The sequence below is a fragment of the Engystomops pustulosus genome, chromosome 3 (assembly GCF_040894005.1).
Source record: "Engystomops pustulosus chromosome 3, aEngPut4.maternal, whole genome shotgun sequence".
NCBI lineage: Eukaryota > Metazoa > Chordata > Amphibia > Anura > Leptodactylidae > Engystomops > Engystomops pustulosus.
In genome coordinates, this window is record NC_092413.1 from 192504462 (window position 1) to 192792819 (window position 288358).

General features: G+C 42.5%; 2 protein-coding genes across 4 annotated transcripts; one reads left to right on the forward strand and one right to left on the reverse strand.

Annotated features, from left to right (window-relative positions):
* The first annotated feature begins 13293 nt into the window (after positions 1–13293).
* Positions 13294–20470, forward strand: MSL2 (MSL complex subunit 2). Its single transcript, XM_072143466.1, has 2 exons — positions 13294–14069; positions 17583–20470. Exons 1-2 carry the CDS (start codon positions 13928–13930, stop codon positions 19193–19195), a joined length of 1755 nt encoding a protein of 584 aa, XP_071999567.1. The 5' UTR covers positions 13294–13927; the 3' UTR covers positions 19196–20470.
* A 12123-nt stretch (positions 20471–32593) lies between these two features.
* Positions 32594–157964, reverse strand: PPP2R3A (protein phosphatase 2 regulatory subunit B''alpha). Of its 3 annotated transcripts, XM_072143467.1 has the most exons (15): positions 157778–157964; positions 126050–126169; positions 87895–90350; positions 44139–44405; positions 43111–43214; positions 40860–40962; positions 40585–40659; positions 39896–39982; positions 39391–39547; positions 38443–38491; positions 37666–37755; positions 36918–37093; positions 34864–34982; positions 34529–34635; positions 32594–34307 (listed from the first exon to the last, which is right to left on the reverse strand). In XM_072143467.1, exons 3-15 carry the CDS (start codon positions 89869–89871, stop codon positions 34211–34213), a joined length of 3408 nt encoding a protein of 1135 aa, XP_071999568.1. In that variant the 5' UTR covers positions 89872–90350; positions 126050–126169; positions 157778–157964; the 3' UTR covers positions 32594–34210. The 3 variants fall into 3 exon arrangements, with proteins under 3 accessions (XP_071999568.1, XP_071999569.1, XP_071999570.1); XM_072143468.1 differs by lacking the exons at positions 126050–126169; positions 157778–157964 and adding an exon at positions 96115–96454; XM_072143469.1 differs by lacking the exons at positions 87895–90350; positions 126050–126169; positions 157778–157964 and adding an exon at positions 51320–51772.
* Between the last annotated feature and the right edge of the window lie 130394 nt (positions 157965–288358).

Consider the following 288358-nt stretch of genomic DNA (forward strand, 5'->3'; position numbering starts at 1 on the left):
TATTGTGCCCCCCTACCCAGCAGCTCCCCATCTTATTATTCCATCTTACCCAGCAGCTCCGCCTGTTATTGCGCCCCCCTACCCAGCAGCTCCCCCTGTTATTGCGCCCCCCTACCCAGCAGCTCACCCTGTTATTGTGCCCCCCTACCCAGCAGCTCCCCCTGTTATTGTGTCCCCCTACCCAGCAGCTCCCCATCTTATTATTCCATCCTACCCAGCAGCCCCCCCTGTTATTGTGCCCCCCTACCCAGCAGCTCCCCCTGTTATTGTACCCCCTACCCAGCAGCTCCCTCTGTTATTGTGCCCCCCTACCCAGCAGCTCCCTCTGTTATTGTGCCCCCCTACCCAGCAGCTCCCTCTGTTATTGTGCCCCCCTACCCAGCAGCTCCCTCTGTTATTGTGCCCCCCTACCCAGCAGCTCCCCCTGTTATTGTGCCCCCCTACCCAGCAGCTCCCCCTGTTATTGTGCCCCCCTACCCAGCAGCTCCCTCTGTTATTGTGCCCCCTACCCAGCAGCTGCCCTGTTATTGTGCCCCCCTACCCAGCAGCTTCCCATCTTATAATTCCATTCTCCCCAGCCGCTCCCCCTGTTATTGTTCCACGACCCCCTTCCCTAGATGCCTCCCTGATGAGATAGAAACCCTCCGGGGCCTGGAGCACTGGTGGTCGAACCTCAAGAGTCCTCTCGAGAGTTCATTATCATTTTTACTGAAAATCCTAAACCTGAGCACAATTTCTAAATCTTAGAAAAACCATTTTGAATCTGCAGCAATAATTGATATGCCCTGGATCCCAACGCTGCAACACAAATCATTTTGAAGCTGTGGGTTTCTTACGCATCATGCGGATGAGATCTGTGTAAATCGAAATATAATCTACTGTGATTGTAAATCGCTGCCATTAGTGGCGTCATGTGTGTCCTTCGGACACTATTTTAGTGCTTGAAAACTGCAGCGTAATACTGTACAATTCCAGTGTTGTGGAAGAGAGCAGTCATTAAGGGACGGGTAAGTAAATTAAGTGTTATTAAGATGTCTAAGCTTCTGATTGATCTGCAACTGTGACACACACCTGAAGATGCTAATGGCACGCGGCGGTATGGTGGTGCACACGTGTACATTCACCAGGATAATGATAGAGCATGCTCTATCTATATGACCGGGCGCCAGATGTCCCTATGGAAAGGGGAAGGGTGAGCAGCTCTCATCTCACTTCCTGTCCAGCCGGACGAGCCCTGGCCCAGGCGTAGCACACAAGTAGTCCATCTGTAACCTAAATGTTAGGGCTAAATGAACATATTAATGACAAAAATGTGAAAATTCCAAATAGAACCTTCAATTTGTTTTAAGTTGTGTCAAAGCCTAGAGGGTTAACAACCTTCTTACAAGCTGTTTTGAATAGTTTGAGGGGAGCGGGTTGATTTCTGTGGGGTTTCTTTTAATTCTGACATTTTCTTGAAAATTTTTAAAACTGCTGTTCGATATGTAATCTTTCTAGCATTATAATAAAACAATAGAGCATTTAAAACCTGAGGCCAACACAATGTGGAGTTATGGTAAATGTTAGATGGCTGATGTTATATGTCTGAAAAGCAGAACATTTTGGAAATGGTGAAGTTTTCCAAAATTTCACCAGATTACTCCTTTTTCATCAATAAACAATTTCACAATCCCTCAGGTAAGTTAAAGGGTTTTAAAGCCATTACCGTCAGTGTTGATAAATAGGGCTAGGTCCTCAAGTTAAAATAGAATTGTGTCTTCAAAGGATTAATCCATATACTGTGGGATACTATGGGATTAATCCATATACTGGGATAGCTTCAGCTTCTCTAAGATCATAGAAAGAGGGTCTGGCTCACAGGATCTGTTCTATTTCACCCTAAAAGTGTTTAACAGGTTGAGGGATTATTTCCACAAAGTCATCAAATTGTCCCATTAGACTTAAAGATGTATTAAAAAGTTCCTAACATCTGTGCCAGGCAGTTTGTATATAGGGCTGTGCACAGCACCACTCCCAGGGTCGGACTGGCCCACCAGAGTATCAGAGGATCCTCCAGTGGGCCCAGCACTGGCTTCCAGAGATACAGTAGAAGACAACCTAATTTGAAGGATACTAGAGTCTGTTTACTAGAAGTTGATGGAGGGTGGGCCTCCAGCATAATTTATTTGGAGGGCCTAAGGAACCCCAGTCTGACCCTGACCGCTCATCTGTCCCTCTTTCACAAAAATATGTATTAGAAAGATTCAGATTGGACAAAGAATAGCCACAGCCTGTACAGGAAGAAACTTCAAATCTTTGCATCACAACTTTATTGGCATTTTACCACCAATATTTGATTAAAAAGTGATCAGCTTTCTTATCCTTATTACCCTAACTACCTAAGTAGTAGGAGACAACTAATCAACATTTCCTTCCTATGCCAGTGCAAGCCGAAGTCCAAACATGGAGAAGACAATACAAACAGAGAAGGATAGCCTACAAATATGGGTCAAAAACAAGAGGACAATGAAATACAAAATCAAAAGGCAAAGGCTCACAAATAACAGAATACAGAATGAACACAGCTAGCTTAGCATAAGACTATAGCAAGCCTACAGAAATAGTCCGCAAAACCTTTTATAAGATGTCATAACCCCAGCACAGAAGATGGTTGTATCAATTCTCTGACATTAGTCAGGGCAGCAATGAAAGTTAATCACTCACAACAGATTAACTGTCAGTGAATCAATGCAAAGTTTACAGGAGACAGATGGCTGTGGTGTAAATCAATCAAGGCTGCTAGGAAAACAACAGTGTTCAGACTAACAGAGATATAATGGAACAAAAGACACTTATTGGTGCATCCTCAGCTATACTTTATGGACCGAGGATGACGCAGGCACCAAGCCTCCCCTCCCCCCGTGATGCCATCAGAGGCCGCCGATCACTTGTCATCACAACTGTGAACCTGTTCAAGGTTCCAGAAACGGACTATAATATTTTCACAATATACTGTATTACAATTTTATTACAGTATATTGAATGATCAGAACCCCTAGACTTAAAGAGATTGTACAGGTTTAATTTAATGCAGCCTCCCCCTAGTGTATAGGTAGCCCCAGCACACCTATATGCCTGACTTCCATCCTCTCTAGTATTGTGGCCTCTTGTCCTCATTCCTCCTCATATTGTGGCCTCTGTCCTCTATCCTCCATAGATACTGGCCTCTGACCTCCAACCTTCATATTGTCACTTCTGACCTCCACCCTCCATAGTATTGTGGCCTTTGACCTCCATCTTCCATATTGTGTCCTCTAACCTCCATCCCTCCCAGTATTATGGCCTCTGACCTCCGTCCTCCTTAATATTGTGGCCTTTGACCTCCATCCTCCCTAATATTGTGGCCTTTGACCTCCATCCTCCCTAATATTGTGGCCTCTGACCTCCAACCTCCCTAATATTGTGGCCTCTGTCCTCCATCCTTCCTAGTATTGTGGCCTCTTTCCTCCAACCTCCCTAATATTGTGGCCTCTGACCTCCATACACCATATAAAGGGCCTCTGACCTCCATCTTCCCTAATATCGATGCCTTTGACCTCCATCTTCCCTATTATTGAGGCCTCTGACATCCATCTTCCCTAGTATTGAGGCCTCTTTCCTCCATTCTCCATAGTATTGTAGCCTTTGACCTCCATCCTTCTTAGTATTGTGGCCTCTGACCTCCATTCTCCATAGTATTGTAGCCTTTGACCTCCATCCTTCCTAGTATTGTGGCCTCTGATCTCCGTTCTCCATAGTATTGTAGTCTTTGACCTCCATCCTTCCTAGTATTGTGGCCATCTGTCCTCCATCTTCCACTGCCCAGGAAGGTGGGACAAAGATGAAAGACTGGGACTGTCCCGCCAAATCCAGGACAGTTGGGAGCTATGAAAAACGGCAGCTAGTTCACGGCTGCCATAGAGGTCTATTGAGTACATTCACGGTGTGGTGAGTGCACCGTGTTTCACCGCACTGTGCCTGAGCCTTGGGGCCATGCTGAAAGGGATAGGGTAGGGCCTAATACTGCCTCAATTTACACAGCCCTCCATCTCCACCCTGTGAAGCATACAGAGGTGTGCATGGAGTCTAAAAAGACATCTCCCACTAGGATGAAGAATTGTAAATCAAACACACTTACATGCTGGTGTGTGCCCCCTCTGACAGGATCTGCTCTTCTATGAGTTTCTTATGCCCTTGTTTTTAAGAAAAAAAGGCTTTAAAAATTATGCAAATTAGCATGAGGGGCTCCTGGCACGATTAACACCTATGGAGACCAGAGCCCCTTGGGCTCATTTGCATAATTTTAAAAGCCTTTAAATCAAAGGGGGGGGGGGGCATAAGAAGCTAATCAAATAGCAGATCCTGCCAGAATGGGCACACACCAGTATTTCAATGTGATTGGTTTACAATCCTTCATCCTGGTGTTAATGTCCTTAAAGGGCTAGAAATAAACTTTCTTATGAAAAAAAAGATAAGGCTACACTTATTTGAGAATACACAAATTACTTACACCAAGTTATTTGTGACTAATTGGTTTAATGACTCTATAAACACCTCATGTTATCAAACCATTAGAGCAGATAGAGACAAAGTGGCTAAAGGGAAGGGGGGAGTTGGTGCAATCCATGTCACACTTCGGCTAAAAAGATACTGTTGTGCAAACATTGAGTTGTTGTTTTATGGTATACACCCTTACTATTTGCCAAGAGAATTCGCACTAGTCCTAGTGGGTTCAATATACATCCCCTCCCCATTTGCAGACACAAAAGGGGCCACTGAAACTCCTTAGTCCTTATAATGGGCTAATTTAACCATGCTCAATCTAATAACTCTCTGCCTGATTTCCATCAATATGTACCTGCAACAAAAAAGGCATATGGGAAAAGCCTAGAGACAAAGCTGGGTATGAACAACACAAAAGATGTATGAGGAAGATCACCAGATACCACCTCACCCGGAGTAAGCGACGAACCACAACACCACCATCAATCCAACAAAAAGTGGAGTGAAAGTGTCAGCTGACGAAGAGGAAACTGTGCCATATCTAGAGCATAATGGTACCAACTTGTGGATCACCTATTTTAATTTCTCAAGTGCATTCAATACCATCGACCTGGATCTAATGAGGGATAAATTGTCCAATCTGAAAACCATCCTGTCCATCGATTTCTACAATAAATGGATTCAAGGAGCAGTCAAATCAACTTAATCACCTGCCCATCCCCCCCAATGAAAGTCCTCCCCCTGGCATATTGTACTTCCTATTTCTTGTGTTACCTCTGTGTTGCTGCCTATGTCTATGATTTTCGTTTTTTGTACACTACATGCCGGAGCTATGTACATCACAATTTTCTCAGGTATCAATAAAGCTTTATTGTATTGTATTGACTATGTGGCAGGTAATAGCTGCATGTAGCCAGACATTGATGAGGCAAAATAATAGATTTTACAGGTGGGGTCATCACAGTCTGTCTCTGCTACTGCAAGTCCTTCAGCCATGCCACCTCCATTGCATAGTGCTCACAGATAAAGCTTTCCTCTACTATGCGTAAGGGTGATGGCGTTTTTGGTCCATTTTAGTGGATGCTTTTTCAGTCCGTTTAAAAACATGCATTTGGCTGCTTACAACCTGTTTATCTATTAAGATGATTGGGGAAAACTGACAAAAGCGGTAAAAAACAGATGAAAACGGACCAAAAACGGCATGTGTGGCATCACGCTAAAAGTGCTCTTAAAGACAAGAGTTCGGGCTGCAATCACTATAAGGCCCCTTTCACAGGAATGTACGAAAATGGCCGTATGATACCTGTACCGAAACGTTTTTCATACAGATACCACATTCATTTTAATATACGGTACAGCCCTCCATTTACATGTGTTGTATTGTCCACCGCACTGTGATCGAGGCGGATTAAATATAGAGCATGCCCTATTTTCTCCAGTATTTCCATTCCATCATTTGCCAGCCCACCATATTTAATACGGATACTGTACGGATACAGTGACATACATGCACATACGGATGAAAAACGTCACATATATACGGATCCATATGACACAGAAATACAGGACTGAAGAAATAATACATTGGTGTGAAAGTGGCGTATGGCAGGGCAGAAGGAGGCTGCCTATATTGTATATACATCCTGGAGATTGAGAAGGCTTTATCTTTTCAGATACCAGCTGTACAATGTGAATGGAGAAATGATGGGGAGCAGAGCTGACGCTACACTTGTTCTTGTGATATACAGACCGAAAAAGCATGTGACCATTGCTAGGAAACATCTCGTAACCCAAACTCTGAATGTAGAAGAAGCTGCAATTTGGAAATAAGGATTCTCAATGCTTTAAAAGTGCAACATATTTAATCACAATAACTTATGTGTTTAAGAACCATACGTTTTTAATGATTTCATCTGAACAAAGGTGTCCATAGCCTTTAACTTCTTATTTCACATGAAATAAGGGGCATAGGTCAACCCTAGCTATCCCTTTCTAATCATATTTTACATTAGGCTGCATGTAATGAGGAAAATACCTTCTCCTAGCACCCACGAAACCTAGACTCATCCATCAGTATACTAGACAGAGAAGCGTCATTTGTCACTACAGAATGAGGCACATTTACTAACACAAGTCCGGACTGCACTAAATGCAGTATTCCTGTGTAGTGTGCGGAGGGCGGCAGATCCAGGATTTCTGTGGCACGTTCTTTATCAATCTGCACTGCTCTGACAGCGTGCACCACTTTTTTTTGGTGTACCTTTAACATGGGGGGTGTGATTCAATTCTGTAAGACTTTGCATGTTAAATCTGGCGCACAGTGCAACTGAGACCAGAACGCCTCCTAATTTGTGTCGCAGGATGCCTAGTGCAGCCGTGCCACAAGATGGTCGCGTGCGACACAATTATGGTGCGGACACTTCTTAAATACCTGTGCAAACAGTTTGCACTAAAAAGACCGTGCAAAGTTTGCCAGAAAACTGGTGCATTGCCCTTAATAAATGTGCCCCAATATATTTCTACTACCCAGAGTTCAGTGGTGGCATTGTGTGTTACACCAGTCCATGTATTGTAAGGCTTGCATGTAGCTGCTCAGCCATGGAAACCCATGTCATGATATTCTACATCTACTTGATCCAGGAAAACACTGGACATTGGTGAGAACTTTAGAATGATCCATTGTTTCACAAATGTCTGTAAAGGTGACCGCACGCACGGGAAAGGGCTGTTTTGTTTTGTTTTTTACACCAGGGGACAATGGAACAGAATGAAACACTTGAATGAAGTCATTCAAAAGTCAGGGGTCAATACTTTTGGGCCATATATTTAGTTTCATTTTTTTTCCAAAAACAAAAATAGACCCCAGCAGGAGGATAAAGGAAAAAGTCACTTTCTCATATGAGTGAGCCCGATGTGCCAACAGGGTTTCTTGTGTGGCGTCTGGTCCATCTTATTAACAAGTTGATGAATAAATTACTGAAAGATCTAAATGATTAAACATCTACAATCAGCATGAGAAAAGTTTACAACAGCCTTGCACCTGCTGGACGGATTTGCTTTCATTTGGGACGGTTGTAGGGGTGTGCGCTTTCTTCTGGGCATTTATGAGTTAACACCTGTTAAATAATTCAAGTAGCTGCAGGTTTCTGTATAATGGTTTTATTGTGCAAGGAGGTATCAGTGTTGCAAAATTCATTCTAGGAAGAAGGAAGTGAGAGGATTTCAAGAGCAAAATAAGGCACACATTTATATATGGGGATTCCTGTGGTTAGGGCCTAACTTACTGATCGGTGTGGTCTCAATGATTGGACCCGCACAGATCATGAGAACAGTGGTCCAAGGGGGTCTGACGTACCCCAGTCAGACCCCTAATCGCTCCTCAAGATGACCGGTTGTGCATGAACGGACTGCCCCATTCATCTCTATGGAGCTGACGGAGATTGCAGAGGGATAGGACCTAAGTTGTCTTGTGGTTAAACCTTTAGCCCTTGTTTAACCTATTAAAGCAGCTTCCACCAGCAGCCGCATATTGTCAGGAAAGGATGGAAAGGAATAATGGGGCAGATTTATCAAGCTGTCTGAAAGTCAGAATATTTCTAGTTGCCCACGGCAACCAATCACAGCTCAGCTTTCATTTTACCAGTGCTCATGAATGTCTTAAAGCGGAGCTGTGATTGGTTGCCATGGGCAACTGGAAATATTCTGAATTTCAGACAGCTTGATAAATCTGCCCCAATGAGTCCTAACACCATTAAAAGAATACATAAATGCAAAGGAATAGTCAGAAAAGATTGAATACTGTGTAACATCTGTTCATCTCCTCCTGCTCTATAATATGCTGTCTATATATAGGACACTATGTACAAACTGCTCAGCTCCTCCGGCTCTATAACATGCTGCCTGCAGATAGGACACTATGTACAAACTGCTCAGCTCCTCCGGCTCTATAAAATGCTGCCTGCAGATAGGACACTATGTACAAACTGCTCAGCTCCTCCGGCTCTATTAAATGCTGCCTGCAGATAGGACACTTTACACAATCTGCTCATCTCCTCCTGCTCTATAACATCGTGTCTGTAGATAGGACACTATATACAATCTGCAATCTGCTGGCACCCGTGCCATAGGTTCGCCACCACTGCTCTACATTATGTTGTGCAATTTCCTTGGCAAGGTTAGTTTTGCTTGGCTATTGCATGGAAACTCATGCCATGAAGCTGCTGGTGGGGCCTAGAGTGCTTGTACTGATGGTATTGCCAGAGAAGGTTTGGATTTCATTATTGAGTCATAGTCGCTGACTTTTATACATGCCAATATACATATAATATGCTTTTTAGGACAAATCTTTATATTGCTAATTTTTTCCCCCAAAAACAAGCACAGTAGCATATGATGGCGCTATATAAAAAATAGTCCCTTTATTGTTGGCACTTTATGTATGCACATAATACTGTAGGCATATATTGTGTTCTGCTTTACTAGACAGGTTTTTCACCTCCCACACAAAACTAGAGCACTGTGCTATTGTAAGAGACAAAGCCATGGTAATAGTCCTCTGCTGGCTGTTGGTATTCAAGAAAGCGACATAATAATAGTGTATTTACAAATAAATGGTACAGTACATTATGTCCGCCGTTACCCATAACCCCCAAGCAGTCAACAAATGAGGTCACCAAGTGATATGTATAAAAGGTAGAAGCAAAAATGTAACTTCTTTGTTTCTGATCCTGAAAGTGCTTGTCCGACTGGCAACAACATTTCCACTGCCAGTTCTAGAAGTTATGGTCTTGGGGGTTGTTATGCATTCCCATTCACTTGTATTAGTGAAGGAGTTGCAAGGTGAGATGATGGTCTTTGACTGCAATACAGGAATTAAGGGCAAGGTCGTTGTGTAGCCCCAGTCAGACATAAGCCTAAGATATTTATAGTTCTAGTCTCCTCGTATGGAGAATGTGTGTCCTCAAAGTCTTCTGGTCCCGGTGTGTCCGCCTTCTCTGTGACGGCCAACTCCTTTCAGAAATTTTCGGGCAATGATGGATGAGGATGAATACTCCATCGTGGCATCACTTTCTGCAGAGAAGTATCCACAGTGCCAAAGATGCTCCAAGACATGCTCCTCCTCACTGTACTCTTCCATTTCTTCCATTGATGATAACAAAAAAAACCTCCAAAGGTAAGCTGTGGAATGCATCACTTCACCTCAGAATGTCCGTGGGTGTATACTTCCCAACACTGTTGCATTACCAAGAGGCACAAAAAACTGCTACATGGGGAGTTTTCGGCAGACTGAACTGTTACCTATGTAGTGGTATCGTAACTTTGATGAAAAAAGTTCCACATTCCTTAAAACGGACCATCACATAGAGAAGTTTGCGCCAAGCATTGGTCTTCACAGATCCAGATCGACCATTTCTGAGGTGGAATGGTACGCAAAAGTCAGTACTATGCTCTTCAGAATCTTCGTAGAGGAGTAACCACATGTTAAGGGTGTGTCTTTCTAGAAGAACACCTTCATCTCAATTATTCTCTCAAAGGTGGGCCATATTTTATGAGGTTAGGGAGTTTGCCCAACTTAACAGTGGTGGATGAAGACAATTTGATCCTAAGGAATGTTATGGGTATTCCTGATCTTCAGGCTTTAATAGACCCAGCCCGTCCATCACTGAATGACCTGATTCTCAAACGTGTAGTTTAGGATACCACTCACAAGATCTATAATGGCACACCTCAGAATATTGCAGGGCTGAGCTTTATCTTGCCTACTTTTTCTTTTATGTGCACTTTAGAATAATTGATGTAGCTGGCCCCTGTTTATGTTACTTGTGACATGTTCCTTTATAAATGGTGGCTTAGTGGTTAGCACTACAGCCTTGCAGAGCTGGGGTCTTGGGTTCAAGTCCCATCCAGGTCAACATGTACAAACAGTTTGTATGTTCTCTCCATGTTTGCTTGGGTTTCCTCCGGTTTCTTCCCACACTCCAAAACATACTGGTAGGTTGATTAGATTGTGAGCCCCATGGGAACAGGAACTGATTTGGCAAGTTCTGTGTAGCACCGCCAAATATGTGAGCGCTATATAAATAAAAGGAATTATTATATTATTATTATGAAATATTATTGGCATCCTTCTGAGACTTAACGCTTAGAATTTATTAGAGCTACCACTAAGTTGGTGCTAGGTGACAGCAATGAATATATGACCAGTGCATGGTATATAGAAGGGGAATGGACAGCCACCAAGCAGATGCAACCCTCCCACTCAACATCACTCCCGCCCAACAAGATTGTTCCTAACTCATCTCCATTTCTTCTAGGCCTACAACAGAGAGACAATGGAATCCTTCACAACATAATCCAAGTAGAGATTGGTCCTGTGGCTTAATTTCAAGACCATACAGATCTCTAGTGGTAGTTTCCCTGGAACTTTAAAGACCCCTGGTCTGTCTTCAAATTCTATGTTCTAGAGTTGGAATTCTATCTTCCATATTAGTTCTCAGAGCCATTTCATTGTCTGTTACGACTCTACCAAGAGTGGGCTCTAGCCTGTTTCCTGATCATTAAGACATGGAATTGCATTAAACACATGTTCGTGTCTCGCCTACACATTCATGTTTAGTCAGTGGGATAAGGACTGACCACCATGCCACCCAAGGAAAGATTCTGCGGGGAGTTAAAGGGGTTATCTGGGTGTTAAAAAATACTGAGGGCCGGGCTGTGGTGGGCTAGTTAAACATAATAAGCATGTACTTACCTCGTCCGCTGCTGCCAATGTCCCGCACCGCGGTCAGTCTCTTCTGTGTGCTGGTTTGTATACAGGGGCGCACAAGGAGCTTCGAGCCGGCCGGAAGCTCCCATCCGACACCATCTCCCAACGCTTACAACTCTGAGAGATAGGGACGGATGTAAGGAGCCGGCCACATCGCGGACCGGAAGCCCCCTGTGTGCGGCTTCTGTGCCCCTGTAAACAAACAGGGGCACGGATCGAAGGGACCGCGGTGCAGGACATCGGCGGCGCCGGAGGGGGTAAGTACATGTTTATTATGTTTAACTAGCCCGTCCCTCAGTAATTTTTAACAGCCGGATAACCCCTTTAAGACATCCACACCCACGAGCTGTTGCTAGGTGGCTGTCCATTCCTCTTAAACAAATACCATTCGCAGGTCATAGATTGTAAAATGAACTTGTACTGTGTCCTATAGTATGTTTAGATAGTAGAGAGATAGAATCATGGTATCCCAGGCAGCTGCACTATTGACTGATCCACCCCAGATGCTGGACAGCTCCCTTTCCCGTGTGTGGTTTCAATAAGCCCTGAATGTGACTCGTCTCCTGTTCACTTCTCCATCGTGGCTTCTAGTTGCAATAAACCATAACTTTTTATATGTTTCTGCTTACAGAGCCCTATCAGGGATAGTTTTGTTTTCATGGCTTCCCCTGTGCAGCCCAAATGACACATTCCCTTTATTATACAGATCAGTGAAATCACATTGATATCTGAGGGATTTTAATAATTCTATGGATAAGTAACCTGTACTGTATCTACATCGACATCATCAGTCTCTGTTCACACCACGTTTACCGTTTCTGTTTGACATATAGACTAAAATGTATATTTTAGTCTACAGAGTCTCACTATTAAAAACATAAAAGTTTATTGTCTATGTTTTTTGCTGGATGACTGGCTATTATGCTATTTTATACCACTCTTTGCATGTTTGTGTTTGTTATACCAACCTACGGGAGACCTATGTGTGGCCTAATAACCAATAAGGCTGCAAGACAATGTATACATTGAAATACAATATAACCAGTGAGGAGAGGAGATTTGCCTAATAACATTGTGTTAACATTTGCATCTACAAATCCTATGTTAACACAATAGGGATAATTTACTAAGGGTCCGTGGAGCGCATTTTTGTCGGGTTTCCCAAAGATTTCCGTTTTGCGACAAATTGCCCGGGATTTTGCCGCACACGATCGAATTTTGGCACATCGGTTCCGGCTTGCACGCGACACAAATGAGGGGGGAGGGCCGACGGATTCGGAAAACACGCAGGATTTAACATTTAGAAATGTTTCGCAAGACACGCACTTACAAGCACCGTGAAGAAGCAAGTGAACTCCAGCGGACCTCGGCGCAGAATCGACCGATGCAAGAGCTTAGCGTATCGCGCCGGACCTGAATCCTCGACGGACAACGCGCCACGGGATCGCGACAGGACCGGGTAAGTAAATCTGCCCCAATGTGTTTATGTTAACACGTTTACAAAATGTGATGTTATACATTGCAGTAATTGTTAACGCAAATGTAATTAGGCGAATTTCCTCTACACAGTTGCTATTGCGTTTTGTAGCGCAGTGTAAACCCAGCCATAGCTTACACCGTGACACCGCTAGACCCCACTGGCCATTGCTTGTTGACGTCTCAGTGGCCACACTAAGTCCCTCAGTGACCACTACAGCTGCGGTTTGGGGGCGCCAGGACTTTTCATTTTACTATTGCCACCATTCTTTAATTATATGTTTGAAAACCGCAGAACGCCTCTTTTGACTACATCTGCAAGTATAGGAGGTGTGTGAGGTACTACGACTCCCAGCATCCTCCTTCACAACTTCACGCCGCTTGTTGAATGAATGATCCTCTGCAGCAGAGCTCAGCCACTGCGCATGCGCCTGACACCAGCTTTCCCTGCCCCACACAAACACTCCGCTATTGGTTCTCGCCGCCTATCTCGTCTGCGCAAGCGCGTCTCCATTGCGCACTCCTTCGCTGCCCCTGGCAGCGGACACGCCCTTTTTTTCCCCCTTCCTCCTCCTGTGCCGGGGGCGCGCGCGCGGATCACCTGACCGCCTTTCCCGCCACTGGGAGCGCGACTGCGACCGGAGATTGAGCGAAGCCAAGCGCGTTCTCGACGTCAGCAGCGACCCCTCCCCCCTCCAGATACAATAATACCGGCGGCGCACGGAGAGCAGCACCGGCACACAGCGCCATCCCCCGGGGGCCTGCGGGAGGCCGCGGCTTGTCTTTGTACTGTAGGCCTGTTATTGGTGCAGGCCGGAGCCGCTTCCTGTCAGCCCAGGATTACCGGAGTCCAGGCCCGGAGGCCTCACAGAGCCGCGGAGTAGATTTGTGTCTGTTCCCGGAAGCCTGCGGTGCTGTGTGGATGTGATGGTGCTGAGCCCCCGGCTGTCACTGATGATGAGGACCCGGGCCTCCCTGCACTAGAGCTCTGCTACATCCCGGTGTGGGGGGATCGAGGCGCCCCCCAGAGACAATGACCTGGGGGTAAGGAGCTGGGGGCATGTGAGATGTGGGACCCCCTTGTAGTGTGAGGGACCCCCCCACATCCAGGACCGGACTCATCCTCTGTCTGCTGGAGCCTGCACCTGCAACGCGTCTGCTGCAATGAACCCAGTGAATGCCACCTCTCTGTACATCTCAGCGAGCCGACTGGTGCTGAACTACGAGCCTGGGGACCCACAGGCCACCGCCGAGATCTGCAGGATGCTGCCCTTCTACAGGCAGGCCCTGGCCTGCTGTGTGTGCGGTGAGGACCGTCATAGGGGTGTGATCTGCTGACATGTGAGGGCAGTGCCGCCTGCTCCTACACATCTAGTACTACACCGGGAAACACCGCAAACACGTCCACTGCTGGATCACCGAGACAAAAGGACTGGCTGGTTTTTTGTTACGGGCCAAGGATTGGGCTCTGAGGATCAAAATGATATAAGGAATCTCTTCGCTGCAAAACGGCAACACTGATTTGTATTTGTGATCAAGAAGGGGCTCCTTACATCACTATGATGTACCCAGTCCCGTCCTTGGCACTGTGGGCAGTTTGCGAAATCCGACTGACACACGACCGTGGTTGTTCTGTAAAAGCCGTGCGATGGCTGGATTTCTCTAGACTTCTTGGGGGGAAAGGGTTTAGTTATGTAAATGAGGCAGTATGACCATTGCCCCATTCACTAGAGAGCCGGGTTCTGTGCCCTGGAGTGATGGTTATACATGCAGGATACTTGTTTACACCCAGGAACCCCTGTTTACATCAGCGTCTTGTGCATTTTAAATATGCATTTTATTATTATTATTATTATTATTATTATTATTATTATTATTATTATTATTTATTATTAGAAACCTATTTAGCTTTCATATGTGTGCTAGTCCCTGCAAAAAAGGTAGGTACTAGTGGATTAGGGTACCCACCACTATTATAGCAAGACAACAATATAACCCAAGCACTCCTTTCTGGTGTGGGGTGTTATTTTATTAGATTGCTGACGGTTCGCCCCCAGACTGGCCTTTGTCAAACACAGGCTGTAAAATGTATATACCGTATATCTTATGAAGTATGGGCTGCAGCGTGTCAAGGGTAGGTATGGATAGCTGCTGTCCATACCTTGTGCCTGCATACTTCCTGAGATATACAGATAAACATTTTACAGCCTGTGTTTGACAAAGGGAACAAAACCGCATTTGGGTTCAGTGGTGTATGATTACCCATCTTGTGTTCTCCAGTTTATCTTGGGGTAAGTTCACACCTGTGATCGGCACATTTTTGTTTTTAATAGTAGAACAAATTGTAAATTGGCACGTTTTTTTTTTTTTTTTTTTCCCACCACTATAAATAGCAGGTGCGATGCAGGTTGTGAATGGGGCTTTACATGGCTTCTATACTGATGATCAGACTTGTAAATTAGGACGTAGGTGTTGGACGTATTTGCTGCAATCCTGTGACTTCCAACATAATCGGAGCAATATTGTTTTCTATTAGATGGGGTATAAAGTTGTATCTGTAGTTGAGTAATCCATAAGCACTGATCTGTCCACCGCAGTACATGTCGAGGTGTGTATAATATAATTTTATATTTTGTAAATTTAGTCTATGGTACTGGAAGCATTCACATTTTAAGGATGGAAGCTGTTTACTTATTACAAAGGTGTTATAGCAGTGCACCTGTGTATCCATCACAGGACCTGGTCTAATGTTTATCTTCTGGAAGTAAACCTCTGATCTGTGTAGTTTATGGATATCCACTACACAAGATTTTATTTGGCATATTTCTTGACTTCATGATGGTAGCATCATAGAGGACACTTTCAGTTTCACTTTCAGGAATTGTATCACAATAATCCTGAGATGCCTAGCCCAGAGGCCTTACTGGACTGGAGGGGCATGGGACTGATAGTTTTACTTTAGTAATAATGGGGGTTGGGAATTACCATATTTTTTTTTATTTATTTATTTTTTTTAAAGAAGTTGTCCACTTTAAGCAAATAATTGATATTGTTTGTGTAATGAAAGTTATAATAATTTTCCATCAATTCCTCAGTTTTCTAGATCTCTGCTTGCTGTCATTCAACAGGAAGCTTCAATGTTTACTTCCTGTAGATTTCTATCGGTCCCTGGTCATGTGATGTCACACAGGTGCATGGCTCATTATAACGCAGAGAGTAATTTGATGGAAAAAGTGTACAACTTTTCTTTACACAAACCATACCAATTATTTGCTGAAAGTGGACAACCCCTTTAAAGTTTACCTAACCTGAGCTAGTACATGCTGCTGCTTACCTTACCTCTCTGTAGACTGCAATGTGATAAAATCTGTGACTCTGAAATCTCAGCAGTCCAACTTATAAATGTGAGTTTGGCTATGGGAAAATCGGAGAAGGGGGGGGGGGGGAATAACATGAGAAAAATTTAGCATTTTCATTGAGTTTCAGGAAATCTTAGGCCGCGTTCACATGCAGCATTTGGTTTGTAGTTCAAGAGCTTCAGGGAGGAGGTTGGGCCTCGATGGCATGTGCTTTTACACTGAAACACTTGAGCGCCATGTCTTTTGTTTGTAAACAAAGCCAAACACAGACAACTATTTCGGTGTAAACAAATACGATTAGGTCAAGCTCCTTCCTATAGCCTTTGAATGACGTTTCAAAATGCTATTCAAATGCTGTGTTTGAATGCGGCCCTAAAGGCAACGCAATGTTTTTGTGATCCAAAATCAATGTAAATTAGCTTTCTTTCACAGAAAGGGAGAGGGGGGTCTGAACCTCTAGCGCCACCTGCTGGAAGGCAGCAATCTCAATGTTGTGTAGGTAGTGTTGCTCAGCTACGCTATTGTGTTTTTTAGTTTCCTTGCTGTCATTTGTAGCTGGCTGTCACCCAGACTGGATGTCTAGTAAGAAAGGAGTATAAGAGCAGAGAGATTGGCATAATACGAGAGATTCCTCCCATGGGATGTATATTTACATTGAGCATTCAGTCTACAGCCTTGACTACAAGTTCCAGCATGCCCTCATAACTTTTGACTTATGTTTACTGGTTGTAGCTTCACACGTAGTAAACATGTTTTACACAAAGAAAAATCTAAGTTGTTTCTCCTAAAGCAGCGGTGTCATGTGTTCATCATTACACAAGTTCTTTACAGGGTGCCTGAGGGCTCCAGGGTAGATGTGAGAGGTTATTGCTGGCAATCCCTGCAGTGCAGCAGACTACCCCTCTGCTTCATGTACCATGATGGTGAGCTGCTTGTTTATGCTGAGGATTGCTGGGAGCTGCTGACCTGGTGTATGGCTAATTCAGACACAACAATGTGTGGGAACTGAGCCAGCAGAGACCAGGTTGTATAACACTACTGCTGTGCTTTATCAGCAGTATATACATTATATGTAATGTAACTAAGACTGATGTATAGTAAGATGAAAGCAGGCTCATCCAGTAATGGCAGGAAATAGGCCCTGTCCGTCAGGTTCATTGTCCAATCTTCAGAACATATCCAGGGTTACGGTGCGTGCTCCAGGATACTCTAATCATGATTTGCAGAGAGCAGGCCAGGTGGTTAACTTACTCCACTTAGCTACACTATGCCTGGATAGAATTGTTCTAGTAAAGCCACCACTACTGTTACAACCATATACATTACACCTCAGTACAGGGCCTGGTCTTCTCCACACGTTAACACATGGGATGCCCACTGAAATGCAGATAACTGATGTGACACATACTATAGTCTGCACATAAGTGTTAATTCTTTTTTTTTTTTTCTGTCCCCTGCAGGAAATTTGCTTGAAGACCCTATATCTCCAGTCAATTCCACATGTCAGCATTATGTTTGCAAGCAGTGCAAGGGCAAGAAGATGATGATGAAGCCTTCGTGCAGCTGGTGTAAGGACTATGACCAGTTTGAGGAGAATAAACAATTGTGCATCTTGGTGAGCTGCTACAAGAAGCTCTGCGAGTACATCACACACACGCCGCTTGCACAGGAGCTATTGAATACAGTGGAGTGCTCCCCTGACATTTTGGCATTTCTTCCGGAGGATCCTGTGGAAGAACCTACACCTGAAGAACATGGGAAGACTTGTGAGCCCCCCTCAATGCTGTGTCCTTCTCATTCCCAGATATTTTCTAATTCGGAACTGGCTACTGAACCTGAGGCAAAAGTCTGTCCCATGCCCCAGGATACACCTGATCTTAATAGTGAATGCACAGTTGCTAATGGTTTGCCCAACTGCAATGGACTATCATCAGAAACTGAACTATCTGTAAATATCCATTCCCCCGAGAGCCCTGGCCCCATTGACCTTTGTTGCACAGATGTGGATATTAAAACAGAAGATTTGCCGGAGAGTTTGGAGACAGTCTGTGACCCGGTTTCTAGTAGTGAGTTCTGTGCAGCGGGTCTGGATATTTGTGGTTATAATGACGACCTGAAAAGCAGCGATCCTCTACTTCTCAGTGTGGAGGAAGTTCTCCAGAGTCTAGAAACCGTGTCCACTTCTGAAGTTACTGACTGTGACCTGCAGCACACTCTGGACACCACCGTATCAAATGGAGCTTTTTTGGATATTTGCCCACAGCCCCTTACACATACTGTGCTCTTGTCTGACAGCCATGCACCCCCTCTTGGTGTCTCCTGTACAGCTGCAACCCTAAAAATGGTGAAAACGAACCGCAAGCGTTCCCGATCAGAGAGCGACAGTGAGAAAGTTTTGCCTCTTCCCATCTCTAGCATTATCCTCGGGCCAGCGCTAGGGTCTCAGACTCCTTTTCTACTCACTCGGGAAAATAGAAACTTCTTGCAGCCCATTGTTACTGTCCCCAATGGGGGTAGCTCGTCCAAAATCAGCAAGACTATTCTTTTATCCAATAAAACCTTAAAGAAAAATCCAGAGCACATGCATAAGAAATCTCACCCCAAATCCAAACCACCGATGCTGAAAACAAAGGACAAGATGAAGGAAAAACTCCCCAGCAATAATGTGGTTCCCGGGAGTCCGACAAAGACTGTGTACAAGAAGCCGCCGGAGAAGAAAGGCTGCAAATGTGGACGTGCTACTCAAAATCCAAGTGTTCTTACCTGTCGAGGCCAGCGATGTCCTTGCTATTCAAATCGGAAAGCTTGTCTTGACTGTATTTGCCGTGGCTGCCAAAACTCTTACATGGCGAACGGGGAGAAAAAGCTGGAGGCATTTGCTGTGCCGGAGAAGGCTTTAGAACAGACTCGGCTTACTTTGGGCATTAACGTGACCAGCATTGCCGTACGCAATGCCAGCACAAGCGCCAGTGTCATTAACGTTGCGGGTTCTCCTGTAGCGACGTTTTTAGCTGCCAGTCCTCATGACGACAAAAGCTTAGACGAAGCGATAGACTTGAGATTTGACTGTTGATGGAGCCGGCCATCCGCCCTGGCTGTATAGTGGGCAGGAGAATGGTTGCAGTTTTATGGCAGCTATGGTTCTGTTGGGTTAACTTGCCAGAGCTTCTGCATATAGATCACTTGTATCAAGTGTGTTTATTGCTAAGTTATGTGTTCATGTTTTGTGGGTTTGGGAGGGGGTGGAAGGGGCAAACCATTCTGTTGTAAGAGAAACTGTAACCCTAACGTCTGTCGGTTTTCTATTCTTCAGTATGAGGAAGACTTTTTTTTTTTTTTTTTTTTTGAGATGCACCTGATTTATAGAAAATGATCTTTGGCAAGAAAGAGCAACCACGCAACAACCTCTTGTATCCTGTCGTACATTGTTCTAACTAAAGCTGCATTCATGATGGGTTTGCTAAACCAATAAGTACAAACGTTACAGTAGTTCTGATTGCACCAACCAATTTGATGCACATTTAGGGGTCATTGACACTCTGCGTTCTCCCACTTTTTTGTAAGTGTAATGATACATCACACTGTTGTCTAACATATATGCTGCATTCCAAAGAAGTAATTTCCCATCCCCCCCCCCAGTACATGTAAGTAATTTTCCTTCCCCAGTACTGTCCTAGAGGAGTCCACACCAAGCAGTAATTGATGTCTGGTAGATTGGCAGTAACTTTATATTGTAAACTGATGTGTCACACACTTAATAATGGTCTCTGTCTACACACGTATTAGCTGGCTGTATAGAATACCAATTGGATGGCCTTGTCTCCCCAAAATTGTTGTCTCATGCTTGGAATGAATGGAGAGCTCAATATGTCAGTGGCTCGTACATCCCTAGTTCCCTGAGTGTGATTGCAATGAATGGATGATTGTGGTGTATGTCAGTAGAGAATTGAGGGACTAGGCTGCAGTAGTCACTAATACCTGTATCAAGTGCAAACATCAATTTTGTTACAAGTTATTAATGGGTCATGTATATGGACTGCATACAATATACTTCAAAAGAATGCAAACCTTGTTTTAGGCAATTGTAGAGCATTCTACTAATTGTATTATGTCACTGAATTTGCCTCTTTGGACCCTCACAATTTGGAATGATTATTAGCGTGTTGTGGCGAGAGCAGAGGGCCTGTGCCCCCATTTATATTGAGCACCGGGGTCTTGTGACCGGGGTCTTACAGGACTGATGGCCATAGACTTTGAATGGAACCACTGAGCACATGCTTGATTTTGGCTCTGTTCAAATGGGGAAAAACACAAGGCACCCATATATAATAAATATATATATATATATATATATATATATATATATATATATATATATATATATATATATATATATATATATATATATATATATATATATATACAGGCGGTCCCCTACTTAAGAACACCCGACTTACAGACGACCCCTGGTTACAAACGGACCTCTGGTAATTCACTGTACTTTAGCCCTAGGCTATAAAAATCAGCTGTATAAGTTATAAAATGCGTCTGTAGTGAAGCTTTAATGTTAATTCTGGTTCTTATGACAACCCAACATTTTTAAAATCCATTTATCACAGAGACTAAAAAAAATTCTGTCTGGGATTACAATGATACAATATACAGTTCCAACTTGCATTCCAATTCAACTTAAGAACAAATCTACAGACCCTATCTTGTACATAACCCGGGGACTGCCTGTATATAACTTTTTGTGACCTTGCAAGTCCCCTCATTGGCAGATGCTGAGGTGTGGCCATCTGTTACCTTGATCTTAATGGAAGACAATGAATAGATGTGAAGCATTTGCTTTAGGCATATATCATGCCACTGACTGCTCCCCCAGATTGAAACCTTGTAGTCACAGGATCCATATTTTGTGTGGTTTAGCGTTAAATTGTTTTCAGTCTGATTGTAATTATCCCTGCATTCCCCAGACCTTGGATAGTTTCCTGGGCCTCTATTCTGTACCCCACATTGTTCATGTTAGGTGAAAGCCCTTTTTAATTATTATATGGATGGCACTTGCTTTATTTATTGCTAAAATATATATATATTTTTGGGTTGGCTGTGTTCAGTCTGTACCACATGTTACTCCCGGGCTGGATGCTGTGCAGTCACCTGGATTTCCGGTATCGCCACCATCTATGATGTGAGTATCTGCTTACATGCAGAACTACTCTCCGGTTTTCATGTGCGCAGGCAGTGACGCAGTGTATACAGCTCCCTGTCCACCGTGTGACCAGTATGTCATAGACTGTACTCCGCAGTCTGAATCTGGCCTTGTACCCGGGGCACACTATGTTCTGCCTGGATTTTGCAGACTGAGGGGACAGGAACTTGGTGCATCATGGTGATCTATAATACAGGGAGTGCCTTCTTCCTTGCAGAATACTTGGATCATGATTACAGTGTCAGTGCTGCTGTGCTACAAGGCAGATGGGAGTCCTTGCATCATAGGAGTCTGTCCTCTGCACTGTGGTTGGTTTTGTCTGAGCACAGCCGTGTGCCAACAGCCAAATGCTACATTAGAAGCAATCATTCCATTCTGTTAATGAGCAATTAATTAAACTTTCTCATCATCTCCCCCTTGAAAGGAAATTTACCATCAAAATCGGGCACGATAAACCAGGGAAACTACCACACGGTCCCGTTGTCTGGATCTGAGTAAATCTTTTTATTTATTTTTTTTATCCACAGCCTCTTGCTTCAAAAATCAACTTTAAAATGATGCTTATGAGCCAGAAGAACTCGGGTGGGGGGGATTGTTACCAGAGCCCCTCCATGCTTCTCCATGTCAAAGGCTGTTACAGTATGCAAGGAGCACTTACCCCTCACCCGTATTGTGTGATGAGCTGTCCTGTGCTGCAATTAGAATAAATCAGGCAGAGGGAAGGGGCAGAGAGGGTGGGTGAGACAGTGTAATAGCCTGTGAAGCTGCACCCAGAGGTTCTGGTAATGCCCCCAGAGCCTTTTAGGCTTAGATGGCATAATTTTACAAATTGATTTTAGAAGTAAGGAGGCCTAGGATAAAAAATATAAGAAGTCTTGGATCTATGAATAAGTATCCCTGTTTATCATGATGGTTTCTTTACCCTCCTGTTTGGGTTCATGCGCTGTATAGAGCCGTCTATGACTCACTGACTTGATGCCTTCATTCTTGGCACCAAGTATGTGAAAGAGTTTCGTAAAATTTAATGAATGGAGCTTGAAGACTCCTCAATGTGTTCACAGCCTGCTCCCTCTCCACTTTCTGGATAGTCACATGTTATATCAAGTGGTAACAGGGGGTCTCCTCCTGCGTGGAGTCATCTCCATTTAGAGGCAGATGCTGTTGATGTTAGTTATGGTCCATGATGGGAAGAAAATCTGGGAAGCTTTTAATATGGGATTAAATACTCTTGAAATAATTTTCTTGTTTAATGAAAATTCTAGGTTAAGAAAGTTTGCCCATGTAGAAATGCCCCGGCCCCTGAGCTGCAGTAAGAGAAATAGGCAATGGTAATTAAAGGGGTTGTCAAGGCTTAGAAACATGGCTTCTTTCTTCTAAGAAGAGCGCCACACATGGCTTGTGTTGGTATTACAGATTGGTTCAATACAATACTTGCACAAATCGACTACCGGACAACAGGGGTTTCCTGGTATAAAACAGAGTGTTGTGGCCTTCTTCTGGTTTACATATGTCCGTATCTCCATGCTGTATACTTTGTAGCATCTCTCCTATTCCATTGAATGGGTCAAAGCGCTGCATAAAGTGCAGGTGTATGGGACAGTGTGAACAAGAGGCTGCAGCTTTCTTATGACATTGATGGTCTATTCTACGAACCGGCCATCAGTCTTGTCAGACTGCGGGACGCTGTAAAGGAGCATGTAAAAGTTTTTGCATGTAAAATTGCCTTATTTAATACACTTGAGAGGATGCTTTAGATTCAGTGTTGCGGCACCCCCTGCTTACAGAGGTTGTTGTTCGGCTTCAGTGCCAGGACAATGTATGTTTATCCGAATTCCTGTACACCCCCCCCCAACTTTCTAACATCTGATTTGCACCAGTATTTATACTTGTGGTGGAAGGGGTTAAAGACGTCCTCCTGAATGGTCCGACACTCAGGTAGAGCCCATCAGGTCCTATACACAAAGACTTTGGAAACTGATGTATAGCACTCGTTAGGATTATTTGGGTTGGCTCAGATTTGAGAAGTTCCCATGCCGCACGTTGTTGCACTGAATAGAACGTGACTACAATCGCCTTGAGTCGTGTTCTCACTCCGTATCTTGTTACTGATATTTAATGAAACAAATAAATTTAGCTGAAAGAAAAACCCTTTTGTTAAATTATTAAGGCCCCAGTGTCATGTGATATTTTACTTGCACAGATAATATATTTGTATCAGGTGGGCCTAATGTCTGTCCCCCCCCCCACTAAAACTGGTAAACCCCCAACCAGTCCTACAGCACCCACTGACACTTAGTGTCCTAACACTCCCTTTAATATCATTGTGCATGTAAAGTTTCAACCTGAACGGTCCTTTGCTCTTAAAGGGGTTGTCTAAATAGAAACTATACCCCACCTGCCGTCTACATTCTCCTGTAGACCTTCCTTTTGAGGGCAGACCACCATCGCTACTAACCATTGTCCTCATTGGGGACCTCTGTACGAATGGCATGTCACAGCAGAAGCCAATCCAGGCCAGCGATTGGAGATGTGATCTGGGAAGACATGGAACTGTACTTGGAAAGGGCAGATAAATGAGCTTTAGTTGCAACGGCTATATCTTCTAAATATTGTCACCTACAAACCCAGTTCTTGTGTCATTTTAGATCCCCCCCCCCCCTCCCTTGAATCCTTGAATTTAACAGCAGGATTGTGTTTCTAGGCTCCCCCTGGAGATCCCTACTGTTACATTTACAGTCAGAGATTTTCATGTACATCTCTAACTCCAAAATGTAACTTTATGGATCTCTGTCTGTTGCATCCAGAAACTCAGTCCTTATGTGCTTTATGTACAGTAGATTCTCCTCTTTTTAAAACAATACTGTGCTTCTAGGTGCCATGATGTTATAGAAGCTATAAAATGCCAATCGGAAGGGGGAGGGAGCTGGACATGATAAATTGGGAACAGCGGAGTGACCTTTATCATTCGCCGTAGCACATTGTAAGCCCCGCCCCTCCATAACCAAATTGTGCTATTACCTGTGACCAGGCTATAGCAAGTGTGACGCCTGATGCCCCTTCTATGCCCACTTGCCATGTAAGTGGCGTAAACAGCTAAATCACAATTGGTGAATAAAAGTCCCAAAATGATTCTGAAGGTAATAGTCACAACACGATTCACACTGCACTCCGGGGTTTGGAGAAGTTACGACTGTTCCAGAAGATATTATTTTATTTATTTATTTTCCTCCTCTTAATTTGAGCATAATCATGGATTTTTGTTCATGGAGCCATCCCCATGAAAATAAGTGCTATCCCACTTTTCAGAGCAAAAACAAAATATTTAAGACTCCGTCTTTTTTTTCGGAGAAACGCGGTGGGTAGCTGTATACAGGGACAGGCCAAGGTTTGAGGGTAATCTCTCTGGAAGTTGGTGGCTTTTCGATCCGTCAGGTTCTTGGGTTGTGGTCTCCATCTTTGTCGATCTGTAATATTGGGAAGAACTTTCCGGATCGCTAGGAGGTGGCTCCAGACCAGGCCGCTGACGTCAAGTCCTTGTGTGCCGGTATAACGTATTGTAGTCTGTGTTCTCTCCGGATTCCATACAGAGCTGTATCCTGCCTGTCACCACCTACAGGTTGTGCTTTTCTCGTGCTTGGGGTTGGGAGGGGAAGTTGTTGGTTGCTCCCAAAATGTGTGTATGTGGAAATGCAACTAACTAGAAGTGGTCAGATTTTATAATATCTTGGCTTTGTGGGAAATGGTAAGATTTCCAGGCCCGATCTTTTGTGATGGGCAGAAGATGTTCCACCATGCAAGTCTTTTAGGGTCCTCTAATCCGATCTGCTGCAACTTCTGATCAACACAAACGCTTCTGATTCGTCTGATTCTGTCTGGTAGATCTCTAATTAATTATAGGCTCAGATGGGCCGGGATTTTTTGGGTTAGTTCAAGGCATAAAACCATAAGAAGTAGTACAGTAATGTGTCTGTTTTGAAAAGACCCCCTCCTCACTCCAGGCCCCCACTGCTCCTTTACATTTTTTTTTTTTTTTTTTTTTTTGCTTTTATGAGAAATTTCAACTATTTTTGATATTGAGAGTAACCGGTGAAGAATAATTTAGTAATTCTTGTCATTATTCGCCTGCACTGGCACCTATGTTTTTTTTTTTTTTTTTTTATTAAATATGAGGTTCTGTGATGTCTTATTAAAACCAAATTGTATTTCGTTATATTTTGTGATGTGCTTTTCTGACTGGACCAAAATTTTCCCCTGTTAATTTATATATTAAGTTTCTTTCCCCTTCCAAGTTTCTCCTGGGAGACTATTAAACCAGTAAAAAAAAATTTCTACTGCACCTACGCAGGGGTGAACCTGAACTCTGCTGCCTTGAGCGAGTTATAGAACGGCGCCCCCTCTTTCCCATCTTATAGTAATGCATCAGGATGGATATTTATTATTATTATTATTTTTTTTTTCTTGTAACTGGGTTCTCCTTGTGGTGTCTCCAACCCCTGCTGATATCAGATGTGAAGCGAACCTATTTTTACAACTGCTCTGCTCCGTTATGCACATTCACTTTGTATTTTTTATTTTTTTTTTTTTTTGTTTTTTTTCAATTTCACATTCTACTGAGGTGTTGCAACATGAAAAGACTGATTTCAATTCCCTGCCCCACTCACATATACTGGTATTCACTGCCACCTTTCCAGGTTGTACTGAGATGTACATTTTATCAATAAATGTTAGTTTTATAAGACGGTGGTGGCGCTCATATTGTAAATCACTACGGATTTAGCAAATCTATATATCAAAGGTTATATGTGTATTTAGAGCTCTAACATCGGCCTGAGGATATTGAGGATCAGTCAAGGTTTGGTGCCCTAGTGCACATGACCATAGCTGATTCCCATCTTTTTGTTCTGACCCATTAACTTCAATTTCGGTAGTCCAAGCCGCAAAGTAACCTGGACAGCACACACAAAGCCAAAATCTACGGCCGCGTGCGTGATGGCTTAGGGCCCTTTCACACTTGTCTGGTTTTTCCATGAAGCTAAACTGAACTTTTCTTTTCTATGTTTTCGCATTTTCGATGCAAATTTTGATAGTAAACCCAAAAAAAAAGGACCGGAACAAGTTTCTTTTTTTCCTACTAATAAGTTGTGAAAAACTGAAGTATGTTTTTTGTTTTCATTGAGAAAAAAAAAAAAAATCTGTTCAGTATGAAATGACGAACTGGGTCACCACAGCTTGACCCCATCAAATAAAATGGAGGCTCAGATTTTGGTCATTTTGGCCCATTTATTTTTTTGGACAAAAAAGCAACAAGACCTTTTTTTTTTTTTTTTGTGTGGATTCTGTGCATAAACCCAAATCGATGAATGGAAGCTGAAAATCCAATTTTTATTTGGTGCATTGGCTTTTGGGGACTTTTTCATGCACACGTAGGATTTTACTGGAAATGTATTTCCCCTGCCTCCAGATGTTGGATCTTTTCTTACTGTTGCATTGCACCAGATGTCACATGAAAAAGTACAATCCCCATCAGGCCTTGGCAGATTTTCAAGGTCTGCAGTGATTTTGTCACCTTTTTAGTGGCAATTTCTTTCTATCTATCTAAATACAGGTGACGCTGACTTACAGACGACCCCTAGTTACCGAATGACCTCTCTGTCCCCTCTGACCTCTGGTGAAGCTCTCTGGCTGCAATGATCAGCTATGAGGTGTCTGTAATGAAGCTTTATAGATCATCCTTCCCTATACAGCACAACGTTTTGAAAATCCAATTGTCACAGGAACAAAGCAAGATTTTGTCTGGAGCAACAATTATAAAATATACAAGTTCTGACTTGTATACAAATTCAACTTAAGAACAAACCTACAGAACCTATCTTGTACGTAACCCGGGGACTGCCTGTACCACAATGTGTATTAACCCCTTGTCGTCGAAGCCAGTTTTCATCTTCCTGACATCACCCTTATTGAGGCTGCATGTTACATTTTTGCAATCGAAGGGCTGCCTCCTGTGATCACGGCAAGGTAACATTGCGTTTCCTTAGCGTTTAGCAAATGCATTGGAAACGCAATGTTACTTTGACATATGAGGAAGCCTTACGGCTCGTAGTTCCAAAATATTCAACGTGCGAACGCGGCCTCAGCGTATGTCGCTATAATTCCTTAGAACTTTGGAACACTTTAACGTATCCAGGGAATTTTGAGTTTTTCAGACATTGTACTTCAAAGGGAACCTGTCACCTCTGTTTGAAGAAAGCTTGTCCTTATGCTATAAAGGCTCTATAGGAACCTGCCCGCAACTTAATTTTTTCAAACAGCAGTGTTAGTTGAAAAAATTTGGGAGATACTGGTTACCCCACTAACACATTAACTTACAAATACCACCATATATGTTTACAGGAAATCTACCATCAATATCCATCATGATAAACTAGGGACACTTACTCATAGTTTGATGCTTGTGGTAGTCTAAAAGATACATCATCAGTATCTCCCCTATTTCTCTATGGAGATTGTTTGATGGGTCTCTATTGGTGTAGCAATCATGGTGCAGACACTTCTCCATGTGCTTGTTGTTCTAAAACTATTACACTGAACTTCAACAGATTGTTATACCACAAGCTCTACTGCCCCCTGCAGCTCAGATGTATCAGATTTGATGCAGAGTTTCAATCTCCCAATGCAATGTAAAGGTGAAATAATAAAAAAAAAAAACTGATACCAAAATCTGTGAGGGCACAGACATATAAGAATATACATGCACAAGGGAGGGGGGCAGTCACATGACAGATTTTGTCTTGTTCATCGTGGCATCAATATCCATCAATTCCCCTCTAGCCTTTTCAAAGACGGAAGAGGGTCTCTGGCTCTGTAGGGTGTAGCTATCAACTAACAAGCTCCACTCCACTTTTTAGACAAAGGACCATAAAAATCCCATGTGCTTGTATGACCAATATGTCAGTTATGGATTTATAATCTATCCTAGCCCAAGATTATATACATATTTGGAATCAGGATAGCCAGAGTAGCGCATACATGTGTCTCATCCTTGTCTAGCATCTTGAAGACAGATATATGGATAACTCTTAATGGGTGCATAGTAAAAAGGTCATGTCTGGTCTCAATGTAATCCAGAGATTCATCCAGATCCAATGAGACCAGAACCCTGACCCTATGACTTCCCATTTAGAAGCTAGAACACCTCCAAGGTCCTGGATCTGATCATAGGTAGAAGGGTTCCTAGAGCAATCCCATTGGTGTGAAGTGGTGTGTCTGCACCTAATATAATCAAGCCACCCCTTGTGTCCATTGTTCTTCCTAGGGTGATATTTTACCATTTACCATGGCAGGAGGAATCATTAAGTGCAGCCATCTATCTCGATTGACCAGTACAAGGTAACTATCTCACTGTTTGCTGATACTTGTAGCCCTACACTTGTAGTTATACAAGCCAAACTGCATATCACTCTACAAACCCCCAAATCCGTGTTTTGGTTATATACATACTACCCTGGAGTGGCAAGAGCAAGAACAGGCTCCAGAACGGAAACTGGAATGTGGACACCAGCTGCAGATTCTCCAGCTAATACAGTCTGCTCCAGCTAGTCTAGGGCTACTGGAGAACAATGGGGCAGATTTACTTACCTAGTCCATTCGTGATCCAGCGGCACGTTCTCTGCGGTGGATTCGGGTCCGTCCGGGATTCATTAAGGCAGTTCCTCCGACGTCCACCAGGTGGCGCTGCTGCGCTGAAGAGCATCGGAACGCACTCAAGTACACCGGCCTATTCCTAGTGAAGGTAAGTGCAAGCTCCACGACACATTTTTTTTAAAAAATGCGCTGGTTTTTCCGAATCTGTTGGGTTTTCATTCGGCCACGCCCCCCGATTGCCGTCGCGTGCATGCCAGCGCCGATGCGCCACAATCCGATCGCGTGCGCCAAAATCCCGGGGCAATTCAGGGGAAATCGGCGCAAATCGGAAATATTCGCGTAACACGCCGGGAAAACGCGAATCGGGCCCTTAGTAAATGACCCCCAATGTCCCAAAGCTGTGAACTGAGGACTTTCCCCAAGTACTGACTTTGACACTTTCTTTCTTGACTTGTCAGCAGTACCATGTGCCAGCATACCAATCTCCTTCCCTTGTCTCAGAGGGAAGGCCCTTTAAATATTTGTCTAGCAAGACCACCCTGACCAGTGGGGACACAAAGCAGGCTCTGGTCCATCTCTGGTCTACTGAAGAAGCTCAAGAGTTTACAGCGGGGTTCTACTGACAACTAGACTGACTTCATGAGGGCCCTCCTAAGAGCAGTGAACCTTAGGACTGGGACTTGCGACCTTCCAGTAGCTGAAGGAGCAAATTGCCATCGAGCAGTTTTTGTGGAATTGCCTGGTGGAATTACAGCAGCACCTTCGTGACCAAAAGCCAAAGGAGGCTTTGTAAATGCCTCTGGAGGTCAAGAAACCTGCTGACTGGAGAGGGGTTAAGACTAACACCATATCTGATATCCCTGCCCCTTAGCCCAAGAGAGCACCTGCCCCTGCTCCCCTCTCCACTACAGTGAGTGAACCCCATGTATGTAATTTGTGCAGATAACCAGGACACCTCAAAGCCATGTGTTCACAGGGCCGGAAGGACCCGGTCCCACCACTAAAACCTTCCCATGTTATGTGTGGGGGTGGTGGGAGGTCATGTGATAACTTGTAGCCCGTCACCATAGGCTGGGGTTTAGACGGCTATATCAAGCCTGCAGTTTACACTGCATATACACTGCATTGTATTCGATTACAATTTTGTCAGTGTTGTTGACATTCAGATATGACATTTATGTGTGTAACATGCCTACAGCCAGGAATGTGGGGTTGGGTAGTGTCTTGGGGTAGTGTCTGGGGAGAGAGAATCAATCAAGTAGAGGGTCAGGCTACTATAGGGAGTGGCCACTCAGCCACTGGACACCTGTTGTTCTCTGCGACTCCCAGTGTAGGGGGCTAACAGCTGCGGGGGTAGGGCTTGCAGGTGAGATTGGCAAAATACCTGGAGTGGTGAAGCTCCCAGGTAAAAACAGAGCTAATCCCCAACTGGACTGTCTCAGGACAGGGCCCATCTGTCTGCCTTGACGACTGGTTTGGAAGTTGAGAGGAAGCGGACCCTACCTGCAGTCACAGCACCATCAACACTGTCATGCGCAGTCAGAGCGTTGAAGCCCCTTGGGTTCCTCCTATCTGACCAAATGGCTGCCAAGACAGACGGAGGACAGCAGACAGATCTAGGAAAACTGATAAAAGACTCTCAACACTTCGAGTCAGGGATTTCAGGTAGGAGGGCCGCTAATGAAAAAGGAAAAGTACCAGGAGAGGTAGGTCTCTCAGGTAAGGACTCGCTGCAGGGCCCATCTCCAACGAGGCTGTCTCAAGACACAGTTGGTCTGTCTGCCTTGACGACCGGGTCACAGGAACCATTTAGGTGCAGCCATAGCATTTATACCCCTCAGGTCTGCCGACTTCCTCCCTTCAGACCAAGTGGCTGCCAAGTCAGATGGAGGTCAGGAAATAGATCCTAGGGAGCCGACAGAAGACGTGACGGCCTCTTCAATTCTTGCCATGTACAGTCAATGGTTTCAGGCAATGTTAGACGCTAGCCTGTAAGTTACGGAGGAACAGGTGGTAGAGTTCAAATAAAGACCCCAAGCGCGTCTAGGATCGAGGATGGCTGTAACTCATGATGGTCCAGCGGGGTTCACTGGAGGTGTGGCCCAGGGACCCACATATAATGGTACCTTGTCCAGCCTGGGCAAAGGAATCCTTGGGGAACACTCCCAGCTGTGGGCAACCCTACACTAGTTCTGGGAGTTGCTGAGCAACCAACCTGGGAGAATCCAGTTGGCAGTCCATCACCTGGATCCCTAGGAACAAACCTCAGTGTTTGGCATATTGGGTCTCCCGAGGTACAACAGTGCCAGAGCTGGAAGACTGACTGGATGCTTAAGCTGGGAGTCGTTCAGGCATAAAAAGGTAGTGGGTGGGAGCACGGAGAAACAGAAAAGTGCTAACCCTTTAGCGCCCTCTAAACTAGGAAGTTGTGATGAAATACAAGCTCTGTATAAAGGAAGTATTATTAAATATAAGAATATACATGTACAGGGGTGGGGGTCACATGCTAGATTTTGTCTTGTTGCTCAGGACATCAATATCCCTCACATAACACCCTAGCCTTGCCTTGAATGACTAACGAAATCTCTGGAAGGCCCCAGTTCAAAGACTCAAAAGGGTCTCTGGCTCTGTAGGGGGTAGCTATCAACTAAAACATCTGTAGTCCTGGTGACTTTAAGCTTTTCTTAGAGTTCCCTCCATAGGGGTTCATAAAAATCCCATGTGCTTATATGACCAATGTCAGTTATGGAGTTATGATCCATCCGAGCCTGAGGCTAAATACATATATGGAATCGGAATAGCCAGAGTAACAAATACCAGTGTCTAGCATCTTTGGACACAGAGATATGGATAACTCTCAATGGGTGCATAGTAAGAGGCTCATGTCTAGTCTCAATGTAATCCAGAGATTCATCTGGATCCAATGTGACCAGAACCCTGACCCTATGACTTCTCATTGAGAAGCTTGAACTCCTCCAAGGCCCTAGATCTGATCCTAGGAAGGAGGGTTCCTACAGCACTCTCATAGGTGTGAAGGAGTGTGAACAGTTTGTCTAGTGCTCACTTAAGGTAATTACATATAAGAGTTAACCCGCATTGTTTTTTGTTACTGTGTTGATAAGGTTCTGTTTCGCTGAGACTAGTGAAAGGGGTCTTTCAGATGTTTAGGGTTGAGGCGAACGTTGTGCATGCGATCGGATTGGATTGTGGCGCATCGGCGCCGGTTTTCACGCGACAGAAATCGGGGGTGTGCCCGTCGGACAACCCAACGGATTCGGAAAAACCGAGGAATTAAAAAAAATTATTTGTGTCACAAGATCAAAGTGCTCTAGATTTACCGACCACTATAGGCCACTGTATATTCTTTTCAAGACTGTAGACAAATGGCATATGAGCAGCTGGCCTCAGCAGTGACATGCCAAATATGTATAGACCACCAGTGAGTCCAGTGATTTGTATCACAAGATAATGTCATCACTGGGGCTGGAAAGGGAAGTGACTTCTTTCTGTGAACAATGTGTGCAGCCTAGATCATTGAGTCAGATGTAAAGCAATTCAATCCATGGCCAGGACGTACATAACAGCGTAGGTGATGGTCAGACAGCACAACCAGTGTCAGGTACCACGCACTTTTAATATATACACTACTTACAAAACTAAAACTCTGAATTGATATATTCGTCTACAAATAGTGAAGGCACATCCCAGGAAGGATCAAACAGACAAGGCGTGGAGAGAAAGGAGATGGCATCTGATGAACCCACAACATACAATGCCCAAAAAGTGCCATATACATAGGACATTTTACCTGGCGGCTGAGCATTCTGGGACACGCAGCTAGTCAGCCCCCCCATCTGGATGTAGTGGCAGTGATGGAGATTATATCCAGAAGATGTACTTGTATATGCTTTATATTTTTTGGCGAAACTAGTGATATCCCCCATTATAAAATTCAACACTCAAGAGATATGACGTAGGAGTTCCTGCTTTCCTTTTATCACATACCACTATGATATAGGGAGTCCCATCCTCAGCACTGTGGTCAGTCCATGAAACAGGACACTGAATCAAACATCAAACTGTGTGATTAAGACATTGCACTGTAGATGGATCATGGTAAGTTTTACTCCAAGGAACATGAAGTCCATGAAGTGATTGAAACCCCCTCCCCAGACTATTCGGAGAGTCTTTTGGCATTCCCACTTATTTAAAGGGCATCAAATAATATTTAAAGCCATTGTCCCAAAAAATAGTGGGATACATGTTTACACATTGGGGGTCCCGATAACATACTTGTGTCAATTTTAATATGGCATTGATTGAGTATGCACACTGCCATGCCATCTTTGGCAGGCTCATAGTGATGACAGGGGGAGCAGTGTGCATACCCATTGTTACAGCGGGACACATACTCACTGTCTGAATATGGTATAAGATACAATCTTAGGATTTAAAGGGGCTGTTTTCAAACAGAGGCAACAATTACACGTGTATTGTATTCCCCATGTCCCAGAATGCTTTGCCAGCCTCATAATTATAAACGACCCCTGTAATTTTAAATGAATTTTCCATTATGTTCCTCATACACATATTTACACATGACATAGGTACAGATTATACACATTATAAAGGTTACTGTGATAAATATGACATGACTCCGTGCTGATGATGAACTTCTTGTTAAATGTACAATTTATGGACTTCTGGAGAGTGGAGCTTTGGTTGTGTGTGTGGCACAGATATGAGGAGGGTAAAGGCAGTGTTAAATACAATGATATCAGGTCATTTCTCTACATGTAACGCACAGGCCCTCAGGTATCCAACACAATTACTAAGAGGGCCCCATAGCAACCAATCACATTCCAGCTGTCATTGTTCCAGTGCAGGTTTGAAAATGAGAGACTGAATCTGATTGGTTGCTTTTGGTCCCTCTCTGAACTACAGTGGATACACAAGGCCCCAATTTAAGACATATTGCACATAAATGGCTTTTGTTCATTTGACAGCAAACTTGTGCACTCTCACACACAAAATGCGGTAAAATTAAAGCAGAACTTATGTCATAGAGCAGTTTTTTTTTTCTTTTTTTACAAAACAAAGCAATTCTTTTCACAAAATAATCATAAAAAATATATTTATATATTATTTCCCCCTGAAAGTCTTGTCGTGACCAGGGCTCAGTCCATAAATACTGGTCAGTCTGATTGTTCAGTGATGGGTGTAGGGTCAGTCTCATGCCGTCAGGTCAGAGATAACCAGTTTATCCATTTTATTATTGATTTCGGGAGCTGAAATGATTTCGTCTCCATCGTAGTCGTCCTCAAATGACCTTGGGGCATAAACAGAATAAAATTATTAGTAGGGGTACACTTTGTGCAATTGATATAAAAGCAATTCCCTAATAGTGAACACCTAACATAGGGCAAAAAAGAAGAGTTACACGACTAATGTAAAACTGCATCAGCAAGACTTGCATCTTGAGACGTCACCATTATCAGATGAAGCCTTGGCCCACTAATACTTGCAGGTTATAAATGATCAAAGTCTCACCCCTCTTGTAGATGCTCAGTGGCAGTCTCCTCAGCGACCAGGATCTCGTATTCTTCGGCTGCGTATCTGTCCCAGTCTGATGGCTCAGGGATTTCACTGTCAATGTCCTGTACAGGAATAGAGATGATGCCAAGTGTGAGGAGGAGAAAGTTGTACATATTCTATAGAATCCAAGTGTGGACCCTATAATCATAAATTATCTCCAAATTCTTCACTCTCTTCTCCATTATTAACGAGTTGCATCATAAGATAGTATAATAATCTATATTCTTGTATATCGCTTTTATGGAAATTCCTGCCATCAATATGTCATCAAAACAGACAGATGTTGGTACCTTTTGCACTGCAAAGGGATCTCTCTGTTCATGGTCCAGGTACTTCTCAAGATTAAAGCAGGTGTCATAAAATATGTGAGCCATCTTACAGCGTTTCAGATCTTTCAGAGTTATTCGACCTTAAAGGGAAAGGAAAAACAAGACACTTACTAAATGATGATTATACTATTGTCTAGTAACCGTGTAAATAGATCCAGTACTGAAAACCTGTGTGTCATGGCACCTGTAGTCACATAACTGCGCATGCGCCAGACTAGTTAAGCTAAGGTGTAATACTCTGACTTCTATGCTGAAATGTACATATGCCGCGATTACATGTCTTGGTAAGTATTAAGGATATTTGTGCTTTTTAAAACATCCCTCGCATAGACAAGACTATTGAATATTTAATGGGGACACAAAACCACTTGAACATAAAGACAAGCTGGTGGATTAGTGTCCTAGATTCTCCTGACAGTTTCTTCTCAAGGGATTATTATTATTAACATATATAAAACTTTACCTATAATCCAGTAAAGTTAAGCAAATCATTAGCACCTATATGTTGCATATGAGCAGCTAATATATTAAAATTACATACACCAAACAATACGCCAAAATTGAATTATTAAAAGCTTTATTTATTACCGATAAATGTAACCATCAAAATCACCACATAAGTAAAACCAGCATTTTTTAGTGTAGTTTCCCAGAAATCTATCACTGTACAGACAGTCCCCTACTTAAGAACACTCGACTAACATACGACCCCTAGTTACAAACGGACCTCTGGATATTGGTAATTTATTGTACTTTAGCCTTAGGCTACAATAATCAGCTGTAGCAGTTATCACCGGTGTCTGTAATGAAGCTTTAGTGTTAATCTTGATTCTTATGACAACCCAACATTTTTAAAATCCAATTGTCACAGAGACCAAAAAAGGTCTGTCTGGGATTACAATGATAAAATATACAGTTCCGACTTACACACAAATTCAACTTAAGAACAAACCTACAGACCCTATCTTGTATGTAACCCGGGGACTGCCTGTATACAAAATGTGGTTATCTTGGTGCATCCGGGGCGAAGCCATTACGAACTAGTGCAGCTGTTTCTCTACTTATATATTGCCCAGTGCATCACAGTACTGCCCCATAGCATCTCCCATAGGATGGAAATACAGCAAAAATGTAAAAAATAAAAAAAAAGAATTTTCTTTAAAACTACTGATCAATTATAAGACTCTGCTGGTGGTCATGGCTCTCTCATTTCTACCCAGACCGGGCCTCCCCCCCTATTCTTCATCCTTCCTCTATATGTACCTATTCTACACCTACTTCTTCCTTTTCTTTTTTCTACTCTCAGGGTGCAGGGTCACTGGGCTCTTCCAATATTTCTTATCATCATAAAAAGAAAAAAAGGCCAGGAGGCAGGTGGGGATTGCATGTCCTGTATTATCATATAAGATGGTTCACAAGTCCTGATTACAGATCTTATATGGTATTTGATTTATACCTAGCAAGTGAGTTTATACTTTACTAGATATGATGAGGACTGCATTCCCGATCCTTGCCTGTATCCTGGTTACCAATAAAAATTACAAACCTCCTCCCCCCAAAAAAACAAAATAAAACAAAAAAACCAAACAACTGATCATTGGGACATGAAAAATGTATGCCGGGATAACTCAGGATACGGTAACTCACAAAATGCGGATTTTACTTCTAGGGTGATTTTGTGCCGGGTAGAATAGCATTAACGGGTCGGTCCCAGGTATACAAGTTATCGCCTTTCCACAGGGTAGGGGATGACTAAATAATCGATGAGGGTCCGACTCCTGGGACACCCACTGATCACAAAAACAGAACCCCCAGCTCTCCAGAGAATGGGGATCCGGTAAGGTTGAATGCGATGGCAGAACAAGCGGCCATCTGTGAGAATGTGACCCCTGCTCCCCAGAGAGCTTGGGGTTCCGTTCTCCTGCTCAGTGGAGGTCCCAGCAGTCAGCTGCCGACGTCTTACATGAAAAATCTTCATTATGTTTTACATATTGTAGAGATTTATTGTTCCGTACCTTCATCTTCTGGTTTTACCAGGTCTAACAATTGGCACAAAAGATCCTGGAAAGGCAGAGGCTCAATACCCATAGTTTCCATCTTCTCACACTGCTCTTCATAGAAGTATTCCAGTTCATACATGGATAACACTCCATCTCCATCCAGGTCCATGCAGCGGAACCAGTACTCAATACTATAGCCAAGACAGTGCAAGGATTTGATGTCAGAGAGATAACATTATAATGCGGGTTTTAATAATAAATAATAATAATTTATTTATATAGCACTCACAGATTACGCAACCCTGCACAGAGCTGCCAAATGGGGTCCCCCTGTCTCCATGGGGCTCACAATCAACCTACCAGTATGTTTTGGAGTGTGGGAGGAAACCGGAGGAAACCCACACAAACATGGAGAGAACATACAAACTCTTTCTCATATATGTCATTTTCTTATATTTATTGCACCCGATACCTTTCTGTGCAACCACAAATGATAGTAAAGAGGAAAGCAATTTAATTTGACCCTTTTTATCCTTTACAATTTGCACATCAAGAGGATCATTTGCTTATAGTATGTGTCGCCAAAAAGTTTGACTGTAGGAAGGGGATTAACATTCTCGGCCAATAGATGGCACTAAGTCATCACAAACATTTCATTGTATCTCTGCAGCAATAAATAGGAACTTTACATTTGCCAAATTTTTGGATCAACATGCTAAAACCCCTTTTGCATTGTATTCCAACTCTATGACCCTGTCCTTACCTTGTTGGGTTTTTCTTGTCTTCTTCAGATATGAGGAACCAGACAAATTCAGCGTAGCTCATCCGGCCCTCTCTCTGGACAGCGTTCCCTCTGGAAATGAAGACAATGCCGTTTATTATGGCAGCCAGGCCGTCTACACAGTGAGCTGCATTCATATCACAATACAGTATGGAGCTGCTGGAATGAAGGGTGATGGGTGCTACCCATATTATATTTGAAGTGATGCAGGCTTCACTGATTGCACAGAGGGTCTCTTATAGTTCCTCTTTGCACCGGCCTGTACTGATCTATAATGCTCCTGGCTAAGAGGGGATAACTTACTGGGATACCTATTAATCAGACAGCAGATACTTGCCTGATTATTGGAGGTTCAACTCATGGGTCCCCTATCAATCACTATGATGGGGGTACCTAGTAACACACTATGAATTCTTCAATTCTAAGAGCATGTTGGGCTTGGCAGAATACAGCTCTCTACTATCCCAAAAAGTAAATGTAATGATAGGATGCTGCAATCCATATAGAAGAGGGAATTGGATGCTCCAAGTGTCTTGGGAATGGAAGTATATAAAGTGCACTAACCGGACCCTCCTGACTGTAGTGCTCGTCAGGGTCATGCATGAAAGAAGATATAAGCAAAATGGCTCCAGCTATTTTACTGCAAATCCGAATTTCCCCACCTCTTTTATTATGGAGGTTTCATAAGACATGGAAGAAATTCGAGAACATTTGACTAACAACATGACTATGGTATAACATGACTACCACCAATCTCACCGTGTAACTGCTCCTGAAAATATCCGCTCTATGATTCTGTTAGAAGAGGCTGAAAGGTAAGAAACAGAAATAACAGGTCACAGGGTAGAACGGATGTAAGGCGAATGGTGAGAGTTATAGTGTGAATCCTATGTATTATATGGACAGGTTACAGAGGGGAACAATTCTCAGTAGATCTAGATCCATCTTGTATACAATGTGTATAAATACCAATATGTGTCCCTTATCATTCTGCTAAGAGCATCTACTTCTGTATGTCACCTGCAAATCTACCATTTGCTTTGATGCATTATGAAGCAAACATACCTTGAGAATGCTGTAGCTAAACTGAAGCAGAAACATATCTTGTTTAATCCCGAGTGGTTTTGCTGGAAAACAACTATTATAAAATTATGATAACTGGGCTCTGTCACCCTGTGGCCGTCTGGGTGTTGTCCTGCACTGCTTCAGCCTTGTCCCGCCCAGCATAAGCTGAGAATACGTCATCACTGTGTTGTCCCTGACAGGCAGAAGTAATCAATCTCTGCACAATCCCTCAGCTGCTGTGTATGAGTCATGCAGCTCAGGTTGATAAGTCCTGTCTGGACAGTTCAAGAAGCTCCTGTGTATGTGGAGATAATGTCTTTATGAACAGCAGCTAGCCTGCACCCAGCTTTCCCATGGTCCTGAATTTTATAATTGTTTTTTTGAGTAAAAAGACTCAATTAAGGGATTAAACTGTGTCAGTATAGTTACAGCATTCTCAAGGTTTGTTTGGTTCACAATGCATCAAAGCAAATGGTAGATTTCCTTTAATATTGTATAAGCAATCCTCTGTTACCCATTACTTGTTGCCATCACCTCTGAGTAATGACTTCTCCAGTGTAACTGCTACATGTGATGTGCTTTATTGAGAAGCGCTGCGGCCTCATATATAGTAAATGTAGTGTAAAAGCTACAAATACTCACCATGGTCATTATATCTTGCCAGGTCTTTCTGGTCGATGTATAAGTCATGGTCAGTGTCCAGTTCCCAAAACTTGCAATAGATGACGTAGAAGTGTTCATAGGAGAAGTAGTCTGTCACCTGGTTTATGTCGTCCTCTTCTTCCAGCAAAGCCAAAGTCTGCAAAGCAGGAGACACAGATGTCAAAACCTTAAAGGGGTTGATTAAACTAATCCCAAAATTAAAGGGGTAGGGAATGCACGGGTGTTGACAACTTATAAGATTCTTCAAAAGATTACGGATGACCCCTGTTCTCCTGATCATGAAGGTCCCAGAGGTGGTACCTCAAGCCATCAGATGCTTACCTCTACTATTTATACAGGTTACGACTACTGGTTGTAGGAAGAGTAGTGTAAGTCACAACATTAGAGTGAAGTAATACAGGAGTAATAAGCACTCCTAACAAGTTATGGAAGGGTAATGATAGTCTGAGGAGTCTTTTAATGTGCCCTGATGGAGGCCACCTACCTGCAGAAAGTTACTTCTGCGCAGCTCAGTAGATGTGATTCTGCCGGACCACGACCTGTTCACTGTGTAGAATATTCTCTGTATAACCTACAGGGTATAAAGGTCATTGTTATATACTTCCATTATTTTCTTTTAAAAGTACATAATTTACACAAGGATATTCAAAGACCTGTCCGACAGCCAAAAGATGTCCGGATTTGGAAAGGTGAGGGCTAACAAGAGGTTTATGACTTTGAGAAGGATAAGATATATCTTTCCTTTATAATGCTGACCTGAAAACAGCTAGATCAGCAAAAAACAGCGACTCCTGAAAACACATGCACGCTCAGCCGATCGTACGTGTTCTCAATACAGAGGAATAGGGTAAAATGGATGCACATTGAATGGCAGTAATTCTCCTCTCCCTTGTCTAGTAACTGACCCTGCGGTGCAGTATCCAGTTACTAGGATGCCAAGTACAGTACAGCTACAGTAGTCACACATTCTGTGGTGTAGTCTTACCACCGGCTGCTGTGGGGACTATAGCAGATTCATCTGCCACATATGAGACTCCTGAAGAATGTCATGGTGCCTACTACACACGTACTACAAGATTACTATAGAGTAATGTAAGACATAGAACAGATTGTCTTCTATCCTGTATAGGGCTTATGGTGGGCTTTTGCTATGTGAATACACAGAGCACGTACCGTAGTTATGTAGCGGGAGTGAAATTCAGGCGCTTCCTTGAGGAAGGTCAATCCGGGATGTGTGTCCACGATGTCCTGGAGAAAAAAAAAAAGTGGTGTAAAATAACCAGTGGAGGATCTCAGAGCACCAATGGTAAATCCCAAAGTCATTCAGGTGGCTACCAAAATACCATATTGACAAATTAGGGTCCCAAGTCCCCTATGGCATCTTTGTGTCCTAAGGGAGGTCTTCGTGGGACCAGCCAAACAATTCCCAGAATAGGAGGCATTCTCACCTGTAGGAGGGGGATGAAGTCCTCTTGTTCTAGGTAGCTACAGCTTGGTTTTGCTAAAAGGTGCATGAATTTGGAAGTGTCATCATGACAGTTCTGTAATAACCTGCAAGATGTAAAACAACATATCAGTATCAGAGGATCATTACTGAATAATACTGCCATGCCATAGGAAAGGAGTAGCAACCCTGCTCAAATGCCTGCAAATTTCTCAATTCTGGGTAGAAGGATAACAATCTCTTAATACCCCCACAAACTCGTCATTGGGTTGTATCTTGGGTTGTAGTTATTTTGAAAACGGATTCTGGATACATAAAGACCAAACAGGGAAACTCTGCCCATAACTTTCCGAAATATGAATATCCGGGTTTCTTTAATCTGAACCCATCCAGTTTATCCCATTGTTATGGATGTTTCTTAAAATAGATCAAGTTTGTCACTAATCGATAGCAAAATACACCAGGAATCTCTCCAGGACTTCCCTATATTTTAGGCTTTAACTGTGAAATCTCTCATTTAGCTGCTTTATTATCCGTCTTCAATGATTTTAAGTAAACCTGTGTCAGTAAGTTTTAAGATCGACCTTTACACCTTATAGGCGTGTGGAGACTTATTGCCATTGATGCTCCACTAGGGGATTCTGGGACATATGCAAATATGTTTTCCAGGGTGGGAAAAGGAAAACCATGCCTCTTTTTTTCGCTACCTTGTAAGGCAGCGCCCTTAACACCAAGCATGACTTACAAGAAGCCTAACAATCCCACATCATGTTATTAGACTTCTTGTAAGTCATACTTTGCTTAAGGGAGCTGCCGTACAAGGTAGCAAAAAGAGGCATTGGGGCACATTTACTTACCCGTTCCTGTCGCAATCCAGTGGTCCGTTCTCAGTCGAGGATTTGGGTCTTCAGGCGATTCACTAAGTTCGTGCGCCCGATGTCCACCAGGTGTCGCTGCCGTGCAGTGGTCCGCCAGAGTTCAACAACCTATTCCTGGTGCATGTAAGTGTGTGTCAAGCGACACTTTTTTTTTAAAATAGCACAATTTTTCCGAATCCGTCGGGTTTTCTGACGGCCACGCCACCCGGTTTTCGTTGCATGCAAGCCAGCGCCGATGCAACACAATGCGATCACGTGCGGCAAAAACATGGGGCAATTTGGCGCAAAACTGTAAAATTCGGAAAACCCGCAGGAAAAACGCGATCCAGACCCTTAGTAAATGTGCCCCAATTGTTTACCTTTTCCCACCCTTGAAAACATATCTGCATATTTCCCAGGATCTGGAGCTGATAAGGTTGTCACAGTTCATGTAATACATGTGTCCTACCATGTGTATATTCACCTATCACCTATGGCTCTGACCATGATGCGACAAGTCTGCTGCAGAAAGTCAGCAGCAGGTTCATCCAATCTCCGATTACATTTACACTTTTTTTTGCATTTTATTTACTTTGCTGGCACTGTCAAATGCCTCAGATTTCTTGTATTCAAATCAACTGCATCAAATTTGTATGTGAACACAGTCTCAAGCTCAAAGCTGCAGAGCAGTCTGTAGAGGAGGTACTGCTGTATCCTTTCCACCATCACTGTATTAAGTTCTGATATATTTGTGCCTCTACACTGGTGCTGCACCCAACCCATAGCATTCTTTGGCTGAGAATTATAAGACTAGTATCACCTGCTAACAATTATATGACTGTACACAGAATGTTCAACCTATTTTGAATAAAAATTTACAGAGCTCCAAATCCTCTGTAGAGTGAAATTACACAATTCTAGCTTCCTGCAGCCACCACTAGAGGGAGCCTAATGCACAATATTTGTAAAACAAATTTAAAAAACCGATACATGCACCCAAATTAAAAAAACTAAACAGAATTGGCACACAAAATGCCACTGTGCTACAAGATAGACATTTGCTTTAAGCTCGTCTTCCAAAAGTCACATAATAACTTTTCATAAGTACGCACATCCGACGGCCTGAACTGGTCACAGATATCTTTTGACTCAACTATGTCGTCCTTATTTTACTGCCCCCATTTTATATAAGTCTTGGCTGTAGGACAGGTTCTTGGACTGGTATTTATGTGCCCATAGTACACGTGAGAAATCAAAGATCGGAAGTATCATTACTCACTAGTCCACTTTTTAAATAATTTTTAATATTTTTTTTAATATTGATTTGATCATTTTCATGTTCACGATTTCCTATGATGATAAACAGCTCTATAGAAGGGAAAAGGTATGAAAACTTACTTTCTCCACATGGCAATGAATGAATGCACAGACACGACCCCGGTCCTCTCTCCACCAGCGCCATTGAACAGGGCAGCCTTCCAGTACAATGGACAGCCGCATACCTATACAAGGGGTAACGTATATTCATTAGGACTGCTAGGCATTACCTGCATTTGGAAAGTCATCATCTTACAATTAGGATATATCGTATATATTTCATATATATCCTTGATGATGTTTCCTAGTCCTACATTTTGCATCCAGTACACAGGGTCTAGGATACACAATCAATAGGACATTGGTGGTTGTCCATTAACAAGCACCACCACCAAACAGACGATCTTGGTCTCCGATACCAGAACTACAGAGGCGACAACAGACACCATCACCATGGAGGGGTCTGCTTCCAGCTCTTTGAAGTGTCATTCTTTTGTTGCAATGCCGGGTGTCAGACCCCCAGAGATCTGATATTCATCATCAAACCCAAGGATAAGTCGTCAACAATGAAAAACTATTTAATATAAAATTGTGATTCCAGGAATAAGATATGAGAATAAGGCCCCTTGGACACAGCTGTGTGCTTACCCGGACAGATTCAGGATGGTAGGGAGCGAGAGCTCCTCACCCCTCCCTTCTCCATGGGAAGTTGAGAAATATGGCTATTCAAATAGATGACCGTATCATTGATGTAAATGTGGCCGTGTGCTACCTGTATTAAAATATGGGTAGCGGGGCCGTAAAGAAATGTTGGTTTTGCGTTTTTTTTTTAATTTCTTATATTTGTAAAGACCAGTGTGCCATGGGGGCAAGTATAGGAGGCAGATGGCACGGAGACGGACTATAACAATATATAATATATATACTCCAGAGACACATAGGTCTGAATATCAGCTGCGGATTTTCATTTTACATTTACAAGAAAAACAATCACATTATCAAAAGGTTCAAGATTAAAAGACGTTCCTAGTTACCAACACATTTCACATATATGGCTATTTTCTGAAGAATGTGGCCATGTTTTCCTGATTCCGTAAACTCTAAATTACCTTGGCAATCTTCCCCATCTCGTAGATGTCGGCCTTCTCATCCTCCATAGTGGAGAAGGCTGCTTCAATCTTGGAGATGGAGTCGTCGTTATTGGTGCTAGGGTTGGGCAGTCCCTTTGGGAAGTAAAATCGTGGAATGTTTATGGACAGGGAAGGGGCAACTGTGACTTTGTTGGCAGGAGGTGGAGAAGCTGGACGAGGAATTACGGGAGCAATGATGGGGGCGGGAGGAGGGGTCCCCGGCTTCTTCTCTTGCTTGTTTTGAACCTGTAAGGAGAAGATAATGTTTAGGATTCCTGATTTCTTACAACTCATAAGGCCACAATATATTTCCTAACATCATTACTAGTACTGGGTGTCCAGGTCAGAGTAAGATGTAACCACTAAGAGGTTAGTGTAGAGTGCTACATTTTGTATCGGACTACCGAGGGGTTGGAAGCAAATTAGCATCGGAGCATAGGTTCTGACCTTTCCTCAAGAAGCCTTCCATTAAAGGAGTTGCCATTATAATGGATCCATTTCTTATCCAGGATCACATGTGACATCCCTGGCTAGTAGTGTCGTGACGAGAGGAGGGCTGGAGATCCGTTTTAAGAACAAATATGTTGACTGCAACACTTTTGTGCCCCGCAGAATCTGACACCAGACGTCAGTGCATACGCTGTGTAATGGAAGAGGGAAGGAAGTCCCAGGAATTTCAGAGAACACAGTGATTATCTGAATAAAGGTATCCTGGGAAGAGGAACTATTTGCAGTAACAGGTATCAAGGGAAATGAAGACCTTTAAATTGCTGTCTACAATAAAGATGGAGAAATATAGCCTATTAAATTTATGGAGTTAAAGGGGTTGTCGACTTTCAGCAAATAATTGATACTATTTGTTTAATGAAAAGTTATAAAATTTTCCAATATAATTTCTGTATCAATTACTCACAGTTGTATAGATCTCTGCTTGCTGTCATTCTATGATTACTTCCAGTGGATAGAAATCTGTGATCAAGTGATGTCACACAGGTGCACTGCTTATCATATCACATGGCTCTGATTACTCTCTGTGATATAATGAGCCGTGCACCTGCCTGTCCATCACAACACCAGGGACAGATTTGCTATCCACTGGAAGTAAACATAGAAGCTTTCTATCGCAGGACAGCAAGCAGAGATCTAGAGTGAGGATTTGATACAGAAAGTATATTAGTAAATTGTATAAAACTTTTACACAAACAATATCAATTATTTCCTGAAAGTGGACAACCCCTTTAATAACAAGTAATGTACACACTAACAATGGCTCTTGTTCCAACCAGTGCCACCTATTACATGGATGATTATTTTCCCAACTTGGCACCATGTAAATATACATATTCCCACTGAATCTATAAAAGAGAAGCAGAACACAATGGACTGAAAGATAAGACTTAAAGGGGCATTCCAATGAAGACAAGATTCATACATGTACTCAGGATAACAAAATAACACATTCTCTAATTCACCGTTATTAACAAAAATAAAGCATTTCACAGATACAATTCCAACCTGTCTCTATCAGTCCTGGTATACACAATTTTGGTTGCCCTTGGACCCGAACCTGTATCTTCTGCACTTCAGGTCGGCAGACATATTGTTCTATCTGATGCTGCATTGAGCTGCTTTCTGCCCCCCAACCTTGCATTCCTGGACGAACACACACACCCGCGAACACACACGGCTTGTGAGGAAAGTAAAGCTACAGGCAGATAAGATCTTTATCTTTATGAGATGGAGAAAGGTATATATCAGATCTTATAGTATGTAATAGCAAAGGGGAGAATGTCACATGTTATATGCATCTCTTGGATCTCATCTCTGATCCGTCTCACCTCTCTTTCTATGCGTCTGATACTTGTGAATGTTCAGAAGCTAAACGAAAGTGTATATAAACCTTGTACCCTGATAATCTAAGCACATTATCAGCACACAGCATCTCATAGCATTAGAAGAATCATAAAGTGTCTGCTTAGAGAGTCCACGCCCACACTCTGGATTGTTACACTGACCATCACTGAGTCATAGGAGCTAAAACAGCAATAAAACTCAGTATAAATTGTCAAATAAGGGATTAAAAATGTTTCTTTCACGGGCAAACCTCTAAGCCCGTTGTCTATGAACGATTTTGGTTCAAACTTGTTCCAAGAGCTTGCAGGGATTTACCAGTCCAAACCCAGATCTCTGAGTTGAACAGAGATGCTGAGTCAGTTCAGTTATTCTAGGTTCGGTTTAGTAAATCCATCAGGTGTAAAGAGTGTTCGTCGGACCAAATTCACTAGTGTGCAACAGGCTTTGGCCTTTATACACATAACACTGGTCAGTCCGTGAATCCTAGACCACATAGTGGTGAGATTTCAAAGACCAAGCACAGTGTCAAGGATCTGTCCACTGAAAGCACATGCACACTTGACTGAACCGAGCATTTAAGTGTATGGGGAAGTCCGGAAGAAATTTTTTGACCCTGAACATTTTTCCAGTGTTTTTACAGTAATTTGAAAGAAATTGATAGAATCTTATTACCAATGGCATGGAACACATCGCAAAACCACATGTTAGCTTTATATGGTTTTTTTTTTAATTTGTTACCTTTTTTTCTCGCTGAAGGAAAAAGAAATTTCCTAAAAAATGATAAGGGAATTGTTATTGGCCACAGTGGTGAAATTCAACACAGACTAAGGCCTCAATCACACGACCGTTATGGGGGCTGTGATCTGGCTACACAATTTGCGGCCAGAGCATCCACTAATCTTTCAATGAATAGGAGAGGGGCGAGGAGAACTCACATCCCCTCCCTTCTCCACCTGGTCCGGGTGAATACACGGCTGTGTGAATGTAGCCTTAGCATGTGAGAAAAACAGAGGTGGGCTGGATCTCTGTTAACATAGCCTGACCTGTGAGGGGTCAAACATCTCTCTGTGTGCCAGAGGTGGGGGGGGGTTTAAGGGCACTCATCACCATGTGAGCAGAAGGACGCCGCTCCGAAACAGCAATAGGCCACAACCATAAAACTAGTCACAAAGGGAATACTAGTTCTAAATTAAGCCAGGGGTGTACTGTAAAAACCAAGACCTCAAAGGTCAAAGACAGCCAGAGAATGTGAGAAGGAATGCTAACTTACGACTGATCACATACCAACTATACATTTGTATCCCTTGTATTCAATAGACATGTAGGCAAATAACAGCGGGAGGGACCTATGACCCCTGGTATAAAGAAATTAGCTGTGACTATGAATTATGATTTTTTTCAAAGTCAGTATATCCTTAATCCTGCCCTAAATAATGAACTGGCTCAAGTTCAGTGTTGACTTAATGCCCACCTGAGAAATATTATATTGGGGCCCACCATTGTACTGCTACAGTCACCCATTCCTAAAACCAAGCCAACACAGTAGTAGCTTCCTATTCCATGCCATTATTGTCCAGGGGGGCCTGTCAGTAACCTGCTGACAGGTCCTTTTCTCGAAGAGTACTGCTCCATGTACTCCTCACGTAGCGGCTAAAGACTTCCCACTGTTCACCTTTGAGCTTGTCCAGATTCTTTACCCCTATACAAATATGAGAGTAACAGGACAGCGTGAAAGACAGATAAAAGAGTCGGCGAATACAGCCCCTTTCTTAGTTGACAAATGGGCAGTAATCCAAAAAAGAGCTGAAGACACAACTTTTTGTCATCTTTGACTTTATTTCTGTACAATAAAACTGCAACTATTTGGAAAAGACTCCACAGAAGTCGACAGGCGTTTTTTACTCAATTTGGCCACCAAATCCAAAGCCACAAAATAAAACCGCTTCACGTGAACCAATTATATTGTATGCCTTCATAGAAATTGGCCAAACTCACTGGAGTCCGGGACGAGGAAACAATTTTCCAAAAAAACACCAAATAATATACTGCTCTTGCACGCACTACATTTCTGTGAATTTGTACCATCAGGGGAGGGGTTTTTTACCTGGTAGAGCATGGAAACGTACACGAGGAAAGGTCTACTCTGCCTACACATAGTCACGTACAGAACATACACAGACTACTCTACCTGCTCACAAGTAAACCATCCCTCAAAGCTCTGCCGACGTCTTGGCATCTTTGTTTTCTGTCCATGTTAGGACGTCTAAACCACGGATGTACCGGCGCAATGTGTTTTGAGTTCGCCAATTCCTAAGCAAGAGGCAGGTTTCCCGCTATAACTATACATGGCTCGTAACACTGTTTCAGGAGAAAATTTCATCCGCAACCTTAAAGAACAAGCCTGGGCCTGACTTGTAACCTGGCACACGCTGACACTGACAGCTATGTACTTTCAAGAAAGCCTGACACTGTTCACTGGCCACTATAAATAGGCAATGGCATCTGTGTTCACATTCTTAAAAGACATGGCATGCAGGACTCTTGACCAGCTGTGAACTGAGCCCAATGAACATCCAGCACCAACCTCTGACCGGCAGGGGTATCCAGAGTCGGCAGTCGTTACTTCATCTGCAAACCCATTTCACCTTTATATTCTCTAAATATGGGATTGTTCTCATTCAAATTTTTGAGCGCTCATGTACAGGTCAACATTACCTCCTCATGTAACTGGACTCTTACATGTAGTGGTGCCACGTACATATTTATATCATAGTATTCACTGAAGAGGTGCTGGTCCACCTTACTGTAGAATATGGCACCACAAAAAGTCCATAACATTTCATGAACCATCCATAGGACTTCTAACTTGTTGATCAGTGTTGAGTCTCAGTGATGGCACCCTCACGGATCATTATGATAGGGGGTATGTTGTACCCCATTTACGGTCAATGGATTTAATGGAGACAGCCAAACGCGGCAATTGGCTATCTTCATCGGAACCATAGAGACAACGGGACACATGAATGACTGGCCACCTGGGGTGCAAAGTACCCTGTCCTTGTATTCCATGGGGGTCCCATCACAGAGACCCCCACCAATCAGCAAGATAGCAATCGGAAAACTTGCCGTGACTGCACTTTAAGTATCTCAGAGGAAAGCAGAACAAATGAATTGGACACACATTATTTCTGGTTCCGTCAAGATCTTAACAAAGAATGGAATATCTTAAAATATATTTCCAGCGATCTGGATAACACACATTCTCGGTTTGTGTCATGGGGTCAACAATAAATTTGAGGTTTTTCTGATAATCCCTGTTCCTTCTCTGTGTTCTAGAAAATAGAAGTCTTAATAATGTCCTGCATAGGGTAGATAGACCCCCTCATGACGTCATCACCATCTTTATGACATAGGCATCATGGGTTAGCAAGTTTATTTGATAACTAGGTGTCCGAGAAGTGGTGGATATTATAACAGGCAAAATTAGTCAACTCAGAAATTCAACTTGTGGTTTTATGTTTCATTCACAATTGTATACTGTATATATTGTCTGGATATTGAAAAACATGGCTTCTTTCTTACAAAAACAGCTCGTCCCCTGACCATGGGTAGTGTCTGGTATAGCATCCATTCATTTCTCTTCACTACAGCTGCAATGCCGGCATATACCATGGTCAATTGTGGTGCTGTTTTTGAAAGAAAGAAACCTAAGTTTTTAACCCCAAAACAAACCCTTTGTGTTGAAGATTTAAGTCCTGACCCTCTAAAAAAAGAACTACTCAGGAATAGGTTTCTACTCCAGGTCACCGACCTTACAATGTGTCCTCAGTGAATTTTATAAGGTTTTTATTCTTATTTTTAATGGATGAGTTAAAAAAAAAAAAAAAAAAAAAAAAAAAAAAAAAAACCTCTACACATGGTCTTTATTAGGAGCAGATTTTCCATGACGCTGATGCGTTGTGTAAAACAGTAGAAATTGAATCAATAATTGTCATATAGTATTTGTCATAAAGCAGTTTCCATATGGAAATTGAGACACAGCCCATTACATCATTTCATGTTACCTTGTGTTTCTACACGTCAGAATGAATGAGAAACCTGTCAAGCGGCCATTTTGAAATTTTGCAAGGCTCGGCAATAACCTCTCTATTTTCCACTGGTCGTGACATTTTGGTAATAATGTTCTATGGGCTTTAATATTGCCACAGAAAAGCTTCCATTGTTGATTGTGAAGGTTTACGTTTGCAGATGATATAAGACTTGTCTCTATGATTTGGGGAACCTTGAAATAACCTCATGGAGCCATGAAATACACCATCTACCATGAATACCAAGGAACATTCATTTTTATCTCAGACACCTCCATCTCTGGACACATCACTGGCTAAAATGAATAGATTTGGCCATGGCTAGATGTCCGTTCTAGTAGGCTTTTTTTCACATGTGGTGCCAGAAATTCTGTAGTCATGTAATTGCACAAACCACTAAATAAGTAACTAAAAAAGTAACTTAAAAGAACATGTGTATGCATCAGGCCTTCTATGAAGTCAACATGAGAGACCTCAAATGTACATGGAAAGTAAATAAGTTTTCCCAAGATTTATGTACAGGTAATAGAATATATGGAGAGTCTCATTTCCACTCTTTGTACTTTGCATCATCCATAGGTCTCACAGTGACCACTGAGGCTAGTGATTGGCTACATAAGTCAAGTATGCAAATAGTGCAGTGGTAAGGTCTGGGGTTGGCAAATTTTTGTTTATTTTGTTCATTTATTTTACATTTTTTGTGAATTCTTTACAAAAACATGTTGTTGTTGTCATGTAGCTTTATAGTAAATACCATAAACATAATGTAACGACAATGGGGGTAGGTAGCTGTTGTGGATGTTAACTACCTTACATCATACTCTGTAAAGCATCCCAAAGACCTCTTGACCTCAGAGGTGATCACCTAACTCCACCCCTGAGTACCACATCACTTATAACTCCACCCCCGAGCAGCACATCAATTATAACTCCACCCCTGAGTACCACATCACTTATAACTCCACCCCTGAGTACCACATCACTTATAACTCCACCCAACCGGTTCAACGTATGCAAGTTACAGGGAGCGCTATATCTATACACCATAAACTGTAGCTGAATCATAAAACGTTACATTTCGCTTCCCATTACGGATTCCTCCATCCAACATAAAGTACAACTTCCCTCTTACACGTTGTGTACTCAATGGACCCAAATTGGTCCAAAAGCAACACGTGTAAGCCAAAACATCTCTCAAATCACACAAAATGTCCAAACCTGAGCTTGCTGGAAAGACTTGATCCTCTTTTTAAAACGTGAAGGGAGCACAAAATCACAGCCTCTAGCCAGAAAGGCCAGTTCCCCCCTCAAATCGGGGTCCCTCCTCAAAGACGTGTCCTTTATCATCATCTTGGAGAACCAGCTCTCAAGACTGTGTCTGAAGTTAAAAACCAAAAGAAAAGAGGCTGATTTTTAAGAAGCGATGGGGAAGAGTTCAGGGATCTTGGTAGCTGTATTTCGTTTAGACTCCTTGCTGAATAGAGAGTCCCCGAGTCTTGCAATCTACGACCGACGCTCTTCTCCCAGGCTCGAGCATTGTACGGCGACACGCAGCACCCGCGTTTATCTGGTCTTGACAAAACCAAATTCTTAGCAAGAACAAAACTGTCTTTTTCTGAAGTCTCCTAACACTGAGCAGCTGAGAAACATGAACTCGGAGTAGCGCTGCTGTGTGACAGACAGCCAGTGCTGGCCCGGGATGGTGGGGGCAGCGGGGGAGCCCAGAGGAAGGATTCTGGGAAAGGAAGCACCCAGCGGCCGCCGGCTGTTGCTAAACTTAGACTCTCCGAAGTAACATACTCAATATAAAGAGTCTTCCCTGCTTGTGTTTACTTAATAAGCCTCAATGGTTTGAAAGGTCAGTCATACTTGGGGACAGAATACCGTAGACACCGCTAAAGAGGGAGGTCAAGGGTCAAAGGGCCACATCAGCAACGTCACTTACTTCCTTCAACAAATCCATATTGTAAAACAACTTAACCCAAATACTGATCACAGTTTGGGCATCCCCCAAGGTAACCAACCAAGATACACTTTGTCTACCCACATCGCAGATATTGCGCCAAACATAAAGACGTTATGATCTGTTTACATGAGGTGTGGTGGATGTGGCATTAGAAGTTTTAGTTTTCCTTTAGGAAAACTTTTAGTATAAATTCTGTTTAATTAATTTAAATTCTCACTTCAGATAGAGATAGGAGTCAAATGGGCGGTACTACCTACAAATTGACAGGTATTGCTTTCTGCATAGTTTTTCTTTCTCAAGAAGAAACTAAAGAAATCTACTCCGCTCCTATAACGTGCTGCCTGCAGGTAGGTAACTATCTGTAATCTGTTCAGCTCCTCCTGCTCTACAATCTGCTGTTTGCAAATAGGACATCATGCTCAAGCTGCTCAGCCCCTCCTGCTCTATAACATGCTGCCTGTGGACGGAACACTACGTACAATCTGCTCAGCTCCTCCTGCTCTATAACATGCTGCATGCAGATTGGAGACGGTGTACAATCTGCTAAACTAATCCTGCTATTTGACATGCTGTGTGTACATAGTTTCTACCAGCAAACAGCATGCTATAGAGCAGGAGGAGCTGAGCAGATTGCACATTGGCTCATCTGTTCAGCTGCTCCTGCCTGCAAATAGGACATAAGGTACAATCTGCTTAGCTCCTACTGCTCTATAATATTCTACCTCCAAATTGCATTGCATTTTAAGTAGAAAATATGGTGGAATTGCTGCAAGTTTTCATACACAATCCTGGGAAATTTTGTTTTGCTTTTCCTGAAAATGGTAGTTCCAGCTTTTGAGGAGGGTGATCCCAGGAGGATATCTCAGTGCCACATTTCACCGACTAGAAGTTTTTTTGAAACCCAGCACCAGATACTAGGAGGTCTCTTACTGCCTCAGTCATTCCTGATATTCCCATAACCTATTTGATAATATTAGAAAAATTTATTTTTTTTCCCACTTATGAAGACACTTTGGTCAGAATCCTTTTACATTTAGTATCTAGGTTTTAAAAAAAAAAGATAGAAGAGCCCCTGTTTAGAATGCAAGGGCTACAATATTATCCAACAAATGGCCCGTGGCCAGAGCACTCCCCAGCGAGGCCTTACAATCGTCTTCTGTCTTCTCTTCCACAAATGCAGTCCTAGTAAAAACCTGGACACTTGGCTGGGGCCACAATATATGTTAGTAAATGCTCTAACAAAGAGCTTCTGTTCTGGGGTAGATTATGTTATGTAAGACTCTTACTCCTCTAGGCTGCAAGACAGATGCAAACGTACTGGGCACTAGGTAGTTAAAGGGAACTCGTCATCAAGGTTTTTACCGCACTAAACAATTAGTCCCCTCAGATAGGGTATGAAATGTCCTTTCTGAAATTCCATCTTTTATCTGAAATTTCTCCCAATGTTGGGCAAATATGACTCTTCTTATCTCATTCTCACATGAGAGGAGTCAAGTTTAGCGGTTGCAGGGGTGTGTCACTTCCGATGCTATTATTTTTGGTTCCATAATAGCTAGAAACATGCTTTTAGTGCCACATTAAAGAAAAGAGTCTCATCTGTCAGATCACGTTTGGTTCTGTGAGCTACAGAACTGGACATACAGGCAGTTAAACGGCCTGTCTGCCTGTATCTCTGGTTCTGTAGCTCACAAAGCTATAAGCTTGGTGTGCTCTGAAAGATGAGATCCTTATCTTTAATATGACACGTTTCTCAGCACTATAGAACAGTACACTGTTTTTGCAACCACTAAATGTGACTCATCTCATTTGAAAATGAAGTGAGAAGAGTCATATTTGCATGACTTTGCGGGAGATTTTTTAATTTATAGGTAAATGAGTGAGATTTCACATAAAACAGGGAATTCTAGAAAGGACATTTCATCCCCTACCTGAGGGATGCTAGTAGTTTATTGGGGTAAAACCTGGTGACAGGCTCCCTTTAAGAATAGTTTCACGCTTCATATGAAAATAAAACTGCTGTGCCTAAAGGCCACAGTACAGGCATCAGTGATAATGCACGCCTTGTGGTCAGCAATAAGAATACTATGCTGAGTAGTTCAAAAATCTAAGCTTCCTAAATATAGGCTGCACCTGTCACTTTGCCAGTCTTGTCCTTGCTCGGGCTTTGAAGAGGTTTCCGTTTTCCATTAATGAAATTCTGTACTCTGCTGTCAGGCATGTAATAGGAGGGCACCGAGGGTCCCCCCAAGTGCTGCACAACTAACTGCAGGCATTGCCGGAAGAACCGGGTTTCCCCCAAAGCATGGCAAAGAGATCACCCGCTTTGGGATACCCCTCTTAGTTTGAAGGTGAAAAGATGATTTCATTGCTGGGACGCTCACGGATCAGCTGTAACCTAGAAGGGAATCTGGCAGCAAGAGGGCAGTTTCCCCACAGCACTCCCAGAGGAGAAATGAGGAATTACACAGCACACACAAATCAATAGGCTCTTCATGTTATCAAGTCCTCCAAAAAGAATGACATTCTACAAAGGGAATGTGGAGCCCTGTGCATACATACAGATGAAAGGTACCTTGAGGTGGGGGTTTATCCCATAGAGCATATCTACAATCTATAAAATACATGTGTGTAATTAATTAATTAAAGGGGAGGCAGCACATACTAGACTCTATTGGAGAAATAAAAAGCCATACATACACCTCTCTATTCACAATGGTTATAGAAAGGGAGTACCCCACCTCCATTCTTGAGATGGGTGTGGTAAGTTGAGGGGGAAAATCCCTTTAATTGAAGTTTACAACGGTAGGGGGGTGTGGCTTGCGCGTTGATGTGAGCAGACGCGCGTGAGAGAGTCTCCCGCTCATAACCTGCTAATATCCTGCATATCTGGCCTATGAAAGGACTAAAAACTCACCCTGGTTGCTGGGAAAGACATCCTCCACTACCGAACCAGCCACGAAACCGACCGAGCGCAGAGATGACTAGGTGCGGTACACGCAAAGACAAAACGGGCCGAGGCAGCGTGGCAGGAAACATGGCCGCGGGCCGCCGCGCGAAAGATAGACTCTCGGACATTGCGGCGCGCCTGGAAGTATTTGCCAGAGACAGCCCCGGGCAGAACAACTCACCTGCTGATAAGCTGGTTCGGGCTGAGGTGCACTCAGGAGAGACCCAGGAAGGCCCTACCTCGACACAGCACGAGGCCAAGATGGCCGCGGTCTCTGAGGAGGAAGGTATGATGGAGCCAGTGGGGCTGGAGGAAAGAACAGCGAGTGATTCAGAGGCTGACTACCAGGAGACAAACGCTGAGGAGGTGAGAGACTCTGGTGCAGAACCTACCCTGAGAGATGTGCTAGTTGCCGTCACAGCCTGCAAAAACGACCTGACTAAGCAACTTGGATGCCTTACAGATGAGGTGGTGCTGGTGAGGCAGGACCTGCATAAAGTGAATGAAAGAGTGAAGGAGGTGGAAGATAGGGTCAGCAAAGTGGAGGACCAATTCCCTCCTATAATGAGAGATATGCGGAGAGTCGTTACTACCACACAAATGCTTATATCTAAAGCGGATGACCTAGAGAACAGACTCCGCCGAAATAATATTAGGATTGTGGGAGTCCCGGAAAAGACAGAGGGAAGAAATGCAGCAGACTTCTTTGAGACATGGCTGAAAGAAACCTGTGGGACTGATACACTGTCTCCATTCTTCGCAATTGAACGCGCCCACAGGGTCCCAACTAGGCCTCTACCGCCAGGGGCACCACCAAGACCTATCCTGATGAAACTCCTTCATTTTAAAGATAGAGACACTATTCTGCGCAGAGCCAGGGAACTGAAAGACATCACTATAGACGGGAAGAGAATCTCCATATATCCTGACTTTTCAGTAGAAGTCCAGAAGAAGAGAGCGCAATTTACAGAAGTGAAGCGCAAATTGAGAGAAATGAATGCTGTCTACTCCATGTTATATCCTGCGCGACTACGTGTGGTAGCTCTGGGTGAGACACATTTCTTCGATATGCCTAAGGATGCCATGGACTGGCTAGACATACATAGAAGACAGATCCGGGAGGAGCGTCGTAACGCCATGGAGGACTGACCATTTCTATCATCCGGAGCAGATGAGTATGCAACCAAACAGTAAAGAAGGCCAGAATGAACGTTTATATGCTGATAGATGCGGGACTGTATTGAATATTTTGCACAACAACTAGAGGGTTATGAGATGGAGAGAGATGGGAGACGCTCAGGCCCCAGATCCCACTATAAGTGGGAACTGTCGATGTTGTCAATGTCTGTTGGTTTTTTCTGTTTTACAGATACTGTATTTTGAGTTCTTAAGTAGTTGGGATAGGGGGTGGGGGAAGGGAAGCAAGTCAGGAAGCAGTGCAAAAAGCGGCATAGTAATAGATATCAGGGACACAATATACACCCAGGTGTTTGATAATGGCTAAAATCAATGTGTTGGCATGGAATGTGAGAGGCACAGGGGATGCGAACAAGAGGTATGCTATTTTCAGAACTCTCAGAAGTTTTCAACCTGCCATACTATGTTTGTCTGAGACACACCTAATTAAGGAGCATGTTTCTCTCCTCAACAGATCATGGGTGGGACACCAATACCACTCTGTATACTCCACTCATGCACGAGGGGTTAGTGTTTTGGTACACAGAGGTATCCCATTTATATGTCATAGACAACTGATTGACAGTGAGGGCCGATTTATCTGTTTGCAATGCTCCGTGTATGATGTACAGTGTATTATTGTTGCAATATATATTCCCCCCCCCTTATAACAGCGTGGTTTTCAAGAAAGTACTGACCTTTGTGGCTGGCTCTCCGGTGATGCCAGTATTAATTGTTGGGGACTTCAATAATTATCTTAATCCCTTCTGGGACAAGTTCCATACTGGCAGCATCGCGGAATCAGCACCTCCAACAATACTGGGCCGCTTAACAGAGGAGGTTGGGTTGTGCGATATATGGAGATACCGAAACCCAGGGGTTAAACAATATTCTTGTTACTCTGCCTCTCACAGGTCACTCTCCAGAATTGACTTAGCTTTGGGCTCAGAATCCCTTTTGACATATGTAACGGAGGTAACATACTTGGCTCGGAGTATTTCGGACCATTCCCCATTACTTGTATCTCTGCTTTTGAAATCCGGAAGTGGACTTAAGGGGGGGTTCTGGAAAGTCAACCCGTACTGGCTGCAAATAGTGGGGGGAATCATACCGGATGCGCTACAACAATATTTTATAACCAATGATGGCACAGTCCCAATTTTGGCTAACTGGGATTCCATGAAATCGCACATTAGGGGATCCTTGCATCAGGCTATCAATAGACATAAGTCCAAGTCTAAGGCCCTAACTATCGCCTTACGGACTAGGGTGCAAGAAACAGAGGGCAAATATGTAGTGAACCCAACAGAAAGACATCACAAAGAATGGGTAGAGGCACAATCCCTGTACGCAGACCACATACTGAGTTACGCCGCTAATAAACGGTACTTTATGAAACAAAAATATTTTGAGGCAGGCGAATCGGCAGGACATCTATTGGCTACAATAGTACACGCACAAGGGGGAAGATCTCACATCCATTATTTAATTAGAGAAGACGGGGTAAAGGTGACTGAAGATAGAGACATTTTAGAGACTCTACAGGAATATTACAGATGTTTATACACTTCCACCATTTCAGACACGTGGGAAGATATGATGGGGTACGGTGAGTCCCTACCTGTAAAAGCCCTCTCAGAAGAGACTGGGGAAATTCTAGACTCGCCAATAACATTGGAGGAACTAGAACTAGCCTTAAGTACAATGCAGAATGAAAAGGCCCCAGGGTTGGATGGGCTCCCGGCAGAACTTTACAAATCCCATAAGGACATTCTACTACCTAGGCTGTTGACCACTCTGGAGAAAGCATACAGTCAAGGGCGGTTACCTAACTCTATGCTAGAAGCAGTAATTGTAGTGATCCCCAAACCAGGGAAGGACCCCGCCAGACCCGAATCATACAGACCCATCTCCCTTCTCCCGGTGGATGTTAAAATATTTGCCAAGGTCCTAGCCATGCGCTTGAACCAAGTGATCTCGGAGGTTATACATCCAGACCAGACTGGATTTATGCCGGAAAGATCAACTTCCATTAATCTTCGCCGACTTTTTCTAAATCTGCAATTATCAGAGAAGGGGAACGGGGCAAGGGCAATTCTCTCACTCGACGCTGCCAAAGCATTTGACAGCGTCGAGTGGAGATACCTATGGATGGTAATGCACAAGATGGGTTTTGGACCCAGATTTACGGCATACACCAAACTACTATACTCCTCCCCCAAGGCTCGAGTGAGAGCAAATGGTAACATCTCTCAGGAATTTTACCTGGGGAGAGGCACTAGACAAGGATGCCCTCTGTCCCCCCTCCTTTTTGCCTTGGCTATTGAGCCATTAGCAAGTCTTATTAGACAGGCTCCTAATATTGTTGGATTTCGTAGAGGGAGATTGGAAGAAAGGGTGTCTCTATATGCAGACGATATGCTTATCTATCTGGGAGATGTGGAGTCTTCTCTAAATCCAGTTATGAATATAATTAGTTCCTTTGGTCAGAAGTCAGGGCTCAAAATAAATTGGGATAAATCTGTGATTCTGCCAGTTGACCCCTTGCCTGAACCAATAAGATTGGAAGAGACATGTATTCAATCTGTGCAGTCATTCAAATACCTGGGCGTGATAGTATCTAAGAGACCACAAGATTATTTACATCTCAATATTCAGCCGCTCCTAGAGCGCACAGGAGCCAAGGCCTCCGCATGGAATAAACTACCCTTATCCTTAATAGGTTGTTGTAACCTTATAAAAATGATACTAATGCCACAATGGCTATATCTACTACACAATGCGCCGATATGGATACCCCTTTTGTACTTTAGAAAGTTAGACAGAATATTTAGAACACTACTTTGGAAGGGAAAACAGGCGAGAATAAGGCTAGAAACCCTACAAAGAGGGAACGCCTGGATTTATTACTTGGCCTCACAAATACAACACATGAAGGGCTGGGACAGGAAAGATCAATTAGGATCGGCAGGTAAATTGATAATAGAGGGTTCACCATGGAAACTTCCAATACATCTCCTAGAAATCTTAGATGGACACAAACAGTGGAAAGACGCTCCGACAGTTCAACTATTATACAAAGTATGGGACAGAGGGAAGTCGTGTGTAGGATTTTCGGGTTGGACCAAACATACCCCAATATGGCACAATGCCCATTTTCCAGAACTCCAAAAACTTAACGAAATTGACACGTGGTTGACGGCAGGAGTAGTGACAGTGGACAAGATAATAGAAGGTGGGAGACTTAAACAATTTGACCAACTGCAAGAACAATATAATATCCCTCATCGTTCCTTTTATCAATATCTACAATTGAGGCACGCATGGTCTACTCAATTTAAAGATGAGGTCAGAGAAGTGGGATCCTTTCCTGTGCTAGGAATATTGGGGCAGGCTAAGAGCACGAAAGGGCTCATCTCAAGTATGTACAACCTACTACTTAGTAAACATTTGGAGAAGTCTCCCTTATCAGTGAAAAACAAATGGGAAATAGATGTGGGACCAATATCTGAGGAACAATGGAACAATATCCTAGAAATGACACCCCAATTATCTCTCTCAGAGATGCATAGATACTCGCAGCTCCTGCTGATTCATAGAGCATATAAGTCACCGGTTGTACTGGAGAAAATAGGGGCATGGGATACATCGAAGTGCCCCAAATGTGGGGCGGAAGGGGCAGATATAATGCACATGTTTTGGAGTTGTGTCAAAATTGGGCCATTCTGGAATGAAGTATTAGAAATAGTAAGGAGGGTATGTTCAATAACTCTCCAGGGCTCCCCAATTACATGCATCCTAGGGTGGCTGGAGGATTCATGTGAAGGTAATGCACTGACATTAACTGTTGCAAGACTACTATACCAAGCCCGCAAACTTATTGCATCACACTGGATTCAACCCACTGTCCCTACCATTACAGAATTCTGTACAAGAGTAAACAATTATATTAGACTGGAGAGAGCGGTATACAAAAAAAGAGGGGTACTTAAGAAGTTTGATGCTGTTTGGGGTAACTGGATCTCTACTCCTGGTTTGCCATCAGGAGCTTTGCTTAGAGATGACCTGATCCATATATAGACCTCTGGAGAGAAAAACGAACCTTATACGCACAAGGGTCCTATTAGCGCTTCTGGTGCCCTTATGGGTACATGCCGATCTACAGGTCGGCCCGGTATGGGCCCTATGAGTTGGGGCCGGGAACGTATAAAATTCCTGGTATAAGGAACTCTGATAAAATATACACCGCTGCACTGCTTCACTTGCTTGGGAGGGAGGGGAAGGGGAGGGATGGGAGGGGAAGGGGAGGGATGGGAGGGGAAGGGGAGGGATGGGAGGGTTATTGTTATCAGTATTGTATGTAAATTGTGATCTGTATGGTTCATGTTACGTTTGTAATTTTCTGTTATGAAAATGGAAAATGAAGTTGGTGGTTAATAAAAATTACCTGATTTAAAAAAAGTTTACAACGGTAGTGCAGATCAGGGTTCACAATTATTCTGGGTCATATCAAACCTAAAATTAGATGCCACATATAAACCTAATACCTCAGGCACATGGCTGTGGTGTACTCCCAGGCCACAAACAACAGGTCCACGGTCCCTTGTCTGAGGCCCATCTGTCATCGGTGATGATTGGAGTAGAGACGGCCAGAGCGGTCTTTGTGGAAAAAATCCTAGTACACGGCTTTAAACTATGGTTGTGTGCATGAGGCCTAAAGGACTTACCTCAGATCCTGGTAAGTTTACTGTGAAGTTTCTTGAGAGCCGCCATATTGGATCAAAGGCAAATTTTTCCAATGGCAAGATGGTCATGTAACACATCAAAGAATTGTCCCAGAAATCAATTCACGCAATCAGATTGGAAAATCTCTTGTCATTCAAAAGTTATTATGATTGGGTGAACCAGAACCAGAAAGTTTAAGTACCGAACCCAACTCCTCATCCCCACCAAGTTTAGCACCGATCGCAGGTGTTACCCTTTAAATGCTGCTCGCAATTGTGTAGCCATTTTCAAGAGGAACGTCGTTCCCCATGAAGTCATTGGAGAGAGACGATCCAACAGAAAATGGCAGTGCGTGCAAGCCTGCATGTTTTTTATGAAGTAGGGGGTGAACAAAACACCAAAAGGTTTGGCTGAAGTCTGGGAGTCTTGGTTCGGAGACCCAAACATTATCATTTGGGTCCACTCATTACTAGTTATTAACTCGGATTGTCCATAGATCCTCATGCGGGTTCATATTGATTGGATCAACACCTTCAGATGTGTATTCCGCACCATGTCAAATAGCTGTGCATCACAGGGAACATTCCTGGTTGTTGTTGCAACTATCTGTGTTGAAGAGATATAGTAAATCTGTTGTGGCAATATACCGTACATACGAGTGTATAAAAAAAAAAATAAACTTGCATACTCACCTTCTGGAGGTCCACGATGCTCCCTGCGGCTCCTCTTCTTTCTTCTCTCTGCTGCAACAGCGGGCAGAGACGCGTCCATGCGCTCTACCAGTTGGCGCACACTATGATGTGGCGGTGTCGCCGCTGATGAGGTCAGAGTGTACACCAGCCGACAGAGCACATGGACGCGCCTCTGCCCGGTCTAACAGCAGAGAGAGAAAAAAAAGGAGCTGCAGGGAGCACTGGAAGGCGAGTATGTAAGTTTATTTTTTATTATACGCTGGGGGCTGCAGGGGGTATTTCATCAGTAGAGGGGGGCCTGGCTGCATGCGGCTTTTCATTACTAGGCGGGGCTGTGACCGATGGCTTATACTCAAGTCAATAAGTTTCCACAGTTATTTGTGGCAAAATTAAGGACCTCGACTTATACTCAGTTTAACTTGAGTATATACTGTATTACTTAGTTTGTTGGGACTTTAAAGACATATAACCTTTTGTTTCCGAAATAAATAGTTGTCTTGAAACTTTTCATACCATCGAAACACTATGGTGCCGTGTACATAACATTACACTCCACTGAAGTAAAGGTGTCAAAACAGAAAGCGTGCATTTTGCGGGATGCACACATCACATACACATCGGACAAGACAATGTTTATATAGTGGTTTTTCTTAAAAATTTCCTGTGAAAACAGTAAAACAGTTCAACAAAAAGGAAGATCCGGCTGTTTTGTCTTGAAATGACCCATAATTAGAGCACATCTGTTTATTGAACTTGGCGCGCTGCCCCCTATGTAGCTTAGGAAGGGAATGCACAGTCACCACTAGAGAAGCTGAGCGACCGCTGCGCTTTGTCAAACACACGGAATGCTGTCAGTGTCAAATTAAAGATCTGTAATTCCGAACCAAGGAACGGATCATTTTCCAAGGTCATGTACAAAGACTCGTCCCACCCTTTCTCTACACCAAAATTAAGAAATAAAAATAGTCTGAAGATTCTTTATTCTTAAAGTGTTCCAACTCCTTCAGGGCTAAGTAGACGTTTGCCGAGTGAAAATGTGACACTCCATCGTGTCCACAGCAAGGAAGATGCCTCCCCTTCCAGTGTTGCATTGCAGTAGCATGAGCCCATTCTCCATCCATAAGATCCCCATGTAATAATAATAATTCCTTTATTTATAAAGCGCACACACATTCTGCAGCGCTGCACAGAGCTTGCCAAATCAGTCCCTGTCCCCATGGGGCTCACAATCTAATCAACCTACCAGTATGTTTTGGAGTGTGGGAGGAAACCGGAGAATCCGGAGGAAATCCACGCAAACACGGGGAGAACATAGAAACTATTTGCAGATGTTGACCCTGGGACTTGAACCCAGAGCTGCAAGGCTGTAATGCTAACCACTGAGCCACTACTGGAATTTCATTATTTGAGATTGCTACATATATTTCCTTTAAGGTAGGGGCATTTTATTATTGTTTGTTGTTTATATTGAAAAATGTATTTTTATGATTAAGAAATGCAATTTTATTCTACAGTTCTGTCATTCAAATATTTAGCTGTCATTCAGGCCCGACATTTTTGTGGGAGCCCTATTCAGTCTATTTGCTTTTGTGTCAAATATATTCCTCCATTTTGTGTGTTTGTGTTGCCTTTAAGGTCCGTCTATCTGATGGTTCTCTTTAGAGTCAGCCTTATTTTAAGGGAACCTGTCATCAGGTTTTCACTAAAGGACACCTGTCATCAGGTCTGTGTCACTTGTCCTGTCACTACTACCTGTTGGAGCAGCTCACAAGGATCCCATCCCAGCCTTTATCTAGTTATTTCATACATTAATCATTATTAAATCATCTTTTCTGTATTATGCAAATGAGGCTGGTCACATGGTCAGAGGTAGTGATGTCACTCCTGTTCCCCCTCCCCTCTCCTCCCCCTGCTCAGGTCTGTGTGTAATGTATAGTAAAGCATTGCTGGTGTCTGTGCTTTATCTGCTGACATGTTCTCCCTCCTAATACACAGAGACACAGACATCAGCTACACAAGTACCTGACATGTTCTGCTATATCATGGCTGCCTGGAGCTGTATCTCTGCTATACACACATACAGGCTGCAGGGGGCGCCAGCACCAGGAAGCACATCATTATACAGCCTCACACCATTATACAGACTGTCAGTCATGCACTGGGGGTGTGGCTGTACCTCCCACTCATGAATAAGCTGGACAGCTTGAATATGCTAATAACTCATTGGACATTTCACAGGTCATTTGCATACAGCTTTAGGACCTCATTGCTTAGGTTTACAGGAATGCAGAGGGATAATGAAGGGATAGAGGCAATGCTCTCTAATGGCAGTTTATGAAAATCTATTTAGTTTAGGAGGGTTATTTTGCCTGACGGGTTCTCTTTAAAGGGAACCTACCACCACGAATCTACCTATAAAGGTAGATTGGGTGGTAGGTGGATAAATACTCCACGCCCCAGTAGCCACTTTACCCCTCCTACCCACAATCTTCGGCGTGCAGCTCCTTGCAGCTGCGCACCCTCGTCCGACGAACCTGCCGTTTGCGCATGCGCAGAACAGCATGCTCGCGCCTGTTTCGAAGCTATGCCCCAGTAGCCGCTTAACAAAATTAGCATAAAGCTATAATATAAGTTCAAAAAACCTTATATTAAACCCCTAAAAGGGCTATCCTCACGTCCTATTGATCCACCTACCACCCGATCTACCTTTATAGGTAGATTCGTGGTGGTAGGTTCCCTTTAAACCTAAACATCCTTGGCAGCTCCCTCATTCCCCCTTCTTCAGCCAACTTCATTTGCTTTAAACCTTCTAATTCCCATGCTTGTACACTCGTCGCCAAGCATACTCATACGTCATACTCCGTAAGAGGAGACAGGATTTCCTAGCGGCAAGCGGGGGAGAAAATGGGCATTTACAGTGAGCTGGTGGAGGATGCAAACCAACTCTGCCACTTGTGTGCGCATGCGTGATAACTGAGGATTTGAATCGGATGATGTCAGCTGAAGGTACGTGGAAACTAGGGATCTCCTGAATCAAACAGCAGAATAACAGACAAACCTGGTGACTCGCTGAGAATGCTGGCGGGGTATCAGTCGATTTTATAGCATTACTAACTGTGAATTTATTTTAGTTAAAAACTGTGTGGGCACAAGCTTGAGTGCTGTAGGAACCTGTAGGTCCCCTCCAGGTCAACATCTGCAAAGAGTTTGTATGTTCTCTCCGTGTTTGCGTGGGTTTCCTCCGGGGCTTCTGGTTTCCTCCCACACTCCAAAACATACTGGTAGGTTGATTAGATTGTGAGCCCCATTGGGGACAGGGACTGATTTGACAAGCTCTGTGCAGCGCTGCGTAATCTGTGTGCACTATATAAATAAAGAATTATTATTATTATTATAGCAGGTTCACTTTAAATGTCTTTTTATGCTTGTGACAGGTTCCAAAAACCTCTGCCATGCCGAATGTCAGCATTCTGAATATTCTCATTACTTTATAAAACTTTATTTCCCTGCCAGCAGAATGTGCCAAGGGGGGACGGTGACAGCAGCCTGCGTGTCTGTGTCTTCCCATACATTCTTCCTCTCCACCACACCATCCCCCTACCTTCCTTGTCTGGTCAATGCACATGACAGGAAGAGGGCAGAGGTAGCAGCATGAGTGTGGAGGAGAGGAGACAGACACAGGAACACACAGGCTGCAGCAGCCCCTCTCCTGGGACTCACCACACGCTGCTGATAGGTAATGTGAAATAAAGTTTTATAAAGTAAAGCCAGTATTCAGAATACTAACAAAGGCACATTTAAAATCAGCATAGCATAGACTATTGGAACCTGTCATCAGCTACAAATGACATTCCTGGTGACAGGTTCAATGTAAAGAGCCAGATCATCATATATTTGTTATTTACCAAATTTCTAATTCAGGTCCATTCTTAAATAGATCCTATGTCAAGGGCGTGTGCATTTGAGCCAAAATAATATCCCATTGACATTTAGGCAGTGTCATATTCAACATGTGTCATTTGATAATTAATATGTGTATTTCTTCATGGGAACACGATATAACGTGAGAATGAGAAATTCCACAGAATTATGTGTCAGTTAATGTCACATGTTGAATGTTCTGTTGTGATTGGAGGATGTATACTACATAAACTTTGCTGATTGTAGTGTTTATATCCAAAGACTAAGGGCTTGTTGTTGTACCATGAAACACATCAGACAAACTTGGCATTTTCACTAAGAATATATATTTTAATGGATCAAAATAAAGATTCAGAATTTTACTACAGTGCCCTACAAATGGATTGCTCCGCTATGTAAGGAGAAGCCTTCTGCTCCTGGGAGTGGAGGGAGTAGATAAGGAGTGATCCAAGTTACATTGTGGGTTTGCACCTCCTGGGGAATGGGACAGCTTGACACGGTGCCATGATTTGACAGGTGTGGAGATTACACCATGGAGCGAATACCAGCTGTATCTGTATTTATAGACTATGAGAAAGCAGTTTTATCCTTCATAAATATAACTGTAATGGCGCCTAATCCCCTTTTTTGGGGAAGTATGGAGGTCTTAATGTTGATTGCAGTGCGCTGGTTACTAGATCTCATAAACTTTTAGATATAGACATTTACTATATGCAAAAAAAAAATGGGTCATGAAGTTCTCTTGTAGTAGACACCTGACAGCGTATGTCCAATACACGCACAGGGAATTACCTTAGAGACCCATAGGTTTTAGTAAAAGCCAAACAGACCGCAAGATTCTTCCAGGAATCACTACCCATACGAATACTAAGACATGCCCACTTTAAGGTGTGGACACTCTGTACACACCCTTTTAAGCATGCAAGGGCACTGCAGGAACCTCTACTTAGGAAATACACAAACTTCCATGCAGGGCTATGGAGTTGGCAAGTCAAACCTCCGACTCCAGTTCCACCAAAAGTTGTGGTTTTGCTCTAGCAGTGCTTGAGATAAATGAGGGCATTCCAGTGTCTGTAATCTATAGCAGAGGGGATTCACCACTGAGCATGTACATAAAGTGCAGCCACATTCAACTAAAAGGTCGATCAAGGTTGCACGAGATGCAGAGTCCAATGAGCACTTCCATAAGTGATGTAACATAACTGATGGAAAGCGTTCCTGGTTGTTGGGAGGGCGGGTAGCGGTGAGTGCAGCTGAGAAGTTCTCACTGCTCCCAGGTTCTATCCTATAACTAGTTCTGCTCCGAGTCCTGATGCCGCCGCATACAACTAGCAGGGGACACAGAGCAGAGCAGTGCATGGAGGAGAGAAGAAGCTGCAATTTGGTGCAGGCAGAGGAGGAGAAGAGACAGGAAAGGAGAGGATTTATTTTTTGCCTATACTGGTGTCTCCAGTATTATTAGTTTGTTGTATGCTCTAGGAGTCACCACATTTATTGTCTTCTATAGGGTCTCTAGTATTATCTGCTCTTGGGTCTGCACTATTATGGTCTCCTGTGAATGCAGTATTTGGTTGCTGGAGTAGTATTTATTGCTGAACTGTGGCATTTATAACTCCTGGGTTGGCATTTTAAGCTGTACTGTGGTTGTTGGTGCATCTAGGGTGCTGGTTACTGGTGGGGCCCCTTGTCTAAATCCTTAGATCAGGAATGGAAGAGACATTTAAAGGAAACGTCAAAATTCTTATAATTTATTATGTTTGTGGAATTGGAGTCGGTCCATTTTATCACGACTCAAGTCTCTATAGCCCTGCTTCCATGCAGTGATAAAGTAGAGGAAACAAAAACAACAACGGAAGAGGACGGCGCCTCGCGTAATAACGTCAGGATAGGTCAGTATCGATTCAGGTGAGAGAATGGGTGCTCACCTGATGACCACTTGTAAGTAGGCGGTATATAAATGAATCCAATCGGGGTAAGGGAGGGTCCTTAGTTGTAAACCGAGGTTACTGCAGCAACTCCTTCGCTCTTCCCAAGAACCGGTAGCCCATAAAAGGCACCGTAACGTAATTGATACAGGAATGCACAAAAAGAAGGGGGAGCCGTGTGGGTGCGCTAGTAGCCGGAAACAGAATAGATCTCCAGACTTGATGGGATTCACACTATTTATTGATATAACATAAAAGTCACCACTGGACTTTTATGTTATATCAATAAATAGTGTGAATCCCATCAAGTCTGGAGATCTATTCTGTTTCCGGCTACTAGCGCACCCACACGGCTCCCCCTTCTTTTTGTGCATTCCTGTATCCATGCAGTGATGACTGTTATTCCTCTACTCTCCATGTCAAGCAGGGTGTACCTACCTGGTTCATTCAGGGCTTGACTGTCCACCTACTTGTGGTCAGCTGTCAACTTGCCCTATTCTCATCTTTTTCTGTTGCATGGACTTTAACGTTGGCTGCTTGCTGACATCATGATGGCGACGCACACTATAATGTCAGCAAGCGTCCGACGTCATTGTGCGTGTGACAGCACCGTGCAAGGAGCTGGAGAATAGCTGAAGAAAGAAGAGGACCTGCGGGAGGAGTCGGAAAGGTGAGCACAGTGTTTATTTTTTTATCTTACAGGCTGGGCATACCTTGGACAGGATGCTGGCAGGCTATATACTAGAGGGCATGGGTTGGCTATATACTGGGAACTGACTAAATACTAGACGCACTAGGCTGAATAGCTATATACTGGGTGGAGGCTGTGCCCGATGCATTTCCCTCCCTAGGTTTATACTCTGTAGGTTTTCCCAGTTTTTTGTGTTAAAATTGAGTACCTTGGCTTATACTCCGTAAATAATTTTGTTCTATTCCATTATAAAGAATTGCTGGACTATTATACAAGCTCTTATACCTCTTGTGTCACCCCCTCATCTTCATAGACTAAGTTCTTACAAGCAGGGTCCTCACTCCTTTTGTTCTATATGAACGCTTGTGCTTTTTGTGTCACGTTTTATTTTATATGTATATGTACCCTATTATATGTAAAGCGTTATAGAATACGATGACGCTATATAAATGATTATTATTAATCTCCCCAGATATGTCTTATTCCATATGAAATCTGGCACACATTGCAGAATGTAACATTTGAAACATAATCCCTATAGAACACATGCAGAAATTGTTACAGAGTTTACAGGTTTAGGACATTTCATGCAAATCTTGAATTAACGAGGGTTGTTCACGTATAAGACGCCTCTGAGAAGTGAATAAAGATTGTTAGCAAGAAGAAATAACAAATCATTTCCAGGGTTAGCACTACATCCTATTTTTATTCCTTTACCTCCAACTTGGAAATGTTGGGACAGAAATCTATAAGAATTTTCACACTTTGCCAATAGAAATACTGTATCATGGCTCCAAACTTCATCATGATCTGTACAAGTGAACAAACTACTGAATACCTATAGCGCCCCCTAGTGGTCAATGGTTAACAAGGCACAAATGCAAACTCTACCCAGAGGTCGTACTAACATTTTTCCAGAAGGGTAATGATACTCCTCTTACCAATTTTGAGGAGTATTATTTGCCGAAGAGGAGTAATTGCCATAGACCGGGATTATTTACTGTAAAAGCAGTGAGACTATGGAAGTCTCTGCCGCAGGAGGTTTGTATAGCGAACTCTATGTACAGTATTTTTCAGACTATAAGGCGCACTAAAAATCCTTTGATTTTCTCAGAAATCAAAAGGTGCGCCTTATACTCCGGTGCGCCTGATATATGAACATAGATGTTTTAGCAGCCATTTAATGATGGTGCGCCTTATAGTCCGAAAAATACTGTACATGTTCAATGTTCAGGAAGGAATATTTCCATGCCCAATTGACATCAGCCCTGTGGGGTTTTTGCCTTCTTCTGGATAACATGGTATAACGTATAGGTTGGATTTGATGGACTGATGTCTTTTCTAACCTGCACCCATTGTTTTGTATTGTTTTTTTGTTTTTTTTAAATCTATATGAAAAGGCATATGTGATTGGGCTGGGTTTTACACTGCTGTGTGCTGCACCGACCCAGGGAGCACATGGCCATCTGAATGCTGATGCAGTCTAATCCCCCCTCCTAGACCAGACTATGGCTGACATCCACCATCACCACCCCCCTGGACAAGACTATGGCTGACAGCCACCCTTCCACATCCCAGACAATGGATTATTGCACTTGCCCTACAAGACCAGACTTTTTAAAAGGGAAACCTACTATCAGGAATCTATCTGTTATGATAGATCTGATGGTAGGTTCCTATTAAAATCCTAAACCCTAAATTATCCTTCCCTAACTATATAACAATTTCTAACCTAATCTATAGTTAATCTAATATGGTAGTTTTAGATTTTAGTAGCTTTTGGGATCCTGTGCATCATGACTGGGGTAATCTTGTTATATTTGTTATCCATGGCCACCTTCTTTCTAAAGTCAACTTTTATAATTATGTCAATGAGCCTGAAGGGCTCTGGGGGTCATTACCAGAGCCTCTCCATGCTGTAACTTCCCATGATGTTACACTGTGTGCGTACCTCCCCCTCCCACTGAGATTACATCAGATAGAAATGCTAAGGAACCAGAAGGAGGGGGGTTAATCAGCCTGTAAAGCTACAGAGCCCATCAGGTTCATTGGCTTAATTTTAAAAAGTTGATTTTAGAAGGAAGGAGGCCATGGATAACAAATATAAGAAGATTACCACAATCACGGTGCCTGGATCTATGGGTAAGTGTCCCTGCTTTATCATGATGGATTTTCATGGTAGATTTCCTCTAAGGAGCTATTTTATAAAGTCATGCACTATCCTAGCATTCTGCTATGACAGTGTTTAAAGAGGTTTTCCAACAAAAGAAAATTCTCACTTCTCATTCCTCTAGTGATGCTAACACAATAAAGAATTTTAACCCCTTACCTTACAATTTTACAGTATTATTTATGTTTTAGCTCCTATCACTCACTAGGCTGCTCAGTGCAAAATTCCAGGCTGTGGACAGGGACTCTCTAAGCAGTCACATTATAATCCATCTGGTTCTGTGGGGTGATAATGTGGTTACATTATTTGGGTACAAGTGTATATGCACAGAGAGAGATGAGATGGATCAGAGATGCATGAGATGCCTATTGCACACTTTTAGCTCTGCTACAGCTGTGTTCTCACAGACATGTGCCTGCCTCCCCCTTCCCCCAGATCATCGATCTCCTTGTAGTTTGTAGATTCTCTCTCTTCACGATGTGCTGGCAGGATGTGATTAGTGAGCTCCGTGCAGGGGGCGTGGCTACAGGCTCAGAACAGAAAGACATAGAAACTCAGCAAGCACTGCAAAATCCAAGATGGCCACCACCTGACCCTAAAGTCAGAAGTTACTAGTCATATCTAGGGAAACCGAAATTATGTACAGCAGGGCTGATAGAGACAGGTTGGAATTATATTTGTGTAATGCTGTATTTTTATTAATAACAGTGAATTAGAGAATGTGTTATATTGTTATCCTGGAAAGAGATACAAAAACCGCCCTAGGGCGGCACAAAGGAGCCCATATCCTGACAATAAGGAGTGGCGATTAAAACTTAACTTTTATTTATGAGCTAAAGTATATAATATAGGGTATGAATAGATACTTGGTGCTCAAAACAGAATTCGTGATTTAAAAGCACAAGTGTCCTAAATGAGGTGGCCTTAGGGTATAGGATCGTAGATCTGTGTATATAGTAACATCGGAGTGGGCTGGACTCGGGTAGTGATAGCTAGTATGGCAGATATACAAACCTGAACGCTATGGGTTATTATCATTTAAACCCAAGCGTTGATTCCTGTGGTATGGGATCAGTGAGATCCCAGACTTATACAGGAATCTATTGCGGTATCCACAGCCCACAAGACCCTAAGTCTATCCAGCCTACAAAACCAAGGTACCACCCCTAGATAGGACCACTGCAATTTAAAATAAGAAAAGAAATTAGCCCCCCGACATGTTTCGCCAGTTCAGGTTTGTATATCTGCCATACTAGCTATCACTACCCGAGTCCAGCCCACTCCGATGTTACTATATACACAGATCTACGATCCTATACCCTAAGGCCACCTCATTTAGGACACTTGTGCTTTTAAATCACGAATTCTGTTTTGAGCACCAAGTATCTATTCATACCCTATATTATATACTTTAGCTCATAAATAAAAGTTAAGTTTTAATCGCCACTCCTTATTGTCAGGATATGGGCTCCTTTGTGCCGCCCTAGGGCGGTTTTTGTATCTCTTTCCAGTAACAAACCCTGCCTGACAATTGGTCCAATTCCTTTTAGTAATATTGTTATCCTGAGTACATATATAAAAAAAAGTTGCCTTTGTGAGAATACCCCTTTAAGGATTAGCCCTGGAGATCTCTGTAACACTATTTTTATGAGTCTTGTGAGTAGCAGCAGGACTGTGAAATATGCATTTCTATTCTGTGCATAAACCATATTAATTAATGGAGCAGTAATTTGCATGGATATGATGATGAATACAATGTAGCGCTAGGACTTCTTACCACTGGAAGTCCCACAGACAGAAAATAGTGGTTATGCGACTGAAATACCTACTTCTCCATTCAGACAGGGGATGGAATATAACCATTAAACTTGGGTCAATCCCTTTAAGAGAAATTACTCACAAATGTAACAAATAGCCACCAGTCCCAGACCATCTAATGACTGAAACCAGCAGCATTGTACATCTCTACAGTACAACAATAGTTAAATACAATCTGCCCTGTACAGACGGAGTCTAAACATTTAACAATATGGGTTTCATTTTTAACCTTTGTGATTCCTGCTGTTAATTAAATGTTAATTACATTGTCCTCTCATGAAAAGCGCATGTAACACTAATGAACCATATCCTGGCCCCTGCAACTTGTCAGTTCACCACTAGGTGTCACCAGATACATAAGAGACTGGAGAGAATCTCTGGAGCAGCAAATCGAGCAAACAGGAGTTATGGGCACGTTTTGTGACATTTCAGCACAATTTGGACCCCGGGGATATAATGTACCCCATAAAGAAACTTCAGAAGGTTTAGATGTGGTAAAGCTATTAGGTGGGTTGCATTTCAGCCCCTTAGGTAACTCAGTCTATGTAAATTCCGAATTTCAGACAAGTGCAGTGCTAGTGATGCTATGGGATCCTACTATGGTAAAATGACTACTACAACATAGCTATATGGAAGAGCAATAACAACATTATCATATCATGCCATACAAGGCAGACCCCTTTAAATTTTTCCCGATTTGTTTCATTACGGCCAATTGGCAAGATGCTCACTAATGCAAACTCTGCGCCACATCTCAACAGAGAAAAACAGATATTTTTGGTATTAAACAAGAAACAGAAATAGAACACGGTCATAAGTATTCAGACCCTTTGCTGCGACACTCATATTGAACTCACTTGTCCATTTCCTTCTGATCCTCCTTGAGATGGTTCTACTCCTTCATTGGAGTCCAGCTGTGTTTTATTAAACGAATTGGACTTAAGAAAGGCACACACCTGTCTATGCAAGACCTCACAGTTATCAATAATATCAGAGAATGGCCATAGTTGCAAAAAGATTTCTGCCGAACTTAAGTTTCCGAAGAGCACAGTGGCCTCCATAATACTTACATGAAAGAAGCTTGGAAGGCTCTTCCTCGACCTGGCTGTCTAGCCAAACTAAGCAATTGTGGGAGAAGGGCCTTGGTTAGAGAGGTAAAGAAGAACCCCAAGGTCACTATGTCTCAGCTGCAGAGATGCAGTAGGGAGACAGTTCCACAAAGTCACATAGCACTGCAGCCTCCACCAGTTGGGGTTTTATGGCAGAATGTGCCGACAGAAGCCTCTCCTCAGTGCAAGATATATGAAAGTTGCATACAGTTTGCAAAAACACACATGAAGGACTCCCAGAATATGAGAAATAAGATTCTTTGGTCTGATGAGACAAAGATTGAACTTTTTGGAGTGAATTCTAAGTGATATGTGTGGAGAAAACCAGGCGCTGCTCATCTGCCAAATACAATCCCAGCAGTGACACATGGTGGTGGCAGCATCATGCTATGGGGACAGGGACAGGACCACTGGTTGTAATGGAAGGAAAGATAAATGTGGCCAAGTACAGAGATATCCTGGATGACAACCTCTTCCAGAGCTCTGGACCTCAGACTGGGCCGAAGGTTCACCTTCCAAAAAGATAATGACCCTAAGCACACAGCTAAAATAACACAGCAGAGGCTTCAGAACATCTCTATGACCATTCCTGACTGACCCAGCCAGAGCCCGGACCTAAACCCAACTGAGCATCTCTGGGGAGGCTTGACAATGGCTTCCACCAACGTTCACCATCCAACCTGAGGGAAGGAAGAGGCAGAGGATCCCCAAATCCAGGTGTGAAAAACTTGTAGCATCTTTCCCAAGAAGACTCCTGGCTGCACCAGCTCCAAAGCTTCTACTCAATACTGAGCAAAGGGGCTGAATACTTATCACCATGTGATTAGCAAAATCTCCATTTTTGTTTTTTTTCTGTCAAGATGGGGGCAGAGTGTACATCAATGAGCAAGAAAAGAAATTTTCTGGTCTTACAGATTGGCTGCAATGAATCAAGGAGGGAAAAATGTAAAGGGGTCTGAATACTTTCCGTAACCACTGCATTGCTATTTTGTGGGTCCATGAGCTGGCCACAAAAACGGCAGCTACCGTAATTCACTGCCCCCACTGGGGACTATTATGCCCGGTCAGGGTTTGGTGAGGCATGGTTCACGCTCTGTGTCTCCCTGCACCGTGAGCGGGCATGACACCAATTATAGAGCAGGTCCTATTCCAGTCCAGATTTGAGTCACGGCTGCTCATTCCCTATAGGAGGGGTGAGTACTTCTCAACGGTGTCCACCTGTCCGCAAACTGGGGATCACTTTCCCATCTCCAGTACACAGCCATGTGCACAGGTCCCAAAGCTGGACTCTGATACGAAACCAATAGATCTGTGGTCCGTTTTTGCGGTCTATGTATCTGCAGTGTGTAATCGGTTGCAGAGCTGTATGTCCGCAAAAATGGCTCAGGTGTCATGTGTATGCCATCTATTTTTACAAATTTACCAAAAAGGGCAAAGCTGGCAAATGATTTGAATAGCTTGTCCCAAACCCTTGGGTCATATTGTTGTGTTTCCCAGCAAGTGATCCGCAAATATTGAAGTCACATGGATAAAATCCGTGTGGCATCCGAATTTTTCACATACTAAGATGCAAACAAGCGCAGGAATAGGACCTGTAGTATTTGTCCGGATTTTCCCTTGAGATGTTTTCGCCGCAGTAATAATGCACATGAAGCCTCCAGATATGAGGGGAGGCCGAATCTCCCACCTCTAATCCCTTATTATTGAAACCTAATCTCAACTCGGCCGGAGAATATGAAATTTCTAGATTGAAAGATTCCAGAGCCTGAAATAACACGGATAATATATTTGGGGGAAGACAGCCGAGGGCCGCAATATTCCTCAGCGGAAATATTTAGCAAGTACACAAAATCCTTAATAGCTTTATCGTATGGGCGACTCATACCAGACCGATTAGAGATGTGACCTGGGACGATCGGAAAGTATGAAGTTTCTACATTTCCCTTGGAATGGGAGACACGGAATGTGCGGCGCTCTCATAAACCTCTGCAAATTCAGACCAAAAAAAAAAAAAAAAGACACTTTTATGGAGAGTGCGGGGATGTGATAGATAGGGGAGAAGGAAGGCGCTTGTCCTGGAGTTACCCAGCGCGCCTCGGATGGGAAGTATAAATAGCGCAGGCCTCGCGGTGTACAGTGACACTGTTTATTAATGGATAGGATTTCATTGTATTGCTTTATGCCTGCCGCCATCTCAAAATGTCAGGGGGGCTTTTTCTTGTAGAATTATTTTTTTAAACAAATCTATTTATAACAGAAGCGCTAGAGGACGGGGTGATGATGCAAAAAGGTGGTAAACACAGGCTCTTAAAGGGGAAGTACAAAGATTATACATAATGACCAAATACAGAATTTACTTGCCATTCACATGACGCTACGTTCTACAAATTTTGGAAAATGCAGGAACTAAGGTGACCACAAAAAGTAGCAGCTGACTGTATGAGCCCAAGTTATGATACAGCCGTCACATGGACGTATCACACACTCACTTCTTCTAGTTTCTAGTAAACGAGATGCACAACAAACTGGGAACAAGGAGATCGACAACTCGTGAGGGAGCTGTAAATGGTGGTCATCATGGCCAACCTGTTGTCCTAGAAAAACAAATGACATAATAGCAGCAGAAGGATTGAGGGACTTGATTTGCATTTTGCTTTCACTTTGGGGGCAAGAAATTTTTAAAAGTGAATCTGGGAGGTGACATGTGAGGGTATGATAGGATAGAGGGAGAGATACTGAGCTGTGTGATGTACGAGTACAAATCAGAGTAGGCTCAGTTTCTCAGCCTTGTGAGGTCTTGTAATTAAGTTCCCCCCCACCCCCCCCCCGTTTCTCACTTTACCCACTGAACTGTATTGACCCCTGAAAAAAAAAATAAAATAACAGACCATACCCAGTGATTGTACAGCAAGCGTCCTGATTACCCCACCCCAACAGTGAGAGTCCAAACTACCCCGCGCACAGAGTCCTGATTACTCCTCCCATACACACTGCTTGTCAATGAGAGTCCTGATTAGTCTGCCCACACACAGTGAGAGTCCTGATTACTCCTCCCATACACAGTGCTTGTCAATGAGAGTCCTGATTACTCTGCCCACACACAGTGAGAGTCCTGATTACTGCTCCCATACACAGTGCTTGACAATGAGAGTCCTGATTACTGCTCTCATACACAGTGATTGACAGCAAGTCTCAATTACCCCATCCAGAGGAATCAGGGCTCTTACTGTCAAACATTGTGTGTGGGTGGAAACCAGGACTCTCACTTTCTCTCCTAGGAGTCCTGTTAGGTTTATGTGCTATGAAGCAGGATTTTTTAGTAAAAGTGGAATAAATCCTATGTCATCACAAAGTGCAGTTTCTATTGCTCTATGACATCCTGCTCATGGATTGGGCCCTGGTAGGTTCACTAGATACAAAATATCTATGTATTAAACTTAGTGGCAGAAATGTTTGATGAGATTACACAGATAAGCGGATATTAATCTGAATCAATCATACGACCCTTGTACTGCAATATTTACACTGGATGAAAAACTCTAGCTAAACCACACCAACCCCCCAACTGTACGGAGGTGCCAGAGTAAGTTATCACCAGCAAGAGCAGGCTCTATATGTACATGGTACACATAGACAATGACCATTCCTACGGATGGGTCTCTTTAGAAAACAGAAGATACAACTCTATAAGCAAAATACAGAGGAAAGCGGAAACATTATGATGAATTATTAAAATGAAACAATCTCCTTGAGGAGCCCCCGCAAACATTTAAGGCTCATCCTACGCCACAAACTTATGTGGACGGGGTACCCTATTGACCCCATACAAGTTTATATGCTGAATTGCCTTATTTCTGTGGGAACACAAACTTCAAAACCATTAAGAAGACGAATTTTAGAAAAGTTTCCTAGAACCTCCCAACATCTTATACACTGGAGGGTCCTCCACCTAGCTTCATCTTACTCAGGATATTCTACAGATTGTTTAGATGTGAATTCCGGCCCGGGGCTGAACTGTTCCTTCTGCTTCCCATCATGTGTATGGTTTTGGCCGCAGGCTGGAATCAGTAGTCTGATTTATTCAGCTATTTGGAATAGGTCTGAGCAAGTCAATTACTTTGCAAGATGGGGATATTAGAGATCTCATCAGTTCACCGCCCTTGACACAGCGTTGTAAGGAACAATGTACAGGTCTTACACTGTCACAATCAATAAATTGCTCCTGGCCTCCTGTTCATCTGCCACACTGCCAGAAGCCTATAGAGGCAGGCGACTTCTAGGGAACAAAAAGTAGGCATATAAAACCAGAAACGGCCGCGGGGGGCTTGGGCAAAAAGTAATCACTCCCCTATCTGAAGTTATGAAAGGGGTGGTTCTTATACGTTAAATTGGGGAGGGGGGGGCAAACTATATGTTAAATTTAAAAAAAGACAAGATATTCAGAGCAATTTAAAGGATCTTGTTACACTTATCGATCCCCCAAAAAATCATACTTTTCCAAATACATCCATTTTATAGGGCTACTTAATGCTTCTTTTTTATGTTTATTACTAATCATCTATAATCCTTTGGCAACCCCAAAGCAAGTAAAAAAAAATGAATATTACTACATCATGCAAGAAATAACATATTGTATTTGCTAACAAGACAGAAAGAATCTTGATGAGGTGTCAGATTACATACAAATCTATGGAAGGGGGAGGGGGAGCAGAGAGTCACAGCAGCTAAGTCTTCACCCACCAGGTCAGGGAGAACTGGAAATGCCAGACAAATACAGCAGAGGGTAAAACTCCATAGTACAAATCATATCATGGCCTGAAAATGTGTTATTCCTTATGTAAACACCATACAATCGAGTTTTGATTTTTTTTTACATAGTTTTATATAGTAAAAGTTACATAGTAATTGTAATCAATTCCTTTTTTAAGTAATCCACCAAATGTTCAGTACTTGGGATACATTGCTTCCTTATAGCTCTCCAGCACAACAGCAATAAACTCTCCACCATCTGTGTACATGTAGATACAGGGATTGACCTACTGAGCACGTGTGACCACCAGCAATGGACATATCAGATGGATGTTCCCAATACTAATCCAGTAACAACCAGCGGGTGCCACAGAAGCCATATGATTGCTATATTCAGATTAAGAAACAATTTTTCTGTTTTGTTCCATTTTTTAATTATTCCATGGAAATTGGGCGTGATCTAGGAATAAAATCTAACATTTCATGATTACAAAATCCCTCAAAGGCTTTTTCGATGATGTATTCTGGCTCTGACATATTAGATTTAGCCGTATCCACTCCCTCACCTAGTTTATTTTCTATATAGGGTGGAGTGCCTGTTTGAGTGCTGTTTACACTTATGTATTGCATTGTGTATTTGATCATTTCACTTACAGGTAATGTTACACTACAAGTCGTGGCATCCTCCGGCAGGCTGAGAGCTGTACATGCCTAAAGCCTGCATTGTGCGATCTGCATCTAGTTACAATCTGACAATTCACTACATGTAGCCTGGTAATATATACTGTAATAACTAATGGTTATCCAAAATTATACATGCACCATTCTTTGCTGGAGGGCAATGGTCCTCTGTGCCAGCTGAATGAATAGGGGCAGGAATTATGGATTTGTTACATTATTGAACGAGAAACAAAAGGAAACTCGAAATCCATCCCATAGTCAAGCAACATGTACTGGACATAAAAGAACAAAGCGTTAATATCCAATCATTTTTCTATACCTTTCATCAATGGCACAGAATATATTAAGTGATCACTAGGTGACTGGGTCCCAATAAGGAAAGTTTCCACGCTACGCCCACATGTCAACACTTCTTCGACCCTGTTCTGAAAGGTTAGTGGTTTACACATAATAAAGATGGTCATACACCTTGGATAACAGCAATTCCTTTAACTCCCTCATACACACAGATACTCAGCCGGTCCTTCATGTACGTGTAGGAATAAACAGGAAGTCACCCGGGCTTGGTTAATGAGAAAAAAAGGTTAGACATGTCGAAATCCAACATGCCCAGTCCTACTTTACCATTAAGAAAACAGTTGGGCACCCTATACACTACAGACAGTTGTTAAGAATGGCTGATAACGGTTTAATATTGAAGGTTCCATCACAAATTCCCCAAAATTCCGAGCCCCAAGACTGAAACAGGACAGCCCCAGTTTAACTACAAAGGTATTATTACTTGAATATATTTTATAAGGAGGGGTCTGGCACTTCTCTTATTTTCATTGTTACGCTCCTACGACTAAGCAGAACAACAAAAATAACCAAACGCAGAATGTCTGATGTACGTGACCGTCAGTAAGAAAACAATGATTCCTCAAGCAGAGGGGACAGGAAGGGCTTTCATGGGGACAGAGGTGCGTCTCTCCTCTAACAATAAGGAACTACTTCATATTTAGGCTAACGGTATAAGAAAATTCTGAACAAAATGTGGATGTGCCCCATGTGGATAACGTGTAACGTCAGACTAGAATAACTGGCAAATCGTTAAGGGTACATTGTGCTTTAATCAGCCCCCAGCCCGAGGATAGAAAACTAAAGAAAGCTGAGGTAACTGAGAATTTGGGATGAATCCCCGGCGGGGTCAATCTGTAATCATACATAACACAATGATCAGACTTGTACGAGCAGTCACTCCCATCCCTACATTATTCTTACATTTTCTACGTTTCCCGAAGGCGCTGCTTTTATTAGAAGGGTGTTGCGGTTCACAGGAAAAGCCAATTATGTATTATAAATCAATTTTCTCTGCTAAGTGGGGCTTGTAGGGGAGGAGGCCGCACAGTGACAGGCTGGCATGAACATCCTCCCTACGTCTACATAGCTGGTCCATAGCCAGGAGTTGGGATCAGGTTCCCTGGAGTCACCCCTCGCAGTGCAGTCCTCGGATTAGTTTCCTGTAGGCGACTAGGTGTCTCTGAGACGTGGTATGTAAACACACACATAACCCCTTCTAAACAGAGATGATCTACAGCCCAAATACTTGTTAAAGGGGTACATCAGGAGAAGAGGAATAGCATTACAACATTTGGTTTTGGGGACCACTGGCTGTTCTATGTCGGTTGGGATCTTGTCCACAGATATGGAAGAGATTATCGATAGAAGAACCTCTTAGGCCCATGATGACTTCTTCTACAAGCAGAGAAACCGCTATGGGCTCTGACAAGCACTTTAGCAAAAACACAGGGTCTCAAAGCACAGACCTCCCCCACAAAAATTTTTTTATGAATCTCTATGATATACAAGACATCTGCTACAACTGAAGTTATAGGTTACTTCATGGTGTTTTAACAACATTAGAAGAAACTCCTCAGGGGGTACATTTAGTTTAAGAGAAAATAGACAAATTCACCTTGCCAGAGGCTCCCTGGTTCCTACGCCAGATCACCCATCTCGTCGGACCAGAAGTGTCATATTCACTGTGTGTGGGATAGCTTAGCGAATCCCTGGCCTATAGCACCACAAAGTTGTGTATCCCCTTCCCTGTGCTTAGCACTTCCCACTACCTCTTCCCTATGTGATCTCATACAGTAGGAGGGGGAAGTGCTCATGCGCAATGTAATAGAATGTGAAGCTTCAGCACCAAAGGGCTCTGGCAAAGGCTCTGGGTCATTAGCATAATTTGAAAAGTTGATTTTAGAAGATAGCCTTCATTGATCGGCCACCTAACATAGATAAGGACGCCTCTCGCCTCCTCAAGAATCTATCTGGATCAGAGATGTCTTGATAAAAATCTACATGGACATCAAAATTTCAAATGACTTTTCAGCTGTAACTGGTTTATTTATCCTATGTGTATTGGGAACTTAAAGGAATAATAAGAGGCATTGATTATCCATAGGTTATAGTGGTGGTCCGATACCAGGACCCTACGATCGGCTGTTGGTAAGGATCTTCGACACCAAGAGGTAGAAAAAGAACACCTCCCTTCTCGGTGTAGTGGCTGAAACAATCAACTCCACTCAGACTCTAGTGAATTGTAGAATGTTGGCTCTATGTAAAGTACAAAGATGTGCTAGATATTCTTGCTTGATCCCTCATGCCACGTCCTACTGTGCCACCCAACATACAGCTGAAGATGCCGTGAAGTGTGGATGGAGAACACGTCCTATCTTCTGGTTTGTTATTGTACAGTAAACTTCAGGCCGATTCCATTTGCTCATCCAGAATCCTTAGTGGTTAAACAGCTCGAGAGATTGTGTAGCTCTTGCAGCATTCCTCCTCTCCTGCTGAGCCAACACATTGAGAAACCTCATCCTGCACCGCAGTCTGGACGTGCTCGTGTCCCCACCGCCACGCAGCAGTTCTGGATCCCTCTATAGAGACACACTCTAACAAAGCGCTTCATTAACGCTTTGTTGAGATGCACATTTACAGTCTATTAATAGAAAACAAAAAGAGACTGGAGACTATTGACTGCTATCACATGTTAAAAGAGTCTCATAGGGGAGGTCCTGGAACCGACAGTGATAACCAGCAGATCCTTAGTCCCCTACTTCCAGGCTATGTTTTTGGGACTTCGTACTAAAATGAAAACTGGACCCAGCTTGGGGGGTGAGGGGGAGGGTCACACAATCAGTGGAATCATGCTAGTCTGTACAATTTAAACTGTGTCAATCATGTGTTAGCCCTGGTAAGTGCGTCCCCCACACCAGTAAAAACTGTAAACATGTAACACAAAAACCCAACTAGGTCCTGGTGTTATAGAGCCTGAAATACGATGCTGTATTTGATTTAAAATTTTACCTTTTATTGATATGCATTAAAAACAATTAAAACATAGCCAGTGCCCATCAACCAGATGGGAACGACCAGGTGCCTCCAATATAGGCTAACTGGTATACTCTATCCCCCCTTTAGTCACAGTACAGACAATCAGGATGACCCACAGGTAATAAGAGCATGACAAAAAGTAGTAGTGGAGGCACCTGGTCGTTCCCATCTGGTTGATGGGCACTGGCTATGTTTTAATTGTTTTTAATGCATATCAATAAAAGGTAAAATTTTAAATCAAATACAGCATCGTATTTCAGGCTCTATAACACCAGGACCTAGTTGGGTTTTTGTGTTACATAATCAGTGGAATCATGATCAGTCTGAATACCAAACCATAAGATTTAATTGTCAAAAAACTTCCTTAAAAAGGGAACCTACCACCACGATTCTACCTATAAAAGGTAGAACGGGTGGTAGGTGGATGAATGGGACGTGAGGAAAGCCATTTTTAGAGCTAATCCTCACGTCCCCGCTATCTTTTAAAAACTTTAATACCCTAATATGTTAATTTTTTTAAGAGGCTACTGGGGCGTGGAGTAGCTGGACATGAGGCTACACATCGCGGCTACTCCATGCCCCAGTAGCATCTTTTCTCCCTCTACCCTGAGATCTTCCGCAAGCAGCTAGAAAGAAGCCGGATGAAGGAGAGCGTCTACAAGGAGCTGCGCGCCGAAGATGTCAGGGTAGAAGGAGAAAAGAGGCTACTGGGGCGTGGAGTAGCCGTGACCTATAACCTCTGGCTTCTCCACACCCCAGTAGCCACTTAAGAAAATGAACATATAAGGGTATTAAAGTTTTAAAAAGATAGAGGGGACGTGAGGATTAGCTCTAAAAAGAGCTATCCTCACGTCCCATACATCCACCCACCACCCGATCTACCTTTATAGGTAGAATCGTGGTGGTAGGTTCCCTTTAAAGGATCGCCTTCTTTATAAAGATACCACTGGATTGTCAACTAAATCCACAGTCTTTGGTTTCAACAACAGCTCCCAGCTATGGTGCGGAAGGGTGCCTACTATGACCTTTCAGTCTAATGACCCTATCACTAAGTAGCTATTGACAGACAGTAAACATGTCGTAAACAGACAGGTACCAAAGGCTGGCCGTACATATGAGATGTTTGGCGGGTGGCCATGAGTTCTGCTCCCCATACACATACACACCAGTTTTGGCAGAGATTGCTTAGGAAAGTGGAGAAAGGTGCTAGCAGTCATCTCAGGTGATGGATGATGATCTATCAAGGAATAAAAGGATTGGGCATATTGATATCCTACAGCCTGATCATACCACTGTTCATGTCAGTAGAGTTTCCCTATACAGACAGTCCCAGGGTTACATACAAGAAAGGTTCCATAGGTTTGTTCCATAGTTGAGTTTTTTCCCTAGTTACAATTGGAGTTTCTATTTTTTTTTTTTGCTGTGATGGCACCAAAGATTATCAATAAATCTTCATTACAGACACTTTACAGCTGATTATTGCAGTCTGGGACTATAGTAAAGCATCCAGAGACTACACCAGAGGTCACAGTGGGCAGAGGGGTCCGTCTGTGAGTCGTGTGTCTTTAAGTAAGGGACAGTTTTCGTTACATCAGATGGATGGCGAGTCCTGGTAAAACCACGTCTTAGGTTTTAATCTATAAAACACCCCTAGAGCATATTATGCACTAAACCCTAAAGGCTTCCACAGAGCTAAGAAACATGGCTGAACTATGACCTGTTTAAGGAAAGGTCAAACTTAGCCACCGCAAGACTCTTGGCCCCTACCATCTAGAATACAAACCTCAAAATGTAAATTAAAAAAACCGTGAACCATATCGGGGTACTATGTTCAAGATGGAATTTTTTTACGGTAGAAGCAAACAAAATGAAGATACTTTATATCAATGTTTTCCAAACTATGGGTCTCAACTCCTCAACGGGACCTTTGGGGGTTGAGAGCAAGCAGATTTTGCCTGCTGTGGTAACAACCTGTAATTATGGATCCTCTCAGTGACCATATCATGACTGTAACACAACGAGGATAAGGGAGCTGGTGGCGGCACCAATAAAGACCGACCCATCTACCACCACATAAGAGTAGGGGACCCATTAGCTGCAGGTCCTGCAAATTGCCATGAATTTCAACAGGTAAAAATGGGTTGAAGTATCACAGTCACACAAACAGAAGTCTCACCAAGTAGGTTCCACCACTGAAATTTGGGAACCACAGATACATTTGTAGGTTATATTTACTGGCATTAATTTGACACCTGTTGTATTTTATCAACATTTGGAGATAAAAAAAATAGGCGGCTAATATATATACATACACACACATACAAAACAGTATACATGCAGTCATCTGCAAAAATAAAAAACACCTGGGCCAAATGAGTCAGAGTGCTGGCACCTGTACACACCGTGCGGTACTGCTTGGCTGAAAATACAAGAACAACCCTAAAATGGTTTATTTCATACAGTAAATTTCCCTCACAAATGATTATTATTGATCAAAACTGCTGCACACAGTCATCATTACATAAGTAAAATTACACGGGTGACATAACTATAACATCGTGTACACATGACACAATAAGAAAGCAAGTTCCTGCCCAAACAAGCCATAAACCCACACACACACACAGTCATAGGAAAATTCGCTGACAGACCATCACGTCTACGATTTGGACCCTAGTAAACTGCATGACAAACACTTTCCAAAATTTTCTTTCCAATAAAGTAGTAAAAAGATGCAGACCGAGTCCAAATGTCTCATTAAAACATACTTTTTTTAAGCAGCGCGGGGATGCTTTGCCCAAATTTGTACTGAAATGTATAATTTAAGCCTTTTCCTTTATTATGTCAACCTATTCCCGAAAGGAAAATCAGGGGAGAATGCCAAACCGTAATGAAAGGTTTTACTGGCAGAAAACCTGAACACAATCAGTTCTCGGGTACAGGAACACCGTCTCCCCGATCATGATGGATGGCTCCTGTGTAGGGAGGGGAATATATCCATTTTTTTTTTTAAATCAAAAGATTTTATTGAGGTGATCAGGATTTTTACCTAGAAAGTCTAAAAAATAGCTAAGGAGCGATTATAGCTGGATGTATAGACCCACCACTATAAGTCCTGTACACAGGTTTGCTGCAGATTTTTGCTGCACTTCTTTAGCATAAACCAAAAATGGCTCATAGAACAAAGTGACCAATGCTATACCATCCAGAAGAAGACTGAATTAAGAACAGTCCCTAAAAATTGTCTTAAATGGTAACTCAACTTTGGAAAACAACTTGTAAATCAAAAGTGCAGATGATAATAGTAATCTCTGTGATACACTTAAAGAACTCTGTCCCTTTGTCTTTCTTTTTCCCTCCTTTCTTCCATATTTAAGCAGTTTGTGCAAGTCATATTTCTGTCCTGTATCCACTGACAGCTGAGAGATAAAGGAGGCTGATAAAGTGTCTAATTACTTCACTCTTCTGCAGAGATCTGAATCAAGGGAAATATACTCTAGATATGGAAAGAGTTAATAATTAGCCTCCTTATCGGTCTGAACAGCGCTCAGAAGTCTTTCAAATATACAAAAAAAATTAAATAGAAGTTGTTTTACCTCAGAAATTAATATGAAGAACATACACTTCAAAGGAAATCTACCATCAAAATCCATCATGATAAACCAGGGGGACTCACTCATAAATCCAGACACCGTGACTGTGGTAATCTTCTTATATCCATTATCTACATTCTCCTTTCTTCTAAAATTAACGTGAAAAATTATGCTAAAGAGAAACTCTAGCCCCTCTGATTTGTCTTCACAGGGTGTTACACTGTGTGCTGCTGCCGTGAAATTACATCAACATGATGTGGAGAAGTGCTGAGGAGGCAGGGGGGAGGGTGAGACAGTGTAACAGCATTGGAAGGCAAATCACAGAGGGGCTAAAATGGCCCCACAGGCTTATTAGCATAATTTTAAAAGTAGATTTTTGAAAGAAGGAACCCATGGATAAGAAACATAAGAAGATTTTAGCTACAATTTAAACAGCTTGCCCATATAGAGACTTTACTATAGTCCGTAATTGACCAAGATTGTCCTGATCCAAGAAACATGAAGTAATACAGTGCACTGGGGATGGGTCAGACACGACCGATTTGCCAAATTCTTCTGCATTTCTCTACACTCACAACTTGTCCTTCGCTTTAATTGACATTTTCAGGCAACTTCTCCTGGAAAAATCTGCTATTGTGGAGCGGGATCTGTGACAAGTGGTGGATTACAGCCCTCATGTTAAAGGGATGTTCTGTGATAAGCTGTAGCACGGCTATCATTATTTCCTTCCATACAGAATGTTCCGTATTAACACGTAGAAATGTTCCAAGTTTAGGCCGACATCCAGATGTGCAACTTGATAGAACCTGCTCCGGATCAGGCCCTAATGATGTCCCAGTATTACTTCTCCGTAAAGGTGCAAGTACTCACAAGCCATACAGATGTGTTCATCCATACAGCTGTAACCTTTTGAGTCGAGGCGAGCAAGTACATGAGGCAAACAAGGACAAGCTATATAAAAGACAGACAAGCCTGTGCTTTCGGAGAGATAACTCTAACAACGCGTTAACAATAGACGTATATCAGAAATACTAAAAATGACCTAAGCAACATTTCTCAAGCACATATGTTAGAGAGCTCACACTGAAGGCACGCTGAGTAAAGTCTCATCAATGAGCTCCCTAGAGATAGAGTGGAGCCAGGCTCGTAAACCAAGCTCTGCCGAGGCCCTAAATCCTGCCCCATACATGGTAATGTGCTAGTTTTACTATATTGTCACACCAGGAAGGAGTCAATTATCAGAAGAAGGAAGCTTTTACAACCGAGAGGGAATGAAAAGAACAACAACAAGGCAATCTGCAATACACATACACACTACTATATATTACACAAAAGGATATGTAATACGCCCAAAGGCCACAGCTACTTCATACAAAAGAAGTAATGTCCAAATTCTTCTAAAAAACAATACAACACAAGTATAGAGGCCACTTGTCATCAGAATTTACGACACAAGAAGATGAAAGGTTCCAAAAAAAATTAGGGTACAAGGTGATGGGGGTCAAACGGACCTATCAGTGTACACAAGGAACCTCTTGTCGGGCACATGTTCTCACACAATAATGGGCCACAGAGGTCCAAGAGAACAGAATCTAATTTAGATTTATTTCTCAAGGCTTGATAGAGGGTGGTCTCGAGAAAACTCCATAAGACACTGAGGAAAAATTGTTTAATTCAGAGGACTAAACAAATTCACAAGCTAAGAGGGTTTATAAAGAATTCTGACTGAGGTCCTCATTCAGTTGGGATTCAGATGAGTAGTAGTTGGGGTGAATAGGAGGAAAAGTATCGTCATGGCTTACTTATCTTTGCATAATATATCTGACAAGCAAAAAACTTGTTTGTTCTGTTCTGAAAAACTCACTCCGAGGGTAAGATTTATCAGAAATGTCTGAGGTAAAACTGTTCTAGTTCCCAATGGCAACCAATCAGAGCTCAGCTTTCATTTCCCCACAACTGTTCATGAAATGAAATATCAGCTCTGATTGGTTTCCACAGGAAACTAGAGCAGTTTTACCTCAGACACTTCTGATAAATCTCTCCCTGTGTTTCTGTGGGCATATACCTCCATGTAGAATTGCTCAGCAGTTCCAAGTCTGCTCCGCTAACATTCCTACTAACAGACAAAGAGTTTGTCGCAACAAACTTCGCATGTACAACCTTCTTCCTCTACCTTCCTTCTAGGACATCAAGATTCCGGGCCTCACATTTTTGAGGCCTATAAAGAAAGTAATGTAATACATAAATTTGCTTACCTTGATTACTTCAGGTGTTTGCTGAATTGACAAAGTGGGGCCCGAATCCTTAACTTGGCTCTGATAACTTGGGGATGAGAGTGGAGACTGAGGAACCAATGTTTCTTGGAGGATCTGCATAACTTCCTTCTGTTTGGACAAAGTTCCTTTACCTGACTTCCAGTCCACCAGCTCCTGAGCAAAGTCCTCAATGCTTCCTAATATACGCAGCAGAAGGTTGTCATCATCTGGGATGCTGGTGCTAGATTCTTTTACAAGTGTTAATGGAGCAGGTCGAGCTTTGTGTTCCTCCTTGACGGCAGGTAGTCCAGTTAAGAATTTGGAAGGTGCTGGTGAAGACATTGCTGGGTTTTTTAAAGTGCTTTCAATTTTTTGAGAAAAACGTTCTAGGTCTAAAAGAAGTTTGTCTATTTCCTCGTGGTCACTGCTCCGGCCCATTGTCATTGGCACTACTGATTTCACATTCATGGGAGCCGTGAGATTTCGGGCATTGTCACTGGCAGCGTTTGGAAGATTTGAGGAACCAGCCAAAAGAGTCTCTGCAGGAACATAAGAACTGGTTGAGGGATCATGGCGCAGATTTTCAGCTGACCAGCGTTTGCTCTCAGGCACTACTGGTGCACACATGGTTGGGGACTTTAGGTGAGAAGTCGTTTGAGAATCTGAATCCTCTTCAATAAAGAGTTTTTCGGAAGAGTTCCTCGACAACCTCTCCCTACTGTGCAAGTGTGGTGAAGGACTGATTGGCGAAGTAGTCGTAGAATGATTTTTTAGAAGACTGCTTTGGTTCTGTTTATTTCTTTGCCAGGTCTTCGCAGGTAACGGAGGAGCTACCTCTGGTATGGATTTTGCTGTACCAGCATCACTGACACTAGGGTGTTGTGGTGTAGATTCATGATTTTCACTACTGGTGGATGATATGGCTTTCAAAGAAGGGGGAGTCTGAACAACATCTTCATACTTTGGAGGTTGTTCATGACCATATATTGGTGAAAATGGATGTTGCTGTAGACTGTTGAGGCTTTTTACAAGCTCAGCAAGGTCATTGGGCTCAGTTCTTCCATGGGAACCTTGTTCGAGTTCAAAGGGAAGCTTTTTTAGGTAAGAAGATAGCCTTGCCATGACATTCATATAAATGATCTCGGGATTAGGAAAGTGATCAGAACCCTTTCCATCTCCCACACCACTGCTGCTTCCACCGACGGATCTATTTTTTATGCACTGCTTTATGATATTTGTACATTTCTTCAGATCCTCAGAACATTTCAGAAGAATGTCTAAGCACATCTTTATATCTTCTCCAGATCCAGAGCTGTCAAGCTTATGCTTCTTCAAAATCTGGTTTATCAGGTTTTCTTCTGAAAGCCCCTGAAGATACAGCGAGGCCAGATTAATGTTCTGTTCTAAAGATGAGCCATGGGACATTATTGTTTTTTCTTCTGACCCCTGAGACTGGAGCAAACCAAAAGGTGGACAATTTTCATTGTTGTTGAACTGGCCATATATATAGTCATAGTCAGCCGACTTCCTGCCGAAAGATTCGGGACGAACTTTTCGACCTTTCCTGAGATTAACATGCTGATTTGAGGCGCTCTTAAGCTTTTCGAAAGAGAACTCCTTAGTTTTTCCACTTGCAAGGTTTATAGCTTCACCTGTTATGTCCTTCAAGCTGCTGGTACTCTGTGGGATGGAAGTCTTTTTCACCTTAGGGTTGAGATGAGAGTAATCCTCACCGCAAACCACACTTTCACCCACTGAGATTTTGTTGCTGACATCTCCCCCATGATCGGGGATAGCCTCAGGAGCTTTGAGAAGTTCAGAGCACACAGTGTGATGTGCGACCAGGCACTGCACTCCCAGTCTATGAGCCTGGCAACTTCCCAGACAATAATGGACTACATTCTGGAACCTATTGTCCACCACCACGCTATTGTAACACGTGAGTTTGCTCACAATCACCTTGTAAGGTGCAGCCATCGGGAAAATAAATAAATAAATTAGATTACAAAAGATGAAATTTAAAAATCTGCACCCATCTTTCGCCCAAATTATAACCTAAAACGTATCCGCTTGGCAGACTTGACATATAGGCTTCTTGTAAAAACGCTATTTAAAAGAACAAAACCATTCAAATACACACATGCTCAGAATAAATAGGCACAGCAATTTGCAGTCTCATCCGATCGGTGGCGGCAGTCTTCAGTCTATTTTGATGGGGATGAGAGGAGCAATAGTTTATCTCTGTATCTCGTCTCCAGCTTGTACAGAACTGCATCTCCTAATGGTCTTTCCATGTAAACACCCAAAGCTTCATGTGACAATTCAGATTTGCAAGCACAAAACCATGCAGAAAAAGCCAAGTTGGGATGTTTTTGTATCCGTTTTCTCTGATTTATATTCCTTTTTGTACAGGGAAGGGTTATTCCTCTTTAGACAAGAATCAATATGAAGACAACCTATGAAGAAAAAAAAAAAAAGAAAAAAATTAAGATGCAAACAGAACAATTGTAAGAAGCAAACTAATGAAACAATAATGAACAATAATGAAAAAGACATGTTGTATCATGGAAATAATGCTTTAGGCCATCAAGTGTCTTGAAATAATCTGAAAATTATGTACAGTCTGTTCAGCTGCACCTGCTCTATAACACACTGCCTGCGGATAGGACACGATGTACAATCTACTAAGCTCCCTCTGCCCTATGACAAGAGGACTGCAGATAGGACACTTTGTACAATCTGCTCAGATTCTCCTGCTCTACGACAAGCAGCCTGCAGTTAGGATACTATGCACAATCTCCTGCTCTATAAAATTTTGCTTGCAGATAGGGACCAAAATCTGCTCAGCTGTTCCTACTCTATAACAAGCTTCCTGTAGATACAACACTATGTACAATTTGCTTAGCTCTTCCTGTTCTGTAAGCTGCCGGCTGCATATAGGACACTATGTACATTTTGCCCAGCTCTTATTGTTCTATAACATCCTGCCTTCAGATAAGGCACCATGTACAATCTGATCTGCTCATATTGCTCTATAACATTCCACATGCAAATAGGCCTATATACATTCTGCTCGGTTGCTCCTGCTATAAAACATAGATTGGAGATGATATACAATCTTCTCAGCTCCTCCTGCTCTATAACATGCTACATGGAGATTGCATTACATTTTCAACCTCATAGGTAAAAATAGATACCTATACAGAACCTAAAGTAAATAAGCAGAGAGAAGTATGTTCACTCACACCATCTCCTCACTAGTAAAAATGTACCCGCTTCCAGTATTGGATTTAACCAGCTCTTTAAGAGTGGTTACAAATCTGAGACTCTTGCATGCTGCTATTTATGAATGACAACTTGCACGTGTGTGATATACCCTGTGTGGACATGTGACCAGCTGTCAGCCATGTATCCAGATCAGCAGCCCACACTGCGCCCCTAAATCACGTCATGCCCAGCTGAGAGCTTGCAGACTCCAGAGTACTGACAGCTGAAATAACGAGTAGGCGCAGGCCACTTCACTGCAAAGAGAAATACCATTACTTATATTAATATTTACTCTGAAATCATTTCAATTGGAAGGAAAGCAGTCCCGGCCGAGGACAAATTTTTTTGCCACTTGCAACAAATTATAAGATAAACATCTGAAAATTCGGTTTGCCTACGAATATATAAATGGTGCCGACTCTGGATTTTCTGCAGCCTGAAAGCCGTAATATTTATGTGTCAGGCCCTGAATTCATGTGAAAAACACAATTTTCTGGCAACACTTTTACGGCCTTCAAGTGTAGTTTTTCTTCAAAGCAGGTGAAGAATTCCCGACACGCACCATGGATGGAAGAGGCAGAAGACAAAGTGGAGATCTGCTACTCTGTATCCCACAATAGTGAAAACATTAAAAACTACAGATTGGTGGCAAAATGTCCTTTTTTTATCCATAATATCTTATATACTGTATATGCAACTCTGAATGGGTGTGTTCATCTATCAAAGTTGATTCCAAATTAAATCCATTGCCCTGTGTATTCATTTTACATTCTTAATAGGGTTATGCTACAATCCTATGATAACCAATCCTGTGGATAGTAAATAAGTAATGACTGGTGATGCCAGTGTGTTACCCCAGTGATCAGAAGAGTAGGAGACTACGGGTTCCCAGATAATAGGGGTACTGGTATCAATGCCCATCTGGTCTTTCAATCAATTCTATGGAAAATGAGGAATATGCTTTAGTCTCTCCGGAACTTATAGGAAACTGTGGTAGGACCATTTATCAGCCATGTGTATGACCAGCTTAAGGGTGGTGAAACACGTGACGTTTTTAGGCCGTTTTTAGTAGTGCGTTTTCCGATCGGGAAAAAAACGCATGCGTTTTTGACCAGTTTGAATTAAGATAATTGGTCAAACCTGTCAAAAACAGGTCTGAAAACGGCCCAAAAACGCCATGTATGTCACAACCCTAAGTGTTAGGTATTGTCCCTGGAAATGTGTGTAATGAGACCATTGTGCATGTTGTTAGTAGTCATGGGACAGTAAAAAGTGAAGTTATATTTCAGCTCTGCAGTTCCTGGAGGGGCTCTGGGCGGGTCCTTCAACCTGAAGAGCTTTCTGCTCTACGCTCCCTCCCCTCTGCTTTGAGTAGGAGTTGTGTCAGAATTTTGAACTTGCAGCAGTCACTCAGAGCAGAAGGAAGGGGCCGTAGAGCAGTTCAATTAAAAAAAAGCAGAAAGCTCTTCAGGTTGAAAGACCCACCCATAGCACTTGCAGGACTTGGATTAAAAATTAACTTTTCACAACCCTGTTGTGACTTACTAAAAAACAAAGAAAAAAAAAAACAAGGATATGGTTACACAGCTCTCCAAGGCCTATAGCTAGCACTGTCTGCAGTTTATTATGGTCAGAACAGATTCCCTTTAAATCTACAATGTCTTTGCAGTAAGATGACGGACACTCATGGAAGCACAACGGACAGCGTCAGCACGGAATAAAGATCCATACCCAGGGCAAGTCACATCCATCACAAATGCTCATCATCCTATGAACTTGACAAATAGCTGAACGCGGGGAAGAAAAAAGCTAATTAGACGGCAGCTGACAAAGCCAGGAGAGACCAAAATATCTAAGGTCAAAGTGTTAGCAAAAATACTACAACTATGACCAGACAGCTGCAAAACTAGCCCTGTCATCTGAGCAGGACTATTGCCGTCATCAATGAGATCCCCCAAGTCAAGTGAGGTGCCATCTGATTGCCACCTGATGAATACATTCTTTAAAAAGTGCAAAAATGATCATTCTTAAAATTTGGATACTACACGGCATGGGTAGGTTTTACATATAGGATATCAGTGTGAAGGGAAAGAGGAATGACAACCCCTTTAGGCACCTAACTGACCCAAAACTGTCCACCCCCATGACCATCACACAGGAAACATTACATCTAAATCATTTCAAAAGACAATAAGCATAGAAAGATACAAGCCAGAGCTATTTTGCAATGATGAGCCTCTGCCACTCGGGGAAGAGGTTGGGATCCCTGCATCTAGCGCCCATCACATGAAAGGGTCCAAGAAGCAGCACAATTCAGGAGATGACGTGCCTCCTACTAACACCAATATTACATCACAGCTCCAGGATCCATAAACGAGGTGATCCGTCAGGTTTAGGCAACAATGGACTACGCTGATGGCGTCCACTATGATAACCATTTGTGAGCGACATATTGCTAAGCCTATAAGAAACAGACACATTCTGAAATGCAGAGAAATCTTATATCCCTCAAGTACCCATATTATCTCTATGTAATGTAATAATAAATGATAATAATGGGTAATATTACTAGGAACAGTAGTAAGGAATGCTGGCTGAGGTGGTAGAAATAGTAATATTACCCTGTCTCCCCGAAAATAAGACAGTGTCTTATATTAATTTTTGCTCCTAAAGATGCGCTAGGTCTTATTTTCAGGGGATGTCTTATTTTAGGGGAAACAGGGTAGTAGTTATAATAATCACGAGAATAATAATGATTAGTATTGGTAAGAACAGTAGTAAGGAATGCCAGTTAAAGTGAGGTGAGAATAGTTGTCTTAATAATGATGATAATGACTAGTGGTTAGCATTACAGCCTTGAAGCGCTGGGGACCTGGATTTGAGTCCCCGGGTGAACATTTGCAAAGAGTATGTATGTTCTCTCGTGTTTTGCGTGGGTTTCCTCCAGGTCCTCCGGTTTCCTCCCACACTCCAAATGCATACTGGTAGGTTGATTAGATTGTGAGCCCCATTGGGGACAGGGACTAATTTGGCATAACTCTGTGCAGCGCAGCGTAATCAGTGTGCACTATATAAATAAAGGAATTATTATTAGTTGTAGTAGTTTTTTGGACTGCTGGTTGTAGAAGCTTTAATAATTACAATAATAATAATTAGTAGTAGTAGTTAGTTAGGACTGCTGGTTGAGGTGGTGCTAGTAGTAGTTGTAGTTCTAATAATAATATGAAGAGATGGTGGTAGTAATAGTAGGAGTACAGAATGCAGATGCGGTGGTGGTATTAGTAAGTAGAAATGATAATAATGGGTAGTATAAATAGGAGCAGAAACAAGGAATGTTACTTGAGGTGGTGGTGGTGGTGGTAGTAGTAGTTTTAATAATAACATAATAAGTAGTAGTAGTAATAATAAGTAATAAAAAGTAATAAATAAGAAATAAGTAATAAGTAGTAGTAGCAATAGTAGTAATAATAACCATGATAATAATGAGTTGTAGTAGTTAGGACTGCTGATTGAGGTGGTTTTAGTAGTGGTTGTAGTTGTTATAATGATATAAAGAAATTGTGGTAGTAAAAGTAATAGTAAGGAATGCAGGTTGTGGTAGTGGAAATAGTAATAGCAGTAGTAATAATAATAACAATAACTAGAAGAATAATGATTATTATTGGTAGGAGCAGTAGTAAGGAATGCCAGGTGAAGTGGTAGTAGTAGTTGTATGATATGATGATCATAATAACAAGTACCGTAGTAGTTAGGACTGCTGGCTGAGGTGGTGTTAGAAGAAGTAGTAGTAGTTTTAATAATGATATGAATAGATGGTGGTAGTAATAGTCGTAGTAAGAAATGCAGGTTGCGGTGGTGGTATTAGTAAGTAGTAGTAATTGTAATATTAGTAGTAATGATAATAATGGGTAGTATTAGAAGGAGCAGTAGTAAGGAAGTGGTAGTAGTAGTAAATTTGTGGAAGTAATAATAATAATGAGCAGTATTAGTAAGTATTGAATTCCATATGAGGTTTGCCCCTGACATAATTGACTGCGCTTAATGCCAACTCGGCAATCTGATCTGCCAGGGAAACCACAGAGTATATAAGATATGGAAAAGCTGTGGCTATGGAGATAAATCGCAGAAGCCCTAACAACCACCGTGTATGTCCTATAAGGTCTATAGATATCCTAGCACAAGGATGAGAAAGCACAAAACCCCTAGAAACGGCATCTCTCAGGGACTCCCTCCTTCCATGTATCACTACACCCCAGGAGGGGTTCTGGGGTCCGAGGAACCCCCCCCCCCCCTCCATTCATAAAATGTCGGTATACCCTAGCGATTTGTCATCTCTTTAAAGATGGAGATAACAGGTAAATTATATATTCAGATGTAAAAAAAACCACTCCTACTTTTCACAGATCCTGAAGAGCAAATACAGTAACCATACAGTGATTTTTCCAATTCCATCACTTGTTTCCCCGGAGAGCTATTCCATGTGTCTCCTTGCACACACATGCACCCTCTTCTCAATGAGGAGAGAGGTAAAAGCTGCCACTGGACTCTTCTTGTATAGTAAATCCAACATGACAAATCTTTCCCAGGACATTTGCTATCACAGAAGAGAGCCATATTATATGCCCATATCATCCAAATCTGTCAAAATCAGTGGGTTGCATAGTCTGTCCACTACCTTCTACTTTTGTCTTTTTTTTTGGGGGGGGGGGGGGGGGCTTCACATTCGACAGGTCTGACAGCTATACAAATGATAGGACTCCTTTACATGTGACACAAAGTATCACGCTATACAGTGTCTATATCTATGCTATATATGATATACAGTCTAAACCTACTCATACTATATCACTGCCCACAGAAATCTGAATGACAAACCCAGCTCTGCTACACCAATGCCTTCAGCTTTGTGTTTCATCTGACAATTCCCACAAGAAGCAATGGAGAGGGTCTTACCGGAGGGCTAGCACTGGGTCCGGGCGAGGAGGATGGCTACAAGTACAGTGCTCGGGAGACATCCGTCATATCACATCTGATGACAAGGAGAAGAGGCTTCTGTGAGCAGCTGAGTTCAGGGGGGAGGATTTCGCTCCCGAGTCTTTTTACCACCAGGGGCAGATGACACTTCTCCTCATTTAATGCTTCCACAAACAGGACTAAGCACTTTGAAATCTTTTTTTAAACACAAAAACAGAGCAGCTGTAGCCGAGCGAGGAGGGAGGGCGGAGGAGGGGACAAAAAATCGTGAAAGTGAGGGATGCAGGAGGAGGGTGGAGATGATAGTAAAGATACGGGCGATCCAGAGAGACGGGCTGTACTGTACTCACAGCTGTATGCAGGACGCCCGCTATAAATATAACCTGCAGGGGTGCACCCACAATGCACTTCAGCAGACATAGGAGAAATGAAGGGTGCAAGGTTGCTAAACCTATGAGATATTACTAACTCACTGCCACCCAGCTTTCCCCTGATCCTGAAATGTGACTGCATTGAGGTGAACACCCAAAATGTAATTGTCAAAAAAGATAATGCAGATGAATGGAGTTATGACTGGCAGGATATCTGGTCTGGATAGGGGTGTACCAATGATTTAACTTATTCTCTAGCTTCAGGATAGAGAATAACAGGCTGATTGGTAAGGGAATCCCGAATTCTGGGAGTGCTGGTGATAGCCAAGCGCTGTGTTCTGCATTTTCTGACACAAGACATACGCTCATCCCACCACTACACGTTGTCCAGAACCCTTACCGATTGGCTGTGGATAGGGGATAACTTGAATAGGTAGCATAACCCCTTTAAAGAGGGTAGTACAGGTTTAAAAAATTTATGCGCTTTGTCAACAATAATAATTCTTGTATTTATAAAGCACCTACAGATTATGCAGCACTGCACAAAGCATGGCAAACTGGTCCCTGTCCCCAATGGGGCTCACAATCTAAACAACCTAGCAGTATGTTTTGGAGCGTGGGACGAAATCGGAGGACCCGGAGGAAACCCATGCAAACACGGACAGAACATACAAACTCTTTGCAGATGTTGGCCTGGGTGGGATTAGAACCCAGGACCCCAGTGCTGCAAGGCAGAAGTGCTACTCACTCAGCCACCGTGCTGGTGTGAGGAGTCTAAATTAGTGGGGGTCCAACATGCAGCATGCCCACCAGGATTCAAAGACCAGTAAATAGTAAATAGAGCTGAACTGCAATACCAAGCACAGCCACTGTACTACATGTGGCACTGTGTTTGGCAAGAATCAAAGACACCGCAAGGCTCAGCACTTCAATGAACGGATCCAGGTCAACCTCTTGATTATAACCAAGCAGATCTGTCATTCAGGAGACATAGAAATTTAAGATAACTCCATACTAACTATAAAAATAATAATAATAATGATATTCATCTTTATTTATTTAGAGCCGTGTAGCACTTTACAAATCATAGGGGACATATGAAAATAAAATACTACATTACAGAGGAATTATGGAACAATAGGAGTGAAGGCCCCTCTCACAGTCTATACAGGGGGAGATTGATCAGATGGGCCGAAGGTAAAATTGTCCAGTTGCCCATGGCCAATCAGAGCTCAGCTTTCATTTTATAAACAGCTGTGGGAAAATAAAGACTGAGCTCCGATTGGCTGCCATGAGCAACTACAACAGTTCTGCTCGCAGACACTTCTGCTAAATCTCCCCCTATGAGTGTATGAAGATATGCTGCTTGTCACCCAGCTTTCCCAACCACCAGGTTGCAGCAGTGTATTGTCCATTTCATTCCAAAATATTAATGTAAATTTACACAGAAGATCACTAAAATCTCCCCAATCTCCATTACAAAAGAAACTATGAAATGACAAACCCTGCAGCCTCCGCACCTGGAAAAGTTAGAAATGTCAGAATGGAATTTTAGGGAGGAATCTCCTAACTTATTACAGCAGTCACAACGTGGAAAATTCCTGATTGCAGATCTCAGGATTGGAGTTCAAAGTGGATTAAATATTAGGAACACAGGGGGGCGCCAGAAATTAAGTGGACTGACTGGAGAGGAAAGGAGAGGAGTGTGAGAGTTATAGATGGAGGGTTTAAAAGATTTAGATTACATAAAACACTAAAAACACATTGTTTGCCATCTGCAGATAGTAGTTGTAATATCAGCAGACCTAGAGCGCAATTTCTATTCCAACAAAGTTTTATATAAATCAATAGTCTGCTGCATGTTCTTGAGAAATTATACTATTTATGGGCATTATATGACTTGTAATATAAATTTTTTCAACAAATCCACTCTCTGCCATCAAAATCCTACATGATAAACCAGGGACACTAACTCATAGACTGTGGTATTCTTAAATGACATCAGACAGAAGGAGGGGGGCGAGTGCTGAGGGAGCAGAGGGGCACAGTGAGACCGGCAGAACAGCCTGTGAAGTTACAGCTTGTCTCTTTAGTGTCCCTGGCTTATCATGATGGATTTTGATTGTAGAGTTCCTTTAAAAATTTGCACGCAATTTTGCGCTGGTAAGGCTATGTTCATATCATATGTTTAGCCTCCATTGAGAGGATATGTTCTGCAGGTTTCTGACGTGTACGTACAACAGGGGTCCAGGATGTGTCCCACTGTATGCTCCCCAGTTATGTCACAGTCCTTATATGGACAGTGACAACGCTGGGATCCTGATCAGTAGAGGTCAGGGAGGGATGCAATACAGATACATCCATCTCTCATAGGCTATCATGGCCTCCACTGAGCGTGTACAGTATGTGGTCAGCAGGATGATATAGCGCAGGCTGCTGTGTCTTTCCATCCTGCTGGATGCGATGTAATACGAGGAAGGAAATCCCCTCCTGCCAATACAGGCAGTCCCCGGGTTACGTACAAGATAAGTTCTGTATGTTTGTTCTTAAGTTAAATTTGTATGCAAGTCGGAACTGTATATTTTATAATTGTAGCTCCAGACAGAATTTTGGGGGGGTCTCTGTGAAAATTGGATTTAAAAAGTTTTGGATTGTCATAAAAACCAGGATTAATAATAAATAATCTTAAATTGCAGACACCTTTGGTAACAGCTGATCATTGTAGCCTAGGGCTAAAGTAACGTAAATTACCAATGTCCAGAGGTCCGTTTGTAACTAGGGGTCGGGTGTTCTTAAGTCTGGGACCGCTTGTATATTTGCTGAACATATTTATAAAACGATATGTGCATTTTTCCTGCTTGGAGACTTCGCTTCTGTCACTCTCTGCTTACCCCTCCCCTCTCCATAGATATTCTGCATAATCTCACCTCAGTGAGTTTCTGTCTATCTTACTAGCAAGATGAAAGAAGAGGTTTTAGAGTAAAAAAGAAGATGAGAAGGAAATGAGGAAGGATCATGAGAGCCAAAATAGGTGGAGAAAGAGGCATTTTGTTAGAATAAGATAAATTACATAGATTTGTAAGTTCATTTAGGTGTCCCATGTAAATAGCGTGGGGGGCACATACTTGTCCAAGGCTTCATTTTTTTGTGAACCTAAGTGGATAGTGATCCCTAGTAGCCCTGCATTGGTGGCTGAGCTTGCGCTCCATTGCGCTGGTGGTCTACTAGCTATTGCCAGTTGCGAGTAAAGCTAACCAAGTACATATCTTCATCTCACATATCACCGTCCGGTCCGATAAGTAAAGAAACCATTTAAATGGACACTTATCTTTTCTAGAACTCAATGGGACTGAAATACAATATCCATAAATTATTACAAAAGGTTAATCTTATATTTACTGAAAATTCTGCATTCTGCATAGAAAGCTCTGACATGGGTGCTGGATAACACATGGGTGCTTAGTAATGAAGTAGTGCTTATATCGGAATATAGTAACCCTCTATGATGGGTCCCTATAGGGCCATGTCAGTCAGCCCGCACATTAGCCCCTATAAATAAAACCACACAAGGGAGAAGGGTTAACCTCTGCTAACAATATTGGATGTGCCTGATAACAGATGTCCCGCTGAGGCCCCTTTTACTCTACCCCATAGTCCCATTGTGCTTTCTGGTTCATACCTCGCTGCCTCCCCTATTAGCAGAGGACCTCACTGCCTGATCAATGACCTTAACCCCTTGGAAACTCTTGTTAATGTCTTTCCACAAAAGCCTCGGCCAAGTTCTCCTCTGAATTCATCATCTATTTTTCCTCTAACAGGGCAGGAAGCAAGCAATTAGCATGTGTGGATGTGTGCGACTAGGAACCAGACAAAAGTCATGCAACTAATCCTATACAAGCCCACCCCATGCCTACACACACTGGTGGGAGCTAGAAAAATACTAATTACTATGTGCCCTATCACTTCCCCACAAGCTGGTGACACCACACAGGCCTGACTCATTCTGTTTACAAAAGAAATTGCAAAAATAGGTTAGAATTGTGTTAATTAACATGGTCTAAAAAACTAAAATGTAAAGTTTTTGTGATCATGGTGCCTCACCCCTATTATTTCACCTGACCATGTTATTACTGTCTTAATAATAATAATAATCTTTACTTCTATAGAGCCATCATATTCTGTAGCGCTTTACAAATTCATAGGGGACGTATACAAATAAAATTACAGAGTAATAACAATCATAAGGAACAATAGAAGCTTTATTTGTATTATTAATAGTCTATAAATACTAAACAAAATGAGTTATCAAGCTATATAATAACGCAACACACACAGTAGACAATGGGGTTTATTTACTAAGGGTCCCGCAGATCACGGATTCATTGGCTTTTATAAATTTTCAGGATTTGCGCCGCTGTGACACCTATTCAGTCGCACGCACTGAATGAAACTCTACATTTTGTGCCACACAGGGCTTTCCAGGATTCCAAAAACATGGTTGTGTGCTAACAGAACAGGACAACATTCCATTTAGTGGGATTGCAAGCACTAGTGCCCTGTCCCACCCTACACAGTAACAAATTGTTCCAGTGTCAACTGATCGCCGATTGTGTCAGTGTTGCCAAAAGTCACAATGCCCCTAAAGAGTAGCCAATAGTTACAGTGCTTCTAAAGTAGCCAATAGTTACAGTGCTTCTAAAGTAGCCAATAGTCATAGTGCCCCCCAACATTAGCCAATAATCACAGAAGAAAGAAATAAAGAAAGAAAGAAAGAAAGAAAGATTACCCATATTTACCTGCTCCCATTAAGCAGCAGCAGCCTTCTTCTCTCCTGCACTGTGTGGCTCTGAAGACAATACAGGCGGTGTGTTGATATTATTGCATTGCACTGTATGCCCTTGCTGAGGTGAAGAGAAGAAAGCTGCTGCTTAGGGGGAGTGAGAAATGGGTAAGTACCCTGCCCCTATGCTGCTCTCCTGACTAGTGAACTACAGTATATGAGAAGGGAGATGGGTTGGATAACATCAGTGACTTGTGTTTGATACCTGTAGTCTATAGGAGAGCACAGTGCAAGAAAGTGAATTACTGCAGTTGTAGTATGCATGCCCACCTGTCGCTGCATTCATTTGGTGGAGAAATATGGCTCATGCACATTTACATGGACGGTTTGTGTATCATGTACCAGGAGGTGTTATATATGACTAAGGGTCCCTGCAACACTCAAAACAGTTCAGAACTGTTGTCCCAAGGTTATGCAGCGGCTCTTTGCATCATGCTACAGCTGATCGTTGTAGCCTAGGGCTAAAGTAACGTAAATTGCCAACGTCCAGAGGTCCGTTTGTAACTCTTTGCATCATGCTTGGACTCCTTTCGCCAAAACAGTTTATGGCCCATGAAATCCAACCTCTGAATTCTTCAGATTCATAGACTAACTGCAAATTAGGGTTAAAGCATATGAATTAGCTCAAAGGACAACTACCATCAGGATCAAGGATTGTAAACCAAGCACACCAACAAACTGGTTTATCCTCTGGCAGGATCTGCTCATTTTGCTTCTTATGCCCAGGAAACTTTTTTTAAAGGCCTTTAAAATTATGCAAATGAGCCTGAGCGGGATCGGGCTCCATAGGCGTCAATGGAACCTGGAGCCCCTCAGGCCCATTTGCATAATTTTTAAAACTTATTCTTAAAATAAAGGGTATAGGAAGCTTAAGGAAGACTTGTCACCAACACTGTACTTTAATTACAAACGTTTTGCAAATTAGCTTTTGTGACTCATGTCTGGTGTTTGTGACTCTTCTCTCTCCCAGGCTGGCAGTGAACCCCCCCATTGTTCTCTATGTGTCTCTTCAAATCCCTGCTGTGCCTCCTTGTACTTAGGGACCGTCTGCTAATATTCAACTACAGACATATAAAGCTCTATGTACAGAAATGTGAGAAATATTGTGTCCATTTTTTTTACATAGTGCCTTGTGTTACATGACTTTTGACCAGTGACATCATCGCAGGTCCTTTAGCCTTCTAAGAATAGCAAACTGTACACCATGTATGTGATCACATGAAATCACAGCAGCCTCCATGGAGGATGAGGAGGGGAAGTCCATGGAGGCAGCTGTGACTTCATGTGGTCAGATACATGCATGGGGTACAGTTTGCTATTGTTACGAGGCTAAAGTGCCTGAGATGATGTGACATGAACTGTGACCATTAAGGAGGCATAAGACATGGGGGGTATTAGATGGGAGAGGCCGGCCGAGCAGGAAATGCCCTCCTCTGATGCCAGGGAATATAAGATAAAAGGTGATTTGTGAGGATATAAGCGAAAAAATTTTTAGCTAAAAGAAGGGGGTCAGAAGGGGATCAGTTATTACTGCTCTATAGGAACCTGTCACTGGCTGTATATGTGTAAATATGCTGACATGTTCCCTTTAAAGAAGAGAAGATCCTGACAAAGGGGGCACACACCAGTATGTAAGTAAGCTTGGTATGTCCTAGAAGGAAAAAAAGAAACTTGCTACATCACCTTTAAGGTAACTATTTTCCAGCATCCACTGTAAGTTACACATTCTAGTGTAACTTACAGTGGCTGCTGGAAAATAGTAGCAGTAAAATGAAGTCATTGTTGTCCCCCATCACTCAGAAGTGACTTACTAGAACCTGGAAATCAGCGTTTAGCACCCAGTAGTAATCTTAACAATCCAGTGACTCATTTCTGCTGCGGACATTGGATACTTCCGTATATCAATGACAAAGTGTGACCTTATAAGGATTACCAAAACACAAGTGGCCCGAGTACTAGAAGCAACTAAAATAGGGGAGGAGGGTTCAGATCTACTGGGGAACAATGTAACAATCATGTGTAGAATGTTATGGAGAAGGGAATGATACAATGTAGCAAGGTCTCACCAAAGAAATACAAACACCGACCCTTCCATAGTAAATATTTTACATTGTGTTCCTGAATAATTTATGACATTTTTCCTACTTTCTATCTCCTTTTTTATACCAGACGTTACTTTCTGCTCTCTTCAGACTCTCCAGTAATGAGACGTACCAGTGTCTGTAAAACAATCTGTACCCACGTCCAGGAATAGTCATTTATAGGGCAGTGAGGTCATGTCTTATATACAGAATCACATTCCACATAGTCCTTACACCCCAGTCTGCGGGACACTAAATGAGTAGAGGGGAGGTCTGGGGGACATTTCTGTGAATATAGGGGGAAAGTCTGACTGTTGGCAGAGAAACTCTAATAAACAGGACGACTATGGGGTCAGGCAAAAGGAAAATGAGGATAGACCATATGAGTCAGTATTTGGCTTAGAGGAATATAGATCCCAGCTGGGTAGAGGAGAACACTGAAGATCTACAGAAGAGAAAAGAATTGGGAGACTTTTGGTTCAGGCATATTATCAGGTCAGGTCTCGTGATATGTCTGTTATGGGAAGTCCTTAAGATCCCCTTAAAATAAAATGTCTGCTGTAGTTATGAACACATTGTGACATCCCTCTGTTGTTATACTTGGAATTGCCTTTATAATGCAATGACTTAATACTACACTACCAAAAGGACCCATCCCTATAGAGTCTAAAAAGATTTGTTGTGTCACATGCTGCTGACCAGGTGCTGATCTATTCATACATGTTCTAGAGGAACAACAGAGGAACGTCACAATGCAGAATGAGAATAAGCAAGATTAAAGGGGAAGTTATTAGCCTCTAGTAAAACTCCCATAACAGGAGAGAAGATATATCTGTTTTTACAATTTTCACAAGTATAAAAGCTGCCATCTTGGCCGAGTTCTAGTAACAGCATTTAGTGACATGCTTTACAGCATTTTTAGAGCCACAGGCAGTAAATGTCTGCAACATGAAAACGCAATGTCCATAAGAAACGTGTAAACGCACTGTGTGTAGAAAGGAGGTGTACATAATCTATGACCTCATCTATTAGTAGTAGTAATGGTGCGTTTATTGAGAGGTCATCTTCTATTGTAATCCTGTCCGTGATGTAAAGGAGATGACTGCTGTATGCCAAACCTCTGCTGAATAATCAAGTGTCAGTAATGGTGAAACTAGAGGTCGAAATATAAAAAAAAATTACAGGACATACAGTAGTACTTTTTCTTAAAAGAAATCTACCATCAAAATCAAGAATGATAGACACTTACTCAGAGATCCAGGCACTGTGACTGTGGTAATCTTCTTATATTTGTTATCCACAGTCTCTATACTTCTAAAATCAACCTCTAAAATTTTTCTAATGAGTCAGAAGGGCTCCTGGGGAGTATTACCAGATTCCCTCCATGCTGCAGCTTCATGGGCTATTACACTGGGCAGGCACCCTACCCCTCCCTCTGTGATTATATAAGGAGGGGTGTGGGAGAAACAGTGTAACAGACCATGAAGCTACAGCACATGGGAGCTCTGGTAACATCCCCCAAAAGCCCTCAGAGCTAATTAGCATAATTGTAAAAGTTGATTTTAGTGCCCTGGTTCGTCATGCTTGATTTTGATAGTAAAATTACTTTATATAAAGATAAATACAATTACATTTCCTTTACCCAAGAAAAAATAAAACATTTTAAAACAATTTTTAAAAATAGATAATTTTCCAAGATGCATTATATGGAAAAATATATTGAATTTAATAAGGATGCAAATATTAGGGGAGAATTGACTTCTTTATAGCAGGTCCTGTATTAGGACACATTATCAGAACTTTCCTTTCAACACGTTCTTATACTTTAGTCTAGAAGAAATGTGATCCTGTAATTTGTTTCCATTTCCAAGTCCACATTTTTCCACTGTAGAGTCTGCACATTATATGGTTACTGGTACTTAGGTCATTCCACAGCCGAATGCCCAGCGCGTCATTAACCCTCTACTTACCAAACCTTTCTACACTATTCACAGACGTCCGGCTAGCAATCCCTGCAGCTCAGTGTCAGGGCGTCTTCACACAGCGGTATATTTTTCTACTTTTCTCTGTTAGGCTCCGCTCCCATTTTTGGCGAGAAATATATGGATGTAACTTCTACTCAGTGATGCACTTGTGGAACTAATCTACATAATCAGAAACTGGCAATTATTATGCTCATTAGTGGGCAGTAATAACAGGTTATTGTCAATTCATAATGAATTTCCAGGATTAATAACTGAGGAACGGCAAAAGTATGTAGAATTCTTAGTGAAGATATTTCACTAGATCAGGACCTGGTATATCAGGGCATCTAACAGGTCCTTAAAGGGGTTTAAGGGATAAAAATTTTGCCAACATGTCCACAGACCAGGTCTTCACCATCATAGACGATGCATATAAAAGATTATTAACATATTAATGATTGTCCATTGCCAACCAATTTTGCATGATGTGCTAGACCACCACCGATCAACACTATCCATGCACAGCTATCATTTGACCGATTTGCATGGCTCTATTCAGTCCGTGAAATACGGACCATATGTTGGTCATATTTCAACATATGGACGCCCAACAACAAAGTCATCTATCGATGATGCTAGGAATCCCTGCATCTCTGCAACACTACTGTCCCATACTGAAAGCAGGGGGCAGTAGTCACATATGGAGGCAGGGACTCCAAGCATCACAGAGGACTATGATCCCAGGATAGTATCATAGTTTATACGGTTGAAAAAAAAGACACGTCTATAAAGTTCAACCAAGGAAAGGAAGGGATTGCATGAGGAAGGGATTTAGGGGGAAACAATTCTATACAACATAACAGTCAATGTTATTTAGGTGTAAAATAGGCATCTAGATCGTTCTTGAAGCTCTCTGCTGTCCCTGCTGTGACCAGCGCCTGAGGCAGGCTATTCCACAGATTGACCATTCTCATGGTAAAAAAGCCCTGTCGCCTCCGGTGATTAAACCTTGTTTTCTCCAGATGGAGACAGTGCCCCCTTGTCTTTTTATCTGATTTAATCTGAAACAATTTGCCACCATATTTTTTGTATGGACCATTCATATAGTATCTAGTCTCACAGATATGCTCCATATTTCACAGACGCATGACTTCATAGTGATCCTGCTGTCCAACGTCTGGCAATAGGAGTAAAGAAAAGTCCTGGCTAAGGAAAGCAGAGCTAATCTTTACTATAAAGGCAGAGCTATAACTTCCAGGATTACTGACACAGCGCAGAGAAATGTCTCCATGTGTGAGCTCAGATGAGGAATATCTGTCTTACCGCACACGAGATTGTGGAGTGTGAAGAATAATATCTCAGGGCATATTTCAAGCGTGACTTGTGTGTAGGAAGAATGAGCTCAACTATCGCCAGAGACCAAGACTTCTGCAGAGAAGTTACCCGAGGCATGTACCCCATGCTTACTACTGACAGAAGTGACAGAATTACTATGCATTACCTCAAGGCACAAAAATAAGGGGAGCATCAACATGACCAGTTTTTATGATAATAATAATCTTTATTAATATAGCGCCATCATATTCTGTAGCGCTTTACAAGTCATAGGGGACATATACAAATAAAGTACTACATTACAGAATACAAAAAGTCATATGGAACAATAGGGATGAGGGCTATGAGGATGAAGGGGTGACACAAGAGCTTACAGTCTATGAGGATGAAGGGGTGACACAAGAGCTTACAGTCTATGAGGATGAAGGGGTGACACAAGAGTTTACAGTCTATGAGGATGAGGGGGTGACACAAGAGCTTACAGTCTATGAGGATGAAGGGGTGACACAAGAGCTTACAGTCTATGAGGATGAAGGGGTGACACAAGAGCTTACAGTCTATGAGGATGAAGGGGTGACACAAGAGCTTACAGTCTATGAGGATGAAGGGGTGACACAAGAGCTTACAGTCTATGAGGATGAAGGGGTGACACAAGAGCTTACAGTCTATGAGGATGAGGGGGTGACACAAGAGCTTACAGTCTATGAGGATGAAGGGGTGACACAAGAGCTTACAGTCTATGAGGATAAGGCGGGACACAAGAGCTTACAGTCTATGAGGATGAGGAGGTGACACAAGAGCTTACAGTCTATGAGGATGAAGGGGGGACACAAGAGCTTACAGTCTATGAGGATAAGGGGGGACACAAGAGCTTACAGTCTATGAGAATGAGGGGGGGCACAACAGGTATAAGAGCTTGTATAATGGTCCAGCCATAGGGGAACAGATGTGAGATGGGTCTTCTTTAATGGCTCAATGGAAGAAAACCGGTCACCAGAATTTTACCATTGCTGGTTTGTTAAAAGTCCTTCACATATCAACTAAAAATATCTAGTCACTAAGGTACTATATCTTAATGACAGCAAATAATTAGAGATGAGTCAACTTCTGTAGAGAAGAGTCAAGTTTTCTCCCAGGCTGCCAGTGAACCCCTCCCCCTTCTTCTGATTGACACCTCAGTGTCTTGGACAGGGCCATTTAAGACAGAGGCTGAAAATGTTTAGGGAAGGATTTTACAAGTGGAAGGAAACTGATAAATAGGGATGCCACCATTGCACATTTGAATGAAGGAAAAGAGGGGATGATAAAGATTTATTGTGCCTGTTCTTGATGACAGGTTCTCTCCAAGTCAATTTGTCAATCTTTGCTCCTTAAAGGAAAACTACCATCAAACCCAGCATGATAAACCAGGGACACATACTCATAGATCCAGACATTGTGACTGTGGTGATCTTCTTATATTAGTTATCCCTGACCTCCTTCCTTCTAAAATCTTTTTTTTTTAATAATGCTAATAGGTCTAATAGGGTCTGTGGGAGTTAAAGCCCCTCAGTGCTGCAGATTTACAGGCTGTCACAATGAGCAGAACATGTCTCCCTCTGCTGGTATAATCTAGCAGCAGCAGGAAGTGCATGGTGAGGGGAGACCTGCTCTGCTCATTGTCACAGCATGTGAAGTCAGAGCACAAAAGAGTTCTGAAAGCATCCACCAGAGCCCTCCCTGGCTCATTAGCATACATCTAAAACTTGATTTTAGAGGGAAGGAAGCCATGGATAAATAATATAAGAAGATTACCACAGTCACGGTGCCTGGATCTATAAGTACGTGCCCCTAGTTATCTTTAAATGTCCCTCTTTTAGAGCCAATAATACAATCTGCAGTAATCAATCTCTTATATTACTGCAGAAATAGGCAGAATTTTACACAAATGTATAGTAAGTTGGAGGTTACTTGAGTATTTCCGGTGATTGCAAATCTCGCTGCATTGCTTTTGTCACCCGTTCTTCATTACAGATTATAACCCCCCTATATTGTTAACCATCAATTCTACTATTGACTATTGATTATTCTGTAAAATAAAGATTCCCAGCAAGCTATCCTACACATAGGATATAACTAGTATACGATGGCCTGATACTACCCAACACCCAGACATAATAGGTCCCCTCAATAGGACTAGAGCATATAGATGAATGAAATACATGCAGCAAGAGAAGGCTAGAACCCCATACGATACATAGACATTCCATGGTAGTGATGTATAGGATTGCATTACATGTCAGACTTTTGCCTCCACAACGCAGTATATTATACATCGGACAGACATTTATAGGTCACCATAAAGACTAATATGTCAAATCCTATTAACGTTATTATGGCTCCCGAGTCAGGAACCGGAACGTCTCATCAATACATGACAGGTGTGATCGGGCATGATCTCTGGTAGGAACTGTGAACGTGAAATTATAAGCCGCCTGTCAGGAGAGAGAATTCTTCCATCCACATGATGTTACATAACGCAGAGAGATCAAGGTCAGCCTTCTCCTAGGAGCCACAATATACAGCGGGACAGAGAGGAATAGCGGTGATACAAGGCTTCTATACGGACCATTCCCTATCAGGACTGTAGTATAGAATAACACCAAGGTTTCACCTCTTTTGTGCCTAAATGAATCCAACCAATGATCTCTATTACCTTTCACACACCTCCTGTTATAGACTAAAATATTAATATCCGGTATGGATAATGAATATGGAACACCCCCTTAATAGAGGGAAGTCCTTACTGTTCAGGACCATCGTTCAGGACCATCGTTCACCTATAATTCTACATTCTACAGACAAGAGATTGTTTTAAAGGGAACCAGTCACAAGATGTTACCCCACTAAACTACAACCCCCCCACCTAGGAAGGGTATGAAATTACCTATCTAGAATTTACTTCTCAATGTAAAATCTCACCACTTTACCTTTAACAAAAATCTCCTCCAAAGTCATGTGAAAATGAGCAGGGAAGGGTCATATTTGCCTGAGATGAGTCAAGTTTAGAGGTTGCAGGGGAGAGTGTAAATTCAGACACCCCCATCTCCAATCCTGTAGTACCTAAAAACATTCTTCTGTGATAAAAATAACAATAAGAATCTCATCTTTCACATCACATCATGGTTTATGGTTGTGCTACTGAACCTGAATAAAAGAAAAAGGCAGGAACTTGATCTTCGCTTGCATCTGCAGCCTCTTAACTTGACTCATCTCAGGCAAATATGACTCTTCTCTGCTCATTTTCACATGACTTTGGAGTGGATTCTTTATAGGTAAAAATTTGAGACGGTGCATTTCATACCCTACATGAAGGGGCTATTAGTTTAGAGGGGTAAAAGCTGGTGATACTGTCCCTTTAAATGGGGACTATGTAATTCTAAACTTGTTCATGAGGAGGTGGAAATGTATATAAGTACTTCTACCACTGGTGGTCCCAAAATGGAATACTTTGTGAACAGGTTAAGACACCCTTTAATCAAAACAGGTGTAGTCCAAACAGACCTAATTTTAAAGGTCATGTCTAAAAGACTTGTACTGTTAAAAAACCGTTTTTGGGAACTTCAGGGAGAAGGGTTCGCTCTGTGTAAATCAGTCCAGACTCCAGAGGCAGATTTAATAGAAATATGAGAGAAAAACAAATAAAATAATCCCCTACTCTGTCTTAGGGAAAGGCTTTTCTCACCAAACCCTTGGCTCTAAATATATGGCTCCTGCCCAGGACTGTATTACATCCACACCCGCCATGTGCACTGAGCCCACGGGAGCAAAACTGTACAATATCGTCGTTTCAGTTTTTCGGGGAAACATCTTGCTATATTTTCACCAAGCCCTTTAAATCAGAGAACAGAGGCGTGTAGCACCACAACAGCAGCAAGACAACCCCTTTAAAAGAGCCATGCAACCCAACACCATCACGCTCACAGTCAGACGCCCCCCTACCACCTGGAGCACAAGCTATACTTATAGGCGCATTTCCTTTTACAGGCAGTCCCAGGTTAACATACAAGATAGGGTCTGTAGGTTTGTTCTTAAGTTGAATTTGTATTTAAGTCGGAACTGTATATTTTATCATTGTAATTCCAGCCGGAACTTTTTTGGTCTCTGTGACAATTGGATTTTAAAAATGTTGTGTTGTCATAAGAATCAGGATTAACACTGAAGCTTCATTACAGACGCCTCTGATAACTGTTACAGCTGATTATTGTAGTCTAGGACTAAAGTACAGTAAATTACCAATATCCAGAGGTCCGTTTGTAACTAGGGGTCGTATGTAAGTCGAGTGTTCTTAAGTAGGGGACCGCCTGTACACGCAGATCCTGCTATAGGGGCACATTGTATTAAAGGGGCTTTCAAGTTTGATCATGGGGAGCAGAAACCGGATTCCCAAACCAATCAACTATCTGGCACCAGATTACAAATCACACGGAATCGGAAGCAGGTTGCTCCATTTTCCCTTTAGTGGCCGGAAGTTGTAACTACAGGTGCAGCCCCTACTCACTATCAATGGGACACAACCAATCACAAAAAAACACAGGTGCCAATCACAGCCTGGCATCTCAGCAGCACAAATACTGCGTGTACAGGGACCAAAAATCCTTGTTCATAGTAGAAAACCTTGCAAACCACTTACATAACACCTTTACCCTGTAAGCCTCCAGCACTGCGATCGCAGGGTCACTAGTCAGTGGTGAGAACTATGTGGGAGGCTGATGTAAATAGGTATTAAAATAAAAGCAAGTTGAGATTGTTTCCATAGCAATGGATTGTAAATTCTACGGAATTTTCTATGATATCCCTGCGTCGTGTCTCCTCTGTATCGGCAGAGTTATAGGCAAGTTGGGCATAAAAGTAAAATAAAATAAATTATATAATATATACACACATGCCGGATGTATATTGGAGAACACACACAAGACAATTTGGCGTTTTACGACCAGTAAATATAGGGTCAATTCCTGCCGCCTCATACACGCTGGTCCTAATGCCTGGTAAACATAAAAGCTAAACCTGCCCACTGCTATAATACTCAAGAGCGAGCGGCATAAATTCAGCCTGGGGACCAATTATAGAGAAAATGTGGGATCTAGATAATAGTGAGAGCTGCTTAGACAGAGAAATTGTGGTGCAGATACCAACGAGCATAAAACAGACACAGCAGTAATGGAAATGATCAAAAACAAGTCATAAAACCTCTGCGTTACTAAAATTGATGGCTCGTACAAAACACAGGTGTGTCAATGGAAATCTACCATCCATTACGATAAGCCAGGGACACTTACTCATGGATCCAGGCACCGTGACTGTGGTGATCTTCTTATATTTGCTATGTATGGCCTCCTTGATTCTAAAATCAACTGATAAAAATATGCTAATGACGCACTATGGGGGCATTACCAGAGCCCCTCCATGCTGTAGCTTCAAAGGCTGTTAAACTATTTCTTCGGCACCATGATATCCTCTCAATTGAATATAATTTTCTCCTGGGGGGTGTAGTGTACATCGGCAGCAGCCAGTGATTGGGTGTTCCCCGAGTGATGTCACTGTCCTTATATGGACTGACATCACCGGGTCCTCCCTCCTGGCTAAGTCACGCATATAAATCAAAGTATGTTTTGGAGGCGTGCTGGTCCCTTTCAGTAAAATATGATCTGCAATTTCAGAAATAAGGGTCCATTCAAACCATATACAGGCAGTCCCCGGGTTACGTACAAGATAGGGTCTGGAGGTTTGTTCTTAAGTTGAATTTGTATGCAAGTCGAAACTGTATATTTTATAATTGTAGATCCAGAAAAAAAAAAATTTGGCCCCAGTGACAATTGGAGATTAAACATTTTTTGCTGTAATGGGACCAAGGATTATCAATGAAGCTTCATTACAGACACCTTACAGCTGATTATTGCAGTCTAGGATTATAGTAAAGCATTCAGAAAGCTTCACCAGAGGTCAGAGGGGTCTGTCTGTAACTATGGGTTGTCTGTAAGTCGGGTGTCCTTAAGTAGGGGACCGCCTGTATATTGCTAATAGCCAACGGCAATGAACTGTAAATACTAAAATATTAACACATTACATAAAGCAACAGTGATGCGTGTTAAATAATATGGCAACAAGGTGATTAGTGGTTAGCACTACAGCCTTGCATTGCTGGGGACCTGGGTTCAAGTCCCGGAGTCAACATCTGCAAAGAGTTCGTATGTTCTCTCCGTGTTTGTGTGGGTTTCCTCTGCGTCCTCTGTTTTCTTCCCACACTCCACAAGATACTGGTAGGTTGATTAGATTTTGAGCCCCATTCGGGACAAGGGGACGATTTGGCAAACTCTGTGCGCTATATAAAGGAATTATTATTATTAAATACTATTACAAAGAGAGAAAGAGAGAGAGCACTGTATATTAATACCAGAAAAGAGCATTTATAAGCGGAAAACACAGTTAAATGCATGACCATAGAGCATGAATGAAAAATCCGAATTCCCCGCAGCTTAACATCTGGCAGGTGCGTTACTTTACAGAAAAGGTTATAATAAAGGAATCTTGCACAGTCACTGTAGCAAGGTGTTTTTGTTTCTTCATAACATATGGCAGCAACAGATGCCACAAAACAGTATGACAGACAAAAGCGTCTAGTGAATACAAATATGAAGTCTACGAGGTCCATGAAGGAAGAGGTGGAGAGTAAGACGCAGGTAGAGACTTGTAGCCTCCTGCTGAGACTAATATATCGCCCCTCATTACCGGAATATTGGAGGAAGATGAAGAATCTTCACGTCAGATCTAAGATTTCTCCCGATTTACACGTCTTACAAATTGAGAGACAAATGACTTTTGGCTGTAATGAGATAGCCCCATCTAATCGCTTATTTCCGTGAGCAGGTGGCTCATCTTCCCAGGAGGGATGAACAATCTCGGTCCACCCATCCCATCCTGCTGTAACCTCGCAGATCACATAGAAAGGCCAAAAGGAGGGAAGAAAGCAGATGGCGCGACTCATGGCCCGAGTGGGACGTGCCAGATATCTCATTTCAGGCACTTTATGACACATCCAGCTAAAAGTCAACAGATATGGCACAGGAGATGCAGAAGACTATACTAAAAGTGGCATTGCGTCAAATACAAAATAATTCGAATGATCCCCCCCACTTCATGGTGTTTCACGTAATATTTTGGTGGTATAGTATTTTATCCATGAGCAGTCTCTTCGATTTAGGTTACATTCAGACAACCGCGTGTCCACCGTACCATAGCACGGCGGGCACATGTCGGTGCCCAGTAGAGGAGGAGGGGGTGAGCGCTGTTCGCCTCTGCCCCCATCCATATAGATACACAGCGCCGTTTTACGGGGAAAGATAGGCATGTGCGGCACTGTATAGCTCCGTGTTCCCAATTGCTGGCCAATGGGGGATGTATATTTAATGTATATACGGCGGCCATATATATATATATATATATACGTCCCCCAATGGTCGTGTGAAGCTAGCCCATGAGTGAGTTCACGCTAAGAAACGGTGACCGGGAGGGATTTTCCAGAGCGGACCTCCCACTCGAATTTCAACGTGTCCACTCATCACTGCTCATGAGCAAATCGGCCTAAAGCTACTGATTTTGGTCAATTGGATGCACATCTCCATTTTTGGAAAGGTTGCAGACCAGTGGCTTCCCCTCTATGGATGTTGGGGAACGACAGCATGACTGGTATAGTTTGTCTAGGCATGCGGGAATAGTGTCCAAACAGTTGGAGGTCAAGAATAGGAACTGCTCAGGGCTTTTTTTTTCTCAGGGGCACCAAGTTGAGACACGGAGCGAAGGAATCCTCATCTGTGTGCATGAGCCCATAGAAATACATGGAAGAAATCCTCCGGCAACGAGTTTCTTTAGTATAAATACTTTATCGGAGCATAATAAAATCCACACATAAGTCACAGACTGAAGCGTTGAGGTATCTGCTCATAATCATAGACATTAAGTCCATCTACAACAAGAAGGATTGCTCCCTTTCCTATGAAAAAAAGATAGAATAGAATATAGAAATGGATACGCTGGAGGGTAGCCAGTTTTTGTCTTCTCACATATAGATAAAACACTTGAGGAGTGGATTAATTTCTGGGAAAGAAACCAGATACTTGTGAATCTAGGTGGGGTTGGGCACCGCTGTGTAGTAACTCTTGTAGGATTCATCCGCTACATATTGCATAAATCTAGATAATGCAGTTTCCACAGTAACCAACAACAATAGTACATTACATTGCACAATGAATTCTAGAAATCCGCATATCCATCCATAGATACCGGCCACAAATATAGAAACACTTTAAAGATAGGTTGTTGTGGACTACAAGGACGATATTGCACCCTAACTAAAATGATACTCCACCATAAGACCCAGGTTCCCATCCTTTGTCCTCTCCATCATTAACCATGGAAAATGGATAAAGATGGGGATGAAATGCTCAGGTCTCTTTGGCCTCCTGGCGATGCCATGTGTGTACCTGGGATGTTTTACAACGCTTTGTGCACATGTGGACCAGACCTCATAAACTGCATATGGCCCTTTTATTTACACCACGTTCAAAGGAATGGGTGAAGCGTCTGGGTTTTACGGTTTCTATGAATTCCATTAAAGCTGCCCACAAGACAAACTGGGAACAAGCACAACTGGGTAGTGGGAGCAAGGAGGTCACTTAGTAATTATACTTCTCTATGTTGCACTGTTGGCTTGCTGGATTTCCTGGAGCGAACCTTGAATTACCGAACTTAGCATGTTCAGCATGTCTGTACATTGAAATCAGTTCCTGTCCATGAATTCGGAGACCAAACTTGCAGGTGGGCAATGGGTTATAAAGGAAATCTACCATCAAAATCAGGCATGAAAAACCCATAGATCGAGGCACCATGACTATGGTAATCTTATATTTGTTATCTAAGGCCCCTCCTTCTAAAATCAACTTTTAATATTATAGCCCCTCTATGTTGTAGCTTCACAGGCTGTTAGAATGTCTCCCCCGTCCACCTGTTCCTACTTAGCACCTCCACCCTCCCTCTTCCCTGCTGTAATCTCAGTGAATCATAGGAAGTTTCTGCACACAGTAGTAGGGGGAAGAGCTCCAGAACAGTGTAACAGCGAGTGAATATACAGCAGAGGGGTTCTGGTAACACCGCTTCAGATTCACTAGCACAGTTCATTTTTGAAGGAGGGAGGTCATGGATAACAAGTATAAGAATATTACCACGGTCATGGTGCCTGGATCTACAAATGAGTGTCCCTGGTTTAACATGCTGGATTTTGATGGTAGATTTCCATCCCTAGAGTAGAAGTGGAAGCAGTAAATCCATTCTATCCCATGACATATATCCTGGATAAAAAAAAAACATTACCTAAAGTCTGCTATATTAATTCTATGCAAAAGTTCACATAGAAAAACGTAAATGCAACAAAAAACATCATAATGTACTAAGCAAACGAAGCAGAGTGACCAAGCTGCAAGTTCCATTTCTTCTTTTTGTCTGGTTTTGTAGTTTAATCGCTCCCAAATTATACATTGCATGATGTAAACTGTTTATAAAAGGCCAACACTGAACCTAGTTGGGGGTGGATATCTCAAGGAACATAGAAATGATGGGAGTTTGACCGAATCCTCACTTTGTTTCTCTGGTAACTTCCATAAGTTTCCCTCCGTCACACATTGAACTCCTTCATCCCTCGTGTGGGAAAAAATGTCCTCAGCATCAACGTTATCTGCTGCCATAGTAACTCAAAGCCGTACAGCAAGTCAGAGGTCACTTCCCTGACGACAAGAGCAAAAACACATGTCCCTGTGATGTTATGTCCTCTCCCCCCCACAGCTGGATTCAGTTGTAAATTCCTGGGCAGTGGCGAAAATCCTGTACAATATAACAACAGTGGTGGGTAAAAGTTCTCAAGGGGGTTCTCCATATTGGGTCAATTCCACTTGTTAGATGGTCCTCTTCACAGATCATTAAATTGTGGCCCCCAGATCAGCATATTAGGCCACATTTACTTACCTGCTCCTGCACGTTCCCCGATCTGGAGCGTCCGACGATAATGCACTGTGCCGCGATTCACTTAGATTGTGCGCCCGATATCCTGCATGTGTCGCTTCTCTGCTCAGGTCCCCCGGAGGTCACCTTCTTCCTCCCGGTGCATGTAAGTGCTTGGCTCATGACACAAAGTTAAATGCAGCGGTTTGTCCAAATCCGTCGGATTGCCCGACGTCCATCCCCCCGATTTGTGTCACATAAAAACCAGCACTATTACACCTAAATCCGATTGCGTGCAACACAACGCCCTTCTAAATGCCTGTCCCGGCAGCGCGATCCCTGAAAAGTCGGAAAACCCCACGGAAATGCAGCCGCGGGACCCTTAGTAAATAAGCCCCATTGTAATCGCTAGAAAGTGTTGCGTTTTCCTACAACACCCCCACAGGTGAAACTAAGCATTACATACTAGTGACATGACAGGTCCTCCAGAGAGGGGGACACTCTTTGTAGACCCAATACCCAAGGGAATAGGAATGTGAATTGAAATATCCACTACTTTACGCAAAAAGGAGCTTTCTAAGAAGGTTATACGTAAATGGGTTAGCAAGGTCCACAAAAGGATCTGGTTGAAAGGAAAAACACATACGGAACTTGAATTTCTCAGATAAGGTGAAGAGATTTGCAGAAGTTTCAGTTTCTCAAAGGTTTTAATACTGACCAAACAGGAATTGGGACACTTTTTTATGGTGCATAGTGGGTTCCCTCTTATTTTACAGATATCTGAAAAATTAATAATAGTCTTACCCCTATCTAGAAACTTTGTTCCTTCACTTTAAGAGCACCTTCTGATCAGACATCAACAGTGGGTGATGTTTAACTATCTGTATGCCACAAAACCAGCAAGACCCATGCACCCAGTAAAGCGATCTAGGAGATGAATGAGCATTGCATCCATTGGCATGTTACTCCGTAACACAATGGTCCCGACACCTCCTTATCTCCAAATAACTACATGGTCAAGCAATGTAGTGATTATCCATGACATATGTCTCGCTGCTATTGAGGTCTATATTTGAGAAGTAAGCGGTCATGTGAGCATAGCTGGCATAGTCTGGTATAGATAGTCTCATCAGGAGGCCATGCCACACACCTCATAATAATATTTCCTCGCTCTATGTGAACAACGCCTGGAAAAATAGTGGGGGAGATTTATTAATCTGCCTAGGACATAATTGTGTTATGATTTGTACTAAAGAAACTTCTGCACTGCTTACTTAGCAAGCTCTTGTACCTCTTGTGTCACCTCCTCTCCTCATTGACCGTTAGCTCTTGTGTCACCCCCTCATCCTCATGGACTTTTAAGCTCATGTGTCACCCCCCCCCCCTCATCCTCAGACTGTAAGCTCTTGTGTCACCCCCTCATCCTCATAGACTGTAAGCTCTTGTGTCACCCCCTCATCCTCATAGACTGTAAGCTCTTATGTCACCCCCTCATCCTCATGGACTTTTAAGCTCATGTGTCACCCCCCCCCCCTCATCCTCAGACTGTAAGCTCTTGTGTCACCCTCTCATCCTCATAGACTGTAAGCTCTTGTGTCACCCCCTCATCCTCATAGACTGTAAGCTCTTATGTCACCCCCTCATCTTCATAGACTGTAAGCCCATGTGTCACCCTCCCCCTCATCCTCAGGCTGTAAGCTCTTGTCTCATCCCCCTCATCCTCATAGACTGTAAGCTCTTGTGTCACCTCCTCTCCTCATAGACTGTAAGCTCATGTGTCACCCTCCCCCTCATCCTCATAGACTGTAAGCTCTTGTGTCACCCCCGCCTTTATCCTCATAGACTGTAATCTCTCGTGTCACCCCCTCATCCTCATAGACTGTAAGCTCTTGTGTCACCCCCTCATCATCATAGACTGTAAGCTCTTGTGTCACCCCCTCATCCTCATAGACTAAGTTCTTGTGTCACCCCTTATCCTCATAGACTGTAAGCTCTTGTATCACCCCCTCATCCTCATAGACTGTAAGCTCGTGTCACCTCCTCTCCTCATAGATTGTAAGCTCTGTCACCCCCTCTTCCTCATAGACTGTAAGCTCTTGTGTCACCCCTCATCCTTATAGACTGTAAGCTCTTGTGTCACCCTCTCATCCTCATAGACTGTAAGCTCTTGTGTCACCCCCTCATTCTCATAGACTGTAAGCTCTTGTGTCACCCCTCATCCTCATAGACTGTAAGCTCTTGTGTCACCCTCTCATCCTCATAGACTGTAAGCTCTTGTGTCACCCTCTCATCCTCATAGACTGTAAGCTCTTGTGTCACCCCTCAAGACCGAGAATTATTACTCCTCCAGACCGAGAATATATCTACAGCACACACTGCGAAAGTAACTGCCCCCAAAATACTGGTGAACTGGACTTTTTTTGCAAAAATATTTGTGTACTAAAAAACTACCTGCACAATATTTACAAAGGGCTCTAGACAGTTTTCAGGCACTTTCACAACTGGTAAGACAAAAGTGGGCACCAAAAATAACACTGACCCAACATAACTTAGTTTCACCAGAACACTGGGACTAAGCCAACTAATAGCAGGTGCAGAGTACGACTAGATAGTCTTATACTAGCACTTGTCATCCAGCACCAGATTCTAATATGTTTTTAAAGGAGCTAAAGGGGTTTGCCCATGAAAGAAAATTCTTAAATTATAACCCCCTAGTGATGTTTACAGAATAAAGTTAATTTAAAGCCCCTACTTTACAATTTTACTCCCTTTTTTGCCATTTTAGCTCCTATGGTTAGTGTAAGATTCCAGGGTGCGGGCGGGGACTCTCTAAGCAAGTGCTTCATCCATCTATGCTGTGTTCTGACAATGTGCTTAGATTATTAGAATATAGGGTTTATCTACACTTTTATTTAGCTTCTGAACATTCTCTGGTATATAGAAAAAGAGAGGAGACAGATCAGAGATGATGAGCTCCATGAGATGGATATAACACAGAGATATAACACAGAAGGTTAGAGATCACACTACAGCGTGCAGACAACAGAAGCTATTCATGAGAAGAATCTGCCCTGCCCGACCATATAAGATAAAAGATTTACGGTTGGATCCCGGGGCAACCAAAATTTTATATGCCAGGACTGATAGAGACAGGTTGGAATTATATCTGTGAAATGCTGTATTTTTGTTAATACAGCGAATTAGTGTTATTTTGTTATCCGGAGTATATTTAAGCTTGTCTTTGTGGGAATACCCCTTTAACTTTGGAATGACCTCGGTGAGAGACAAGAAGTCTTCTATGACCCCGAAGAAGAACTTTTTGTACTTTGTCTACCACCATGCAAGTAAATGCATATATGCCGCATGTTATTTACTGTTAATGCCCATCTGCTACTATCTGGCTAGATAAGCCAATCACAACTCAGTGTTTGGGGAGGAGGGGGATCTGGCTTCACCTACCATAGGTAAAATGTACTGTACAGTATTTCCATCATAAATTAGAGGATCTTCCTAAGAGACAGTAGGTGTTCGCCTGATTCTACACATCTACACATTATATATACTTATGTAATTTAGAGTGGCACACAGGTTTAAATCTGTGTCCATACAGTTTTGGATTTGCAAATAATTGTACTGATGCCGTATCATGAGCAGTTATGAGGAGGCACAAATAAGTGGATCCGCCTGATAGTGAGCAAACAACCAAGAGGCCGGAGCACCCTGACATAGCAATATTGTGACAAGAGGTACATGGCTGCCGGCCACATACAAGGGTCAATCTCCAGTCAAACAACATTGGAAAACTGAATTGTTCTGCACACAAACTTTATGGGTGAAAATTAACCAGCGCCGGATTTACTTCTCCATTTCCAGGTACACGTCCTGCTGGTTAATAAGGCATGTTATTTTTAATTGGCACATAATACATTAATTCACTACTTCAAGGGCAACATCATACTTTCCAGGTGACTGCAGTGAAAAACAAGGTAAGTATCCGGAGCAAAGGTTCACGCCAAGCTTACAAATTGTACAAGAAAAAAAGCAGCAAAACATTACAAACACAGGAAAAACTGTAAAGTATAAGCACTAGTATTGCATATAGGATAATTCAGTACCATTCCTCTGTTATCCCTCCCGGAAATATATGACTAATTCACTGCAATGTCTAGTTAGTTATAGATTGTATAGCGAGACTACGCACCGGCAAGAGAAACATTGATAAGGCATTGGCAAGTCTTTCATGCATTTCCAGGAGGTGTATCAGAGGAACTGGAGTGCGACAATAATGTTAACTGATTGGAAGTACAAGGTTTTCCTGAAACATAAATATCAGGGGGGTGAAAAGTCATATTAATAATAATAATCTTTATTTATATAGCGCCATCATATTACGTAGCGCTTTACAAATCATAGGAAACAAATACAAATATAATATAACATGACAGAGCACAACATTTGTATGGAACAAAAGGAGTGAGGTCCCTGCTCGCCAGAGCTTACGGTTTATGAGGATGATGGGGTATATTCCCAACTTATAGTCCCCTTTAATGGGCTGCAAGCCCCCATTCAAGAGGGATTCTACTTAAATGTACATTCTCCCTCCAACCAAATACACGGTCATTGCTGGGCGGGGGTTGGGAGTGAGGGGGCAGTGTGTAAAACCCTTATCTTTGTAGCTGGACCCCCCCCCCCACAGACCCTCATAGGACATATGGGAAACAGATGTCCACAGCAGCCGACCCCATTAATAATACCCAAGATAAAATCTGGGTAAAATACACTAACTGACCAGAGTAATCATGGCTGCCATGCGGTTAATACCATATATTACACACACTTAGAACTCATATGGTAAGCCCCTAATCCTGTACCTACCATTAATATATCAAAATTATTGAGCTCCTATAGCAATGAAATGGACCTGGCTAGAAATGCTGGTTGTACCAAGTTTGCATGTTATCCCCCTATCCAGAGGCTGGGACCAAACCAAACACAAGAATGGATAGGGAACAACCATCAACAATTCTTTTAAAGGAAATCGGTCAACAGTTTTGACCATGCAAAGCTTCATATAGTGATAGGTATTGTCTCTGGAGAGCTGTGTAACCATAGCTTTGTGTCTGTAGTAAGTAGCAGCAGGAATTTTATAAATCTAGGTTTACAGCTCCTGCAAGTGCTCTGGGCGGGTCTTTCAGCCTGAAGAGCTTTCTGCTCTTTGCAATGAACTGTGCTACAGCCCCTCCTCTCTGCTAAGAGTGACTGCTGTAAGTGTCCAACCAACAACCAAATACAGTTACTACTCATATCAGAGGGGCGGGGCTTAGGAACGCCACAGTGCAGAGAGCAGAAGGCTCTTCAGGCAGAGGAGAACTACAATCCGGTCAATACCAAAAACTGTTTGTAGCTATTCCTGTTGCTTTTGATAGGTGAAATAAAGTAACCTTCTTGAGATTGTAATAACTTTTAATGGGTAACTGAAATATAAGATGTTATAAAGCTTTCGGGATAGCTTAGGTCCTTCATCAGGCATGGTAGCTTTGTATGGTCAAAACTGCTGTCAGATTACCTGTAACAGGTATTTACAATTTATTTTGACAGACAATATGCTAATTGGGTTCTATATTGTTTCTCTTGTACCCACTGTTCCAAATAGGTCCCCACCTGTCAGGTGGGTGGTGCATGCTCAAGACCGCCCACCTGACAGGAGGGGACCTAATTAGCATATCAGAAACGGAACAGTATGTGCAAGAGGAAAATTTGAAACATGCCGGCATCAGTGGAGAGTCACATATGCAAATAGCTTCTGGTGGTAATGGAGTGGCTCCTTTAAGGTCTGCATCCACATTTTGGATGAAGGTGCAGCTCCCTATGTGATAGTCACTGCCACATCGTTACTCACAGGCTTCAGTGACTCACGACTGAATGACTCAGAGCCAATGTATAGCTGACAATGTATAAGGACAGTCTGAGGACCCCAACACAACAGAAGTGACTCATAAAGAGGGATTTTAATAAGAGCTCAAGCTCCGCTCCACCGTACGGTCACGAATCTTTATACGATGGCAATACAGCATGTAACGAAGGGGCTTCCATGGATCTTAAAATAGCTTGTTTTTTCAGTCGGAGCCTCTTCACCCGCGTCTATGATGCGGATAATTGTGCTGTGAGTAACCGGAGATGCTTTGGCATAAACCCGTGCCTCTACCTTCTGCCTATTGATGGAACGCCAGCGAATATGTGGCCCACGATTACACATCCGCTGGCATCTCACGACCACGAGGCTTATACTGCTCCATCGGAAAGATAAAAGAGGAATCAATGGGACGCGCAGGCACTCGATAGTCTAGTGCATTGCTTTCCTCCGTTTTGCTACTAAAGGGGCCCTGACAGCTAAATGGAGATGCTTCCCGATAATAGCGGATGTGTGATCTCACTACAAAAGCTGGAAGTCTTCCAATTCTAATGCAGATCTTGCCCCACTTAGCCCCGGCTTGTCAAGATGTCGCAACGTCTTCCCATTCAGCTTTACGCCGATTACTTGTGCGAATGTAATTTTACTTAGCAACCAAGAAAAGAGAGATCACAACACCTCCTTAAAGCCTAGTAACACAAGGGGCCACATGCAGCGGGGGATAATATTCCAGGGGACCACTCCTTGGTCTGGGGGCTGAGATTTACGTCTTCTCAAATTAGGCTTAAACCTGCACATTACGGAGTCAACTTGAAAATAAAGGAAGACAATTTTTGTTTTAATACATTATATAATAAATAGAAAATTCCAATAAAACCCTGCGATCCCCTGCTGCCTTTCCTCCCGCTGACTATAATGTATGTAAGATGACCCTAAACTTTTTCAGATGCCTTATAATCGTGCACAGAAGTTTCGCCAATGTATGTTTATTTCTCCTGCTGATAAAGCGGTGACATTTCCTGCAGCGCTTAATAGGAGCTGCAATCGCTTGACTGTCTTCAATATTTTTAGAGAGTAATAAGCACAGAAGAGTCATCATCCATTGCCCCGCAAAATAAGAAGTTGAAAACAGAATGTTTCGATTTCCCAAATGAGCAGAGAAGAGTCATATTTTTTTTGAGTCAAGTTTAGAGGCAGCAGTTGGAGGGGTCACTTCAGACGCTGGTCTTTAGCTTTATTAAACATGATTTTGGTGTCATTATTTTAGATATGAATCTCATCTTTCAAAGCGCAGCAGACTAGTGGTTCTGGGTGCTACAGAACTGGAGAGAAGGTGATTTAAAACAAGGCAGGAATTGGATTCTAATCAGCAACTCACTTGTCCAACTATGTCTTTAGATGTTTATATCTCAGGCTCACAGAACCACAAGCTTGACTTATCTCAAGTTTAGAAATCCAGACACCTGGTGGGACCAGAGAGACGAGATTCTTCTCTTTAATAGGACACCAAAAGCGTGTCTCTACTACAGGACTGCAGATAGAGACTGCAGAAGCCTCTAAGCCTGACTCATTTCAGGCAAATCTGACTAATTTCTGCTAATGTTCACATGACATTGAAGATTTTTTTTTATAGGTAAATGGGCAAGATTTCACATAAAAGAGGGAACGCTAGAAAGGACATTTCATACCCTAACAGAGGCGCCTAGTGGTTTAATTAGTTAAAATTTGGTGACAAGTTCTCTTTAAAGGGGTTGCATGTCATTCCGGGAGAAGAAGTGGAGTCTTACTTTACGGTTCGACAACCCCTTTAAGAAGTTGAGGAGCATAGACAAATATGATGAAGTCAGATACCTCTGTGGATTACTAAGTAACACAGCATTACTGATTAAAGTTCCCTCGGAGGATGAATTCCGGGTGAGGTTTTGTGGTCATGTATACATGGTTTTGTAAATTACATTTTGGAACTCTTCCTTCCAGAGACAAAAGATTCTTGCGATTCATCCATTGAACAATCCTATCGTTAGCAAGGCAGGTTTCCTCTATGATCTGCCAGTATAGTAGTGAAAGAAGTTAAGAGCCATAGGAAATCCCGCGCAGATTCCAGACCCCAACCCTATTGGACACTTTTAGGATAAGCTACAAAGGAGATACTAATCGAACAGAAATGTGTAAAATTAGAGAGGAATTGGCTAAATCCTCTCTAATTAGTCCTATAATTTCTCCTGAACACAACAATCCTGAAGCCTAGTTACTTGTAACTATGATTTGTACTGTTCCTCTGTTATTCCTACTGTTATTCCTCCTAGAAATATATGAATAATTTAATCCGTTGGGTTGTGTCCTTGTGTCAAACTGAGTAGGGACAAATGTTTTGCAAAGAGGGATGATTTCTAAATGAAATTCCCGGAAGAATAACAGAGGAAAGGCAAAACACTAGTCCTATGAATAAATGCTACAAGTATTTGCTAAAAAAAAAAAAAAAAAAAAAAAAAAAAAAAAGGAAAAGAAACCTGACATGTCAGATTGCAAATGTGAGACTGCACCTGGCCCCCCAAAAAAGTACTTTAGATACATGAGCGGATCGCACTCTTAACCCAATCCAATTATCTATTTTCCACTATAAGCATTAGTTTATGTATACATTGTGTGAAGTCTGATCAAAATGCTTAGAATGGATGGGAAACCAAGACTGAAGGATCCTGTAACATAAGAATCGGCATCTGTATAGATTTCGAACATCAGGGTGCCGGCAGATGGATCAATGTAAATTTACCTGTAAGATACGACTGTATGAATAAAGCTCATGTCTACAATTTTGTACTCATTCCAGCATGTGTGGAAATGCAAACTGCAAAGGTTACGTCAAATCACTGGCATACAAGCAGGATGACAAGCAATAAGGAAGCTACTAGTGCACCCCGATTGGTTGTCAATCAACTTGTCAGACTAAATGGCTAATCTGTATAGGAGTATGTACACACGAATACTGCATAATGCATCAGAATCACAAAACACTCCTCAAATCTGTCTCCCTAATATAAGAGATAACCCTAGCATAACTTGCTTCAGTTTCAGTGTCCAAAACAGGTCTAAAACCATAAGGTCATAATCTACTGAACCAACATTCATCTATAGCCAGAAACATTTGTCAGGCGTTTTTATAGCTCCAATAATCTATTAACACATCTAAGTACGCAGGAAGCAGAGTGTTATACTTTTTAAAAAAAAAAATTGGGGAGGGCGAGCTTGTGGCATTGTCCCTTTAAGATGGTGACCATTCTATTATCACCCTCCGATAGTCTCACTATTGATGACCGTCTCCAGTTATATAACTAAGCAATGACTGATGAATAGGGGGGACATAGATATCATGTACAGACCTTGTCAGTGCGGTGCTAGAGGCAGACAATGGCCACATTGTTCTACTGCACAGGTCATTTTTTCCAGTCAGTGTTCCGGCTTACAGGATGTCAGTCCACAAAAATGTCTCAACAGAAATCCTAAAGGGAAAAAAAAACAGAGAAGAAATCTATGAGTGAGGTCACATGCTCATAAAATAATACAGTGAAATAGAACAATCACACAGCGGTATACATCACTGTGTAAAATAAAAAGGTAACTATACACTATAGGCAAATTAAAAAGTAGGGTTACCGACTTAGGATTTCCCTACATGAAGTGGAGAACCCCTGAATCAACAATTTTCAGATTATCAATACTATTACACACATTATCGGACTGGGGTTTCTTGGCCCACCAGATAAATTATGCTGGGGGCCCACCGTCCATCAGCTTCCAGAAAACAGACCCTTGTAGCCTCCAAATTAGGTTGTCTTCTGCTGCACCTCTGGGGTCCAGTACTGGGTTAGAGTCTGAGCCCTTCAGATGATCCTTGGATACTCTGTTGGGCCAGTCCAGAACAGATCACACATAATAACATATAAAAACACCCGATAGACAAGGGTTTCAGCATGCGGCCCTGTGGTCATCTATGAGCCTTACTATCTGAAGGCTCGATCTGAATTTTTTGATAGATTTCTGAGGTAAGCATTTTTAAATTTTGGTTCAAATCTAAATTTTGTGACAAGAAAAGTGGCACAAATTTAAATTTTTGGTGAAAACCTTAAAAAAGGGACCATGTCACTAGGTTTCGGGTCCAAAAACCTTCAGTGAAGCAAGGTGTACTGTCCCTGGCTTCAGATGAAGGTGTCGGAGAGAAGTCATCAATAAAACTTTCGAATTATGTAGAAGGATGGGGATTGGGGTAACCAGGCTGCAGGATATACTTCTTGTATACATGTCCCAAACGCGGTGACAACTTCCCTTACTTACATTAAAGCCCCCATAGAGTTAACAACCTATTTCTGATGGCACAGTCACCCAGCTTTCCCATAGACCTAAATAATCCAGAATTTGGGTGTATAAGTAATAATCCCACTACAAATGCCTTCAATATGTACATCACATAGTTTTTTATCGAATAACCCCCTTCCCCCATGTCGCCAATTTCATTGCCAGAGCCAACTGGCACCGGATGAAAAGGAGAAGTAGGTAAGTGTTAAATCCACAAGCCAAGCTGTCCCCAGCAATGGAGGAAAGTGACTCTGACACAGAACAGAGTTCATCACAAGTCCTCCAGCAAATCACCAGAAAATATATTCATGGCAAACACTTGAAACATGTCAACAAGGTCTGACCTTAATCCATCAACATGTAACAGTACAATCAGACAGAGCGACAAAAATAATAATCCATCCGTGATGACAGAGGGGACAACCTGTGGGATGCAATGTAAACCGGGAGCTGGCCTACAAAACACTTCCTATATTTAATTTGATAGAATTTGGCAGAATTTTTGGAAGAAGGTAATAAAGATGGCCACCAATACTGGTCACTAATTTTTTTTCAGAGATGCGGCCAGTTAAAGGTCAACCACAAATGATCTGTAATAAAATGTAATAGTAGGACCGTAAGTAAAGCATTATATGACTTATAGCTCATTCCCACTAACGTAATGGAAACCGATATATACTGCTGCACCATTTGGAGGGGTGGGTGAGAAACGTTCATTCCTCCTCCTCCTCTCCAGCGTGGTGATCTGTACTATTTATTTCTGCAGAGGTTGTTGAAAAAGTAAAAGACCATTTAAAAAAGGTAACTGATGTGTAAAAGAAATATTTTCTTCTGACTATAGCTCACAGGGAATGGGCGCAACTACAGGGGTAGCAGTCACTATAGGGCCCACAGTGTCAGGGGGCCCTGGCCACTGGCGCATTGATTGTTTATTTACAGTATTTGAGTGTATATGCGGTGATGTGTATATGATCTATACGCGTGTTAATATGTGATGTGTGTATGCTGTATGGGTAGTGTATGTATGTGTGTCTATGCTTTGTGCATGGCATGTATATAATGTATGTATGTATGTTTGTTTATGTTGCATCTTTGTATATGCTGTATGTAAAAAAATTTTTTTACATTTACTTACCCGGTCCCTCGGAGTTTCCGAAAGTGCATTGTCCATCCGGAATGCACTGTACCGCGATTCACTTAGGTCGTGCGCCCGATTTCCTGCATCTGTCTCTTCCCCGCTCAGGTCCGCCGGAGTTCACCATCTTCCTCCCGATGGAAATCAGCAGAATGTCCGATGACAGTGCGGTCCGTGGGGCCCTTAGTAAATGAGCCCCATTGTGTGTGTGTTTATAACTCACATGGGTATACAAAAATGTATAAATTTTTTTAAGGGGGAAGGGATGGCCCATTCAGAAGTGTGCTATGGGGTCCTGTCTCTCTTAGTTACGCTGCCGTCACAGGGGTTTCAGACTTATATAGAAGGGTAAGGAGTAAGAAAGGAGAGACATGGGCAAATACAGACACTGCTGGAGGAGATAAGCAGTAAGTTTCTATCTCGCCCGTAGTGCTTTATTCTCCTTAGTGATGGCAAATACTTCTCTATAATGTTCTGCAGATGTATTGGAGTCAGAAAGAATTAAGGAACATAGCCTCCAAAACTTTTTGCAATAGGACATGATAAACTAGGAACCATCACAATAATTTTGCATGACCAAGAAAAGGGAGAGCTGTCAGCAGCAAATGCTGAACAAACAATTCCCTAAATAGTCAAGCTTTGTGATAAAATTAAAATACCAGCCCGGGGCAGATCACCATGGACAACATCACTGTTTTGGGTCACATACAGTGACCCCAAGAGTCTTTTAAAAAGACATAAGTATGACCAGACTTTGTTGGAAAGGCTCCTTAGAGCACCATCAACTTTTCCATGATACATTTCGGAGTTTGAGCACGTTGCAGCCTGTCAGCAGCGATTGTCTCATTCCTCGCTGTTTTCCAAAGCAAACACACCAATGTTATGAGCGCTGTCAGGAGGAAGCTTGTATGTTGACTCTGATGATGTCAGTCATGGCCAAGCAGATTCCAGATTTTTTTTTTTTTTTTTTAACAGAAGTGATGTCATTAACTTTCATTTACACTCAATTGTTCCCAGATGACAGGAAAATCGTATATCCTACAGTCCATTTACTTCTCGCTCTGGGGACATATTAGTTTTGAGGAGAACCATTCTTTTTGTGTATAATAATGTCTATGGCACTTGATTGTGTTCTCCAGCACCAGTGGAGGTCCTTGTGTTGGGGGCCACCAAAATTCACTAGGGGCATTGTCTAAGCCTCTACAAACATTTGCAACATCAATTAAAGTCCCATTAATTCCTACGACAGCAACTTCAACATTAGAGCTGAGATCCTGAATGCAAGCTGGCATACACTGTATGTACATTTTTTTTTTTACTTCTTTAGAAGTTGTTCCTGAAAGCTTGGTAAACATTCTTGCTTTTTAACTTCTGCGTTTGGATTGAGAGGTTATCAGGCTCCATGGATGTTGAACCATCAGAATTTGCTGAGCACCTGATCCATATGCAGAGCGGTATAGTACGTAGTATAAGGACTACGTACACATGTGAAGCACATGGCACTTATTCTACAGTTATTATAAAGCCGACAATAAGAATCAGCACGTTTCCTCGAAGTCACATAAGGCAGCCGCAGGGCACTTACTAACGCACTCAACAGGCTGGCTGGCTTCACTTTTTTGCCTCCCACCCAATCTCCCTCCCTGCCCAGGCTTGGCATCTGAAGCCACAAAGAGGGCAATGTGTGAATGGCGCTCTGGGTCCCTCCTTCATTCATCTCGAGAACAAAAGGGAGCTGTGTTGTGAAGTAACATTTCCTCCGAGCAGTCCGCCCTCACATTATTACATGCTGCTGCGGCAGACTGTGGGCATCTCATGATGGAGGATGAATGCCTTGTAACCTTTTATTCATGAAGGAGGAACAGATTAGTCAGTGCGGGAGGGAATTGTTTAAATTAACAATCTACAAATTAATGTTAACGACTTGAATGATACAGCGGAACAACTTATCTCGACCTGCCATATGTATACAGCTGTTAATCGATAATTGACAAGAGGGTTTTGTATTGATATTTAGGCAACTTGTTGCTGCATCTGCAATAGTTGCCATCTGGGGGTACATACATTAAAATGGTGCACCATCTGGATATGGGCTGTGGACTTGGTAACCCAAAATAGTCACCGACTCATGTTTTCCTGGTCACTCTAGCAGTTCTAAGAGGAGTGCAGACATTCCTTCCCAAAAAAAGAAAATTTGTTCAACAGCTCACCTCTATTCTTGTTCGTGCTCTGGGAGTACGTCGGGACCCTGACGTTGACACGAATGCACATAAAATGTAGTTTTCTCCTGCGTTCCATGAAAAATACTTGGTGATGCTATGCTGTTTTTGTATATTATCTGAACTTTTGAGAAAAATAAAGAATTGAAGTTTTAAAGATTCTTCAGTGCCGGAGTAAACTACATTTTATGTGCATTCCTTCCCAAAGCCTTATGCCTCTTATCTGCAGTGGAAGAGCTCTGCTACTGAGCATGTACATAAAGGGCAGTCACATTCATCTCAACTAAGCCTAGAACAAGGGTGTACAGTCCAGTGGGCATTTCCATAACTGATGGATGTGTTCGTTGGTGCAATAGCCCAGGTAGTGGCGAGTGCAGCTGAGGTAGTCCTCACTGCTCCCAAGTCCTCTCCGCTCTGTGTCCTGACTCCGGGCACGGGTTATACTCGACTGTTATAGGACCCAGGGCAGGACACACAAGCAGCAAGTACTTGTCAGCTGTAATGTCCTCTCCCGGGTCCTCTCCTACAGTTTACTCATAAGGAGAGCCCTCAAAAACCTGTGCAGTATATTTTTTCTAGTAACACAAGATTTAGATTTGTTCTGTTTCAGCTATAGGTAGTACCCAGCTGTATGCTGACAGTGCACCTTTAACAAGTGTTATATTTTTCTGTTTTGTTCTGTTTTTAGGTGTGGATCCCCTTTCATTTTCATTTCTATAGTTTACTTTGTCAATGGACGTTAAATCAATGCAATGGTTATCAAATTTAGCTTAGCCCCTTCTATAAGGCAACACATTGATGTGACCGCTGCACAGCACAATACACTTCTGAGTTGTGACAATCTAATAGAGGTTTCTCAAGCAGCTGCAAAACACGCGACTCACATACGGCCCTAAAGTCAGAGAATAGGCCGAGTGCAGCTAAAGGAGGGCGAGATCCCGGGCTTTACAAAGATAAAATAAAAAACAATTACGGTACATGCCCATCTGACCAATTCTGACCTATTCCCTCTTCATCACTGGTATAAACCCAATCTGACGTGGGGACTTGTCATCCCTCGTGACATCACAGCGGGAGCCGTAAAGCGAGGCCAATTATCACTCTACACAACACATCATCAAGGAAGATTAACAAGGAGCTACAGAGAAGCGAGAAGACTGGAGGAGTGGGAACAGGAAGGAGAATCATTTACAAGGTGGTCCCTGGAATCTATTTAAGATTTTAGGTTTTAAAAGGGGCATTTCAACTTCTATACACTGATCACTTATCCTAAAGGTACATTCACATGAACCTGTGCCCCACTTGGCAAAATAAAGGACATGTCCTATATTTCGCCGCACCGCCATCGTGCGGTGAAGCATCGTGTGTTTATCACATCGTGACTGGGCACCATAGACCACAAAGGGGACGGATATGCAGCCAAATATCGTTTCCCATTACATTTGTGGGAATATAGCTTAGGATCACAGGCCTCATAGGCCATTGATGTCACATTCATTCCTCAGGTGACCTAGTAGCAGCTATTCAAAAGAATAGGAAAGAGTCAATACCAAGTACAGCCAATAACAACGTACGGCAGTATGTAGGAGCAATGGCAGAATTTGTGGACTTATTACAAGGTCACGGACAACCCCTTTAAATGTACTACACATTTCAATTCCTCACCATTGTCTGTTTGCCGTCAGTAAATGCCAACATTGTAAATTACTCTTTTGCTTAGGTGTCTATCCTCCTCATAATAGACAAAGATTGGCCCATGTCTTTAGAAAACTTTGCAGTCGTGAACAAAACCATATAGACATAATTGAAAGCTGCCATTTAACCCCAATTATCAGGACCATTTCTCTTAGAAATGTACAAATAGCCGGGGATATATTCTGTCACACACTGGGGGTCATTTACTAAGGGCCGGATTCGCGGTTTCCCGACGTGTTACCCGAATATTTCCGATTTGCGCCGATTTTCCCTGTATTGCCCCGGGATTTTGGCGCACGCGATCGGATTGTGGCGCATTGGCGCCAGCATGCACGCGATGGAAATCGGGGGGCATGGCCTAACGAAAAACTGCTGCATTTAAAAAAAAAAAGTTGCAGGAATACCTTCACCAGGTATAGGCTCGTGCATTCCGGCGGACCTCAGGGAACTTCAGCGCAGCAGCGACATCTGGTGGACGGCAGAGGAACTACCTTAGTGAATCGCCGGAAGACCCGAATCCACCGCACAGAACGCGCCGCTGTCTAATGAATACTGATCACAGTACTTTGTAGGTGGGGTGTGCGCTCGTCACCCTTCCCATCTCCATAAGAAGCCAAGTGGCCGTGAAACAAATCCAGGCAGGAAAAGGTGGGCTCACCACGCCATGACCATACGCAATAGACCTCTATGGAGGCCATGAGCTAGTCGCCATTTTTTGTGGCTAGCTTACGGGCTTCAGGGGTGTGCATGAGGCTTTAGTGAGATGAAGAGGTGATGGAGGCTCTTAAAGAAGACTGGACCAAAATAAATGGTTATCATTTAAAGCGTTTCGCCAAACAGGTCTGCTTTCTTCTACAAACATCTGACCATGGCTTGTGCCAGTATTGCAGCTGTATAGAAATGAATCGAACTTAGTTGCAATACCAAGCACTACCCATGGTTTTAATATCCAGGGAATCTCTTTAAAAAGGTTTACCCATAACAAAAAAAAAATTTCTCAAATATAAATCCCCTAGTGATGTTTACACAAATAAGATCATGTTCAACATGTTTAATTTTACTCAGTTTTATTGCTGTTTTAGCTCCCATCACTAAGTGATGGTCAGTGTAAGATTGCAGAGTGTGGATGGGGACTCTCTAAGCAGACACTTCATGATCCCTGTAGTGCTGTGAGATGCTGTGTGCTGACAATGTGCTTAGATTATCAAGGAACAGGGTTTATCTATACTTTTATTTAGCTTCTGAACATTCACTAGTATCTGACACATAGAAAAAAAATAAAGAGATCAGAGATGCAAATAACACACCTCAGCTTTGCTACATCTGTAACAAACATTGTCAATTCTGCTACGTCTGAACTATAACACACACAGATTGCCCCACCCTTCTCTGAATAAGGACCTAATCTTATCTGTAGCTTGTACAGTTAGTCTGTGCATGATGTGGCTTGCTGGCAGGAAGTGTCTGTGTTTGAGTTTGTCTTGTAATGGAGGGGGGGGGGGGGAGTTGAGCAGGAAGCACAGCGGAAAAGCAGACAGGAGAAGCTATTCATGAGAAGAATCTGCCATGCCCCCGCCATAATCAAAACATTTACCATCGGATCCTGGAGCAACCAAAATTATGGGGGGAAGGGGGGGGGGGAGGGTGTCAGCGGCATGAGCCAGAGTTTAGCTTGGGGGTGGGGTAGGGGGTCGCTGGTTGGCATTGCCAGCCACAGCCTTTTCTGGGGCGTTTGGTGGCATCAGCCACAACTTTCTGAGAAGACGAAAAAAAAAAGTTGTGTACCCCTTCTGTACGGCATGATGTAACATTACTTTTAGTGCCACAGTTTGCTATTTCGGCACAGAAGACACTGACTGAGAAGATTTTCTTGTATAAATAGCGTCTATTAACATTATATATGGGTAGGAGTTAAATATTTGTATTACTGAAAATTTTATACTCCTCCTCGACTACAAATATTCTCTGAAAATAGTGAGAGGAGTATTATTACCCTTCTGGAAAAATGTTAGTGCGACCTCTGCCCACCCTATAAAAACTAAAAGGCACATACACCATGCCGTAGGCCAGCTGACTCACATACGCTATGCTACAACATGGGTGGCTCAAAACTTTACAACAGTGATGGTTCTACCCTCCCATAAATCGACCATGTAATCTTCTCTTGCCCGGTAGAGGTGTATACACATGGTAATGGGCTCTAGCATATCCCTCACCCTGGGCCATGACAGGCCAGACTTATGGCTCCACATCTCACAGCATTTGTACTACACAATTTATGAGCGCAAAGTCGAGAGAGAGAATAAATTGAGAAGGTTCAGTGAATTGGCCACCATATCCTGCATAAATCATAGCCCAGGCGGCCATGCTGCGCTGTACTGACGCACACGTTGAGCTAACCCTTCAACGCCGAGTATGAGATAAAGCATTTCCATTTAATAAGCAGGCGTTCCCATTCCCTCAAGCATTTCCATGAAATCCGCCTCATGTAGCGGCAGCCAAAAGATGCAAAACAGCTGCAGAAAACGTGCACTGACAGAAAGCAGATCCTCTCCATGAGACGTGGTGCCAGAGAACAACCAATGGTCACAGGGTCATAACCCAATGACCCTTCTGTAATCGGCACGTCATGTACATGCTACATCAGCATTCCTGTAATCTGCAATCTCATGGTCCAAAAAGACAAAGAAACCCAAGTTGCATTGCAACTTTATTAGAAGTCCCTGGCACATAGACCCGAAATAAAATCACACCATTTTTATATTCTCAATGGGTCAAACATTTGTCTTGTTGCTTCCGTTTCCCTTTAGATTTTATGTTGGATGTTCGGCACATAATCTATTCCGGATCTTGTACAAGTTCTCACACAACAAAAACTACAGTGAATTAGTAGTTGGATCAGAGTCCAATGTGATTAATATGAAAACATGGAAGACGGACACTAGTGTGAACAGTACCTTTATTAACAGTAGTGATAGTATCTGCTATTGTAAAGCTGATGTCAGCAGAACTAGTCAGTATTGTACGGCCAATCAGGAGATGTGTATAGAGGCCTCCTAGCTCTCTCCTATTTGTTGGAGTATCTGTGGTCTGTAAATGTATAATCCCCTCTGTGCTAATGCAAGGTGACCTAGCTGCTGTGACTCATTACCCTCTAAATGTCTCAACTTCTGCCTGTACTGCTACAAAGTTGGAATTCAGCTATAAATTCAAAGAGAAGCACATAAGAACGGAGAGGAACAAGTTACATACTCCTACTTATAGTAGTATTGCTTTTGATCATAATACATCAACCTATTCCTCATTGGTTTGCCCATCGATAAGGTGACCAGGAGTATATGTTTTTTTCTCCTCCATCTTAAAGGGAATCTGTCATCAGATTTAACATTTAACATTTTTACCTGGCAGGTTCCCATAACATTTTAAATAAATAATAAATAATTTCCAAGGGGCTTTTATAAGTAACATTAATGGTTGGACTCATTTTTAAAAATTAGATAAAAGAATAACCTGCCAGCAAGTTGCATCAGGTCATCATCTGTACACTGCTCTTACAACTCTACTTCCTGCTCATTCCTCCCCTCTCCTCCCTCAAAACAATGATGAGCCAACTGATTTTCTTGCAACACGGGGGTCAGCCCATGTTTTGGGAAGAGTACAAAATAGAGGTATAGGAGAGGTGCAGATAATGATGATGACTCCATGCATCTACTTTTAGAAGTGAGTTGAAGCAGTTATGTTGCTTATAAAAGCAAATTGGAAATTACTATTAGACAGCATATGGAAACCTGTCATTGGGTAAAAATGTGAAATTCTAATGACAGGTTCACTTCCATGTTTTGTACCCATATAGTTTCCATATATGGGAAGCATGGGAGGTGGGCATTAAACAGTTTAGGGACAGCTGATGGTACTGCCCTTGTTAGGGCGTAAGCCTTAGGAAATTCTGTCCTTTTATAAGATATTTAAATGTACATAAACCCCAGAATCCAAGGTTTCTAATTAACCATTTTTTGTTGGCCAAATTAAAATATAAAAGGGGAACAGGCAAGTTTGTACCTGCCCAGTGAAAGTACATCGCAGGTTTCTAATGGCTTCAATATCAATGCTGTGATACCGAGTAAAACACTATATTTTATGCATGTCAATCTTATATGCCAGTGCCACCCTCCTACTACATCACTGCCAAAAAAATGTGCTGCCAAGTGGATAGATCCATGTGCGTCACGCTCGTGGCGGTGTGCAGCTTTGACATCAAATATGTAACGTGAAGCTGCTGGGTGTAATAAAGAAATCCACAACAAGGTCCCCAATGCCAACGCAACATTAATATATTACCGCTATAATCCCAATTGGGCAGAAGGGCTCGGGTCTAATGGGTAATTCCATCATACACTCAATATGGCGATGCCACAGATTACCATTTGGAATAGAATCTGCCATTTTTCGAATATTTTATGAAATAGATACTCCGTGACAGTATTACAGATATGTAAAATCCTCAATAGGTACTTTACTTTTTTTGTTAATGAAGTGTATAGCATCGTTTGAGTTAAAGTTTCCAGAGGCCAAAGAAACATTAACTTGGCAACAGATGCAAGAATCTGCAGACATGCAATGAAAACCATTTAGAGAGCAAGTATAATTAACTGAATGGGTTCTGCATCAAAGAGAGATCCCAAGATGCTTATGTAAGGTAACGTAATTTCCTTTAGTTTCCATCAGCAGATGATTGCCCGCACCACTGTGTATCCCATACCGTGAGGCCAGGCTTAATACAGAGAGAAGCAGCTACACTGATGCAGGATCATATCTTGGTTAATCTCTGAGTTTAGTGGTTTTGCTGAAAAATTATAACATTCAGGGGAATTATAACCTTGAGAAAGCTGGATTGCATAATTTACACGGAGCTTGTATTACACGTAGGGCTTAGACCAGACAGAACTAATCAACCTGAGCTGGATCACTCATGCACAGCAGCTGGGGGATGGTGCAGCAATTGATTATTCTGCCTTCAGACACAACCCAGGGATTACATCATCCTGTGAAGCAGTGCATAACTAATGTGCTAGGAGAAGCTGAGCCCAGTCACAGAAGCCACAGAGCTCCATTATCATAATGTTATATATGTTTTATCAGCAAAACCACTCATTTCAGGGATTAAACAAGATATGATCCTGCATCAGTGTAGCTACAGTATTCTCAAGGCATGTTTGCTTCATAATGCATCAAATCAAATGGTAGATTTCCTTTAAAGGGAACCTGTCACACTGAACTAGCATGTAATATGCTGGAGTAACTGGAGGAGATGACAAAATTGGTGTAATTAAAGGGGTTTTCCCACTCAACAAGTTAGGCGGTATGCACAATATTAGGGCTAACTTGCTGATCGGTGGGGTCTCAGTGATGAGACACACTGCTGCAATGTGAATCCAGAGCACAAAGGGCTTCTGTATCACGCCCATAGCCCCTCAGGCTCATCATTTTAAAACTTGATTTTAAAAGTAAGCAGGCAATGGATAACAAATATAAGAAGATTACTACAGTCAGAGTACCTGGATCTAGGAGTTTATGAGTAAGGGCTCATTCAGAAATGCAAGAAATATGTGCGGTCAGTTTTTTTTTTGCGGATCTATTGACTTATATGGAGATCCGCAGTCTGCATGTGAGAAAAAATAATAAGTGCGAACAAACCCATAAATAACAATGGGTCAGTAAGCCATCCGCAAAAAATAAAAAACGGATAGCTTACGGACCTCAAAAACGGCCATCTGAATGAGCCCCAGGTGCCTCTGGTTTATCATGCTTGACTTTGATGCTTTCCATTAAATTTAAGTTCTATGCTTAAGAGTCCAGCGATTTGCATAATCAGATGTTAATTACTATAGTAATGCTTTAGTGGTGTCCTCTTCCCCCATCAACACCACCTTACAAAGAAAAAGAAAGTTTGTTTCATCAGAAAGGCCACCTTGTTCCTCTTTGGTGAATATGCCAAATTACAGCCAAAGAAACTTTATTTTAGGTGAAAACCACTTAAATTTCCTCCCACCTTTTATTGCTTGTACAAGAATGTCGTGAAAATAAGATGGAGATGCACTCAAATGTATCGCTTTATCGTAACCAAAATTTATTAAGGATACTACTATGCTTTGAAGTTCCATTGGTCCGCAGCAGAGACGTCTCCATAGAATAACCCAGGCATGAATAAGACAGTCCCAAACTTCCCATAGTTGCTCCCTCTAATAAGCACAAATTAGAGCAAAACCTCCCAGTGGCAGCTCTGCACACCACAAGACGTAAGGCAAGAGTCTCTGGAAGCAATTTTGGGAGGAAGTTCTGTGAACCCTCAATACGGGGGAGGTTAGTGCAAGTCGACAACAATTCGCTCTACATATGAGCTACACTACAGACATAATGAGGTCACTGCTGAAGTCTATGCAATGACCACAAATTGTCTATATGAATCATGATGAGCTGTGTGCACGTACAGCCTAAGTGATTCAACCTCCGTACTTATTCTATGGCGCACTTATTAACCCTTGTCCGTGCCTGGGGATCAGGTAACACACCATATTCCCCAATGAGCTGGCAGACGTACAATATATATGCTACAGTACACACTTCATAAATTTGGATCCATGAAAATGTGGAGTATTTGTGGCCTCCGCCATCACATCACAATTCCATATGGCTTAGTCACTGCAAGGGAGAAATGGGGCATGTCCGAATCTTACTCACACGAGGCATCACTGTAATGAGTCATTTGCACAGGTATGTAATCAACTAATTAACCAAAGATCACATTTTCCATAGGTAATGTTACACTATAAATGCCCAAAGGGGTACGAGCAGGAATTATGAAGAATTGGCTGCTGAGAGACAACCCTGCCTCCACCACTCCTGTACATGATGCTTTATGCAAGTATTACACCCCTAGTAATCTGGGGCAAGGATACATTAGAATACAACTGTCGCCTTTTTCAGTAAAAAAAAACCTTTGCATTCCGTAGCAATTATTAACAACCAGCAACATACACTAAATCCTTTAACACTAAACGTTTATTGTACAGCGTATAGATACATACGAATCCTATCCAATATCACGGTACTGTAAATCACTGCAGTTTAAGCACTGCGGGTAACTTGAAGAAATTAGATTGAAGTCTTAAAAGCCATGTGCTCACCTTTACCAATTTTCTTTACTGCCTAAATGTACTTATTAAGAGACCCAGGTAGTCTGCATGCTTAGATATCACACTAAAATTTGAGTAATATTCAGATGGAAAAATTCCCTCATGCACTCTAGGAACATTCCAGGAAAGCAGGGAGCTCAGCCATGCTCCCTTCCATCTCACAGGATACGGCTCAATGCGATGAAGGACAATTCTTCCCAACTCAGTGTGATGAAATTGAATTGTTCCCTCATTAACCTGCCTGGAATCTCACAGAAGACTGCTCAGTGTGATATGGCTCAATCCCTCCCTCGGTCATGTCCTTTTCCCTACCAATCTCACAACAGACTGCTCAGTGTGATAAAACTCAATTTTTCACCCATCTCACAGTCATCCACCCTCCCCTTATGGTGTGCAATACCCACTGTCCAGTCTCCTCTCCCATAGTTAGCTATGTCAGTAGATAGACTTGATCATAGTGGAGAGGGAAGAATCTCCTGGCATTATCTATGTACATATTAGCCATAGAGTGTGAACGGAGAAGGAAGGTGGAGCAGAGCAGGCTCATGGTCTTCCATGGGAGCTACAGACCACAGATAAAATGTCACCAATGCTACAGAACATCTCACAGCCAAAACCCTGATAGAGAAGAAGCTATCATTTGGAAATGATTTATGAATGCATGACATTAAAATTTCTCTGCTAAAAAAGAAAACAAAAAAAAAAAACAAAAAAAAAAAAAACTCAATGCATCTTATTACAGAAACATGGCACCATACACGATACACCGTATAGTTCCTGCACAAAAGGTGTACATGGCCTTTAAATGGGTTTGGTTACTCATAGCCTAAGGGACCATATAAAAACTATAAAACAAACAAGGAAAAGGAGGAGAACAAATATGTTGATTAAAGAAGGTAAATTCCACGATGAACGGTAGGAAAGTAACAGAACGAGGAAGAAAACATCTAATGAATGACCCCAATGAAATGCCCTGAAGTTCATACTGATAGTAGAGCTCAGCACTCCCGCTTTTACAGCCTGCAAACCCTTGAGACTGCTAGATCTAGCCCCATAGCCCATGTGGGTGTAAGGAAGAACCATGGAAGAGCATTTTACAGTTCAGCACTGGGATCTCTGATAAGATACTGATATGCACTTAAAAGGGTTGTCTGAGATTAGGGGGTTTCTTAAAAGCGGCTCCAAGGGGGCTATAAAATTAACTCAATGACTTATAGCAGTGATGGTTAAAATTTTAGAGATTGAGTGCCCAAACTACAACCAAAACCCACTTATTTATCCCAAAGTGCCAACATTTAAGTGCAATTTAAGCAGTAACTTCTTCTTTGTCATAGCTTTCAGTCGTATCGGTATCCTAAGAACACCAATACAGTAGAAAGAAAGTGTGACAAATTCAGGTTCCCCTGAATAGGAAGAATTTTCGGGACTGGAGCTGAAACTACAATGATAATCCACATCTGCCCACACCTTCCCATTCCTCCTGTAGTCTCAAGCAGCATTGTCACTTTAAGATAGCACTGAGTGCAGAATGTCCTGGGCTGTCTAGGAATCCATGAAGATACCTTGTGTCTTCTTTGGTGATGGCCTGGGTGCCCACAGAGAGAACCGTGCCATAGGTTTGCCACCACTGACTTATAGTCATAGGCTCAGCGGTGACAGCAGAGTTCAGCTACAGCAGCAGTTGCAGGTTGTGGCAGCTGCAGGGCTGTTGACATCACATAGAAATGGTTTATCAATTAGTAATAGTGCCGCTATCGGACTGCAGTTTCTAACTGCAATTACATGCAGGAGATTTGTTGCAAAAAAGTTCTGTGATGGAAAATCTGCATTTAGTTTAGGAAGAAAGCACATAGACTTCTGAGACAGTGGCAGAATGTCTGCAACAAATCTGCTCTATGGAAATTCAACCTTGTGACCCTGAAGCGTTGGAAGGAAGTTGTCAATATTCTAAAGAAGAGAGAATGACGGACACTCTTACAACGGGCAGGAGATGATTAGAATATTCCTCTTTCAGCACTGTGTAGGAACCCGGATTCAATGAATTCCTTCCACTCATCGCCCCAATATACTCCTTCCGTAAAGGACTTTCAAGCGCTTCTGGAGCAATTTTTCCAAGCGTATAAACAGCAATCAAAGTGCAGAGGTTTTAATTAGCGAGAAGAAACCTTAATTAAGTCCTTTGTGTCTGACTGTATTAATCAGGGCACCCTGCAGCGAGAATTTCCTAGGATTTTCTAACTATAAAAGGCAGTCGCCACCCGCTTTAAAAAGCTCCACGCGTCTGGAAGAAATCTGCTTTTGTCAGATAAATGGAGCTTATGGATGATGCACATCTGCACTCTCTGCATTAATCTGCTGCGCTAAAATATGATGAACTCTCAGTATTTAACCAAGTTCATATCCGTGGATAAAGATGTCATTTTCTGGAATTGTAGGTATCATTAAAATAAAAAGTATTTCATCACATTCCATGGTTTGGATTTAATGATCAAGCCCCCTCTCAGTCACCATAGCAATCAACTTGTGCACATGCCATTTACCAACCAAAAGACACCCTGCTGTGACCGAAGGGACTGGTTCTCTTCAGTTCAACCGCACGAATCCAAGCCCTCTGGACACATGAATCACTGACACTTATGGAGTAGGAGCGAAAAGAAATGAAAAAACAGGACCACTGTTCTCCAGATTGCTGGGTGTCTCTGTGATGAAATATAGGAATATACATGCACAAAGGGGAGGTCACATGCCAGGTTTTGTCTTGCAGCAGTACCCTGGGCTTGCCACTAGCCTTATCGGGAATAACTAATAAAATCTTTGGAAGGCCCTACTTCAAAGTCTGAATATGGTAGGGGGTATTGATCAACTAACACCTCAGTCCTTAGAGGTCCCTCCACTTTATGACAAAGGATAATAAAAACCCTATGTGCTTGTATGACCAATATGCCAGGTCTGGACAGTTATGGTGTTATGATCATCCATCCCAGCCCAAGGCCCATGCATATTTGGATTCTGGTAGCCAGGGTAATGCATACCTGTGTCTCAATTGGTTCTATCATTCTTGGACACATACATAAATTACTCACAACTAGCTAGAACCTGGATTTGATGCAAGGTAGGAGGGTTCCCAGACCCCTCCTATGGGTGTGAAGCGGTGTGTCTGCACCTAATAAAATAAGGCCCGCCTTATGTCCATTTTTCTTCCTTAAGCGATATCTTACCATCTACGGACTGTAACACACAAACATGTGCAGCCCATGTATACATTCCCTATGGGTGCACAATCCCACATGCTGTAGACAGTGCAATGGATGGGAGTCACTGCATGATATAGAAATAAGTTGGCTGAACAGCTTCCCTGGAACTGTCCCTGTTTTTATCAATCTGTTGTTTTAGAGGTTTTTTTTAATATCCTTTGATGATCACTGTTTAGTGAGTATAAAATGCTGTGAATTTTCTGTTTCATGCATAACATCATGTCTGACAAAGAGAACTAGTATTCTCGAAAGCTCACCATCAAATATACTCAGTTAGCCTCAAAAAGGTATCGCCTGATTTCTTCACTCTTCTTTCCCTGGAACTGTATTAACTATCTTGAAAGCTGCCTTGACCAGTTTACAGGCAGGAAACCATGCTGCATACGAGACCTTCATGGCTGCTGCAGAACAGCATGAGCGAGAGGAAGCAGAGGCTGCAGAGCGGAAACTGGAGCATGAACACCGGCTGCAAATGCTCCAGGTAGTCCAGTGTTGTCGGAGAACCTATTCCCAATGCTGCAGACTGAAGACTTTCCCCTGATGGATAAAGGTACTGACTTGGACACTTTCTTGCTTGCCTTCGAAAACTTGTCAGCAGTACCAAGTGCCTGCAGATCTATGGGTTTGGTACCTTACCCCTCGTCTCAGAGGGAAGGCCCTTCGAATATTTGGCTATTTGTCTAGGGAGACCACCCTGACCTATGTGGACATCAAGCAGGCTCTGGTCCGTCAGCACAACCTGACCCCCAAGTCCAACTGGAAAAAAACTCCAGAGTTTACAGCAGGGGTCTTCTGACAGCTGGACTGAACACATGAGGGCCCTCCTAAATGCAGTGTACCTCGGGGCTGGGACTTTTCCCCCTTCCAGCAGCTGAAGGAGCAAATCACAGTCGAGCAGTTTTTGTTGAATTACAGCAGCACCACCTGAGCAGAAGCCAAAGTAGGCCAAGAAACCTGCCAGCTGGAAAGGGGGTAAGACACACCATACCCTATATCCCTGCACCTAGGCCCAAGGGTGCACCTGCCCATGCTCCCCACTACACTGGGTGAACCTCATTAATGTCTGTGCAGGCAACCAGGACACTTCAAAGCCAGAAGCAACCAGTACCATCCACAAAACTGTCCCAGCACCCAAGGACCCATAAATTGACGTTTTCAGACCCCTGAAAGGTGCACAAGGTCACAGTCTCATTATCATATCCTGTAAATAGGGGATAACATGAAAACTTGGTACAGCCCCTTTAAGAACAATTATGACATATAAAATATGCACATTTTTGATATTTCAGATTCAGACCTTCAGTATTAAAAAAAAATCTCCATGAAAAAAGGCTATTTTCATGAGTTGAAGGTATTATTTTAATTTTATATATTACATATTACTAAGAGCTTCCCTGATCGAGCTACTTAGAATGCCAAAATAACAGAACTGAGGGATGAGGCCACCGGATATCTAACACTCCGAGCTCCGACAGTAGTTCTACAACATTTTTGAACTGGAAAACATTGAAGGTCACGAGGAAATGATTTCCTGTCATGTTACAGATATATAGGAGATGGTCACAATGGTCACGTCTGGTAGCATCAGCAGTTTAAAGAATGAAAGTGGTTTATGGAAAACCTAAACCCATTGGGCAGTGCTCAGAGTGCGGAAGTGGGCATCCAACAATGGGGATCATTCACATGTATGGTAACACATTCCTAATCATGTACCCACTTAGGTACAGTACCCACTGTAAAAGCTAATATTTCATGCCATGACAGGGCAAAGCCTTCCGTGGTGTACGTGGTTAGTTACGCACCAATGTACATAGAAATGTTTAAACATTATATAAAAATATACAAAATTCCATCAGAGCCTCAACCAGGAAATATTTTGTCGTTTCATTCTATATCTTCAATGTGTTCTACAGGTACAGAATTCAAGAGGTTATAACCAGACTTTATTTTCCATCCTATTGGAATGCAGATCGTTACTTGGAAATGGTTTATTTTAGCTGAATATAGGTTTGGATCTTGCCAAGGTTATATGGGCATATACAAAAATGTCACACAATGGGAAATATTTACTTTTAGATATGCAACTTTTTTATATTTTCATATTATTTTATATTGGTGCGCAGCAATCGGTGCACAAGAACGTTTTGGTCCAACATGACCTTCTTTAGATACAGATTGCTGCAGAGAAAAAGAAGGACAGTAGAAGATAAAGCTTCGAAGTGGTGTCTGCCGGTATGGAGATCCACAATACATGTGCCATTATAGGAGAAAAACTGAGTTTTCCTTGGATTGTTGTGAACCAATAAATATTAATATATACATTTTAATAATAATAATTTTAAAAAGTATGCTTAGTTCATACTTGGCCATACTTGGTTGCCTTTGTTTACACCAGATAAATGTAGCAAAACAAGATGAATATAGTACAAGCCATATTCGGTTAAAATTTTTGTTGTACACAGATTGGTAAATATGCCCCAAATGATATACATATGTGCTTACTGGAATAATTATGGTAAATTAGCATAATTATGACCATGACTAAAAGCACAAAGCGGTTTGTTTTTAGTTTAGCACTTTATTTTCACATGCTATGGCCAATGGTGACGTGTTACACTGCATGGTCCCCATCTGCACAACACACATCAATGTGGATTCAGCTTCAGTTTTTAGCTCAGGAACGAATCATAAAGCTATAAAAAAATGGAAAAAAAAACCAAAAACTTTCTAGCACTTCTAAGTAAGGTCACAGGGGATCACTTTGAACCACTTTAAAAACAAGTGTGAGCAGAGAGAAGTTGAGAAACGTTAAAAAAAAATTTGAAGTGAGGGAAAAAATGGATTTACCGTACTCCTTTGCGTCCTCAATTTTAACATTCCATAGAAACACACATGTAGAAACCATGATACAACTGTGGAGTGTGACCTTGGCCTAAGGCTTGGTGACAGCCCCAGAATATCTTCTTACTCTAGCCAGCAACATTTCAATCGCTTTCTCCTACATAACAGCAAAATCTGAGTATGATAATATATTTTACATACGTCTGGATACTCAGACTGTAAATCTTCTCTAGCCTAAGGAGGTGCGTGTACACATGGCTGTCAGCACATTACATTACTGTACATTACAGCAGATGGACACCTTGCTAATGGCTCCACCTGACAGACCTTGGCTTCACCACCAAATGCTTCGAGAGAGACGAAGAGTGAAAGAGCTGCGTGGTACGGTCTCTAATTACAGACACATCAACATACTGCGAGGGAAGAATTTCATGAACAGTCACCTGTGAGACACACAAGACTTGAGACTCGATGGAGATGGGAATCTATGTACAAGACTGACCTTTCTCAACCAAGAAAAGACAAACTACAAAACTCATAAGGAAAAATTGATCATACCACACTGTGATGTTAGAGGAGGTCTGAGTCTCAGGAAGGTTCTGCTTGAGCAAATTATACTTAGAAACCCAACTTGGAGGAATATTGTGCTTATCAAGGTTCATCGAATCCCAAATCAAATTCAAAATGGCCCCTGTTATTTGTTCTTTATGCTTCTTTCTTCACGGAATAGCTGATATGTTGTCACAAACACAAATTAGACTCCATACACTCCAGACTTCATGTAGCCCAAGTCTAAAATTTTGGAAATGATCAGATGCCTATAACACAGACATAAAACTTGTAATGGTCTACAGTCAACTCTGTAGATTGAAACACTAGACAGCAAATACTTTGGGACTGGCTCGGATATTTCTGTAACCTACATTTATTTTAATTTTTTATATCCGGGAAAAACTGGACCATAGGCTATATGGTCTATTATGGAATAGAGGGGGGGGGGTCCCTCAAAGGGAATTTGTCGGTAGTTTTGGGGCACCTAAACCATATGAAGCTACAGTTTATGGCCCCAAACATTTTACTTTACCTGCGTTGGTGGCTGTGTTCCCAAGATTCCAGGTGGTAAAGATGTGACTTGAGTCCACCTCAAGCACACTACCCAAACATGGTGGAGCTGGGTTCAGTACATGAGATGCCTTTACCAGAGTTGTGGTCACCGACACAGTTAAGGTAAAAAGGTTTGGGAACCCCAGATGCATGGAGGTATTTTGGTGGCATATGGACTCCAACCCTTCTGACATTCTCCCTTGAAGTAAGAGTTTTGTCTATAAAGAATCTCTTTTGCTCTGGATGACTAATTACATGGCTGTTCAATAGCTCGAAGTGACCACAAACCAAAGTCATCACCACTAAAATGTTTGTGCCCTTGGGCTTCTTGGCATGAATGTAAATCATATCTGATCAAGCATGGTTGAATGAAGACCGGTGTTGCAGAGCACTTAACAGATAAGTGTGGCATCACTTGATCTAAGCTACAAAAGGTTTTATCCTGAGACACTTCACTGCTAATATAAGCTAATTCATATACTTTTAAGCTTTTACACAGGAAAAAAAAAATTGGTCTAGAAGACCAGTCCACTGTAGCTAACCTGCACCAACGACAGCTGTCCATGGGATAGGGGATAACAAGCTAATTGGTGTGGTCTGATTGCTAACTCTCACCCACCGATCATAAGACCAGGACCCCAGCAATATGGAGAATGTGGTTTCCACATCTTGTTGCTCCACGCCATTGAAAAGAAGCATCGGAAACTGCACTCTGCCGTCTCCAGCACTCCCATAAGACGGCCTGTGAGTGAGAGTGCCAGTGATAGCCGAGTGCTGCGCTCCTTATTTCAGACACTCGCATACAATTGGATGTAGCAGCAGAACACATGCTTGACCTATTCCTCCACCCATTAATAAGAATGGGAGTCCCTGTGCTCAGGATTGGTGTGGCTCCCATCTCGTGTTTAGTGGGCTCCAAGCAGTCAGACCAATCATCAATCATCGTTGGTAGGTTAGAACAACCCTTTAAGGGGTTTTGGTGGACAAATCTGTCCGAATAGGTCAAGCAAATGAGCCATTTACTAGCATCTCTTCTTTCTGCGTTCATAAAAATCAAGAGTTGGTTGTCTGAAACTTACTAACTGCAGGAAAAGCAATGTTGTACTGAACACCTTGAGATTTTTGTCTAGGAATTCTCCAGAAATGAACTCAAAAAGTGATATTTTGTTATCAAAGGCAGTTTTTTATAAGCATCGGTCAATAGTGCAGACTGTGTCATTCTCGGTATGTGCACACATTTGAGGAGACCACCTACAGTTCAATAAATAAAAAAGGGGTTTGCCACTTTAAGGTGTTTGATGATCCCCATTTAGAAAGCTTCATCTGTTCTTGGCAGTTTTCCCCAGACTCAAACCTTTTATCCCGAGACCGCCCACACAGTTAGTGAGATAACACCGTAAGAGCTGCCAAAATAAAACTTACAAAAACAGTTATGCCGTGTCAATTTAACATAACTAAGAAAAACATACATGACAGCACCCCTATTTGGTATCTAAAACTCAAGTGCACCAAGGCCAGATGGATGGATTGTCTAAGGCGGGGTCGTCAAGATAAGACGGGGGAAATGGAAACTCGTCTTTGATTTTCTCTGAGCATTTTCAAGAGGATCTGTCACCACTCCTGAAAAGTACTTGTATTCCCTATAAAATTACAACATTACAGCAACTTTTACAGGGTGCCGTCACTCCGTTATTACTTCTGAAAAAAGGCAGACGCTACACTGACTATCGGTATATCTCTGATAGTAGACGCCGCCATGATATAGAGGTTAGTGGTTATTAATTATATATTAATTATTTTATTTATAAACCACCTGGGGCACAATGTAAAAAAAAAATTATGAATCCAGACAACCCCTTTAAGTGTTTTTTTTTTAATTAACATGAAAAGAGAAGTGATGGCTCCCCTTTAAAACTTACTGTAATGTTCTCTTAAATGGGAGATGTCAAATTCTTTAAAATTGTTTCTCCGGGCACCCAAAAAGTCCAGAAATAAAGTTAAAAATAAAATGCTAAAATAAAATAACTTTTCAAAGTACAGGCAGTCCCCGGGTTACATACAAGATAGGGTCTGGAGGTTTGTTCTTAAGTTGAATTTGTATGTAAGTCGAAACTGTATATTTTATAATGGAAGTTCTAGATAATTTTTTTTCTTTTGCCCCAGTGACAATTGGAGTTTCAAAATTTTTGGTGTAATTGGACCAAGAATTATCAATAAAGCTTCATTACAGGCATCTTACAGCTGATCATTGCAGTCTGGGACTATAGTAAAGCATCCAGAGAGCTTCACCAGAGGTCACAGTGGGCAGAGTGGTCCGTCTGTAACTATGGGTTGTCTGTAAGTCGGGTGTCCTTAAGTAGGGGACCGCCTGTACCCAGGTGACCCAAAGCTGTTATGGTCTAGGCAACAGGTCAGTGGTGACATTCTGGAGTGACTGGAATGGTGATCGGAACCATCAGACTGTCGACTACTGAATATTACCACCAAGCTTCCAATTGGCTGTAAAGGTCACGTGCTGCCCTGCCCATATGAAGGATTGGGAGCACTGTAAAAGCTGCAGTTTGGGGCCACATAAGGGATAAAATAAGGAAAGCTTGTTTTATTATTTTATTTGTGGGCACATGTTACCCTGACAATACTTTAAGTACTCTACTCCTTTATACACCACATGGAGCATTATTTTTTTTATTCACTTCTGTGAAGTTTGGCCTTATAACTTACTAACCTTTTCTGTTGGCTCCGGGCTCTCACATCCAGAGCTAGTCCTGATCTATAAAATCCTGCCTTACATCAGCAGATATCAATTCTGAAAGGTTATAAAAAGGTTACAATCTTAAAAGGCCTCTAAAAAATAATCCGGCGTGAAAAAGGCATCTCGAGACTTGTTGGATGTGTACGCTGTGATGGATACCGGAGGAGAGAGGCCAGTGGTTTATACCGCATGCCATGCAGAGACACCACAACAGGACATTTCTTCTTGCAATTGCAAGAAATTATGGCCAAGACTATACTAAAGATACTGCTCAACTTACAGCACTGCATCAAGACGAATCAACACAAAGGTCTCATGGATGTCCTTTGTGTCACTCACTGAGGAAGAAGTGTCCAGGCTCCTTTCCTCTGCTCAACCCACTACCTTTTTCAGTGACCCCATTCACTCACATCTGGTACAGTCTCTCTCCCCAGCAGTCACTTCTCACCTCACTAAAATCTTCAATCCCCTCTTCTTTCAAGCATGAGGTCGTTACTCCATTACTAAAGAAAGCTTCCCTGGACTCATCCAGTGCTGCCAACTACCGACCAGTTTCTAATCTCCCTTTCATCTCCAAACTCCTGGAACACCTGGTCTATACTCGACTAACCCGCTATCTTTCAGCCAATTCCCTCCATGATCCCCTACAATCTGGTTTCCGCTCTATGTATTCCACTTGAACTGCTCTTTCTAAAGTCTCCACTGATCTCACTGCAAAATCCAAAGGTGACTATTCACTCCTCATTCTTCTGGCAGTGTTCGATACTGTGGACCACCAGCTCCTCCTCAGGAGGCTTCGCTCCATCGGCCTAAAGGACACTGCACTCCAGTGGTTTTCTTCCTCTCTCTCTGACTGCACTTTCTGGATCTCTCTCTTATCCTCTTCCTCTCAGTGTTCCTCAGGGCTCAGTCCTAGGTCCTCTCCTCTTCTCTCTCTATACTGCCCCCATTGGACAAACCATCAGCAGATTTGGTTTCCAGTATCATCTCTATGCTGATGACACCCAGCTATATACTTCTGCACGTAACATCACCCCTGCCTTACTCCAGAACACTAGTGACTGTCCCTTTGCTGTCTCTAACATCATGTTCTCTCTCTTCTTGAAACTTAATCTTTCTACGAATGAACTTCTCATCTTTCCACCATCTACTACCCGACCCAATGATTATTTCTCCATCTCGGTCTGTGGGATCACTATAGCACCGAGGCAGCAGGCCGCTGTCTTGGGGTTGTGCTGGACTCTGACCTTTCCTTTGCACCACATATTTAATCTCTTGCTCTCTCTTGCCGGATGCATCTCATAAAACATCTCCAGAATGCGGCCGTTTCTGACGATTGAAACTTCTAAAATGCTAATTGTTGCGCTTATTCACTCTCTGCTAGACTACTGTAACTCCCTACTAATTGGTCTTCCACTTACTAAACTCTCTCCTCTCCAGTCTATTCTTAATGCAGCAGCCAGGCTCGTCTTTCAGACCAAACTCTACACAGACGCCTCCAGTTTGTGCCAATCACTGCACTGGCTACCTGTCTCCTTCCGAATACAGTTTAAAATAATAATCCTCATCCACAAAACTGCACAATGCTGCACCTCTCATCTCAGTCTATCGCCCAACCCGTGCTCTTCAATCTGCCAGTAATATTAGATTAATCTCTACCTTAATTCAAACCTCTCATGCACGTATCCAGGACTTCTCCTGAGCTGCACCAATTCTCTGGAATGCCCTTTCCTGGACTACCGCATTAATACCCACCCTCCAAAGTTTCAAAAGTGCTCTTAAAACGCTCTCTTTAGGCAAGCCTATCACACTCGCTAACTGCATGAAATGTCAACTCTCTCTGTATTAATCCATCCTATGTCCTCCTCCCATCCGTTATCCAGCAAACACCAGATATATACCACGCTCCAGGCTTCTCTGCAGTCACTTTCACCTTGGACCTTGTATAAGATGGCAGCTATTGACTGGTTCAAGCAAATTAATTTTTATTTATTAAATAATTTTATACTGTTCCCTTATAGAGAATGGCTGGACCATTATAGAAGCTCTTTACCTCTTGTGTCACCTCCTCATAGACTGTAAGCTCTTGTGAGCAGGGCCCTCACTCGAATTGTTCTATATGACTGTTTGTATTCTGTAATGTAGTATTACATTTGTATATGTCCCCTATGATTTGTAAAGCGCTACGGAATTTGATGGCGCTATACACATAAAGATGATTATTATTATAAGGTTCAGCAATCCACTGAAGATGCTAAATCAATGACTATTGCAGGTAGAAATTATTGATAATCCAAGTAATTCCACCACACAAGGTACAAGTCTATGTGGAATAACACCAATTCCCTCTGTATAGGACTAGCCCGGCCCTTCATTTACCCTCCAACTGAAGCACTTTTCTGGGGTGGCTGGGACAGTGACCTCACGCCGTTACTACTTACAGTCCACTGGTCTCCTGATCACCTGGGGGACCAATTTGACCCCCTGCTTTCTAATACACATCACTATCTAATGCATATATTAACCTATCATAATGCTCGTTCATTTGACAGCAATTCCTCCAGACACCCATGTAGTCATCGGCCAAGGTTACATGTGTTCCTAACGGGGAGAAGAGAAGAGGCCACTGGTAGACGCATCTGAAGATCTTCCATGAGAACGAAGGAATTTGGCATTTTAGATTTCAACATGGTCAAACTTCAACTTCTCAAAATAGATCAGCCACCTTCCTGCTGAAGAGAAGGGGGGATTGGGACACCAGGCAATAGATTTTAAAGGACCAAGATAAAGGATTGTAAACCAAGCACACTGACATACTTGGTGTGCACCCCTCTGGCAGGATCGGTTATTCTTTAAGTTTTCTATGCCCTTGTTTTTAAGAAAAAAAAGGCTATGAAAATTATGTAAATGAACCCGTGTGACTCCAGGCTCCATAAACACCTATGGAGCCCAGTGACCTCTATGGCTTATTTGCATAATTTTAAAAGCATTAAAAAAAAAAAAAAAAAAAAAAAAAAGTGCTTGATTTACAATCCTTGATCCTGGTGGTAGATGTCCTTTAAGGTTTCATATAATCCTGACAGGGGCACATTGCCATAGGTGCTCCAACATCTGGTAGATACAGAATTCTAGACTTCAACTTCTGTAAAGGAAACTCCTGTTTTCTTCCCACAACTCTATAGTAAGTTTCAAACAATTACAAACCTGCCAGATAATCCAATTACGATGGCGTTTTATTGACCGCCGGGTTTCCTCCTGGGCCCCCGCGTATTGTGGGTATAAACATTGATTCAAGTGCCTCGAGCTAAACAATAGGTTTTCCTCTGGAAATCATTCTTCAAGAATTCAGCCAACAGCTGTGAACGTTATCATGTAATATCCGTCTCCATGGAGAAACGCAGGCCTTGATTACTATAGACAAGGAGGTTACCTTGGGTAGCAAAAAAAAATAAATAAAAAACCTTGAGAATAACAAAAAAGGAGAAGAAAAAAAGAAGAAAAAAAAAAAAAAGATATAAAACCACTGACGGCATTCAGTGTGGGTGTCCGACTCCCATAGAAAGCGATATAATGGATGACCTTCATCTTTTACAGGTCCCACCTTCCGATGCCGGCAACCAAATCACTGCGGATTAAAAACTTGCTCAACCAAATTTGGTAATTTTTTCTTTGTTTGTAGGTCACAGCTGCAGCCAATCATCCATACAGGTCTCCACCTAGGCCAAACCAAACTTTATACTAGTGAGCAACCAGGCAATATCCCAGAACACCCCGCTGGACTTCTACCGATACATGCAAACTGCAACCAGAGATGTCATCTCTATCTGTCCAAAAACAATCGCCCTGCCAGGACCTTTTGATAGTATTCATGAATACAGGCGGTCCCCTACTTAAGAACACCCAACTTACAGCCGTTACAAACGGACCTCTGGATGTTGGTAATTACTGTACTATAGTTCTAGGCTACAATAATCAGCTATAACAGTTATCACAGGCGTCTGTAATGAAGATTTATTGTTAATCCTGGTTCTTATGACAATCCAACATTTTTAAAATCCAATTGTCACAGAGACCAAAAGAAATTTGTCTGGAGCTACAATTATAAAATATATAGTTCCGACTTGCATACAAATTCAACTTAAGAACAAACCTACAGAACCCATCGGGTACGTAACCCGGGGACTGCCTTTATATCATAACAGCACGGGTAGGCCTGGAGAGAGAGAGAGAGAGAGAGAGAGAGACCGAACTTTATTAAGAAGCCATTTTATAACTTTTTGGAATTAACCATCATCCTCTGTAGATTTAAAATGTTTATGGGTTTGTTTTTTTTTTTAATAAAAACATTGTGACTCGCTCCAATACTACAAAGTTAATATTTATGGTTTATACTTTTATTGGATTAGTGCGCACGGTGCGCAGCCTGTATGTCCTCTGGTCCTAAAACATGTACTAGTCAGAAACGTTTTTCACACGTCGGCGCTTTCTGTGCTGGCATATGATGAAACCTTGACCCCTAATAATGCATTAGGATTATTTCTGGGTTTGTACGCCAGAAAACTGCCTTAAAAGCCCTGATAAATCTCCCCCATGGACTATAGTTTATGAGCCTACAGACTTATGTAAACTGGCCATGACAAAAACAAAGAAAACATCTGTTTTTCACGGGCGAGATTCGCCACGTTCATCTGAGGGTAGCCTTCGTGGGAACGCCATGTGCTAAATTTTATTTTTAGAAGCAGCAGACAATGATTCGAAGATCCAGTTTTTTTTTTCTCCAGAAAATCCTTCATCTACTAGAGTTGGCAACTTCCATGCACGGTTTTACCTACGTGCAAAGGAATACTCGAAATATGTATAGGACGTAAAGTTTGGATGGCGGAACACCAAGTCCTAGACAACATATCCACAGGGACTGCGTGTGCCGCCATTCAATTTTCCATCCGGAGCTTCATTCCCAAAACTAGATGAAATCTGACAGAAATATATTGTGAATTTCAGACAAATTTGTCAGAAATAAGGCAAATGGGGGTAAAGTCCATCGAATAATAGAGAGAAGACACTTTACATCAAGCCAAGGACGATTTTACCACAGAACTTATAAACCTTAAGAACACGAGGGAAAATATCTGACAATATAAACTTGGACATGAGCTCAGTATTCTCCACAGAAGCAGCTTGTAGAAGAGGAGACCACACGCTGATATCTGCTTCCAAAACACAGCAGATCATCAAAGTCCTTCTGCTTAGCCCTACATCCATAAAACACAAAGATACACACAGACCAAAGCACATCCACAATGCAGCCTGGTAATAGAAACAGGCTCCTACACGGCACGAAAGACGTCTTACCGACATATCACCACCGCATATGTACCAGGAGGCGCAGGATGAACAATGCTATTCCAACAGGGAAATTAACAAATGGGTTATTATATGACTAGTCTTCTTTATGTTGTATCTGCCCTTGCACTGCCTCTCCACCACAAAACCACAGACAAGTGCAGATAACAATAGGACAATTATATTACCGGCCCATCTCCCGCAGACACATAATTACTATGGATTTTTATTATCGTCTTTGCATCTCTTAAATACGAGACATTGAAACATTTATCCAGAGTCACAAGAAATAAACTGCAATGTCACTTTTTCACAGTGTGACCCAATAAGGACCAGAGATCCTATCAGTACAGAACATTAGGTCCAACTGTTGAGACAGGACATGAGACCATAATACACATTTCACATTGGCTTAAAACCTAATACAAGTAAAAGGTTTTCTCCTTACTCATTTATATATCACAGCTTGTAGGCAAGGACACTATGCATCTCTGATCTGTCTCATCTCTCTATGTGTCAGTACAGAAGCCAGATGAACGTGTATATATATACACCTGTACCCTGATAATGTGACCACATTGTCACCCCACAGAACTAGATGGAGCATAATGTGTCTGCTTGGAGAGTCCCCGCCCACACCCTGGGATTTTGCACTGAGCAGCCTAGAGAGTGATAGGAGCTAAAACAGCAATAACAATAAGTAAAATTGTAAAGTAAGGGGTTGAAATGATGTTTATTGTGTTAACATCACTAGGGGATTGAGATCTGAGAATTTTCTTTTGTGGGAAAACCCCTTTAAGGCAAAATAAATTTAAAGGTGTCGTCCTACTCCTCAGAATAGAATAACCCAATAATAGTGGATTGTAGGGGGCAGACAGAGGGAACGGAGATGGAAGCAGGTAGCTTTGCGTCTCTATAATGACTGGGTACATTAACGAAATAATCAGAGTTACATCTGCAGTTAGGTCTCCCTCTGTGTACCTGTAGAGGGTGGATTTAAAACTTGGTTTTTGGAGTGTATGGGGCAGATTTATCAGTGCTTCTATGCCAAAATTGGTAATGAATCACTGAAATAATCACAATTTCTGGCCAAACGTCCGAATATTTGGCATATTCTGCAAACTTTCTGAATTGAAAGTTTGCAGGCTATTACCACAGTTCTGCCAAACAGTGTATCTGCCGAAGCCTCATGATGTATCCACCCTGGTGGGTGGGTGCAGCCTTTGTCATATGCGTGTATACGGATCACCGGCAATGATAAATGTACACCTATTTTGCTGTTTTTGAGTATTTTGGATTTTGTGTTTTTTTTCTTACTCACGATAGAAAAGCCCTCACCAATCAACTATTTAGTGCCTATCCTGAAAATAAGTTTTATATAGTCATTACTGGTCATCCCCTTTAACCCAGCATAATGTTAAAATAACTCAAATCAAGTCACCTCCATTCAGGTGCCCACCCCCCCTGCTATTGGCATCTGCAGCTCCTGTTTAGCTGATGTAACCCGTCCTTGAAGGGAACATCATGTGACAGCAGCCAAACGGGAACTGATGACCCTGGAACGATAAACAGGGGTAAATTCAGGAATTATTTCAAAATGTTTCAGACAAAAAAATATTCCGTAGAATAATTCTACATAGATTTGGTAGAGATTATGCCAAATTCACAGCTAATTTCTACCTATGTATTGTAAAAGTATAGTGAAAATGCATGTCCTGCCCACCACATCTGAACATGTCCTAAGGCCCTGTTCACACTCACATCACACTTTCAGTTATCACAGGGTAGATATAAGACCTTGTGACAGGCAACAAAAAAATCTTTTATAAAGTACAAGCCTTCTGACAATTTCCTTTGCATTAGCTACTATGAAAAAACTCCAATGATGGGAGATGTAAGCAGGATGCCCAGAGGGCACCTCCTTGGCACCTCTATAGTTGGCACCGGATAACAAGATACTACTACAAATTCATCCGACAACTTTACAGACAATATTCCCATAGATGCAAAGTAGCAGAGGCTCAACTGAGATATTTTAAGACGCAGCAGATGTGATAGCGATCACGATAGCATAATGAATACATGAGCAGCGCATACAGATGTAGCAGAGCCGGCCTCGCAGGTCAAGTCTTCATATTGACTTATGGGGCTGGTAGAACAGTGAGCAATACAAGCAACACAGCTCTGCTACATCAGTACAGCAGACACACTTCTGATTAAAGAAATCATGGAAAACACAAATTATATCAACTACCGCAGAATGGAGATCCAGAGGTGTCACATGGCAGAAGTATATAACCCCAGGATACATGTATACAGGCTATGTACAGGGTTATACATACAGTACATGGCAACAGTATATAACCCGAGGACACATGTATATACCCTATCTATAGGGGTTTATATACAGTACATGGCAACAGTATAACCCCAGTGCACATGTATACATCCTATGTATAGGGTTATACATACAGTACATGGCAGAAGTATATAACCCTAGTGCACATGTATACATCCTATGTATAGGGTTATACATACAGTACATGGCAGAAGTATATAACCCTAGTGCACATGTATACATCCTATGTATAGGGTTATACATACAGTACATAGCAGCAGTGTATATAACCCCAGTGCACATGTATATACCCTATGTATAGGGGTATAAATACAGTACATAGCAGCAGTGTATATAACCCCAGTGCACATGTATATACCCTATGTATAGGGCTATATATACAGTACATAGCAGCAGTGTATATAACCCCAGGACACATGTATACAGTCTATGTACAGGGGTATATATATACAGGACATGGCAGCAGTATATATAACCCCAGGATACTGGTATACAGCCTATGTATAGGGGTATATATACAGTACATGGCAGTAGTATATAACCATAGAGTACACACACACATTGTATATGTATGTATATAGATAGGGTCATATACACTGCTGCAATGTACTATGACCATAAGATACATATACAGTCTATGTATAGGATAGTTTAGTACATGGCAGCAGTATATAACCATAGGATACATGTATACAGCCTATGTATAGGGGTATATATACAGCACACCCTGTAGTGTATAACCCCCAGGGTACATGTGTAGGTGTATATATTACACTGCACTAGTCTATGTATATAGAATGCATAGCGTTACAGCCTGCTGACACCTGTAGTTCCACCACACATGCAGCACTGCGGACTACCTGAGCTGCTACACTTGCACCCGGTGCACACGTCACAGGAGGCAGCAGGGAAGTTGCGCGGGACATGGAGCCGGTGATCCCCGGCAGTGGCGGCAGCAGCAGCGGCTCCTCTCTCCGGGATCTCCTCTCCCTCTACCTCCCCCGCCCCTCCGGCTCCGCTGCCAGCTGCCGTCACGTGGTGCCAAGTTCATGTCCACGCCCCCTCCCCATGTGCAGGATGTGTGTATGTGCCGAGTGCAGGGGGTGTGGGGGCTCTCAGGCACTTGGCCAATTAGATAGGGATGGGCGGGGCGTGAAGTCTGGCACGCTGCCGCGGTATGGAGGGGTCGCGTGTTAACCCTACACTGGCCTGTGGTGAGACCAGAGCCCCCATTAATAGTGCGGGTCCTGGACAAGCCCTTCATTGTATATGTCCCACAACTTCCATGCTGTCAAGAACCCTGCTTGCTGTCAGTGACTGGAAATATTACTATTACAATATTAATACATCTAACAAAACTACTACTGATTGATCAGTTCAGGTTTCTTAATGCTGAATTCATAAAAATTTCCAGCAGGAATCTATAGTCCTTATCTATAGCTATAGGTGCCATAAGGGGATGTCCCTCACTCCTATTGTTTCATCTGCTTATGTTATTACTCTGTAATGTATTTTATTTCTATATGTCCTCTATGATTTGTAGAGAATATGATGGCACCATATACACAGATTATTATTACCAGTGCTATATAAATAAATAATAATCTTTATTTATATAAAGATGCATTATTATTTGTCCCTATAATAGCCAGACCAGAGACTAGCCCTACTAAAGGGGTATTCTGGATTCATAGGAAAACCCCTGGAAGACGATACGAATATAATCAGTATAAAAGTACTATAGCACCAATTGGACACCGACAGTACTGCAGCACCCACAGCAACTGTCACAGGGCCTGGGGGTCTACCTGCCTATCCCATGTATGTGCCCTCTTAGGGTGATGGCACACATGCGTTTTAAATACATTTTTGACCAGTTTCAATTAAGATAATTGGTCAAACCTGTCAAAAACGAATGCGCTTTTTTTACACCTGCGTTCTTTGGCGGACTGCTTAAAAATGCGCCAAAACCGCGTTCAAAACGCACCAAAACCACGTTCAAAACACCACGTGTGCAATCACCCTTAGGCCTTTGCCATAGATTGTACCAGGGCCCTTATTGTTTCATCTGACTATGTTATTTCTCTATAATATTTATCCCACGATTTGTAAAGCGCTATGGAATATGATGGAATATGATCCTTTAAATAAGGATGTCTAAATTTAAGATATATTTAAATATATATGTATATATATATATCTGAAAACCATAATAATTCACAGAATTAAGATTTATATTAGGAGTTAGTAGCTTATACTTGGTTTTGAGCAAGTTTATTTTACTTCTGCCTTCTTACTCATTAGTTGCTGAGGAGATAGAACTTGCGGATGGAATAACATCTAGTGGCTTAAAGGGTTTTTCCACATTAATCATAGGCCCCCCCAGGGATATGGAGAATGGGGTCCTGAGTCTCTCATCATCTGAATATATTGGGGGGAGAATTTATTTTTCTTTGCCAGTCTTTGTAGTGAAGAGAATTAAGAAGCCTGAATTGTGTGAATCTTCTCTGGTAGATCCTAGTCATTTCTACCAGCTTTTCCTTCAAGCTATAGAAAATGTTTCAGGGTGTTACTCCCTCTGCCTCATTATTAGGAAAGTGGCATGAGGAGTGTAAATTTTCCAACTAACTTTCTAACTTTAGAATGTAAAAAATTGGAGCTAGAAAAATTTAATTTTGACCAAATTTTGGCACTTTTATCATACATTTAATGCCAGAAACTGAAGTAAAAAAATCTGCTAAATTCACCTCTATTTGTTTTACAGCAGCGCTGTAAAGGAGTGTGCTCCACTAGATAATAACTGGGATATCAAAAACTTAAAGAGAGGAAGTCCCGCCCCAGAGGAGCCCCTTTACTTTTTATATCCAATCATACAACAAGCCACTCTGCTAATCACGTGATTGGATGACATGCTTATGAGTTAAATAAGATCCTGGATTGTTGTGGCCCTGAGAGATGTCTGCGCTCACAGGAATATTTCTGATTTGCACTGAATTGCCTGGGGATTTTGGCGCACGCGATTGAAATCGGGGGGGGGGGGGGCGTGGCCGTAGGACAACCTGGTGAATTCAGAAAAACCGCAGAATTTAAAAAACGATTTGTGTCGCAAGATCAAGCACGAAGAATGTGAACTCCGGCGGACCTCAGCGCAGCGGCGACACCTGCTGGATATCAGGCGCATGACCTTACTAAATCCCGGCTGACCCGAATCAGCGTGGGACAACGCGCCGCGCTGCGGGATCGCGACTGGACCAGGTAAGTAAATCTGCCCCATAGTGTTAGGTCTCACTTCTATCTTCAAATGGAAATCAATGCACAGCAAAGTGATAGACTACAAATACAGCCATAAAAGTATGAAAATAGACTCCCCTGACGCCAGAACGAAAATAGATTTAGTTGAGATGTACTGCATGACTGAATATGTCTGCCACACTGTAAGTCCACAATGCTTCATTAGATTGTGTGTTTGATCTACAGTTTCTATGAGCCATGTCCATCACTCAGCACTATGCATCCTAAGTAAGGTAAGTGGCACATAAGGAATAGATACTATCTCCACAGAAGTGAATCCCAGAATTCAGTGGCCATAACTGTATACAGCTATATACAGACATCATTCATATATTTTACTATTAATAAACCTTTCACAATAGAAATGCAATGCAATCAGCAGGAGGTGCTGAGCTGGCTGTACAAAGTGTCCCATCTGCAGGCAGCATGTTATATAGCAGTGATGGCAAACCTTTTTGACGCCGAGTGCCCAAACTACATCCAAAACCCACATATTTTTCGCAAAGTACCGATGCGACAATTCAAACAGTAGCTTATTACTCCCTGCTCTGTCACATGTTTAAATTGTATAGGCACCTGAGTACACCAATACAGTACAAAGAAGGAGAAAAAGCTTTGTTTATCATTGTAGCTTCCTTCTAGGATCCTGGGCTGCCTGGGACTGCAAGAGGCCTTAAGTCCTGTCTGGCGAAGTCTGCGGTGGGGTGCTGGTGCGGGTGCACATAGAGAGGGCTCTGAGTGCCACCTCTGGCACCGGTGCCATAGGTTCGCCACCACTGCTATAGAGCAAGAGGAGCTGAGCAGATTGTAGATAGTGTCCTGTCTAAAGGAAGCGTGTTGATAACAAGAAAGAAGCTGATCACTTTTTTACAGTATCATATTTGCAGGCAGTATGTTCTAGAGCAGGAGGAGCTGAGCAGATTGTACATAGTGTCTTATCTACAGGGAGAATGTTATAGAGAAGGAGGAGCTGATCAGATTGTACCTAGTGATCTATCAGCAGGCAGTATGTTATAGAGCAGGAGGAGCTGAGCAGATTGTACATAGTGTCCTATCTGCAGGTAGTATGTTCTAGAGCAGGAGGAGCTGAGCAGATTGTACATAGTATCCTATCTGCAGGCAGTATGTTATAGAGCAGGAGGAGCTGAGCCGATTGTACATAGTTTCCTATCTACAGGCAGCATGTTATAGAGCAGTAGGAACTAAGCAGATTTTACATAATGGTCTATTTGCAGGCAGCATATTAAAGAGCAGGAGGAGCAGAACAGATTGTACATAGTGGTCTATCTGCAGGCAGCATGTTATAGAACAGGAGGAGCTACTCCCCATTGTAGTACATGCAGACACAAAGTGTATAGATATATTGGGGCAGATTTACTTAGCCGGCCCTGGAAATATTCGGGAAGCCCGACGAAAGTGCGGCGTTCGGACCCTTAGTAAATGAGCCCCATTAACTTTAACAACACCATGCCAAAACAATAAAACTTGACTGTATTTTCAATTCTTAATACACTAGGTAGAAAGGTTTTCTGGTGTAAAAAAAGTTACATGTTGTTTGCATCTTGTCACATGTCACCACAAGAACAACAGGCATCCCATCACACCACAACTATCCTCATCAGTGAATGCACAGAGAAGGGAACAGAAAGCAGACAGCTCTGGTCTCTGTGTAGTGGCTTAACAGAGGTACTGCAGCTCAGCTTCCATTCAAATGGATGTGAGTTAATCTGATGTATCCTGGTCTGTCCACTACACAAAGAGCAGCGCTGGGGTGATGCTTCCAAAAATTGGTGTCAACAAGAATCATTTCTCAACAATAACTACCCACTTGCTTTTAGACTATATAATGGTCTATGGGTTGTAAACACACCTAATACCAAGATCCTCAATATCAAAGCAACGGATAAAGCGTGGCTAAAGCGAGTTGTTACAAAAAAGGAAAGTGTCATCCACATCCTTCCCTCTCAGCAGAATCCCTCTGGAGTATATCGGCTCTAAAACCCATAACCTAAACCTGACTAGCTGGACAAACAAAGGCATACACTCCCTTCATGGGGACACATGGGGATCGATGGGGACACAAAAGCATCATGTCTTTCCAAGAACTCTCAGTAAGATATGGCCTTACAGGGACGGAAATACATTCATACCTAAGGATACGTAGTATTCTAAAAGAGGCTAGCTCTATCACGCCACACATGGATCAAACTTTACTAAACTACCTGGACAACAGGTCTTCCAAAAACAAAGGAATCTCCTTTTTCTACAAGAAGAAGACAAGCAGGAGAAAATTGCACCCATGATCAAATGGGAAAGAGACTGTCGAGCTTCAATCACGTCAGATGGACAGAATGGAAAAAAGCTATTTCCACTATCTACTCTTCGTTCAGATGCGTCTCACATCAGGAAGCGGCAATTAAAACATTACTGAGATGGTACTTCACACCTTCCCGACTGTGTACCATCTACCCGAATACATCTCCGCTGTGTTGGCGTGGATGTGGGTGTAGGGCAGTGATGGCGAACCTTTTAGAGGCCGAGTGCCCAAACTGTAACCCAAAACCCTGCTTATTTATCGCGAGGTGCCAACCAAAAATTAAAGCAGTAACTTATTGCTCCCTGTTCTTCAACAACTTTCAATCATATTGGCCTCCTGGGGACAGCAACACAGTAGAAAGATGGAAAATTTTCATCATTTTAGCTTCTTTCCAGTTTCCCTCTGTACACAGATAATTCGGCCCTGTCTAATTCTCCCTCTTCCTACATTCCCAAGTAGCAAAGTAAGTATCAAAATATGGCTGAAAGCAGCATCTTTTAAGTTGCTTGGAACTGCAGGAAGATTCTTTGAGTCTTGTCTGGTGTGCTGGGGCGATGGCCCGGGTGCCCACAAAAAGGGCTCTGAGTGCCGCCTCTGGCACCCGTGCCATAGGTTCGCCACCACTGGTGTAGGGGAACCTTACTCCATGTGCTGTGCCCCTATATTTCACCACTATGGGATCCAATGACACAAATGCTCTCTTTAATATACAAAAAAAGCTACCACATTATCCCCGCAACAAGCGTTACTCATGATCAACTTACATGAGGTCGACAAAAAACATCAAACACTTCCAGCTCACCTGCTTATGCCAACTAAATTGATAATAACTAGACATTGGAAAGATCCTGTATGTCCAACAGTAGACAAAGTGATTAGGCAAATCAACACCACGTGTGCTTATGAAAAGGCCTTGGCTATTCAACACAACACAGTGTCCCTCAATGAAGCCCAGTGGAGACCCTGGACCACCTCTAATTTCTACAAAGAATAACATCTCCCCCTCCCAATCAAAGAGTTGGGAAGAGCAGACCACTAAGTTTAAATTCGGAACTTGTTGGACTTTCTTTTGTTTTTCTTTTTCAGTTCGACTTATACACTCTGTTTTTGGGACTGCAGACGATGTACTTAGACCGGGCCCTATAAGGTTTCCTCCGGCTGGAAGTGGTAGTCTGACAGACTCAAAGTTAACAATAGCCAACTTTACACGGCACTAACCAAACTAACCCCTACAATTTCCATAATAGCATCATTGTGGTTATTTCATAGCTTGTATAAGGGGCTAATTACGATGCAATTGATATGTAAGTTAAGTGCTGTATGTCTGCGTAATAACAATAAAATTCTTTTAAAAATTAAAAAAAAAAAAAAAGAGCTGAGCTCTCGCATTTACCGTTCCGTGTACCACTTCTCTAATGTATATCACCATGGAATTAAAGGGATTTTCCATGAACATAGAAAACCTCCAGGTGACCAGAAAAAAACCTCTCCCCACTCTGGCTTCTGATTCTCACATCGCTCTGGTACTTCTAGTTTCAGCCTTGCGTCTGGCTGCTATTTCTGGGGGGGGGGGGGGGGGTCATGGGACTTCATTCAAGGAGGAAACCAGAAGTTCTTGAGTGACGCAATTACAGGAGACGGAGCAGGGTCAACTATGTGGTTTTTTTTCTAACCTATCCCCTTGGGAGATTTCAATATTCATGAAAAAACCTTCAATGTTGCTCTATAATTAATCATGACGAATAATAATGATAAAAATGAATAATCTTGTACTGTATCTGTTGGGGCTTTAGCTTTTGTAAAATAAATTGTCTTTGCAAAATAATAGTTGGCAGAAAATAACTTTTTTTTCTGCCGCTAATTAATTAAACACACTTAATGGAACAAATGGATTTATTACAGCTGAGGAGCGATTGAGGGTTTTATTTTTTTGTTTTTGTTTTATGGGTTTTAAAGCTTAATACCACTTAAAACTCAAGTGCAGCTGCAGTTAACGCCAGGATCATCTCCATGAGGGTTAAGGGGAAACTGTCACCAAATTTTACCCCATTAAACTACTAACTAAAGTCGTATGCAAATGAGCAGAGAAGAGTCATATTTGCCTGAGATAATTCAAGTTTAAAGGCTGAAGGGGAGTGTCATTTCAGACAGCTCTAGCTTTCGTTATATAGTGCTTAGTAACATGATGGTATCTGAAAGATAAGGTTCTTGTCTTTCATATGATACCAAAATCATGTTTCTAGGTGCTATAGAACTGAAGATAGAGGCGTCTGAATTGACTCTCACCCTGCAGCCTCTAAACATGACTCATCTCAGCAAAATATGACTCTTCTCTGTTCATTTTCACATGACTTCACATAGTCTACAATCAGGTGGGTGGTCCTAGGCTAGAGCGAACAGTCTTAGAACAGACACCTGACATTAGAAGTTTAGTATATATTGTATATATTGTGTTGTTGGGTATATTTTGGGATATATTAATGTTGCAGGTACCTTCCCTTAGTCGGGTCTCTACTTGTCCTTATATAACTGTACTTAATCTAACACTTCTTACGGCTTCTTGCCAAAAAAAGTCTGGAATGTGTATAATGTCTGGAGAATGCATTCTATATTCTTTGATATAAGCCCAAGTACCAGATGGGGTACTATTTTCATGACCTTGTAACTGGCGGACAGTTTGACGTTGATACCTATTAAGGCGCCATCATATTGTTTCATTTATGTAAAATTCACAAAATTGTAAATTAATGAGGGCAACTGAGGATTCAGACCATCGAGAGAAGATGATGTCATATAAACAAGGCTCGCAGACGTATGGAAGGATAATGGACTTTCTTTGTTCAAACTCTACAAAGTTGTGAAGGTTTCTTCTATTTGCTTTGAGACAAAATAAGAATGGAAAGTTTATATATGGGCAGCACGGTGGCTCAGTGGGGACCTGGGTTCAAGCCCCAGGGTCAACATCTGCAAAGAGTTTGTATGTTCTCTCTGTGTTTGTATGGGTTTCCTCTGGGTCCTCCGGTTTCCTCCCACACTCCAAAAACATACTGGTGGGTTGATTAGATTGCAAGCCCCATTGGGGACAACAACTGACTTCTTTTATTATAACTATATATGCCGTGATTTTAGCAACATAGAGTTTTAGCAACATAGAGTTATAAAAACTATGCTAATCAGTCTGACTACATCACCGGAGCCCCTCCTCAGTTCATAGAGCAAATGATGTCAGGGACCAGGTGGGACTTGTAGAGTAACGGGGGAGTGAATAAATTATAAGACAAGATGCTCTGAGGCACTAGGTGACATAGCCGAAGCACAGAAGACTGATTAGCATAATTTTATAACTTTTTGTTGCCGAAATATACCGGCATATAGAGTTATAATGCAAGAAGTCCTCAGAAGAATAGGTTCTCAGGAACTGATTAGTAGGACACTTTACCATCAGTACTGTAAAACTGATGGTAGATGTTCTTTAAAGGTCAACATCTACAAAGAATTGGTCTGTTCTCTCCGTATTTGCGTGGATTTTCTCCGGGTCTTCCAGTTTCCTCCCACACTCCAAAACACTGGGTACTGGTAGGTTGATTAGATTGTGAGCCCCATTGGGGACAGGGACTGATTTGGCAAACTCTGTGCACCTCTGCGTAATCTGTGTGGGGCGTGTGCTATATAAATAAAGGTATTATTATTTATTATTATTATTATTTAAAGGGCATTTACCACCAGGATGACGGACTGTATGCAAATGACCCTGATGGGCTCCAGACTGGAGCCCCTCAGGCTCATTTGTATATTTGATTTTATCCTGGCGGTAGATGTCCTTTAAGGAGAATCACTGTTTGAAATGTATTAAGGCAAATTCCCCTGCATACATTGAAAGAAGTAGGTGTAAACATGGAAAAAAATCTAAAAATTTGCCTTTTTAACCAAATTTTAGCTAATCACAAGTGCAGGTCATAGCCATATTTTCAATAGCAAAGTTCATGGTGTTCACACCAATCCAAATAGACCATCGGCACTACCAGACGTATACAAAATGAGCAGTGATGGCAAAGCACTATTATATAACTCAGGTACGTATAAAGTCCAAGGGTGGTACTCAGCCAACTGTACAATGCAGATCCAAATAGCAAAAAAGACAAAAGATGCAACACCCACCCAGAAGCTCTTCTTTATTTAATTGAATTCATTAGACAGATTCATAAGACAGGGAAGTGTAGCAAGGCAAAACCTGCAGCGACGGACCACTTCGCACCTTCCTGCGCTTCGTCTAGTTGTCTATGGCTAGACGAAGCACAGGAAAGCACGAAACGGTCCATCACCGCAAGTTTTGCCTTGCTACACTTCCCTGTCCTATGAATTCAATTAAATAAAGAAGAGCTTCTTTTCCCAAGTTCCCTTTTTTCTATAAAAATGATTCTTCTTCTCTATTACATAACTATATGTGACTTTATTCACTGATTGTAAAACAGAGATCCATCGTGTGATCCCACTGGTAAATAATCCACGGATGTATACAGAAGATTTTTAAAGGGCGGTCTTGTAATTCCGATATTCTCCAGGCAGATAGACCATTAAGAAAAATCGAAACTTGATGCCTTCAACCTCTGTCCACTGCACATTTTCCCACGCTTGGGAAGGAAGAAGAGTTATTTATGTAAAACGATCTCTGCAAGAAGATTCCACACCCCTTGGCATCATACAAAGAGGGAAAGTCATAGTGAAACGCTGTTGTACAGAAACGGTAAAGGAAATATAGAATATCATTATAGACAATGTTTGTATGAACAGTTTCATTTGGACATAATTTTTAACTTTTCTATATGATAACATAATGGGGCTTATTTACTAAGGGTCCGTGGCCGCACTTTCGTCAGACTTTCCAACGTTTTCAGGTTTCGCGCGGCTGTGACAGGCTGTGACGATCCGACGGATTCGGACTGGGCGTGGGATTTAACTTTAAAATTGTGCCGCAAGACAATGCACTTACATACACAGAAAGAAGAAGGTGACCTCTGTCGGGACTGAGCGGGGAAGCGACACATGCAGGATATCGGGCGCACAATCATAGTGACTCGCGGCACTTTCTGTGAATTCCTCCGGACGGGTAAGTGAATGTGCCCCAATATTTATTCTTAAAGGGGTTTTACTAACAATGTAACATAGCCTATATCTACAGGATCGGGGACAACAAGCTGTTAAGTGAGGGTTCAGGACCCCCAGCAACAGGGGGCTCATGCTCAAAAATTGCTGATTAGAGCTCTCGGTTATCTTTGACACTCTCATAGACACTAAATGGAAGTGTTGGAGATAACTCAGCGCTGTGTTCAGCAATTTCTAAGACTACCCTACAATTGAATTGGGCAACAGGATGCATGCTAAACCTGCCGCTCCATCAATCAGTGAGAATGTGACCCCCTATCACTGGATTGCTGGGAATCTGTTCTCATAATCGATGGGATCCCAGCAGTGTCGCTCTCATTTATCAGCTCATTACTTGATTACCGACTTGATATTTTTTATATTTTTATTTTTAAAATTGTCTCCATAAGTTTATATATGAATTATCTCAAACTAGCCATTTTATGGTCGCACAGCTATTTAGAAGACTTAGTGGACATACACATCACAGTTATGTTCACTTTTATCGGATTTTGGCAGGACCCAGAGTCTAATATGTACAGGGGGGCTATGCAACTTTCTCCCTTTATACATAATGGAAGCTCCTGTTATTTCATCTCATTCCTATATGTTTGTGGTTGGGTAAGTTGTTAGACGACTGCCATGACATGATGGTCACGGATGGCAATCTCTGTCTTGTATTAATCTATGTGTAGAAAAACTGGAGGAAAAAAAAAGCCGAGATGACTTGGCGCTTCAAAGATAGATTGCACTCTAGTATGGTCAGCAAGCAGACAATGCCCAACATAAATGTATCAAGGAACATCATGGAGAATCATTTGAAAATGTTGCTGAATGACCAAATTCAAGGGGACAGGTTCTCCAAAATACCTGAGATCACCTATTTTAAAAAACATGCTGGCATGAGGTATCCCTAAATCTTTGACCAAATATCCCCAGGCTACTGTATCCCCAATCCCATCATAAATTATTTGAGGACAAAAGGAGTATGTGCTGTGACACCATCACACATCATTTTTTGCCCACAGTACAGGGGAGTCCTTCAGTATTAAACACAGTTTCAACTACAAGACAAGCTATGTAATCTATATTATTACATGTGTACAACACAAGCCCTACACAAACGGTTAAATAACCACACAGGTCTAATATAAAAAACAATTTTTCTAAATATGGACGCTCAATTCATACAACTTTGCACCATGTGGGCGAACAAGAGAATCTACAGATCACCTCCATAGACTAGATCTCTGACCTTGCCACAGACTGAGGAGGCGAGAAATCTACCGGATAAGCTTTCCATGACAGTGACATGTAATGACAGAGACCATATTCTGACCCATAGTCTGAACGAAATTCATTCAACAACTATATACAGGATTATTATACTTGAACACACAAGTAAATTTCTCCACTTTTGATACCCACATTCACATTAGGCACCACATACAAAATGTATTTTGTATACTAGCTTTATTTATATCCGGTATTCCATTTTATGAAATTCACCAATGCTTATTACCAGTATACATGTACATTAAATTGACTACATGCAGAAACATCAAATCCAAACATGTGTAAAAAAAATCCTTCCTTCATGGCTCACCACATATACAGTATTTTTCGTACTATAAGGCGCACCGGATTATAAGGCGCACCATCAATTTATGCCTGCCGAAAAGGCCATGGTTCATATATAAGGCGCACTGGATTATAAGGCACACCTGATTGAATGACCAGCAGGTGGCAGACCTGTGCACAGTTCAAGGCAGCTGTTGTCTGTAAGTACGGTTCATATATAAGGTGCACTGGACGAAAAATATGGTACGTACAAAAATTTCAAATACAAAATAAAATAATTTATAATTCACTCTAGAATAATCAAGGTATCTGTCGAGACTCGGGTTCAGTGAACCCCCTGGACCACCACGGGAGATGGTACTTGCCAACACCAGGGACCGGAATCTAAGTGGCACCTGGTCTTCACCAGAGTCTGCCACAAAGCGGGATGGTCTTGCTGCAGTGGGGTGCCACCAGGTCATTCCACAGGTGTGACTAGCCCGCGGTGGCAGCCAAGGTCGAGGTACCAATACAATATGGTAGGTATGGTTTCCCTGCACGCTGAGCGTGACCTTTATTTAGTATTATATCGGACTAAGTTGGTTGCCAAAATGGACAAGACTTTGCTGTTCTGTTGTCAAGTACTCGGCTACTATTTCGCTGTATTCTGTATTTACCATTTTGTATTGTATTGTATAATATGTATTTAATAAAGATTATATTTTACAGATTTTCAGAAGATATTTAATAAAGCTGTGACCAGTCACTTTTCCAACAATAAAAGCTGTGTGTGTATTATTTTAGTTACGTGGTAAGGAGTTTCCCTTTCCCTGCTCTGAGAGCCGTTCCTAGGACTCAGCCCTATCCTGGTCATGCACTGTGCCGCGATTCACTGATATCCTGCATGTGTCACTCAGGTCCGCCGGAGTTCACCTCCTTCTTCATGGTGTATGTGAAGTGTTTGGGCCTGCGACACAATTTGAAAGTTAAATCCCGCGCTCCGTCCGAATCAGTCGGATCGCCTGATGGCCCAAGGCAACAATTCAGAGCTGATCTGTAAGAAAATAAATGCTGGGCTCTGATTGGTCGCCATGAGCATCATGACCCGTTTTGCTGTCAGACGTGTCTGATGTATCTCCGCCCTTTGAATTTCATCTCATTATTTAAACCTGTTATCTACTACCAGCTGCTACCATTTTACTACTATTTTTATTTTATTATTTATTCCATGAAGTTTGTATTTGTAATGTATTATACTATTATATACGAATTAATTTATTTATATTCATTATACTTGAATACCGAAGCATATTACGTGTGTACGTTTCATTTTAATATCTAAGAACTTTACAGCTAATTTTCCACTGAGGTCATGATTTATTTTCTCTTTTGTGGCTGAATATTTTATGTATGTCTTTATTATGTATTTTTATGAAGTGCTTTGATAAAGAGTGCACTCTCGAAACGTGAGGTAGTTTCTATCTCATATGCTTTTTAAATAAAACTCTTGAAAATTCTGGTTACTTTGGTCCATTCCATCCCAGGCAGTGCGGTCGAGGCCGTGGCTTCTTTGTGAACCATAAATAGATGTAAAGCAAAAATATACTTCTACAGAAAATCTAATTTGCCAGGGTAAAATTATATACATTCTGAGAAATATTAGTTTACCCATAATCACATTTTACTTCCCAGAAGAGGGAAATAACCTTGTTTATACAGTCTGACTGGATGGTGTAAAAGATGTAGTAGCCTGACTATAATACAATCAGCATCTATGTCCAGGACGAGACACATCCCCATATGTGACCCTGTCTGGGTTTATGTATAGTTTAATGGAGTTATGACTGAAGCACCTCAATGTTATACAAGATTTTACAAAGTGATGGCATAACCTGGCTACTTTTGTCAACATCTATATGAGCCTGAGGTTTGAAAGGGTATCACAACTGTGGAAAACATCCTTTGTGGTACCAGTTCCAGCACTAGCATCCCATTTGATGATAGGCCTTCATGAGGTTGGTTCTCACACATCTCCACCCTCTAATGAGCTTACCAATGGACCCCCTACAATTTGCTTATCGGCCTGGCATTGGGGTGGATGATGCCATCATCCACCTTCTACATCAAGTTCTTTCTCACCGGTAGAAACTGTGAGAGTAATGTTCTTTGATTTCTCCATTACTTTCAACACTATACAGCAAGGGCTACTAAGAAACAAACTGGATCCACCTCTGTAGTTGGTGCCTTGACGAAGGCAGCGTGCCGAAACGCGCGTCGGGGTGTCAGTTTTCTGGGCGGACGTGTGGATTCTGTGCCAGGTACCTATACCTATAAAGGATACTATGTACCATTATGTTTACTACCATGTGCAATTAAGGACTTTTTATCTATTTTTTATGTACTATACCTGGCACTTACAATAACTGTACATATTATTGGTGTTACCATTGTAATCCCCTTATACAACACGTCCCCCCAGAAGATTTATGTTGTCCTTTCCAGCATGGCTGACATTTCCATACAAGCCTTGTCTCATTGTATTTTAAACAATTGTTTTGAATAAATAAAATTTAATATTCCTTGCACAATATATCTATGGAATTCTGGCTTTCTTTTTGTGTAGGCTTTGACCATCTAATGTGTATAGGTCTCCAGGTATAATAATGAAATATCATTTGTGTCCAGTTATGGTCTGGTTTTTTTTCTTGTTCAAGAAACATACACCACTTGGTTGAGTTGATGGCAACAAGGTGGAGAAGTAACAAGGCTATGGGTCAAAAATGTTTAGTGTCCAAAATATATATTAAAGGAAACCTACCACTACGGATGTACCTATTAAGGTAGATCCGGTGGTAGGTGCATCTAACGTATGTAAGCAAATTTTCTAAAGAGGCTACTGGGGCGTGGAGTAGCCGGAGCTGAGGAGTGCAGTAGCTCCGGCTTTGGAGCCGAGATTGCGCAGCCACTGGCCTGTGTTCTGCACATGTATCTCCTTCTAGCTGTGCGTTGAAGATGTCTGGGTAGAAGGCTACTGGGGCGTGGAGTAGCTGCGATGTGTGGCCTCAGCTCCAGCTACTCCACGCCCCAGTAGCCTCTCTAGAAACTTTGCATATTACCCTGATTAAAGATTAGAAAAGATAGAGGGGAGTAAAGGATTAGCCATAAAAAGGGCTGTCCTTACATACGTCAGATGCACCTACCACCGGATCTACCTTAATAGGTATATCCGTAGTGGTAGGTTTCCTTTAAGCAAGTACCTAACATTCTTACAAAGAAACTAATCACCTATAATTATAATAAAGTAGTATAAGAAACCAAATAAAGTTATATGATGATGCTCGATGTGTCCTCAGATGTCTTCTATCATCATACTGTGTTATGTGACATGAAACTACCCATAAAATCTGTGGACAAATAATATCAGCATCCTTTGGACCTGAAAGTAACAACACATTAAATAATTCAGCTTATTGTAAGTTTATTATTATCATTTATAGACACTTTCCTTTTCTGTTTCCTTATTGCTTAATCCTCTGATGAAATTATGGTTATATACAATGAAAATCCTTTGTGAGAATCTTTGGTATAACTTTATCTTGCAGTAACTATGTGCAGGGGTGGGATTCAAAGTTTTAACAGGCTCTTTACTTTCGGAGCAAGAAATCCATTGTCTAGCATGGCCTAATAAAAATAATTGTACCTACTTTTATCAACAATTCCAATTAAAATGTATTTAATTTAATTAAATAGACCTTTGTCTATCGAAAATTATTTAATTAATGTATTAACTCATATATAGGCAAAGACAGCCATTCACCTAACTAAAATACAAAAAATGTTGTGTTAACTACATAAATGCACATGGTAGAACACATACAACACCAGAACCAAGTGAAATACAGCACCAGAGCCAGAATCATACCATAAATACAGTGTCACAACCAAGTTCTTTAATTAAGTACAGCACCAGAACAAAGCACAACACTTACAGTAAATAATGCCTTAAACTGAGTTTGTAGATATTTACATCACCAGGACCAATATCAGTACATAAAAACAGCTCCACAACTGACTTCAGTAAATAAATGCGGCAGCAGAACTGAGCTGAGTACATAAAAATAGAACCAAGCTCACTGTAAAAAATGTTGAGTATTAAGTGCAGAATTATGAGTATATAGGAAATGCTAGCACTTAGTGTAAATCAGAGGAGATCTTTCATATTCTTCTTCTACCTGGCTCCCATTTCGGGATACCACCAGGATGCTCCACGGGCAAGGCGGTGCTGGTTAAGGCGAGGTACAGAAATGACAGACAGAGTCAGAATCAGACAGGAGGTTAGCACAGGTGGCACAGGATTGGAGTCGGAGACGTAGCAGAAGGTCAAGACAGGCGGTGGAGAATCGAGATCAGGAAACAAAGCAAAGTTCACAACGGATAGATCACAAAAGTCTCAATATAGCGCTTTCTCTTAAGCAACAGGGAACAAAGATCCGTCAGGGGTCACAGGAAGAGGCAGGCTATATAACAGGGAAGCAATTGGGCAATGCCAGTTAAAGGCGTGCTAACCCTTTAAATTTCACAAAGCCAAGCATGCGTGCGCCTGAAGGGGGAAGGGGGCGCGCATCGGCAAACAGGAGCCATCGCTGGAGCGTGGAGTCCCATGGCCGCTGCCGTGCTTGGGCACCACTATAAGGGGGCACACAAGTGCGCCTGCGACCTGAGATGTGGGTCGCAGGAGCATTCATGACAGTGCCCCACTTTGGCTTCCCTCTCTTCTTGGCCAGAAGGAACGTTTGAAGAACACTGCGGTCCAGAATGTGGTCTTCAGACTCACAAGAGCTCTCCTCTAGCCCAAACACCTTCAAGTTGATGAGGACAGCCCGACTGATTCGGACAAACCACAAAATTTAAAAATCAAATTGTGTCGCAAGATCAGCACTCACATGCATCGGGAAGAAGAAGGTGAACCCCTGGCGGACCTGAGTGAGGAAGCACCACATGCAGGAAATTGGCAGCTCCGAACCGAGGTCGGACAACGCACAGCGGGGATCGCGATGGGACGGGTAAGTAAATGTGCCCCATACTGTAAATATATAAAAAACAGATGCTGCACTGTTTCTCTAAAAGCAGCATGGCAGATACTATAAAGAAGAAGTGAGCAATGCTAATGCAAATAAAACACTTGTGGTGAGATAGAAACTTACTAATAGCTGCTGCCTCTGTACCTCTTATTATGTTTGAATCTTTTCCTTTTTTCTCACTGGGATCCTCCTCCTCCCTTTTATCTCTCCATAGATTTCTATAGTAAACTGCTATTCGGTTTTAGGAGGCCGGCAGAAATTACAGGGCAAATGTCAGTTTTGCAGGGACAATGGGGAAAGGAAACTAAACTGACACTGACATTCCTTCCGTAATCACTGTTAAGTGGAGACAGAATAGTTTTTTCTTATGTATTATTATTTTTTTTTATATTCACTTACCGAATTCTTTTGATTAATGCAAAGTTTATCAAAACTTTAATGACCATTAAATACCGAAAAGCTTTTTTTCCTTAAATTGTCAAAAGATGTGTGAAACCTCTCAGATATATTCAGAATACAAATGGTGAAAATTATTGATTACTTATTCATATTCAGCAGAGAATTACAGATCTCACTTCCTCGGAACACTTCACCTATAATGAATCTAAAAGTTCTAAACTTATAGATATCACTCCTTAACAACGATGTGGACAAGTTTTTTCACTCAATCCTAGCTCTATGTTCCCCAAGTGTATGTGATTGTGAATTGATGTTGTGTTCTGCTATGACCTCATGGGGAGTATAGAGGAGGCTTCTGTTATGTGCCGCACTGTGTACAGGAAACACAGAGAAAGGATAACATGTAATACCGCCTTCTCCTTCTCGATACACTATCTTCAAACACTTCATGACAGTGAAATCACTCTGTGCCCAAACAAAAGTCTAATTGTATCCTCCTCCCACCCTGGCATTCAGCAGCGCAAAGTCGATATATTTTGGACTCCTGCCTAGTCAACACTAAGGTTAGGAGAACACTCCATGCTCTCCAAGGTCACTGGTTGTCATCTTCTGTCCTCATATTATGGAGATTGCTCAGTGTTCTAGAATGTTTCTAGCTCAGGGGTTGGCGGATTATACAGCGTGAAGGTCATTTATAACCCACAAAACATGGGAATACTGTGCACTTTAGGCTTTGTTACCCTTCCTAAATTTTATTAAATTAATTCCATGTACCAAATAACAGGGGATTAACATTAGTGCATAGCATTGGCAGAACAGTCTTTTTTAGTTAAATAAATTCTTGTACTTTCCATTTTTTTGGATACAGCAAGTGATCCACAATATAGGGGACTTGATGATGTCATGGGGGGTCCCAACACTCTGGGATCCCAAATGAGTGAAGCAGTTGGTCATACATGTGTGGGCCCTTTCTTCATTCGACATGGGACTATTGGAGACAGCCAAGTGCTAATAGACGTGAATGGAGTGCGCGACTAGCTGTTTTATTAATTTAGGGTATAAAGCAATCCTGTTTTTTTAAGATTGTAATAGGTCACTGCAGCCCCTATTTCTCAGCAAGTTATCTCCTATCCTCTCGGTAGGGAATGACTGGAATACCCCTTTAAATCAAGCATGCTGTAGGTACTAATATATATGTATATTTAATGTTGTTACAGAGCACATACTGTTAGGGATTTCACACTAAAACCTGTGTGCCACTCTGAATGTATTATCTCTGCTCCAGATCCGATAATTATAATGTGTGCATGCGAAGAAAGAATCACACACAGACACCAATGGTCTCTATTTTAGGGCTTTTTCACACTGGGGTTGCTTTTTGCACCCAAAAATAGAACAAATCCAGAGTGTCGGAAAACACCAATATTGTGGCGCTGACACTCCATAAATTATGGTGCAAGAGGTGCAGAAAGGAATAAATAAAACACTGCCAGTTTTCAATTTAAAAGTCCATTGTTTTCAAAGGGTGTTCTCACATTGGCTTGTATTTTCACTGATTCGTTGTCCGTGGAAAAAATTATGAAACCTGTTCTATTTTTTTCACCGATGCGAAAGGCAAAAGAAGTCTATGGGTGCGCAAAAGTCACTGATGAGGCTGACAAACCGGGTGTGATGTTTTCAAAGCAATGTTAAACCTGCAGTTTCATTTTGCAGGGAGACAAAACGTAAGAAAAACAGAGACACCACGGAACAACGGATGCACAACTGAAGCTGAGCACCAACACCAGATTCTCTAAATTATTATTGAACTGCAGAGTCCGCGAAGCCTGCTGTCTGCGCATGTGCAGAAGCTCCGGCTTTGGAGCAGTGACTGCGCAGACGCGGGCCTGGTGTTCTGTGCATGCACAGAGGGCAGGCTTTGCAGACTAGGGCACGCAGCTACGAGGAGTTGCGCGCCAAAGACATCTGGTAGGAGGGTCAAAGAGGCTACTGGGGTGTGGAGTAGCCGTGCCGTGTAGCCTCAGCTCCGGCTACTCCACATTACAGTAGCATCTTTAGTAAATCTGCATATTAGGCAAATAAAAGTTATTAAAAGATTGCAGGGACGTAAGGATTAGCCCTTAAAAGGGTTATCCTCACATCTTATAGATGCACCTACCACCCGATCTACCTTTAGAGGTAGATCAGTAGTGGTAGGCTCCCTTTAAGAGGGAGTAGCCCTCCCAGGTAATAATCATGGTTGGGATTGGCTTATCTTCATTTGGTCATACTTCCGCAGTTGCACAGTAGGCGTAAACAATAAAATGGTGGTAGACAAAGAAAGTTCAAGAAGTGCTTCTTCAGGGTCGTTGAAGACAAAATCTCTTGCCCCGGTTTATTACAGAGTTAACTTCTTGAATAACTCCACTAGTAAATAAAGTCATACCCATAACAATACATGATCACCACTCCAAATTAATTTCCTCCCTATTAAAGCGTGTAATGTAAAACGGATTTCTTTAGATGTGAATGAGGCCTCAGGTGCACTCTCTTATTTAAGCTCCGTATTCCTTTAAACACATTAGGCAGGCGCCGGGTGGCATGAACAACAAATAATTGCATTCTCACCGCCCATGTTCAAGTGTGTGCACAAGGTTCAAACTGAAGTTGTCCTTATCTCTGGAGTTTCAATATTGTTCTCGCCTTATCTTTATTACTTTCTCCTTATCTTCATTGTTTTGTGATAAGGAAAGCCAGCACTTCAGACAGAGGCCTGCATGGCACAGCGGCTCTATTGTCATTACTGCAGACATTTGTACAGTTTGCTTTATAGAGGGACAGATTACCCAGATTGCTACATCCTTTGTGTTCTAGATGGGTCATCTCCTACTGGAGTTGGATGTTGTCCATCCACATAGCATATGTGCATGGACACCTCAGCCAACACCCCCATTCACATGCACACTCATGCATATAATACACATAGTGATGTCACAGTAAAGGGATGATACACACAGTGATGTTACTGTACAGAAATATGTCACAGTACAGCAATAATACACACTGTGACGTCAAAATACAGAGATAATAACACACAGTGATGTCACAGTACAGAAATAATATACACAATTATGTTGCTTAACAGGGCTAATATACACTGTGATGTCACAATATTGAGTTATAAACACAGTGATGTCACATTACAGAGATTATACACATGGATGTCACAGTACAGGGATAATACACACTGTGATGTCACAGTCCAATCTGCTAAGTAATGTTATAGTACAAGAATTGTATTAGCAATCACACCAGATGCAAGACACATGGATAACTATAACATGATAAAATAGCTCTGAAATATTAATAACTGTCATAAGTACCTGCTTATTAGGTGTGGACTAAAATGGGCCTCCTTGGTTGACAGGCCAACGGCAGCTGCTATGCCGGCTAAGATAGGTGTTACACCTACTGTATGTGTGAAAGTGTTAAGAGACAGAAAGTGAATATAGAGCAACTATGAGTGTATTCCTCTTTACTGAGTACCAGGCCAACCCAGTATGGTTCCTAAAGATTTGTGTGAACTGTCCAGTCAGTCTGCTCCCCCCCCCCCTCCCCCACATTTCTTTCCTGAGCTGCTGCTTCTGCTGTGTAAGATGTGCCCTGTTATATACATATTGGGGGTCATTTACTAAGGGCCCGATTCACGTCTTCCCGATGTGTTACCCGAATATTTACGATTTGCGCCGATTTCCCCTGAATTGCCCCGGGATTTTGGTGCACGCGATCGGATTGTGGCGCATCGGCACTGGCATGCACACGACGGAAATGGGGGGGCATGGCCGAACGAAAACCTGACCGATTTGGAAAAAACGCTGCATTTAAAACAAAAAATGTGTCGCGGAGCTTGCACTTACCTTCACTCAGCCCGGCTCGGTGTATTCCAGTGCGTTCCAGGGAACTTCAGTGCAGCAGCACCACCTGGTGGACGTCGGAGGAACTGCCTTAATAAATCCCGGCCGGACCCGAATCCAGTGCAGAGAACGCGCCGCTGGATCGCGAATGGACCGGGTAAGTAAATCTGCCCCATTGTGCAGTATAACATGTATATAACGGTGTGCATCCTCCATTCTTTAGTGTATCAGGTCGGATGTCGGGGCCCCTGACACTGCAGGCCCCATAGCAGCCGCTATTGTTGCTACCACTGTAGTTACTCCCATGAGCTAGGGAGAGCACCAAAGAGTCATATTGGTCATGCAAATGTACTCTGGGGAAATAAACATTTCCAAAGTTACCCATCATAAGCCCATTCTCCAGCTTACCACAACTCAAGGCGCAAGCACTTTAAATCAGTTTTCTGAAGATTAAAGTCAAATTTGGCCTACATGTTGCAAGACCTGTCGAAAGGATTTTGGACTTTTTTGAGAACAGAGCTAATATGCATACCTTTCTTCTTACGGAGAACCGCAAGGCCTAATGGACTAATTACACCTACAAGGGGTTTAAGGGGAAACAATATAATGTTAGAGTAGTTTTTTTATGAAGTCGATAGGTAACTATCTTTTAGTAAAGTAAAAGTAGATGGAACAGCAACAAAGACAGACAGAAAGGACTGAACAGTATATGAGAGCACACTCCAGAGTGTAGCTTCCTGATGGCAGCCAAAAATTACCTATAGAAGATAAATAATTTCCAGAATCTACTGTAAAATCTTATGTGTTTGTTCCTTTATTCTTATATCTTCTCATAGCACACGGAAAGGTTGGACCACTGCTGTGTAATGTCAGGAGATAAGACTGGATCTTCATCATTTCCTGAAACAAGGGGGTCTTGGTGTTTGGAAGACTGAACTCTTTTGGAATTTGCTTGGAAAGTTCCATCAGTGGAAACCTTTCTTTTAGCTTGTGGGATGAAGAATTAAGGAGGGTCTTAAATGTATATAGGTTGTCTACAAAGCTCCGCCATCTACAGAATCTAGCTAGCTATATATAGCGAAACATGGCAGTGCTCCAAGGAATTACATCAAAACCTTTTTCCGCTTGATAATGTTTCATAGAACTAAATGTAGCAGTTGGAATTAATCCACTATTTTTGTGTAATTCTGCCAGGACGTATGGTGGACACCCACTACTTCGGCTCTGTAACTTGGACTTTCATTTTTGTATATCTTTCTATAAATCTATCTGTTCCTTCTACTTTTCTATTCATCCGGAGCATTTACAGGGTATGACTAGTTCCATGTATGGGCAAACAAAAGTTAACATTTGGAGATGACATGTTTTTGGCTTCACATTGACATTCTCCACTGAATAACACACAATCTGGTTTTGGTTTCTGAAACTTGGAATCGATCAATACTCACAAGTTAGGTACTAAAACAGTTGCATTGTTTAAATCGAAAAAACATGGGACAAAATAATTATAACATTTATGGTTGGTTTGTAAATTAAGAAGCAGAGACCTGGAACAATCCACAAGTGCTCCCAGACCTGGCGGACTGTGTCATGTAAATGTTTTTTCAGGAAACCCTGTAGAGGTCAGGGCACAGGTGCCAAAAAAAAGTGTTCTTATGCAGCACTTGGGTGTCACTGGTACTTTCAGTCTGTGGCACCACCGCTATTTACTATACTTTTGGGGTAGCCTATAACCTATTTTTATCCTTGGAGAATAGGACATAACAGGAAGTGAGCTCCAAAGAGGCCACTGATTGGCTAAAACAGGTTGTGCGACCCGCCAATACTTCTGCCGAAGACTAAGGACTGATGATCTTTAATTTGCAGTGGTAATAGTATTTGTAACAATATCGGTATTTGTGCCGACCAATTGACTTCCATAATTCGCCAATTTGCCATTCTTTGTGCAGCACTGCGTAATCTGTAGGTGCTAAATAAATAAAAAAATTATTATTATACGTATACATCTTAAATGCAGAGGAAAAACAACTTATATCATAATATGCTAATTATATGCAAGTATAACAATTAGGCGGTCCAAATCTCTATTCTGCACGGTGGCTGAATGAGTAGCACTTCTGCCTTGCAGCACTGGAGTCCTGGGTTCGAATCCCATCCAGGTCAACATCTGCAAAGAGTTTGTATGTTCTCTCCGTGTTTGCGTGGGTTTCCTCTGGGTACTCTGGTTTCCTCCCACACTTCAAAACATACTGTTAGGTTGTTTAGATTGTAAGCCCCATGGAGACAGGGACCAATTTGATATGCTTGTGCAGCGCTGCGTAATCTGTGTGCGCTATATAAATAAAGAATTATTTTTAAGTTTTATTGTTGTTAAAAGTAGATCATCCTAACTTGAGATAGCTTTTCCCACCCGGATGCTCTTTTGGTGATTTTCCCTGCTCAGTTCCCTGCTCATTATTCTTCCTCTACTATGATTACTGGATACCATTTCCATGACCAATCTGGCACTGCACCGCCATATTATTAAGTTACACTTCTTCCAGCCAAAAAGTTGCATGTCCAATGCTCTGTATTCTAGATTTACCACGTGCAATCACTTGCAGAGAAAAACGTATGTTTTCCTGTAAAGGATGGTAATATGTTGAAGGGGGTCAACTTTATGGCATCTATATGACTGACAAAGTATGTTAAATACATGGTAATGTATCACGATTGTTGGTAAGCTAAGTAGGCTGTGAGTGACCTTTAGACTGCCTTACTTCTGACAAGTGCACTGAGCCTCTCCCACTAAACTACTCAATTCTTCCCTATTTGCTATGACTTATAGCAGCAGTTGGATTTGTCCTTGTTTTTTTCAGTTTCCCACAAAGCATAAATTTGCAGATATTGTCTAAAATATCCAATAACTTTGGTGCTCTTCTGATACTCAACACATTTAGCTGAATGAGGTGAATTAGGATAACCAAGTTAAATCCAAGATGGCAGCAAAGTATAGAATCTTGATGGAATGAGTAGTCTGAAAATGAAGCAAAGGGCAGAATACAGCAATAGGGGAATAGAGAAGATATAACCACTTGTATAAAGAGACCAGTATAACCAGCAACTGAGGAGTATCTGAGGAGTTCCTGGCGAAACCGCAATGGCTATCTATGACCCAACCCATACCTGATACACACACAAGATGAAACCACCCAACTTTCCACAGAACACACACCAAGCTCAGCCATGGTAACTAAGGGGATAGGGAATAACAATGAAACGTACCACCCTTTTACACAAAGGAGTAGTCATGCTACACAGGGGCGTAACTTGGAGAGGCAAGGCCCCATATCAGGCTTCTGAATGGGGCCCCCTTGTATACTCACACATGCGAGTTACAATCACATATTAATACGCACACATATAGAGCATAAACACACACATGCAGTGCCATATACAAAGGTACAGCATACATACACACCTACCGTATGTACACACCATACACCGCATACACATACAACACATATACACTACATATATGTTATATACAATATGCTGTGCAATGTGCTGCATAATATGTACATAATATGAAATTAGGTGCACATCCTCCACGCTTTAGTGTGTCAGGTCGGATGGCGGGGCCCCCTGACACTGCGGGCCCCTCAGCAGCTGCTGTGGCTGCTACCACTGTAGTTACTTCCGTGATGCTACATTGCCATCAGAGGTGAAGAAACCTTACATACACATTAGATGATTGGCCTGTCCTGACAATGTCCATCTAATTTGTATGGCCACATTTAGCAACTGCTGTTCAGCCAAGAACTAAGATTAGGCAAAAAACTTTGCAGAAGTAATTTTATCTCAACCTTCAGCCAAACAGTGGCTGCTATATGTGACATTCCGATTAATTGTTGTTAAAATGCTTTTTTAACTCTTGGTCTACCAGCCTGGCTGCAAAACATGATGCAGCTGAACGTTCTGGCAAGAAGGAGCAGTAAACTCATCAGAAACAGCTGCTATGAAATTGGTTTGTGTTTCTAATCTCCATGCTGGGCCGCAGATCGCCCATATGTGAATGTTTCTGCTTTTACACAGCCAAGAAGGCTTGCAGCGTATCACAAATCAGACAAAACAAGGGGCTATGGGGAACATCTAAAGAAGAGATGCAAATGGAGTCCGCAGGAAATTTGGCAGTGTTGGGATAGACACTGTACAATCTAAGATCCTAAACTCACACGTTCCCTGCCAATTGTAATTCTCTACAATATTAACCTGCCATGTGTGGTGGTAGAGACACCCCTTTAAATGCAAATACTACAGCTACATATTGATTTATCAACATTATTATTTTATCATGTAAATGGCTAAGGACGTAACAGGATTGTGGAATGTATAATATGGAGCAAAGTATTAAAGGGGTTATCCACAAACAGAACTGATCAACCACAGATCAAGAAAACAAGTGGTACCAACACAGTCGAACCCCTCGTTGCTCCGTCAGACTAATGGAGCAGACGGCCGCGCATGACCGTTCTACTCCTTTAATCTCTATGGAGTTGACGGAGATCACCGAGCGCAGTGCTCGGCAATTTCCGTCAGCTCCATAGATAGGGCCTAACTTCTGTTCATGGGAAAACCCCTTTAAATGGTGAAGAGCCCATCATAACAAGTATCTTTTGTGGTCTGGAACCATACTAGCTTCCTACAGGGCTGTTTTGTTGCAGTGTTTTCTGCTCTTTTACAGCACTTTCACCAAAACCAAAGTGATACACTAACAAAAACATTAGGCAATGGCAAAAGCTAGCAAAAAATAACTTTCTGCTGTGGTATTCAGATACAATTTCTCAAATTAAAGCAAAAAATACTTTATGTTATTTCATTTTTTCACAATTTTTCCCAATTAATAATTTTTTTGTGATGTAGGACAGCTTTGCCTATTAAAGGAAGTCCCCAATATACATACAAGGTCTATCTTTATCTAGGAGTTGTACAGTATGTTTGTCAGGTGTTCTTAAGTCTGTCTGTACTTTCATTACCTATGTCCAGAAGTTTGTTATCCTTCTCAGTTTAGCCAGTCCCTACAGTAGCTGTCACCCTTGTAGATGTCTTTGAGACTATGTGGCACATTTACTAAGGGCTCCGCGGCCACACTTTTGTCAGGCTTCCCGAATTTTTCCGGTTTGCGCCGAATTCCGCTGGGATTTTGGCGCACGTGATCGGATTTTCACGCAATAACACCGGCTTTCACGCAACAGAAATCGGGAGCATGGCCGCCGGAAAACCCGATGGATTCGGAAAAAACACGGAATTTAAAAAACGCAAAATCAAGCACCGAGGAGAAGATGGTGAACTCCAGCGGACACCTGGTGGACATCGGGCGCAAGAGCTTGCTGAATTGCCGGAAGACCCAAATCCTCGTCGGAGAACGCGCCGCTGGATCGCGACAGGACCGGGTAAGTAAATGAGCCCCAATATCTTGTTTACAAATGAAATAAACAGATCCTAACTGCTGGAGGGAAGGGGCTTCTGCCCCATTCTCCCTCTGGAAGGGATGCCATGTGATGCTTTCTGTATCTAACAAGCCAAAGATATGTGTCATTGTAGATCTGTTGATGGAGCTTTCTCCTGCAAAGAATAATGAGGTATAAGATCTCCACTGTTATCTGATTTTGCTGAACTTTCTCTGTCTCTCTCTCTGCACCTCAAGCTTTGTTATACAGTCCTATGTAGCAACCATCCCATATTTTCTGCTCTCTTGACAATATCTACACAGCAGGAAAGTTGTTAACCCTTAGTGTTTACAAAGCACAGAATATACTTCATGTAACTACTTCACTGCTGGTTTCTACTACTTATTTCATGTTTCTTCGGGTGATGAATGCTACAGGCTAGTGCATTCACACAATATGCAGTGCTCAATGGATCTCCTTGTAAGAATCTCACTGGATATGTTGAGTTACTTTAGTTACTTCTTAAAGTTACTCCTCACTAGAGCAACTTTAGGAGAAACCCAATGTACCCTGGAATGTGAGAGAAGCTTATTGACTCAGCGTTAGGGCAAAGACCACTTCACCTCTGCTGAGAGATATTTCTGAGAAGTAGCTTCAAAACATAAAATGTCATAACTCTGGGTGAATAACACAATAGGGGCATAATTCTATTAGTTGAGAAAGGAGGAATTAAATGTGACAATTTAGTGAAAGTCTTTATAAAATCAGAGTTTCATTTTAAAGGTGTTGTACCAAGTTATATTGTTATCCACCATATACAGAATAACACATAAAACGGATAGGTGAGGGTCTGATCAATGGGACCCCAAATAATCTGGAGATTTGGGGTTGTATTATCACTAACTGATGGAATAGCCCATTGAAAGTGCATCTCCAATTCATCTGCAGTTCCCAATATTCTCATAAATGGAGCAGCAGGTAACATGCTAAATTTTCTGTTCTGTCAATTACTGACATTAGAAACCCTTTTCTTCTGATCATGGGGATCCCTATGGCTGAAACACTGAAGATCAGGATAGGTGATAACATTATAACTTGGTCCACCCCTCTAATGTAGCTACTTATAGTCCTTATTTCATGGACTGAACATGGCCATCTGAAACAAATCTTCCAGGTACTTAGTATGCTAAAACCAATGAGGCCAACACAGATGAACATAAAGGGGCACACACGTATTATAGCCCCATTGTTCATCTGGCGCAGCTGGATACATCAAGTTGCTTCGGCCTCCAGATGTTAACTGGCGGGGTCCTGCTCAAAGTTTATGTCTATGCCAGGCTCAAATATAAAAATATGCCGGCTGCAGTGAGCGTGCATTGGCGGGGACAGGAAGGCCCCCGTGCGTGCCTACTCCCTGCCAACTGCACCCACCAACGGATGACCACACCCCCTTTTACACCACTCTACGCTACCCTAGTGTGATCTATAGTTTCTCTGGTATATGGCAAGCTTTTCAAAACAAAAAAGGTTGGACAACTCCTTTAGGACTTATTTGTGATCCTGTTAAATTATGTGTGAAAAACTACTTGTAAGCAATATAAACCCCTGTGGCCCACATTTATTGAAAACAGTGCATTGTACTATGTGCAGATTGCCTGTGTAGTGTGCAGGGGGCGCCAAATTCAGGATTTTTGGCGTAGGTTCTTCATTGATCTGGCGCTTCCTGCACTGCTCCGACAGGGGGCACAAACTGTTTTTTGGTGCTGCAGATTTGTGTCGCAGACACTTTATAAATACATGGGAAAGCAGTTTGCTCATTCTTTCTAGGATTAAACCAATTTTTATTGGGATGAATGAATTGAGCTATAAACAGACACCCCCGTTTTGACCTTCCTTCTAGTGCATAATCAGACCGAAAACTGGCGCAAACCCTTTAATAAATGTGGGCCAGCGACTGGGATCAGATGACATCTGCATAGGCAGTATACAGATGCCATAGGAGCAGAGAGTGCAGAGGTTATGTTTGTAATAGTCATCTCTTGCGGTGACACCAGGTTCAATGACATACGGGCTACACATCGCTCTCTTACATTTCTAATGTACATAGATCCATAAAGCAGTAATATTACACCCAGTACTGTAGAACATGAAGCCATGCATTGCTTAGGTGGCCGGCACAGGTTTGTCTTTTGCACCTTGATCTAGGAGGGCTTAGTAGGCACAAGGTAATATTACCATAGACGCCAGCACCACAGCAATTCAGGAATGATATGTTCAAATAAGTATTCATACCTCCCAATCATCAATTTTGGGTTAGTCCTGCTAAATGCAGATAGAGCTGTATGAAATGATGATTTGGAGGCCAGCTTCCTGCTCCATCATTTAGCAGAGGCAGAAGATGAGATTACTGCTGTGGGAGTATGAGGAGAGCTGAGTAATGACATTCAAAAAATATAATTCCTGTCTGGGCTTTAAAGTGTAATTAACATTTTCACTACAAAGGGTGAGTTTTTTTTTGTCGGGTTTCCCGAAAATTACCAGTTTGCGGCGAATTGTCCCAGGTTTTTGTGGCGCATTGGCGCCGGCATGCATGCGATGGAAATGAAGGGAGCGTGGCTGTCGTAAAAAGCGTGGCAGTTGAAAAAAAAAATGTGCTTACCTGCACCCAGGATAGGATGGTGAACTCCGGCAAACTCCGGCGGACTTCAGCGCAGCAGCGACACCTGGTGGACATCGGGCGCACTACCTTAGTGAATCGCCGGAAGACCCGAATCCTTGACGGAGAACGCGCCGCTGGATCGCGACAGGACCGGGTAAGTAAATGTGCCCCAAAGTGTTAGTTTTTGTCTGTCCACCCGTCTCTTGATGATTGACCCCAAGTTCTCAATGGGATTAAGATCTGGGGAGTTTCCAGGCCATGGACCCAAAATCTCTCTGTTTTGTTCCCTGAGCCATTTAGTTATCCCCATTGCTTTATGGCAAGGTGCTCCATCATGCTGGAAAAGGCATTGTTGGTCACCAAACTGCTCTTGGAGGGTTGGGAGAAGTTGCTCTTGGAGGACATTCTGGTCCCATTCTTTATTCATGGATGTGTTTTTAGGCAAGACTGTGAGAGAGCCGATTCCCTTGGCTGAGAAGCAACCCCCCACATGAATGGTTGCAGGATGCTTTACAGGTGGCATGAGACAAGACTGGTGGGATCGCTCACCTTGTCTTCTCCGAACAAGCTGTTTTCCAGATGTTCCAGACAATCGGAAAGGGGATTCATCAGAGAAAAAGACTTTACCCCAGTCCTCAGCAGTCCACGCCCTGTACCTTTTGCAGAATATCAGTCTGTCCCTGATGTTTTTTCGGGAGAGAAGTGGCTTCTTTGCTGCCCTCCTTGACACCAGGTCTTGCTCCAAGAGTCTCTGCAGTCTCACAGTGCGTGCAGATGCCCTCACAACTGCCTGCTGCCATTCCTGAGCAAGCTCTGCACTGCTGTTAGCCCGATCCCGAAGCTGAAACGCTTTTAAGAGTTGGTCCTGGCGCTTGCTGGTCCTTCTTGGGCGCCCTGGAGCCTTTTTGGCAACAATGGAACCTCTCTTCTTGAATTCCTTGATGATGCAATAGATTGTTGACTGAGGTGCAATCTTTCTAGCTGCGATACTCTTCCCTGTTAGGCCAGTTTTGTGCAGTGCAATGATGACTGCACGTGTTTCTTTAGAGATAAACATGGTTACCAGAAGAGAAACAATGATGCCAAGCACCAGACTCCTTTTAACCCCTTAACGCTCTGCGCCGTAGCTCTACGGCGCAGAGGTATAAGGGATGTATGAAGAGGGCTCACGGGCTGAGTCCTCTTCATACAGAGGTGGGGGTTTTTGCATTTTGCACAAAACCCCCACCGCTAATAACCGCGGTCGGTGCCTGCACCGATCGCGGCTATTAACCCCCTAAACGCCGCCGGCAAAGTCGCCGGCGGCGTTTAAAAGACGGCGGCGCGCGGGCGCCGCCATCTTTTTTTCGATCGCCACGCCCCCGAACGTCATCGGGGGGCGGCGATCGGTTGCCATGGTAGCCTCGTGTCTTCTTTTGACACGAGGCTATCTGGCAGCTGCATATTCGTTACAATGAGCCAGTGGCTCATTGTAATGAATGTGCTGCAAAAATGCCATATATTGCAATACTGTAGTATTGCAGTATATGGTAGCAGCGATCTGACCATCTAGGGTTAATGTACCCTAGATGGTCTAAAAGATAGTGGAAAAAAAAAGAAAAAAAAAAGTTTAAAAAATAAAAAAAATCAATAAAATATTAAAAGTTCAAATCACCCCCCTTTCCCTAGAACGGATATAAAACATAACAAACAGTAAAAATCACAAACATATTAGGTATCGCCGCGTCCCAAAATGCCCGATCTATCAAAATATAAAAACGGTTACGGCCGGCGGTGACCTCCGAGGCGGGAAATGGCGCCCAAATGTCCGAAATGCGACTTTTACACCTTTTTACATAACATAAAAAATGAAATAAAAAATGATCAAAATGTCGCACAGACCTCAAAATGGTAGCAATGAAAACGTCGCCTCATTTCGCAAAAAATGACCCCTCACACATCTCCGTGCGCCAAAGTATGAAAAAGTTATTAGCGTCAGAAGATGGCAAAAAAAAATTTTTCTTTTTTGTACACATTCGTTTAATTTTTGAAAATGTATTAAAACACAATAAAACCTATATAAATTTGGTATCACCGCGATCGCACCGAACCAAAGAATAAAGTAGGCATGTTATTTGGAGCGAAGAGTGAAAGTCGTAAAAACTGAGCCCACAAGAACGTGACGCACGTGCGGTTTTTTTTCAATTTTTCCACATTTGGAATTTTTTTTCAGCTTCGCAGTACACGGCATGTTAAAATAAATAACATTGCGGGAAAGTAAAATTCGTTACGCACAAAATAAGCCCTCACACAGGTCTGTACACGGAAAAATGAAAAAGTTAGGGATTTTTGAAGTTGGAGAGCGAGAAATGAGGCGAAAAACCCTCCGTCCTTAAGGGGTTAAAGTGTCCAGTGGTGTCATTCTTACTTGATCATGACAGACTGATCTCCAGCCCTGTCCTCATCAGCACCCACACCTGCGTTACTGGAGCAATCACTGACACAATGTTAGCTGCTCCTTTTAGGCGCCTGCAATGAAGTTGAAATGTGTTTTGGGGGAAAAAGTTCATTTTCTAGGCAAATATTGACTTTGCAGTTAATTGCTGTTAAGCTGATCACTCTTTATAACATTCTGGAGTATATGCAAATCGCCATTATAAAACCTGATGCAGTAGACTTTGTAATAATTCACGTTTGTATCTGTATCATTCTCTAAACTTTGCCATGACTGTATGGCTACATTTCATTACTACAGTGACTATAACATTTTTATGGTTTCCATACCCCCCTGCCATATATAGCTTTTTTTAAAATTCAGAAATTCTGGACAATCCCTTTAATGGAGAAATATTAACTAATGTTGGTGTTCACTTTCTACAGGTTCGACCTGGTGGGGATTGCTCCTGCTTCTACTAAGAGGCTGGGACCTCTTAGTAGATATGGATCAGCGAGGGGGATTTTAAGATGGTTATGCAGCATATAAATGGGGGGAATTTATCTGAAGTGTCTGAGGTAAATCTGTTCTATTTGCTCATGGCAACCAATCAGAGCTCAACTTTTATTCTATAAACTGCTGTGGGAAAATGAAAGCTGATCTATGATTGGCTGCCATGGGCAACTAGAACAGTTTTGCTCTCAGACACTTCTGATTAATCTCCCCTAGTGTATGTGTGTATAAGTGTGTTTAGTGTATAGGTTATATGTGTATTCTCAAGTATATTGTGTGTTATGTGAACAACGGTGAGAGTTTAAGTATATAGGGCCCGATACAAAGTTTTAACCAGGATCCACTGGAGTTTTGTTACACCAGAGGTTCTAGCGTTTGCAAAAGAGGAGTAACCCTGTAGTATACTGGTGTTGTACATCAGGGGGGGTTTAGTAAGACTGTGTTCAGGGGACCCAAGGAGGAGAAGGGGCCCCAATTCACAGAAAACTATCCTCCCTTCTCAGGGGCAGTTAACTTACTGTGCACATAGGGCTGGATAATCATTCTGTGGGAGGGCCCACAAAATTTGCCAGTAAGGGGCCCCAAACTTCCCAGTACTGCCTGTGTACAATACACTAAAATAAATGTCAGGAGAGCTGGCATTTCTATGTAAGTAGTAGTGTGCCCACTTATGACCGTAATGGACGTTTCTTTTTCTCTCACAGCTTCTGTTGTTATATTGGATGGATTTATGTTTGAAGAAACAGCATTTTTAATCACGATGACTGCAAGGAGAATCACAAAGTGGACGACTATAGATTTCTCATCTTTAGCTGTGTGATAAATTATTTACTATGAGTCCTTTTGATGTTTCTATAAATATATTGATTAAGATATAGTGTGAAAAACCACATAGTGTCCTCCAGGATCTGCTCTGATTTTTCACAGTGTGCTTAGCATAGCCTCAGTATAAAATATAGATAGGGCACTGCCGATTTAACCCCTTATGGACACGGCATAGTTTATCCTTTAAAATGAACCTGTCATCTTCTTTTACCCAACAAAACTACTAGCCCCCTCAGGTAGCATATGATATCCTTTCTAGCATTGCCTCTTTTATGTGAAATCTTACCAGAGACGAGTGAAGCTCGAGGCTGGAGGGGGAGACTCAGTTTAGACGCCTATATATCTTGTGTTCAATGTCAGCTGGAACCATGGTTCTGGTCAGATAAGAAAATTTTCCCTTTCAAACGGCACCAGATTTGAGGTTTTGTGAGCTACAGAACTGGAAATTGTGCCTTAGGACTATCTCACTGATTCAGACTGAGAGTGTGATCCAACTTTCAATTTGTGTTGCAAGACAATGCACTCACATACACCAGGAAGAAGAACACGTGCAGGATATCGGGCGCACGATCGTAGTAAATCGCGGCAGAGTGCATTATCGTTGGACAATGTTGTGAACTCTGCGGGACCAGGTAAATAAATGTGCCCCATAGTTTTTGAGTTTTGTGTTGAGAAAGCTTAGTTTTGTTATGTGCTGTAGTTTTTAAAGACCACAGCCATGATCAGAGTTAAATGAGTTTTCCATGACTAGTAAAATGAAAAATGAGACACTTTTGTTTCTTCACTTTCTACCAAGAAAATTGCCATTCATTATATATAGAAGTAATTTATTTTGTGATATTTGGAATCATATGCAGATAATTTGTATAAGTCTATAGAAGAACTGATTTGTAGAGTCCTGGTAACGTAATAAATGGATTATCCCTAACCACAGGGGTCTATAGCAATTAAAGGTTAAAAATGGTGTCCATAAAATGAAATAAACGTTGGTACAGTTGTCATATGAGTAGTGGGTTTAACTCCTCTTTAATCCCAGTATTTATCATTTAGTGGAATGGAAAAGTTGAACAACTTTCCATTCTGGGGGATTATAGAGAGAGACCCTGAGTGAGGGACCTTTATGATTTCTGTAATGGATCATACCAAAAGGTTTTGTCTTTATTAAATGGCCACTAACGTTTCAATAAAGTTTCCATATACTAACCCAGGGGTGCACAACCATAAACCACAATACTGCACAATCGTCAGCCCAGAAACCAAATACTGCATTTATACAATAACTAATACAGACCCCAGAGCAGACTAAAAATACAGTGTACAAATCAGATGATAATAATACTGGAGACCCCCCTGAGGAACATGAATAATGCTGGAGACCCCCCAGAGCAGATGTATAATAGTGGAGACCCCAGAGCAGACATCTAATACTGGAGACCCCGAGAACAGAAATATAATACTGGAGACCCCCAGAGCAGACACTAATAATGAAGACCCCCACAGCAGACACTACTACTGGAGACCCCAGAGCAGATGTATAATAAGGGAGACCTTTGGAGCAGATGTATAATAAGGGAGACCATAGACCCCCCCTTCTAATGACAGCGCTGTACGTATGTATAGTGGCGTTACTTGGAATTACAGTTGAAACCTAATAACTTGAATGAAACTGATCTACAAACTGTCCACATGACATCACAGGCCTGGAAAGAGGCAGCAATAACTTCAAGCTGCTGATCGCTGGGAATACCATGTGTTGAACCTCTGACATTCTGATATTGATTACCTAATCTAAAGGTAAGAAGTCCTGAAAAACCTTTTTATTTGCTGTCTTTAGCATCAAAGAATTAATGGAAAACATCCAACTTCATAGTCATTTAAAAGGGTATTCCGGGAATATGAACGTCTGATACAAAAACCCATGATGCTGTAAATAAATGAATATAACAAAACTCAATGTCATTAGTCACAAAATGGAGCTTAAATAGTTTGATTTTATGATTCACAACATTTTATGGCCACTCTAAAGTAGGTGAAGTTATAACCAAGTTGATCACCACTGGAAACTACAAGTCCCATGATCCCTTAGTTCTCAGTAGCTCCTCCTCCCTCTTATTTTCTGCCCCCAGTGAGGATGTAACAGACTGTCCTGCTCTGTTACCATAGTAATGATGTATAACTTCCATCATGGCACATCACCAAAACACTGGCCATACTGCATTGCACTGCAACCAACCAACTACAGCCAAACATAGTGCTGATCACATGACCTGCCCAGGCAGTTGCAGGACATGTGATGTGGACATGTAACTAGCGGCCATCTTCTGTCCTGTGTCTCTGTGTGGAGGAAATTAACGGACGGATTAAAGGGCAAGTACCATTTTAGTTCTTCATCACAGTCTATGTCACCAGCATTTTTCTGCTAAGGGGAGCAAAATTTTAAATAATAACTAATTACATATTAGCTTCTATTTTACTGACTCATTTGTATATGAATTATGCTGATTCCAGGAATACCCCTTTAAGTAAATCTTATTCACTCACCACTGGGTATGATGTCACTGTACAATATTAAGTATAAATCTAATTATTACTTATTTCAGACAGAAATGTTTTTTTAGCGACCAGACACATGTATGTATTGGGCAAACTCCAGCAGCTCTAGTGCAGTGTAATAACATCTTGTGCGAGTTAATAATAGGATAGGAAATTGTCTGGTTACATTTCCCCCCTTCCTTGTAAAGCTGCAATCCTATATAAATCCCGTTTAATGAAAGGAGTGATTTCGATACAGTTAATTCCTTGCGCAATGTGATATGATAATATATAGGCTCCATAATTATCGACTGCATGAAGTTTTAAGTAATATCATAGGCTCCCTGCGGTAAGATCAACGCTTACAAGAAGGTTAATCATTCATGAGATTTCACATTAGATCCAGACAGCAAAAGGTAATTGAGCCAAAAACATTAAAAATTATGCAACCTACATATGTAATTCCAATATATGTAATGGGAATATTATGATATGGTATTGAGATATGATAAACAGCGATGGGAAAAATGCTCATAGAATGAAGGCATTTTTTATGTATTTAAGCAATTGCTATTTGGTTTGTACATTGGAGGAATTCTTATAGAATTATATTATTTACAAAAAACACAATAGGCTGGTGTAGACTTCAGGAGAGGGAGGAGATAAGCTGTGACATCATCTATTGTCAGTAGTGATGTAATGATAGGTCAGTGTTATCTATATAGAGGTCATTGTACAGGGAGGGGGAGAAGATAAGCTGTGACATCATCTATTGTCAGTAGTGATGTAATGATGGGACAGTGCTATCTATATAGAGGTCATTGTACAGGGAGAGGGAGGAGATAAGCTGTGGCATCATCTATGGCCAGTAGTGATGTAATGATGAGACAGTGTTATCTATATAGAGGTCATTGTACAGGGAGGGGGAGGAGATAAGCTGTGACATCATCTATTGTCAGTAGTGATGTAATGATGGGACAGTGCTATCTATATAGAGGTCATTGTACAGGGAGGGGGAGGAGATAAGCTGTGACATCATCGATTGTCAGTAGTGATGTAATGATAGGTCAGTGTTATCTATATAGAGGTCATTGTACAGGGAGGAGGAGGGGATAAGCTGTGACATCATCTATTGTCAGTAGTGATGTAATGATGGGTCAGTTTTATCTATATAGAGGTCATTGTACAGGGAGAGGGAGGAGGTAAGCTGTGACATCATCTATTGTCAGTAGTGATGTAATGATGGGTCAGTGTTATCTATATAGAGGTCATTGTGCAGGAAGGGAGAGGAGATAAACTGTGACATCATCTATTGTCAGTAGTGATGTAATGATGGGTCAGTGTTATCTATATAGAGGTCATTGTACAGGGAGGGGGAGGAGATAAGCTGTGACATCATCTATTGTCAGTAGTGATGCAATGATGTGTCAGTGTTATCTATATAGAGGTCATTGTAATGGGAGGAGGAGGAGATAAGCTGTGACATCATCTATTCTCAGTAATGATGTAATGATGGGTCAGTGTTATATATATAGAGGTCTCTGTACAGGGAGGAGGAGGAGATAAGCTGTGACATCATCGATTGTCAGTAGTGATGTAATGATAGGTCAGTGTTATCTATATAGAGGTCATTGTAGAGGGAGGGGGAGGAGATAATCTGTGACATCATCTATTCTCAGTAGTGATGTAATGATGGGTCAGTGTTATCTATATAGAGGTCATTGTACAGGGAGGAGGAGGAGATAAGCTGTGACATCATCTATTGTCAGTAGTGATGCAATGATGTGTCAGTGTTATCTATATAGAGGTCATTGTACAGGGAGGAGGAGGAGATAAGTTGTGACATCATCTATTCTCAGTAATGATGTAATGATGGGTCAGTGTTATATATATAGAGGTCTCTGTACAGGGAGGAGGAGGAGATAAGCTGTGACATCATTGATTGTCAGTAGTAATGTAATGATAGGTCAGTGTTATCTATATAGAGGTCATTGTACAGGAAGGAGGAGGAGATAAGCTGTGACATCATCTATTGTCAGTAGTGATGTGATGATGGGTCAGTGTTATCTATATAGAGGACATTGTACAGGGAAGGGGAGGAGATAAGCTGTGACATCATCTATTGTCAGTAGTGATGTAATGATGGGGCAGTGCTATCTATATAGAGGTCATTGTACAGGGAGGAGGAGGGGATAAGCTGTGATATCATCTATTGTCAGTAGTGATGTAATGATGGGTCAGTTTTATCAATATAGAGGTCATTGTACAGGGAGAGGGAGGAGATAAGCTGTGACATCATCTATTGTCAGTAGTGATGTAATGATGGGTCAGTTTTATCTATATAGAGGTCATTGTACAGGGAGAGGGAGGAGATAAGCTGTGACATCATCTATTGTCAGTAGTGATGTAATGATGGGTCAGTGTTATCTATATAGAGGTCATAATGCAGGGATGGGAGGAGATAAGCGGTGGCATCATCTATTGTCAGTAGTGATGTAATGATGGGTCAGTGTTATCTATATAGAGGTCATTGTACAGGGAGGAGGAGGAGATAAGCTGTGACATCATCTATTGTCAGTAGAGATGTAATGATGGGTCAGTGTTATCTATATAGAGATAATTGTACAGGGAGGGGGAGGAGATAAGCTGTGACATCATCTACTGTCAGTAGTGATGTAATGATGGGTCAGTGTTATCTATATAGAGGTCATTGTACAGGGAGAGGGAGGAGATAAGCTTTGACATCATCTATTGTCAGTAGTGATGTAATGATGGGTCAGTGTTATCTATATAGAGGTCATAATGCAGGGATGGGAGGAGATAAGCGGTGACATCATCTATTGTCAGTAGTGATGTAATGATGGGTCAGTGTTATCTATATAGAGATCATTGTACAGGGAGGGGGAGGAGATAAGCTGTGACATCATCTACTGTCAGTAGTGATGTAATGATGGGTCAGTGTTATCTATATAGAGATCATTGTACAGGGAGGGGGAGGAGATAAGCTGTGACATCATCTACTGTCAGTAGTGATGTAATGATGGGTCAGTGTTATCTATATAGAGGCCATTGTACAGGGAGGGGTAGGAGATAAGCTGTGACATCATCTATTGTCAGTAGTGATGCAATGATGTGTCAGTGTTATCTATATAGAGGTCATTGTACAGGGAGGAGGAGGAGATAAGCTGTGACATCATCTATTCTCAGTAATGATGTAATGATGGGTCAGTGTTATATATATAGAGGTCTCTGTACAGGGAGGAGGAGGAGATAAGCTGTGACATCATCTATTGTCAGTAGTGATGTAATGATAGGTCAGTGTTATCTATATAGAGATCATTGTACAGGGAGGGGGAGGAGATAAGCTGTGACATCATCTACTGTCAGTAGTGATGTAATGATGGGTCAGTGTTATCTATATAGAGATCATTGTACAGGGAGGGGGAGGAGATAAGCTGTGACATCATCTACTGTCAGTAGTGATGTAATGATGGGTCAGTGTTATCTATATAGAGGTCATTGTACAGGAAGGGGGAGGAGATAAGCTGTGACATCTATTGTCAGTAGTGATGTAATGATGGGTCAGTGTTATCTATATAGAGGCCATTGTACAGGGAGGGGTAGGAGATAAGCTGTGAAATCATCTATTGTCAGTAGTGATGCAATGATGTGTCAGTGTTATCTATATAGAGGTCATTGTACAGGGAGGAGGAGGAGATAAGCTGTGACATCATCTATTCTCAGTAATGATGTAATGATGGGTCAGTGTTATCTATATAGAGGTCTCTGTACAGGGAGGAGGAGGAGATAAGCTGTGACATCATCGATTGTCAGTAGTGATGTAATGATAGGTCAGTGTTATCTATAAAAAGGTCATTGTACAGGAAGGAGGAGGAGATAAGCTGTGACATCATTTATTGTCAGTAGTGATGTGATGATGGGTCAGTGTTATCTATATAGAGGACATTGTACAGGGAAGGGGAGGAGATAAGCTGTGACATCATCTATTGTCAGTAGTGATGTAATGATGGGGCAGTGTTATCTATATAGAGGTCATTGTACAGGGAGGAGGAGGGGATAAGCTGTGATATCATCTATTGTCAGTAGTGATGTAATGATGGGTCAGTTTTATCTATATAGAGGTCATTGTACAGGGAGAGGGAGGAGATAAGCTGTGACATCATCTATTGTCAGTAGTGATGTAATGATGGGTCAGTTTTATCTATATAGAGGTCATTGTACAGGGAGAGGGAGGAGATAAGCTGTGACATCATCTATTGTCAGTAGTGATGTAATGATGGGTCAGTGTTATCTATATAGAGGTCATTGTACAGGGAGGGGGAGGAGATAAGCTGTGACATCATCTATTGTCAGTATTGATGTAATGATGGGTCAGTGTTATCTATATAGAGGTCATTGTACAGGGAGGAGGAGGAGATAAGCTGTGACATCATCTATTGTCAGTAGTGATGTAATGATGGGTCAGTGTTATCTATATAGAGGTCATTGTACAGGGAGGGGGAGGAGATAAGCTGTGACATCATCTACTGTCAGTAGTGATCTAATCATGGGTCAGTGTTATCTTTATAGAGGTCATTGTACAGGGAGAGGGAGGAGATAAGCTTTGACATCATCTATTGTCAGTAGTGATGTAATGATGGGTCAGTGTTATCTATATAGAGGTCATAATGCAGGGATGGGAGGAGATAAGCGGTGACATCATCTATTGTCAGTAGTGATGTAATGATGGGTCAGTGTTATCTATATAGAGGTCATTGTACAGGGAGGAGGAGGAGATAAGCTGTGACATCATCTATTGTCAGTAGTGATGTAATGATGGGTCAGTGTTATCTATATAGAGATCATTGTACAGGGAGGGGGAGGAGATAAGCTGTGACATCATCTACTGTCAGTAGTGATGTAATGATGGGTCAGTGTTATCTATATAGAGGTCATTGTACAGGAAGGGGGAGGAGATAAGCTGTGACATCTATTGTCAGTAGTGATGTAATGATGGGTCAGTGTTATCTATATAGAGGCCATTGTACAGGGAGGGGTAGGAGATAAGCTGTGACATCATCTATTGTCAGTAGTGATGTAATGATGGGTCAGTGTTATCTATATAGAGGTCATTGTACAGGGAGGAGGAGGAGATACGATGTGGCATCATCGATTGTCAGTAGTGATGTAATGATGGGTCAGTGTTATCTATATAGAGATCATTGTACAGGGAGGGGGAGGTGATAAGCTGTGACATCATCTATTGTCAGTAGTGATGTAATGATGGGTCAGTGTTATATATATAGAGGTCTCTGTACAGGGAGGAGGAGGAGATAAGCTGTGACATCATCTATTGTCAGTAGTGATGTAATGATAGGTCAGTGTTATCTATATAGAGATCATTGTACAGGGAGGGGGAGGAGATAAGCTGTGACATCATCTACTGTCAGTAGTGATGTAATGATGGGTCAGTGTTATCTATATAGAGATCATTGTACAGGGAGGGGGAGGAGATAAGCTGTGACATCATCTATTGTCAGTAGTGATGTAATGATGGGTCAGTGTTATCTATATAGAGGTCATTGTACAGGGAGGGGAAGGAGATAAGCTGTGACATCATCTATTGTCAGTAGTGATGTAATGATGGGTCAGTGTTATCTATATAGAGGTCATTGTACAGGAAGGGGGAGGAGATAAGCTGTGACATGATCTATTGTCAGTAGTGATGTAATGATGGGTCAGTGTTATCTATATAGAGGTCATTGTACAGGGAGGAGGAGGAGATACGATGTGACATCATCTGTTGTTTGTATAGAATGCAGTGATGGTATCTTTTATTATAAACCTGTCCGTCTTGCTTGTGATGTTAATGATTTAACTGCCACCAAGAAAACCCCCTACAGAAGTGTAGGAAAGTAAAAATTGTAGGATATTGTGCTGAAATCTGATGGGAATAGATGCTTTTTATTACAGACACAAATGGATACTGATGGACCAAAAATGAGGCCCATCTGACTCCTGTTGTTGACAGATGTCAATGATGAGAATGCGTGACCTTTTGATGAAATCTGCAATGGAGTTTTGTAACAAAATGTCCAATATTTATGTGAACATACAGTAGCCTAAGGATAAGCTATTGTTTTGTTATTCAAAGATCCGGAAAACAAAGTTAATGTCCACTAATTACAGTAAGAGGAGCAGCTCCGGGGCTCAAAAATATGCATCAACTGGAAAAAAACAGAACATGATCATCACCAGTAATTATTTCAGTGAGGGTGCGGCTTGTAATGTGACCATGTGTTAGTTTCCAAAGTTTGGTATTTGGTACATTCCCTGAGGATTTAAACGTATTGCGGGTCCCCCCCCCCCCCCCGAATGAAGTATTTTATCTGGTATTTATCTATATATATACAGACAGTCCCCAGGATAGGTTCTGTAGGTTTGTTCTTAAGTTAAATTTGTATGCAATTCGGAACTGTATATTTTATAATTGTAACCCCAGCAAGAATTTTTTTGGTCTCTGTGACAATCAGGTTTTAAAAAGGTTGGATTGTCATAAGAACCAGGATTAACAATAAAGCTTCATTACAGACGCCTGTGATAACTGTTATAGCTGATTATTGTAGTCTAGGGCTAAAGTACAGTAAATTAACATCCAGAGGTTCGTTTGTAACTAGGGGTCGTCTGTAAGTTGGGTGTTCTTAAGTAGGGGACCGCCTTTAGTTAGATTTTGTAAATATATAATATATTATATTTATATAATATGGTCTATTATCCCATGGAAGAAAGATAACATATGTTCCCATTATGATATAATGGGGCTCATTTACTTCCCTGGTCCATTCGCGATACCACTAGGTGTCGTTGCTGCGCCGAGGTCCGCCGGAGTTCACCATCCTCTTCCTGGTGCATGTGAGTGTGTGTCAAGCGACACATTTTTTTTAAAAATACCGTGGTTTTTCCGAATACGCTGATGAGACTCAATCCGATTGCGTGCGCCAAAACTCCTGGGCAAAATGGCGCAAACCGGTAATTTTTGGGAAACCCGATGAAAATGAGCGATTCGGGCCCTCAGTAAATGAGCCCCAATCTGTGTTGAGAGAGATAACAGTACAAAGTCTTCTTAAAAAGAGGAGGATCTTGTAGGTGTTTACCTATTATAAACATGTATCCCCTATCCTATGGAGCGTCCCACATGGGCGAAGTGTTTGCAAGTATGATTGGCCATAATCCATTCACTACTACGAGGCCTCCAGCATGGCTGTCTCCGGCAATCCAAAAAAATCAAATGGGATTATATCACTGTATCACTTGGGTTACTCAGGGGCCCCCGTAGGCCCTTGTTTAGTTGATCATTCACAATCAGACACTTTCCCCCTGCTATTATTTGGGTGGAGAAGGGCTCTATAGTCTAAACCAGTGTTGTATATATACAAAAAAAATAAGAAATGAGGCTTTCCAATGTTGCTTGATGCCATCATTATCCTTCCCAAGCATTTGGTACATGAAGGCCTAATGCTGTCGTATTTTCATGACATATTTACAAGTACAACTTTAAAGGGAACCTGTTACCAGGAATGTCACATTTAGTGACAGATTCCAATAGCCTATGCTGTGCTGATTTCAAAAACGCCTTTGTCAGCATTTTGAATCATTTCAGCACTCTATAATAGTTTATTTCACATTACCTGGCTGCAGCCTATGTGCCTGTGTCTCCTCATGCATTTTTCCTCTTGTCCACACCAGGGAGCTGGATGAGTGTAGAGGAGAGCAGACTGACACAGGCACACACAGGATGCAGCTACCCCCTCCCCAGGACTGACCACATGCTGAACCAGGTAATGTAAAATAAACTATTATAAACTACTGAAAGTATTCTGAATTCTGACAGCAGCTTAAAATCCTGGTGACAGGTTCCCTTTAAGGAGCCAAACTGCATTAACTGTCTCTATGTTATGCCTACCCTTATTATTTTTCTTACATTTCTTCTATAAGACACTGAATTATTTGAAAAAGCGAAGCATTTCTCTAAATCCATGTAATTGGGGTGATGGTGTTTGCTGTACATGACAGACAGGTCTTACAGACAATTAAAGTAACATGGCAAATTGATCCTGAAAGCCATTTCAGATCCGATTATATATGTGGAGAAAATTAAAGGCAAGGGTTTTTATCCCTTTTTCTTAGCGGAACATCTTGAAGAGATTGCAGTTTGACGTTCAATTTGCAATTGTGCGTAATTTTGTTGCTATGCACATCAAACAGATTAGGTTCAGCTAATGCACTGTCATTGGAGAGCAGTGGAGTTTGAAGTTGTACAATATTATATGTACTTTATTATACACACATATATACGGTATTATATACACTGTATTACATGTTGTGTCAGGTTTTACTGGGTAAAGGTCTGTGACTTAAATGGAATAAAAGTCTTATGAATGTGGCCATAACTATACATATACAAACTACATGACATGTGGTGGTACCATTTATGCAATTGGACAATTATGGCATGTGCTACTATTATACCACCAGCTTATTCTGACTACTTTACATGGGAACATGAAATACAGGACATTTTTTTACCCACATTTAGCTAGACCATAGACGTTGCTGTGTATTGTAGCAAGGACTCCTACAACTCTCTGGGCTTCCACTTAGTGTAACACAAGCATTGCGGCATTGAGGATGGTATACAGAACCTACAGTTGTCTCTGCATGTTCCTCCCTTTTTCATATGACAGAATGCTATTTTGATTTGGTTTTGTTGGGACACACGTCTCCTGCTGTGGACAACCATATTCTAAGACGAACACTTAAAAGTGTTTTCCCACAAAGCAAAGTTAGGCCCTATACACAGTATAGGATCTAACTTGCTGATCAGTGAGGGTATCAGTACTGAGACCCCCACAGATTGCGAGAGCAAGGGGTCCTGCGGAACCCACCTCGCTCTGTCAGATCAATGGAGCAGACAGCCCGCATGACCGTTCTGCTCCACCACTCTCACCAATCTCCATCAGCTCCATAGCATAATGGCTTAATTTTTGGACATGTGTCAGCCATTGCTTCAAAGGCTTTCACACAGTCCCATTTACTACTATGAACTTATACACATGGCATGGTTTCCATGGGTCCATTTATGAGTTGACTGTCCATGTCCTATTTCCTCTAGTGTTTGTGACGCAGGTAGTCTTATCTACTGTCATCGGTGCATGAGTGGACTTCACATGCTGATGACATACGGGCCACAAACAACAGACTATGAGGTTATTTATGATTAGGCAGGCTCTATTCTATGACAGTTCTATGTCTATTTGTGGAGCTTCGCTGCCCCTGAGTTTTGTTAAAGTGTCTTTGGCCCTTGAATAAATAATCATTTGCTTTAATTGCTGTGTGTCCCAAAAAATAATAATAATAATTCTTTATTTATATGGAGATTACTGCACAAAACATGCCAAATCGGACCCTCTCCCCATGGGGCTCACGATCTAAACAAAGGACCCGGAGGAAACCCACGCAAACACATCTCAAAATACATAAAAAGACCCATCATACACGCCAGCAGACCTGGAGTAACTATGAGACTTTTTAAGTCATGAATTTGGGTCAATGGAGCCGACGGAAATTGCTGTGCACCACGCTCGGCGATCTCCATCAGCTCCATAGAGATGTATGGAGAAGAACGGTCATGAGCGCCCGTCTGCTCCATAACTCTCATGGAGCGACGTGGGGTCCGACAGAGGTACGTGGGACCACATTGACCCCTCGTTTTCGTGATCTGTTTGGGATCTCATCACTGAGACACAAGATAGGCCCTATCCACAGGACTTGTATTCGTGGGAAAACCCCATTAAACAGCATTAGGTAACCCCAACCCTACCATCTCCTAATGATTGATTTATGTTAATGCAGCAAATAAATGAGACTGATCATTTCCCTGCTTGTTGGCGCCTATTAAAAGTTTGTTCGGATAGATTTATATTAGAAAGTCACATCAGGTCTTCATTCGTTTGGGTGGAGTAATGGAAGAAACTTTACCGCATTTCTTCCTTCCTTCTCTGTCCTCTCCTGTGAGTGGTTAGTATTATACTTTCTCTAGTCCTGGCACCTTCTAAACTCTGAGGAAATAATATTTTTGTTGTTTTACTAACATGGTGTAAGATTTTACATCTAAACTGACAGAATAAAATAGCAAATGCTGAGTGAGATAAATGCCGGCTCCTGACCAGACGCCCTTAGTTTGAGAAATGATTTGAGACACATCTTTGAAGCCTGCAAGGCGGATGATCTCAGTGCACAGATGTCTATTGGCAGAGATAGAGTCACTGGGAGCCATGTGCTACAAACAAATCATCCACCTCAAAAGTATTAGTGTCCCCAAAGAGTTCCCCTCCTAATATGATGATAATTAAATACTGTGAATAAAGAAAATGTGAGAATCAGTTTATCCCTATTTTATTGTGCATTCACTTAAAGGGATTCCATCAGGTTTAAAAGGCTCTCCAAACCAAAAAGACTACAGTACAGAAGAGTAGACGCTTACCGTTGTGGTCACAAACTGATTAAACAATGCACAAAAATACTGTATATAATTTTTGTGCTAAAAAAGCTCCACTTGGCTTATGCTCAAGTGAGCAGGCTTACTGTGGATCCATGACCTTGGGTGCATGAGGTCAGGGAATAGATTCGTGGCATGCTGCAGCTCCTGACCCCTCCTCTCCTGACAGCAACCATGGAGCCGGTGTACAATAAGTACCTGACTGTCCACAACTCCTTGACTGCCGCAGTGACGCAAGTCCTCCTCTATCTGCTAAACAACCGGAGGGGAGCCATTGGGGGAGAGTGTCAAGATAGTGGGTGGTTGATGGGAGGGCTGCTGGGATGCATAGACCTCCACACCTCCTCTGATGCTGTATAGTAGGCTTTGCTGGGACATGTCGTCCTCCACTGCTGTTGTATAGGAAGATGTGCTGGGACTTGTAGTCCTCCACACCTCCTCCTCTGCTGCTACTGTATGGGGGGCTGTGTTGGACATTTTATTAATAAGGGGAGTCTGCTGCTGGACACTGTATTAATAAGGGGAAGCTGCTGAAAATTTCATTTGTAAGGGGAGCCTGCTGCCTAATGAGGTCTCAATTTGTGCCATTTTATTGAAATCTACTTTTATTTTTGAAATGTAACAGTAGGTGCTGCATTTCACACCCTAGGCTTATACTCGAGTCACTTCACCTTCTTTAGAATTATACTCAGTGCTGCCCCTTTAAAGGGTCGTCAAATTGGAGGGATCTGACGGCTAAAACCCTTACTGATCACAAGTATCCCTTATTTTCCTGCCTACAGCAATTAGATCTCAAGCATTAAAATCATTGAAAGCCTAAAGGCTACATTCATGTCCATCCCTTTAGAGGGGGTACAAGCAAAACCTACAGCAACAAGAAGAGGGGATTAGTCGTCTTAATGGGGTAGTCCCTTAAATTTGTGTTCTCTGAGGATATCCTTCCACTGGCTAATCCTCACTGCTGCTTTTCTTTATTCTGGATTATTCTGGCTCTGTTTTTACAGAAATGAATTTTTTTAAGATAACCTTTGAGAAGGAGGGCATATTGGAACAGAATCAAGCATTTTGGCAATACACACAAGGGAATGTGCTAATCGCTCTATCATCCTGTTGATATAATTACATGTGACCCGTCGGGCCGATACAAGAGTGGAACTTAGAGATAAAGTTACTGCATATTCTCTGTGCAGCAATCAGGACATTGTCTCCGCTCTTCCTCCATATGACAGAGTTTGTTTTGGCAGGCTCCGAGCTGAGGTTTAGGAGAAGACGAATGTGTTATTTCTTGTGTCTTCAGTTACATACAGTGTCTGTGCTGTAGAAACTTTTCAGCAATGAATAATACCAACCTCTATTAACTATTCAAAGGACAACACTGATTATTTCCCATTCTCATCTCATCTAGTTTTGGGTGATCAGCACCAAAATTGAAGTGGAGTGACCCCCACCTGAACTAGGGATGTGTCCTGATTCTTTGAATAGCTTAACTTGTGTAGTAGTGGCACTATATTTGTATTACAGAGGTTGCTGCTCTTGTGTAAGGGCATGTTTGTTACTTATGTAATACATTGCAAGACAATGCAAGTCTGGAGTAAAGATGGACAAAATAAAGTTATATTCAAAGAGCACTTTCCAATACTGAGTGATTTTGCTATCAGAAGAGTCATGGCAGCAGAAAATCTGTTGGAGGGATTTAGCTGTATCACACTGAGCTGTTTGTTGTGAGATAAAAGGGCTTGTATCTGTAGGAGGTATTGAGTTGTATCACACTGAGCTGTCTGTTGTGAGATAGGAGGGTGTGTGTCTGTAGGAGGGATTACGCTGTATCACACTGAGCTGTCTGTTGTGAGATAGGAGGGTGTGTGTCTGTAGAAGGGATTAGTGTGTATCACACTGAGCTGTCTGTTGTGAGATAGGAGGGTGTGTGTTTGTAGGAGGGATTATGCCGTATCACACTGAGCTGTCTGTTGTGAGATAGGAGGGTGTGTGCCTGTAGGAGGGATTACGCTGTATCACACTGAGCTGTCTGTTGTGAGATAGGAGGGTGTGTGTCTGTAGAAGGGATTAGTGTGTATCACACTGAGCTGTCTGTTGTGAGATAGGAGGGTGTGTGCCTGTAGGAGGGATTACGCCGTATCACACTCAGCTGTCTGATGTGAGATAGGAGGGAGTGTGCCTGTAGGAGGGATTACGCTATATCACACTGAGCTGTCTGCTGTGTGATAGGAGGGTGTGTGCCTGTAGGAGGGATTACACTGTATCACACTGAGCTATCTGTTGTGAGATAGGAGGGTGTGTGCCTGTAAGAGGGATTACGCTATATCACACTGAGCTGTCTGCTGTGTGATAGGAGGGTGTGTGCCTGTAGGAGGGATTACACTGTATCACACTGAGCTGTCTGTTGTGAGATAGGATGGTGTGTGCCTGTAGGAGGGATTACACTGTATCACACTGAGCTGTCTGCTGTGTGATAGGAGGGTGTGTGCCTGTAGGAGGGATTACGCTGTATCACACTGAACTGTCTGTTGTGAGATAGGAGGGCGTGTATCTGTAGGATGGATTACCCTATATCACACTGAGCTGTCTGCTGTGTGATAGGAGGGCGTGTTTCTGTAGGATGGATTACGCTATATCACACTGAGCTGTCTGCTGTGAGATAGGAGGGCGTGTGGCTGAGGAAGAGATTAAGCTATATTACACTGAACTGTTGTGGTATGGTAGGGTGTATGTCTGAGCTGCAGGACGTGAATGGAACTTACAACAGACGCTTGTGAATGAGGGGAGAGAGGGTGTTAACCGTTCTGTCCTTCTACACAACACCAGGGGCGTAACTTGAGGGGGTGCAGAGGTTGCGGTCGCACCCGGGCCCAGGAGGTTGAGGGGGCCCATAATGTCTCACTTTCCCATATGAGAAGACTATTACTATAAACCATACATTATAGTCGGGGGCCTGGCACAGACTTTGCACTGGGGCCCATCAGCTTCTAGTTACGCCACTGCACAACACAGTCCTTTAGGGATCCGCTGATGTCATTTGCCATTCAGCCCACAAAACATTCCATGAGACTGTCTGGACCACAGAGATCGGGGAGCTTCAAATAGTGGTTGGCTGCATGTAGTTGCCAGTTTCGGAAAAGTGAGTAGATGGTAGATGTGGGATGCTGTCCTGCATCTTCTAAACTGTGTTGTCATGCTCAAGATATTGATACAGTTGTAAGCTATGGCACAGCGGGCAGCAATGGAGAAGAATGTAAATTAGCAGAACCAGGAAGACTGTCAATGACACTTGTTACTAGCACTTCACTACATTTTTCCTAACACCTCCAGCTTTATTCTATGTTTAGTTTTTTATAATTAATAATTTTTTTATTTATATAGCGCCTACAGATTACACAGCACTGTACAGACCTTGCCAAATCTGTCCTTTTTTTCTGCTTTCTCCAAAGCTGAAATCAAAAAAGAAGAAAAAGATTTACTTACTCGTAAGCGCGATTCCCCAGCACTTTTTTTTTTAAAATGCGGCGGTATTTCTGAATCCGTTGGGTTTTCATTCGGCCACGCCCCCGATTTCCGTCGCGTGCATGCCAGCGCCGATGCGCCACAATCCGATCGCGTGCGCCAAAACCCTGGGGCAATTCATGGAAAATCGGAGCAAATCGGAAATATTCGGGTAACACGTCGTGAAAACGCGAATCGGGTCCTTAGTAGATGACCCCCAATCTCTTCCCCTTTTGAAAACACTCCTGACATTTGCTAAAAAAAATTCCATGAAGATACACAAACTGTAACATTATTTTGTGCCTTATTTCTTAAAATTGAGATCTATGAGTAGAAAACATCCTTGAAAACCCTTAACCTCGAGCTTGTTTCTGTGCGGGTATACCTCGTTCAAGGAGGACATATTGACGGATTGACAGCTGAACAGCCACTATCCATGGCTTTGATTGGCCAGAGGTGTCTTAAACCCCCGAACGTAAATTTAGGATCCCGTAATCTCAACTAGCGACATGATATGGAATAATAGCCAGACCAGTAAGTCTTTACCAAAAGGGATAGACTCCCAACTATAGACAGCACTATTTCAATACTATTATATCTCATCAGAACAGTGTAGGTGACTTGCTCGAAGAGGTGAGAGGTCATGGTACTAGGTCAGAAAGATGGGCAGTAAGGTGTTAATCCACAGTAATTAAAACAAGTATAGTGGAAAATTGTATCATATTTCAGTATATTGAAATTTTTATATATTTGATAATTTTTTGGCCGAATTCATACCTCCATCTGATACACATGCAAGGCTTTTATGGCTCTGCACATGAATTTGTTCTTTTATAGGGGCATTTCACATTACCTCCAGACACACGCACTGAACACGTTGCAGCAAGTCAGATTCATAAGCTTTCACTGAAGCTGAAAGCGTCGTTCGTTTGATATAATTCAAGAATGTTTCATGTCCAAGAGGCATGTATTGTCATGTGCTAATGCTAGGAGAATTCATAGAGCTGAGCTTACAGCCAGGTGTTATATCTGTACATACTGGTGACTGCGATCCAAAAAAAGTCTCACCTTTAGTATAATTTGAAGTTGCATTTTACAAACTTTGTATCATTCCCTCCATTTCTTAATGGTAGTACCCAACCCACTGTATATTTCATCATAACCAGTCTCATATAACACCACCCTAATGTACATATATACAGCCTCCAATTGAATTAAACACAACTCCCAGTTACATTATATATAGAACCCCATATACAGCCCCCTGTGTAATAGAAATCTGGTCCCCATAGACGGAACCCCCCATTTTAATTAAATACAGTACCCCATAACACCTCTCCCCATTAATCCCCCTCCAGTTATGTTATATACAGCACTCCATCAGCCCACCCCCAGTTCAATTAATATCCATCCCCCAAATATAGCCCCATCCACCCCCTTTTTAGTTATGTAAAGTACTTATATATAGAGCACACCACATTTGAATCCTGGGCACTATATTAACTCATCATCATCTGAACTTTCCACCCCTCGGTTTTTGTCTTAAATAGACCCTGATAACCCCTTCCCATCCGGCTCCAATATTCAAATCTCTGTATGCTTTTTTCTATCATATAAAGCCCCCTGAATTATTTTTTTTATTAATAATGTGACCAGCTTAAAAATAATAAAACGGTTACTTACCTCCTTCCATGGCGAGGTCCTCTCCTTCTCCTCCTGGGCAGTGCTTCTGTGGATGCACGGAGGCAGTGTGACATCATCACATGCCGCCTGTGTCCTCCAGAACAACAGGTCTGTGCTGCTCAGCGCCATTCTTCCAGCGGCAGGTCCGTACTGTTAGTGGGTGATTCAGCCAAGTGCCCAAATTACCCATAGCTGTTCTGCCGCCCCCTTCAGGGCTAAACATTTGCTGCCTGAGGCAGGATTCTCATACCACCTCATGGCACATGTGGCCCTGGTTATGTATGATGTGAGTTACAGATTTCGGATTTCTGCATGATATAATCCTTTTTCATAGTTCTGGCATATTCTCTGCATTATTCTCCGTTCATTGTGTAGAGATAGAAGGTTCTCGAAAACTCTCACGACTAGAACAGCAGCCGCTGTAAATAATAGAGAAGCATATTCTTTCTTCTTTTATACTGGGTTTTTATAGCTTCAATATATTATAAGTGACAAGGAGTAGGTGGATGTGACTTTATAGACTCCACTTCTGAGGACTCCGGATGACACCGGCTCTGCCGATATTTCTAGAATCTAGTGGCTGTATGAGTAAACACCAATGATACTGCTTAAAGTGATACTGCTTCTATTACATCAATGTAATACACAAAAAATTTACCAATGTACATTGTGTTCAAAATCTACAACCCAGGGACTTTGCCCAAAACATTTGCAGAGCACAATTCATTGCAAAAGCTTATGGCAGATTAATCAACTGGCCAGAAGGAGAGATACTGGTACATTGCATCCCATACTGTGTCAGTCTTCAAGGGGTTGTCCCACCAATGCTATTTATTAGCTATTAACATATCTACAGAATAGGGAATTTGTAACCTTACATTAACCATAGCAGAAAGTTTGCATTTGTACCAGTCCCAACTTCAACTGTATCTACACCCTCTGGGTGCAGTTAAAGTTGAAGCAGTGGCAATGACAGTCTGTGCATGTATGCGTCAGAATAGCACAGCACTAATACTCCAACCCTGCATATACAGCTTGATAATAGCACAGTACTAATACACCTATACTGCATGTACAGTATAAGAATAGCACAGTACTAATACTCCTATCCTGCACATTCAGTATGAGAATAGTCCAGTACTAATATGTCTATCCTGCATATACAGTATTAGAATAGCACAGTACTAATACTCCTATCCTGCATATACACTATGAGAATAGTACAGTACTAATATGTCTATCCTCTATATACAGTATTAGAATAGCACAGTACTAATACTTCTATCCTGCACATTCAGTATGAGAATAGTCCAGTACTAATATGTCTATCCTGCATATAAAGTATTAGAATAGCACAGTACTAATACTCCTATCCTGAATATACAGTATGAGAATAGTGCAGTACTCATATGGCTATCCTGCATATACATAGCACAGTACTAATACTCCTATCCTGTGTATACAGTATGAGAATAGCACAGTACTACTTCTCTTATGGTGCATATAAGAGTACATCACATTACAACTACTTTTAACCTGCATTTATAGGCAGTAGATGTAGAGTACTTCTACCCATAACCTGCATCCAATACTCAATATGGGCACAGCATAGCTTTTTATTCCAATCTTGCATAAGCAGTATGGGCACAGCACAATATTGGTCATGCACTTGTTGTATCTTGTATATATTGGTACTGCACATTATTAAAACTCCTAAGCTGAGCACAGGCGGTCCCCTACTTAAGAACACTCGACTTACATACGACCCCTAGTTACAAACGGACCACTGGATATTGGTAATTTATTGTACTTTAGTCCTAGGCTACAATGATCAGCTGTAACAGTTATCAGAGGTGTCTGTAATGAAGCTTTAGTGTTAATCCTGGTTCTTATGACAACCCAACATTTTTAGAATCCAATTGTCATAAAGACCAAAAAAGTTCTGGCTGGGATTACAATGATAAAATATACAGTTCCAACTTACATACAAATTCAACTTAAGAACAAACCTACAGACCCTATCTTGGATGTAACCTGGGGACTGCCTGTATATGTACCGTACTTATTTTCCTATCCTGCATACAGGAACACAGTACAATTACTCATATTTTGCATATACTCTGTATACATGGACGCACAGTAGTACAATTACTCCTAACTTGTATACATGGAACAGCACAATACTACTCCTATCATGTACACATCATAGGAGTACAACAAAATGGGCACGACAAAATGCTACTATTCATATCCTATGTATTTGGTTTTTTTATTATGGGGAGGAGAGGCCCACTTTTGTAACCTCAGCAATGTATTAATGTGAGGGGTTGTTACCTTAAAACTGTGGGGTTTGGGTATGTACTGTATCATCCCTTGTATACAAGTTTTCTGGGGTACAAGGTGCTTAAGCAAGCTATGGCATTTGCCATAATCTGTGCCAAGATCATTTCACAGGTTATAGCACAATCCTATACCACGTCCTGCCAATCCAGATGCACCTTTCACTGACTTTTGATAAATTCCCCCAAATTACCTATTATTTATGAATAAAATAAAATAGAAGAATATGTATTAGAACTGGGTTTATATTCATAAAAGATATATAGGTGATACATTTTCTTTGAACTCGAACTTTGGACTTAAAAGGTTTTTTCCACCGATAGGGTCTGACTTGCTGATTGCTGGGAATCTCAGTGATGATCATGAAATTGAGAATGGGGGGTCTGATGGGGGCTGATCTCACCAATCTCCGACAGCTCCATAGAGATGAATGGAGCGGAACGGACATGTGCTGCCATCTCTCCATTATTATCCGGGAGCGACGAGAGGTCTGATGGAGGTACCTCGGACCCCATTAAACCCCGTTGTCCTGATTTGTGGGAGTCTCATCACTGAGACTCCCACCAATAAGCGAGTTAGGGCCTATTCTGGGGTTAGGGACTAACTTGTTTGGTGGGAAAATCCCTTTAAGTAGAACCCGGACAATATATGATGTATTTGTATAGGAATATCTATTTGCATGTACGTTGCGAGTCTTATCTAGAATTTTTGGTATATTTGTAGCTTTGCTGGTGTCAGTAACATCTCGCATACTGTGCAGAAGTAAAGCAAAGGTGCAGCTATAATTAGGCTTTTTTTTTCGCTAAAGGCAATGTACTGTGCAGAAAACGTCTTCGTAAGGAAAACAGCTTTGATTTATTGACATAGCGTAGAAAAAAAAAACTAACTGAGAAGAAATCCCAGCTGCCGAGCAGCCGAATGTTTGCTGTCCTATGGGCAAAGCAAGCAATACCAGACCCAATGAACCAGGCTAATGTTTAGGTAATTTAGGTAAATATGTCTCCGCTTGACAGCTCCGCACTAAAAACACAACGTGGCCATTAATTATTAATTTGCTGAAAACACAAGGACAAATGTCAACAAAAATACAAAACTGGCGACATTTCAGAAGAAGATCAAACGCCAAACCAGGAGGAGAGTCCAAAAGCAGCAGTACACACAAAAGCGCTGACTAATGCAGATAACATAAACACAAAAGAGACAGATCAAACGTCCACAGATAAAACTGGTCACATCATCCACATTGTAACCGTACATGGAAGAGAAACAAACACAGTACATCCTGTACGAGCAGACAAACAGAATATAGGATCTTTTCGAGTCTACACTCAGGCCAAGTGAAGCCCTCAGCCCCTCATTACTCTTCTTCTGACATGAGCTTTCCTCTTCCCCCGAGTCTGAGAGCCTGTACATCTGTCTATGTATTCTGAGAATGACAAACATGCCATTCATAGCTTCTAAGACGCCATATTAAACTCCAGAGGGCTTCTTCTTCTGAAGTTGCCACCCATGAAACATAAGAGGTAGAAAGTTTAGTGCAGTGGTCATATCTCCACATTTATCCTCATGGCCCTATCTTTGGACATTGTTGACCACCCACATTGCTTCTGTAGTACAACACATTATTCGAGTCTCACTTTTTTATTCTTAAAGAGGCTCTTTGTCAGAACAATGCTCCAATTAATAATAGTTTTGCTTCCTGTGACACTGGAGTTCCTTCCACGAGTAATGCCCGGAGCTGGGGCCTTGGGATCTTGACCTTCGGTCATGCCACATAGAAATGTAATTATATATTTTTATCAATTTCACATTTGAAAATTGTTGGTCAGTTCAATACATACATATTTTTTTTTATCAATAGCCCAGACTTTACATTTGAAAATTGTAAATTAAACGGATAAATCTGAACATCCAATTTCTAAGTTTTAGCAGCCAGTCCTCAGTTTACTCTCAAGCTCTTTAGGTTTGTTAAGTCAGAACACGTATAGTTTGTAAGTGTAACTCCAGACAAATTATTTTTTGGCCCCTGAGACAATATAATTTAGAACATTTTGGGTTGACAAGGGGACAAGGATGACAGCTTTCATGAAGTTTAGTGTCAGGCTTCAGGGGTAGTGGACCCACTGGACTACTGTGGACAACAACACCTGGGACCGGAATGAAAGTGGTACCCGGCTTTCACTGAGCCTGCTGCAAACCGGTTTGGACTTGCTGCGGTGTGGTACCACCAGGTCGTTCCACAGGTGCAACTTTGTCCGCGGTGGCAGCCAAGGCGAGGTGCAAAGACGTGTAGCAGAATTGTAGTCGGGGACAGGCAGGAGGTCAGGACGGGCAGCAAGGGATCAGAGTCGGGGACGCAGCAATAGGTCAAGGCAGCGGAGGACATAGTCAGGACCATAACTGGGGTCACAACAGGAAATCACAATAAAAGCACAGGGCATAGGAACAAAGCTTTCTCTAGGGCACAAGGCGCAAAGATCCATCAGGGGACACAGAAAGGGGCTAGATTTGAAGTGGAACGGGTGGACGGCCAGCGCCAATTATCGGCCCGGATCGCCGGAGCCAGCACTGGATCTAGGCAAACTGAGTGAGCCAGCGGGGGTCCAGGAGAGCATGTTCCAGCGACATTTAGTATATTACTGTCATCCAGGGAACTTGACAAGAGGTCGAAGTGGTCAGAGAGGTCCGTTTGCTAGGGGTCATCTTCAGATTTTTGGGGACCGCCTCTATATAGCTTTTTAATTTTTTTGCAAGGTTCTGTTACTTTAAAATTACCATGCCTACCTGCTGACTTTGATTCTCCAGTATTTTAAGCTGACCTGACCTTAGTTTGTTGCTCGCTATTTTGTTTATTTGGCTTTTTGTATCTTCCCTGAACTGTGACTCTCTCTTAGCCCTGGAACCTGGATTTACCTGTGTTGGCCCATTCTGTCATTGTTACATTTCCCCTCTCTCCTGTATTTACTGTCCTGGTCATTATCTACAGGCAGCACTTACAGAACAATAATAATAATAAAAAATAATAACAATAAAAGAATAATATAATAAAATAATAATAAAATAATAAAAATTCTTTATTTATATAGCGCACACAGACTACACAGAGCTTTCCAAATCATTCCCTGTCCCCAATGGGGCTTACAATCTAATCAACCTACTAGTATGTTGTAGAATGTGTGAAACCGGACTAAACCCACGCAAACACAGAGAGAACATACAAACTCTTTGCAGATGGTCCATAAGAACCTGTGAGTGGTTTAGTTTCCCAAATCGCCCTGAAAGGTTCCCTTTAAATATATGGAGAGTTACAAGCTGATAACAACAAATACATCAGTTACTCCAAAAACTGGGCGTTCATGCTAGTTTTTAAATTTCTTAAATGTTTTACAAAGTATCAATAATTTAAGAAATTGCAAAGGAAGAAGGAAACTGCTATAGGTTCTGCTGTTATATAAGTGGTCACACTTTCTAGGAGGAAACCAGAGCATCTCCATTGTAGTACATACACACACATCTCCATATACACATACACACAGCCATGTAGAGATCTGATGAGGTCTGTCTGCTCCTAGAAGATCTTATGGACTGGCTGGACGTTTAGCCATTATTATGGACCATGTTACCGCTGTTGGTTTGACATCTGGTCTGACAGAAAGAGAAACATATCTACAAAATTTTCTGAAAAAGAGCACCCCTGGGAAACAAAATTGACCAAATGTTGTAGTAATTGGAAAGGAAAACATCCCACCAGGAAGTGCAGATCGAGTTATTATTCCAGTGGGAATTTGGCTTTTTCGTCACCATCATATGGGAAGACATCTGAGCAAATTGAATGACAGAAGAATTATCTGGGCTATCCTTTATCCTAGCAGCTAGAACTATGTAAATGTCAGAAATAATTTAATGTATGTAAATCTGAAGCTTTTCTAATTATTTAGTCTGCTCTGAGGTTTTCATTAACTCTTTCACAGCCAGCTGTCTAAAAAAAATTTGGGGCGGGAGGACACACAGGCGCCATCTATTATATTACTTTTCATCTTATCCTATTGGTTCTGTCTCGTTTCTATACCCCAACACACACATCAACTATATCAAGCGAAGCGTGTGACAAGGTAGTCAATAGTGTTAATCCAATGTTCCCCTTGTGTTGTGCAGGATTTAATATTTGTACTGATAAACCAATGTAAATTTAGATTTGTAAAACTTGGGGTTACATTTCAAATATATTTATTTCACTTATATGGCTGTCTATCTTAAAGGCGAAGTAGTATTCAATAATACTAACATTGCATCTTATGTAAAGAGTTGACTCCCCATGAATTTGCTGTAGACATATTAGGGCACATTTACTTACCCGGCCCACAGAGTTCACCAAAAATACACTGTCTGGCGATAATGCACTGTTTCACGATTCACTAAGATTGTGCGCCCAATATCCTGGATGTGTCACTTCCTCCGCTCTGGTCCGCCGGAGTTCACCTTCTGCATAGTCTTGTGACACAATTTAAAAGTTAAAGGGGTTATCCGGGTATACAAATTTACTTATGGCCGGGCTGGGGCAGGCTATTTAAAAATAACAAACGTGTACTTACCTCCTTCGGCGCCGGTGATCTCCCGCGCTTTGGCCCGTTTGATCCGTGCCCCTGTTTGTTTACAGGGGCACAGAAGCCGCGCACAGGGAGCTTCCGGTCCGCGATATGGCCGGCTCCTCCCATCTGTCCCTATCTCTCAGCGTTGTAAGCACGGAGAGATGGTGTCGGATGGGAGCTTCCGGCCAACCTGAAGCTCCCTGTGCACCCCTGTATACAAACCGGCGCACTACAGAAAGCTCTCTTCACTTTTCACTGTCCTGCTGCTACTTACAACACACACAAAGGTATGGTTACACGGCTGTCCAGGGCATATAACTAGCACTGTCTGCAGTTTATTATGGTCAAAACTAATTACAGATTCAATCACCAAATTTTGCACAGCCGCTCTTTGCGACGTCTTAGACCAGGTTTTGAGCCCAAATTTTAACCCCTCGCTTTCCAAAATACAATTATCAACCACCTGTGGGAGATTTGGCCCAGTAGAGACCGTGGTAGCAGGGTGCTGTGATGCAGTTCAAGACAGTGACACCAAGGTGCAGTCCAAAACAGGTCTCGCCTGCGTTTATTGCAGCAGCAAAATAAAACAGCCTTCACATTCAGGCATTAAACAAACAAAATCCTACCCGTCAGGGTGCTAACTAAACAGAGTTTCTCTAACTCACCACTAGTACATAAAATAAGTCGCTGCTCCAGGCACAGAGGTCAGGGCTGTGTGCTCTCCAGCCTCCTTTCAGAGAGACAACACTCTCAGCTCTGCTCAGCGGCTTTATGCAAACTGATTAGGCTGCTCCCACCACCTGTGTCCAAGGTGCTGGACAACACAACCTCAGCACTAAGGCCTTGCATAATAGGAAAACCTAGGGGAAACATACCGCCCATCCACAGTTAACCCCTTCAGTGTCTCACACACCATATACAGGAGCCATTTTCTTCTGCTGTGGCAGTTGAGCTGTGATTGGTTTCTGTTTTGCACAGCTCATTAATATGAGCTCTGAGCTTAATTGGTCACTATAGGCCAGTGGTGGAGAACCTATGGCACGGGTGCCAGAGGTGGTACTCAAAGCCCTCTCTGTGGGCAACCGCGCCTTCACCCCAGCGCAGAGTTCACCAAACAGGACTCAAGGCCTCTTGTACTCCCAGGCAGCCCAGGACCCTGGACATTGTTACAATGTTAATCCGAACTTCTCCTTTTTACTGTATTGGTAAACCTTTACCTTAAACCTGTGATAGAGCAGGGAGTAATAAGTTAATGCCTAAATTTTTGCATTGGCACTTTGCTGAAAATGTGGGTTTTGGTTGCAGTTTGGGTACACCAAAAGGTTTTGTCATCACTGCTATAGGCAATGAGTATAAGACAGCTTGTAAATTTATAAAACTTGAAACTTTTAAAAACTTAAAATTTAAAATTTGGCCATCTCCTTTATATACAAATTGCTAGTCTCTACAAAGTCCCTTCCCTCATACTACACGGCCTGGGAGTCTGAGTTGGGCAAGACTTTCTCTCAGACACAGTGGAAAAAATGCTTTTCACTCTCCCAAAGGTCCATGATTGCCACTAGACATCAGGAGACTAGCTACAAAATTCTCTCCAGGTGGTACAGAGTCCCCGCACTACTGCATAAATGGTACCCCGAGATCCCTGATGTCTGTTGGCGATGTGGAGAAATAGGAGGCACCATGACACATTTATGGTGGTCCTGCCCCCGATTACAAACCTTCTGGTCCACAGTCATCTCCTGCATTAAAAATATCACTGGTGCCACCATCCCGAACACCCCAGAGGCGACCCTTCTATTTATGTTTGACATACCGGCCCATAAGTACAAGAAATCCCTCACTCGACACCTCTTACAAGCGGCCAAAACAGTTATCCCCAGGAAATGGCGCTTAGACTCTCCCCCTACCATCTCTGAATGGCTAGCGGAAATTGCCTCCACACACAGGATGGAGGACCTCATTGCACAGTCCCCCACAGACCGTACAAGATTCTCCAACACATGGTCACACTGGCAATCATTCCTAACCTCCCCGGAATATCACGCACTCCAAGACTGAAGTACCTGCGACTAGATCAACCCTCCATCGGTCCCATTGGTATACCCCCGGTTGCCCGATCCTCCTGTACCCTCCCCCCCTCTCCACCCTTCCTTTTAATCTCCTCTTCTGTTTAACTCAAGTTGCAAATTTGACAATGTAATTACATGTCATACATTGTCCCTGTACTACTTCACTATTATTGTAAGTTTATTTTATGGCTTGTGATACTTATTGCCTCAAAAGGCGCCTCACTGATTCACTGTAATGTCACGCCATTGCTCTGCTTGCTGTTGTAACCTAATGTTTAATAAAACCACATATGGGAAGACATCTGAGCAAATTGAATGACAGAAGAATTATCTGGGCTATCCTTTATCCTAGCAGCTAGAACTATGTAAATGTCAGAAATAATTTAATGTATGTAAATCTGAAGCTTTTCTAATTATTTAGTCTGCTCTGAGGTTTTCATTAACTCTTTCACAGCCAGCTGTCTAAAAAAAATTTGGGGCGGGAGGACACACAGGCGCCATCTATTATATTACTTTTCATCTTATCCTATTGGTTCTGTCTCGTTTCTATACCCCAACACACACATCAACTATATCAAGCGAAGCGTGTGACAAGGTAGTCAATAGTGTTAATCCAATGTTCCCCTTGTGTTGTGCAGGATTTAATATTTGTACTGATAAACCAATGTAAATTTAGATTTGTAAAACTTGGGGTTACATTTCAAATATATTTATTTCACTTATATGGCTGTCTATCTTAAAGGCGAAGTAGTATTCAATAATACTAACATTGCATCTTATGTAAAGAGTTGACTCCCCATGAATTTGCTGTAGACATATTAGGGCACATTTACTTACCCGGCCCGCGGAGTTCACCAAAAATACACTGTCTGGCGATAATGCACTGTTTCACGATTCACTAAGATGGTGCGCCCAATATCCTGGATGTGTCACTTCCTCCACTCTGGTCCGCCGGAGTTCACCTTCTGCATAGTCTTGTGACACAATTTAAAAGTTAAAGGGGTTATCCGGGTATACAAATTTACTTATGGCCGGGCTGGGGCAGGCTATTTAAAAATAACAAACGTGTACTTACCTCCTTCGGCGCCGGTGATCTCCCGCGCTTTGGCCCGTTTGATCCGTGCCCCTGTTTGTTTACAGGGGCACAGAAGCCGCGCACAGGGAGCTTCCGGTCCGCGATATGGCCGGCTCCTCCCATCCGTCCCTATCTCTCAGCGTTGTAAGCACGGAGAGATGGTGTCGGATGGGAGCTTCCGGCCAACCTGAAGCTCCCTGTGCACCCCTGTATACAAACCGGCGCACTACAGAAAGCTCTCTCTTTACTTTTCACTGTCCTGCTGCTACTTACAACACACACAAAGGTATGGTTATACGGCTGTCCAGGGCATATAACTAGCACTGTCTGCAGTTTATTATGGTCAAAACTAATTACAGATTCAATCACCAAATTTTGCACAGCCGCTCTTTGTGACGTCTTAGACCAGGTTTTGAGCCCAAATTTTAACCCCTCCCTTTCCAAAATACAATTATCAACCACTATATACAGGAGCTATTTTCTTCTGCTGTGGCAGTTGAGCTGTGATTGGTTTCTGTTTTGCACAGGTCATTAATATGAGCTCTGAGCTTAATTGGTCACTATTGGCCAGTGGTGGAGAACCTATGGCACGGGTGCCAGAGGTGGCACTCAAAGCCCTCTCTGTGGGCAACCGTGCCTTCACCCCAGCGCAGAGTTCACCAAACAGGACTCAAGGCCTCTTGTACTCCCAGGCAGCCCAGGACCCTGGACATTGTTACAATGATAATCCGAACTTCTCCTTTTTACTGTATTGGTGTCCTCTGGTACCTATACGATTTAAACCTGTGACAGAGCAGGGAGTAATAAGTTAATGCCTAAATTTTTGCATTGGCACTTTGCTGAAAATGTGGGTTTTGGTTGCAGTTTGGGTACACCAAAAGGTTTTGTCATCACTGCTATAGGCAATGAGTATAAGACAGCTTGTAAATTTATAAAACTTTTAAAAACTTGAAATTTGGCCATCTCCTTTATGTACAAATTGCTAGTCTCTACAAAGTCCCTTCCCTCATACTGCACGGCCTGGGAGTCTGAGTTGGGCAAGACTTTCTCTCAGACACAGTGGAAAAAATGCTTTTCACTCTCCCAAAGGTCCATGATTGCCACTAGACATCAGGAGAGTAGCTACAGAATTCTCTCCAGGTGGTACAGAGTCCCCGCACTACTGCATAAATGGTACCCCGAGATCCCTGATGTCTATTGGTGATATGGAGAAATAGGAGGCACCATGACACATTTATGGTGGTCCTGCCCCCGATTACAAACCTTCTGGTCCACAGTCATCTCCTGCATTAAAAATATCACCGGTGCCACCATCCCGAACACCCCAGAGGCGACCCTTCTATTTATGTTTGACATACCGGCCCATAAGTACAAGAAATCCCTCACTCGACACTTCTTACAAGCGGTCAAAACAGTTATCCCCAGCTTAGACTCTCCCCCTACCATCTCTGAATGGCTAGGAAAGGGAAATTGCCTCCACACACAGGATGGAGGACCTCACCGCACAGTCCCCCACTGACCGTACAAGATTCTCCAACACATGGTCACACTGGCAATCATTCCTAACCTCCCCGGAATATTACGCACTCCAAGACAGTCAGAGACAATCGGAGACAGACAGTGCCAGAGAGAGTCATAGACAGAGACAGTCCGAGAAAGTCAGAGTCAGAGACAGAGACAGTCAGAGACAGACAGTCACAGTCAGAGACAGACAGAGACAGTTAGAGAAAGTCAGAGACATCGAAGAAAGTTGGAGAAAGGCAAAGACAGTCAGAGAAAGTCAGAGACAGACAGTATCAGAGCCAGAGACAGTTAGAGACAGAGACAGTCTGGGAAAGACAGAATCAGAGACAGTCAGAGATAGAGACAGTCAAATACAGAGACAGTCTGAGAAAGTCAAAGACAATCAGAGCCAGAGCCAGACTGACAAACCTGGAGTCAGAGATAGAGATAGTCAGAGACAGACAGAGACAGAAACAGAGACAGTCGGAGGCAGTGAGAGACAATCAGAGACAGAGATGGTCAGACAGTCAGAAACAGAGAAATATATGAAATATATTCAGGTTAAAAATAAAATTCATTTCCCTCTTTTAGATGTGCGTTTGGATATATTTCACATTATATTTTGTATTTGTATTAACGTGAGTGGATGTATATGTAATCCATGTTCCTGGGAGGACTTGGAGAGGTTCCATCCTCTGTAGCCAAAGATGTGTAGGGAGACATGCAGTCACTATGGAGTGTTTTGTTTGGCAACAATCTGCCGGCCATGTTGTGCTATTCCCCGCATTCTGCACTGGTTGGCTTGTGTTGAGGTTTAGATGTATAAGCATATCTGACATTTACTAGAAACTGTGGTGATTTCATGCACATGTTTTATATACTCACAGTGACTGATGTCCTAAAGCCTTGACCACAGTCTTGTTCTATTGCCCTGATAGACCTAATGTAAGGTCAAAATAATTGGGACTCACACAGAGAGCACAACCCGCTCACCCGATCCTAGAGTCCAGTGACTGGTTATTTAGCTGAAGTCATGACATGACTATTCCAACTATATGATGTCACTCGAACTTTTATCAGACTGGATTGTTGCACATAACCAATGGATCAATTCAGAATGGTGGATTGTACTCCTGTTTACAGACTGAATTTTTGGGTATAACAAAAGGTCAAATCGACCTACAGCATAGATACTTATAACATTCCCATCTAAATAAGGAATTAGGATATGTGCACCCAAATGATATAACTATGAATCCCAAAAAACAGATCTCCTGTGCTGTTTAGTACCACTACTTGGCACTGTCTTATTATGGCTTCTAGGGAGATTGTAACTATATGATAGTAGTAGTAGTGGCAGCAGCAGTAATTGGAGGATGAGGAACCCAAAGACCGGACACCATAGGTGAGACACCATAGGTGAGGGGGGGTTATAGCAAATTTTTCACTGGGCCCCAGAAATTTCACCTTATACCACTGATCCAAAATCACTCCAGAGCACAAGTGTATTCTACATTTTTCTTCTCTGTTTTTCAATGTTTTCTTGAAACCAACTGACATGGAATTTCTAATAATACAATTCTCCATTATAGCCAAACCCCTGTAAACAGGTATCCAAAGCAGATAATAAAATATTAGTTCAGTATGCTGTAAAAATGTACTGTATATAATCATTTAGATATTTGGCATGTAGTATATTATAATGGTATAGATGGCCCCCTTTTATTTCAGCTAGGTAGTAGCTGCCTGTCCTATTTAATTTGAATGGAATCTATCTTCAAATTCCTTCCACTTCAAAAACAGAACTTTGTTAGACACTTTATAACCTCTCAGATACATTTTAACAATTTATTACCTGTCATTTTATTTTACCTTTGAAATTTAAAAATGATGCTGGGGACCTGGGTTAAAGTCCCAGGCTCAACATCTGTAAAGTGTTTGTATGTTCTCTCCGTGTTTGCGTGGGTTTCCTTCCGGCCCTCCGGTTTCCTCCCACACTCCAAAACATACTGGTAGGTTGATTAGATTGTGAGCCCCATTGGGGACAGTTACTGGTGTGGCAAGTTCTGTGCAGCGCTGCGTAATCTGTGTGCGCTATCTACATAAAGGAATTATTATTATTATTAATGAGCCAGGGGGGAGGGCATTAGCAGAGCCCGTCCTGTCATACAGATTCACAGGCTGCTTGTTATTCTGTAGAGAAACACTTCCCCTCCCTTTATATGATGAAACTTTCTCTGCTGCAGTGAGAGGCAGAGGGAGGGTAAAGTGCAGCAGGGGTAGGGTAAGACAAAGTAGCAGCCTGTGAATCAATAGCATGGAGGGGCTCTAGTAATGCCCCCAGAGCCCTTCTGGCTCATTTGCATATTTTTTGTTCATTTTAGAAGGAAGGAGGCCTGGGATAACAAATATAAGAAGATTACTACAGTCACGGTGCCTGGATCTATGAGTTAGTGATTTATCATGGTGGATTAATGGTGGATTTCTTTTAAAGGGAATCTAGCACCTCTTTAAGTAATAATAATAATCTTTATATATAGAACCATCATATTCTGTAGCACTTTACAAATTGTATAGAGGATAATACAAATAAAATACATTAAAAGAGTACAACTAGTCATATGTAACATATAATCTGTTGGCAGCCTGTTGTAGAGAAATGCACTGTGATTTCAAATATAACTTTAATATTTCTCTCCATTATGCCATATTCAAGTTATTCCCATTTTAATCTGTATGCTAACGAGGCAGTACGTGAACCCAGGTTGTGCCCTTAGCACTCTGAGTGCTGCTATTCCTGCCTGGACCACACCTAATCTATATGATCAGCATGAGATTTGTCTTGAGATAATCAGGGGTCACATTGGAAGAAGGGAGGGGTTTTGATTTAGGTGGAAATAGTACTGCCACAACTGCCTCATTAGCATATGGATGAAAATGAGAATATCTTGGAAACTGCATCATGGAGCGAAATAATGGAGGTATGTTAGAAATCACACTGCATTTCTCTACAACATGCTACTAGGAGGAGGTAGGAGACTCCCTGTTTCGCATCTTGCCGCACCAGGTGCATGGCACATACGAATGCACCCTTCTTTCTATGGGTGCACCAGCAGGTGAGGCTGCTCTAAGACAACATCTTGCTTGAGAAGAAGAAACATATGTCTGGAAAGCTTGTAAAGTGCCCTATACAAGGCTGCTTTTACTTGCGGGGGATTTTGGAGCTCGGAGATTACGTTTGAATGGAGTTTGTAAGTTTACTAGGAACCGGTGACATCTGTCATATGTTTGTGTGCTCATAAACATTGCTTTGGAAAGAAAAATGTCACCCGGCACTTATATGGGATCTTTATAATACTGTGTCATCAAATTGAGGTTGGCAAACGGACTTGTACAGCTGTTGTGGTAATAAAATACTAGGCAGGACCTTGAGGGTAATTCATGATCCAAGCAGATGCTCAAACCTAATGTCCAGCAACAGAAGTAGAATTAGTTAAGTGGTACTAGTCATCTCTAGTGATCTCTGGAGCGCGTCCAAGCCTTTCCTGCACATTATCATCCCGCAGAGTTGTAAGCAGCTGTTTTTAATGTATCTACATATAATTTTCTCTTTCCCTCGGGTGAATCCTATGCTTCTGATTTTTGTTATTCCCCCTTATAAGTTTAACAAGTCAGAGGATTTCCAGGTGACCAATTACTTTTTATTAGATTATACAGGGGCAGTAAACCAGAACCTGTCATCGATGGACATCACAACCGCCTCTGTGTTCTCCCCATTCAGAGAATAGGAACATTTCTTTTCTTAAAGGGGTTGGCCTAAGTTAATGAGGTTTAAAGCTGAAGAGGATGTGGTTGTCTAATTTTCCAGAACTCAGCTGATTCACTCAGTCTCTATGGGCCGACTGTAGATAAAGATTTAATAATAGATATACAGAGCTTCTCCCCATACTGTCAGGCTGATATACTAAAACTGTTAGACAGTGCAGAGTTAGACTAGACAGTCTCCAAATACATCCCAGTGTCTGATGATATATCTATTGCACTATTACACTGTCTAGTAACTTTGCACCTCCTATAAGTTGGCTAAGTTTACACTTAAAGATTGCTTTCTATATATGGCACATTTAGAACAGTGAATAGACGGAGTATGAGGTTCTGCTCTCCTTACATTTTAAAGGGAACCTGGCATCAGAAATTGCTGTAATAAACTGCTGTCAAGCAGCTGAACAGCTTCTAGATCATGGACAGTGTGCGAGCATCATCCAGAAAATCTGCTTTGAAGTGAGATGGAGATTGGTTATTTAAAGTCAAGGATGCAGAGAGTTTAGCACTGAAGTCAAGTTCTCCCCACCTCTGAATGCCTCCTCCCCTGTGACTGATATTGGGGCTTATTTACTTAGGTCCCGCGTTCACAATTTCGTTGCCGCTGGGACAGGTATTTAACTGGGGAATTTGTGGGATGTTGCATTTCATCATTTTATTAGTGGACCCATAGACTTCTATTGTCTCCTGTGATCAGAATCAGTGAAATAATTTTTCCACGGTCAGTGAAAATAGAACCAATGTGAAAACACCCATAGAAATTACTGAATCACAGACGTGAAAAAACGCCACCAATGTGAAAGAGCCATTACTTGTGTTTATGCATTAATTTAGAATTTTTGAGCAGTGTTAGTCATTGGGGCACATTTACTTACCCGTCTCGTCGCGATCCCCACTGTGCGTTGTCCGACGAGGATCTGGGTCTGCCGCAATACACTAAGATCGCGCGTCCAATTTCCTGCCGATTCCCGCGCTGAGGTCCGCCGGAGTTCACCTTCTTCTTCCTGGTGCATGTAAGTGCTGATCTTGCGACACAATTTTGTTTTTTAAATTTTGCGGTTTGTCTGAATCCGTCGGGTTGTCCAACGGCATGCCCCCCCCGATTCGTGACGCATGCAAGCCGGCGCCGATGCGCCACAATCCAATCATGAGCACCAAAAACCCGGGGCAATTCGGCACAAAAAGGAAATATACAGGAAAGCCGACAGAATCGCGGACCCTTAGTAAATGTGTCCATTGTCTTAAAAAAGGTAAAAAAGGGAAAAACATGAAGTATAAAAATAATTCAGTGTCAAAAAAGTTATGGTTTATTCATAGTAATTTATCAATTAGCAATTCATTATTAAAATGTCAGCGCTGCCATTACACTATTTCTGACCTTTAGTTGATTTACAACTGTCATTATATTCTGTAATTGCATTATTATTAAAGGGAATATTATTATATTACAAGTGCAGCGATGGAGACTTTGTGAACTTCTCACTTAATCGTTTCATTGCTCCTTATCTCTGATAAGAAAAGTCCCTTCGCCCTAGTGTTAATATATCTCTGGGTCCATACAGTCACCTATTTATAGTAACGCTGGGGAATGATAAATGACTGTATTGGAAATGACTCAAAATAGCTATTTCTGCAAGAGAAATTTATGGAATGATAAATAGGAATACTTCATCCTACGTCTGACAGACTGTAGCAGTTCTTTTTGGTGTAGAACCGAAGATACAGGCAGTTAAAGGGAACACGTCACCTATTTTTAACCCATTACACTACTATGTACCTCAGGTGGGATATAAAATGATGAGAACAGTTACTTTTTGCCTGAGATGAGTCAAGTTTAGAGGCTGCAGAGGGAGTCACTTCAGACCTCCCATATTCAGTTCTATAGCACCTACAAAAATAATTTTATTTTCATATCATACATAAGGTACAGAGCCATGGATACAAATGGTTAAACACTCAGTAATGTGAGCTGTAGATAAAGATCCAATTCCCTTCTTTTTTAACTGTCTCTATCTCAGGCTCTGAGCACACAGAACCACAAGCCTGATGTCTTCTGCAAGATGAGATTCTTATCTTTTATATGGCACTAAAAGCCTGTAGTACTATACTATAGAAGTGACACTCCACCTGGAGTCTTTAAACTTGACCCATCTCAGACATATGACTCATTTTTAAATGACTTTGGAGGAGTTTTTTTTTAATAGGTAAATGGGCTTTTCACATAAAGTAAATTCTAGAAAGGACATTTCATGGGATCTGTTAGTTTAAAGGGCTTTTCCCACAAAACAAGTTAGGCCCTATCCACATGATAAGGCCTGACTTTCTGATCGCTGGGGCTCTCAGTGATGAGACCCCCTCAGATCACGAGAAAAGGTCTACAATTGGGTCCGAGGTACCTCCATCAGTTCCATAAAGATAAATGGTGCAAACCCAGCTGCACGACCATTTGCTCTGCTCATCTTGAGGAGTGAAGAGGGGTCCGACCAAGGTACCTCAGACCTCCCGTTCTCGTAATCTATTAGGGTTTCATCACTGATTCCCTTTAAAGACCTAGTTGGGAATGCAAGCTACTGATGAAGACTGGATTCTTATGGCTTCATCTCCAGGTCTGCACTATAGAGATTCTCATCTTTAAAATGACACCAGAATCCTGGTTCCAGCGGGCATGGAACCCAAGATATAGGTGTCTGAAGTGAATCTCCCCCTGCAGCCTCTGAGTGTGACTCTTCTCATCTCATTTACATATAAATATATGTAAAAAATCTATAGTAGATAATTAAAAGGGAACCTGTCCGGAACTGTCTCAGACATGAGCGTTTAGTATCTCCTCTCCGGCCCTGCACTTATCCAGAGGAGAAACGTCCACTGCGCCACAATCTGTGAACTTGGACGTCACGTTATTGATAGTGGCCTGGCTGCCTCACACACGTGCATACGCATGTCCGAGATTTCGGGCGAGAGATGGCAGGGCGGGAATCAGCTGTAAAGAGAACTATAGGAGGAGTTTTGACGATGCAGCTGGCCGGAGGCATGGTGAAAGCTTGACTGCTGGACCCTGAAGCCCACCCCCCTGACTGCTAGCTGCCTGTGAATATAAGTTGTTATTTCACCATTCGGCTGGCACACCATCATTATAAGGACATGCCCGGACAACATTTAATGCAGCCTATAAGGTATGTTTAGGGGCGTCCCGCTGGTGACAGGTTTCCTTTAAAGCGACCTTTCAGCAGAAAATGACCTACATAAGTAAAGATCTGACACGAGTTCGGTTTGGGTACCTAAACCCCTGCTGGTTTGCAGGTGGCATTTAAAGGTACAGATCCATTCATCACTCACCAAGACCCTTAACACCGATCACGGATGTTAACCCTTTTAATGTTGTGGTATTTTCCATACGATCACGGAACCCGGTGACGTCATTTCTCCGCAGCTTTGCTGGTGACATTTAAAGGGTTAACACCCGCAAATGATGCCGACACTGATCCCAGGTGTTACCGGCTGGTTCAGTAAGCCCAAGCGCCAAACTCAAACTTCTAGCTGAAATCTACAGTTCATATTTTTTCAAGGCCCAGTGTGGTGTCCGCATCCAGAAAACTGACTTTGATGATGTAAATTGGTTGTATAAATTCCAGGAGGCAGAGAGTTTAAATGATTTAGATCATAAAAGAAACATCATCTGGAAGGTGTTTAGATGCTTGACAACCCGATTATGAAGATAAACGAAGGCTTCTATTATTCTCAGCCAATAAGGCTTCTGAAACACTACATTTCACTTCCATTTTTTTATTTTAAAAAAGCCAGATTGAGTCTCCTTAATTTTTGTAGCAGATCCACAGCTTCTGATTGTTTAATGTTATGTTCCACGTTGCATAATATCCTGAAATAAGTTTGGGAACAGATTACAATTTTTTGTTGTTGTACACCTGACATTCTATTCTTCAATGGTTCAGTTAAAGGGGTATTCTGAGATTAGGCAAAATTAGCAAGGTGACCTGGGGACATAGGGATAGGTGGACATCCAGATGGCTGGCGCCAAGGTGAGACCACGGTGCGGGACACCAGGAGCACGGAGGAGGTACGATGGTGGCCAAGTATTGGCACCCCTGCAATTCTGTCTTTCTTCCAGAAAATTATTTCAATCACAAATTCTTTGGTATTAATATCTTCATTTATTTTGTTTGCAAAAAAACAAAAAAAACAAAATAGAATAGAATGAAAAAAAGTCAAATCATTGATCATTTTACACAAAACTCCAAAAATGGGCCAGGCAAAAGTATTGGCACCCACAGCCTATTACTTGGCAGCACAAGCTTCAGACAAAATAATTGCAACTACAACACCCGCTTCCGGTAACCATCAATGAGTTTCTTACAAGGCTCTGCTCCAGGGACTGCTCCAGGTCCCTGAGATTTGGAAAGTGCCTTCTCCAAACTGCCATTGTGAGATCTCTCCACAGATGGTCTATGGCAGTGGTGGTGAACCTACGGCACGGGTGCCAGAGGTGGCACTCAGAGCCCTTTCTGTGGGCACCCGGATCATCACCCAAGCACACCAGACAGGTGTCTTCCTGCAGTTCCAAGCAAGTTAAAAGATGCTGCTTTCAGTCATATATTTAAGTGATACGTACTTTGTTACTTGGGTATGTAGGAAGAGGGAGAATGAGTAGACAGGACCAAATTATCTTTGGAAGACCTTCTGCTGGTCCCAAAATTCTGTGTACAGAGGGACACTGACAAGAAGCTAAAATGATGCAAATTTTCCATCTTATCCCCAGTAGGCCAATGTGATCGAACGTTGTTGAAGAAGAGGGAGCAATAAGTTACTGCTTTAATTTTTGGTTGGCACCTCGTAGTAAATAAGGTGGGTTTTGGGTTGCAGTTTGGGCACTTGGCCGCTGAAAGGTTCGCCATCACTGGTCTATGGGATTCAGGTCTGGACTCATTGCTGCCACTTTACAAGTCTCCAGTACTTGCTCTTAAACCATTTTCTAGTGCTTTTTGAAATGTGTTTTGGGTCATTGTCCTGCTGGAAGACCCATGACCTCTGAGGGAGACCCAGCTTTCTCACACTGGGCCCTACATTATGCTGCAAAATTTGTTGTTTGTCTTCAGACTTCATAATGCCATGCACACGGTCCAGCAGTCCAGTGCCAGAGCTAAGCAACCCCAAAACATCAGGAAACCTCCGCCATGTTTGACTGTAGGAACCATGTTCTTTTCTTTGAAGGCCTCTTTTTTTCAACTAATGTTGATGCCTTTTCCCAAAAGGCTCTACTTTTGTCTCATCTGACCAGAGAACATTTTTCCAAAATGTTTTAGGCTTTCTCATGTAAGTTTTGCCAAACTCCAGCCTTGCTTTTTTATGTTTCAGTGGGGTCTTCCTGGGTATCCTACCATACAGTCCCTTTTCATTCAGACGCCAACGGACAGTACAGGTTGACACGGTTGTACCCTTGGACTGTAGAGCAGTTTGAACTTGTTTGGATGTTAGTCGAGGTTCTTTATCCACCATCCGCACAATCTTGCGTTGAAATCTGTCGTCAATTTTTCTTTTCCGTCCATAACTAGGGAGGTGCCACAGTGCCATGGGCTTTACACTTCTTGATGACACTGCGCACGGTAGACACAGGAACATGCAGGTATTTGGAGATGGACTTGTGAGTCTTGAGATTGCTCAGGCTTCCTCACAATTTTGATTCTCAAGTCCTCAGACAGTTCTTTGCTCTTCTTTCTTTTCTCCATGCTCAATTTGGTACACACAAGGACACAGGACAAAGGTTGAGCCAACTGGCTGCAAGTGTGTTCTAGTTATTGCCACCTGTCAGATGCCACAGGTAAGTTACAGGTGCTGTTAATTAGAGAAGCCTCACCTGATTTTTCAAACAGTGTCAATACTTTTGTCCACCCCCTTTTTATGTTTGGTGTGGAATTATATCCAATTTGGCTTTTTGACAATTCTTTTGGTGGTTTTCCATTGAAGACAAATTAAATGAAGATAATAATACCAAAGAATTTCTGATTGCAATCATTTTCTGAAAAAAACTGAGTATTATCTGACAGAATTGCAGGGGTGCCAATACTTTTGGCCACCACTGTAAGTACACGTTTATTTTTTAGTGCAGCCTACACTTTCCCCTTGGCCACCTCACTATTTTTGCTTACTCTCGGACAACCCAGTTAATGTTTCATTATTTTTCATGGTCTTCTCTTATTTTGGGATAGGTGACACATAGGGGCAGATTTACTTACCCGGTCCATTCGCGATCCAGCGGCGCGTTCTATGCGGTGGATTCGGGTCCGACCGGGATTCACTAAGCTAGTTCCTCCGACGTCCACCAGGTGGCGCTGCTGCTCTGAAGTCCGCTGAAATGCACTCAAGTTCACCGGCCTATTCCTGGTGAAGGTAAGTGCAAGCTCCGCGACACTTTTAGTTTTTTAAATGCGGCAGTTTTTCCGAATCCGTTGGGTTTTCGTTCGGCCACGCCCCCCGATTTCCATCGTGAGCATGCCAGCGCCGATGCGCCACAATCCGATCGTGTGCGCCAAAATCCCGGGGCAATTCAGGGGAAATCGGGTAACACGTCGGGAAAACGCGAATCGGGCCCTTAGTAAATGACCCCCATAGGGTATATATTTTGTGCTGTACCCCCACATGTATAACTTTTGCATTGTGTCTGTGTTATCAAAACTGCCAACGGATTCAGATTTTTCCTTTCTAATTTTTATTATTGAAGACCAATATCTCTCATGTTCCTAAAGCTGCTGTGAACTACTACCCCTAGCAGGCATTTACTGCCTTGAACTTGCAGTACAGAGGAAAATAATGTAAATGTCAATCTATAGGTTAGATGTAGGCCAGGAGTCCACATTACCAGACAAAGCGGACATTAATTCTAGTAAACTAATGAAATCCGCATAAATATTCAGAAGTCAATATTCTTCTTTAAACACCGTCTGATTATAGATTATGCACGTAGAGAAATACAAAGATACCGTAGTCTATATTTGCTTTGCTGTGAAAGAAACTAACATATAACTAGGTTTCCATCACTTTAATCTTTCTGGAATAGGTAGTGCTAGAAACCATTTTTCCATAGGGAAACATTAGGGTCCCCGAAATACGGTATCACTATTAACCCTTCATGTATGTCCATATAGAGACTCATAGAAGTGTCCCCATAACTAGAAGCATTGATAGAGTAGAGAGTCTCTAGTTCACTAATAAGAGTCGGACTTCCCATTAGTAGGACAAAACTTTAGAAGTATTAACTTTTGTAGTGACTGACACAGCTTGGAACACACTCAAAGACACTTTTACAATTTGGGCAAAAGGGGTGTGGCTTTTGAAAATTGGGTGTGGACCAAGTATTGGCTAAAATTTAGTGCTATATACTAAGGCAACTAATGGGAGGTGTAAAGTTACACTAGAATATCCAATAATATGACAGCTTTATCATCCAGCATCAGACACAAAGAACAGTGAGAGTTCAGGTATGTGAGGGTCCGATACAAAGTGTGCACCAGGACCCACTGCAAAACAATAAGATGGTAAGGGGTTAAGCCCCCTGTCATGTAACTTTCAGACAGTATAAGTAAATCTGCTCCAGCCTGTCTCCAGTGTCCGGCTTGTTTCCTTTGGAGAAGACACGGGTTTATCTTTATTCTGTCTCCAGACATGATCTATTCAATTGCCTTCGTCTGAGCCCCCAAAACAAAATGCTCCATAGTAACAGAGAATCAACAGAATTTAAGCAAAGCATTTCCAAAATTGATTTTTTTCATCCAGGAATATACTTTGTAAAATTTTATGAAATGAAAATTAATCAATTGGGGTGACACAAGAGCTTACAGTCTATGAGGATGAGGGGGTGACACAAGAGCTTACAGTCTATGAGGATGAGGGGGTGACACAAGAGCTTACAGTCTATGAGGATGAGGGGTGACACAAGAGCTTACGGTCTATGAGGATGAGGGGTGACACAAGAGCTTACAGTCTATGAGGATGAGGGAGTGACACAAGAGCTTACAGTCTATGAGGATGAGGGGGTGACACAAGAGCTTACAGTCTATGAGGATGAGGGAGTGACACAAGAGCTTACAGTCTATGAGGATGATGAGGGGGTGACACAAGAGATTACAGTCTATGAGGATGAGGGGGTGACACAAGAGCTTACAGTCTATGCGGATGAGGGGTGATACAAGAGCTTACAGTCTATGAGGATGAGGGGGTGACACAAGAGATTACAGTCTATGAGGATGAGGGGTGATACAAGAGCTTACAGTCTATGAGGATGAGGGGGTGACACAAGAGATTACAGTCTATGAGGATGAGGGGGTGACACAAGAGCTTACAGTCTATGAGGATGAGGGGGTGGCACAAGAGCCTACAGTCTATGAGGATGAGGGGGTGACACAAGAGATTACAGTCTATGAGGATGAGGGGGTGACACAATAGATTACAGTCGATGAGGATGAGGGGGTGACACAAGAGATTACAGTCTATGAGGATGAGGGGGTGACACAACAGATTACAGTCTATGAGGATGAGGGGGTGGCACAAGAGCCTACAATCTATGAGGATGAGGGGGTGACACAAGAGCTTACAGTCTATTAGGATGAGGGGGTGACACAAGAGATTACAGTCTATGAGGATGAGGGGGTGACACAAGAGATTACAGTCTATGAGGATGAGGGGGTGACACAAGAGCTTACAGTCTATGAGGATGAGGGGGTGACACAAGAGCTTACAGTCTATGAGGATGAGGGGTGACACAAGAGCTTACAGTCTATGAGGATGAGGGGTGACACAAGAGCTTACAGTCTATGAGGATGAGGGAGTGACACAAGAGCTTACAGTCTATGAGGATGAGGGGGTGACACAAGAGCTTACAGTCTATGAGGATGAGGGAGTGACACAAGAGCTTACAGTCTATGAGGATGATGAGGGGGTGACACAAGAGATTACAGTCTATGAGGATGAGGGGGTGACACAAGAGCTTACAGTCTATGCGGATGAGGGGTGATACAAGAGCTTACAGTCTATGAGGATGAGGGGGTGACACAAGAGATTACAGTCTATGAGGATGAGGGGTGATACAAGAGCTTACAGTCTATGAGGATGAGGGGGTGACACAAGAGATTACAGTCTATGAGGATGAGGGGGTGACACAAGAGCTTACAGTCTATGAGGATGAGGGGGTGGCACAAGAGCCTACAGTCTATGAGGATGAGGGGGTGACACAAGAGATTACAGTCTATGAGGATGAGGGGGTGACACAATAGATTACAGTCGATGAGGATGAGGGGGTGACACAAGAGATTACAGTCTATGAGGATGAGGGGGTGACACAACAGATTACAGTCTATGAGGATGAGGGGGTGGCACAAGAGCCTACAATCTATGAGGATGAGGGGGTGACACAAGAGCTTACAGTCTATTAGGATGAGGGGGTGACACAAGAGATTACAGTCTATGAGGATGAGGGGGTGACACAAGAGATTACAGTCTATGAGGATGAGGGGGTGACACAAGAGCTTACAGTCTATGAGGATGAGGGGGTGACACAAGAGCTTACAGTCTATGAGGATGAGGGGTGACACAAGAGCTTACAGTCTATGAGGATGAGGGGTGACACAAGAGCTTACAGTCTATGAGGATGAGGGAGTGACACAAGAGCTTACAGTCTATGAGGATGAGGGGGTGACACAAGAGCTTACAGTCTATGAGGATGAGGGAGTGACACAAGAGCTTACAGTCTATGAGGATGATGAGGGGGTGACACAAGAGATTACAGTCTATGAGGATGAGGGGGTGACACAAGAGCTTACAGTCTATGCGGATGAGGGGTGATACAAGAGCTTACAGTCTATGAGGATGAGGGGGTGACACAAGAGATTACAGTCTATGAGGATGAGGGGTGATACAAGAGCTTACAGTCTATGAGGATGAGGGGGTGACACAAGAGATTACAGTCTATGAGGATGAGGGGGTGACACAAGAGCTTACAGTCTATGAGGATGAGGGGGTGACACAATAGATTACAGTCGATGAGGATGAGGGGGTGACACAATAGATTACAGTCGATGAGGATGAGGGGGTGACACAAGAGATTACAGTCTATGAGGATGAGGGGGTGACACAACAGATTACAGTCTATGAGGATGAGGGGGTGGCACAAGAGCCTACAGTCTATGAGGATGAGGGGGTGACACAAGAGCTTACAGTCTATTAGGATGAGGGGGTGACACAAGAGATTACAGTCTATGAGGATGAGGGGGTGACACAAGAGATTACAGTCTATGAGGATGAGGGGGTGACACAAGAGCTTACAGTCTATGAGGATGAGGGGGTGACACAAGAGCTTACAGTCTATGAGGATGAGGGGTGACACAAGAGCTTACAGTCTATGAGGATGAGGGGTGACACAAGAGCTTACAGTCTATGAGGATGAGGGAGTGACACAAGAGCTTACAGTCTATGAGGATGAGGGGGTGACACAAGAGCTTACAGTCTATGAGGATGAGGGAGTGACACAAGAGCTTACAGTCTATGAGGATGATGAGGGGGTGACACAAGAGATTACAGTCTATGAGGATGAGGGGGTGACACAAGAGCTTACAGTCTATGCGGATGAGGGGTGATACAAGAGCTTACAGTCTATGAGGATGAGGGGGTGACACAAGAGATTACAGTCTATGAGGATGAGGGGTGATACAAGAGCTTACAGTCTATGAGGATGAGGGGGTGACACAAGAGATTACAGTCTATGAGGATGAGGGGGTGACACAAGAGCTTACAGTCTATGAGGATGAGGGGGTGGCACAAGAGCCTACAGTCTATGAGGATGAGGGGGTGACACAAGAGATTACAGTCTATGAGGATGAGGGGGTGACACAATAGATTACAGTCGATGAGGATGAGGGGGTGACACAAGAGATTACAGTCTATGAGGATGAGGGGGTGACACAACAGATTACAGTCTATGAGGATGAGGGGGTGGCACAAGAGCCTACTGTCTATGAGGATGAGGGGGTGACACAAGAGCTTACAGTCTATTAGGATGAGGGGGTGACACAAGAGATTACAGTCTATGAGGATGAGGGGGTGACACAAGAGATTACAGTCTATGAGGATGAGGGGGTGGCACAAGAGCCTACAGTCTATGAGGATGAGTGGGTGACACAAGAGATTACAGTCTATGAGGATGAGGGGGTGGCACAAGAGCCTACAGTCTATGAGGATGAGGGGGTGACACAAGAGATTACAGTCTATGAGGATGAGGGGGTGACACAAGAGCCTACAGTCTATGAGGATGAGGGGGTGACACAAGAGATTACAGTCTATGAGGATGAGGGGGTGACACAAGAGATTACAGTCTATGAGGATGAGGGGGTGACACAAGAGATTACAGTCTATGAGGATGAGGGGGTGGCACAAGAGCCTACAGTCTATGAGGATGAGGGGGTGACACAAGAGATTACAGTCTATGAGGATGAGGGGGTGACACAAGAGATTGAAGTCTATGAGGATGAGGGGGTGACACAGGAGCTTACAGTCTAAGAGGATGAGGGGGTGACACAAGAGTTTACAGTCTATGAGGATGAGGGGGGTGACACAAGAGCGTACAGTCTATGAGGATGAGGGAGTGACACAAGAGATTACAGTCTATGAGGATGAGGGGGTGACACAGGAGCTTACAGTCTATGAGGATGAGGGGGTGACACAAGAGCTTACAGTCTATGAGGATGAGGGGGTGACACGAGAGATTACAGTCTATGAGGATGAGGGGGTGACACAAGAGCTTACAGTCTATGAGGATGAGGTAGTGACACAAGAGCTTACAGTCTATGAGGATAAGGGGGTGACACAAGAGATTACAGTCTATGAGGATGAGGGGGTGGCACAAGAGCCTACAGTCTATGAGGATGAGGGGGTGACACAAGAGAGTACAGTCTATGAGGATGAGGGGGTGACACAAGAGATTACAGTCTATGAGGATGAGGGGGTGACACAAGAGATTACAGTCTATGAGGATGAGGGGGTGACACAAGAGATTACAGTCTATGAGGATGAGGGGGTGACACAAGAGATTACAGTCTATGAGGATGAGGGGGTGACACAAGAGATTACAGTCTATGAGGATGAGGGGGTGGCACAAGAGCCTACAGTCTATGAGGATGAGGGGGTGACACAGGAGCTTACAGTCTATGAGGATGAGGGGGTGACACAAGAGCTTACAGTCTATGAGGATGAGGGGGTGACACAAGAGCGTACAGTCTATGAGGATGAGGGGGTGACACAAGAGATTACAGTCTATGAGGATGAGGGGGTTACACAGGAGCTTACAGTCTATGAGGATGAGGGGGTGACACAAGAGCTTACAGTCTATGAGGATGAGGGGGTGACACAAGAGCTTACAGTCTATGAGGATGAGGGGGTGACACAAGAGCTTACAGTCTATTAGGATGAGGGGATGCCACAAGAGCTTACAGTCTATGAGGATGAGGAGGTGACACAAGAGCTTACAGTCTATGAGGATGAGGGGGGACACATGATCTTACAGTCTATGAGGATGAGGGGGTGACACAAGAGCTTACAGTCTATGAGGATGAGGGGGCGACACAAGAGATTACAGTCTATGAGGATGCGGGGGTGACACAGGAGCTTACAGTCTATGAGGATGAGGGGGTGACACAAGAGCTTACAGTCTATGAGGATGAGGGTGTTACACAAGGGTTTACAGTCTATGAGGATGAGGGGGTGACACAAGAGCTTACAGTCTATGAGGATGAGGGGGGACACATGATCTTACAGTCTATGAGGATGAGGGGGTGACACAAGAGCTTACAGTCTACGAGGATGAGGGGGTGACACAAGAGCTTACAGTCTATGAGGATGAGGGGGGGGCACATGATCTTACAGTATATGAGGATGAGGGGATGACACAAGAGCTTACAGTCTATGAGGATGAGGGGGACACAAGAGCTTACAGTCTATGAGGATGAGGGGCTGACACAAGAGCTTACAGTCTATGAGGATGAGGGGGTGACACAAGAGCTTACAGTCTATGAGGGGATGACACAAGAGCTTACAGTCTATGAGGATGAGGGGGTGACACAAGAGATTACAGTCTATGAGGATGAGGGGGTGACACAAGAGCTTACAGTCTATGAGGATGAGGGGGTAACACAAGAGCTTACAGTCTATGAGGATGAGGGGGTAACACAAGAGCTTACAGTCTATGAGGATGAGGGGTGACACAAGAGCTTACAGTCTATGAGGATGAGGGGGTGACACAAGAGCTTACAGTCTATGGGGATGAGGGGGTGACACAAGAGCTTACAGTCTATGAGGATATGGGGGTGACACAAGAGCTAACAGTCTATGAGGATGAGGGGGTGACACAAGAGCTTACAGTCATTGAGGATATGGGGGTGACACAAGAGCTAACAGTCTATGAGGATGAGGGGGTGACACAAGAGCTTACAGTCTATGAGGATGAGGGGGTGACACAAGGGCTTACAGTCTATGGGGATGAGGGGGTGACACAAGAGCTTACAGTCTATGAGGATATGGGGGTGACACAAGAGCTAACAGTCTATGAGGATGAGGGGGTGACACAAGAGCTTACAGTCATTGAGGATATGGGGGTGACACAAGAGCTAACAGTCTATGAGGATGAGGGGGTGACACAAGAGCTTACAGTCTATGAGGATGAGGGGGACACAAGAGATTACAGTCTATGAGGATGAAGGGGTGACACAAGAGCTTACAGTCTATGAGGATGAGGGGGTGACACAAGAGCATACAGTGTACGGGGATGAGGGGGTGACACAAGAGCTTACAGTCTATGAGGATGAGGGGGTGACACAAGAGCTTACAGTGTACGAGGATGAGGGGGTGACACAAGAGCTTACAGTCTATGAGGATGAGGGGGTGACACAAGAGCTTACAGTTTATGAGGATGAGGGGGACCCAAAAGCTTACAGTCTATGAGGATGAGGGGGTGACACCAGAGCTTACAGTCTATGAGGATAAGAGGGTAACACAAGAGCTTACAGTCTATGAGGATGAGGGGGTGACACAAGAGCTTACAGTCTATGAGGATGAGGGGGACACAAGAGCTTACAGTCTATGAGGATTACGGGGGTGACACAAGAGCTTACAGTCTATGAGAATGAGGGGGTGACACAAGAACTTACAGTCTATGAGGATGTGGGGGTGACACAATAGCTTACAGTCTTTGAGGATGAGGGGGTGACACAAGAGCTTACAGTCTATGAGGATGAGGGGGTGACACAAGAGCTTACAGTCTATGAGGATGAGGGGGTGACACAAGAGCTTACAGTCTATGAGGATGAGGGGGTGACACAAGAGCTTACAGTCTATGAGGATGAGGGGTTGTCACAAGAGCTTACAGTCTATGAGGATGAGGGAGTGACACAAGAGCTTACAGTCTATGAGGATGAGGGGGTGACACAAGAGCTTACAGTCTATGAGGATGAGGGGGTGACACAAGAGCTTACAGTCTATGAGGATGAGGGACAAGAGGTATAAAAGTATTGCCCTTATCCCTAACTGATTACTTTCCATGGCTGCAATGTTAGAAAAAAATCAGTTATTAAACTTATTTGCAACTTACTTGATGTAACCCCAATGATATAAATGGAGTCCTGCATATTACATTTTGCTTGCAGTGCTCTGCCTTCTTGTTCCTGATTGACAGGTCTCACTGCTCAGACATGCTGCTGAATAGAACGAGTACTTAGGGACCATCTACCAATATTTAACTACATTCATATACATTTACTTATTATTAGGTATAGAAAAAGTTGTTTCCAATGTTGTACACTGTGCTTGTTACATCATTAAGTACTTTATGTCATGTGATGTCATCTAAGGTCCTTCACTCAGCAACATTTTCTTTACCAAGTAAAACCCAAACTACCTTACGTACGTATCTGATCACATGAAATCACAGCATGCCTCCATGAAAGTTGGAAAGGGGTAGAAGTCCACGGAGAAATACTGTGATTTCATGTCTTAAGATACATACATGGGTTAGATGTTAATGTTACAGGGCAAAGAACCCTAGATGACATCACCCTGGTCACATGATAAGGAATAAATATCTGATTACTGGTGGATAAGGTTACGTCCAAGTGCCCCTCCGCATCATTTGTTGACACAAATATTAGAAATGTCACATGACAGGATCAGGCAGTGCACTATAGGACACGAGAAAACATGCAAAACATTCTCTTTGGGATATGACATTTGCATTGGTACCAGCATCAAGTTTTCTTGCCTAAAGTAACTCTTAGTTTGTCTCCGGTGACCAGAGAGGTTTCTCCCACTCGATCGCTGATTGTACACACACTCTCCGTGAGCACCATCACTAAGGACAAACATCTGCTGAACATATTCAGTGACTTCAGGCAGGGTGCGGCTCTCGTGAAAAAGAAGAAATAGCATTTACTTTATAAATGTAACCCTTCAGTAACTGCCCGCCATCTTTCCATGTCAAGTAGAGTCAGATGAAACATCAACACTCATCTGGTAACCCAAGTTTCGCAGTGATTTCATTGGACGCCAGGAGACATGACTTGAGTCATCCTGAAGGACCTTCAATGGACTCTATTTTGTCTCATCGGAATTCCTGTTTCTGGCAAGCTTTCTTCTTCTACCCAACTTATCTATACTTACCCATACTATGCTATTCAGGGCAGATTCAGACTGCTATGGGTCCTGGGTTGTATGAAAATTATAGGCCCTACAAGTCTAGAATTCACTTACTACATACATATGGTGCTAGAATCAAGTTTCTCAGGGAATGGAAGATGCGTCCCCTCTCTGCCTTTCACTCTATGGTTTTAGGACCTTTGGAGGACCTTCAAAGGTTCTGAAATGGCTCTTGTCTACATGTGTTGAGAGCAGGAACAGATTTATGATGATTACATGGGTGAAGGTCTTTTTCAGTATAAAATTTGTTAGGTGATTCGGGTGGCCACGGGCCCCTTAGAAAGCTTGGACCCTGAGCTACCTTCCAAATCGCATATATTATAATCCAATATTGTATAATATACTTAGCTGAACCTGTTCTAGAAATTAGTATGGTTGAATAAAATCACTGCAAACCATCCAACCATCCTGGATCAAGGGGGACAGTCCCGTATTTTGGGCTCTGTCCCATCCGGTGGGAGGTATGTATCAGGAAATCAATGTAATGTACCAGGAATATAGATGTAATGTAGAGAGCCCCCAGCTCTGTGTATTATCAATATCCCTCTGCTTCTGCTCTGTGTAGCTGAGCTGGGAGGAGCCGTGTGATTATGTGCCTGCTTGCTTCATTACTACACACAGCAGAAGGAGAAGAGCTGCTGCAGGGAAACAAGGAGAGCTGTGTATCTGTGTTATAATCTTTAAATTTTTCTTTTTTTATACAAGTCAAAAAAAGAGGTGAGGGTCCACAATATGAGGGGGAGAAGCTGGGGGGAAATATAATATGAGATACTGAGTGGGGGCATGGTATAAATGGGAGCTGCTCGGGTAACAATAAGAGAGGGAGATGCTGGGAGGGGCACATGAAGAAGGGAAACTGAATGGGGGCACAATAAGAGGCGGGGCTACTGGGGGGACACAATAAGTGGGGATTCAATTTGAGGGGAAGCTGGTAGGCACAATTTCAAAGAGGAGAAGGGGGGCACAATGTGACAGGGAGCTCGGGTGACACAATGTGAAGGGGAGATAGAGGGCACTAAGTGGGGAACTATATTGTATGGGGGTGGTGTAAGGGGAGGAGAAAATAGGCTTAGGGAAAAAAATTCATTGCTACGAAAGTTGGGAGGTATGGGCTTGTCCCGAGATGGGATATGACTATAAATAACAGCCACAATAGGGGGCAGTGAAGGGGGCAACCAGCTATGTTATATAGACATCAGCCTGCAACTTTTTTCCTGGAAATCTAACCCCCCAGATGTTGTGCTCAATATTGATCAAGGCATCTCAGGGTTAGATTGAGGGTGGTGGAACCTTACAGTACAGTAAGATGTTCTGTACTGGAACAGTACAGATGTCTAGGTCTACTATCTTAGTCATTAATTCCTTTTTATTTGTATACCACACATACACTCACCGGCCACTTTATTAGGTACACCATGCTAGTAACGGGTTGGACCCCCTTTTGCCTTCAGAACTGCCTCAATTCTTCATGGCATAGATTCAACAAGGTGCTGGAAGCATTCCTCAGAGATTTTGGTCCATATTGACATGATGGCATCACACAGCTGCCGCAGATTTGTCGGCTGCACATCCATGATGCGAATCTCCCGTTCCACCACATCCCAAAGATGCTCTATTGGATTGAGATCTGGTGACTGTGGAGGCCATTTGAGTGCAGTGACCTCATTGTCATGTTCAAGAAACCAGTCTGAGATGATTCCAGCTTTATGACATGGTGCATTATCCTGCTCAAAGTAGCCATCAGATGTTGGGGACATTGTGGTCATAAAGGGATGGACATGGTCAGCAACAATACTCAGGTAGGCTGTGGCGTTGCAACGATGCTCAATTGGTACCAAGGGGCCCAAAGAGTGCCAAGAAAATATTCCCCACACCATGACACCACCACCACCAGCCTGAACCGTTGATACAAGGCAGGATGGATCCATGCTTTCATGTTGTTGACGGCAAATTCTGACCCTACCATCCGAATGTCGCAGCAGAAATGGAGACTCATCAGACCAGGCAACGTTTTTCCAATCTTCTACTGTCCAATTTCGATGAGCTTGTGCAAATTGTAGCCTCAGTTTCCTGTTCTTAGCTGAAAGGAGTGGCACCCGGTGTGGTCTTCTGCTGCTGTAGCCCATCTGCCTCAAAGTTCGACGTGCTGTGCATTCAGAGATGCTCTTCTGCCTACCTTGGTTGTAACGGGTGGCGATTTGAGTCACTGTTGCCTTTCTATCAGCTCAAACCAGTCTGCCCATTCTCCTCTGACCTCTGGCATCAACAAGGCATTTCCGCCCACAGAACTGCCGCTCACTGGATGTTTTTTCTTTTTTGGACCATTCTCTGTAAACCCTAGAGATGGTTGTGCGTGAAAATCCCAGTAGATCAGCAGTTTCTGAAATACTCAGACCAGCCCTTCTGGCACCAACAACCATGCCACGTTCAAATGCACTCAAATCACCTTTCTTCCCCATACTGATGCTCGGTTTGAACTGCAGGAGATTGTCTTGACCATGTCTACATGCCTAAATGCACTGAGTTGCCGCCATGTGATTGGCTGATTAGAAATTAAGTGTTAACGAGCAGTTGGACAGGTGTACCTAATAAAGTGGCCGGTGAGTGTAGATTACGCAGTGCTACACAGAGTTTGCCAAATCGGTCCCTGCCCCCAATGGGACTCACAATCTAATCAACCTACCAGTATGTTTTGGAGTGTGGGGGGAAACCGGAGGACCCAGAGGAAACCCACACAAACACAGAGAGAACATAAAAACTCTTTGCAGATGTTGACACTGGGACTTGAACCCAAGTCCCCAGCTCTCCAAGGCTGTAGTGCTAAGCACTAAGCTTCATGACAACCAGAGAATCAGTGCCAGGGCATTAATACCATGTGGCACACTTGTGTTCACTTCAAACATTAGTTAATAAGGTTCTCAGTGACTTGTATGTGGATGATCCCAGACAATAGTCGCCAGGGCTCTCTGGTGTAGCACACAGTGGGTTATGCTGAAGGCTGACCTGACGTTGACTCTCCTTGAAGAGCAATGTGAAGCTTGTATGAGACGGGGAAAGCAATAGCCAGTCTAGACTGCCGACTTTAATCTGTGCTTGGCCTCACCACAGTCTCTTTGCGGGATAAAGATGTTTGATCATAGCTAATGGGTACATGGAATACCTTCATTATAATAATGGGATTTGGATTTGTTTCCACTGAGGAACAAGTAAAAAAAAATCCTTCTTGAAATGGCTACAAGCTGTAAATACAACAATAACGCTGCGCCCGGCGTGCAGTTATTACGTCCCCCACATGTAAAAGTAAGGTCAGACCCGGATCCAATGCCAGGATCACCTGGGGCCGTAGATAAAGTGGTCTTTACCCCGTTTAGCTATAATGCAGTGTCTAGACATTTTTATTACCTGGTTTATGACCCAGGGACTGATCCGGATTTATGTATCTTTCATCTTTTTCTATGTGGCCCCTTTTTTGTATGGATTGGGAATAAGCGTGAACAACAGGGTCTGTGTCCGCAGGTGATACAAATTATCCCTTTCACAGGAGACATCCATAGACACTTCTCCATTGTACACAGTTACCTTACAATATTCAGTGTTTTAGTTATTATTGTGATATTTTAGTTAGGGCATTATGATGTATAGTTATAAAGTGAATTGAAGACGCCATTGGTTCGTATTTTGGTGCTGTCAGATCTTTTTACCCTTAATTTAGCTTCAATTTGTCCTGACACCAATGCAATACAATTATGTGATATTCACAACACAACCACATAGATAGGTTATCACTTTCTGCTTGCTCAGACTGGTAAAACAACCAGGAGGCCCCTGAGCTAGGTGGACCTCCAACCCCTGCATTAGCAGTGTATGGCAGGGATACATTCGAGTCAAGAGCCTATCAGCAAGTTACTGACCAGAACCATAACAGTCCAAAGCAAGGTCTAGGAAGGAACTTAAGGTACTACTAAAAGTATTGACTGTGTTTTAGGAATCTGTGACTGGGTGACAAGTTACATGTACAAGTTGCTGTACAATGATGGGATGTATATGTGCAATAGATGGGAAATATATATCTTCATAGTGTCAATTTGACCTTGAACGTCAAAGGAAATCTACCACCACTTGATTTTGAAATCCTTTTTTAAAAAAAACATGGGCAAAGGAAGTGTAAAGAAGAGCAGATCCTGCAAGGGGGGGGGGGGAGCACACACCAGTATGTCAGTGTGCTTGGTTTACAGTCCTTCATCCTGGTGGTAAATGTCCTTTAAAAAGAGCCTTTTTGATTCTTGAAAACTGCTATTAGTGCACGACAGGGGCTCAGGAGAAAGATAGGACATAGCCGTGCGTCATACATCGCTATGGAGAAAGGCTGGGGTGAGCAGACGTGTGCGCAGACGTGTGCCCTCCGTGCTACAGTACGGCGGGCACACGTTCGTGTGAATATGGCGCTGACCACCAGCCTTCCCCCGAGATAGACACCCCTGGGCCTGTTATTGGATCATGTCCCCATGTGGCTGCAATCCTTATATCATTGTGCATCTGCTTTATAACTATGATGCAAGAAATGAAGAAGTGATTTTAGTGCATAGAAAATCACTGCAGGTAAAAGAAGGGAGATCAGACTCCCTGGACAGTCCTGCCATCTCAAAAGTCGCGCCTTGGGTTGTGAACACAGTTGCTTCTGGTGCTCAAACCTTATTTGCAATGATGCCAGTCTGCGGGTCCCATGTAACTCTTTACTCACTAGCATCATGTGATCTCAGCCTTGCACATGTGTTTTGCCTGCAGACTCACGACCACTCATTCTTGGGAAGAAGTCCACCTGTCCACCCAGCTGTCTGACCTCACTTAATGGGGGTCATTTACTAAGGGCCCTATTCGCGGTTTCCCGACGTGTTACCCAAATATTTCCGATTTGCGCCAATTTTCCCTGAATTGCCCCGGGTTTTTGGTGCACGCGATCGGATTGTGGCGCATTGGCGCCGGCGTGCACGCGATGGAAATCGGGGGGCGTGGCCGAACGAAAACCCAACGGATTCGGAGAAACCGCCACTTACCTTCACCCGGAATAGGATCGTGAACTCCAGCGGACCTCGGCGGACTTCAACGCAGCAGCGACACCTGGTGGACGTCGGAGGACCTGCCTTAGTGAATCACCGGAAGACCCGAATCCACCGCAGAGAACGCGTGGCTGGATCGCGAATGGACCGGGTAAGTAAATCTGCCCCAATGTCTCTGATCTCAAGCGGCTTTGCCACTATTGGGTACTGCTCTATTCAACACATTTACTGGAGGTCCCCTACTTAAGAACACTCGACTTACATACGACCCCTAGTTACAAACGGACCTCTGGATATTGGTAATTTATTGTACTTTAGTCCTAGGCTACAATAAACAGCTGTAACAGTTATCACAGGTGTCTGTAATGAAGCTTTAGTGTTAATCCTGATTCTTATGACAATCCAACATTTTTAAAATTCAATTGTCACAGAGACCAAAAAAGTTCTGGCTGGGATTACAATGATAAAATATACAGTTCCGACTTACATAAAAATTCAACTTAAGAACAAACCTACAGAGCCTATCTTGTATGTAACCCGGGGACTGCCTGTACTTACCTGTCCGACGTAGTTCGCCAAATTGCTAAGATCGTGCGCCCAATATCCTGCATGTGTCGCTTCCCCGCTCAGGTCCGCCGGAGTTCACCATCTTCTTCCCAGTGCATGTAAGTGCATTGCATTGCAACATAATTTGAAAGTTAAATCCCGTGTCGTCCGACGGCCTGCCCCCCGATTTCTGTCGCATGGAAGCCAGGGCAGCTGTGCCACAGTCCGATCACGTGGAACACAATCCCAGTGCACACACCTGTTAAATACCGGTGCAAGCCGCGCAATCCCTGAAAACAATGCAAAGTCTGATGAAAGTGCGATCTGCGACCCATAGTAAATGAGCCCCATTATGTCACTGCGGAGGTGACATAAAAAGCCCATCATATCACTGTCAGGATGAATCCACACGTTCAGGGGAGCGAAAATAGGAGGGGTACCATCTCTCAATGGTATGGTCTCACTCATTATGATCCACATCTGCTTTTGGCTTCAAAAACTACATCTAAAAAACCGAATATGTGGCTGCACCCTCACAGGTCATCCTGCTGCTGATCATCTCTTACACACCCTGGTTGGGCTTCTCTCCTTATGCTCCTCTGCACAACTCCTCCTGGAAGGGCGAGGGGCGCCAATCACATTACCGACCTGCCAGCAGGGCCGCCGATAGGGCAGTACAACTGGTACTGCCCTATGGGGCCCGGACTCTAAGACACTAGGGGGGGAGGGGAGGGGGGCCCGGCCGGTGGGCCGCAGACTGTGCGGTCTGTGCTGCACAATATGTGTGGGGTGGAGGCGCCGGGGGCCGCTGGTTAACCCCTTCCCGACATTTGACGTACTATTACTGCATGGCGGGAGGTGCGTTCCCGCAATATGCGGTAATAGTACGTCAAACTTCTGGCCCCGGCTCCTGAATGGAGCCGGGGCCAGAAGCTGCGGGTGTCGGCTATATATTATAGCCGACACCCTCCTCTAACACCCGCGATCGGAGATTTCTGACCGCGGCGTGCTAGGGGCATTTAACAGGATTCGGACCCCCCCGCGGCGCTTACCGGGGGGGTCCCGCTGCTCTGATCGCAGCCCCGGGACTGCCGGTGCCCGGGGCTGCGCAATCTTCTTCCGGGTGCCGGGTCCGTGCCTCCTGGCAGGACCCGGCTGTGACACACTGAGCATGCGCAGCATGCTCAGTGTTTCACATAATACAGTGTAATACATCTGTATTACACTGTATTAGGTGAAGAATAGCTTGAACAAGTGATCAGTGGATCACTTGTTCAAGCTAACCTGTAAAAGTAAAGAAAAAAAAGTTAAAAACACTGAATAAACACAATTTTTAATAAAAATAATTAATTAAATAGAGTTAAAGTCCCCTAAACACAAACATTCCCTATACACATCTAATAAAGTAAAAATACCTGAAAATCACCAAAACCCCCCACATATTTGGTATCACCGCGTCCGTAACAATCTGTACAATAAGTCAGAAACATTATTGGACCCGTACGGTGAACGCCGTAAAAACAAAACCCGAAAAACTCGCCAAAAATATAAATTTTCATAAAATCCCTTTACAAAAATGTTCTAAAAAGTGATCAAAAAAAGTTATGTGCCCCAAAATGGTACCAATTGAAAGAACAACTCAACACGTAAAAAATAAGCCCTAAACTAGCTCTGTCAACCAAAAAATATTAAGGTTAAGTTCCCGAAAAGATGGCGATGCAGAAACAAATAAGATTTCCTCTGTATTAGTTTTTCTCCAGTAAAATTGTAAAAATAAATGAAAAACTATATAAATGAGGTATCACCGTAATCGTAGTGATCTATAGAATGAAAATATTATAGTATTTTTAGTGTATGGTGTACGACCCCCAAAATATACAAAAAAAAGAAACCCCAAATTGACAATTTTCTTTTCCTCCATACATTAAAGAGTTAATAAAATCTCATCGAAAAGCTATAGACCCACTTAAATGAAGTATTTGTAAAGTGCATCTCATGTCGCAAAAAATAAGCCCTTAAATGTCCAAATTGCCAAAAAAATAAAGATTGTATAGCCAATAAAAAGTGACAATGCATAATCTGCTCTGAATGGCGCAGCTCCCCCTCAATGCCCTGGCGTGTGCCCATACAGCAGGTTACCACCACATATGGGGTATTGTTATACGCGGGAGAGATGGGGGATCAAATTTTGAGGAGCGTTTTGGAATTTTATCCACTGAGAATTTGTACATTTTATGAAAAACACATTAATTTAGCCAAATAAAATGTAATTTCGAAATTGCATCCGATTTTGTTTTAACCCCTGTAAACCAATTAAAGGGTTAACAAACTTCATAAAAGTTGTTTTACGTACGTTGAGGGGTGTAGTTTCTATAATGGGATAATTTATGGGGTTTTACTTTATTTAGGCCTCTCAAAGTGACTTGAAACCTGAGCAGGTCCCTCAATAGCAGGATTTAGCTTTTTTTATGAAAATGTGAAAAATTGCACGTGACGTTCAATAGTATGACTCCTATTGGCAATCTACCAGAAGAGTGTGCCTTGTCGTAGCAACAGGCCTCAAACCCTGTTTGTGAAAGGTCACTGCGGGGGGCAGGAGGCTTGTTCGGTTTTGGGGTCTGTTGGGGCCCAGACACTTTTGCTGTATGGGGCCCCGAATTTCCTGATGGCTGCCCTGCCTGCCAGTACCCATTTCAGCAAATTATTGTTATTGTTTTTATGATAAAAAGTTATACAATTTTCCAATATACCTTATGTATCAATTCCTTACAGTTTGAGATCTCTGCTTGCTGTCATTTTACGGAAAGCTTCAATGTCTACTTCCAGTGGATAAAAATCTGACCATTGTCACACAGGTGCACGGCTCATTATATCACAGAGAGTAATCAGAGCCGTGTGATATAATGAGCCGTGCACCTGTGTGACCATGGTCAGATTTCTATCCACTGGAAGTAACATAGCTTTCTATAGCAGGACAGCAAGCAGAGATCCAGAATGCCATGAGGAATTGAACGTATATGGAAAAATTGTATCACTTTTTATCTTAAAAGAACAACATTCATTTTCTGTAATGGGAACACCTCTGAAAGGTTCAACTGCTTCTTTTATTACTACGAAAATAAGAAAAGACAGAACTTTTCCTCCCAGACAACCCCTGTGACCAATGCAGTAGAAAAGTAGAGAAACTATTTCTACACCAATATCTTAAAGTAGATAAATGATATTTTTGCCTCCAGTCTGTACTTGAGCTCCACCAATATATGGAATGTGCTCTCTAACATGGAGGCCCATAAATCCATCTGGTAACTATCCTCAAACAATGGCTGCATCTGTACAAGTACATGATACAGACTGTATAAGAGCCTTGTAACTTTTGAACTTTCAGCAATGACCCGTCCTGGACTGATGACATGATATATCTAGTACAATCTTGGTTTCTCTGCACTAGATATAGAAAGACAAAAAGAAACTTGTGTTACAGGACTCCAGGGGACAGTCATGGAAGGTCCTACACCGCCACCTAGAGGCTAAAGACTAAACTACAGGTGATTGTTGGGACAGTTTGTAGGTTTTCTGACTCAGATCTAATAATGTGTGTGGAGGCAGACAGATGGTGGAAGGGCTCTGCCCACAGCACGATAATATAGGCTGAAGGATTTTTTTTTTGTGCAGACTTCAAGGCTTCAACCATTACAAAGCAAAGGTTGAAAACAGGATAAGACCATCTTCAGTGCAACACTGTTCCAATATCTGATAAAACTAAAATCTGTTGGGTTCTATGGCTGCAGATGCTATATATAGCCATGTTCTCCCTCCCCCATTTACTGGCTTAAAATATCACTAAAGGATGGTCATTGATATTTTGCAGTTGCTTTTGGCACCTTTCATCTATCTTAATGGTCTATGTAAGGGAGGTGACCCCTGACATGTGGTTTTCCAGGCTTCTGTTCATGCAGCATTGCTCTTCTTCTACTTTACTCCAGGAGTTTGAGCTTCAATATAGATATATATACTACTAAAGTTTGGGGTCACTTAGAAATGTTTTTAATTTCTTTTAAAGAAAATCACATTTTCTTGCAATGCAGCTAACATTAAATGAATCATAAATACACTCTATACATTGTTAATGTGATAAATGACTATTCTAGCTACAAACATCCGGTTTTAATGCAATATCTACATGGTTGTATATAGGCCCATTTCCAACAACCATCGCTCCAGGGGTTCAATAGTACATTGGGGCACATTTACGGAGAGTAGTGCAAACTCCACTAAAGGCAGTTACCTGTGTATAATGCAGGGTGTTTTAAAGTGGCTCACGGCTGTAAGTAAATAATGGGTAGACGGTAATAATCAAAATACACATAATTGTGACGGATAATTTGGAAAAGTTACGCCACGCCCTCTTGCGCCAAAAAAAGATGGAGGAGTCGGAAACATCTGTTCTTTCTGGCGCAGACTCATTATAAATGATCCGCAACAATTCTGCGCCCGAAAGATCTTGGCATTTTTAGGCGCAGATATGATAATACATGTCCCCACATTGGGGGTCATTTACTAAGGGCCCGATTCGCGTTTTCCCGATGTGTTACCCGAATATTTCCGATTTGCGCCGATTGTACCTGAATTGCCCCGGGATTTTGGCTCACGCGATCGGATTGTGGCGCATCGGCGCTGGCATGCACGCGACGGAAATGGGGGGGGGGGGGCGTGGCCGAACGAAAACCCAACTTATTCGGAAAAAACGCCGCATTTAAAAACTGAAAATGTGTCGCTTGGGAAGCGCTTACCTTCACCTGGTCCAGCTCGGCGTATTCTGGCGCGTTCAGATGATTTTCAGCGCAGCAACGCCACCTGGTGGACGGCGGAGGAACTACCTTCATAAATCCCGTCCGGACCCGAATCCTGTTCAGAGAACGCGCCGCTGGATCGCGAATGGGCCGGGTAAGTAAATCTGCCCCATTGTGTTTTTGGTTTTTAGCTTTTTTTTGTTGGCCTCTCACCATACCATAAAAATCATATGTTATCTTTATTCTATGGGTGAATACGATTACTGCGATACCTCAATTACATAGCTCTTTATAGAAGTCATTTGGTAAGAGATTTACTTGTTTTTGCATCATCATGTTCTAAGTAGCATAACATTTTTATTTTTTGTTTACAGAGATGTTTTAGGGCTTGCTTTTCCCATGGGCAGGCTGTACTTTTCATTGGTATCATGAGTAAATGTTATTTGTTTTCGTCATTCACCGTAATGGTCCAGTAACAATTTTATTTTATTTTATGGGTTGTTGCTAGAGATGAGCGAGTATACTCGTCCGAGCTTGATGCTCGTTCGAGTATTATAGTACTCGGAACGGCTTGTTGCTCGGACGAGTATTTCTCCTGCTTGAGATTGAGCATTTAATTAAGAAAAGACAGTGAAGAACATGGCAGGCATGCAGAAGCGGAGGCTGAAGTGGAGCGGAGCGGGGGCTGGAGCCGGCATGGAGGAGCGGAGCGGGCATCACGGAGCCGGTATGGAGGAGCGGAGCGGGGGCTGGAGCGGGCATAGAGGAGCAGAGCGGGGCTGGAGCGGGAATGGAGGATTGGAGCGGGCATCATGGAGCGCGGGCATCACAGAGCGGGGGCTAGAGTGGGCATGGAGGCTGGAACATTAAGTATGGAAACATCTGTTCTTCACACATATTGTTCTTCATATACTATTGTGAAGAACATCTTTCTGCACGCGTGTCTTCCGATAAGTTAGCAGATGTACGGAACATCTGCAATGTGTTCTTCACTGTGTTCTTTCACTGTGTTCTTTCAGTGCAAACATCTGCAATGTGTTCTTCAGTGTTCTTCTTTCAATGTGTTCTTCCAGTGAAAAATGCTCGGGTCTCCCATTGACTTCAATGGGGCTCGTTATTCGATACGAGCACTCGAGCATCGGGAAAAGTTTGACCCGAGTAACGAGCACTCGAGCATTTTAAAGTTCTTCAAAGTTCTAAATTTTCTATTTTTGAAGCAGATAGTCATAGCACCCAAATTAATTCATAACTTACATTTCCCAAATGTCTGCTTTATGTTGGCATGTTTTTTTTTAAACATTTTACATGGGTGGCATTTTTCTAATTTTTTGGAAAGTCGCTTAAAAACCTGTATTCAGAGGGACCTACTCTACTTTCAAATGACTGTTAATAATAGCAAGACTTGTAAATGACCCCATTACCCCATTATACTTTTAAGAAGTTTGTTAACACTTGAGGTGTTTTATAGGAGGTGTGGTCCACAAATTGTAATATTTTTGGACAATACATTAATTTTGGGTGGAAAATTAAACAATCACAATGGAATAAATGAATAAAGGCTCCACAAAGTTTGATACCCAATTTCTCCTGAGTACACTGATACCCTATATGTGGTGGTAACCTGCTGTATGGGTGCACGGCCAGGCATAGAATGGAAGGAGGCGCCATCCAGATCAGATTTGCATCATCAAATTTTACAGGTTATAATTTTTTTTATTTTTTAATGTGGACATATGGGAGCTTATCTTTTGCCACATATGATGAACTTTTCATAATTTTGGGGCATCTACAGCTAATTGGTGATATACTATTAACTCTTTGTTGGTGAGGGAAATGAAAATCATCAATTTTTTGTAAGATTTTTTTGCTTTTCTCGGCCGTTCACCATACCATAAAAATAGTATGTTTTTTATTACAAAATACAAAAAATTACAAAAAATAGTAAGATTTTTATTGAATGGGTCACCACTTTTATGGAAATACCTCATTTATATGGATTTTTAAATTTTTCCCAATTTTACAATAAAAAATAATTTTGAGAAAATCTTTTTGGCTGACATATCTGGTTAAGGGTTTTTTTTGTGAGAAGAGTTGTTCTTTTTCATTATTCATTCTTATTTTGGTGCACATAAAAAATTTTCAATCAATTTTTTGAGCATTTTTTAAAGGGTATTAATAAAAAAAATTATCTTTTTTCTAAATGTTTTTCAGGTTTTATTTTTATGGGGTTTACCGCACGATTCTGCTTTATTATACAGATTGTTTAGGACTTGGAGATACCAAATATGTGGGGGTTTGGTGTATTTGTGCTTTTTATACTTTATTAAGTTGTACGGGAAAGTGACATTTTATGGGCTTATATTTCATTTATTTTTTATTTTACTGTTTTATACTTATTTTTTTTTTACTGTACACAAACTTGACCTTGAACCAGCAATGCCTTGAGCCGATGCTAGAAGCTGGACGTGATAGAACGGCCTGGTGCGGCAATTATCTTCCCGCAAGGGCGTACTATCACGTCCAGATGCGCGTAAGGGTTCATATCTAAACTTATAGCAGCAAAAGTGAGTACAACCCTGAGTGAAAATGGGCAAATTTTGTCCAAATTGTCAATATTTTGAGTGGCCGTTATTTTACAGCACTGACTTAAAGGGTTTGTCTGAGATAAAAAAAAACTTTCTATATATATACGACTTTGGGGGCTAAGAAAACAATAAAGAGCTTATACTCTACTCCTTTTCAGCCATGGAACCATTAATCACTGCTGGTCTCTGTATACAATTACCACACACCTGCTACAGCTGGAGCTTAAAGGGCACCTACCACCACGAATCTACCTATAAAGGTAGATCGGGTGGTAGGTGGATGTATGGGACGAGAGGATAGCCCTTTTTAGAGCTAATCCTCACGTCCCCGCTAGCCTAGCATAAACTTTATTGCCCTAATATGTTAATTTAATTAAGCGGCTACCGGGGCGTGGAGTAGCCGGACACGAGGCTACACGGCGCGGCTACTCCACGCCCCAGTAGCTGCTTTCCCCCGCCTACCCTGTGATCTTCGGCGCGCAGCTCCTGGCAGCTGCGCGCCCTCGTCCGAGAAGCCGGAGTTCTGCGCATGCGCAGTAACTCCGGCCAAGATGCGCGATCTCGGGAACGAGGCCGGAGTTACTGCGCATGCGCAGAACTCCGGCTTCTCGGACGAGGGCGCGCAGCTGCCAGGAGCTGCGCGCCGAAGATCACAGGGTAGGCGGGAGAAAGCAGCTACTAGGGCGTGGAGTAGCCGCGCCGTGTAGCCTCGTGTCCGGCTACTCCACGCCCCGGTAGCCGCTTAATTAAATTAACATATTAGGGCAATAAAGTTTATGCTAGGCTAGCGGGGACGTGAGGATTAGCTCTAAAAAGGGCTATCCTCACGTCCCATACATCCACCTACCACCCGATCTACCTTTATAGGTAGATTCGTGGTGGTAGGTTCCCTTTAAGGCTGTAGCATAATAATAATAATTCCTTTATATAGCGCACACGGATTACACAGCGCTGCACAGAGCTTGTCAAACCAGTCCCTGTCCCCAATGGGGCTCACAGTCTAATCAATCTACCAGTATGTTTTGGAGTGTGGGAGGCAACCGGAGGATCCGGAGGAAACCCACGTGAACATGCATGAGGTTGCCAACATAATGTCACCACTGGCCTCTCTTTTTTATTAAGTGTTTTGGACACTTTTTGCACACTGCATGAAGTCACTATCAATGTGTATTGACCATTGACCAATGTGTATTGACGTGACACGTCACAAAGAGAGATAATATAGGTCTAGTCAGGACGGAGGATCCTCACACTCCGTCACCCATGAGGACACCACGAAGGCAGCGAAACATGTTGGGGGGGCGTAAGTGTAATTGAAGTTTTTAGTGAGCAGCTAGTAGGAGCATTGAAAGGATAATGGTGTGTGTGTGTACAGGATAGGGGCATGGAATCAACAACTATTATTAGTAATACTAGTGGTGCATCTAGTGCACAGCGAATCAATAATCAATGGTCAATACACATTGATAGTGACTTCATAATATCTCCAACTCATCTCTGAAGGATTGGCAACCGGGCTATATTTAGTTGTCAGTATAATATAGTAATATATGCTGGAGCATAAGTGATATGAAGAAGAAAGTCATAAAACATTCCAGTTCTTGTTTGTTGATGTATAATTGGTATAATTACAAATGGATAGTTAAGAAATAGATACAAAATAATAGATGTATGACATTTTCATGTCTGTGTATAAAATTTGGTTGGTGCTTAGGGTGTCCCAGGGCTCCCTAGACGGCTTGGGCCCTGAGCTTAAGCCCAAAATGCATTTATTATAATCTGCTACTGAGTCCAGGCTCAGCGTATCTCTTGGGACACTGGTGGTTAGGCAGTGAAATTAAAATAATAAAGTACAGGCGGTCCCCTACTTAAGAACACTCGACTTACATACGACCCCTAGTTACAAACGGACCTCTGGATATTCGTAATTTATTGTACTTTAGTCCTAGGCTACAATAAACAGCTGTAACAGTTATCACATGTGTCTGTAATGAAGCTTTATTGTTAATCCTGGTTCTTATGACAATCCAACATTTTTAAAATCCAATTGTCACAGAGACAAAAAAAGTTCTGGCTGGGGTTACAATTATAAAGTATACAGCTCCGACTTACATACAAATTCAACTTAAGAACAAACCTACAGACCCTATCTTGTATGTAACCCGGGGACTGCTTGTAATCCCTTTCTTCTTTCCTCTCAATGCAATGGAGCCATTATGTCGGGACATTAATGTTAGGGAAGTTATAAGAATTATACCTGGTTTCTGAAAAAAAACTGAAAATGTGTCTTATATTCTTGGTTCCTTTTCCTTTGATTACTGCTTTGCACACTCTTGGCTTCTCTTGGTGAGATACAAGAGGTAGTCACCTGAAAAGGTTTTCACATCACAGGTTTCATAGGTGGGATTTCTTGCCTTATAAATGGGGTTGGGACCATCAGTTTTGTTGTGCAGAAGTCAGGTGGCTACACAGCTGAATAGACTACTACTGAATAGACTGGTAGAATTTGTATTATGGCTAGAAAAAAGCAGCTAAGCAATGAAAAACGAGCGGCCATCATTACTTTAAAAAAATGAAGGTCAGTCAGTCCGAAAAATTGGTAAAACTTTGAAAGTGTCACCAAGTGCAGTTACAAAATCCTTTAAGCGCTACAAAGAAACTGTCAGGGTCGCTAGGGAGAATGCTGGGACTTCTGGTTCTTCTGCTGGTGCCAGCAGCGTTCTCCGACCCCCGGCACGTATTCGCGCAAACTTCACCTCTCGTCCTGGGCAGCGGCTGCTAAGATCTCGCGCTGTCTAGGAGTTGTGTTCGGAACTGCTGGGACTTGTGGTACCTCTGCATGATGCCTGGTTGTTCTGCACCATGAGGGGTTAATTCCCTGATGCTGTCCAGCTCCTATCAGGTTCTGGAGGGGGAGTTCTGGCTGCATAAATTGCAGCTTCAAAGTCACCTGTGCCAGTGTTTGAAATCCCTTCATCACTCGCTTGCTGCATTAGGTTGTATTGCTCTGTATCTGTATCTGTATCTGTATCGTTGTTACCTCGACTCGTTTTTGACATTGACTCTTTGCTTACTGATTTTGCTCTTGACGTACCCTCTTGTTGTGACTCCGGCTAGTTTTCCACTCTTTTGTGTTTTATGTTTTTCAGTCTGTTTGTGTTTCCCTTCCCACACTTATCAGTGTATTTCAAGTCTTCAAGTAGTCGCCCCACGGTTTAGCGTGGGGGGGCTATAGGAAGGGACAGAGGTTGGGACAAGCTCAGGGCACACTATCCCCTGTCTTCTGTGTTACCCAACCCTAAGGCTATATTCACACGAACGTATGGGGGACGTATATACGGCCGACGTATATACGGCCGATATACGTCCCCCATACACTCCTATGGGCGCACGGCACCCTACGGGAGCGGTACGGTGCAGCACACGTGCGGCACCGTACCGTTCCGTACCCGGGAAAAAGATAGGACCTGTCCTATCTTTTCCCGTAATACGGGGCCGTGCGCCATAGGTTGCTATGGAGAGGGGAGGGGGTGAGCTGCGCTCACCTCCTCCTCCTCTCCCCGTACACTGCCGTTGCCCGCTACGGTACGGTACGGGCGGGCAACGGCAGTGTGAATATAGCCTAAGAGAAACTGGCTCACATGAGGAGCGCCCCAGGAAAGGAAGACCAAGACCACCTCTGCTGCAGAGGATAAGTTCATCCGAGTCACCAGCCTCAGAAATCGCAGGGTAACAGCAGTTCAGATTAGAGACCAGGTCACTGCCACACAGTTCTAGCAGCAGACAAATCTCTACAACAACTGGTAAGAGAAGACTGTGTGCAGCAGCCTTCATGATAACATCGCTGCTAGGAAACCACAGCTAAGGACACGCAACAAGCACAAGAGACTTCTTTGGGCTAAAGAACACAAGGAATGGACATTAGATCAGTAGAAATCTGGGCTTTGGTCTGATGAGTCCAAATTTGAGATCTTTGGGTCCAACCACTGTGTCTTTGTGTGACGCAAGAAAAGGTGAGCGAATGGATTCTACATATCGGGTTCCCACTGGAAAGCATCGAAGAGGAGGTGTGATGTTTTGCTGGTGACGCTGTTGGGGATTTATTCAAAATTGAAGGCATGGTTACCACAGCATCTTGCAGCGGCATTATATTTAATCTGGTTTGCATTTAGTTGGACCATCATTTATTTTTCAACAGGACAATGACCCCAAACACACCTCCAGGCTGTGTAAGGGTGATTTGACCAAGGAGAGTGATGGGGTGCTACGCCAGATGACCTTACTCCACACTCACCAGAGCTAAACCCAATCGAGATGGTTTGTGGTGAGCTGGACCGCAGAGTGAAGGCAAAAGGGCCGACAAGTGCTAAGCATCTCTGGGAACTCCTTCAAGACTGTTGGAAGACCATTTCAGGTGACTACCTCTTGAAGCTCATCAAAAAAATGCCAAGAGTGTGCAAAACAGAAATCAAAGCAAAAGTTGGCTAATTTGAAGAACCTAGGATATAAGATATATTTTCAGCTGTTTCACACATTTTAGTTAAGTATATAATTCCACTTGTGTTAATTCATAGTTTTGATGCCTTCAGTGTGAATCTACAATTTTTATAGTCATGAAAATACAGAAAACTCTTTGAATGAAAAGGCGTGTCCAAACTTTTGGTCTGTACTGTATGTATGTATGTGTAAACTGTAAGTGTATATTGTGTGTCTGTGTATGCGTGTTTGTGCATGTTAGTATATACATCTGTGTATGTATATGTGAACTATGTGTATGATGTGTGTATGTATGTATGTATATTTAATCTATAATCTATATGTCTGTGATGTTTGTGTGAGTGTGTTAGTATGTGCATATTAGTATCATGTGCTGGACATGTGTATGTAAGTGTAAGATCTGAGTATGTATTAGGTAGTATATGCAGATGTGTATCTATCAGGGGCTTAGATAGAAAAAGGCAGGGCCCCATACCAGACTTCTGAATGGGGCCCAGCTTTACCCTCAAAAAATATACTTATTTGTATACTTACACATTTATACACTAATGCACAGACATTTATGCACTGAAACTGCAGTCTGAAAGCACTTGCCATATTGTCTGAAAGCACTTGCCATATTGCCAAAAGTGATTATAGTGGTGCTAGGCGGGTCCCGAGGGATGGAAGAGTTGTAGACCGGCGCTTCTGTTGCGGTAATGTAACTCACAACTAAATGCGTTTAAATGATAATCTTTTATTCCTAAAAAGTTCGCGACGCGTTTCTGCTCCGGACCGGAGCAACGAAGGCTCCGGTCCGGAGCAGAAACGCGTCGCGAACTTTTTAGGAATAAAAGATGATCATTTAAACGCATTTAGTTGTGAGTTACATTACCGCAACAGAAGCGCCGGTCTACAACTCTTCCATCCCTCGGGACCCGCCTAGCACCATTATATACACGCTTCCAGGATCCTGGTCATGTGACGAGAAGCGTGGTTCATCGGGACCGGCTGCTCTGATTCTCTCATATATAATATATGACATGCTGTATCTAACCAGTCATCAGGTGAGAGTCTGCTGATACGTTAGTGCACACAATTGAATTACAGTTACTATATCACACGAGGTTGCGCTCCTCCATTTTTTTGTCTTCCTTCACTCTCTCCCAACGGGGCCACCCGGAGTTCCTCTGAGTTCCCCCTTCCAGGTAATCTGATCAAAAGTGATTATAGAAACATGATCACTTTTGGGCACGTATAAGCCACTACAGATTGTGAATACGCACCAACACATCACTGTATTTGCTGCCACCATGTGGAAAGTTTTCTCATTACCATCTTATAGAACAGTGACGGCAAACTTTTTAGAGCCCGAGTGCCGAAACTTCAACCAAAAGCAACTTATTTATTGCAAAGTGCCAGCGCAGCAATTTAAGTAGTAATTTATTTCTCCTTGTTCTTTGACAACTTTCAATCATTCAGACACCAACGCAGTTGAAAGGAGGAGGGCAAATCCGCCTATCATTGTAGGAAGATTCTATAGGAAGATACTTTGAGTCCTGTCTGGTGAACTTCATGCTGGGGTGATGGCCTGGGTGCCCACAGAGAGGGCTCCGAGTGCTGCCTCTGGCACCAGTGCCATAGGTTCACCACCACTGTTATAGAGACATTGCCTGATTTCAGGAACATTTTATTTTGATTTTCTTAAAGGAAACCTACCATTTCAAATGGTAGGTTTAAGCTGTAAACACCGAGCACCAGCTCAGGGTGAGCTGGTGCCGGTGCTTAGTTTCGTTAGTGTTAAAACCGCGGTATCGCGGCATTTCCTATGTAGGCGCGCGCACGATCGTGCGCACGCAGCGCCGAAGCAGCTTCTGCTATAAAGTTTAAAAAGTGTTAAAACCGCGATACCGCGGTTTTAACACTAACGAAACTAAGCACCGGCACCAGCTCACCCTGAGCTGGTGCTCGGTGTTTACAGCTTAAACCTACCATTTGAAATGGTAGGTTTCCTTTAAACCTCCTTCATAAACCCTTACAACCTCTGTCATAAATATATAAATCTATATGTTATTATAATTTTTCATTTAATGTACTGTAGTCAAATTGTTTGTACGAGACGGTCTGTATTCTATTGGCAGAGCTAATTTTATAAAAAGTCTTTCCATAAATAAAGTTATCAGTATATATATATATATTATTTTATATTGAGTTAATCATATGCAGGGGATCTAGTTGCCTTCTTTTGGGAATTCCTCTCAGGGGCATAAGCCTGGTTACACAAAGGTAAAATCTGTGCCATGTGAATTGACCTAAATATAAAAACTCAACTACAGCAACCAATCAGAGTGTAGCTTTTATTTGACATGGGCAGGCTTTAGAATGAATGCTAGGCCATATTGGGCAACAAACCCAGGTTTGGTTTTGGTGGCTTTCTAAGGCCTGTAGTTAATTCTTTTTTTTTTAGGTTTGGTTTACATGTTCATAATCATAAACAGGTTCGCTACCCACAAATCTTATAAATCTTAAAATGTTTATCCCCATAATGGAAAAAAACTGCCAAATGTCTGAATCACTACTTTTTCGTTATTTTGCCACACATAAAATTTAACAAAAAGAGATCAAAGAGAAATATTGTCCCAAAAAATTACATAATGATCCTACTGACCCAAAGATTAAGGGGAGTGTGTCTTCTGGATTGTACAGTGAAAGCTGTAAAAACAGAGTCTGTTTTAACTGAGGACAAGAGCAGTTTGGGTCACGAAATGCCTATCACTTTAACATCATCTATATATGATTTTTAATGTTTGTTTTCTAATACTTATTTTAAATAAAAGGCTTGTAATTTGTCCATGAACTGGAGCACCCAAATGGAAATTTTTGGAGCTATTTCATAACACCAACGCTTTTGCCCAGAACTTGTACTCAGCAATAGTTAACCTAGATTTATCAAACGAGAGACAATGGGCTAGTATTGATGGGTCTAGTAAACTGATCTGTCTGCAAATAGCCACAGCTGGGAGGATAGGAGTAGTAGTACATTAATATGTAGCACTACATATTATTTTTGATACAGCAACACTCCGTCAGTAATTAATATGTAGCAAACAATCCACTGATTAAAATGTAAAATAGAAGATTTTTAAATTAAATTATTTGTGACATTTGGGAAACCCCAGAAATTAATATGCAGCTCCCTTATTAATTAATAGTATACTAAGTTTTAGAGCCCCCCAATTCATCCTAAATTCCTCACCCCTCCAATTAATGCAAAGTTCATTAGCCCCCTACCAATTATTACAGACTTCAGCATTTTCCCCACCCCCCTTAATAATTAATGCAGAGTTCAGCAGTAACCCCCTGCTCCCCACCCCTGAATATCTGAATATTTAAGAAAGAATGCACCACCAGCTGCTTGAACCCCCCCCCCCCCCCTTACCACATTACATGATGCAGAGCTTTTAAGCAGCCCCACATCTCCCTAATTAATTACTGCTGAATTCTGGGAGCCCCATAAAACAGAGCAGGGACAAGGCATTTTGGAGCCCTAGGCAGACATAACCATTATGCCCCCCTCCTCATCAAAAAAATTCATAAATAATAGTTACAAATAGACATCACATTTATGTAAGACCTCATGCACGTAGACATTGTGTTCCCCATGTATTTGTATGGGCTCATGTATACGGCCCTGGTTTCATGGACCAGTGCATAGCTTTTGCCGGGACAGTCCCGTTTTTCTTACCTCTGCCCCGTGTCAGCTATCAGATTGTCACGGATTTTCCCTCCAGGTCCCGCATGTCCCGTCTCTGTGTCCCCATAGTAAATACTTTCAAAGCCTGAACTCCTGAATGGCTTGTACAGACATCGGGCAGGGAATCCTTTTGAGAGAAGTGTCGGGTTAGCGGAGAGCAGGGACCACGTCATCAGCTTCAGATCAGCATCTGTCCATATATGGTCTCCTAGGGCTTCCCCAGGCACAAGCTCTTTATTTAATTAAATACATTTTTGCTCAGTCTGTGATTTGAACCCCCAAACCCTCTGACTTAGAGATAGAAGCCTCTACCAACTGAGCTATGTACCCAGTGATTATCTAGCTAAGATTTCGGAAAAAGGAGCAGACGTGGCACATCCTCTAAAACGTTGAAATTTATTGGAACATCTTAAAAAGTTATGGTGAGGTAGAAGTATCGCCTACGCGTTTCGAGCACGTCCGTGCTCTTAGTCATGGCTAAGGATAACTAAGAGATGTTACCTTTTACTGTTATACTGTGACACAGGCTTAATGCACTGATATATAGAGAGGGATCGTTTCAGAGATTATTATGATTATTATTATTATTATTATTGTAATTATCGAGACAAGAATTATTATAAATTGTATTATTTTTATTATTATAGAGAGACGATTATTAATGATAGTAAAAATAATAATAATCATCTCCATAATAATAATAATTGTCTCAATAATTACAATAATAATCTCTGAAAAGATCCCTCTCTATATAGCAAGGCATTAAATCTGTGTCACAGTGTAACAGTAGCAGTAACAGTTCTTAGTTACCAAAATTCCTCAGCTAAATAATCACTGGGCTCAGTTGGTAGAGGTGCTGTGTCATTATTGCTCATGGACTCTGCAGGTTCTAGGTTCAAATCCCAATCAGGTTAAAAAAAATTTATTATTGAGATAATTTTTATTATTATAATATGGTTAAAATTTGGGGTATGGCCAGGGAGTGATTGGGGGTGTGGCTACGCATGCCGCCATTTTGTCCCTATTTCCCTTTCACAAATGTTGGGAGGTATGCCAGTGTATGAGCCGCCTGATTTAGCTGAAAAACTCAGAGCCCAGGCCCTGTTCCTCCTGGGGTTGGTGGCTCAGGCAGTATCTTTTCCTGTCATCAGTGAGTGAGCAAACCTCACATACTAATGACACACAGACCACAAACAACAAACCACAGATGTTGTCTATGATGTGCATAGGCCTAAAGCTAAAACCAAGCATAACACATGCATAATGATTCTTAAAAGTGGTATGAAGTTCAAGAGGTCGTCATATTTTTTTATATATGGCTCTTGGGGGGTAAAGAAAATAATAAAATGCTACCAGTGGGCGCTGTTAGTACACACAGAAGCTGGTGGCGATGTCACATTGATAGTCACTTGTTACAGCCTAATACTCCTGCTGCAGTTGGTGTGTGGCTATCGATGCTGTCACTGTTGTTTATTAACTTATTACTCCCACCAGAGCCATATATATATAAAAACACATTTTAATCACAGAAACCTCCGTTTATACTTTGCCCCCCAGCAGCTCCCCTTCATACTGTGCCCCTCCCAGGAGCTCTGCTTCATACTTTCCCCCAAAACAGCTACACTTAATATTGCCCCCCAGCAGCTCCCCTTCATACTGCCCTCCTGCAATTCTTCTTCATACTCTGCCCCCCAGCATCTTCCCTTCAAACTGTGTCCCCAGCAGCTGTCCTTCCTACTTCCCCCCTAAGCAGCTACCCTTAATATTGCCCCCCAGCAGCTCCCCTTCATACTGCCCCCCTGCAATTCTTCATACTGTGCCCCCCAGCAGCTCCCCTTCATACTGTGCCCCCCAGCAGCTCCCCTTCATACTGTGCTCTCCAGCAGCTCCCCTTCATACTGTGCTCCTAGCAGCTTCCCTTCATACTGTGCCCCTAGCAGCTTTTCTTCATACTGTGCCCCCCAGCAGCTCCCCTTCAAACTGTGCCCCCAGCAGCTTCTATTCATACTGTGCCCCCAGAAGCTTCCCTTCATACTGTGACCCCCCAGGAGCTTTCCTTCATACTTCGCCCCCTCATCAGCTTTCCTTCATTCTGTGCCCCCAGCAGCTCCCCTTCATATTGTGCCCCAAAACAGCTTTCCTTCATACTGTGCCCCTTCCAGCAGCTCTCCTTCATACTGTGCCCCCCAGCAGCTCCCCTTCATACTGTGCCCAACAGCAGCTCCCCTTCATACTGTGCCCCCAGTAGCTTCTCTTCATACTGTGCCCCCACAGGAGCTTTCCTTCATACTTCGCCCCCTCATCAGCTTTCCTTCATGATGTGCCCACAGCAGCTCCTCTTCATATTGTGCCACAAAACAGCTTTCCTTCATACTGTGCCCCTTCCAGCAGCTCTCCTTCATACTGTGCCCCCCAGCAGCTCCCCTTCATACTGTGCCCCACAGCAGCTCCCCTTCATACTGTGCCCAACAGCAGCTCCCCTTCATACTGTGCCCCCAGTAGCTTCTCTTCATACTGTGCCCCCCCAGGAGCTTTCCTTCATACTTTGCCCCCTCATCAGCTTTCCTTCATTCTGTGCCCACAGCAGCTCCTCTTCATACTGTGCCCCCAACAGCTCCTCTTCATTCGGTGCCCCCTGCAGCTCCCCCTCATACTGTGCCCCCCAGCAGCTTCTCTTCATACTGTGCCCCCCAGCAGCTCCCCTTCAAACTGTGCCCCCAGCAGCTTCTATTCATACTGTGCCCCCAGAAGCTTCCCTTCATACTGTGCCCCCCCCCAGGAGATTTCCTTCATACTTCGCCCCCTCATCAGCTTTCCTTCATACTGTGCCCCCCAGCAGCTCCCCTTCATACTGTGCCCCCCAGCAGCTCCCCTTCATACTGTGCCCCCAGCAGCTTCTCTTCATACTGTGCCCCCCCAGGAGTTTCCTTCATACTTAGCCCCCTCATCAGCTTTCCTTCATTCTGTGCCCACAGCAGCTCCCCTTAATATTGTGCCCTAAAACAGCTCTCCTTCATACTGTTCCCCTTCCAGCAGCTCTCCTTCATACAGTGCCCCCAACAGCTTCCCTTCAAACGTTGTCCCCAGAAGCTTTCCTTCAAACTGTGCCCCCAGCAGCTCTCCTTTATACTGTCCCTACCCAGCACCTTCCCTTCATACTGTGCCCCCAGCCGCTTTCCTTCATACTGTGCCCCCTGCAGCTCCTCTTCATACTGTGCCCCCTGCAGCTCCTCTTCATACTGTGCCCCCTGCAGCTCCTCTTCATACTGTGCCCCCCAGCAGCTCCCCTTCATACTGTGCCCCCCTGGAACTTTCCTTCATACTGTGCCCCCCAGCAGCTCCCCTTCATACTGTGCCCCCTGCAGCTCCTCTTCATACTGTGCCTCCTGCAGCTCCTCTTCATACTGTTCTATCCAGCTGCTTCTCTTCATACTGTGCCCCCATCAGCTTTCCTTCATACTGTGCCCCCAGCTGCTCCCCTTCATATTGTGCCCCAAAACAGCTCCCCTTCATACTGTGCCCCCAGCAGCTTCCCTTCAAACGTTGTCCCCAGAAGCTTTCCTTCAAACTGTGCCCCCAGCAGCTCTCCTTTATACTGTCCCTACCTAGCACCTTCCCTTCAAACTGTGCCCCCAGCCGCTTTCCTTCATACTGTGCCCCCCAGCAGCTTCTCTTCATACTGTGCCCCCTGCAGCTCCTCTTCATACTGTGCCCCCTGCAGCTCCACTTCATACTGTGCCCCCTGCAGCTCCTCTTCATACTGTGCCCCCCAGCAGCTCCCCTTCATACTGTGCCCCCCAGCAGCTCCCCTTCATACTGTGCCCCCCAGGAGCTTTCCTTCATACTGTGCCCCCCAGAAGCTCCCCTTCATACTGTGCCCCCAGCAGCTCCCCTTCATACTGTGCCCCCTGCAGCTCCTCTTCATACTGTGCCTCCTGCAGCTCCTCTTCATACTGTTCTATCCAGCTGCTTCTCTTCATACTGTGCCCCCATCAGCTTTCCTCCATACTGTGCCCCCAGCAGCTCCCCTTCATATTGTGCCCCAAAACAGCTCTCCTTCATACTGTGCCCCCCAGCACCTTCCAAGCCGCTTTCCTTCATACTGTGGACCCCAGCTGCTTCTCTTCATACTGTGCCCCCCCGCAGCTTCTCTTCATACTGTGCCCCCCAGCAGCTTCTCTTCATACTGTGCCCCCCAGCAGCTTCTCTTCATACTGTGCCCCCCAGCACCTCTCCTTCATACTGTGCCCCCCAGCACCTCTCCTTCATACTGTGCCCCCCAGCAGCTCCCCTACATACTGTGCCCCTCAGCAGCTCTCCTTCATAGTGTGCCCCCAGCAGCTCCTCTTCATACTGTGTCCCCCAGCAGCTCCCCTTCATACTGTGCCCCCCAGCAGCTTCTCTTCATACTGTGCCCCCCAGCAGCTTCTCTTCATACTGTGCCCCCCAGCAGCTTCTCTTCATACTGTGCCCCACAGCAGCTCTCCTTCATAATGTGCCCCCCAGCAGCTTCTCTTCATACTGTGCCCCCCAGCAGCTTCTCTTCATACTGTGCCCCCCAGCAGCTTCTCTTCATACTGTGCCCCCCAGCAGCTTCTCTTCATACTGTGCCCCCCAGCAGCTTCTCTTCATACTGTGCCCCACAGCAGCTCTCCTTCATAATGTGCCCCCCAGCAGCTTCTCTTCATACTGTGCCCCCCAGCAGCTTCTCTTCATACTGTGCCCCCCAGCAGCTTCTCTTCATACTGTGCCCCACAGCAGCTTCTCTTCATACTGCGTGACAGCAAGGAAGGAGAATACATTTAAATATAGTAACTCACAGAACACCAAGATATTCCAGTAATAAAAATAAGCCTTTCTGCTTCATTCACTAAAAGAGAAAGTAAAACCATGAAGAGGACAGAAGAGGATATAATCATAACATATCCCTCTATTAACTAAAAGGTAGTGTCCTACATGATTTTAACTGTGTTACCCGGAAAAGACTTTGGAGTGCAAAATCTTATTTTTATTAGTATGTAAACTTATCATTGCAGTAATGACATGAGGCGGCATCATCCAAGCAAGAAGAAATAAATCACTTTATCTCAATTGATGATTATGAATAAGTCATATTCTTATAGTTGACCCCTTTGTTAACACTGACCAAATATATTTATGATTCCCCAGACATGAGCAAATCCTTAGGCTACATTCACACGAACGTATGGAGGACGTATATACGGCCGACGTATATACGGCCAATATACGTCCCCCATACACTCCTATGGGCGCACGGCACCCTACGGGAGCGGTACGGTGCCGCACACATGCGGCACCGTACCGTTCCGTACCCTGGAAAAAGATAGGACATGTCCTATCTTTTCCCGTAATACGGCGCCGTGCGCCATAGGTTGCTATGGAGAGGGGCGGGGGTGAGCTGCGCTCACCTCCTCCTCCTCTCCCCGTACACTGCCGTTGCCCGCTACGGTACGGTACGGGCGGGGAACGGCAGTGTGAATATAGCCTTACTGTTATCATAGGTCATGTGCCTAGCGTCAAAATGGCCCTGATAGAAGGAAAGTCTAATAGATAGAAAATATTTGATTATTCAAGTTGACTAAAGTATATTGCTGACTAAAAAAATTATCTGCTAGATGATCAATTTGCAAGAAATAACAATATACATAGACAAAAGTTCAAACCAAAAAAATTGCATAGCAATCAGTGTAATATCTAGTAATAATATATTGACTCTTTCTGGGCAGCAGGTGGCGCTGTTCTCTTTCATATATAGAGTGGAACAAAATCGAGACACAGCAGATGCCCTCTGTGATGCCCACCCTGATAGATCACACATAACGCTTTAATATTTCTATATCATTATATAGCTTAGTATTGTGTTTTTCTAGATTGCTGGAGTTTGTTTCTTTTGTGTTGTAATAAATACTCCTAGGATGCAGATTGGTTTTGACCCTATTGTCATTAACAAACCCAAAATGCACTTTGAGGGTAGAGCTGTCCCTTATGTTATGAGTCAACAAGTGCAAACAGCAACTAAATAATACTGACTAAAGTACTGATCAGACACAGGTAGAAGTGGTATCTAGACTGTGTGGTGACTTTCAAGGCCATGGCCCACATTTATCAGAACTAGTGCAGTCTGTACTGTGTGCAGTTGCCAGTGTAGTGTGCAGGGGGCGCCAGATTCATGAAATGTGGCGCCCGTTCTTTGTGAATCTGGCTCCCCTTGCACTGCCCCGCACCTGTCACATACAGGCCCACACTTACTAAACTGTTTGCGCCAGTTTTCTGTCTGACTTTGTACTAGAAAGAACGTGTAAACTTCTTGCACATGTATTTATAAAGTGTCAGAGTAGCCGCAACACAAAACTGGTGCTATGTCTGACAAAACAGAAAAACGTGCACCTAAAGGGGCTGTTACTGCTTAGTCGGAGTTTGCGCCACATTTATCACTGATGCGCGCCACAATTCTGCAGCCGTGCCAAGCCGTGCAGGCAGCGCCAGTTTAATGAAGACCAGGTACCACAATTCACTGCACCCCGCACTAGGCACAGGCAAACTCCACATAAAGCAGTTTGCACAGTTTTTTGATAAATGTGGGCATCTGTGTTGCGTCGTGTATAGCATATTATATATATGTATATAAATAATGTGTTATTAATTTTGTTGTATACAGCCTTCAGTGTAAACATGAAAATAAACATGTCCAAAAAAATCAACAATCCAGTTAAACCTAACCAGCTTTTGTAATGTGACTTCATAGCAAGGGGCAGCACATATGGAATCAAAATGCCAACACTTTTCAGGCACTTTACTTTATCCTTTAGCTCTCAAAGCAGTATGGCTTATTCATGAGGGGGCGGGGCTAGGGGCGCTGCATGAAGCTCTGCATTCACCGCTGGCCTATGGAGTGAACGAAGTGGTCCGGGGAAGAGGCAGCGCTCCCTAGTCCGGCTTTTAACTGCTCTAATTTTGTGCCACAAATTGCTCCACAAAACAATTCAGAAAAATAAAAGTGCTGAAAAAGTGTCATTCACAAGCGGCGCCCCAGTCCCCCCCCCCCCCCAAAACAAGTCAAGAGTGTTTGAAGAACACCAAAATTGTGGCGCAATCACTTCATAAATCAGGTACAAGAGGTGTCGGGGGAAAAAAAAAAATCCACCAGTTTTCCTTTTGAAAAGCCCTCTATGGTGTTTTTGTTTTTCCTAAATTTAAAACTTTACGAAAAAATGTTTAAAAAAAAGGCTCCGAAAGTCGCAATCAGCTCTGAGCTCATTTCTGCACCTGGTCAGGGGCAGTCTGAGATTTGTCCCATAATTTGCAACTTTTCGCAACTTTTACATCTGGTTTCAAGTGACAACTAAGGGAACACTCCCAAAAACTAGACAATGGCCAACTCTGAATGGAGACTGTATTAGGCGCAAAAAAAGTTTTATGCCTCCTGTGATAAGTCTTTATCCTGACTGCTAAAGTTCTCAGTTCACTGTTGAAGAGTCAGGAGCTACAGACACCGATGTCTCGGAGGAGATACCAGAAATGTATCAGTCTTACCGCAGCTTTACTCATATTTCTTCTTCTCATGCATCTAATACCTATAAGAATATGACTATAAAACTGTTAGAAGTGTGTAGCAGATTTCTCTGTGCTGCAAGTTTTTGTGTCTATGTCTCTGCAGCTGTTTCTGCTCCTCCCTTTATAGACATATGAATTGCAGCCTTTCTTCACTGCAGATTACTGTGAGCAGTTTAGCAGGCAGAATGGGACTGATTTTGAAGAAACTTTAATAGAATTTAAAGATTTTTCATCTAAAAAGATTAAAGAGTAACTGTAAAGGTTTTTTTTTCCCCACAAATCAATAGCTCTTGGGATGTAAAACAACTTTGCCTATTATCTTTGTTACATATATGCAGTAGTTTCCTTGCTATCACCCTCAGATTAGCTGAGTGCTGTAGTAGCTGCTTCCTCTCCATGTGCTGATAAGCCCTTTGAGTCCGTACTTTGTTTAAAGTTTGTTTATCTGATGGTTTCATAGGAGGGGCTTCTGCTCACAGCGAAGGAGGTCATGTGACAGAGTTCTCTCTGTGTATGTAGCATGGCTGGCTGTGTTCCAAGACTATGGATACAGATGTCTCCTGCCCAGAATAGTGAGGTACAAGATCTCCCCTGTTCCTTATCAGTCCCCCCATCCCAGTCTATGATTCCACAGAACTTTCTGTCTGTCTCTGCACCTCATGCTGCTACCCTCCCCCATCTTGTACTTGGCACTTTGTGCACAGTGCAGATAAACTATTAACCCTTACTGCTCAGACAGCACAGGATATAGACTTCATGTAACTGGGCTACTTATGATTTCTTCCGCTTATTACATGCTCCCTGCTCCTCCATGTGATGGAAGCTGCCAGACTGTCACCATATACATCCTATATGTGCACTGCGCATGTTCCCTGCTACTCAATGTGATGGAAGCTGCCAGGCTGTCACCATATACATCCTGTATGTGCACTGTACATGTCCCCTTCTCCTCCATGTGATGGGAGCTGCCAGGCTGGTCACCATATACATCCTGTATGTACTGCGCATGTTCCCAGCTCCTGCATATGAGGGAAGCTGCCAGGCTGTCACCATATACATCCTGTATGTAATGTACATGTTCCCTACTCCTCCATGTGATGGAAGCTGCCAGGCTGTCACCATATACATCCTGTATGTAATGTACATGTTCCCTGCTCCTCCATGTGATGGATGCTGCCAGGCTGTCGCCATATACATCATGTATGTACAGTGCATGTCCCCTGCTCCTCCATGTGATGGAGGAGCAGGGGACATATGTGTCTAAGTCTTCTGCTGTCCTGAGAAGGCACTGAATTCTATTCAGTGCTTTTCAGTCGGCAGTCTAGACAGCGCTTTATTTGCTGGACTACTGACTCTCTGCAGCCCTTGCTTTGGACCAGTAACACCTTCAGAGACCTGCCTCTCTCACCTGGAGCTCTCTGATTTAATCCCTGTGTGCACCGTCTTCCCTTCCTGGTCAAACAGTTTGTCTACTAGCTTTCTGTCAGTGCTCACTCTGCTATTAACTTGTTCTTCTGGTTTATCAATATTGGTGATTTTCCTGACTATTCTACTAATTATCCGATTTAGTAATTTACCTGCTATCTTGTTGTGACCTGGATTGTTATTTATTTGTTGGTATTGTTACGTATCTACACTTTGGCACAGGGAGGGAACGACCGTCTTTTACCAGCGATTATTTACAGTGTACCCATTAAGCAGACAGTGACAGTTTGTGCCGCTCAGAATTAGGGCTCACTGTCCTTGTCCATGTCCTGCCCTTACAGATTGACCAGAACAAAATACCTTTTGCTGTGTTGTCATCATGAATGGTGGTCAGTTGCAGGGTCTTGTTCACATGGTGCAGAACCTGGTAGAGCAGTTTTAAGCACATGAACAGCGCCTCCTTCCTCCTTCAGGTCCGTCTGTGTCAGAGCCCAAGGTCACGTTTCCTGATTTGTTTAGATTGGACCCAGTATGCAGACTTGGCGGGCTTGAAATCACCGTCCTAGTCCATAGTTATAAATAATAATAATAATTCCTTTATTTATATAGCGCACACAGATTACGCAGTGCTGGACAGAGCTTGCCAAATCAGCCCCTGTCCCCAAAGGGGCTCACAATCTAATCAACCTACCAGTATGTTTTGGAGTGTGGGAGGAAACAGGGGGACCCGGAGGAAACCCACGCAAACACAGAGAGAACATACAAACGCTTTGCAGATGTTGGCCTGGATGCCCATGTCTAGTTCTTACATTTCCCCCCTTACTATTCACTTGTACACTTGAAAAATATACTTCTGTTTTTCGATATTATATTATGTTGTTCCTATTGACAGACACAGGTCAGAGTCTGGCTTGGCCTAAACAACTACTTATTATGAGGGGGTTAAGTGGCTACAATTCTAAGGTTTTGACCTTTCTTCCTTAACATTTTCTCTTTACATTTTTGTACTGTACAACAATATAATAGAGGAAGTGGTAATATCATATCCTAAATATATTCTATATAAAATGAGTCATTATAGATTAATAGGTTGTATAAATAGGTCTTTAGTCACTCCATGTTATGGGTAAATGCTCACACTGACAGACATGACACCTCCATACATATCATGCAGTACTGGAGAAGTTACTTCGCAGTTGTTTCCATAACCTCAATGTAAGTGACCAGCACTGTGTCATATGTCCCCACAGGGCAGGATATCCTGATATGCCCTCATGCAATGTTCACACTTTAGTTGGTCTTCACAAGTTCCTTATACATCGTGTGGTTTGAGTTGCTATTTCCTTGCATCTTTATCTGTATTTTCTTGCAGTTGTTACATCTTTCCTTTAGATCATTCAGATGGTAGAATATTGGTCAGACATTTAATATGTCAAGTAAGTGTATAGTGTCATTTATGATAATATAGGAAATCATTTCATACAGCTCAAATATATATTATCTTTGTAAGAGGGTTGAAAACAGTCAATGTTTCCGTCTCAATTATGTTTCTGACTCTAGCTCCACATATTACAGTTAGACCTGCTACTATATTATTTTGGTTATATTATGTTATTACCCGTATACTTATGTACCATTGTTTCTAGTTCATCCAACTGTCCTTGATTCAGCAGGACAGTTTGGAATTGGTTCCTCTGGTAGATGAAGGTGTTCAATCACAGACCCACTTTAAAGGAAATCTAGTTGTAATTAAAGGACACCTGTCATCAGGTCTGTGTCACTATTTCTGTCACTACTACCTGTTGGAGCAGCTCACAAGGATCCCATCCCAGCCTTTATCTAGTTATTTCATACATTAACCCCTTAACCGCCACCTTTTTTTCGATCGTCACGCCCCCGAACGTCATCGGGGGGCGGCGATCGGTTGCCATGGTAGCCTTGTGTCTTCTTTTGACACGAGGCTATCTGGCAGCTGCAGATTCGTTACAATGAGCCAGTGGCTCATTGTAATGAATGTGCTGCAAAAATGCCATATATTGCAATACAGAAGTATTGCAGTATATGGTAGCAGCGATCTGACCATCTAGGGTTAATGTACCCTAGATGGTCTAAAAGATAGTGAAAAAAAAAAGAAAAAAAAAAGTTTAAAAAATAAAAAAAATTAATAAAATATTAAAAGTTCAAATCACCCCCCTTTCCCTAGAACGGATATAAAACATAATAAACAGTAAAAATCACAAACATATTAGGTATCGCCGCGTCCCAAAATGCCCGATCTATCAAAATATAAAAACGGTTACAGGCGGTGGTGACCTCCGAGGCGGGAAATGGCGCCCAAATGTCCGAAATGCGACTTTTACACCTTTTTACACCCTTATCTCTTTTAAATCATATAAATGCAAAAAGGCCTTCAGGGATCCTGCACTGTGTAATCATAGACTTGGGGCATCATGAACATCATCAGACATACGGTAATCTAAAGCAGGAACCTATATCTTTGCTCTCGCTTATCTCATTGACCACAAAGCCACTTCCGGAACATGATCTCCTCTCTCCAACCACACGGTTTCTGAGGGAAATGCAAGACAATTTCTTTTTTTGTGAGGTGTTAGTAGACATAATGGGGCGCATTTACTAAGAACAGTACAAACTGTGCTATAAGCAGGTAGCCTGTGTAGTATGCAGGGGGCACCAGATTTAGGATTTCTGGCGCCCATTCTCAATGAATCTTGCGCTTTCTGCACAGCTGCACAGTCAGAGTGCACCTCTTCTTTTTGGTGCACAGTTAACTTGGGGCATGCAGCACAATTCTGTAATTCTGTCAGACCTTGCATGTTAAATCTGGTGCACAGTCCCACTGAGCATCTGAATGACCCCTACAGTGCAGAAATTCGTGTCACATGAAGACTAGTGCAGGGTCACGTGCGACATATATGTGGCGTGGAACCTTCTTAAATATTTGAGCAAGTTTGCACTGCAAAGAATGTGCAAAGTCTGACAAGCAACTGGCACTTAGTAAATGTGTCCCAATGTATTTTATATGCAATATATAAATTTACAGGTCACATAATAGCTGTAGTAAATAACTGCTCTAAGCTATAACAAAATAGAATGGGTTAACAAAAATATTTTCTCTCTCTCTCTGACTATCTCTCTCTCTGACTCTTGTTCTGTCTTTGACTGTCTCTCTCTCTGTCGCTCTCTCTGACTGTCTTTGACTGTCTCTGCCTGTCTTTGACTGTCTTTTTGTCTCTGTCTTTCTTTGATTATCTCTCTCCATCTGTCATTGACTGTCTGTCTTTAATTGTTTCTCTCTGTCTGTTTTTGACTGTCTCTCTCTCTGACTGTGTTTAACTGTCTCTGCCTATATTTGTCTGTCTCTGTCTTTGACTGCTTCTCTCTGTCTCTCTTTGACTGTCTCTCTCTGTCTGTCTTTGACTGTCTGTCTTTGACTGTCTCTCTGTCTGTCTCTGACTGTCTGTCTCTGTCTCTCTTTGACACGCTCTCCGTCTGTCTTTGTCTTTCTCTTTCTGTCTTTGACTGTCTCTCTCTGCCTGCCTTATGACTGTCTCTCAGACTATAACTACCTCTATGCGTCTTTCTCTATTTGTCTGTCTTTGACTGTCTCTCTGTGTCTCTCTCTATTCATATTACCTTACACATAATCTGTCCCAAACTCATTGCCTAACAGTAACCAATCAAAGCTCAGAGCTCATATTAATGACCTGTGGCAAATCAGCAACTAATCACAACTCAGCTTCTTATTTCTACAGCGCAGTAGACATTGGCCCCTGTATATGATGGTTGATAAGTGTATTTTGGAAAGCGCAGGTGAAAATTTTGGCTCAAAACCTAGTCAATGACAATCCCTGAGTCACAGAGAGCGGTTTTGCAAAATTTGGTGAGTATAAACGCGACGGTGCAGATTCCTCTAGTGGACACACACACAAACACACACACCTATACACACACACCTACACACACACCTACACACACACACCTACATATATTAGATTATGTATATGTAGTGAATTCAGAAGGAATAGCTGACAGCTTTCATATTTAGTGAAATAAAGTCCAATAACGACATCAATGAAAGAGGAAAATACAAAAATATGTACACCTCTCAAGGACTTGCCAGCCTCATATTGATGCGCAGATCTAGAGTTTATTATCATATGCAATGATGTGTACTATGGCGATTTATATATTATCGATACGCACAGATGTAATGCTCGATAAGATGTAACGCACAATTATTATTGTACCATGTTTTACCCAAGAAAAGTTAAAAAAAAAAAAGAAAGGAAGAAACTAATTTTTCTTCCTACAGATTACAGATTTCTGGAGATGTGCAGCCGTCATTGATACAGAGATTTTTCTGATTGAGTTGGAACTGAGAAGGGTGAGGAAAAGTGTGTTCTATCTCATTGGGGGTTGTCTTCCTCTGGATTTAGATTGTAGGGTAATAGTTTGGACTTGAGAGATGTACAGTATGGCTCTTGTCCCTTAATGAACATTTATATAAGTTTCAGTCTGGGGTGAAGCACAATGAAAACAATTGCCAAGACATTGGATTTTTCCATTAGTCATAATATTATTGTATATTTGTGTTACAGATGGGGAATAATTTTGATTATATCTCACCTCTAAACCATAAAAACAGAGACAAAGTCACTGGGAGAAGAATATTTCACATTTATTCATATTCATTGATACTGTATATTAATCTACAATATTTGTATAGATGTTACAAGAGTTTTCTCAAAAAACCTCATAAACATATTGGAGAAAATGCTTTATTAATATGGGGCGGAATGTAAATACTTTCTAAGGTAACAATTATTACTTTATGGGAGTTTTGGGGACTTTAAGATTGTCCTTATAACAGATGAGCGGACCCGATGGACGGGTTCGGCCACCTAATCTGGACATTAAAATTAATGGAAAAATTAATGGAAAATTAATGCCCCTAGCAACTAGCCGTGGCTATGATTGGCCAAATGACATTCCCTGGACAATTATAGCTATGGCTAGATGTTAGAGGCATCAATTTGCTTGATTGGCTGTTCGGCCGCCAATATGTCCGGGTCTGGTGTCCGTACCCAAACCTGATCCTCGGGTCTGCTCATCTCTAGTCCGTAGGTGTTCAATGTCTGGAATCCCTGCTGGTCAGCACTGCGCTTCTAAGTTAGACCAAGAATATTAGAAGATAATATAATAAATTACTGCGCACTAAATGCTGCAATATCCCCAGTATAACACACTACTGTCATATACTTCAGTTGCAATAAATAAGGAATGAATAAATTATTATTACTTTAAATAAAGTGCATAAAATAATAGTTTAAATAACTATAAGTCGTCTTCCATGTTTTCCAGTTTTAGTTTTGTTTCTCCTTGTTTTTCTTTTGCCTTTAAAGAAAAAAGTAAATAGGTTAAAAACCGAAGAAAGTGAACGAACAGCAGGGGTGCAATGTCCTACAATTTAAAGAACAAGAACAAGGACACAGCATCAGTCTGCACACCCAAAAGCGGAGACCCCCCCCTACAACCAACACCCTACCCAATATCGTTAGAGTGTTTGTGGGGTATCCCCTTATCTCTTGGACCTTGTGTATTGGTATATCTAGTGACTTTGTTCCTATACAATTTTTCTATGATACTCAGGGACTGGTAGCCCTCATTTTGTGATATACAACTGTATCTTGTTGTCTATGCAATATATTGATATATCTGATGTACTTATCTTGTATGTACAGGTGGTCCCTGACTTAAGAACACGACTTACAGACGACCTCTAGTTACAAACGGCCCTCTGGATGTAATTTACTGTACTTTAATACCAGGATACACTGATCAGCTATAACAGTTATCACAGGTGTCTATAATTAAGTGTTATTGTTAATCCTGGTTCTTATGACAGCCCAACATTCAACAATCCATTCAATTTTCAAAGAGTCTGAAAATTTTTTGACTGGGGCTACAATTATAAAATATGCAGTTCCGACTTACATACAAATTCAACATAAGAACAAACCTACAGAACCTATCCTGTATGTAACACGTGGACTGCCTTATTGAATGCTTCAGATATTACTATGTGAAGGGGAAGCCCTGCATGGCAGATGGAGTCTTATCATGGACTATGGTCAGAATCTTTTAAATTGGCTATATACTACTGGGGGCTGGTTGGCTATATACCAATGGCAGTTGAATGGCTATATACTACAGAAGGCTTGCTGGCTATATACTGGAAAGGCAATGACCAATGCATTCCCGACCCTATTTGAGTCAATTGGTTTTCCCAGTTTTTGGTGCTAAAATTAGGTGTCTCGGCTTTTACTCGGTCGGCTTATACTTGAGTATATATGGTACATAGGAGAAAGATTTTAATGTAAAAATGTAATTTTACTCCTACTGGCAACATCAATATTTCTACCATAGGTCTATTGGGAATATTACTGTACTTCCTGTTGATGGGTCTTACAGGATTTTTTCTTAGGGTACATACACACGCGGTATGTCAGCCGTGCAGGCATACCACCGTGTGCTGGAGAGGAGGAAGTGACCCCTCCTTCCTCCATAGAAAGCAGCGGCACATGCCACACATGTGTGGCACCGTATCCCCGCCGTGCCACTATTACCGTCTATAGGGACGTACATATACGTCCCCGCAGACGGCCATGTGAATGAGCCCTTAAGCAAACAAGCAAATCATTCAAGATTTGCTTCCCTGAACCTTCTCCTTTTTTTGGTAAGATTTGCCTGAACTGATCACTAAAGCAATCATAATAGAAGCCTAATGGTATTGGTGCATATGGACACTAATGGGAAACCATCAATAGTCCATTGATATGCATTAGCCTTCCATTATTATAGTATATACAATATTGGTCCAAAGCAAATTAGAAAATACTCGGATTTGATTTGGTGCCTGAAATTCTTTATAAATGATAAGAGGTATGTGGTATAAATGATAAGAGATAATAGGCAACTGGTAAAATAGATGATAAGAATGATAATGATCAGTTTGGTGTTTTTGGTATTACATTTTCCCAAGCGCCGCATCTCTGTTGTTTTTTCTTGGGAGGACACTTTTTGGGTTACATTACGTGGTTTTGTTGTTGGTATATAGGATAGCGTTATTACCCCATATTACCCCATGGAATATTTCCACAATCTTTTACTTAAATAAGTTGTCCTGCGTCTTACCTGAGCTCCTGTTGTTTCCTCCTAACCCAAGGTGTTTTAGGATTGGCACAAATAATTTTTGGTTTATTTGTTGTAAACCTGCGCAAAGGACACATTGTTACAAAATACGGTTACATTAATAAATGAAGAATGAATATTTGTTACACATTTCATAAGGAATCAACACCCTTTAGGACCCGTCACCAATACTATATTTCACCCCACCGTATACTTGTGCCCTTTGACCCCTAAACTTGCTTAAAGGGGTTTTCCCATCTACACAATCTACGTCATATACATATGATATGCCATAAAGAAATGATGTGGTTCTACTTTCTGGGACCTGCATCTCGGAAAAAGTTGTCTGGGCTGAAGGGAGATTTTGCCCTGTATATAGCTCTATGGAAGTGTAGAAATGGACCATATAATGGACCATATACTTGACCATTGTAGACCATATACTTGACACTTATAGATGTGAATGGACAGTGGCCACGCATGTGCTGCACGTTCTCTGTCTAGTATAGCTGTGTAGATGGGAAAAATGTTTTAAGAATATACAATGCCATGGAAAATATGTTATATATAAGATCCCTAGGAGTCTGACTTTTAAATTACGACCAAAAGTATCCCTATGATATAAGTGTCAGTGCAGATCCCTGTCCATCGTCCCATTCCCTTCTATGTTATAGAAGTCCCTTAGAAAACATTCCCACCGCTGCTTTAGTCACTTAGTAGACATGGAATCCTAGGTGTCCTATGGATACTTGTCAGTAGCCGGACAATCCCACAAAAACACAGTTTTTATAAATTGTTACGATTTGAGGGGCAAGTCCAAAGCTTCACCAAAAATTACTCTACAATCTGCCCCTCTGTTGCAGTATGATACTGTCTAATAATTGTCAGTAAATCTGCCCCATTTATACTCACAATATTGCATCAACGCAAGGAGGGTTTTCCTGTTGAACGTAGAAATCGAGAATTTGAAGTTCAGGGCCGGGTTTCCCACTGGACACCGCTCTACAGCACGGTATAGATTTGCCTATATCTGAACACATGACATAAAGAGAAATGTTTGAATAATATGATACATACAAATTTTTCTTACACTGCAAACAAATACACAGATTACATTTGTAGAAGTAATGTCAGGCTTTGTAAAATGCAAAAAATTACAGATTTCAAGAAATGTTATTAGTTCATATTTTCCAGATCTTTATGTCACGGGTGCTCCTGCGACCCTCCTCTTGGGTCGCTGGCACTCCTGTGTGCCTCCCTTTGCCCCCTCAGTGTTGTGGCAGGCTCACTTACCTGTCTGCGATTTAGTGGTGTCTCCCGCGATCCGACAACCGCGTCCCTGTCTTCTAGTGCCGGCTTCTCAAGATTTAAAGGGCCAGCGCGCCGCTAATTGGCGCTGGTTACCTGGCACTCTAATAAGTAGCCAACCTCTTCCCTCATGCCCCACCGGATCTTTGTGCTTATATGCCATTTAGAAAACTGTCTTCCATCCCCTGCGTGTTTAGACTGATTTCCCATTGTGACCTTGATTCTGTTCCTGACTTTGCTCTTGAGCTGCCTGTCCTGACTTTCTGCTACGTCCCCGACTCTGATCCCATGCTGCCTGTCCTGACCTCCTGCCTCTCCCACCTCTGTCTCTGCCTCAGTATTCTGCACCTCGCCTTGGCCACCACCACGGACTAAGGCGTACCTGGTGAGCAACCTGGCAGCAAGTCCAACCCGCTTTGCGGCGAGCTCTGGTGAAGACCAGGGACCACTTAGACTCCGCTCCGAGGTGTCGGCTTACGTCATCATCCACGGTGGTCCAGTGGGTCCACTACCCCTGAATCCCCTGTCTTTTATTCAACCCATTTAATGTTTACTCATTTTGGGTAACAATCTACCTGGATGTAGGAGTCCACGATTCAATACAGTTTCATAACAGTTAAGAACAAATATTTATCCATTATAAGTAAACTACAGTATAAGGTTCCTGTTCAATGGCAAGTTGAGATGTTGTGAAGTTGAAACAAAAGTACAATATGATGCAAATTCTGGAAAAAGTAAAAAAAGCAATCCAAAACTTTTCATATAATAAAGTACTGTTTTTTTCATATATCCAGTATATAAAATGAATGAGCAATGCCTGGCTCATAAATAATACCACTTGGCGTTCAACCAGTGATAATATCAAATAAATATAAAATGATTATACATATATCTTAAAACTTAAAAATCATAAATGTAAACCACATTAAGAATACACGTGGGGTGTCTGAATCGGGCTCGTCAGCAGTCCAGGGTACTGGGTTTTAAAATATAACATACACCTCTACCAATACCTCTGCTAGTACTATGTACTATACAGTATAAGTAAAAAAAGGTAACATAATAGAAAATAGGACAAAATTAAAAAAAAAAAACTATTAAGCCTGATATGCCAGAATTTCTTCAAGAGGTTTGTCTACTGTCTCATATAGAAAACTATAACAACAATGCTCAGAACTCTACTCACCAGCAGTGACCATACAGATAGCAGACACAGCAAGCAGAGATAGAATTAGCAGGACCCTCATGGTGCACAGATTTCTTGGTTTCCTCTGATCTTTGAGGGCTGTGTTATTCTTTGCTGGTGAAGTGTCTTTCTGTGATCTTTAAATGTGCGGACTTTCTTTTAAAGTTTCAAAGAGGGAACTTTGTAAGAAGTAGGAAATGATGATATTTTCCATGAAGCAACATCAGCTTCATCACCGGCACATGAAACTGAATCTGCTGGCGGCCAATGAAAAATCTTGTTTGTAAGAATTTTAGATGTTCTCATCTGCAAGGGGGTTTCCAAAGTTCTGTTCAGTTAATAAAAGAAATAAAAAGTAAATATTTTTAGATGTGGGGGTTGTGTCATTTACATATAATTTACATGTAATTTATTATGCTAATTTTAACAGCTTGCTAAATTTTGTTTCATTTTGGCACATGAGGTGTTAATGTCGATTTGCAACTTTTTGAATTAGAAAAGTCGTAATCAGTCGCTATTGTACATTGTGCAGCGAGTGCTACCATTCACTGGGTGAGGGCAACCATTCAGTCTGGGGATGATCGTCTTTCAATCCAATGGCAAGTCAGAGATTTTTCGTATTTGTAGGGGGGCATGTGACTCATGCAGAGTAGTGTCAGGTGTTAGGCCCCTTTCACACTTGCGTTTTTCGTGTGCATGTTCTGTGCATGCTTTTGACACGTGTGCCTCAATCCGACCTGTTCTGTGCTGTAGATTGTGTAGATTGTAGATAATCTGCGCCACATTGGGGCTCATTTACTAAGGGTCTGAATGCAGCTCTTTCATCGGGTTTCCCGAATATTTCTCTTTTGCCCAGAATTGCCCTGGGTTTTTGGCGCATACGATCGGATTGTGGCACATCGGTGCTGGCTTGCACGCGATGGAAATCATTGGGGGCGGGCCGTCAGACAACCCGACGGATTCGGACAAACCACAGAATTTAAAAAAGGAAATGTGTCGCAAGATCAAGCACTCACATGCACCAGGAAGAAGCAGGTGAACTCCGGCAGACCTCGGCGCAGAAGCGACACATGCAGGAACTCGGACACATGATCTTAGTGAATCGCGCTGGACACGAATCCTCGTCGGACAACGCACCGCGGAATCGGGACGGAACCGGGTAAGTAAATCTGCCCCATTATTGCTGCCAGTGATGGTAAATTTGTCTGGGCTAGGCACCCCTGCCCTGGTCCACATTGTTCCCTGCCCTTGTTTTAAAGCACAAAAAAGATATCTCAAGGGGGGAATTTATTCAAGTAATATTTCTGGATTCAATGTTACTGTAATTTTCCTCATACAGTATGTTTTGAGTGTTGAATGAGGTTCAATAATTTGGACTCATCTTTGTTTCCAACACTTCTCTTATGGAATGTTACTGTATGTTCTACTGCTCTCCGCATCTTGAATTAAATTGTGACAATATTTGCAACCTTAAATCTACAATTAAAATCAAACATGGATAAACCACTTACTCAGAGATCTGGGCACTGTGACTGTGGTCATCTACTTATATTTGTTATCTATGGCCTCCTTCCTTCTAAAAATCAACTTTTAAAACTATGCTGATGAGCCTGAAAGGAAACGGGGCAGATCCCAGAGCACTTTTGTGCTGCAGATTCACAGGCTGTTACATTGTGCAAGGAGAACATCCCCCCTCCCACTGTGTGCTGGAACTTCCTCTGCTGCAGTGAGATTACATCAGGCAGAGGGAGGGGGAAGTGATGAGTAATCACGGGCGAGTAAGAAACAGTTTAAAAGCCTGTGAAGCTACAGCACATAGGGGCTCTAGTAACACCCCATTAACAGTATAATCATGCTCCAGATACTGCGCAATGTGGATACAGGTCAAAGAACGAAGACACTCCATCTTCGCTGCTCAGGTATCATTCAGCTTCACAAAGACCATTTAGACAAATAATTCATCTCTTCCTTTTGTAAATATATTGCAAATACAAAGACTATACATATGCTTGTACATCACCTTTCTTTGCCTAAACATAGGCAATAGTCCATTAATAACATCCACGCTGAGTCTCCATGGCTTATACGAGACATTGAACTCCTGGATTATGTAACAATCTAGTGCTCTGGTATCGCTCCCAGAAGCCCTTCTGGCTCATGAGCATAATTTTAAAAGTTGATGTTAGAAGTATGTAGTCCATGAATAACAAATATAAGAAGATTACCATTGACCAGTGACTCTTTCTGGATCTATGAGTAAGTGTCCCTGGTTTATCCATGAAGATCATATCAGAACATATGCTCAAATTTAGCAAGTATACCTCAAAATATATAAAACACTACGTTGTTACCTTTTGACAGCAGCATTTAAGAGTGCAAGGAATTATCAAAACTCAACATGGTCAACATTAAAGATATTCATAGATAATTGTCCGGGAAAGGGGCAGGGGCTGCAGCTGTCACATCATGTTGAGGGTCTGCACCACCAGTGGTGATGAGAGGTGCTATACTGCACAGGAGAGAAGAAGAGAGCTCAGTATTGCCTTACATGTTATTTCAATTCAGCCCCTGCTGAAAATTATGTATCCTGTACAACCCCTTTAAAGCCTACTGAGATTTTTAGAAAGCCTATCAAGAGTTCAGACACCGCACATAGTGTGGTACATAGTGATACATAGTGAAATCTGCAGCTAGATGAGACAATCATGTGACCATTGAAGAGGTTGGGACTAGGGTTGAATGGAAAAAGCGGACCTATTGATAAAACCCACATGGACACACCCACAATTGGCATATGGTAGCAGAGGTACTGCACTCTTCAAAGGTTATGTGGTGCTCAAAAATTGGGATTCTCAGTCCACTTGGTCCAAAATGTCAGCTGAATTTTTGGCACACACAATAGGTTTTCTTTGTGTTGTGGAGGCATGTGAGGCCTCACCTAAGCCTCATATGCCTCCACAACACAAATAGATCACACTTGACAAAGATTGAGATGACCGAAACGTCGTATATTTTGATCAATTTATGTATTATGTAATATGTCATGATACAAAGCTATTGCAAGGTGAAGGCCGAGTATTATGAATTTTCCACTGTAAATAAAAATTGATATAAGCAAAGAAAACCTATTGTGTGTGCCAAAAATTCAGCTGACATTTTACACCCACAATTGGCATCTTTTCCAGCAGTGTTTAAAGAGTTAACACCTGTGATTGGCACCAGCTGGGGGGTGAGGAGAACGAGAACTTCTTGCTGGAACATTATGGGGCTCATTTACTAAGGGTAGCGGATCGCACTTTTGTCAGACTGTGCGCCTTTTTCGTGGATTACATGGCTTGGACAGGTATTTAACAGGTGTCTGCACTGGGATTGCGTCGCTTTATTTGGCGCAGCTGCGCTGGCTTCCATGCAACACAAATTAGGGGACGTGCCGTCAGACGATTCAACTGATTCAGACTGAGCGCGGGGTTTAACTTTCAAATTGTGTTGCAATATAACGCACTTAAAACACTACTTCAAAGATGGTGACCTCAGTCGAAGCTGAGCGGGGAAGCGACACATGCAGGATATCGGGCGCACGATCTTAGTGAATTGTGGCACAGTGCATTATCGTTGAACAATGCACTTTCGGTGAACAACTACAGATGGGGTAAGTAAATGTGCCCCTGTGGGTTTGGGTCTGCTAATCACTAGTTGGGACAAGCTAATAACATAATTTGCTGGCCTATCATTATTTTTTTTTTTTTGGCGGATCTGAAATAAATGGATAACATACAGATGACACACAGGGGGCATTTACTAAGGGCCCAATTTGCGTTTTCCCGACGTGTTACCGAATATTTCCGATTTGCGACAATTTCACCTGAATTGCCCTGGGATTTTGGCGCACGCGAACGGACTGTGGCGCATCGGCGCTGACATGCACGCAATGGAAATGGGGGGGGGGCGTGGCCGAACGAAAACCCGACGGATTCGGAAAAAAAAAGCAGCATTTAAAAAAAAAATGTGTTGCGGAGCTTGCACTTACCTTCACTCAGCCCGGCTCGGTGTATTCCAGTGCGTTTCGGGGAACTTCAGCGCAGCAGCGCCACCCTGTGGACGTCGGAGGAACTGCCTTAATAAATCCCGGCCGGACCCAAATCCAGCGCAGAGAACGCGCCGCTGGATCGCGAATGGACCGGGTAAGTAAATCTGCCCCACAGACTTTTTGGCTTAAACACTGTTTACACACTGATGACATGGACCACAAAAATGGAACCTGGATCCGTTGTTTGCAATGGTGCATGATCATAAGCAGGTAGCATAATTTGTAATGTTTTGAAGTACCAGCTGATATATTCACTGACCTGTATTTCAGTATAATATGGTGCCAATATGGTGCCTTATCTTTTTCACCATCAATTTCAACAGTTTTATCCTCTTCCCCTTCAATTTATGACTCTCAACCCATACTCAAAAAGAAAACGAAAAAAGATGGAGAGAACAAAATATTTTATTGGCAAATTTCCAAATACAGGCAGTCCCTGGGTTACATACAAGATAGGGTCTGGAGGTTTGTTCTTAAGTTGAATTTGTATGTAAGTCGAAACTGTATATTTTATAATTGAAGTTCTAGACGAATTTTTTTCTTTTGTCCCAGTGACAATTGGAGTTTCAAAATTTTTGCTGTAATTGGACCAAGGATTATCAATAAAGCTTCATTATAGACTCCTTACAGCTGATCATTGCAGTCTGGGACTATAGTAAATCATCCAGAGAGCTTCACCAGAGGTCACATTGGGCAGAGGGGTCCGTCTGTAACTATGGGTTGTCTGTAAGTCGGGTGTACTTAAGTAGGGGACTGTCTGTACATTATATTAGGGGATGAAAACTTGAACACCTGTGTATGGGTAATTCTATTAAATAATTAATAAATAAATTGATGGAAGATGCTTGTGTTTTATAAATATGCATCAGGAATATAAATTCACTTGTTATATATTAATACACTGGAGCATGTCATATTATAACTTATCTCGTATCAGTAAAAATCAATGGAATTCAATTTAGGATTCTTTGTATAGTTGGTGGGTTTCCAGATAGCAGCAAATTTATAAACCACAATAAATAGAAATACATGTTTTTAACACCTAAAACTATAATACATTACAAATATAAATTAATTACCGCAATTAAATATCTATAAATTACTGTCTACAGTATTCTCGCCCTGAAGTGTGTATGGATATAACTTTCCATCGATGAACATGTTCTTGGCTTTTCTTCCTATTTCACTCATTGGATCCTTGTTCATTCTTCTTCCTGAAAAGAAACAAAGTTCCCCTTAGTAAAATGTATAACAACTAAAAAACCAAGATATTCTTCAGTTTTATCCAGTAGTGAAAAAATAGGAAAAAGGTAGGTTTACTAATTCTAAGATTTGGGAGGGGAACAGGTGCAGCACTGGTGCGTTGCATGCCCCCTCAAGTGGTATAAGGAGTAAATAGTCACAATTTCTACCAACGCGTCAGGAATTGCCACTATTTCACTTGTACGCGTGAAATCTGGCATACAAGCCATGATAAATACCCCCTCAAAACAGAACCATCTGAAGTGCTTTCATTTATCACAGTGACTGATGCTGGATGATAAAATTGTTGAATATTTAGACTGTGCTGTCTACCAGAATTTAAGGAAAAATTGTCCCAAATTCATAATGGGAGCATGTATGAAGGCTGTTGTTTTGCATGCCAGGCTTGATGCCATACAACTGCCCACTTTATGACGCTACCTATCTACAGGAACAGGAGACTGCTGCCTCGAAAGTGGCAAAGGATGCTGAAAAACTTTGATGTATGCAAAACATTTTATACACATGGAGGAGACAAAGATACAACAAAGCATGTTGATCAGGTAGGTTTTTTCATGAAAATAAAGCCAGAGTTGGATTATATTTGGCTTAATGAGAAAGAAGTCAATGGAAGTAGCATTTCTGAGCAATCCGTAGGTTCCTTTTTTCATCCATGGTAAAAAAAAATTGGGGCAGATTTACTTACCCGGTACTGTCGCGATCCCGCAGTGCATTGTCCGATGAGGATTTAGGTCTGCCTTGATTCACTAAGATCATGCGTCCGAGTCCCTGCATCCGTCGCTTCTGCGCCGAGGTCCGCCGGAGTTCACCTGCTTCTTCCCGGTGTATGTAAGTGCATGTCTTGCAACACATTTCTAAATGCTAAATCCTGCGCGTTGCCCGAATCCGTTGGGTTGTCCAACGGCCCGCCCCCCGATTTCTGTTGCGTGCAAGCCAGCGCCGATGCGCCAAAATCTGATCGCGTGCACCAAAATCCCGGGGCAATTCAGCACAAAACTGAAGAAAATGCTCTCCGTGGACCCTTAGTAAATGAGCCCCATGATGTTTCATCTTCTCTATGGAGCCAGTATCCATGGAGGAGCTGAAATTACGTGTTTTTTATACCATGGGTGAATAAAGAAACCTACGAATTGCTCAGGAGTGCTGCTTCCATTGACTTCTTTCTTATTGGATTTTTTGGTGGCCTGAGAATCGGGCCACGGAACTGGCACCCAATTGGTCTAGGCAAAGACCTTATTCACACAGTTAAGTTCCAATACCTTTTTTTTTTCCACATTGTGGATAACAATTAATGGACATTGGGGGCATGAATCAAGAACAGTATTTTTACCATTGGTCATTATACCTCCTTGCCCTAACATTTCAAGGAGAAAAATGTACACTCCAGCAAATTTGACTTCAAAAACTTTCAAAATTTTTACAATTTTACAAGCTAGAGTTACTAGCTTCACTTTCAACACCACCCACTACAGGAGAGTGTAGTAGTTTTTGTAACTTTTTAGAGAACTCTCCACAATATTGTTACTTTCTGTATCAATTTCTCACAGTTTTCTAGATCTCTGCTTGCTGTCAGTCTACAGGAAGCTTCACATTTATATTCAGGTGGACATGGTTATGTGATGTGACACAGGTGCATGTCTCGCTAATATCACACAGCTCTGATTACTCTATTTGATACTAACGACAGATTTCTATCCAATGGAAGTAAACTGTGAAGCTTCCCATAGACTGACAGCAAGCAGAGATCTAGAATTCAGTGAGGAATTGATACAGAAAGTATATTGGAAAACTGTGTAACTCTTCATTACACAAACAATATCAATTATTTGCTTAAAGTGGACAACCCCTTTAAATCTTTGTGCAAATGAAACCAAAAAGACATAGAACCCTAGTCATGATAAAGCCAGAATTATATCAAGTAGGGCTGGATATATCCCCCCTGTGTGAAAGTGAGGAGGTGGAAGCAGGAAATATGGAAGATATGTCACTCTTGTGGATGTGTTACCATCTATTTAACCTCAAAGTAGTGTTTTTCATCAGTTCTGCTGACCTGAGCATGAAAAATATCTGACACATTTGGTGGCAACTGATAAATGTGAACAGACCCGAATAGGAAATATTTCTATCATTGAGTGACCCTGCACATTAGACCCTTAAAGGGGTCTTCCATTCTATAATACTAGATTTGTGTGGGTTCAACCATTGGGATCTCTATTTATTGTTAGTGTGCCCCATTTCTCCTGCCTGCTTTACAGTACAGACCAGGTCAGAGATTTCCTAATAAAATTAATTTGGCTCACAGTTCAGCTCACCTGATTTCCCGAATCTTCAATTTAACCCAGCGTGTGTTAGGGGAGGAGCAGATAATTTTTCCTTCATTGGTGATGAACCTAAAGGAAGCATATATTGTTAGAACATTATCTATCTATCTATCTATCTATCTATCTATCTATCTATCTATCTATCTATCTATCTATCTAACTCTTTATCATGTCATGTCACCTGTGCATGGCTCATTACAGAGATTAATCAGAACTGGGCTGTGAACCTGTGTGACATCACATGACCAGGGACCATTTTTTATGCTTATCATACACTGTATTCTTGATGTCTTAATACTTACATTACTGCATGGACACATGGAAGATCTTCATTTTGGATGATGAAATTTTCTATTACTGTGCCAGGTTTGGGTTTGGCCGATGAGACCTGTGTACAACAGGTGCTGAACTTTCCTGTGATAAGCAAAGAGGGAAGATTTTAGGAGGTTTTAGAGATAATACAATGATACCCAGTGCAACACATATGGTTTCCCAATGTGGAGGTCACCTTTTTAGCCTACACTCTATGTACTGTGATGCAGACAATGCTCCACTTGAGCAACTTCTACACAATACCTAAACATGTCTTTGTCTAGAGTGAACTGTTCCAAGTAATCTGCTATCTCCTATCACAATCTCTAACCTTACCCATCACAGTCCTACTTACCGGTGGAAGTGGTGCCCATTGCACATATTGCTAGCACAGCCATGCACAGCAATACTCTCATGGTGCACATCTTCTGGCTTCTCAGTTTCCTTTGAGGAACGTCCTCTGTCTTCCAGGCAGAACAGCTGTGTAGTGTGATCTTCACTTGGAGGCACCTTCTTTTTAAGCCAAAAAAGAGGAACCTAACCAGGCAAAAGGAAATGATGACCTATTATGCCTCACGTGTCCACGTCATCACATATTTCAGGTGAAATCGA

Coding starts and splice junctions, on each gene's coding strand:
- PPP2R3A (XM_072143467.1), bottom strand. CDS start 89,871: ATGGCTGCACCTTACAAGGTGATTGTGAGCAAACTCACGTGTTACAAT. Junction 38,492..39,390: donor GGCAAGATATAATGACCATG/GTGAGTATTTGT, acceptor CTTACCTTTCAG/CCTCTTCTAACAGAATCATA. Junction 34,308..34,528: donor ACTGAGCATCTACAAGAGGG/GTGAGACTTTGA, acceptor TTATGCCCCAAG/GTCATTTGAGGACGACTACG.
- MSL2 (XM_072143466.1), top strand. CDS start 13,928: ATGAACCCAGTGAATGCCACCTCTCTGTACATCTCAGCGAGCCGACTG. Junction 14,070..17,582: donor CCTGGCCTGCTGTGTGTGCG/GTGAGGACCGTC, acceptor TGTCCCCTGCAG/GAAATTTGCTTGAAGACCCT.